The following is a 288,358-nucleotide window of genomic DNA, read 5'->3' as shown; positions in this document are numbered from 1 at the left end:
AGACACCCCTTTCAGCATACTGAAGTTATTATTGCACTTTGGATGAGGTATCAATACACCCAGTCACTACAAAGGTACAGGCATCCTTCCTAACTCAGTTGCCGTAGAGGAAGGAAAACACTCAGGGATTTCAGCATGAGGCCAATGGTGATTTTAAAAGGCTGTGATTGAAGGAAACTGGGGATGGATCAACAACATTGTAGTTACTCCACAATACTAACCAATGACAGAGTGAAAAGAAAGACGCCTTTGCAGAATATAAATATTCCAAAACATCCTGTTTGCGTCAAGGCACTAAAGTAAATCTGTAAAGAAATGATAGTGCCCTAAATACAAAGCGTTATGTCAGAGTGAAATCCAACCCAACACATCACTGAGTACCGCTCTTCATATGTTCAAGCATGGTGGTGTCTACATTATGTTATGGGTATGCTTGTCATCAGCTAGGGAGTTTTTGGGGGGATAAAAAGAAACAGAATAACGTTAAGGGTAGCCTAGTGGTTTGAGCGTTTGTCACGCCTTGGTCTTAGTATTTTGTGTTTTAGTTAATTAGTTGGTCAGGCCAGGGTGTGACATGGGTTTATGTTATTGTATTTCGTAGTGGGGTTTTTTAGTTATTGGGATTGCGGCTGAGTAGGGGTGTTGCATAGGTTTGGCTGCCTGAGGCGGTTCTCAATCAGAGTCAGGTGATTCTCGTTGTCTCTGATTGGGAACCGTATTTAGGTAGCCTGGGTTTCACTTTGTATTTCGTGGGTGATTGTTCCTGTCTCTGTGTAGTGTTCACCAGATAGGCTGTAATTAGTTTTCACGTTCCGTTGGTTGTTTTGTATTTATTTTAAGTTATTTCATGTATCGCTATCTTCTACATTAAAGACATGAGTAACCACCACGCTGCATTTCGGTCCGACTCTCTTTCAACAAACGAAGAACGCCGTTACAGAATAACCCACCACACACGGACCGAGCAGCGTGTCAACGGGCAGGAGACACAGGAGAAGCAACAAAGGCAGCAACAGCGATCACAGGACTTCTGGAATTAGGAGGAGAAATTATTTGGAGAAGGAACCTGGAATCAGCCTGGAGAATATCGCCGCCCCAAAGAAGAACTGGAGGCGGAGAGAGCTGAGAGGCGCCGGTATGAGGAGGCAGCGCGGCGACGCGGATGGAAGCCCGAGAGTCAGCCCCAAAAATTTCTTGGGGGGGGGCTCAGGGAGAGTGTGGCAGAGTCAGGAGTCAGACCTGAGCTCACTCTCCCTGTATCGTGAGGAGCCAAGGAGGAGACCAGAACCGGTGTTGGAGGTGAGCGAAGCAGAGACTGTGAAGGAGTTAATGGGGAAATTGGAGGAGAGAGAAATGAGGGAGTTGCTGTGTTGGTGCTTTTTGCATGGAATTCGCCCGACGGAACGTGTCAGGGATTTAATGGCACCTGGGTCAGCGCTCCATACTCGTCCTGAGGTGCGTGTTTGTCGGCTGGTGAAGTTGGTGCCAGCCTCATGCACCAGGCCTCCTGTGCACATCCCTAGCCTTGCACGTCCTGTGCCAACACTGCTCTCAAGATCTCCAGTGCGCCTTCACGGTCTAGCCCATCCTGTGCTACCTCCACACACCAGCCCTCCAGTGGCAGCTCCCCGCACCAGGATTCCTGTGCGTGTCCTCGGCCCAGTACCACCAGTGCCAGCACCACGCATCAGGCCTACAGTGCGCCTCGCCTCTCCTGCGCTGCCGGAGCCTCCCGCCTGTTCAGCGCTGTCGAAGCCTTCCTCCTCTACAGCGCTGCTGGAGTCTCCCGCCTGTTTAGCGCTGCCGGAGCCTTCCTCCTCTCCTGTGCTGCTGGAGCCTCCCGCCTGTTCAGCGCTGTCGAAGCCTTCCTCCTCTATAGCGCTGCTGGAGTCTCCCGCCTGTTTAGCGCTGCCGGAGCCTTCCTCCTCTCCTGCGCTGCCTGAGCCTCCCGCCTGTTTAGCGCTGCCGGAGTCTCCTGCCCGTTTAGTGCAGCCAGAGCTGCCAGTCTGCATGGAGCAGCCAGAGCTGCCAGTCTGCATGGAGCAGCCAGAGCTGCCAGTCTGCATGGAGCAGCCAGAGCTGCCAGTCTGCATGGAGCAGCCAGAGCTGCCAGTCTGCATGGAGCAGCCAGAGCTGCTAGTCTGCATTGGGGCAGCCAGAGATGCCAGTATGCATGGAGCAGCCAGAGCTGCCAGTCTGCATGGAGCAGCCAGAGCTGCCAGTCTGCATGGAGCAGCCAGAGCTGCCAGTCTGCATGGAGCAGCCAGAGCTGCCAGTCTGCATGGAGCAGCTAGAGCTGCCAGTCTGCATGAAGCAGCTAGAGCTGCCAGTTTGCATGGAGCAGCCAGAGCTGCCAGTCTGCATGGAGCAGCCAGAGCTGCCAGTCTGCATGGAGCAGCCACAGCTGCCAGTCTGCATGGAGCAGCCAGAGCTGCCAGTCTGCATGGAGCAGTCAGAGCTGCCAGTCTGCATGGAGCAGCTAGAGCTGCCAGTCTGCATGGAGTAGCCAGAGCTGCCAGCCTGCATGGAGCAGCTAGAGCTGCCAGTCTGCATGGAGCAGCCAGAGCTGCCAGTCTGCATGGAGCAGCCAGAGCTGCCAGTCTGCATGGAGCAGCCAGAGCTGCCAGTCTGCATGGAGCAGCCACAGCTGCCAGTCTGCATGGAGCAGCCAGAGCTGCCAGTCTGCATGGAGCAGCCACAGCTGCCAGTCTGCATGGAGCAGCCAGAGCTGCCAGTCTGCATGGAGCAGCCAGAGCTGCCAGTCTGCATGGAGCAGCCAGTCTGCATGATGCTGCCAGTCTGCAAGGAGCTGCCAGTCTGCAAGGAGCTGCCAGTCTGCTAAGGAGCTGCCAGTCTGCAAGGAGCTGCCAGTCTGCAAGGAGATGCCAGAGCTGTTAGTCTGCATGGAGCAGGCAGAGCTGTCAGTCTGCAAGAAGCCGCCAGAGCTGTCAATCTGCATGGAGCAGCCAGAGCCGCCAGTCAGCATGAAGCAGCCAGAGCCGTCAGTCTGCCAGGATCCGCCAGTCAGCCAGACTCTTCCAGATCTGCCAGTCAGCCAGACTCTTCCAGATCTGCCAGTCAGCCAGACTCTTCCAGATCTGCCAGTCAGCCAGACTCTTCCAGATCTGCCAGTCCGCCAGACTCTTCCAGATCTGCCAGTCAGCCAGACTCTTCCAGATCTGCCAGTCAGCCAAACTCTTCCAGATCTGCCAGTCAGCCAGACTCTTCCAGATCTGCCAGTCAACCAGACTCTTCCAGATCTGCCAGTCAGCCAGACTCTTCCAGATCTGCTAGTCAGCCAGACTCTTCCAGATCTGCTAGTCAACCAGACCCTTCCAGATCCGCTAGTCAACCAGACTCTTCCAGATCCGCTAGTCAACCAGATTCTTCCAGATCTGCCAGTCAACCAGTCTCTTCCAGATCTGCCAGTCAACCAGAATCTTCCAGATCCTCCAGCCAGCCAGGATATCTACAGGATCCTACTACCTGCCTGAGCTTCATCTCGGTACTGGGCTTCCTCTCAGTACTGGGCTTCCTCTCCGTGCTGGGCTTTCTCTCAGTCCCGGGCTGCCCCTCAGTTCCGGGCTGCCCCTCAGTCCCGAGCTGCCCCTCAGTCCCGAGCTTCCACTCAGTCCCGAGCTGCCTTAGTCCCGAGCTGCCCCTCAGTCACGAGCTGGGTGAGGACTATTAGGCCATGGTCGGCGGCGAGGGTGGATTATCCCAGGACGCGAAGGAGAGGAACTATGACATTTATGGAGTGGGGTCCACGTCCCGAGCCGGAACCGCCACCATGGACAGACGCCCACCCGGACCCTCCCTATGGTTTTGAGGTGCGTCCGGGAGTCCGCACCTTAGGGGGGAGGTTCTATCACGCCTTGGTCTTAGTATTTTGTGTTTTCGTTAATTAGTTGGTCAGGCCAGGGTGTGACATGGGTTTATGTTGTTGTATTTCGTATTGGGGTTTTGTAGTTATTGGGATTGCGGCTGAGTAGGGGTGTTGCATAGGCTTGGCTGCCTGAGGCGGTTCTCAATCAGAGTCAGGTGATTCTCGTTGTCTCTGATTGGGAACCGTATTTAGGTAGCCTGGGTTTCACTTTGTATTTTGTGGGTGATTGTTCCTGTCTCTGTGTAGTGTTCACCAGATAGGCTGTAATTAGTTTTCACGTTCCGTTTGTTGTTTTGTAATTATTTTAAGTTATTTCATGTATCGCTATCTTCTACATTAAAGACATGAGTAACCACCAAGCTGCATTTCGGTCCAACTCTCTTTCAACAAACGAAGAACGCCGTTACAGCGTTGGACTAGTAACCGGAAGGTTGAAAGTTCAAACCCCCGAGCTGACAAGGTACAAATCTGTCGTTCTGCCCCTGAACAGGCAGTTAACCCACTGTTCCTAGGCCGTCATTGTAAATAAGAATTTTTTCTTAACTGACTTGCCTGGTTAAAAAAAGGTAAAATTAAAATAAAAAAATAAAAAAACAGCCAAAATCTTAGAGCTGGATCAGTCTGCTTTCCAAAAGACACTTGGAGTCAAAATCACCTTTCAGCATGACAAAAACCTAAAACATAAGGCCAACAATTCAAATTCACAAGAGTTGCTTACCAAGATTGCATTAAATGTTCCTGAGTGACCTAGTTACAGTTTTAAAATAAATCACTTTCAAAATCTATGGCAAGATTTTACAACGGCTGTTTAGCAATGATCAACATCCAACTTGCCAGGGCTTGAATAAGTCAAAAAATAATCCTATTCAAATATTGTACAATCCAGGTGGGCAAGAAACTTACCCAGAAGGACTCACAGCTGTAATCGCTGCCAAAGGTGATTCTAACATGTATTGGCTCAGGGTCTTACCTAGAAGGACTCACAGCTGTAATCGCTGCCAAAGGTGATTCTAACATGTATTGGCTCAGGGTCTTACCTAGAAGGACTCACAGCTGTAATCGCTGCCAAAGGTGATTCTAACATGTATTGGCTCAGGGTCTTACCTAGAAGGACTCACAGCTGTAATCGCTGCCAAAGGTGATTCTAACATGTATTGACTCAAGAGGTGTGAGTATTTACCTAGGTTAGATATTTCTCTATTTCCCTTTTTATATATTTGCAAACATTTCTAAAAACGTGTTTTCACTTTGTCATTATGGGGTATTGTGTGTAGATGCGGGTTTTTTTCAAATCCATTTTGAATTCAGGCTGTAACACAAAATAAATCAAGGGGTGTGGATACTTTCTGAAGGAACTGTCATCTCACAGATTCCTTACCACACTGCAGTAGACAGACAGACAGGAAGGAAGGAATCCTCATACTGCAGTAGACAGACAGACAGGGAGGAATCCTCATACTGAAGCAGACAGACAGAGAGGGACAGACAGACAGGGAGGGAGGGAGGGAATCCTTCATACTGAAGCAGCCGGGGGAAAATTACATTTTTTTATTTCTACTCCTTTCATCTCCGTCTACATGTGGTACCAATTCAAACGACTGTCTTTTGTGCCTTCTCTCTCTCTCTCTCTCTCTCTCTCTCTCCATTTCTCTGACTCTTGCTCCATTTCTCTCTCTGTCTCTCCACCCTTCCCTCATTCCCTCTCTACCACTCTCTCACTCTACCTGAAGTGGAAAATCTGAAGTAATTGGTTTGTGAATTAAAGAAGCAAGCAGGGATGAAAACAGCCTAAAATGAGTTTCTCTTACACAGCACAGAGAGACAGGGTAAAACTAGTAATACTTACTGCAGCAAAAAGCATATAGCCTCTCAATACTAGTACATGTAGCTAACTGTAGCATATAGCCTCTCAATACTAGTACATGTAGCTAACTGTAGCATATAGCCTCTCAATACTAGTACATGTAGCTAACTGTAGCATATAGCCTCTCAATACTAGTACATGTAGCTAACTGTAGCATATAGCCTCTCAATACTAGTACATGTAGCTAACTGTAGCATATAGCCTCTCAATACTAGTACATGTAGCTAACTGTAGCATATAGCCTCTCAATACTAGTACATGTAGCTAACTGTAGCATATAGCCTCTCAATACTAGTACATGTAGCTAACTGTAGCATATAGCCTCTCAATACTAGTACATGGAGCTAACTGTAGCATATAGCCTCTCAATACTAGTACATGTAGCTAACTGTAGCATATAGCCTCTCAATACTAGTACATGTAGCTAACTGTAGCATATAGCCTCTCAATACTAGTACATGTAGCTAACTGTAGCATATAGCCTCTCAATACTAGTACATGTAGCTAACTGTAGCATATAGCCTCTCAATACTAGTACATGTAGCTAAATGTAGCATTTAGCTTCTCAATACTAGTACATGTAGCTAACTGTAGCATATAGCCTCTCAATACTAGTACATGTAGCTAACTGTAGCATATAGCCTCTCAATACTAGTACATGTAGCTAAATGTAGCATTTCGCTTCTCAATACTAGTACATGTAGCTAACTGTAGCATATAGCCTCTCAATACTAGTACATGTAGCTAACTGTAGCATATAGCCTCTCAATACTAGTACATGTAGCTAAATGTAGCATTTAGCTTATCAATACTAGTACATGTAGCTAACTGTAGCATATAGCCTCTCAATACTAGTACATGTAGCTAACTGTAGCATATAGCCTCTCAATACTAGTAAATGTAGCATATTGCCTCTCAATACTAGTAAATGTAGCATATTGCCTCTCAATACTAGTACATGTAGCATATAGCCTCTCAATACTAGTACATGTAGCATATAGCCTCTCAATACTAGTACATGTAGCATATAGCCTCTCAATACTAGTAAATGTAGCATATTGCCTCTCAATACTAGTACATGTAGCTAACTGTAGCATATAGCCTCTCAATACTAGTACATGTAGCATATTGCCTCTCAATACTAGGACATGTAGCTAACTGTAGCATATAGCCTCTCAATACTAGTACATGTAGCTAACTGTAGCATATAGCCTCTCAATACTAGTACATGTAGCTAACTGTAGCATATAGCCTCTCAATACTAGTACATGTAGCATATAGTACTAGGACATGTAGCTAACTGTAGCATATAGCCTCTCAATACTAGTAAATGTAGCATATTGCCTCTCAATACTAGTAAATGTAGCATATTGCCTCTCAATACTAGTACATGTAGCATATAGCCTCTCAATACTAGTACATGGAGCATATAGCCTCTCAATACTAGTACATGTAGCATATAGCCTCTCAATACTAGGACATGTAGCATATAACCTCTCAATACTAGGACATTTAGCTAACTGTAGCATATAGCCTCTCAATACTAGTTCATGTAGCTAACTGTAGCATATAGCCTCTCAATACTAGGACATTTAGCTGGGGAACAGACAGATATAGGGAAGGAAATAACACAGGTGATTGAGTCCAGGTTGAGAGCAATGAATCGCTGATGCTAGTGACGAGGGAAGCAGGTGTGCATAAGGATGGTGGCAGGAGTACGTAGTGCAGGGCAGCCTGGCGCCCTCGAGCGCCAGGGAGGAAGAGCGGGAGCAGGCGTGCATAATGATGGTGGCAGGAGTACGTAGTGCAGGGCAGCCTGGTGCCCTCGAGCGCCAGGGAGGAAGAGCGGGCAGGAATACGTAGTGCAGGGCAGCCTGAGGAAGAGCGAAAGCAGGCATTATAATACCCTGTGCCCTCAGAAGTACTAGAGTAGGGTGACATTTATTCAGCATTGAAAAAGTTGAAGTTTGTTCCACCTGTGCGAGTCTGACCACAAGTCAGAGACAACTAAGATTACACACCACATGTGTTTGATGGATCCTTTTTGTCTTCATATAATGCCTCTTTAAGGGAAAGTGATCCAAAAGTAACAAAGTAACCCGATGATCAAATACATTAATGGGGTGAACTTACTCTAAGAGTATGTATTAGGCAGTCTGAGAGAAGGTTTGAATCCTAATCATCCCATCCAATGTGAATCTGTTGTTGAAGAACAGTAGATCAATAAAGGTACAGGACTCTAGCAGTAGTCAAGCTGCAGATGCTGAAAAGCCTTCTTAGTGCATAGGTTAAATTAGATTAATATTTTCCTGTCTTTTTCAGCTTCAGACAGTCACACAAATTTAAAATACAACGGTATACAGACAATACAGAGAAAAAAAATCATCCACCCGCGGGCCACCAATTGGGGAACCCTGCTACATCGTCAAGTTACCTGAGACAGTATGACCCGGGAGAGGTAGGTGAGGCCAAATGTAAGATAAGAGCCATTATGTGTGACAGAGAGGTGGGACAGAAAGCCCAAGGGCCAGCATTTGTATGGCCTCCAAAGGAAGGTCAGTGGACCAACTGTGACGTGGTGAGGTTGAACCCTGGTGCAGTGAACAGACCAGACGAGGAATCAGTGGTTAAAGATAAACATAAATACTTTACTGAGAAACAGGATCACAGTACACTAGAAAAACAACAACACTGAGTCTCGAAAAACTCACTCGGGAAACGAATGTACACGGTAAACAATTCAAGCTTCTGCAAAACACACCTCTTTTAACAGGGACACAACACAATCATGAAATAGTGAGTTCAATAAAAGTCTCTAGGGAGGTCTCTGCTGCCCTCTGGTGCCAGGAAGAAATATGACACCAAGATTCAAGGGTCAGATTAGGAAGGAAGAGGTGGTGCTTGCTTGATTGCACCTATGAAATCTGGTTGGCAAGCATGTGAATGGTTTGTGTATGAAGTGAATGGTTTGTGTGGAGTGAATGGTTTATGTATGGAGTGAATGGATTGTGTATGGAGTGAATGGTTTGTGTATGGAGTGAATGGTTTGTGTATGGAGTGAATGGTTTGTGTATGGAGTGAATGGTTTGTGTATGGAGTGAATGGATTGTGTATGGAGTGAATGGTTTGTGTGTGGAGTGAATGGTTTGTGTATGGAGTGAATGGTTTGTGTATGGAGTGAATGGATTGTGTATGGAGTGAATGGATTGTGTATGGAGTGAATGGATTGTGTATGGAGTGAATGGTTTGTGTATGGAGTGAATGGTTTGTGTATGGAGTGAATGGTTTGTGTATGGAGTGAATGGTTTGTGTATGGAGTGAATGGTTTGTGTGTGGAGTGAATGGATTGTGTATGGAGTGAATGGTTTGTGTATGGAGTGAATGGTTTGTGTATGGAGTGAATGGTTTGTGTATGGAGTGAATGGTTTGTGTATGGAGTGAATGGTTTGTGTGTGGAGTGAATGGTTTGTGTATGGAGTGAATGGATTGTGTATGGAGTGAATGGATTGTGTATGGAGTGAATGGATTGTGTATGGAGTGAATGGTTTGTGTATGGAGTGAATGGTTTGTGTATGGAGTGAATGGTTTGTGTATGGAGTGAATGGTTTGTGTATGGAGTGAATGGTTTGTGTGTGGACTGTATGGTTGATGAAACAGTGAGCCGTGTGTTGATGTAATGTAAGTGCTGGTATGTGGAAGAGAGGGAAAGATTGATGTGTAGGGTTATTGAGGTTGGACGAGGATGGTGGAGGGGGGTGGGGTGGAATCAGAATAAACTTGGAAGCTCTAACCCTGGCATTTGACCTGTAAACTCATCAGTTATGGGAACACTCCCAATGGCTGCCTGGTAATGTGATGCAATCATTTCCATGGTATTTTGTTATGTTCTATCAACTGATGCTGGATTGCCATGATAATGTAGAATGTTCATTCAGATTATGCTGGATCACCATGGTCATTTAGAATGTTCATTCAGATGATGCTGGATTGCCATGAAAAATGTAGAATGTTCATTCAGATGATGCTGGATTGCCATGGTAATGTGAAAAGTTCATTAAAATTATGCTAATCGATGCAATGCAACGTGTCAGAGATCATCAATGAAGCGCTTTGCGTTCTATGGAAAATAATCAATGAGGTGGAAGGTGTATTCCAAGACGCACACAGAGTTGAATACCCCTTATATGCCATGTCTATAGTTTAACATGTTTACACCAGAAATGGGTTCAGTTGAAGGTAGAAATGGGTTCATTTGAAGTTAGAAATGAGTTCATTTGAAGGTAGAAATGGGTTCAGTTGAAGGTAGAAATGGGTTCAGTTGAAGGTAGAAATGAGTTCATTTGAAGGTAGAAATGGGTTCAGTTGAAGGTAGAAATGGGTTCAGTTGAAGGTAGAAATGGGTTCAGTTGAAGGTAGAAATGAGTTCATTTGAAGTTAGAAATGAGTTCATTTGAAGGTAGAAATGGGTTCATTTGAAGGTAGAAATGGGTTCAGTTGAAGGTAGAAATGAGTTCATTTGAAGGTAGAAATGGGTTCAGTTGAAGGTAGAAATGAGTTCATTTGAAGTTAGAAATGAGTTCATTTGAAGGTAGAAATGGGTTCATTTGAAGGTAGAAATGGGTTCAGTTGAAGGTAGAAATGAGTTCATTTGAAGGTAGAAATGGGTTCAGTTGAAGGTAGAAATGAGTTCATTTGAAGGTAGAAATGGGTTCAGTTGAAGGTAGAAATGGGTTCAGTTGAAGGTAGAAATGGGTTCAGTTGAAGGTAGAAATGGGTTCATCCACTGAAGTAGCTGGCAAGTTTACCAGATAGTTACAGTAGTTGCCGTGGTAACCAAACAAACAGATTTACTAGTTAAGCTATGTATTGCTGGACATTGAGGCTTAAAACTTCTTGCAGATCAGTGGGACGGTGGCCAACATCCGGTGAAATGGCAGAGCGCCAAATTCAAATTAAATTACTATAAATATTAAACTTTTATGAAATCACAAGTGCAATACATCAACATAAAGCTGAACTTGTTGTTAATCCAGCCAAGGTGTCAGATTTCAAAAAGGCATTACGGCGAAAGCAAACCATGTGATTATCTGAGGACAGCGTCCAGCACACAAATGCATAACAACTCTTTTTCAACCAGGGAGTTGAGACACGAAAGTCAGCAATAGCCATATAATATATGCCTTACCTTTGAAGATCTTCTTCTGTTGGCACTCCAAAATGTCCCGGAAACATCACAGATGGTCCTTTTGTTCGATAATGTCCTTTTTTATGTCCCAAAAATGCCCATTTATTTGGTGCGTTTGATTCAGAAATACACCGGTTTCAACTCGCCCAACATGCCTAAAGTATCTAATAAGTTACCTGTAAACTTGGTCCAAACATTTCAAACAATATTCCTAATCCTTCCTCACGTATCCTAAAATGTAAATAATTGATAACATTTCAGACAGGATAATCTGTTTTCAATAGCGAAGAAAAATACCACGGAGTAAAATACTTCAGCCTTTCACAGTGACACGAACCATTTACAGCCGTACTTCTTCATTCCTCAAAAGAAAAACATCAACCAATTTCTAAAGACTGTTGACATCTAGTGGAAGCCATAGAAACTGCAAACAGGGCCCATATAAATCAGGATTCCCAATGAAACCTTGTGGAAAACACAATGAACTTTCCCTGGGTGGATTTTGCTTGGGGTTTCGCCTGCCAAATCAGTTCTGTTATACTCACAGACATTATTCTGTGTATTCTGTGTGTTTTCTATGCAAATCTAATTATATGCATATCCTAACTTCTGGGCCTGAGAAACAGGCACCCTTTTCATCTGGACATGAAAATAACGCCCCCTATCCCGAAGAAGATTTAAGAAAAATATTTCAGGAGTGGTGTGAGCACATTGCCTGCACAGTGTAGTGGATGGAAAGAAGGAAGAATGTCAGTCCGTTCTACTGATGTTTGATGAAGAGTATCTGCCTATATATGTAAAGATGGGATAAGTGAGATATGCTGGAAGAACATTTGTGCTGTAATTAAACTGTTTAAAATAAATATGGCCATTTCTCAAGTGTGTGTCAAAGGAACCAAAATGGAGTTGAAGAATCTGATGATTGTGGTGGAAATCACATTACCGAATTCCTGGAGTGCTGGAGTGCTAAATTCCTGCAGTGCTGGAGCGCTGGAGTGCTGAATTCCTGGAGCGCTGGAGTGCTGAATTCCTGGAGTGTTGGAGTGCTGAATTCCTGGAGCGCTGGAGTGCTGAATTCCTGGAGCGCTGGAGTGCTGAATTCCTGGAGCGCTGGAGTGCTGAATTCCTGGAGCGCTGGAGTGCTGAATTCCTGGAGTGCTGGAGTTCTGAATTCCTGGAGCGCTGGAGTGCTGAATTCCTGGAGTGCTGGAGTGCTGAATTCCTGGAGTGCTGGAGTGCTGGAGTGCTAAATTCCTGGAGTGCTGGAGTGCTAAATTCCTGGAGTGTTGGAGTGCTGAATTCCTGGAGTGCTGGAGTGCTGGAGTGCTAAATTCCTGGAGTGCTGGAGTGCTAAATTCCTGGAGTGTTGGAGTGCTGAATTCCTGGAGTGCTGAATTCCTGGAGTGCTGGAGTGCTGAATTCCTGGAGTGCTGAATTCCTGGAGTGCTGGAGTGCTGAATTCCTGGAGTGCTGAATTCCTGGAGTGCTGGAGTGCTGGAGTGCCCTGCTAGCATAAAGGAATGTGAAGATGCAAGGATCCGAGATGTACAACAAGTCTCATACAGGTGTGAAAGGGCAGTGTGGAGTGTCTCATACAGGTGTGAAAGGGCAGTGTGGAGTGTCTCATACAGGTGTGAAAGGGCAGTGTGGAGTGTCTCATACAGGTGGGAAAGGGCGTTGTGGAGTGTCTCATACAGGTGTGAAAGGGCAGTGTGGAGTGTCTCATACAGGTGTGAAAGGGCAGTGTGGAGTGTCTCATACACGTGGGAAAGGGCAGTGTGGAGTGCAATAGAGATTGCATCATCTGTTGATCTGTTGGGACAGTATGCAAATTGGAGTGGGTCTAGAGTTTCTGGGATAATGGTGTTGATGTGATCCATGGCCAGCCTTTCAAAGCACTTTATGGCTACAGACGTGAGTGCTATGGGTCGGTAGTCATTTAGGCAGGTTACCTTAGTGTTCTTGGGTACAGGAACTATGGTGGTCTGCTTGAAACATGTTGGTATTACAAACTCAGTCAGCAACAGGTTGAAAATGTCAGTGAAGACACTTGCCAGTTGGTCAGCGCATGCTCGCAGTACACGTCCCGGTAATCCGTCTGGCCCTGCGGCCTTGTGAATGTTGACCCTCTTTAAAGGTCTCACCCACATCGTCTGCGGAGAGCGTGATCACACAGACTTCCGGAACAGCTGGTGCTCTCATGCATGTTTCAGTGTTACTTGTTTCCAAGCGAGTATAGAAGTAGTTTAGCTCGCCTGGTAGGCTCGTGTCACTGGGCAGCTCTTGGCTGTGCTTCCCTTTGTGGTCTGTAATAGTTGTTTGATGGTTTGTTGGAGGGCATAGCAGGATTTATAAGATTCCGGGTTAGTGTCCCGCTCCTTGAAAGCACAAGCAGCACAAGCCTTTAGCTCAGTGCGGATGCTGTCTGTAATCCATGGCTTCTGGTTGAGGCATGTACGTATGGTCACTGTGGGGACGACATCATCAATGCACTTATTGATGAAGCCAGTGACAGATGTGATGTACTCCTCAATGCCATCGGAGGAATCCGGGAACATAGTCCAGTCTGTGCTGCATAACAGTCCTGTAGCTTAGCATCTGCTTCCTCTGACCACATTTTTATTGACCAAGTCACTGGTGCTTCCTGCTTTAATCTTTGCTTGTAAGCAGGAATCAGGAGGATATAACTATGCTCAGATTTGTCAAATGGAGGGCGAAGGAGAGTTTTGTACATGTCTCTGTGTGTGGAGTAACTGTGGTCTAGAATCTTTTTCCTCTGGTTGCACATTTAACATGCTGGTAGATATTAGGTAAAACGGATTTAATTTTCACTGCATTAAAGTCCCCGACCACTAGGAGCACCACCTCTGGATGAGCGTTTTCCTGTTTGCCAATTATGTACAAAATACAGCTCATTGAGTGATCATATAAATGAAAACTCTCTAGGTAGATAGTGTGGTCTACAGCTTATCATGAGATACTCTACCTCAGGTGAGCAAAACCTCGAGACTTCCTTAGATATTGTGCACTAGCTGTTGTTTACAAATATACATAGACCGTCACCCTTTGTCTTACCAGAGGCTGCTGTTCTGTCCTGCCGATACAGTGTATATCCCGCCAGCTGTATGTTATTCATGTCGTCATTCAGCCACGACTCGGTGAAACATAAGATATTACAGTTTTTAATGTCCTGTTGGTAGGATATACGTGCTTTTAGTTCTTCCACTTTATTATCCAGCGATTGTACGTTGGCCAATAGCACCGATGGCAAAGGCAGATTAGTCGCCGGATCCTTAGAAGGCACCCCGATCTCCTTCCGCCAAACCTTGTCTCTTGGTCCTGTGAGTGACAGGGATGAGGGCCTGTTCGCTGTCTGGAGTAAATCCCTCTCGTCCGACTCATTAAAGGAAAATTATTCATCCAGTTCAAGGTGAGAAATCGCTGTTCTGATATCCAGAAGCTCTTTTCGGTTATAAGAGACGGTAACGTCAACAATATTTATTTATTTAACCTTTATTTAACTAGGCAAGTCAGTTAAGAAAAAAAGCTTATTTTCAATGACAGCCTAGGAACAGTGGGTTAATTGCCTATTCAGGGTCAGAACAACAGATTTGTACCTTTTCAGCTTGTGGATTTGAACTTGCAACCTTTCGGTTACTAGTCCATCGCTCTAACTGCTAGGCTACCTGCTGGTTACTGGCCCAGTGCTCTAACCAATAGGCTACCTGCTGGTTACTGGCCCAACGCTCGAACCACGAGGCTACCCTGTCGCCCCAATTATGTACAAAATAAGTTACAAACAATGTGAAAAAACAAGCAAAATAGCACGGTTGGTTAAGAGCCCGTAAAAACAAAAACCCCATAATGACAAAGTGAAAACAGGTTTTTAGACATTATTGCAAATATATTACAAATAAAATGATTTTACATAAATATTCAGACTCTTTGCGATGAGACTCTAAATGGAACTCAAGTGCATCCTGTTTCCATTGATCATCTTTGAGATGTTTCTACAAATGATTGGAGTCCACCTGTGGTAAATTCAATTGATTGAAAAAGAGCCACACACTCTAGGAGCTCAGGTGCAATTTAAAAACCTAATAAGCAACAGACAAGCTGTCTTCTTCATGGTATAATGACAAACACTGTGGAGTCACTAGTTTATATAGTGTCAAAGGATACACACAGGTGTCTAATCATGGCCGGGTTTGGCCTGATATCATTGGTTGATTCTCAGATATAACAAGAACATAGCAAAAACATGAATGGATAGCATACGATAATAGATACAATTTGGATACATAGGCCTGCAAACATTTACAATGAATAGCAAAATCACAATAATCACAAGAATGGCTTCAGATCAAAGTCTACATTGAGACAGAAGGGAGCAAGAGTCCTTAAATAAAATTCCCAGGCAGCGGCTCGTTTTAACTATATATTGTCGAGGTCACCCCCTCTCCTAGGGAGGGTGACGTGTTCGATGCCGATATAACGTCGGGATGAAATCCAGAGGTTCGCTTCCAAAGAGTGGGCCACAACTGGGTAAGTCGAGTTTTTCCACCTAATGGGGCTACGACGCTCTGAGAGACGTACTTTTCATTTGCTTTGTTTTACGCACATACTGTTTACCACAAGAACAAGTTATAAGATAAATAACTGTCTTAGTGGAGCACGTGATAACTCCTTTGATTGGGATCTGGTTCCCTGTTTGGCGGTGTTTGAAGGATCTACATTTATAAGTGCCATTGCAATTGAGCACAGCCATTACATTTGTAGTTTCCATCCGGTAGAGGTGCAAATAGATGTTGTGCAGGGATATTTTGGGGTGGTAAATCAGAGTTTACAAATTGATCTCTGAGGTTTCTGCCCTGAGTGAGAATACAAACAAGGGAGGGTCTGAAAACACATTACTGATACTGTCATCGGATCTTAGAATGTGCCAATGTTTGTGAATGATTCCCTTAATTTGTTCAGAGCACTTTGAATAGCGGGTAGTTAGAGTGCATGAATGCTTCTTTTTGCTTAAAAGATCATGTCTCAGTTTGTTTTGTCCTCGAAAGAGATCATGTCTCGATTTGTTTAGAACTTTCTTTGAGCCTCAGCCATATTTCTGTCGAAATCGGATTGTTTTTTGCAAATTCTTTTGAATTGACAGAATTGGCTCTAGGGCAAAGTGTTTTTCTAGGGAAGTGGGTGTCAACAATCAGCCCTCAACAAACTGTTACGATCAGTAGGTTTCCTGTAAAGATCAGTGTATAGAACATTATTTTCACACAAGATCAGAAGATCAAGGACACTGATTTGACGTGTGTCAGACAGTAAATCTCAGATGATCAGAACAGGAGTTAAGAAACAGCCTGGAGCTGTTTGGCATCACCCCTCTATAGAACACACATATCATCACCGTTTACAGATAATAATGGTAGGCTAGAAAACATTTGAGAGGATTGAGAATGGACTGTTTCTCCATGTAACCCACATAACTATTAGCATAGTTAGGAGCCATGGGGGATCCCAAAGCAGCACCCTTCGTCTGAATAAAGACATTATTTAGAATAAAGAAATCATTTCATAAAGAAATCATTTACATGAAGTAGTTGTGAGTAATCTTTCAGACAATGTTATAATGCAGCACTGGAAGGTAGTTCATTAGGGTCACGTTGCAGAAGAAAATGTTCCATAGCTTCAATACCGCCCTCGTGTGGAATATTAGTGTATAACGACTCAACATCAAAAGTAACTAACCAGGTATTCTCAGGGAGAGGATCAGGAGATTCAATAATAGAGACCATACTGCTGGTGTCCTTTAGGAGGGGAGCTGTTCTGAGACCATACTGCTGGTGTCCTTTAGGAGGGGAGCTGTTCTGAGACCATACTGCTGGTGTCCTTTAGGAGGGGAGCTGTTCTGAGACCATACTGCTGGTGTCCTTTAGGAGGGGAGCTGTTCTGAGACCATACTGCTGGTGTCCTTTGGAGGGGAGCTGTTCTGAGACCATACTGCTGGTGTCCTTTAGGAGGGGAGCTGTTCTGAGACCATACTGCTGGTGTCCTTTAGGAGGGGAGCTGGTCTGAGACCAGACTGCTGGTGTCCTTTAGGAGGGGAGCTGTTCTGAGATCATACTGCTGGTGTCCTTTAGGAGGGGAGCTGTTCTGAGACCATACTGCTGGTGTCCTTTAGGAGGGGAGCTGTTCTGAGACCATACTGCTGGTGTCCTTTGGAGGGGAGCTGTTCTGAGACCATACTGCTGGTGTCCTTTAGGAGGGGAGCTGTTCTGAGACCATACTGCTGGTGTCCTTTAGGAGGGGAGCTGTTCTGAGACCATACTGCTGGTGTCCTTTAGGAGGGGAGCTGTTCTGAGACCATACTGCTGGTGTCCTTTAGGAGGGGAGCTGTTCTGAGACCATACTGCTGGTGTCCTTTACAAAGGAGGGGAGCTGTTCTGAGACCATACTGCTGGTGTCCTTTACAAAGGAGGGGAGCTGTTCTGAGACCATACTGCTGGTGTCCTTTAGGAGGGGAGCTGTTCTGAGACCATACTGCTGGTGTCCTTTAGGAGGGGAGTTGTTCTGAGACCATACTGCTGGTGTCCTTTAGGAGGGGAGCTGTTCTGAGACCATACTGCTGGTGTCCTTTATAAAGGAGGGGAGCTGTTCTGAGACCATACTGCTGGTGTCCTTTATAAAGGAGGGGAGCTGTTCTGAGACCATACTGCTGGTGTCCTTTATAAAGGAGGGGAGCTGTTCTGAGACCATACTGCTGGTGTCCTTTACAAAGGAGGGGAGCTGTTCTGAGACCATACTGCTGGTGTCCTTTATAAAGGAGGGGAGCTGTTCTGAGACCAGACTGCTGGTGTCCTTTATAAAGGAGGGGAGCTGTTCTGAGACCATACTGCTGGTGTCCTTTATAAAGGAGGGGAGCTGTTCTGAGACCATACTGCTGGTGTCCTTTAGGAGGAGAGCTGTTCTGAGACCATACTGCTGGTGTCCTTTACAAAGGAGGGGAGCTGTTCTGAGACCATACTGCTGGTGTACTTTACAAAGAAGGGGAGCTGTTCTGAGACCATACTGCTGGTGTCCTTTAGGAGGGGAGCTGTTCTGAGACCATACTGCTGGTGTCCTTTACAAAGGAGGGGAGCTGTTCTGAGACCATACTGCTGGTGTCCTTTAGGAGGGGAGCTGTTCTGAGATCATACTGCTGGTGTCCTTTAGGAGGGGAGCTGTTCTGAGACCATACTGCTGGTGTCCTTTACAAAGGAGGGGAGCTGTTCTGAGACCATACTGCTGGTGTACTTTACAAAGAAGGGGAGCTGTTCTGAGACCATACTGCTGGTGTCCTTTAGGAGGGGAGCTGTTCTGAGACCATACTGCTGGTGTCCTTTACAAAGGAGGGGAGCTGTTCTGAGACCATACTGCTGGTGTCCTTTAGGAGGGGAGCTGTTCTGAGATCATACTGCTGGTGTCCTTTAGGAGGGGAGCTGTTCTGAGACCATACTGCTGGTGTCCTTTACAAAGGAGGGGAGCTGTTCTGAGACCATACTGCTGATGTCCTTTATAAAGGAGGGGAGCTGGCTTCAGGCTCCCATGCCTCGGTTGGCTCGTCAGGCTCCCATGCCTCGGTTGGCTCGTCAGGCTCCCATGCCTCGGTTGGCTCGTCAGGCTCCCATGCCTCGGTTGGCTCGTTAGGCTCCCATGCCTCATCCGGCTCGTTAGGCTCCCGTGCCTCAGCCGGCTCTACAGGTTCCCGCGCCTCAGCCGGCTCTACAGGTTCCCGTGCCTCAGCCGGCTCTACATGTTCTCACACCTCAGCCGGCTCTACATGTTCTCACACCTCAGCCGGCTCTACATGTTCTCACACCTCAGCAGGCTCTACATGTTCTCACGCCTCAGCTGGCTCTACAGGTTCCCAAGCCTCAACAGAAGCGACTGGCCCGCTCCTGGTCCCCGGGACCGTCCCTTTGGTCAATGTCCTGTGGCTGGAGATGCGTGTCAGGGTGGGGGTACAGTCACGTCTACTCCCGCTCCCCCTCTCTGGCGCTCTGTCGCCAGTTAATTCATTATTATGCACACCTGCCACAATCGTTATCGCCTCATGAGACTCAACTGGACTCCATCACCTCCTTGATTATCTTCTCTATATCTGTCAATCCCCTCTTTCCTCAGGTGTTATTGACTCTGTTTCTGTGTTTCATGTCTGTACTCTACTCGTGTTCCTTGTTTTGATCCATGTTCCGTTATTTATTAAATCCACTCCCTGTACTTGCTTCCTGATTCTTAGCGTACACGTTACAATACTGAATGAAGAGGTCCCCCCACCCTCTCAGACTCCTTAGCCTGTGTAGGGCGTGGTTAGAGCATTTGGGTTGTTCAAATCCCCGAGCCGACAAGGTACAAAACTGTTGTTCTGCCCCTGAACGCGGCACTGTTCCTAGGCTGCCATTGAAAATAAGAATTTGTTCTTAACTGACTTGCCTAGTTAAATAAAGATAAAATAAATGAAGAGGTTTCCTCCTCAGACTACTTAGCCTGTCTAGGGATATACTGAATGAAGAGGTTCTCAGGCTTCTGAGCCTGTGTAGTAATCTGAAAAAACATTTTAATCTTTTTTTGTTTACCTTTATTTTACTAGGCAAGTCAGTTAAGAACAAATTCTTATTTTCAATAACGGCCTAGGAACAGTGGGTTAACTGCCTGTTCAGGGGCAGAACAACAGAATTTTTACCTTGTCAGCTCGGGGATTTGAACTTGCAACCTTTCGGTTACTAGTCCAATGCTCTAACCACTATGCTACACAGCAAGAAATTGAAGAAGTAAAGTTTTTGTTTTTGTTCACCCTTCCCCAGTCATCCACTCATCCCCTTCCCGTATCCGCACCAGGTGGTAGGTGTTCCATAGGTCCAGCTTGGAGAACACTGTGGCCTCCGGGAGCGGATCGAAGGCCGAGGAGAAGAATGGTAGCGGGTAGCGGTTCTTCACAGGGAAGACACAAGCATGTGCAAGAAGTCCTGCTACGACCGCCGAAGAGCCATCAAACGAGCAAAAGGACAATATAGGAATAAGGTGGAATTCTATTACACCTGCTCCGACGCCCGCCGTATGTGGCAGGAGCTACAGTCCATTACGGACTACAATGTAAGACCCAACTGTGATCTTCCCAATGATGCCTCTCTACCAAATGAACTCAAAGCATTTTATGCACACTTCAACAAAAACAACACTGAGCAATGCATGAGGGCCCCCGCTGACCCAGAGGACGGGGTGACCACCATCACTCCTGTTCTCAAGAACTCTACCTGCCAGAATGTCTACTGCCCTGTAGCACTCACATCTGTAATCATGAAGTGCTTTGAAAGGCTGGTTATGGCTCACATAAACTCCATAATTCCAGACATCCTGGACCCACTCCAATTCGCATAACGCCCCAACAGATCCATAGATGACGGAATCTCAATTGCACTCCACACTGCCTTCACCCACCTAGATAAGAGGAATGCTGTTCATTGACTACAGCTCAGCATTCAATATCATAGTCCCCTCCAAGCTTATCGCTAAACTAAGGGCCCTGTGACTGAACACATCCCTCTGCAACTGGATCCTGAACTTCCTGAAGGGCCGCCCCCAGGTGGTGAAGGTAGGCAACATCACCTCAGCACACACAGTCCCCTCCTGTACTCCCTGTTCACCCACGACTGTGTGGGCACGCATGACTCCAACACCATTAAGTTTGCTGACGATACGATCACAGCCTACAGGGAGGAGGTCAGTAACTTGGCAGTGTGGTGCCAGCACAACAACCCAGCTAACAACAAGCGTTCCCACAACTTAAGAGAACATTCCTTTCAGAGTCTCAATAGGTCATTAAACTAAAGTTATCATAGGAATGTTTTCGTGATGTGCAAGGAATGTTTCCAAGAGACCATTCCATTAACATCAAATCAAACTTCCACAGAACTCAGAACTTAAGATATAGACTCGTGTATCATGAGATTGTTGCAAGTACATTCCTTTCCAGTTTTCTAAGAGAATATTCAATCATTGTCCCAGAAAACATACACAGAACATGGTTACCGTCTTCTCAAAATGTAAGACATGAATGTCCTAGACACGTTTCCTGAGAACATTGCAAGAACATTTGTATCCAAAGAAAAATGTAGAACACGTCATGTCTTTTCAGCCGGTGCTGACAGGTGTATAAAAAACAAAGTCTCATCCGCAAACTGGTAGGCCACACGTCATGTCTTTTTCATCCGCAAACTGGTAGGCCACACGTCATGTCTTTTTCATCCGCAAACTGGTAGGCCACACGTCATGTCTTTTTCATCCGCAAACTGGTAGGCCACACGTCATGTCTTTTTCATCCGCAAACTGGTAGGCCACACGTCATGTCTTTTTCATCCGCAAACTGGTAGGCCACACGTCATGTCTTTTTCATCCGCAAACTGGTAGGCCACACCAGTTCACAGAACGGAACCTCCGAGGACTGAAACGCCTGCTTGCAAAACTCACCATACAGTTCCAAACTGCCTCTGCAAGCAACGTCAGCACAAGAACTGTTCGTCTGGAGCTTCATGAAATGGGTTTCCCTGGCCGAGCAACCGCACACAAGCCAAAGATCACCATGTTCAATACCAAGTGTCGGCTGGAGTGGTGTAAAGCTTGCTGTCTTTGGAAACACGTTCTCATCATCTGGCAGTCCAACGGACGAATCTGGATGCAAGGAGAACGCTCGCTGTCCCACTGTACATGATGATGTTTTTCATGGTTCTGGCCCCTTTGTTCCAGTGAAGGGAAATCTTAACGCTACAGCATACAATGACATTCTAGACCATTCTGTGCTTCCAACTTTTTTTAAATTTATTTTACCTTTATTTAACCAGGCAAGTCAGTTAAGAACAAATTCTTATTTTCAATGACGGCCTGGGAACAGTGGGTAAACTGCCTGCTCAGGGGTAGAACGACAGATTTGTACCTTGTCAGCTCGGGGGTTTGAACTCTCAACCTTGCGGTTACTAGTCCAATGCTCTAACCACTAGGCTACACTGCCAGTTTGGAAAAGGTCCTTTCCTGTTTCAACATGACAATGCCCCTGTGCACAAAGTGAGGTCCATATAGAAACGGTTTCTAGAGATCAGTGTAGAAGAACTTGACTGGCATGCACATAGCCTGACCTGAACCCCATCGGATGGGGTTCCCCATCGGATGCCTAATTGCCCAACATCAGTGCCGACCTCACTAAATGCTCTTGTGGCTGAATGGAAGTCCCTGCAGTAATGTACCAACATCTAGTGGAAAGCCTTCCCAGAAGAGTGGAGGCTGTTATAGGAGCAAAGGGGGGACCAACTCCATATTAATGCCCAATGTAATGCTTCTCGTTGGTGGAAGGAGAGGAGGACCAAAATGCAGCGTGCAAGTGCATTTATACGGAGACTTGATTACACACAGGTGGATTGTATTTATCATCATTAGTCATTTAGGTCAACATTGGATCATTCAGAGATCCTCACTGAACTTCTGGAGAGAGTTTGCTGCACTGAAAGTAAAGGGGCTGAATAATTTTGCACGCCCAATTTTTCAGTTTTTTATTTGTTACAAAAGTTTGAAATATCCAAAAAATGTTGTTCCACTTCATGATTGTGTCCCACTTGTTGTTGATTCTTCACAAAAAATACAGTTTTATATCTTTATGTTTGAAGCCTGAAATGTGGCAAAAGGTTGCAAAGTTCAAGGGGGCCGAATACTTTCGCAAGGCACTGTATTTTCTCATATTTCCTCGTATTTCTATTTCTGGTGTGTTTTTGTTCTACTTTGCTTCCTTTTAAAGTACTACTGATATTGGTTACTGCATTGTTGGCAAAGAGCTGGCAACAAAGACATTTCACTGTACTTGTGCACGTGACATTAAAACTTGAAAGCTAAAAGTACACAACAGAATGTGATGGTCGCAGAGGAGAGAGAAGAGACACAGCACCATCTTTTGGTTAATGTGTGCACTATGTCATGTACTACTGTTGTTTTCCTCCAACATCAGTGGTCCAACAGTAGGGAGCGCTTTGCTAACACAGATGGAACATCTATCAGAACATACACCATCTGTGTTGCCGTGATCTAAAACGTGCAAATGACCAGTCTCTTTATAGCAAGATATTATAGTTGGTGTAAAACAAAAAGTGTCTGAGTTTGCAGGCTGTAAATTCCATAGGATTACTTTTAAGTCTCCTCTAGATGTTGGTTTTATTTATCGCTTGTGTGACAGGGGTCATTGACATGCGGTGTGTCTGGAGGAGATCGAACTGTGAAATGTGTTAAAATATAAGCGTTGATTTTTAAGATTGTAAGACCGTTGGTTCGAGGTCTTGACCTGACTGCAGTTCGATGTCAGTAACTGACTTCAGTGGGCAAATGCTCACTTTGAAATTGTTGCATGTATGTAGTATCCGTTTAGTCTGCTTTATAAAACTGATGAGCCCATCTGACATTAGGCCTATAGTCATATAATTTAGAATGAATTTAGGGTGATGTGAGAGCCAACAGTTTGTCACCATTATACACCCAAAGTCTTCAATTTAAACACACACACGCTATACACTGTACCACACTTTATTAAAATATTGGAACTGAAGACATATGTCCCATGTGAAAAATGAACATTCTAATCCAATGTTTCCTCAAATAAAAGCTCGTCAAAATGATGAGTTCAAGAACAAAAAAGTGTGATTATTATGTATTATTATTACAATGTATTATTCATAACGTATTAATATATGTAATTATTACAATGTACTATTTTTACAATGCATTATTATAATTACAATGTATTATTATAATGTATTATTATAATGTATTATTATAATGTATTACAATGTACAATTTTTACAATGCATTACAATGTATTATTATAATGTATTATTATAATGTATTACAATGTATTACAATGTATTATAATGTATTAATATAATGAATTATTATAATGTATTATTATAATGTATTAATACAATGTGTTAATACAATGTGTTAATACAATGTGTTAATACAATGTAGTGGTGTTACAATGTGGTGGTGTTACAATGTGGTGGTGTTACAATGTGGTGGTGTTACAATGTGGTGTTGTTACAATGTGGTGTTGTTACAATGTGGTGTTACTTATATTATAATTATTATTATTCATCTTATTTGTTATTGTCATACTCTTTATAGGCATAATTATATAATTGAAAAAACATATTACTTTATTAGTATAATTATATTAATTGTTATAATATAATAAGAATTATACTCCTTATACCAATCCTACTAACACTGATGATGATCATAATAATAATATAAACTGAAGAATAAAACAAATATAAATATACAGTTGAAGTCTGAAGTTTACATTTAAACTCAGTTTACACCTTAGCCCAATACATTTAAACTCAGTTCACATCCTTAGCCCAATACATTTAAACTCAGTTTACACCTTAGCCCAATACATTTAAACTCAGTTCACATCCTTAGCCCAATACATTTAAACTCAGTTTACACCTTATAGCCCAATACATTTAAACTCAGTTTACACCTTATAGCCCAATACATTTAAACTCAGTTTACACCTTATAGCCCAATACATTTAAACTCAGTTTACACCTTATAGCCCAATACATTTAAACTCAGTTTACACCATAGCCCAATACATTTAAACTCAGTTTTTCACAATTCCTGACATTTCATCATTGTAAACATTCTCTGTTTTAGGTCAGTTAGGATCACCACTTTATTTTAAGAATGTGAAATGTCAGAATAATAGTAGAGAGAATTTATTTATTTCAGCTTTTATTTCTTTCATCACATTCCCAGTGGGTCAGAAGTTTACATACACTCAATTATTATTTGGTAGCATTGCCTTAAAATTGTTTAACTTGGGTCAAACGTTTTGGGTAGCCTTCCACAAGCTTCCCACAATAAGTTGGGTGAATGGTGGACCATTCCTCCTGACAGAGCTGGTGTTACTGAGTCAGGTCTGTAGGCCTCCTTGCTCACACACACTTTTTCAGATGTGCCCACACATTTTCTATAGGATTGAGATCAGGGCTTTGTGATGGCCACTCCAATACCTTGACTTTGTTGTCCTTAAGCCATTTTGCCACAACCTTGGAAGTTTGCTTGGGGTCGTTGACCATTTGGAAGACCCATTTGCGACCAAGCTTTAACTTCCTGACTGATGTCTTGAGATGTTGCTTCAATATATCCACAATTTTCCTACCTCATGATACCATCGTTTTGTGAAGTGCACCAGTCCCTCCTGCAGCAAAGCACCCCCACAACATGATGCTGCCACCCCCGTGCTTCACGGTTGGGATGGTGCTCTTTGGCTTGCAAGCCTCCCCCTTTTTCCTCCAAACATAACGATGGTCATTATGGCCAAACAGTTCTATTTTTGTTTCATCAGATCAGAGGACATTTCTCCAAAAAGTACGTTATTTGACCCCATGTGCAGTTGCAAACCGTAGTCTGGCTTTTTTATGGCATATTTTGAGCTGTGGCGTCTTCCTTGCTGAGCGTCTTTCAGGTTATATCGATATAGGATATATCGTTTTACTGTGGATATAGATACTTTTGTACCTATTTCCTCCAGCATCTTCACAGGGTCCTTTGCTGTTGTTCTGGGATTGATTTGCACTTTTCGCATCAAAGTAAGTTCATCTCTAGGAGACAGAACACGTCTCCTTCCTGAGCGGTATGACGGCTGCATGGTGTTTATACTTGCGTACTATTGTTTGTACAGATGAACGTGGTACCTTCAGGCATTTGGAAATTGCTCCCAAGGATGAACCAGACTTGTGGGGGTCTACAATTTTTTGAGGTCGTGGCTGATTTCTTTTGATATTCCCATGATGTCACGCAAAGAGGCACTGAGTTTGAAGATAGGCCTTGAAATACATCCACAGGTACACCTCCGATTGAGTCAAATTATGTCAATTAGCCTATCAGAAGCTTCTAAAGCCATGACATAATTTTCTGGAATTTTCCAAGCTGTTTAAAGGCACAGTCAATTTAGTGTATGTAAACTTCTGACCCACTTGAATTGTGATACAGTGAATAAGAAGTGAAATAATCTGTCTGTAAACAATTGTTGGAAATATTACTTGTGTCATGCACAAAGTAGATGTCCTAACCGACTTGCCAAAACTATAGTTTGTTAACAAGAAATCTGTGGAGTGGTTGAAAAAACGAGTTTTAATGACTCCAACCTAAGTGTATGTAAACTTCTGACTTCATCTGTATAAGCCTGTAATCTCCCATTTATTGTCTCAATAAACAAGTTAATTGACCTGCTTTGAATGTCTATTATTAGAAACTATTTAAATGCATATTTATATTATTATAAAAATGATATGTATATGTAACCGATGTGAAATGGCTAGCTCGTTAGCGGGGTGCTAATAGCGTTTCAGTCAGTGACCTTCCGCTTTGCTCTACAAGGACCGCGGCTTTTGTGGCGCGATGGGTAACGACGCCTCGAGGGTGGCTGTTGTTGATGTGCTCAGAGGGTCCCTGGTTCCAACCCAGATAGGGGCAAGGAGAGGGACGGAAGCTGTATTGTTATATATCATAATAGTAGCCTTCTAATTATAACAACATTTAGGTTTAAGGCTTTGGATAAAATAATCGAAGGTATTTTATATATTAGACCTATTCTACTGACGCTGATTTTAATAATTTTCAGGTCATATTTTTCAATGGATATTATGTTTTAAGGAAACTGTCACTGTCGAGTTCTTCTCTTTCTCACCTCTGCATGTCGGTTCAAGTTCCATGACCACACCCCCAACCAGTTAGTGGTTGTCTATTGGCTTTTAGGGATGATCTGTCTGAATGAGAAACTGTCGGTCTGAAGTTATACAATCTGATACTTGTTGCTGCTGTTGCTTGTTCATCCGTTCTAACCCGTTACTGTAGCGTCTTGGGGTTGTCCTCCCGCGTGGAGCATGAACTCCATCGACCCTTCAGTCCACCACACCTCCTCTCCATCCGCCAGCTCTCTCCAACCCCAGCCCAAGGGCGCCCAGGAGCCGCAGGAGATGGCTGTCTACTGCGACAATTTAAACATGTATCACCACCAGCCGAGCTTCCAGGGCGCACAGAGGCCGTCTGGATACGGCTTCGGAGATTACACATCCTCCCCCAACCCATACCTTTGGTTGAACAGGCCCGCTGTCAACTCCGCATCCTTCATGCCGCCTTCCTACGGGACACAGCGGCAGTTCCTCACCAACTCCCCCGGGTTCGGGGGTCCAGACCTGGGTTGGCTGTCCATCGCCAGTCAGGAGGAGTTGCTAAAGCTGGTCCGTCCTCCCTACTCCTACTCTGCGCTCATCGCCATGGCGATCCAGAACGTGCACGAGAAGAAGTTGACCCTGAGTCAGATCTACCGGTATATCGCTGATAACTTCCCGTTCTACAAGAAGAGCAAGGTGGGGTGGCAGAACTCTATCCGACATAATCTGTCACTTAACGACTGTTTTAAAAAGGTCCCCCGTGATGAGGATGATCCAGGTATTATAATTATATTCTATTATTTTAACATCTATTTGTAACCTATAAATGTTCTAGCCCCATGTGTAGATACAATGTTATATGTTAATGACTCAGGTGGGCTATGTGATGTTCAGCTGTTCGTTAGAAATCCTATACAAACACGTGTAAAAGCGTAGACCTTTGACCGAGTGAACAACTCGATGTAGGCCGGTTGCAGGCCATAATGCCATGTAAAAACCAGTTGGATGAAATAAAGACGTATCCCATACCATGGTAATTGTTAATTTTCTACTTTCAAATTGTTCCCTCAACGTTGAAGGCTAGAATGCGTAATATAGTGCTTATTTTGTGAAAATGAAATATATAAAGTCTTATTAGCAGGACAATGACTGATATTATATTGTAACGATCCTGGGTTTATAAGCGCGGAAATCGACTCCGCTTTTGCGCGCCGGACTTCGGGCTAGAAGGTCGAGAGTTCGACACCTGCTCCCTGCCTGTCTCATTACAATATGACATTCCATAGATTTAGGATGTGAAGAGTCTAATATAATGCATGAATGGCCTTCTGCTCTATCATGGGAAGTATAACTATGTGGCAATACATAGATTATAATATACAGAGCCTTCCCAAAGTATTCACACCCCCAAATGTTGTTCAAATGTTGTTGTGTTACAGCACTAATGTAAAATGGATTAAATTGAGATATTGTGTCACTGGCCTATACACAATACCCCATAATATCAAAGTGGAATTAATTAAATTAATAAAAAATTAAATGCTGAAATATCTCGAGTCAATAAGTATTCAACCCCTTGGTTATGTCAAGCCTAAATAAGATCAGGAGTAAAAATGTGCTTAACAAGTCACATAATAAGCTGCATGGACTCACTCTGTGTGCAATAATAGTGTTTATCATTCTTTTTGAATGGCTACCTCATCTCTGTACCACACACGTACAATTATCTGTAAGGTCCCTCAGTCCAACAGTGAATTTCAAACACAGATTCAACCACAAAGACCAGGGAGGTTTTACAATGCATCGCAAAGGGCACCTATTGGTAGATGTAATCGCTGCCAAAGGTGATTCCAACATCTATTGACTCAGGGGGTTGAATACTTTTCTAATCAAGATATGTTAGTGTTTTTTTTCTTCGAATGTTATAATTTTTCTTCCAATGTGACATTACAGAGTATTTTGTGTAGATCATTGACAGACAAAAAAAAGACAATTTAATCCATTTTAATCCCACTTTGTAACACAACATCATGTGGAAAAAGTCAAGGGGTGTGAAGACTTCCTGAAGGCCCTGTATATTATTCTATAGGTTCATCCCAGCGGTTTGTTAGAAATAGGAAACGTTAGGGATGAGCTTGTTATTAGAGGCTTCACGCGCATACTGAGTGGATATTCAGTTTCCTGCCATGGCAGGTTATAGATAAATGGTGTGATAATCCTAACCCTGGAGCGCGCAGAGCACACAGATTCCAGGAGAATGACACTATCCTCACCAACCCTTGTCACTAAAATAAATAGCTAGCAAGACATCGGCTTCCTCATCAGTGCATCGTTCCACATCAAACGCCAGAGTAGTAGCTGATAATGTGCACCATACTACTACAGTGCATTGTGGGCAGGTATCTTAGCGGTTAGAGCGTTGGGCCAGTAGCTGAAAGGTTGCTGGATTGAATCCCTGAGCTGACAAGGTAAACATCTGTCGTTCTGCCATGGGTGCCGTGGATGTTGATCAAGGCAGCCCCCCCCACGCACCTCTCTGATTCAGGGGGGTTGGGTTAAATGCAGAAGACACATTTCAGTTGAAGGCATCCAGTTGACTAGGAAACCCCCTTCTTTCCCATTGTGTGGATGTGTACATTCCATATGAAGGAGAGGCTCGTCAGTGTTTTATTCCTGCACCCAACACAACCTTCAGACTTTACCCAAGTCCTCATTTCTTTCATCTGTGATTTTGTTTGGCCCAGCAGCGGTATTCTCAAGATGAGCATGTCACTCTACGGATCTTCATTGCATTCCTTTATATGGAAGTGCATTCAGAAAGTATTCAGAGCCCTTGACTGTTTCCACATTTTGTATTCTAAAATGGATTCAATTGTTGTTTTCCCCATCATCAATCTACACACAATACCCCATAATGACAAAGGAAAAATGGGTTTTCAGAAGTGTTAGGAAATATATACAAAAATAAAACAACAAAAATATGACATTTACATAAGTATTCAGGCCCCTTACTCAGTACTTTGTTGACGCACCATGCTTCACCGTAGGGATGGTGCCAGGTTACCTCCAGATGTGACGCTTGGCATTCAGGCTAAAGAGTTCAATCTTGATTTCATCAGACCAGAGAATCGTGTTTCTCATGGTCTGAGAGTCTTTAGGTGCCTTTTGGCAAACTCCAAGTGGGATGCCGTGCCGTTTATTGCAGAGTGGCTTCCGTCTAGCCACTCTACCATAAAGGCCTGATTTTTGGAGTGCTGCAGAGATGGTTGTCCTTCTGGAAGTGTCTCCCATCTCCACAGAGGAACTCTGGAGTGACCCCTGATTGCTCAGTTTGGCCAGGCGGCCAGCTCTAATAAGAGTCTTGGTGGATCCAAACTTCTTCCATTTAAGAATAATGGTTTTTGCTCTGACATGCACTGTCAACTGTGGGACCGTATATAGACAGGTGTGTTCCTTTACAAATCATGTCCAACTAATTGAATTTACCACAGGTGGACTCCAATCAAGTTGTAGAAACATCTCAAGGATGATCAATGGAAACAGGATGCACTTGAGTTCCATTTAGAGTCTCATAGCAAAGAGTCTGAATACTTACGCAGATAAGGAATTTCTGTTTTTTATTATTAATACATTTGCAAAAATGTATAAAACCTGTTTTTGCTTTGTCGTTATGGGGTATTGTGTGTAGATTGATGAGAATTTATTTTTTGGGCTCCCGAGTGGCGCAGAGGTCTAAGGCACTGCGTCACTACAGTCCCTGGGTCGAATCCAAGCTGTATCACATCCGGACGTGATTGGGGGTCCCACAGGGTGGCGCACAATTGGCCCAGCGTCGTCCAGGTTTGGCCGGGGTAGGCCGTCATTGTAAATAAGAATTTGTTCTTAACTGACTTGCCTAGTTAGATAAAGGTAAAATTAAAAATAAATAAAAAATAAAATATTTAATCCATTTTAGAATAAGGCTGTAATGTAACAAAATGTGGACAAAAGGAAGGGTTCTGAATACAGACGCCCTGTATAGACTAAATATACTGTAAATTATATTATATATACATAATACTGATGTGAAAATAAATATAATATAAATTATGTTATATATACATAATACTGATGTGAAAATAAATATACTGTATATTATATATACATAATACTGATGTGAAAATAAATATACTGTATATTATATATACATAATACTGATGTGAAAATAAATATACTGTAAATTATATTATATATACATAATACTGATGTGAAAATAAATATACTGTCAATTATATTATATATACATAATACTGATGTGAAAATAAATATACTGTCAATTATATTATATATACATAATACTGATGTGAAAATAAATATACTGTATATTATATATACATAATACTGATGTGAAAATAAATATACTGTCAATTATATTATATATACATAATACTGATGTGAAAATAAATATACTGTATATTATATTATATATACATAATACTGATGTGAAAATAAATATACTGTAAATTATATATACATAATACTGATGTGAAAATAAATATACTGTATATTATATATACATAATACTGATGTGAAAATAAATATACTGTAAATTATATTATATATACATAATACTGATGTGAAAATAAATATACTGTCAATTATATTATATATACATAATACTGATGTGAAAATAAATATACTGTCAATTATATTATATATACATAATACTGATGTGAAAATAAATATACTGTATATTATATATACATAATACTGATGTGAAAATAAATATACTGTATATTATATATACATAATACTGATGTGAAAATAAATATACTGTAAATTATATTATATATACATAATACTGATGTGAAAATAAATATACTGTCAATTATATTATATATACATAATACTGATGTGAAAATAAATATACTGTCAATTATATTATATATACATAATACTGATGTGAAAATAAATATACTGTATATTATATATACATAATACTGATGTGAAAATAAATATACTGTCAATTATATTATATATACATAATACTGATGTGAAAATAAATATACTGTATATTATATTATATATACATAATACTGATGTGAAAATAAATATACTGTAAATTATATATACATAATACTGATGTGAAAATAAATATACTGTATATTATATATACATAATACTGATGTGAAAATAAATATACTGTAAATTATATTATATATACATAATACTGATGTGAAAATAAATATACTGTACATTATATATACATAATACTGATGTGAAAATAAATATACTGTATATTATATATACATAATACTGATGTGAAAATAAATATACTGTAAATTATATTATATATACATAATACTGATGTGAAAATAAATATACTGTAAATTATGTTATATATACATAATACTGATGTGAAAATAAATATACTGTATATTATATATACATAATACTGATGTGAAAATAAACATACTGTAAATTATATTATATATACATAATACTGATGTGAAAATAAATATACTGTATATTATATTATATATACATAATACTGATGTGAAAATAAATATACTGTATATTATATTATATATACATAATACTGATGTGAAAATAAATATACTGTAAATTATATTATATATACATAATACTGATGTGAAAATAAATATACTGTAAATTATGTTATATATACATAATACTGATGTGAAAATAAATATACTGTATATTATATTATATATACATAATACTGATGTGAAAATAAATATACTGTATATTATATTATATATACATAATACTGATGTGAAAATAAATATACTGTATGTTATATATACATAATACTGATGTGAAAATAAATATACTGTAAATTATATTATATATACATAATACTGATGTGAAAATAAATATACTGTAAATTATATTATATATACATAATACTGATGTGAAAATAAATATACTGTCAATTATATTATATATACATAATACTGATGTGAAAATAAATATACTGTATATTATATATACATAATACTGATGTGAAAATAAATATACTGTAAATTATATTATATATACATAATACTGATGTGAAAATAAATATACTGTAAATTATGTTATATATACATAATACTGATGTGAAAATAAATATACTGTATATTATATATACATAATACTGATGTGAAAATAAACATACTGTAAATTATATTATATATACATAATACTGATGTGAAAATAAATATACTGTAAATTATGTTATATATACATAATACTGATGTGAAAATAAATATACTGTATATTATATTATATATACATAATACTGATGTGAAAATAAATATACTGTATATTATATTATATATACATAATACTGATGTGAAAATAAATATACTGTATGTTATATATACATAATACTGATGTGAAAATAAATATACTGTAAATTATATTATATATACATAATACTGATGTGAAAATAAATATACTGTCAATTATATATACATAATACTGATGTGAAAATAAATATACTGTAAATTATATTATATATACATAATACTGATGTGAAAATAAATATACTGTAAATTATGTTATATATACATAATACTGATGTGAAAATAAATATACTGTATATTATATATACATAATACTGATGTGAAAATAAACATACTGTAAATTATATTATATATACATAATACTGATGTGAAAATAAATATACTGTAAATTATGTTATATATACATAATACTGATGTGAAAATAAATATACTTTATATTATATTATATATACATAATACTGATGTGAAAATAAATATACTGTATATTATATTATATATACATAATACTGATGTGAAAATAAATATACTGTAAATTATATTATATATACATAATACTGATGTGAAAATAAATATACTGGAAATTATGTTATATATACATAATACTGATGTGAAAATAAATATACTGTATATTATATTATATATACATAATACTGATGTGAAAATAAATATACTGTATATTATATTATATATACATAATACTGATGTGAAAATAAATATATTGTATGTTATATATACATAATACTGATGTGAAAATAAATATACTGTAAATTATATTATATATACATAATACTGATGTGAAAATAAATATACTGTCAATTATATTATATATACATAATACTGATGTGAAAATAAATATACTGTCAATTATATTATATATACATAATACTGATGTGAAAATAAATATACTGTATATTATATATACATAATACTGATGTGAAAATAACTATACTGTCAATTATATTATATATACATAATACTGATGTGAAAATAAATATCATATAAATTATGTTATATATACATAATACTGTTGTGAAAATAAATATACTGTATATTATATATACATAATACTGATGTGAAAATAAATATACTGTCAATTATATTATATATACATAATACTGATGTGAAAATAAATATACTGTATATTATATATACATAATACTGATGTGAAAATAAATATACTGTATATTATATATACATAATACTGATGTGAAAATAAATATACTGTATATTATATGTACATAATACTGTTGTGAAAAATGAAAGGTATATTTTTTCATGTTCCAGGTAAAGGGAACTACTGGACGTTGGACCCTAACTGTGAGAAGATGTTTGACAACGGGAACTTCAGGAGGAAGAGGAAGCGTCGCTCCGACTCCACTAACAGCCCCAAGACAGAGGACGGCCGAGCAGCCCCGCCCATCAAGACCTCAGACAGCCCCCAGCTCCTAGGCACCGCCTCCCCAGACATGGAGGTGGTCAGTGAGGGTCATAAGAGCTCCTCCCCCCTAAGCCTGGTGTCCAGCGCTCCGTGTTTTAACAACTTTTTCAGCAGTATGGCTGGGCTGGGCTCTGGGTCCTTGGGCTCCGGGTCCCTAGGTGCCTCTAGTCCCCCCAGCAGACAGACTGGCTCTCTGGGGTTGGTCAACGAGCTGACCAATAGGAACATTACAGCCCTCCATAGCAGCCCATACCACAACCACACCACCCACACCCCGACGCAGGCCCCAGGCCAGGACTGCCCGGGGGTCTCAGATTCAGGCCACGTGGTCCACGGTCACCCAGCAGACAACCTGTCCCACTTCAACAGAGGAGTGTACTGCAATACCTTCAGCGGAGGGGGGCAGGAAGGACAGTTCAACGGCCACTTCTACAACAGCTTCAGCGGAGGGGGGCAGACAGGACAGTTCAACAGCCACTTCTACAACAGCTTCAGCGTCAACGGTCTAATATACCCCAGAGAGGGCACGGACGTGTAGCATATAATGTATAACGTGTATTTGTATTTGTATTTATTACGGATCCCCAGTAGTTCCTGCCAAGGAAGCAGCTACTCTTCCTGGGGTCCAACAAAATTAAGGCCGTTTATCTCTTTTTTTTAACATTCAATACATTCACAGTTTTCACAACACACTGTGTGCCCTCAGGCCCCTACTCCACCACTACCACATATCTACAGTACTAAATCCATGATAATGTGTGTAAAGTGCATATGTTATCGTGTGTGTGTGTATGAATGTGTCTGTGCCTATGTTTGTGTTGCTTCACAGACCCCGCTGTTCCATAAGGTGTATTTTAATCTGTTTTTAAATCTAATTTTACTGCTTGCGTCAGTTACTTGATGTGGAATAGAGTTCCATGTAGTCATGGCTCTATGTAGTACTGTGGAATAGAGTTCCATGTAGTCATGGCTCTATGTAGTACTGTGGAATAGAGTTCCATGTAGTCATGTCTCTATGTAGTACTGTGGAATAGAGTTCCATGTAGTCATGGCTCTATGTAGTACTGTGGAATAGAGTTCCATGTAGTCATGGCTCTATGTAGTACTGTGGAATAGAGTTCCATGTAGTCATGGCTCTATGTAGTACTGTGGAATAGAGTTCCATGTAGTCATGGCTCTATGTAGTACTGTGGAATAGAGTTCCATGTAGTCATGTCTCTATGTAGTACTGTGGAATAGAGTTCCATGTAGTCATGGCTCTATGTAGTACTATGGAATAGAGTTCCATGTAGTCATGGCTCTATGTAGTACTGTGGAATAGAGTTCCATGTAGTCATGGCTCTATGTAGTACTGTGTGCCTCCCATAGTCTGTTCTGGACTTGGGCACTGTGAAGAGACCTCTGGTGGCATGTCTTGTGGGGTAGTCAGGGTGTCTGAACTGTGTGCTAGTAGTTTAGACAGACCTCTGGTGGCATGTCTTGTGGGGTAGTCAGGGTGTCTGAAATGTGTGCCAGTAGTTCAAACAGACAGCTCAGTGAATTCAACATGTCAATACCTCTCACAAATACAAGTAGTGATGAAGTCAATCTATCCAAGGGCCAGCCATGCTGCCCTGTTCTGAGCCAATTGCAATTTTCCTAAGTCCTTTATTGTGGCACCTGACCACACGATTGAAGAGTAATCCGGGTGCGACAAAACTAGGGCCTGTAGGACCTGCCTTGTTTATAGTGCTGTTAAGAAGACAGAGCAGTGCTTTATCATGGACAGACTTCTCCCCATATTAGCTACTGTTGTATCAATATATTTTGACCATGCAATTTACAATCCAGGGTTAGTTTAGTCAGCTCAACTTGCTCAATTTCTACATTATTCATTACAAGACTTAGTTGAGATTGAGGGTTTAGTGAAAGATTTGTCCCAAATACAATGCTTTCAGTTTTTTAAATATTTAAGACTAACTTATTCCTTGCCATCAATTCTGAAACTAACTGCAGCTCTGTTAAGTGTTGCAGTCATTTCAGAAGCTGTAGTAGCTGATGTGTATAGATAGACACTGGCTTTACTCAAAGCTTGTGTCATGTCATTAGTAAAGATTGAGAAAGTATTGGGCCTAGACAGCTGCCCTGGGGAATTCCTGATTACCTGGATTATATTTGAGAGGCTTCCATTAAATAACACCCTCTGTGTTCTGTTAGACAGGTAACTCTTTATTGCACATTATAACAGGGGATGTAAAGCCATAACACATTGGTTTTGCCAGCAGCAGATTATGATTGATAATGTCAAAAGCTGCACTGAAGTCTAACAAAACAGCCTCCATAATATTTTTATCATCAATTTTTCTTAGCCAATCATCAGTCATTTGTGTTAGTGCTGTGGTTGTTGAATGTCCTTCTCTATCAGCATGCTGAAAGTCTGTTGTCAATTTGTTAACTGTAAAATAGCATTGTATCTGGCCAAACACCATTTTTTCCAGAAGTTTACTAAGGGCTGATAAACGGCTGATTGGTGGGCTATTTGAGCCAGTAAAGGGGGCTTACTATTCTTGGGTAGCGGAATGACTTTAGCTTTCCTCCAGGCCTGAGGGCTCTGGTAGGCTTAAATTGAAGATGTGGCAAATAGGTATGTCAATATCATCTGCTATTATCCACGGTCATTTTCTCTCCAGATTGTCAGACCTTGGTTGCTTGTCATTGTTGATAGACAACAATTATTTTGTTCACCACTTTCACACTCACATTACAGAATTCAAAATTACAATGCTTGTCTTTCGTGATTTGGTCAGATATACTTGGGTGTGTAGTGTCAGTGTTTGTTGCTGGCCTGTAATCCTTCAGTTTGCTAATCTTGCCAATGAAAAAATAATTAAAGTATTTGGCAATATCAGTTGGTTTTTATTTATTTATTTCACCTTTATGTAACCAGGTAGGCAAGTTGAGAACAAGTTCTCATTTACAATTGCGACCTGGCCAGGATAAAGCAAAGCAGTTCGACACATACAACAACACAGAGTTGCACATGGAGTAAAACAAACATACAGTCAATAATACAGTAGAAAAATAAGTCTATATACGATGTGAGCAAATGAGGTGAGACAAGGGAGGTAAAGGCAAAAAAAGGCCATGGTGGCAAAGTAAATACAATATAGCAAGTAAAACACTGGAATGGTAGATTTGCTGTGGAAGAATGTGCGAAGGAGAAATAGAAATAATGGGGTGCAAAGGAGCAAAATAAATAAATAAATAAAATAAAATAAATACAGTAGGGAAAGTGGTAGTTGTTTGGGCTAAATTATAGGTGGGCTATGTACAGGTGCAGTAATCTGTGAGCTGCCCTGACAGCTGGTGCTTAAAGCTAGTGAGGGAGATAAGCGTTTCCAGTTTCAGAGGTTTTTGCAGTTCGTTCCAGTCATTGGCAGCAGAGAACTGGAAGGAGAGGCAGCCAAAGGAAGAATTGGTTTTGGGGGTGACAAGAGAGATATACCTGCTTTTGATCTACCTCCTTTTTCTGTTTTGTGATGAATGTAGGTTATTTCGCGTATAACGTGTATCATGTAACGTATAGAGTATAACGTATAGAGTATAACGTATAAAGTATAACGTATAGAGTATAACGTATAGAGTATAACGTATAGAGTATAACGTATAGAGTATAACGTATAGAGTATAACATATAGAGTATAACGTATAGAGTATAACGTATAGAGTATAACGTATAGAGTGTAACGTATAGAGTATAACGTATAGAGTATAACGTATAGAGTATAACATATAGAGTATAACATATAGAGTATAACATATAGAGTATCGTATAGATTATAACATATAGAGTATAACATATAGAGTATAACATATAGAGTATAACGTATAGAGTATAACGTATAGAGTATAACGTATAGAGTATAACATATAGAGTATAACGTATAGAGTATAACGTATAGAGTATTACGTGTAGCGTATATTGTATAAGGTATAATGTGTACATGTAGAATGTATAGGAATGTAGAATGTAGAGTAATGTAGAATGTATAGGAATGTAGAATGTATAGGAATGTAGAATGTAGAGTAATGTAGAATGTATAGGAATGTAGAATGTATAGGAATGTAGAATGTATAGGAATGTAGAATGTATAGGAATGTAGAATGTATAGTAATGTAGAATGTATAGGAATGTAGAATGTAGCAGGGGTTACCACAGGTCCAGATGGGCTCAGTCAATCAGATGGTGAGACAGACCAGTTCATAAGGATGGCCTTCACAGGACAGAGACTTTGAGGGACCTGTACGAACTGACTGTACAGACAATTAGGACAGGGACTCCATTACAACCCTGTCAGTGGACTTACAGATCACAAAGACTCCCAGACAGACACAGTTAGGACAGGGACTCCATTACAACCCTGTCAGTGGACTTACAGATCACTAAGACTCCCAGACAGACACAGTTAGGACAGGGACTCCATTACAACCCTGTCAGTGGACTTACAGATCACTAAGACTCCCAGACAGACACAGTTAGGACAGAGACTCCATTACAACCCTGTCAGTGGACTTAAAGATCACTAAGACTCCCAGACAGACACAGTTAGGACAGGGACTCCATTACAACCCTGTCAGTGGACTTACAGATCACTAAGACTCCCAGACAGACACAGTTAGGACAGGGACTCCATTACAACCCTGTCAGTGGACTTACAGATCACAAAGACTCCCAGACAGACACAGTTAGGACAGAGACTCCATTACAACCCTGTCAGTGGACTTACAGATCACTAAGACTCCCAGACAGACACAGTTAGGACAGAGACTCCATTACAACCCTGTCAGTGGACTTACAGATCACTAAGACTCCCAGACAGACACAGTTAGGACAGAGACTCCATTACAACCCTGTCAGTGGACTTACAGATCACTAAGACTCCCAGACAGACACAGTTAGGACAGAGACTCCATTACAACCCTGTCAGTGGACTTACAGATCACTAAGACTCCCAGACAGACACAGTTAGGACAGGGACTCCATTACAACCCTGTCAGTGGACTTACAGATCACAAAGACTCCCAGTCCACGCCGACACAGAGAGGGCAGAGGAATGTATTGCCAAATTGTTCAGTTGTTCATATTTGACCAATCCGTTATTACAACACATATAACATGTCAACTTTCCTTCAGCGATCCAGCTCCTGTCACGTTCTGACCTTAGTTCCTTTTTTTATGTCTCTATTTTTGGTTTGGTCAGGGCGTGAGTTGGGGTGGGAATTCTATGTTTTTGTTCTATGTTTTGTATTTCTGTGCTTGGCCTGTTATGGTTCCATATCAGAGGCAGCTGTCTATCATTGTCTCTGATTGAGAACCATACTTAGGTCGCCTGTTCCCACCTGTGTTTGTGGGTAGTTGTTTTCCGTTTCAGTGTTTGCACCATACGGGACTGTTTCGGTTTTCATTTATTCTCTTGTTCTTTTGCATTTAGTGTTCAGTTTATTCAAGGAAATATGAACATGTGCCACGCTGCGCTTTGATCTACTCTTTCTTCCTCTGACGAAGAAGACAATCGTTACAGCTGCCTCTGGTTGAACCACTGAAATGAACTATAGAGACAGGATCAAATCAAATTTTAATTTTATTGGTCGCATACACATGTTTAGCAGATGTTATTGCGGGTGTAGTGAAATGCTTGTGTTCCTAGCTCCAACAGTGCAGTAATATCTAACTAAATGCTTGTGTTCCTAGCTCCAACAGTGCAGTAGTATCTAACTAAATGCTTGTGTTCCTAGCTTCAACAGTACAGTAATATCTAACTAAATGCTTGTGTTCCTAGCTCCAACAGTGCAGTAATATCTAACTAAATGCTTGTGTCCCCTAGCTCCAACAGTGCAGTAGTATCTAACTAAATGCTTGTGTTTCTAGCTCCAACAGTGCAGTAGTATCTAACTAAATGCTTGTGTTTCTAGCTCCAACAGTGCAGTAGTATCTAACTAAATGCTTGTGTCCCCTAGCTCCAACAGTGCAGTAGTATCTAACTAAATGCTTGTGTTTCTAGCTCCAACAGTGCAGTAGTATCTAACTAAATGCTTGTGTTTCTAGCTCCAACAGTGCAGTAGTATCTAACAATTCACAACAATACACACAAATCAAAAAGTAGAAGAATGGAATTAAGAAATATGTACATATTAGGACGATCAATGTCAGAGTTCAGAGTATAAATATGGATGTATATATGTGATAGGATGTTTTGACATAATGGACAGTATGTGAATAGAATATATAGTATATTTGTAGAATACGTAGGATAGAATAGTGCATATCCCAACCAGAAGCCATGGATTTAAAGGCTGGAGCTGCTGACAAACAGGCAAAGTGTCAATACAGGACTCAGGTTGAATCCTACTACACCGACTCTGACTCTCGTCAGACGTGTCTTCACTGACATTTTCAACCTCTCCCTGAATGAGTCTGTAATACCAACATGTTTCAAGCAGAAGGGGAGAAGAATGTCGAATATTTGAAATTGTTGCATTTATATTTTTGTTCAGTATAAATAGTTAACTAAATAGCTAACAAAATGGCTAAATGTGCTATCTGAGATGACATTTGTATTTGAATATTATTTTTGCACTGACTCTATACACACTGACAGGGCCATACACACTGTCGCTATACACACTGACAGGGCCCTACACACTGTCTCTATACATACTGACAAGGCCCGACCAGGATGTCTTGCTCCCAGACAGACTAAATAACTTCTTTGTTCGCTTTGAGGACACTCACTTCCGTCATCATGAAGTGCTTTGAGAGACTAGTCAAGGACCATATCACCTCCACCCTACCTGACACCCGAGACCCACTCCAATTTGCTTACCGCCCCAATAGGTCCACAGTTGACGCAATCACAACCACACTGCACACTGCCCTAACCCATCTGGACAAGAGGAATACCTATGTGAGAATGCTGTTCATTGACTACAGCTCATCAAAATCGTCATCAAGCTCGAGACCCTGGGTCTCGACCCCGCCCTGTGCAACTGGGTACTGGACTTCCTGACGGGCCGTCCCCAGGTGGTGAGGGTAGGTAACATCTCCACCCCGCTGATCCTCGACACTGGAGCCCCACAAGGGTGCGTTCTGAGCCCTCTCCTGTACTCCCTGTTCACCCACGACTGCTTGGCCACGCACGCCTCCAACTCAATCATCAAGTTTGCGGACGACACTACAGTGGTAGGCTTGATTACCAACAGCAACGAGACGGCCTATAGGGAGGAGGTGAGGGCCCTCAGAGTGTGGTGTCAGGAAAATAACCTCACACTCAATGTCAACAAAACAAAGGAGATGATCGTGGACTTCAGGAAACAGCAGAGGGAGCACCCCCCTATCCACATCAAAGGGAGAAGGTAGAAAGTTTTAAGTTCCTTGGCGTACACATCACGGACAAACTTAAATGGTCCACACACACAGACAGCGTAGTGAAGAAGGCGCAGCAGCGCCTCTTAATTAAGCACTCACAAACTTCAACAGATGCACAATCGAGAGCATCCTGTCGGGCTGTATCACCGCCGAGTACGACAGTCTCAAGGCTATCAGACTGTTAAACAGCCATCACTAACATTGAGTGGCTGCTGACAACACACTGACTCAACTCCAGCCACTTTAATAGTGTAAAAATTGGATGTAATAAATGTATCACTAGTCACTTCAAACAATGCCACTTTATATAATGTTTACATAACCTACGTTACTCATCTCATATGTATATACTGTACTCAATACCATCTACTGCATTTTGCCTATGCCGTTCTGTACCATCACTCATTCATATATCTTTATGTACATATTCTTTATCCCTCACACTTGTGTGTATAAGGTAGTAGTTGTGGAATTGTTAGTTAGATTACTCGTTGGTTATTACTGCATTGTCGGAACTAGAAGCACAAGCATTTCACTACACTCACATTAACATCTGCTAACCATGTGTATGTGACCATTAACATCTGCTAACCATGTGTATGTGACAAATAAAATTTGATTTGATTTACACACTACAGACTTTCTTTATACACACTGATACTCCATCACACTGATACTCCATCACACACTGATACTCCATCACACACTGATACTCCATCACATTGATACTCAATCGCACACTGATACTCCATCACACTGATACTCCATCACACTGATACTCCATCACACACTGATACTCCATCACACACTGATACTCCATCACATTGATACTCAATCGCACACTGATACTCCATCACACTGATACTCCATCACACACTGATACTCCATCACACACTGATACTCCATCACACACTGATACTCCATCACACTGATACTCCATCACACACTGATACTCCATCACACTGATACTCCATCACACTGATACTCCATCACACACTGATACTCCATCACACTGATACTCCATCACACTGATACTCCATCACACTGATACTCCACCACACTGATACTCCATCACACTGATACTCCACCACACTGATATTCCATCACACACTGATACTCCATCACACACTGATACTCCATCACACACTGATACTCCACCACACTGATACTCCATCACACTGATACTCCATCACACACTGATACTCCATCACACACTGATACTCCATCACACTGATACTCCACCCCACCGATACTCCACCACACTGATACTCCATCACACTGATACTCCATCACACTGATAATCCATCACATACTGACACTCCACCACACTGATACTCCATCACACACTAATACTCCATCACACACTGATACTCCATCACACTGATACTCCACCACACCGATACTCCACCACACTGATACTCCATCTGACTGATACTCCATCTGACTGATACTCCATCTGACTGATACTCCATCACACTGATACTCCATCACACTGATACCCCATAACACACTGATACTCCATCACACTGATATTCCATAACACACTGATACTCCATCTGACTGATACTCTATCACACTGATACTCCATCACACTGATACTCCATAACACAATGATACTCCATCAGACTGATACTCCATAACACACTGATACTCCATCACACTGATACTCCATAACACACTGATACTCCATCACGCTGATACTCCATCACACTGATACTCCATCACACTGATATTCCATAATACACTGATACTCCATCACACTGATACTCCATCACACTGATACTCCATCACACTGATACTCCATCACACTGATATTCCATAACACACTGATACTCCATCACACTGATACTGCATCACATTGATACTCCATCACACTGATACTCCATCACACTGATACTCTATCCGACTGATACTCCATCACACTGATATTCCATAACACACTGATACTCCATCACACACTGATACTCCATCACACACTGATACTCCATCACACTGATACTCCATCACACTGATATTCCATAACGCACTGATACTCCATCACACTGATACTGCATCACACTGATACTCCATCACACTGATACTCCATCACACTGATACTCCAACACACACTGATACTTCATCACACTGATACTACTTACCCTATACCATACTAACTGACCCTGTATATAGTCTCCTTCCCCCTATACATATCTACCTCCATCACTCCAGTATCCCTGTCCCCTTCCCCCTATACATATCTACCTCCATCACTCCAGTATCCCTGTCTCCTTCCCCCTATACATATCTACCTCCATCACTCCAGTATCCCTGTCTCCTATACATATCTACCTCCATCACTCCAGTATCCCTATACATTGTTAATATGGTACTGACCCTGTATATAGTATGATTGTCCCTATACATATCTACGGGAACTGACTTAATGTATTGTGTTCTCCTTATTTTTATATCGGGTGTTGTGTTGTTCTACTTCTGCTTTTGAGGAGTAGAGTTGTGCATGTGACATTACAACTTGAAAGTTGAAGCACACACACACACACACACACACACACTCACACTCACACACACACACACACACACACACACACACACACACACACACACACACACACACACACACACACACACACACACACACACACACACACACACACACACACACACACAGTCCCACAAAGTCACGCGCCCTGTCCCGTTTCATTCTTCTCTTCACATCCAAACCCCAGCAGACTCCCTCTCTCTCTCAGACATCAAAGGCAGGTGAACCCAGTAAATGACAGGTGAGGTGTCTATTACCTTTTGAAACCAGGCAAGACCCAGCCAGTCCTGGGATTACAACAATACAAAGGAACAGAGAGAAGAATGAACAGAGTATTGGAGGAGTGGAGGAAGAGTAGAGGAGGAGTAGAGGAGGAGGAGGAGGAGGAGAGGAGGAGGAGGAGGAGGAGGAGGAGGAGGAGGAGGAGGAGGAGGAGGAGGAGTAGAGGAGGAGGAGGAGGAGGAAGAGTAGAGGAGGAGTAGAGGAGGAGGAGGAGTGGAGGAGTGAAGGAGTGGAGGATGAGTAGAGGAGGAGGAGGAGGAGGAGTAGAGGAGGAGGAGGAGGAGGAGAGGAGGAGGAGTGGAGGAGTATAGGAGGAGGAGGAGGAGGAGGAGTAGAGGAGGAGGAGGAGGAGTGGAGGAGTATAGGAGGAGGAGGAGGAGGAGTGGAGGAGTGGAGGAGGAATAGAGGAGGAGGAGGAGGAGGAGGAGGAGAGGAGAAGGAGTTGAGGAGGAGGAGTAGAGGAGGAAGAGTGCAGGAGGAGAGGAGGAGGAGAGGAGGAGTGGAGGAGGAGTAGAAGAGGAGGAGGAGGAGGAGTAGAGGAGGAGGAGTGGAGGAGGAGGAGAAGTATAGGAGGAGGAGGAGGAGGAGGAGGAGTGGAGGAGTGGAGGAGGAATAGAGGAGGAGGTGGAGGAGGAGGAGGAGGAGGAGAGGAGAGGAGTTGAGGAGGAGGAGTAGAGGAGGAGGAGAGGAGGAGTGGAGGAGTAGAGGAGGGGGAGTGGAGAAGGAGGAGTAGAGGAGGAGGAGTAGAGGAAGAGGAGTGGAGGAGGAGGAGTAGAGGAGGAGAAGTAGAGGAGGAGGAGGAGTGGAGGAGGAGTAGAGGAGGAGTAGAGGAGGTGGAGTGGAGGAGTAGAGGAGGAGGAGGAGTGGAGGAGGAGTAGAGGAGGAGTAGAGGAGGAGGCGTAGAGGAGGAGGAGTAGAGGAGGAGGAGTGGAGGAGGAGTGGAGGAGGAGTAGAGGAAGAGGAGGAGAGGAGGAGGAGGAGTAGAGGAGGAGGAGTAGAGGAGGAGTGGAGGAGGAGTGGAGGAGAAAGAGTTGAGGATGAGGAGTAGAGGAGGAGTGGAGGAGTGGAGGAGGAGGCGTAGAGGAGGTGTGTAGGTGGAATGAGGAGGAGGAGTAGAGGAGGAGGAGTAGAGGAGGAGGAGTAGAGGAGGAATGGAGGAAGAGCGGAGGAGGACTAGAGGAGGAGAAGGAGTAGAGGAGGTGTAGATGAGGAGGACTGAAGGAGGAGTAGAGGAGGAGGAGGTGTAGAGGAGGAGTAGAGGAGGAGGAGTAGAAGAGGAGGAGTAGAGGAAGAGTAGAGGAGGAGAAGAGGAGGAGGAGTAGAGGAGGAGTAGAGGAGGAGTAGAGGATGAGAATTAGTGTAGGAGGAGTAGAGGAGGAGGAGAAGAGGAGGAGTGGTCTGCTAGAGGAGCGGAGAGGAGGAGTAGAGGAGGAGTGGAGGAGGAGTAGAGGAGGAGTAGAGGAGGAAGAGGTGTAGAGGAGTAGAGGAGGAGTAGAGGAGTAGAGGAGGAGTAGAGGAGGAGGAGTGGAGGAGGATGAGGAGGAGTAGAGGAGGAGTGGAGGAGGAGTAGATGAGGTGTAGAGGAAGAGGACTAAAGGAGGAGTAGAGGAGGAAGAGGTGTAGAGGAGTAGAGGAGGAGTAGAGGAGGAGGAGTGGAGGAGGAGAAGGAGTTGAGGAGGAGGAGTAGAGGAGGAGCAGAGGAGGAGTAGAGGAAGAGGAGTTGAGAAAGAGGAGTATAGGAGGAGTGGAGGAGGAAGAGGAGTAGAGGAGTAAGCGTTGAGGAAAAGGAGTAGAAGAGGAGGCGTTGAGGAAGAGAGGTAGAGGAGGAGGCATTGAGGAAACGGGGTAGAGAGGTGTATTACTATTACCTATGTTATCTAATATTACCTCAGTCACCAGTATTTCTGTGTTACCTAATATTACCTCAGTCACCAGTATTACTGTGTTACCTAATATTACCTCAGTCACCAGTATTACTGTGTTATCTAATATTACCTCAGTCACCAGTATTTCTGTGTTACCTAATATTACCTCAGTCACCAGTATTACTGTGTTACCTAATATTACCTCAGTCACCAGTATTTCTGTGTTACCTAATATTACCTCAGTCACCAGTATTTCTGTGTTACCTAATATTACCTCAGTCACCAGTATTTCTGTGTTACCTAATATTACCTCAGTCACCAGTATTTCTGTGTTACCTAATATTACCTCAGTCACCAGTATTTCTGTGTTACCTAATATTACCTCAGTCACCAGTATTACTGTGTTACCTAATATTACCTCAGTCACCAGTATTTCTGTGTTACCTAATATTACCTCAGTCACCAGTATTACTGTGTTACCTAATATTACCTCAGTCACCAGTATTACTGTGTTACCTAATATTACCTCAGTCACCAGTATTTCTGTGTTACCTAATATTACCTCAGTCACCAGTATTTCTGTGTTACCTAATATTACCTCAGTCACCAGTATTACTGTGTTACCTAATATTACCTCAGTCACCAGTATTACTGTGTTACCTAATATTACCTCAGTCACCAGTATTTCTATTACCTAATATTACCTCAGTCACCAGTATTACTGTGTTACCTAATATTACCTCAGTCACCAGTATTACTGTTACCTAATATTACCTCAGTCACCAGTATTACTGTGTTACCTAATATTACCTCAGTCACCAGTATTAATGTGTTACCTAATATTACCTCAGTCACCAGTATTAATGTGTTACCTAATATTACCTCAGTCACCAGTATTACTGTGTTACCTAATATTACCTCAGTCACCAGTATTAATGTTTTACCTAATATTACCTCAGTCACCAGTATTTCTGTTACCTAATATTACCTCAGTCACCAGTATTACTGTGTTACCTAATATTACCTCCGTCACCAGTATTACTGTGTTACCTAATATTACCTCAGTCACCAGTATTAATGTGTTACCTAATATTACCTCAGTCACCAGTATTTCTGTGTTACCTAATATTACCTCAGTCACCAGTATTTCTGTGTTACCTATTATTACCTCAGTCACCAGTATTACTGTGTTACCTAATATTACCTCAGTCACCAGTATTACTGTTACCTAATATTACCTCAGTCACCAGTATTACTGTGTTACCTAATATTACCTCAGTCACCAGTATTACTGTGTTACCTAATATTACCTCAGTCACCAGTATTACTGTGTTACCTAATATTACCTCAGTCACCAGTTTTTCTGTGTTACCTAATATTACCTCAGTCACCAGTATTACTGTGTTACCTAATATTACCTCAGTCACCAGTATTTCTATTACCTAATATTACCTCAGTCACCAGTATTACTGTGTTACCTAATATTACCTCAGTCACCAGTATTTCTATTACCTAATATTACCTCAGTCACCAGTATTACTGTGTTACCTAATATTACCTCAGTCACCAGTATTACTGTTACCTAATATTACCTCAGTCACCAGTATTACTGTGTTACCTAATATTACCTCAGTCCCCAGTATTAATGTGTTACCTAATATTACCTCAGTCACCAGTATTAATGTGTTACCTAATATTACCTCAGTCACCAGTATTACTGTGTTACCTAATATTACCTCAGTCACCAGTATTAATGTTTTACCTAATATTACCTCAGTCACCAGTATTTCTGTTACCTAATATTACCTCAGTCACCAGTATTACTGTGTTACCTAATATTACCTCCGTCACCAGTATTACTGTGTTACCTAATATTACCTCAGTCACCAGTATTAATGTGTTACCTAATATTACCTCAGTCACCAGTATTTCTGTGTTACCTAATATTACCTCAGTCACCAGTATTTCTGTGTTACCTATTATTACCTCAGTCACCAGTATTACTGTGTTACCTAATATTACCTCAGTCACCAGTATTACTGTTACCTAATATTACCTCAGTCACCAGTATTACTGTGTTACCTAATATTACCTCAGTCACCAGTATTACTGTGTTACCTAATATTACCTCAGTCACCAGTATTACTGTGTTACCTAATATTACCTCAGTCACCAGTATTTCTGTGTTACCTAATATTACCTCAGTCACCAGTATTACTGTGTTACCTAATATTACCTCAGTCACCAGTATTTCTATTACCTAATATTACCTCAGTCACCAGTATTACTGTGTTACCTAATATTACCTCAGTCACCAGTATTTCTATTACCTAATATTACCTCAGTCACCAGTATTTCTGTGTTACCTAATATTACCTCAGTCACCAGTATTACTGTGTTACCTAATATTACCTCAGTCACCAGTATTACTGTGTTACCTAATATTACCTCAGTCACCAGTATTACTGTGTTACCTAATATTACCTCAGTCACCAGTATTACTGTGTTACCTAATATTACCTCAGTCACCAGTATTACTGTGTTACCTAATATTACCTCAGTCACCAGTATTTCTGTGTTACCTAATATTACCTCAGTCACCAGTATTACTGTGTTACCTAATATTACCTCAGTCACCAGTATTACTGTGTTACCTAATATTACCTCAGTCACCAGTATTTCTGTGTTACCTAATATTACCTCAGTCACCAGTATTACTGTGTTACCTAATATTACCTCAGTCACCAGTATTTCTGTGTTACCTAATATTACCTCAGTCACCAGTATTACTGTGTTACCTAATATTACCTCAGTCACCAGTATTTCTGTGTTACCTAATATTACCTCAGTCACCAGTATTACTGTGTTACCTAATATTACCTCAGTCACCAGTATTTCTATTACCTAATATTACCTCAGTCACCAGTATTACTGTGTTACCGAATATTACCTCAGTCACCAGTATTACTGTGTTACCTAATATTACCTCAGTCACCAGTATTACTGTGTTACCTAATATTACCTCAGTCACCAGTATTACTGTGTTACCTAATATTACCTCAGTCACCAGTATTTCTATTACCTAATATTACCTCAGTCACCAGTATTTCTGTGTTACCTAATATTACCTCAGTCACCAGTATTTCTATTACCTAATATTACCTCAGTCACCAGTATTTCTATTACCTAATATTACCTCAGTCACCAGTATTACTGTGTTACCTAATATTACCTCAGTCACCAGTATTACTGTTACCTAATATTACCTCAGTCACCAGTATTACTGTGTTACCTAATATTACCTCAGTCACCAGTATTAATGTTTTACCTAATATTACCTCAGCCACCAGAATTTCTGTTACCTAATATTACCTCAGTCACCAGTATTACTGTGTTACCTAATATTGCCTCCGTCACCAGTATTACTGTGTTACCTAATATTGCCTCCGTCACCAGTATTACTGTGTTACCTAATATTACCTCAGTCACCAGTATTACTGTGTTACCTAATATTACCTCAGTCACCAGTATTAATGTTTTACCTAATATTACCTCAGTCACCAGTATTTCTGTTACCTAATATTACCTCAGTCACCAGTATTACTGTGTTAGCTAATATTACCTCCGTCACCAGTATTACTGTGTTACCTAATATTACCTCAGTCACCAGTATTAATGTGTTACCTAATATTACCTCAGTCACCAGTATTTCTGTGTTACCTAATATTACCTCAGTCACCAGTATTTCTGTGTTACCTATTATTACCTCAGTCACCAGTATTACTGTGTTACCTAATATTACCTCAGTCACCAGTATTACTGTTACCTAATATTACCTCAGTCACCAGTATTACTGTGTTACCTAATATTACCTCAGTCACCAGTATTTCTATTACCTAATATTACCTCAGTCACCAGTATTACTGTGTTACCTAATATTACCTCAGTCACCAGTATTTCTATTACCTAATATTACCTCAGTCACCAGTATTTCTGTGTTACCTAATATTACCTCAGTCACCAGTATTACTGTGTTACCTAATATTACCTCAGTCACCAGTATTTCTGTGTTACCTAATATTACCTCAGTCACCAGTATTACTGTGTTACCTAATATTACCTCAGTCACCAGTATTACTGTGTTACCTAATATTACCTCAGTCACCAGTATTTCTGTGTTACCTAATATTACCTCAGTCACCAGTATTACTGTGTTACCTAATATTACCTCAGTCACCAGTATTACTGTGTTACCTAATATTACCTCAGTCACCAGTATTACTGTGTTACCTAATATTACCTCAGTCACCAGTATTTCTGTGTTACCTAATATTACCTCAGTCACCAGTATTACTGTGTTACCTAATATTACCTCAGTCACCAGTATTTCTGTGTTACCTAATATTACCTCAGTCACCAGTATTACTGTGTTACCTAATATTACCTCAGTCACCAGTATTTCTGTGTTACCTAATATTACCTCAGTCACCAGTATTACTGTGTTACCTAATATTACCTCAGTCACCAGTATTTCTATTACCTAATATTACCTCAGTCACCAGTATTACTGTGTTACCGAATATTACCTCAGTCACCAGTATTACTGTGTTACCTAATATTACCTCAGTCACCAGTATTACTGTGTTACCTAATATTACCTCAGTCACCAGTATTACTGTGTTACCTAATATTACCTCAGTCACCAGTATTTCTATTACCTAATATTACCTCAGTCACCAGTATTTCTATTACCTAATATTACCTCAGTCACCAGTATTACTGTGTTACCTAATATTACCTCAGTCACCAGTATTACTGTTACCTAATATTACCTCAGTCACCAGTATTACTGTGTTACCTAATATTACCTCAGTCCCCAGTATTAATGTGTTACCTAATATTACCTCAGTCACCAGTATTAATGTGTTACCTAATATTACCTCAGTCACCAGTATTACTGTGTTACCTAATATTACCTCAGTCACCAGTATTAATGTTTTACCTAATATTACCTCAGTCACCAGTATTTCTGTTACCTAATATTACCTCAGTCACCAGTATTACTGTGTTACCTAATATTACCTCCGTCACCAGTATTACTGTGTTACCTAATATTACCTCAGTCACCAGTATTAATGTGTTACCTAATATTACCTCAGTCACCAGTATTTCTGTGTTACCTAATATTACCTCAGTCACCAGTATTTCTGTGTTACCTATTATTACCTCAGTCACCAGTATTACTGTGTTACCTAATATTACCTCAGTCACCAGTATTACTGTTACCTAATATTACCTCAGTCACCAGTATTACTGTGTTACCTAATATTACCTCAGTCACCAGTATTACTGTGTTACCTAATATTACCTCAGTCACCAGTATTACTGTGTTACCTAATATTACCTCAGTCACCAGTATTTCTGTGTTACCTAATATTACCTCAGTCACCAGTATTACTGTGTTACCTAATATTACCTCAGTCACCAGTATTTCTATTACCTAATATTACCTCAGTCACCAGTATTACTGTGTTACCTAATATTACCTCAGTCACCAGTATTTCTATTACCTAATATTACCTCAGTCACCAGTATTTCTGTGTTACCTAATATTACCTCAGTCACCAGTATTACTGTGTTACCTAATATTACCTCAGTCACCAGTATTACTGTGTTACCTAATATTACCTCAGTCACCAGTATTACTGTGTTACCTAATATTACCTCAGTCACCAGTATTACTGTGTTACCTAATATTACCTCAGTCACCAGTATTACTGTGTTACCTAATATTACCTCAGTCACCAGTATTACTGTGTTACCTAATATTACCTCAGTCACCAGTATTACTGTGTTACCTAATATTACCTCAGTCACCAGTATTACTGTGTTACCTAATATTACCTCAGTCACCAGTATTTCTGTGTTACCTAATATTACCTCAGTCACCAGTATTACTGTGTTACCTAATATTACCTCAGTCACCAGTATTTCTGTGTTACCTAATATTACCTCAGTCACCAGTATTACTGTGTTACCTAATATTACCTCAGTCACCAGTATTTCTGTGTTACCTAATATTACCTCAGTCACCAGTATTACTGTGTTACCTAATATTACCTCAGTCACCAGTATTTCTATTACCTAATATTACCTCAGTCACCAGTATTACTGTGTTACCGAATATTACCTCAGTCACCAGTATTACTGTGTTACCTAATATTACCTCAGTCACCAGTATTACTGTGTTACCTAATATTACCTCAGTCACCAGTATTACTGTGTTACCTAATATTACCTCAGTCACCAGTATTTCTATTACCTAATATTACCTCAGTCACCAGTATTTCTGTGTTACCTAATATTACCTCAGTCACCAGTATTTCTATTACCTAATATTACCTCAGTCACCAGTATTACTGTGTTACCTAATATTACCTCAGTCACCAGTATTACTGTGTTACCTAATATTACCTCAGTCACCAGTATTACTGTGTTACCTAATATTACCTCAGTCACCAGTATTTCTATTACCTAATATTACCTCAGTCACCAGTATTACTGTGTTACCTAATATTACCTCAGTCACCAGTATTACTGTTACCTAATATTACCTCAGTCACCAGTATTACTGTGTTACCTAATATTACCTCAGTCACCAGTATTAATGTTTTACCTAATATTACCTCAGTCACCAGTATTTCTGTTACCTAATATTACCTCAGTCACCAGTATTACTGTGTTACCTAATATTGCCTCCGTCACCAGTATTACTGTGTTACCTAATATTACCTCAGTCACCAGTATTAATGTGTTACCTAATATTACCTCAGTCACCAGTATTACTGTGTTACCTAATATTACCTCAGTCACCAGTATTAATGTTTTACCTAATATTACCTCAGTCACCAGTATTTCTGTTACCTAATATTACCTCAGTCACCAGTATTTCTGTGTTACCTAATATTACCTCAGTCACCAGTATTTCTGTGTTACCTATTATTACCTCAGTCACCAGTATTACTGTGTTACCTAATATTACCTCAGTCACCAGTATTACTGTTACCTAATATTACCTCAGTCACCAGTATTACTGTGTTACCTAATATTACCTCAGTCACCAGTATTTCTATTACCTAATATTACCTCAGTCACCAGTATTACTGTGTTACCTAATATTACCTCAGTCACCAGTATTTCTATTACCTAATATTACCTCAGTCACCAGTATTTCTGTGTTACCTAATATTACCTCAGTCACCAGTATTACTGTGTTACCTAATATTACCTCAGTCACCAGTATTTCTGTGTTACCTAATATTACCTCAGTCACCAGTATTACTGTGTTACCTAATATTACCTCAGTCACCAGTATTACTGTGTTACCTAATATTACCTCAGTCACCAGTATTTCTGTGTTACCTAATATTACCTCAGTCACCAGTATTACTGTGTTACCTAATATTACCTCAGTCACCAGTATTACTGTGTTACCTAATATTACCTCAGTCACCAGTATTACTGTGTTACCTAATATTACCTCAGTCACCAGTATTTCTGTGTTACCTAATATTACCTCAGTCAACAGTATTACTGTGTTACCTAATATTACCTCAGTCACCAGTATTTCTGTGTTACCTAATATTACCTCAGTCACCAGTATTTCTGTGTTACCTAATATTACCTCAGTCACCAGTATTACTGTGTTACCTAATATTACCTCAGTCACCAGTATTACTGTGTTACCGAATATTACCTCAGTCACCAGTATTACTGTGTTACCTAATATTACCTCAGTCACCAGTATTACTGTGTTACCTAATATTACCTCAGTCACCAGTATTACTGTGTTACCTAATATTACCTCAGTCACCAGTATTTATATTACCTAATATTACCTCAGTCACCAGTATTTCTGTGTTACCTAATATTACCTCAGTCACCAGTATTTCTATTACCTAATATTACCTCAGTCACCAGTATTACTGTGTTACCTAATATTACCTCAGTCACCAGTATTACTGTGTTACCTAATATTACCTCAGTCACCAGTATTACTGTGTTACCTAATATTACCTCAGTCACCAGTATTACTGTGTTACCTAATATTACCTCAGTCACCAGTATTACTGTGTTACCTAATATTACCTCAGTCACCAGTATTTCTATTACCTAATATTACCTCAGTCACCAGTATTACTGTGTTACCTAATATTACCTCAGTCACCAGTATTACTGTGTTACCTAATATTACCTCAGTCACCAGTATTTCTGTGTTACCTAATATTACCTCAGTCACCAGTATTACTGTGTTACCTAATATTACCTCAGTCACCAGTATTTCTGTGTTACCTAATATTACCTCAGTCACCAGTATTACTGTGTTACCTAATATTACCTCAGTCACCAGTATTTCTGTGTTACCTAATATTACCTCAGTCACCAGTATTACTGTGTTACCTAATATTACCTCAGTCACCAGTATTTCTATTACCTAATATTACCTCAGTCACCAGTATTACTGTGTTACCGAATATTACCTCAGTCACCAGTATTACTGTGTTATCTAATATTACCTCAGTCACCAGTATTAATGTGTTACCTAATATTACCTCAGTCACCAGTATTACTGTGTTACCTAATATTACCTCAGTCACCAGTATTACTGTGTTACCTAATATTACCTCAGTCACCAGTATTTCTATTACCTAATATTACCTCAGTCACCAGTATTTCTGTGTTACCTAATATTACCTCAGTCACCAGTATTTCTATTACCTAATATTACCTCAGTCACCAGTATTACTGTGTTACCTAATATTTCCTCAGTCACCAGTATTACTGTGTTACCTAATATTACCTCAGTCACCAGTATTACTGTGTTACCTAATATTACCTCAGTCACCAGTATTACTGTGTTACCTAATATTACCTCAGTCACCAGTATTACTGTGTTACCTAATATTACCTCAGTCACCAGTATTACTGTGTTACCTAATATTACCTCAGTCACCAGCATTTCTGTGTTACCTAATATTACCTCAGTCACCAGTATTACTGTGTTACCTAATATTACCTCAGTCACCAGTATTACTGTGTTACCTAATATTACCTCAGTCACCAGTATTACTGTGTTACCTAATATTACCTCAGTCACCAGTATTACTGTGTTACCTAATATTACCTCAGTCACCAGTATTACTGTGTTACCTAATATTACCTCAGTCACCAGTATTTCTGTGTTACCTAATATTACCTCAGTCACCAGTATTACTGTGTTACCTAATATTACCTCAGTCACCAGTATTTCTGTGTTACCTAATATTACCTCAGTCACCAGTATTTATGTTACCTAATATTACCTCAGTCACCAGTATTACTGTGTTACCTAATATTACCTCATATTTTACTGTGCATGGACTCTTCCTTACATGTTTTGTCAGTATGACATTTGAAAGGTCAGGGTTTTGACCAGAACAGCATATAGAGTAGTATTCCCTTATCCACTAATGTAAGAGGTATTTATTACAGTAGTATTCCCTTATCCTCTAATGTAAGATGTATTTATTACAGTAGTACTCCCTTATCCACTAATGTAAGAGGTATTTATTACAGTAGTATTCCCTTATCCACTAATGTAAGAGGTATTTATTACAGTAGTATTCCCATATCCTCTAATGTAAGATGTATTTATTACAGTAGTATCCCCTTATCCTCTAATGTAAGAGGTATTTATTACAGTAGTATTCCCTTATCCACTAATGTAAGAGGTATTTATTACAGTAGTACTCCCTTATCCTCTAATGTAAGAGGTATTTATTACAGTAGTATTCCCTTATCCACTAATGTAAGAGGTATTTATTACAGTAGTATTCCCTTATCCTCTAATGTAAGAGGTATTTATTACAGTAGTATTCCCTTATCCTCTAATGTAAGAGGTATTTATTACAGTAGTATTCCCTTATCCTCTAATGTAAGAGGTATTTATTACAGAAGTATTCCCTTATCCACTAATGTAAGAGGTATTTATTACAGTAGTATTCCCTTATCCTCTAATGTAAGAGGTATTTATTACAGTAGTATCCCCTTATCCACTAATGTAAGAGGTATTTATTACAGTAGTACTCCCTTATCCTCTAATGTAAGAGGTATTTATTACAGTAGTATTCCCTTATCCTCTAATGTAAGAGGTATTTATTACAGTAGTATTCCCTTATCCTCTAATGTAAGAGGTATTTATTACAGTAGTATTCCCTTATCCACTAATGTAAGAGGTATTTATTACAGTAGTATTCCCTTATCCTCTAATGTAAGAGGTATTTATTACAGTAGTATTACCTTATCCACTAATGTAAGAGGTATTTATTACAGTAGTATTACCTTATCCTCTAATGTAAGAGGTATTTATTATAGTAGTATTCCCTTATCCACTAATGTAAGAGGTATTTATTACAGTAGTACTCCCTTATCCTCTAATGTAAGAGGTATTTATTACAGTAGTATTCCCTTATCCTCTAATGTAAGAGGTATTTATTACAGTAGTATTCCCTTATCCTCTAATGTAAGAGGTATTTATTACAGTAGTATTCCCTTATCCTCTAATGTAAGAGGTATTTATTACAGTAGTAGTCCCTTATCCACTAATGTAAGAGGTATTTATTACAGTAGTATTCCCTTATCCTCTAATGTAAGAGGTATTTATTACAGTAGTATTCCCTTATCCTCTAATGTAAGAGGTATTTATTACAGTAGTATTCCCTTATCCTCTAATGTAAGAGGTATTTATTACAGTAGTATTCCCTTATCCTCTAATGTAAGAGGTATTTATTATAGTAGTATTCCCTTATCCTCTAATGTAAGAGGTATTTATTATAGTAGTATTACCTTATCCTCTAATGTAAGAGGTATTTATTACAGTAGTATTCCCTTATCCTCTAATGTAAGAGGTATTTATTATAGTAGTATTCCCTTATCCACTAATGTAAGAGGTATTTATTACAGTAGTATTCCCTTATCCTCTAATGTAAGAGGTATTTATTACAGTAGTATTCCCTTATCCTCTAATGTAAGAGGTATTTATTACAGTAGTATCCCCTTATCCACTAATGTAAGAGGTATTTATTACAGTAGTATTCCCTTATCCTCTAATGTAAGAGGTATTTATTACAGTAGTATTCCCTTATCCTCTAATGTAAGAGGTATTTATTACAGTAGTATTACCTTATCCACTAATGTAAGAGGTATTTATTACAGTAGTATTACCTTATCCACTAATGTAAGAGGTATTTATTACAGTAGTATTCCCTTATCCTCTAATGTAAGAGGTATTTATTACAGTAGTATTCCCTTATCCTCTAATGTAAGAGGTATTTATTACAGTAGTATTCCCATATCCTCTAATGTAAGAGGTATTTATTACAGTAGTATTCCCTTATCCTCTAATGTAAGAGGTATTTATTACAGTAGTATTCCCTTATCCTCTAATGTAAGAGGTATTTATTACAGTAGTATTCCCTTATCCTCTAATGTAAGAGGTATTTATTACAGTAGTATTCCCTTATCCTCTAATGTAAGAGGTATTTATTACAGTATAGTTCTGAATTTCTCTCGCCGGGGTGTTCCTCAAAGGGTTATCTGGGTAGTCAGTGCTTTGATTTTACAAAGTTACAAATTATTTAACTGAAAACCTATTCTAAACATTTTGTTAGCAGTGTTTTGAATTCATCCCTCCAGTGTGTAACAAACAGTCATGTACTCTGCATTTTTGACAGCTTGTGTGTTGTCTGAAGGCAAAGTTTGAATTGGGAACCAGAAGTTTAATGTTTGAACCGTTGGGTGTGAGTTTTTAACATTGTTTGTGTGAAGATTTGATTTCCTGACTTGTTCCAGGATTTGTGTCTAAGCATTTGAGAAACTGTAACTCAGTCATACGTTATCTAATGTATTGTTAACCTGTCATCCTGACGTGCCTCTGCTCTCCCGGTTGACAGCTCAAGTGGGAAAATCTGACCACAGTTTTGGTTACACAATACAACGTGTGAGTCCCAAATTGAATCCTATTCCCTACATAGTACCCTGCTGTTGAGACCCCTATGGACCCTGGACCCTGGTCAAAAGTAGTGCACTGAATAGGGTGCACACACACCACACTGCATCACCCAGTGTAACGGATGTGAAACGCTCGCTTAGTTAGCGGTGGTGCGCACTAAATAGTGTTTCGATCGGTGGCGTCACTTGCTCTGAGACCTTGAAGTAGTGGTTCCCCTTGCTCTGCAAGGGCCGTGGCTTTTGTGGAGCGATGGGTAACGATGCTTCGAGGGTGACTGTTGTTGATGTGTGCAGAGGGTCCCTGGTTCGCGCCCGGGTATGGGCGAGGGGACGGTCTAAAGTTATACTGTTACACCAGCACCACAGAAACTAACCCAGACCAAGCCAGACAGACAGAGCACCCACAGCCCTCCCTCAGCCTGCCAGGTGGCCAACACTCTCTCACTGACTCTCAAACTGACAGACCGTGGAAGGTGGCAAGGAACAGCCAGAGAACAGCCAGGATTAATAGAAACCAGCCAGTACTCTAGTAGAAACGAGCAAGCCATAGAAAACAGACAGGACTCTAATAGAAAACAGACAGGACTCTAATAGAAAACATATGATGCTAATAGAACCCAGACAGGACTCTAATACAAAATAGCCAGCCAGGACAAGAAAAAACTGGACTCTCATAGAAAACCAGGCAGGATTCTAATAGGACTTGAATAGAAAACAGACAGGACTCTAATAGAAAACAGCCAGCCAGGACTCTGATAGAAAAACAGACAGAACAAAAAAATGGACTGTAATAGAAAACAGTCAGAGAAATCTAATTTAAAAAATCAGACAGGATTCTAATAGTAAACATACTATAATAGAAACAGACAGGATTCTAATAGTAAACATACTATAATAGAAACAGACAGGATTCTAATAGTAAACATACTATAATAGAAACAGACAGGATTCTAATAGTAAACATTCTATAATTGAAACAGAAAGGATTCTAATAGTAAACATTCTATAATAGAAACAGAAAGGATTCTAACATTAAAAACATTCTATAATAGAAACAGAAAGGATTCTAACATTAAAAACATTCTATAATAGAAACAGACAGGATTCTAATAGTAAACGTTCTATAATAGAAACAGATTCTAATATTAAAAAGACAGAGAGGAATCTAACAGAAAACAGACAGGACTCTCATAATAGAAAACAGCCTGACAGAGTAATAGAAAACAGACATACAAGATTCTAATTGAAAACATACAGGACTCTGTCCGGGTAGCCATTTAATGAACAGCAGTTGTATGGCTTGTGGGTAGAAGCTGTGAAGGAGCCTTTTGGACGTAGACTTGGTTTTTATTTATTTAACCTTTATTTAACTAGACCAAACCAGGACGATGCTGGACGAATTGTGCGCCGCCCTATGAGACTCCCAATCACGGTCGGATGTGATACTCCCTGGATTTGAACCAGGTACTGTAGTGACGCCTCTTGCACTGAGATGCAGTGCCTTAGACCGGCGCAGCGCTCTGGCACTCGACAGCATAAAACAGTAGAACAGTAGTAAAACAGTAGTACCATAAAACAGTAGACACCAAGTGTCTTTTGCAATTAAATACCCAAGATACATATGTCTTTCGTTTTTTTACCTTGGGAGATTCAACCCAGCAATTTACCAGTAATTCCCTATGCTCTAATCACTGGGCTATCCTGGCCAGGTGCATAGCATTTGACATGTGAAGAATGTTTGTAAACTGGACAAAAACAGATTTTAGATGAGAAGAGATGACACCAACAACATCAGTCCTCAAAACATTTAAATCCTCAAAATCATAAATAGAAATGGATGAATAAATGAATGAATTTTTTTTTGGTGCCTCAAAAGGCCCTAAGTGCTGATTGTAGAAAGAAGTGCATTAAGAGAAGGGAGTAGAAATCAAAATAGCCTCCCTTTAAATTCAAAAGAGAAAGGAAATATATTCCGTTATCATGCAAATCAAACAAAGTCACACAGAAAAAAATCCCATCAAAATAAGAATGAATAAATACCTAATTTAAATAAGAATGAATAAATGAATACCTAATTAACTAAAAAACCACAGATATTCAATAGAGGATCTATTAGAACTGAGTAGGAGGTTATTTGGTACAGTCAGTGCCACCTCCCCACGCAAACAATATGTTGTCAAAAATATTTATTTCTGGTTGGAGAAAGATCCACAAAGAGACTTTGGTCAATCTCATTGAGACCAGTGGGGGCAGGTGTGCCCAATTTATTAATCAACATTTTCTCTGCTGCCTTGGGCCTTGGACCACCCCACCCCAGACTCCAGGCCAGAGATAGACCCCACCCCAGACTCCAGGCCAGAGATAGACCCCACCCCAGACTCCAGGCCAGAGATAGACCCCACCCCAGACTCCAGGCCAGAGATAGACCCCACCCCAGACTCCAGGCCAGAGATAGACCCCACCTCAGACTCCAGGCCAAAGAATGACCCCACCCCAGACTCCAGGCCAAGGATAGACCCCACCCCAGACTCCAGGCCAGAGATAGACCCCACCCCAGACTCCAGGCCAGAGATAGACCCCACCCCAGACTCCAGGCCAGAGATAGACCCCACCCCAGACTCCAGGCCAGAGATAGACCCCACCCCAGACTCCAGGCCAGAGATAGACCCCACCTCAGACTCCAGGCCAGAGATAGACCCCAGCCCAGACTCCAGGCCAGAGATAGACCCCACCCCAGACTCCAAGCCAGAGATAGACCCCACCCCAGACTCCAGGCCAGAGATAGACCCCACCTCAGACTCCAGGCCAGAGATAGACCCCACCCCAGACTCCAGGCCAGAGATAGACCCCACCCCCTACTCCAGGCCAAGGATAGCCTCAACAATCTATTTGTTACGCGTTAGTCCCAGTTCTAAGAGAGGAAGGATGGCCTCATCTGGTATATTTGTATCCCTGTATTTTTTGAAAATGTCCATGTATGTGTCTGGCCGATGCTTGTGTCTCTTCACAGTCCCCGCAGTTCCATAAGGTGTATTTTTATCTGTTTTTTTAAATCAAATTTTACTGCTTGCATGAGTTACTTGATGTGGAATAGAGTTCCATGTAGCCATGGCTCTATGTAGTAATGTGTGCCTCCCATAGTCTGTTCTGGACTTGGGGACTGTGAAGAGACCTCTGGTGAAATGTCTTGTGGGGTATGCATATGTGTCTGAGCTGTGCGCCAGTAGTGCAAACTGACAGCTCGGTACTTTAAACATGTCAATACCTCCCATAAATACCAGAAAAGATGAAGTCAATCTCTCCTCCACTTTGAGCCAGGTGAGATTGACATGCATATTATTAATATTAGCTCTCTGTGTATCTCCACCCGTGCTGCCTTGTCCTGAGCCAATTGCAATTTTCCTAAGTCCCTCTTTGCGTCGCCTGACCACACGACTGAACAGTAGTCCAGGTGCGACAAAAATAGAGCCTTTAGGACCTGCCTTGTTTATGATGCTGTTAAGAAGACAGAGCAGTGCTTTATTATGGACAGACTTCTCCCCATCTTTGTTACTGTTGTGTCAATATACTGTATTTTGACCATAACGGTTTACAATCCAAGGTTAGTTTAGTCAGCTCAACCTGCTCAATTTCCACATTATTCATTACAAGACTTAGATGAGGTTTAGGGTTTAGTGAATGATTTATCCCAAATACAATGCTTTTAGTTTTTGAAATATTTAGGACTAACATTCCTTGCCAACCATTCTGAAACTAACTGCAGCTCTTTGTTAAGTGTTGCAGTCATTTCAGTTGCTGTAGTAGCTGACATGTATAGTGTTAGGTCATCCGCATACATAGACACACTGGCTTTACTCAAAGCCAGTGGCATGTCGTTAGTAAAGATTGAAAAAAGTATTGGGCCTAGACAGCTGCCCTGGGGAATTCCTGATTCTACCTGGATTATGTTGGATAGGCTTCCATTAAAGAACACGCTCTGTTCTGTTAGATAGGTAACTTTATCCACAAAATAGCAGGGGATGTAAAGCCATAACATGTTTTTTCCAGCGGCAGACTGCAATCGATAATGTCAAAAGCCTACACTGAAGTCTAACTAAACAGTCCCCACAATTATCATCAATTTCTCTCAGCCAATCATCAGTCATTTGTGTTAGTGCTGTGCTTGTTGAATGTCCTTCCCTATCAGCATGCTGAAAATCTGTTGTCAATTTCTTTACTGTAAAATAGCATTGTATCTGGTCAAACAAAAACATTTCAGGGTTTGTAAAGCCAGCAAAGGGGGCTTTACTATTTTTAGGTAGGGGAATTACTTTTGCTTCCCTCCAGGCCTGAGGGCACTGATCACACTTTCTCGTAGGCTTAAATTGAAAATATGGCAAATAGGGATGGCAATATCGTCCGCTTTTATCCTCAGACAATGTCTATCCAAGTTGTCAGACCCCGGTGGCTTGTCTTTGTCGATAGAAAACAATAATTGTTTCACCTCTTTCACACTCACTTCGCAGAATTCAAAATTACAACGCTTGTCTTTCATAATTTCGTCAGATATACTTGGATGTGTAGTGTCAGTGTTTGTTGCTGGCATGCCATCCCTAAGTTTGCTAATCGTGCCAATGAAAAAATAATTAAAGTATTTGGCAATATCAGTTGGTTTTGTGATGAATGAGCCACCTGACTCATGATTTCTTCATTTGCAGTATGTTTGCCAATCATTTGTGTAGCCAGGTTAATTTGCCATTCCTTTTGCCTCATTCCTCTCAAACATACAATTTTCCAATTTCTCAATTCCTCAATCAATCCATCGGGATTTAATTGTTTTTACAGTTATTTTCTTAATGGGTTCATGCTTATTAGTAACTGGAATAAGCAATTTCATAAATGTGTCAAGTGCAGCATCTGATTGCTCCTCATTACACACCACGGACCAACAAATATTATTTTGAGACAACTGATATAATGTGTTTTTCCTCGACAGGATGTTAGGTGTCCCACTTTTTTTATTTAATTAACTAGGCAAGTCAGTTAAGAACAAACTCTTACTTACAATGACAGCCTACGCTAGGCCAATTGTGCACCTCCCCATGGGACTCCCAATCATGGCCAGATGTGATACAGCCTGGATTCGAACCAGGAACTGCAGTGATGCCTCTTGCACTGAGATGCAGTGCCTCAGACCGCTGCTCCACTCAGGACCCCTACTTATACATATCAGTACACCCGTAACAACTTCAGAATTACGAAATGTATATTAAATCAAATAAACCTTAAGTAGCAAATAACCCATTCATTTTTTTGTTGACCAAATTCGACACTCTCGTTGAACACCACACAAAAACTCCTTGCTTGGTGGGCAAAACAGCATCTGCTGGAGGGAGTTGGGCCTCTCTTTTCCTCTTCCTCTCTGGGTGAGTCCCAAACGGCACCACATCACGATATCTAAGGAAGTCTCGAGCTATTGCTCACCTGAGGTAGAGTATCTCAAGATAAGCTGTAGACCACACTACCTACTGAGAGTTTTCATCTGTATTTTATTTGTATTCTTCGTAGTTGTTTACATACCACCTCAGTCAGAGATTGGCACTAAGATAGCATTGAATGAGCTGCATTCCGCCGTAAGCAAACAAGAAAAAGCTCACCCAGAGGAGGCACTCCGAGTAGCTGTGGACTTTAATGAAGGGAAACTTAAATGAGTTTGACCAAATTTCTATCAGCATATTAAATGTGCAACCAGAGGAAAAAGCACTCTGGACCACCTAGACTCCACACACAGAGACGCATACAATGCGGTCAGTGGTCAGATGAAGCAGATGCTAAGCTACAGAACTGTTTTGCAACACAGACTGGAACATGTTCCAGGACTCCTCCGATGGCATTGAGGAGTACACCACTTCAGTCACTGGCTTCATCAATAAGTGCATCGATGACGTCGTCCCCACAGTGACTGTATGTACATACCTCAACCAGAAGCCATGGATTACAGGCAGCATCCACACTGCTCTAAAGGCTAGAGCTGCCGCTTTCAAGGAGCGGGACTCTAACCCCAAAGATTATAACTAATCCCACTATGCCGTCCGACGAACCATCAAAACAGGCAAAGCGTCAATACAGGACTAAGATCGAATCGTACTACACCGGCTCTCGTCGGATGTGGCAGGGCTTGCAAACCATACAGACTAAAAAGGGAAGCACAGCCGAGAACTGCCAAGTGACACAAGCCTACCAGACAAGTTAAACTACTTCTATGCTCGCTTCGAGGCAAATAACAGTGAAACATGCATGAGAGCACCAGCTGTTCAGAAAGACTGTGTGATCACGTTCTCCGCAGTCGATGTGAGTAATAGGTCAACATTCACAAGGCCGCAGGGCCAGACGGATTACCGGGACGTGTACTGCAAGCATGCGCTGACCAACTGGCAAGTGTCTTCACTGACATTTTCAACCTCTCCCTAACCGAGTCTGTAATACCAACATGTTTTAAGCAGACCACCATAGTCTCTGTGCCAAAGACCACGAAGGTAACCTGCCTAAATGACTACCGACCCGTAGCACCCACGTCTGTAGCCATGAAGTGCTTTGAAAGAATGGCTCACATCAACACCATCATCCCAGAAACCCTAGACCCACTCCAATTTGCATACTGCCCCAACAGATCCACAGATGATGCAATCTCCATTGCACTCCACACTGCCCTTTCCCACCTGGACAAAAGGAAAACCTATGTGAGAATGCTATTCATCGACTACAGCTCAGCATTCAACATCATAGTGCCCTCACAGCTCATCACTAAGCTAAGGACCCTGGGACTAAACACTTCACTCTGCAACTGGATCCTGGACTTCTTTACGGGCTGCCCCCAGGTGGTTAGGGTATGTAACAACACATCTGCATGCTGATACTCAACACAGGGGCCCTTCAGGGGTGCGTGCCCATTCCCCTCCTGTACTCCCTGTTCACTCATGACTGCACGGCTCCAACACCATCATTAATTTTGCCGATGACACAACAGTGGTAGCCCTGATCACCAACAACAATGAGACAGCCTATAGGGAGGAGGTCAGAGACCTGAATGTGTGGTGCCACGAGAACAACCTCTCTCTCAATGTGATCAAGACAAAGGAGATGATTGTGGACTACAGGAAAAAGAGGACAGAGCACGCCCCCATTCTGGGCTACGGTGGAGCAGGTTGAGAGCTTCAAGTTCCTTGGTGTCCACATCACCAACAAACTAACATGGCCCAAACACACCAAGACAGTTGTGAAGAGGGCACGACAAAACCTATTCCCCCTCAGGAGACGGAAAAGATTTGTTATGGGTCCTCAGATCCTCAAAAGGTTCTACAGCTACACCATCGAGAGCTGGTTGCATCACTGACCATAATTCCAGTATGGCAACTGCTTGGCCTCCGACCGCAGGGCACTGCAGAGGGTAGTGCGTACGGCCACGTTGTCTGCCTAATATACCAGGCGGTGTCAGAAGAAGGCCCCAAACATTGTCAATGACAAAAGCCATCATAGACGGTTCTCTTTGCTACCGCACGGCAAGTGGTACCGGAGCGCCAAGTCTAGGTCCAAGAGGCTTCTTAACAGCTTCTACCCCCAAGCCATAAGACTCCAGAAACTTCTAATCAAATGGCTACCCAGACTATTTCCAGTTCCCCCCCCCCCCCATCTCCTCTTTACACCACTGCTACTCTCTGTTGTCATCTGTGCATAGTCACTTTAATAACTCACTACCACTACCTCAAATAACCGGTGCCCCCGCACATTGATTCTGTATCGGTACCCCCCTGTATATAGTCTTGCTATTGTTATTTCACTTCTGCTCTTTAATTACTTGTTACTTTTATCTCTTATTCTTATCTGTATTTTTTGTAAACTGCATTGTTGGTTAGGGGCTCATAAGTCAGCATTTCACTGTATTTGATTTGATTTGACAGATTTTCCACGTAGTCCAGCCTCTCTTTTCCTCTTCTTCTCTGGGTGAGTCCCGAACGGTACCTGCTGGAGGGAGACAGATTCTCCACCTTTTGACCAGAACCAGACCCTATGGGACCCGGTCAAAAGTAGTGCACTAAATAGGAAATAGGATGCCATTTGGGACACACAGTGAGTGACATCTCTGTCTGTATGACTGGGAGGGGAAGTGATGCAATGTGGAACACATCGGGTTCAAAAAACAACAGGAGCCTGAAATCAAAGAGGCCTGCGAGGACCTCAAACAAAGCCGCTCTGTCACGCGGACAGACGAGACTCTTCAGCACCTTCAATCAGGTCACTGCGGTCTGGACAGACACTCAAAGACGAGGGCTCTGAATGAAAAGGACAGCAAAACAATAGAAAATGTGCGCAAATTTCTGTTTCAGTTATTATTTCAGACATACTTTAGGATACTGAATAGCGTTGACTACATTTGAAAGAAGCGATTCAATTGTAGATTTCACTTGGATTCTGTTATTGTCATATTTCATGTTCACCATCTCCAGTGTTCTGCAGAATGTTGTTTCATACTGGAAAACTGTGGATGCTGTCTGCCCCTGACAACACGTCACAATTCCTGCTCGTGGAAACCACCGTCAGCCCGGCCAGGTAGAAACAGCTAGGCAGCTACATAAATCAGACATATGTTTGGGATGCAGTGGTGGAAGGGGGAGGGGTGGCTCAAACGAGGCCCAAACCAAGCTTGAGCAAACAGGCTCTTCAGGTGAGGCAGACAAACTATTCAGGTGTAAACCAACAGACTGACAGGTTCTCTTCAGGTGTGATTAACTCTGAAACTAATGTAATCCACACTGCATTAACTCATGAGTTCACTCTGTTTCCCATGGAGGCAGCTATGGTAACCACATCGTAGTTTTAATTAGCATATACATGTACAGCTCTCAGTGGTAAGACTTTGATGCAATCAGTATCATGAGGCTGGAGCGTTCAGCTAATCACCAGACATCTTTAGAGGGTTTTAGTGTGCTGGGATTTGGTGCTTGGGGATTCCTTGTGGTGTTTAGTTAATGTGGTATGTTAGTATAGGCCTATAGTAGGTTGTCTGTGGTATTTAGTTAATGTGGTATATTAGTATAGGCCTATAGCGGGTTGTCTGTGGTATTTAGTTAATGTGGTATGTTAGTATAGGTCTATAGCAGGTTGTCTGTGGTATTTAGTTAATGTGGTATATTAGTATAGGCCTATAGCGGGCAGTCTGTGGTATTTAGTTAATGTGGTATATTAGTATAGGCCTATAGCAGGCAGTCTGTGGTATTTAGTTAATGTGGTATATTAGTATACATTTACATTTAAGTCATTTAGCAGACGCTCTTATCCAGAGCGACTTACAAATTGGTGAATTCACCTTCTGCCATCCAGTGGAACAGCCACTTTACAATAGTGCATCTAAATCATTAAGGGGGGGGGGTGGTGAGAAGGATTACTTATCCTATCCTAGGTATTCCTTGAAGAGGTGGGGTTTCAGGTGTCTCCGGAAGGTGGTGATTGACTCCGCTGTCCTGGCGTCGTGAGGGAGTTTGTTCCACCATTGGGGGGCCAGAGCAGCGAACAGTTTTGACTGGGCTGAGCGGGAACTGTACTTCCTCAATGGTAGGGAGGCGAGCAGGCCAGAGGTGGATGAACGCAGTGCCCTTGCTTGGGTGTAGGGCCTGATCAGAGCCTGGAGGTACTGCGGTGCCGTTCCCCTCACAGCTCCGTAGGCAAGCACCATGGTCTTGTAGCGGATGCGAGCTTCAACTGGAAGCCAGTGGAGAGAGCGGAGGAGCGGGGTGACGTGAGAGAACTTGGGAAGGTTGAACACCAGACGGGCTGCGGCGTTCTGGATGAGTTGTAGGGGTTTAATGGCACAGGCAGGGAGCCCAGCCAACAGCGAGTTGCAGTAATCCAGACGGGAGATGACAAGTGCCTGGATTAGGACCTGCGCCGCTTCCTGTGTGAGGCAGGGTCGTACTCTGCGGATGTTGTAGAGCATGAACCTACAGGAACGGGCCACCGCCATGATGTTGGTTGAGAACGACAGGGTGTTGTCCAGGATCACGCCAAGGTTCTTAGCGCTCTGGGAGGAGGACACAATGGAGTTGTCAACCGTGATGGCGAGATCATGGAACGGGCAGTCCTTCCCCGGGAGGAAGAGCAGCTCCGTCTTGCCGAGGTTCAGCTTGAGGTGGTGATCCGTCATCCACACTGATATGTCTGCCAGACATGCAGAGATGCGATTCGCCACCTGGTCATCAGAAGGGGGAAAGGAGAAGATTAATTGTGTGTCGTCTGCATAGCAATGATAGGAGAGACCATGTGAGGTTATGACAGAGCCAAGTGACTTGGTGTATAGCGAGAATAGGAGAGGGCCTAGAACAGAGCCCTGGGGGACACCAGTGGTGAGAGCGCGTGGCGAGGAGACAGATTCTCGCCACGCCACCTGGTAGGAGCGACCTGTCAGGTAGGACGCAATCCAAGCGTGGGCCGCGCCGGAGATGCCCAACTCGGAGAGGGTGGAGAGGAGGATCTGATGGTTCACAGTATCGAAGGCAGCCGATAGGTCTAGAAGGATGAGAGCAGAGGAGAGAGAGTTAGCTTTAGCAGTGCGGAGCGCTTCCGTGATGCAGAGAAGAGCAGTCTCAGTTGAATGACTAGTCTTGAAACCTGACTGATTTGGATCAAGAAGGTCATTCTGAGAGAGATAGCGGGAGAGCTGGCCAAGGACGGCACGTTCAAGAGTTTTGGAGAGAAAAGAAAGAAGGGATACTGGTCTGTAGTTGTTGACATCGGAGGGGTCGAGTGTAGGTTTCTTCAGAAGGGGTGCAACTCTCGCTCTCTTGAAGACGGAAGGGACGTAGCCAGCGGTCAGGGATGAGTTGATGAGCGAGGTGAGGTAAGGGAGAAGGTCCCCGGAAATGGTCTGGAGGAGAGAGGAGGGGATAGGGTCGAGCGGGCAGGTTGTTGGGCGGCCGGCCGTCACAAGAAGCGAGATTTCATCTGGAGAGAGAGGGGAGAAAGAGGTCAGAGCACAGGGTAGGGCAGTGTGAGCAGAACCAGCGGTGTCGTTTGACTTAGCAAACGAGGATCGGATGTCGTCGACCTTCTTTTCAAAATGGTTGACGAAGTCATCTGCAGAGAGGGAGGAGGGGGGAGGGGGAGGAGGATTCAGGAGGGAGGAGAAGGTGGCAAAGAGCTTCCTAGGGTTAGAGGCAGATGCTTGGAATTTAGAGTGGTAGAAAGTGGCTTTAGCAGCAGAGACAGAGGAGGAAAATGTAGAGAGGAGGGAGTGAAAGGATGCCAGGTCCGCAGGGAGGCGAGTTTTCCTCCATTTCCGCTCGGCTGCCCGGAGCTCTGTTCTGTGAGCTCGCAATGAGTCATCGAGCCACGGAGCGGGAGGGAGGACCGAGCCGGCCTGGAGGATAGGGGACATAGAGAGTCAAAGGATGCAGAAAGGGAAGAGAGGAGGGTTGAGGAGGCAGAGTCAGGAGAAAGGTTGGAGAAGGTATGAGCAGAGGGAAGAGATGAAAGGATGGAAGAGGAAAGAGTAGCGGGGGAGAGAGAGCGAAGGTTGGGACGGCGCGATACCATCCGAGTAGGGGCAGTGTGGGAAGTGTTGGATGAGAGCGAGAGGGAAAAGGATACAAGGTAGTGGTCGGAGACTTGGAGGGGAGTTGCAGTGAGGTTAGTGGAAGAACAGCATCTAGTAAAGATGAGGTCGAGCGTATTGCCTGCCTTGTGAGTAGGGGGAAGGTGAGAGGGTGAGGTCAAAAGAGGAGAGGAGTGGAAAGAAGGAGGCAGAGAGGAATGAGTCAAAGGTAGACGTGGGGAGGTTAAAGTCGCCCAGGACTGTGAGAGGTGAGCCGTCCTCAGGAAAGGAGCTTATCAAGGCATCAAGCTCATTGATGAACTCTCCGAGGGAACCTGGAGGGCGATAAATGATAAGAATGTTAAGCTTGAAAGGGCTGGTAACTGTGACAGCATGGAATTCAAAGGAGGCGATAGATAGATGGGTAAGGGGAGAGAGAGAGAATGACCACTTGGGAGAGATGAGGATCCCGGTGCCACCACCCCGCTGACCAGAAGCTCTCGGGGTGTGCGAGAACACGTGGGCAGGCAGTCTGTGGTATTTAGTTAATGTGGTATGTTAGTATAGGTCTATAGCAGGTTGTCTGTGGTATTTAGTTAATGTGGTATGTTAGTATAGACCTATAGCAGGTTGTCTGTGGTATTTAGTTAATGTGGTATGTTAGTATAGGCCTATAGCAGGTTGTCTGTGGTATTTAGTTAATGTGGTATATTAGTATAGGTAGCTTATACTATATATATGACTGTATATGTTCATTATAAATGTTCTTATATATGTTGACTGTATATGTTCATTATAAATGTTCTTATATATGTTGACTGTATATGTTCATTATAAATGTTCTTATATATGTTGACTGTATATGTTCATTATAAATGTTCTTATATATGTTGACTGTATATGTTCATTATAAATGTTCTTATATATGTTGACTGTATATGTTCATTATAAATGTTCTTATATATGTTGACTGTATATGTTCATTATAAATGTTCTTATATATGTTGACTGTATATGTTCATTATAAATGTTCTTATATGTTCACTAGACAGTGCATTTGGAAAGTATTCAGACCCCTTGACTTTTTCCACATGTTGTTACATTACAGCCTTATTTTATAATGTATTAAAAAAAAAATCCTCACTAATCTATCCCATAATGACAAAGTGAAAATCGGTTTTTAGAAATGTCTGCAAATCTATGACAAATTAAAAACAGAATTTCCTTATTTACATAAGTATTCAGACCCTTTACTATGAGACTGTAAATGTAGCTCAGGTGCATCCTGTTTCCATTGGTCGTCCTTGAGATGATTTGACCATTTGATTGGAGTCCCCCTGTGGTGAATTCAATTGATTGGAGATAGTTTGGAAAGGCCCACACCAATCCATACAAGGGCCCACAGTTGACAGTGCATGTCAGAGCATAAACCAAGCCATGAAGTCAAAGGAATTCTCCATAGAGACCGGATTGTGTCGAGGCCCAGATCTGGGGTAGAGCACCAAAACATTTTCTGCAGCATTGAAGGTCCCCAAGAACACAGCGGTCCTTTATTCTTTATTCTTAAATAGAAGAAGTTGGAACTACCAAGACTCTTCCGAGAGCTGGCAGCCCGGCCAAACTGAGCAATCGTGGGAGAATGGCCTTGGTCAGGGAGGTGACCAAGAACCCGATGGTCACTGTGACGAAGCTCCTGAGTTTCTGTGTGCTTTGAGAAACGATTCATGCGACGCGGTGATGATGTAGCTTTGTGACATGGTGCCATTGGTCTAGGTGTCAGGATCAGCTATTGGTCTAGGTGTCAGGATCAGCTATTGGTCTAGGTGTCAGGATCAGCTATTGGTCTAGGTTTTAGAATCAGCCATTGGTCTAGGTGTCAGGATCAGCTATTGGTCTAGGTGTCAGGATCAGCTATTGGTCTAGGTGTCAGGATCAGCTATTGGTCTAGGTGTCAGGATCAGCTATTGGTCTATGTGTCAGGATCAGCTATTGGTCTGTTTCTCACTAGGTATTCCAGGGATGTGTAACAGACATTACATTTACATTTAAGTCATTTAGCAGACGCTCTTATCCAGAGCGACTTACAAATTGGTGATATTCACCTTCTGACATCAGTGGAACAGCCACTTTACAATGGTGCATCTAAATCATTTAAGGGGGGGGGGGGGTTGAGAAGGATTGCTTTATCCTATCCTAGGTATTCCTTGAAGAGGTGGGCTTTCAGGTGTCTCCGGAAGGTGGTGATTGACTCCGCTGTCCTGGCGTCGTGAGGGAGAGAGACCTGGCAACAAGGTAGAATAGGTGTGTGTGATTGTGTTTGCTATAGTGTCATAATCAAAGCCCAGCAATTGGTCTTGGTGTCTCAGGTGTGTTTCAGGTGTTCTCTGATGTGCCCCGGTGACGCCCCCTCTGCTCCTCCACTGGTGAGTGTTCCTCAATGTAGCGTGAAAATGGGACGAAGGTCACTGACTGTGAGTGCAGTGCCTCAGCCCTCTCTCGCTCTCTCCTCTTCCCCGCCACAACCTCCTAGTCATCCTGTCATCAAAGAGGTGTACCCCTCTCAACCCTCCCACCCTCTCACCCTCTCTCGGCCCTCTCACCCTCTCTCGGCCCTCTCACCCTCTCTCGGCCTCTCACCCCTCTCACCCTCTCTCGGCCCTCTCACCCTCTCTCGGCCCTCTCACCCTCTCTCACCCCTCTCACCCTCTCTCGGCCCTCTCACCCTCTCTCGGCCCTCTCGGCCCTCTCACCCTCTCTCGGCCCTCTCACCCTCTCTCGGCCCTCTCACCCCTCTCGGCCCTCTCACCCCTCTCGGCCCTCTCACCCCTCTCGGCCCTCTCACCCCTCTCACCCTCTCTCGGCCCTCTCACCCCTCTCACCCTCTCTCGGCCCTCTCACCCCTCTCACCCTCTCTCGGCCCACTGACCCTCTTTCGGCCCTCTCCCTCTCTCGGCCCTCTCACCCTCTCTCGGCCCTCTCACCCTCTCTCGGCCCTCTCACCCTCTCTCGGCCCTCTCACCCCTCTCTCGGCCCTCTCACCCCTCTCACCCTCTCTCGGCCCTCTCACCCCTCTCACCCTCTCTCGGCCCTCTCGGCCCTCTCACCCCTCTCACCCTTTCTCGGCCCTCACTTCAAAACATTATGAACGGGGCCATCAGGTCCCTCTTCATCTATACATTAAACTGTTATCACTGAAAACAATAATGAGTCGTTAGGACATCCCCGGGACATCACGAAATGGTCGCCTAAAGTCGTCAGGGTGTTGTGTCATGGTCCCCTGGAGGTTTATGTCTAGTTCCCGGTTTGTCCCGGTGACGTCTCCTGATGGTGGCAAAAGTAACAAACGTGTTACCCAGGGCACCCTACTTTCATTAAACATCACCCTCGTTAACGTAGCAGAGCCCTGATTGGTAAACTACTGATCCAGTCACAGCTGACAACGCTAGGGACAACCACACAAACAGTGCTTTTAGCATATCATGTTTCAATTTATATACTTGACAGACATGATTACATTGTGCATACTATTTTTGTAATTATTCGCCTACCTCCTCATGACTTTTGCACACAATGTATAGAGACTCTTTTTTAATTTTTTTATACTGTGTTATTGACTTGTTTATTGTTTACTCCATGTGTAACTCTGTGTTGTCTGTTCACACTGCTATGCTTTATCTTGGCCAGGTCGCAGTTGTAAATGAGAACTTGTTCTCAACTGGCTTACCTGGTTAAATAAAGGTGATCTGGTCTACCTGGTTAAATAAAGGTGATCTGGTCTACCTGGTTAAATAAAGGTGATCTGGTCTATCTGGTTAAATAAAGGTGATCTGGTCTACCTGGTTAAATGAATAATAAAATAGAAACATGTCCTCACCTGGGATTTGAACTGACAACCTCACCATTTCAATCTTCCTGCTATCTTCCCAATCTTCCTGCTATCTTCCTGCTATCTTCCCAATCTTCCTGCTATCTTCCTGCTATCTTCCCAATCTTCCTGCAATCTTCCTGCTACCTTCCCAATCTTCCTGCTACCTTCCTGCTATCTTCCTGCTATCTTCCCAATCTTCCTGCTATCTTCCTGCTATCTTCCTAATATCTTCCTGCTATCTTCCTGCTATCTTCCTAATCTTCCTGCTATCTTCCTGCTATCTTCCTAATCTTCCTGCTATCTTCCTAATCTTCCTGCTATCTTCCCAATCTTCCTGCTATCTTCCTAATCTTCCTGCTATTTTCCTGCTATCTTCCCAATCTTCCTGCTATCTTCCTGCTATCTTCCTGCTATCTTCCTGCTATCTTCCTAATCTTCCTGCTATCTTCCTAATCTTCCTGCTATTTTCCTGCTATCTTCCTGCTATCTTCCTGCTATCTTCCTGCTATCTTCCTGCTATCTTCCTGATCTTCCTGCTATCTTCCTAATCTTCCTGCTATCTTCCTAATCTTCCTGCTATCTTCCTGCTATCTTCCTAATCTTCCTGCTATCTTCCTAATCTTCCTGCTATCTTCCTAATCTTCCTGCTATCTTCCTAATCTTCCTGCTATCTTCCTGCTATCTTCCTGCTATCTTCCTAATTTTCCTGCTATCTTCCTAATCTTCCTGCTATCTTCCTAATCTTCCTGCTATCTTCCCAATCTTCCTGCTATCTTCCTAATCTTCCTGCTATTTTCCTGCTATCTTCCCAATCTTCCTGCTATCTTCCTGCTATCTTCCTGCTATCTTCCTGCTATCTTCCTAATCTTCCTGCTATCTTCCTAATCTTCCTGCTATCTTCCTAATCTTCCTGCTATCTTCCTGCTATCTTCCTAATCTTCCTGCTATCTTCCTGCTATCTTCCTAATCTTCCTGCTATCTTCCTAATCTTCCTGCTATCTTCCCAATCTTCCTGCTATCTTCCTAATCTTCCTGCTATCTTCCTGCTATCTTCCTGCTATCTTCCTAATTTTCCTGCTATCTTCCTAATCTTCCTGCTATCTTCCTAATCTTCCTGCTATCTTCCTAATCTTCCTGCTATCTTCCCAATCTTCCTGCTATCTTCCTAATCTTCCTGCTATCTTCCTAATCTTCCTGCTATCTTCCTAATCTTCCTGCTATCTTCCTAATCTTCCTGCTATCTTCCTAATCTTCCTGCTATCTTCCTGCTATCTTCCCAATCTTCCTGCTATCTTCCTAATCTTCCTGCTATCTTCCTGCTATCTTCCTGCTATCTTCCTAATTTTCCTGCTATCTTCCTAATCTTCCTGCTATCTTCCTAATCTTCCTGCTATCTTCCTAATCTTCCTGCTATCTTCCTAATCTTCCTGCTATCTTCCTAATCTTCCTGCTATCTTCCCAATCTTCCTGCTACACCACCATCAACAAACGGATCAAATCACTTGTTATTTGTCACATGCGCCGAATAAACCTCACAGTGAGATGCTTTCGTAAAAGACCTTAACCAACAACACAGTTTAAAGAAAAAGTCATATTAGTTAAAAATAACAAATAATTAAAGAGCAGCAGTAACATAACAGTAGCGAGGCTTTATACAGGTGGTACCAGTACAGAGTCAATGTGGAGGCTATATACAGGGGGTACCGGTACAGAGTCAATGTGGAGGCTATATACAGGGGGTACCGGTACAGAGTCAATGTGGAGGCTATATACAGGGGGTACCGGTACAGAGTCAATGTGGAGGCTATATACAGGTGGTACCGGTACAGAGTCAATGTGGAGGCTATATACAGGGGGTACCGGTACAGAGTCAATGTGGAGGCTATATACAGGGGGTACCGGTACAGAGTCAATGTGGAGGCTATATACAGGATATTACGGTACAGAGTCAATGTGGAGGCTATATACAGGGGGTACCGGTACAGTCAATGTGGAGGCTATGTACAGGGGGTATCGGTACAGAGTCAATGTGGAGGCTATATACAGGGGGTACCGGTACAGAGTCAATGTGGAGGCTATATACAGGTGGTACCGGTACAGAGTCAATGTGGAGGCTATATAGAGGGGGTACCAGTACAGAGTCAATGTGGAGGCTATATACAGGGGGTACCGGTACAGAGTCAATGTGGAGGCTATATACAGGATATTACGGTACAGAGTCAATGTGGAGGCTATATACAGGGGGTACCGGTACAGTCAATGTGGAGGCTATATACAGGGGGTACCGGTACAGAGTCAATGTGGAGGCTATATACAGGGGGTACCGGTACAGAGTCAATGTGGAGGCTATATACAGGTGGTACCAGTACAGAGTCAATGTGGAGGCTATATACAGGGGGTACCGGTACAGAGTCAATGTGGAGGCTATATACAGGTGGTACCAGTACAGAGTCAATGTGGAGGCTATATACAGGGGGTACCGGTACAGAGTCAATGTGGAGGCTATATACAGGTGGTACCAGTACAGGGTCAATGTGGAGGCTATATACAGGGGGTACCAGTACAGAGTCAATGTGGAGGCTATATACAGGGGGTACCGGTACAGAGTCAATGTGGAGGCTATATACAGGGGGTACCGGTACAGAGTCAATGTGGAGGCTATATACAGGGGGTACCGGTACAGAGTCAATGTGGAGGCTATATACAGGGGGTACCAGTACAGAGTCAATGTGGAGGCTATATACAGGGGGTACTGGTACAGAGTCAATGTGGAGGCTATATACAGGGGGTACCGGTACAGAGTCAATGTGGAGGCTATGTACAGGGGGTACCGGTACAGAGTCAATGTGGAGGCTATATACAGGGGGTACCGGTACAGAGTCAATATACAGGGGGTTACGGTACAGAGTCAATGTGGAGGCTATATACAGGGGGTACCGGTACAGAGTCAATGTGGAGGCTATATACAGGGGGTACCGGTACAGAGTCAATGTGGAGGCTATATACAGGGGGTAGCGGTACAGAGTCAATGTGGAGGCTATGTACAGGGGGTACCGGTACAGAGTCAATGTGGAGGCTATATACAGGGGGTACCGGTACAGAGTCAATGTGGAGGCTATATACAGGGGGTTACGGTACAGAGTCAATGTGGAGGCTATATACAGGATATTACGGTACAGAGTCAATGTGGAGGCTATATACAGGGGGTACCGGTACAGTCAATGTGGAGGCTATATACAGGGGGTACCGGTACAGAGTCAATGTGGAGGCTATATACAGGGGGTACCGGTACAGAGTCAATGTGGAGGCTATATACAGGTGGTACCGGTACAGAGTCAATGTGGAGGCTATATAGAGGGGGTACCAGTACAGAGTCAATGTGGAGGCTATATACAGGGGGTACCGGTACAGTCAATGTGGAGGCTATATACAGGGGGTACCGGTACAGAGTCAATGTGGAGGCTATATACAGGGGGTACCGGTACAGAGTCAATGTGGAGGCTATATACAGGTGGTACCAGTACAGAGTCAATGTGGAGGCTATATACAGGGGGTACCGGTACAGAGTCAATGTGGAGGCTATATACAGGTGGTACCAGTACAGAGTCAATGTGGAGGCTATATACAGGGGGTACCGGTACAGAGTCAATGTGGAGGCTATATACAGGTGGTACCAGTACAGAGTCAATGTGGAGGCTATATACAGGGGGTACCGGTACAGAGTCAATGTGGAGGCTATCTACAGGTGGTACCAGTACAGGGTCAATGTGGAGGCTATATACAGGGGGTACCAGTACAGAGTCAATGTGGAGGCTATATACAGGGGGTACCGGTACAGAGTCAATGTGGAGGCTATATACAGGGGGTACCGGTACAGAGTCAATGTGGAGGCTATATACAGGGGGTACCGGTACAGAGTCAATGTGGAGGCTATATACAGGGGGTACCAGTACAGAGTCAATGTGGAGGCTATATACAGGGGGTACTGGTACAGAGTCAATGTGGAGGCTATATACAGGGGGTACCGGTACAGAGTCAATGTGGAGGCTATATACAGGGGGTACCGGTACAGAGTCAATGTGGAGGCTATGTACAGGGGGTACCGGTACAGAGTCAATGTGGAGGCTATATACAGGGGGTACCGGTACAGAGTCAATATACAGGGGGTTACGGTACAGAGTCAATGTGGAGGCTATATACAGGGGGTACCGGTACAGAGTCAATGTGGAGGCTATATACAGGGGGTACCGGTACAGAGTCAATGTGGAGGCTATATACAGGGGGTACCGGTACAGAGTCAATGTGGAGGCTATGTACAGGGGGTACCGGTACAGAGTCAATGTGGAGGCTATATACAGGGGGTACCGGTACAGAGTCAATATACAGGGGGTTACGGTACAGAGTCAATGTGGAGGCTATATACAGGGGGTACCGGTACAGAGTCAATGTGGAGGCTATATACAGGGGGTACCGGTACAGAGTCAATGTGGAGGCTATATACAGGGGGTACCGGTACAGAGTCAATGTGGAGGCTATGTACAGGGGGTACCGGTACAGAGTCAATGTGGAGGCTATATACAGGGGGTACCGGTACAGAGTCAATATACAGGGGGTTACGGTACAGAGTCAATGTGGAGGCTATATACAGGGGGTACCGGTACAGAGTCAATGTGGAGGCTATATACAGGGGTACCGGTACAGAGTCAATGTGGAGGCTATATACAGGGGGTACCGGTACAGAGTCAATGTGGAGGCTATGTACAGGGGGTACCGGTACAGAGTCAATGTGGAGGCTATATACAGGGGGTACCGGTACAGAGTCAATGTGGAGGCTATATACAGGGGGTTACGGTACAGAGTCAATGTGGAGGCTATATACAGGGGGTACCGGTACAGAGTCAATGTGGAGGCTATATACAGGGGGTACCGGTACAGAGTCAATGTGGAGGCTATATACAGGGGGTTACGGTACAGAGTCAATGTGGAGGCTATATACAGGGGGTACCGGTACAGAGTCAATGTGGAGGCTATATACAGGGGGTACCGGTACAGAGTCAATGTGGAGGGGGGGGTGCAAATAGTCTTTTGATTAGCTGTTCAGGAGTCTTATGGCTTGGGGGTATAGAAGCTGAAGAAGATGTTCATTGAGCTGTTCAATGACTGATTTCACCTGTAAGCCTGTAAGCCTATTCCTACATCTTCAAAGTAAATCTCAGCTCTGTTTAAACTACACTGAATAAAAACTCTTCTTTATCAGGAGTAACATTAAAATAGAATAATATGCCCTGCTTTTCTGACAACCCAAACTCAAATAGCTGGAATAAGTAGATGAAGTCAATGAGAGAATGGTCAGATTAACTGATAAGTCAAATGAAATGTATTTATATAGCCCTAATTTATTTATATATTCCAGAGACTGACTTCAAAGGGGTGACGTTATCCCTAACAGTCTGTGTTCAACAGTGATATCCCTCCTCTATCATCATGTTTCTCTCTGTCTCTAATATCAAAGACACAAGTAGTATTAATACGATGCTCCAGTTCTTGAAGTTAATAACAACGTCTGAAACATACTTTCCACAGCAGGTTCAGACTCAGACCTCTTCTTCCTCTTCTCCTCTCTGGGAGACACAACTGACAGCACAACTCCGGCTCTCTGGGAATAAAACAGTCACAGAGCCGAGACACAAACCGAGGACTACGGTACAGATAGAAGCCGGGACAAAAGCCTTATCGCAGACGAGAGGTCGGGCCTGTCTGGGAATGTTGGAATCCCCCTGAAAGACATGCACGTCTTCTACAGGAACAAATTCATACGCTACAGGAACTACTCGATTTAGCCAAAACTAAATACGATGATGTCCATGCCAAACTAGATCAATCTGAAGAGTTATCTACAAACAGGAGCCCTCAACTTGATAACATGCATGCAGTTTTGTTGAACGTTACTCAAAGTAACACGGTTCTAAAATAATCACCAATCAAAATAAACATTCTGGGCCTCCCGGGTGGCGCAGTGGTTAAGGGCGCTGTACTGCAGCACCAGCTGTGCCACCAGAGACTCTGGGTTTGCGCCCAGGCTCTGTCGTAACCGGCCGCGACCGGGAGGTCCGTGGAGCGACGCACAATTGGCCTAGCGTCGTCCGGGATATGGAGGGTTTGGCTGGTAGGGAAAAACGTGTCTCATCGCGCACCAGCGACTCCTGTGGCGGGCCGGGCACAGTGCGCGCTAACCAAGGTTGCCAGGTGCACGGTGTTTCCTCCGACACATTGGTGCGGCTGGCTTCCGGGTTGGAAGCCAGCCCAGAAGCCAGCAGTGCGGCTTGGTTGGGTTGTGTATCGGAGGACGCATGATTTTCAACCTTCGTCTCTCCTGAGCCTGTACGGGAGTTGTAGCGATGAGACAAGATAGTAGCTACTACAACAATTGGACACCACGAAATTGGGGAGAAAGGGGTAAAATTCAAAACAAAAAAACAAAACAAAAACGCTGCAGACCAAAGACGATCAGTTAATGAACACAATGACAAAGTTGGATGACAAATCAGCAGAACTCATTTAAGTCGCAGACCAAATGAAGGATGAGAGAACTCAGGTGATGAAGATGGATATATTGATTTCTAAGCAAGCGGAGGAAATCACTAAATCTCTCGCACTATCTGCAAACCATGACAGATAAGTTTGAGACTGAAAGGAGCAAGTGTGACACTCACGTGTCCAAAATCAGTACTCTAAGCGCTCAAGTGGACTCTGCAATGCAGCAGAATACCACCCTTAGGTACCATCTGGAGGTAGTCTACAGCGTGACTACCAATCCAAGCAACCGGAGCCCTGTACTCACAGGAGTAACGACGATAGGTTTCAGACCTCCATTAAGTGTCGGTCAGTCTTCTCCTATTGGCCATTCGGCACTGAGTAATATTGCGCCTCTTGGCCAACAACAACAAGGCTTTTCCTCTTGGCCTTTCGGCCCCAATCTCTCCACAGGATGAAGCCAACCCCCTCCGCCCGCTTGGCGCGGAATACCTTGACAAACTCGAGGATTTCCCCACCTTTGACCCCGTTCCAGGTCAGCCAAACAATACTGAGACGTTCCTAGCTGACATAGAGGACGCGTTGGATGGCTACCTGAATGCTTACGGGTTCTGACAGGGTTTACCTGTTGAAGCGAACATCGAATAGACACGTGACAAACTTCATTAGTCGACAACAGCAACATGGGCTAAATAACTATGCTAAACTTGCCACAGCTTTGAAATTAGAATTCAGTGGTTCTGTGACTGGCAAACACGATAGCTCACTGGCTAACACCGTCAAACAAGCTCGGAACGAACATCCACAAGCTTACAGGCTTGTTCAGCTTACTTTGGTCTACTCACTGAAACAGGCATGGAAGACCTGTTACCTTTTAAACAAATGTTCCTGTCGAACATGTATCCTACCTTCATTACCTACTTGGGCCCTGCCCCCCACGTTGGCTTACCTATTTTACAACTCAGAGAGCTTGCAAGCAAAGCTTTTGAGGCATCAAAAGCTCGCAACGCTAAGAGCCCTGACCACTCGGTTTTGAAGTTTGACCAGGAGCACTCACTCCAGTCAGAGGGTGAATTATCAGGTATTGGAGCGTTGAGAGATGAGTCACAACAACAGTTTCTACCACGAAACCATGATTCCAATCACCTCCGCGGTCGAAATAACCGAAGTACGTCGCCATCAACATGACTACCGCTACAATCGACCTGTTCGCTACGTTCCTGCACCCAACCCATCAACATGACTACCGCTACAATCAACCTGTTCGCTACGTTCCTGCACCCAACCCATCAACATGACTACCGCTACAATCGACCTGTTCGCTACGTTCCTGCACCCAACCCATCAACATGACTACCGCTACAATCGACCTGTTCGCTACGTTCCTGCACCCAGCCCATCAACATGACTACCGCTACAATCGACCTGTTCGCTACGTTCCTACACCCAACCCATCAACATGACTACCGCTACAATCGACCTGTTCGCTACGTTCCTGCACCCAACCCATCAACATGACTACCGCTACAATCGACCTGTTGGCTACGTTCCTGCACCCAACCCATCAACATGACTACCGCTACAATCGACCTGTTCGCTACGTTCCTGCACCCAACTCACACACGCACGCTGGCAAACACACAGACATGCACGCTGGCACACACACACACAGACCCGCACGCTGGCACACACACACACAGACCCGCACGCTGGCACACACACGCACAGACCCGCACGCTGGCACACACACACACAGACACGCACGCTGGCACACACACACACACACACACAAAGACACACACAAAGACACACACTGGCACACACACAGACACGCACGCACGCTGGCACACACACACACAGACACGCACGCTGGCACACACACACACACAGACACGCACGCTGGCACACACACACACACACACACACACACACACACACAAAAAGACACACGCTGGCACACACACACACACAGACACGCACGCTGGCACACACACACACACAGACACGCATGCTGGCACACACACACACACAAAGACACACATTGGCACACACACAGACACACCGTATATCATACAGTGCCTTGCGAAAGTATTCGGCCCCCTTGAACTTTGCGACCTTTTGCAACATTTCAGGCTTCAAACATAAAGATATAAAACTGTATTTTTTGTGTGAAGAATCAACAAGTGGGACACAATCATGAAGTGGAACGACATTTATTGGATATTTCAAAACTTTTTAACAAATCAAAAACTGAAAAATTGGGTGTGCAAAATTATTCAGCCCCTTTTACTTTCAGTGCAGCAAACTCTCTCCAGAAGTTCAGTGAGGATCTCTGAATGATCCAATGTTGACCTAAATGACTAATGATGATAAATACAATCCAACTGTGTGTAATCAAGTCTCCGTATAAATGCACCTGCACTGTGATAGTCTCAGAGGTCCGTTAAAAGCGCAGAGAGCATCATAAAGAACAAGGAACACACCAGGCAGGTCCGAGATACTGTTGTGAAGAAGTTTAAAGCCGGATTTGGATAAAAAATGATTTCCCAAGCTTTAAACATCCCAAGGAGCACTGTGCAATATTGAAATGGAAGGAGTATCAGACCACTGCAAATCTACCAAGACCTGGCCGTCCCTCTAAACTTTCAGCTCATACAAGGAGAAGACTGATCAGAGATGCAGCCAAGAGGCCCATGATCACTCTGGATGAACTGCAGAGATCTACAGCTGAGGTGGGAGACTCTGTCCATAGGACAACAATCAGTCGTATATTGCACAAATCTGGCCGTTATGGAAGAGTGGCAAGAAGAAAGCCATTTCTTAAAGATATCCATAAAAAGTGTTGTTTAAAGTTTGCCACAAGCCACCTGGGAGACACACCAAACATGTGGAAGAAGGTGCTCTGGTCAGATGAAACCAAAATTGAACTTTTTGGCAACAATGCAAAACGTTATGTTTGGCAGAAAAGCAACACAGCTCATCACCCTGAACACACCATACCCACTGTCAAACATGGTGGTGGCAGCATCATGGTTTGGGCCTGCTTTTCTTCAGCAGGGACAGGGAAGATGGTTAAAATTGATGGGAAGATGGATGGAGCCAAATACAGGACCATTCTGGAAGAAAACCTGATGGAGTCTGCAAAAGACCTGAGACTGGGACGGAGATTTGTCTTCCAACAAAAGAATGATCCAAAACATAAAGCAAAATCTACAATGGAATGGTTCAAAAATAAACATATCCAGGTGTTAGAATGGCCAAGTCAAAGTCCAGACCTGAATCCAATCGAGAATCTGTGGAAAGAACTGAAAACTGCTGTTCACAAATGCTCTCCATCCAACCTCACTGAGCTCGAGCTGTTTTGCAAGGAGGAATGGGAAAAAATTTCAGTCTCTCGATGTGCAAAACTGATAGAGACATACCCCAAGCGTCTTACAGCTGTAATCGCAGCAAAAGGTGGCACTACAAAGTATTAACTTAAGGGGGCTGAATAATTTTGCACGCCCAATTTTTCAGTTTTTGATTTGTTAAAAAAGTTTGAAATATCCAATAAATGTCATTCCACTTCATGATTGTGTCCCACTTGTTGTTGATTCTTCACAGTTTTATATCTTTATGTTTGAAGCCTGAAATGTGGCAAAAGGTCGCAAAGTTCAAGGGGGCCGAATACTTTCGCAAGGCACTGTATATTAAAATGGTTGGGATGTTCTCCCTGTTGTCAGGTCACCAGACTGTGTTGGGATGTTCTCCCTGATGTCAAGTCACCAGATTGTGTTGGGATGTTCTCCCTGTTGTCAGGTCACCAGACTGTGTTGGGATGTTCTCCCTAATGTCAGGTCACCAGACTGTGTTGGGATGTTCTCCCTGATGTCAGGTCACCAGACTGTGTTGGGATGTTCTCCCTGATGTCAAGTCACCAGACTGTGTTGGGATGTTCTCCCTGTTGTCAGGTCACCAGACTGTGTTGGGATGTTCTCCCTGATGTCAAGTCACCAGACTGTGTTGGGATGTTCTCCCTGTTGTCAAGTCACCAGATTGTGTTGGGATGTTCTCCCTGATGTCAGGTCACCAGACTGTGTTGGGATGTTCTCCCTGTTGTCAGGTCACCAGACTGTGTTGGGATGTTCTCCCTGTTGTCAAGTCACCAGATTGTGTTGGGATGTTCTCCCTGTTGTCAGGTCACCAGACTGTGTTGGGATGTTCTCCCTGATGTCAAGTCACCAGACTGTGTTGGGATGTTCTCCCTGTTGTCAAGTCACCAGACTGTGTTGGGATGTTCTCCCTGATGTCAAGTCACCAGACTGTGTTGGGATGTTCTCCCTGTTGTCAAGTCACCAGACTGTGTTGGGATGTTCTCCCTGTTGTCAGGTCACCAGACTGTGTTGGGATGTTCTCCCTGTTGTCAGGTCACCAGACTGTGTTGGGATGTTCTCCCTGTTGTCAAGTCACCAGACTGTGTTGGGATGTTCTCCCTGTTGTCAGGTCACCAGACTGTGTTGGGATGTTCTCCCTGTTGTCAGGTCACCAGACTGTGTTGGGATGTTCTCCCTGTTGTCAGGTCACCAGACTGTGTTGGGATGTTCTCCCTGATGTCAAGTCACCAGACTGTGTTGGGATGTTCTCCCTGATGTCAAGTCACCAGACTGTGTTGGGATGTTCTCCCTGTTGTCAGGTCACCAGACTGTGTTGGGATGTTCTCCCTGTTGTCAGGTCACCAGACTGTGTTGGGATGTTCTCCCTGTTGTCAGGTCACCAGACTGTGTTGGGATGTTCTCCCTGTTGTCAGGTCACCAGACTGTGTTGGGATGTTCTCCCTGTTGTCAAGTCACCAGACTGTGTTGGGATGTTCTCCCTGTTGTCAAGTCACCAGATTGTGTTGGGATGTTCTCCCTGATGTCAGGTCACCAGACTGTGTTGGGATGTTCTCCCTGTTGTCAGGTCACCAGACTGTGTTGGGATGTTCTCCCTGTTGTCAAGTCACCAGATTGTGTTGGGATGTTCTCCCTGTTGTCAGGTCACCAGACTGTGTTGGGATGTTCTCCCTGTTGTCAAGTCACCAGACTGTGTTGGGATGTTCTCCCTGATGTCAAGTCACCAGATTGTGTTGGGATGTTCTCCCTGTTGTCAGGTCACCAGACTGTGTTGGGATGTTCTCCCTGTTGTCAAGTCACCAGACTGTGTTGGGATGTTCTCCCTGATGTCAAGTCACCAGATTGTGTTGGGATGTTCTCCCTGTTGTCAGGTCACCAGACTGTGTTGGGATGTTCTCCCTGTTGTCAGGTCACCAGACTGTGTTGGGATGTTCTCCCTGTTGTCAGGTCACCAGACTGTGTTGGGATGTTCTCCCTGTTGTCAAGTCACCAGATTGTGTTGGGATGTTCTCCCTGATGTCAGGTCACCAGACTGTGTTGGGATGTTCTCCCTGTTGTCAGGTCACCAGACTGTGTTGGGATGTTCTCCCTGATGTCAAGTCACCAGACTGTGTTGGGATGTTCTCCCTGTTGTCAAGTCACCAGACTGTGTTGGGATGTTCTCCCTGATGTCAAGTCACCAGACTGTGTTGGGATGTTCTCCCTGTTGTCAAGTCACCAGACTGTGTTGGGATGTTCTCCCTGTTGTCAGGTCACCAGACTGTGTTGGGATGTTCTCCCTGATGTCAAGTCACCAGACTGTGTTGGGATGTTCTCCCTGATGTCAAGTCACCAGACTGTGTTGGGATGTTCTCCCTGATGTCAAGTCACCAGACTGTGTTGGGATGTTCTCCCTGTTGTCAAGTCACCAGACTGTGTTGGGATGTTCTCCCTGTTGTCAGGTCACCAGACTGTGTTGGGATGTTCTCCCTGTTGTCAGGTCACCAGACTGTGTTGGGATGTTCTCCCTGTTGTCAAGTCACCAGATTGTGTTGGGATGTTCTCCCTGTTGTCAGGTCACCAGACTGTGTTGGGATGTTCTCCCTGATGTCAAGTCACCAGACTGTGTTGGGATGTTCTCCCTGTTGTCAAGTCACCAGATTGTGTTGGGATGTTCTCCCTGATGTCAGGTCACCAGACTGTGTTGGGATGTTCTCCCTGTTGTCAGGTCACCAGACTGTGTTGGGATGTTCTCCCTGTTGTCAAGTCACCAGATTGTGTTGGGATGTTCTCCCTGTTGTCAGGTCACCAGACTGTGTTGGGATGTTCTCCCTGATGTCAAGTCACCAGACTGTGTTGGGATGTTCTCCCTGTTGTCAAGTCACCAGACTGTGTTGGGATGTTCTCCCTGATGTCAAGTCACCAGACTGTGTTGGGATGTTCTCCCTGTTGTCAAGTCACCAGACTGTGTTGGGATGTTCTCCCTGTTGTCAGGTCACCAGACTGTGTTGGGATGTTCTCCCTGATGTCAAGTCACCAGACTGTGTTGGGATGTTCTCCCTGTTGTCAGGTCACCAGACTGTGTTGGGATGTTCTCCCTGATGTCAAGTCACCAGACTGTGTTGGGATGTTCTCCCTGTTGTCAGGTCACCAGACTGTGTTGGGATGTTCTCCCTGTTGTCAGGTCACCAGACTGTGTTGGGATGTTCTCCCTGTTGTCAGGTCACCAGACTGTGTTGGGATGTTCTCCCTGATGTCAAGTCACCAGACTGTGTTGGGATGTTCTCCCTGTTGTCAAGTCACCAGATTGTGTTGGGATGTTCTCCCTGATGTCAGGTCACCAGACTGTGTTGGGATGTTCTCCCTGTTGTCAGGTCACCAGACTGTGTTGGGATGTTCTCCCTGTTGTCAAGTCACCAGATTGTGTTGGGATGTTCTCCCTGTTGTCAGGTCACCAGACTGTGTTGGGATGTTCTCCCTGTTGTCAAGTCACCAGACTGTGTTGGGATGTTCTCCCTGATGTCAAGTCACCAGACTGTGTTGGGATGTTCTCCCTGTTGTCAGGTCACCAGACTGTGTTGGGATGTTCTCCCTGTTGTCAGGTCACCAGACTGTGTTGGGATGTTCTCCCTGTTGTCAAGTCACCAGATTGTGTTGGGATGTTCTCCCTGATGTCAGGTCACCAGACTGTGTTGGGATGTTCTCCCTGTTGTCAGGTCACCAGACTGTGTTGGGATGTTCTCCCTGATGTCAAGTCACCAGACTGTGTTGGGATGTTCTCCCTGTTGTCAAGTCACCAGACTGTGTTGGGATGTTCTCCCTGATGTCAAGTCACCAGACTGTGTTGGGATGTTCTCCCTGTTGTCAAGTCACCAGATTGTGTTGGGATGTTCTCCCTGTTGTCAGGTCACCAGACTGTGTTGGGATGTTCTCCCTGATGTCAAGTCACCAGACTGTGTTGGGATGTTCTCCCTGTTGTCAAGTCACCAGACTGTGTTGGGATGTTCTCCCTGATGTCAAGTTACCAGACTGTGTTGGGATGTTCTCCCTGTTGTCAAGTCACCAGACTGTGTTGGGATGTTCTCCCTGTTGTCAGGTCACCAGACTGTGTTGGGATGTTCTCCCTGTTGTCAGGTCACCAGACTGTGTTGGGATGTTCTCCCTGTTGTCAAGTCACCAGATTGTGTTGGGATGTTCTCCCTGATGTCAGGTCACCAGACTGTGTTGGGATGTTCTCCCTGTTGTCAGGTCACCAGACTGTGTTGGGATGTTCTCCCTGTTGTCAAGTCACCAGATTGTGTTGGGATGTTCTCCCTGTTGTCAGGTCACCAGACTGTGTTGGGATGTTCTCCCTGTTGTCAGGTCACCAGACTGTGTTGGGATGTTCTCCCTGTTGTCAAGTCACCAGATTGTGTTGGGATGTTCTCCCTGTTGTCAGGTCACCAGACTGTGTTGGGATGTTCTCCCTGATGTCAAGTCACCAGACTGTGTTGGGATGTTCTCCCTGTTGTCAAGTCACCAGACTGTGTTGGGATGTTCTCCCTGATGTCAAGTTACCAGACTGTGTTGGGATGTTCTCCCTGTTGTCAAGTCACCAGACTGTGTTGGGATGTTCTCCCTGTTGTCAGGTCACCAGACTGTGTTGGGATGTTCTCCCTGTTGTCAGGTCACCAGACTGTGTTGGGATGTTCTCCCTGTTGTCAAGTCACCAGATTGTGTTGGGATGTTCTCCCTGATGTCAGGTCACCAGACTGTGTTGGGATGTTCTCCCTGTTGTCAGGTCACCAGACTGTGTTGGGATGTTCTCCCTGTTGTCAAGTCACCAGATTGTGTTGGGATGTTCTCCCTGTTGTCAGGTCACCAGACTGTGTTGGGATGTTCTCCCTGATGTCAAGTCACCAGACTGTGTTGGGATGTTCTCCCTGTTGTCAAGTCACCAGATTGTGTTGGGATGTTCTCCCTGATGTCAGGTCACCAGACTGTGTTGGGATGTTCTCCCTGTTGTCAGGTCACCAGACTGTGTTGGGATGTTCTCCCTGTTGTCAAGTCACCAGATTGTGTTGGGATGTTCTCCCTGTTGTCAGGTCACCAGACTGTGTTGGGATGTTTTCCCTGTTGTCAAGTCACCAGACTGTGTTGGGATGTTCTCCCTGATGTCAAGTCACCAGACTGTGTTGGGATGTTCTCCCTGTTGTCAAGTCACCAGACTGTGTTGGGATGTTCTCCCTGATGTCAAGTCACCAGACTGTGTTGGGATGTTCTCCCTGTTGTCAAGTCACCAGACTGTGTTGGGATGTTCTCCCTGTTGTCAGGTCACCAGATTGTGTTGGGATGTTCTCCCTGTTGTCAGGTCACCAGACTGTGTTGGGATGTTCTCCCTGATGTCAAGTCACCAGACTGTGTTGGGATGTTCTCCCTGTTGTCAGGTCACCAGACTGTGTTGGGATGTTCTCCCTGTTGTCAGGTCACCAGACTGTGTTGGGATGTTCTCCCTGTTGTCAGGTCACCAGACTGTGTTGGGATGTTCTCCCTGATGTCAAGTCACCAGACTGTGTTGGGATGTTCTCCCTGTTGTCAAGTCACCAGATTGTGTTGGGACGTTCTCCCTGATGTCAGGTCACCAGACTGTGTTGGGATGTTCTCCCTGTTGTCAGGTCACCAGACTGTGTTGGGATGTTCTCCCTGTTGTCAAGTCACCAGATTGTGTTGGGATGTTCTCCCTGTTGTCAGGTCACCAGACTGTGTTGGGATGTTCTCCCTGTTGTCAAGTCACCAGACTGTGTTGGGATGTTCTCCCTGATGTCAAGTCACCAGACTGTGTTGGGATGTTCTCCCTGTTGTCAGGTCACCAGACTGTGTTGGGATGTTCTCCCTGTTGTCAGGTCACCAGACTGTGTTGGGATGTTCTCCCTGTTGTCAAGTCACCAGATTGTGTTGGGATGTTCTCCCTGATGTCAAGTCACCAGATTGTGTTGGGATGTTCTCCCTGTTGTCAGGTCACCAGACTGTGTTGGGATGTTCTCCCTGATGTCAAGTCACCAGACTGTGTTGGGATGTTCTCCCTGTTGTCAAGTCACCAGACTGTGTTGGGATGTTCTCCCTGATGTCAAGTCACCAGACTGTGTTGGGATGTTCTCCCTGTTGTCAAGTCACCAGACTGTGTTGGGATGTTCTCCCTGTTGTCAGGTCACCAGACTGTGTTGGGATGTTCTCCCTGTTGTCAGGTCACCAGACTGTGTTGGGATGTTCTCCCTGTTGTCAGGTCACCAGACTGTGTTGGGATGTTCTCCCTGTTGTCAAGTCACCAGATTGTGTTGGGATGTTCTCCCTGATGTCAGGTCACCAGACTGTGTTGGGATGTTCTCCCTGTTGTCAGGTCACCAGACTGTGTTGGGATGTTCTCCCTGTTGTCAAGTCACCAGATTGTGTTGGGATGTTCTCCCTGTTGTCAGGTCACCAGACTGTGTTGGGATGTTCTCCCTGATGTCAAGTCACCAGACTGTGTTGGGATGTTCTCCCTGTTGTCAAGTCACCAGACTGTGTTGGGATGTTCTCCCTGATGTCAAGTCACCAGACTGTGTTGGGATGTTCTCCCTGTTGTCAAGTCACCAGACTGTGTTGGGATGTTCTCCCTGATGTCAAGTCACCAGACTGTGTTGGGATGTTCTCCCTGTTGTCAAGTCACCAGACTGTGTTGGGATGTTCTCCCTGTTGTCAGGTCACCAGATTGTGTTGGGATGTTCTCCCTGTTGTCAGGTCACCAGACTGTGTTGGGATGTTCTCCCTGTTGTCAAGTCACCAGATTGTGTTGGGATGTTCTCCCTGTTGTCAGGTCACCAGACTGTGTTGGGATGTTCTCCCTGATGTCAAGTCACCAGACTGTGTTGGGATGTTCTCCCTGTTGTCAAGTCACCAGATTGTGTTGGGATGTTCTCCCTGATGTCAGGTCACCAGACTGTGTTGGGATGTTCTCCCTGTTGTCAGGTCACCAGACTGTGTTGGGATGTTCTCCCTGTTGTCAAGTCACCAGATTGTGTTGGGATGTTCTCCCTGTTGTCAGGTCACCAGACTGTGTTGGGATGTTCTCCCTGATGTCAGGTCACCAGACTGTGTTGGGATGTTCTCCCTGATGTCAGGTCACCAGACTGTGTTGGGATGTTCTCCCTGTTGTCAGGTCACCAGACTGTGTTGGGATGTTCTCCCTGATGTCAGGTCACCAGACTGTGTTGGGATGTTCTCCCTGATGTCAGGTCACCAGACTGTGTTGGGATGTTCTCCCTGTTGTCAGGTCACCAGACTGTGTTGGGATGTTCTCCCTGATGTCAGGTCACCAGACTGTGTTGTGATGTTCTCCCTGATGTCAGGTCACCAGACTGTGTTGGGATGTTCTCCCTGATGTCAGGTCACCAGACTGTGTTGGGATGTTCTCCCTGTTGTCAGGTCACCAGACTGTGTTGGGATGTTCTCCCTGATGTCAGGTCACCAGACTGTGTTGGGATGTTCTCCCTGTTGTCAGGTCACCAGACTGTGTTGGGATGTTCTCCCTGTTGTCAGGTCACCAGACTGTGTTGTGATGTTCTCCCTGATGTCAGGTCACCAGACTGTGTTGGGATTTTATCAGGAGTTTTCTTGTGCTGTGGATCAGTAGAGCAGAGTGGCGTTGGGGAGAGGACCAATCAATCAAATGTATTTATAAAGCCCTTTTTACATCAGCTGATGTCACAAAGTGCTGTACAGAAACCCAGCCTAAAACCCCAAACAGCAAGCAATGCAGGTGTAGAAGCACGATGGCTAGGAAAAACTCCCTAGAAAGGCAGGAACCTGGGAAGAAACCTAGAGAGGAACCAGGCCAAGATGTTCAAACTTACATAGATGACCAGCAGGATCAGGAGACACTGTGGCCCCGTTCAACGATACCCCCGGACAGGGCCAACCAGGCAGGATATAACCCCACCCACTTTAACAGAACACAGCCCCCACACCACTAGAGGGATATCTTCAACCACCAACTTACTATCCTGAGACAAGGCTGAGTATAGCCCAAGAAGATCTCCCCCACGGCACGAACCTGAGGGGGCGTATACCCGGTCAGAAAGATCACGTCAGAGACTCAATATCCCTGGAGTCGCCTCTTCACTGTTGGCATTGAGACTGGTGCTTTGTGGGTACTATTTAATGAAGCTACCAGTTGAGGACTTGTGAGGCATCTGTTTCTCAAACTAGACACTCTAATGTACTTGTCCTCTTGCTTGGGTCGTACGATGTGGGTTGTTTTACTGGGTTGAGAGACCCTGTCTGGGCTGGATGGTGTGGGGAGTGTTACTGGGCTGAGAGACCCTGTCTGGGCTGGAGGTGTGGGGAGTTTTCTAGAGCGAACTGCCTGCCTGGCTGTCTGCTGCCTGCCTGGCTAGAGCGAACTGCCTGCCTGGCTGTCTGCTGGAGGTAATGAGAGAGATTAACACAAGAGGGATCTCCTCCAACCCTGCTCTAAACACCTAACACACACACACACACACACACACACACACACACACACACACACACACACACACACACACACACCACATGTACACATACTCACTCACACCTGCAGACACACACACCTCACACACACACATGCATGCAGACACAAATGCACACACACACACCAGCGCGATAGTAAACACCTATCTCACCTACCACTAACCCTCTCATCAGATGGAACTGCAGAGAACGAGGAGACAGAGGAGATTAGAAAGATTAACAGTCATCCTGAAAGGAGGGGGAGAGAGGGTGGTGAGGGTGGAGGGAGGGAGGGGGAGAAGGGGAGGGAGGGAGGGGGAGAGAGAGGAGGAGGGAGGGAGGGTGGTGAGGAGGGAGGGGAGACAGAGGAGGAGGGAGGGAGGGTGGTGAGGGTGGAGGGAGGGGGAGAGAGAGGAGGAGGGAGGGAGGGTGGTGAGGGTGGAGGGAGGGGGAGAGAGGGGAGGAGGGAGAGTGGTGAGGGTGGAGGGAGGGGGAGAAGGGAGATGGGGAGGGAGGAGGAGTGATGGTGGAGGGAGGGGGAGAAGGAGAGAGAGGGTTGTGAGGGTGGATGGAGGGGGAGAAGGGGAGGGAGGGAGGGGGAGAGAGAGGAGGAGGGAGGGGGAGAGAGAGGAGGAGGGAGGGAGGGAGGGTGGTGAGGAGGGAGGGGAGACAGAGGAGGAGGGAGGGAGGGGTGGTGAGGGTGGAGGGAGGGGGGGGGAGAGAGGAGGAGGGGGAGGGAGGGTGGTGTGGGTGGAGGGAGGGGGAGAGAGAGGAGGAGGGAGAGTGGTGAGGGTGGAGGGAGGGGGAGAAGGGAGATGGGGAGGGAGGAGGAGTGATGGTGGAGGGAGGGGGAGAAGGGGAGGGAGGGAGGGGGAGAGAGAGGAGGAGGGAGGGGGAGAGAGAGGAGGAGGGAGGGGGAGAGAGGGAGGAGGGAGGGAGGGTGGTGTGGGTGGAGGGAGGGGGAGAGAGGGAGGAGGGAGAGTGGTGAGGGTGGAGGGAGGGGGAGAAGGGAGATGGGGAGGGAGGAGGAGTGATGGTGGAGGGAGGGGGAGAAGGGGAGGGAGGGAGGGGGAGAGAGAGGGAGGAGGGAGGGGGAGAGAGAGGAGGAGGGAGGGGGAGAGAGAGAGGAGGAGGGAGGGAGGGTGGTGAGGAGGGAGGGGAGACAGAGGAGGAGGGAGGGAGGGTGGTGAGGGTGGAGGGAGGGGGAGAAGGGGAGGGAGGGAGGGGGAGAGAGAGGAGGAGGGAGGGGGAGAGAGAGGAGGAGGGAGGGGGAGAGAGAGGAGGAGGGAGGGAGGGTGGTGAGGAGGGAGGGGAGACAGAGGAGGAGGGAGGGAGGGTGGTGAGGGTGGAGGGAGGGGGAGAGAGAGGAGGAGGGAGGGAGGGTGGTGAGGGTGGAGGGAGGGGGAGAGAGAGGAGGAGGGAGAGTGGTGAGGGTGGAAGGAGGGGGAGAAGGGAGATGGGGAGGGAGGAGGAGTGATGGTGGAGGGAGGGGGAGAAGGAGAGAGAGGGTTGTGAGGGTGGATGGAGGGGGAGAAGGGAGAAGGAGAGGGAGGGTGGTGAGGGTGGATGGAGGGGGAGAAGGAGGGGGGAGAGGGAGGAGGAGGGAGGGTGGTGAGGGTGGAAGGAGGGGGAGAAGGAGGCGGGAGGGGAGAGAGGGTGGTGAGGGGGAGAAGGAGGAGAAGGGAGAATGGAGGAGGGGGTGAGAGGGAGAAGGGAGGAGGGAGAGGGAGGGAGGTGAGGGAGAAGGGAGAAGGAGGGGGGAGGAGGAGGGAGAAAGCGAGGAGGGGGAGGGAGAAGGAGGGGGGAGGAAGAGGGATGGTGGTGAGGGAAGAGGGAGGAGGAGGGTGAGGGTGGTGGGAGGGATGGTGGTGAGGGAAGAGGGAGGAGGGTGGTGAGGGTGAGGGTGGAGAGAGAGAGAGAGAGAGAGAGAGAGTGCAGAGTGGGGGAGAGAGGGAGAGAGAGAGAGAGAGAGAGAGAGAGAGAGAGAGAGGAGGGGGGAAAGGGAGGTGGGGGGAAAAGAGAGAGGGAGGAGGGTGGGAGGGAGAGAAGTGGGGGAGAGGGAGGAGGACAGTGAAAGGGAAGGACAGAGGGGGAGAGGGAGGAGGACAGTGAAAGAGAAGGACAGAGGGGGAGAGGGAGGAGGACAGTGAAAGGGAAGGACAGAGGGGGAGAGGGAGGAGGACAGTGAAAGGGAAGGACAGAGGGGGAGAGGGAGGAGGACAGTGAAAGGGAAGGACAGAGGGGGAGAGGGAGGAGGACAGTGAAAGGTTCAGATGGGGAGAGAAAGTAATTAAACATATAAACATAAAAAAGCATTCTTTAGAGATCCCCCTGATAACTGTTTCAGTGTCAGACCACACACAGGGATACACACACACACACACACACACACACACACACACACACACACACACACACACACACACACACACACACACACACACAGGGATACACACACACACACACACACACACACAGGGACACACACACACACACAGGGACACACACACACACACAGGGACACACACACACACACACACACACACACGTACACACACACACACACACACACACACACACACACACACACACACACACACACACACACACACACACACACACACACACACACACACACACACACACACACACACACACACACACACACACAGCCCTGTGGTTGTTCCTGGGTGGGCTAGGTGAGATCCAGGGTGTTTCCCTCAGTGTTTCAGGATACATGTGCTGTCAGAGTTGGACACCCACACCTTGTCATCATGGGAACCAGGTAACGCGGTGAGTCTAAAAGCCAATTTATGTTTGATCCCAAAATGTAATAGGAGGCTTCGGCCTCGCCTTCAGAGGCACACAGGGGCCAGATCAAGCTCCGTATCACATCGCAGGGCCCAAATCAAGCTCCGTACCGCATCACAGGGGCCAGATCAAGCTCCGTATCACATTGCAGGGGCCAGACCAAGCTCCGTATCGCATCGCAGGGGCCAGATCAAGCTCCGTATCACATTGCAGGGGCCAGACCAAGCTCCGTATCGCATCGCAGGGGCCAGATCAAGCTCCGTATCACATCGCAGGGCCCAAATCAAGCTCCGTACCGCATCACAGGGGACAAATCAATCTCCGTATCACATCGCAGGGCCCAAATCAAGCTCCGTACCGCATCACAGGGGACAAATCAATCTCCGTTCCACATTGCAGAGGCCAGATCAAGCTCCGTATCGCATCGCAGAGGCCAGATCAAGCTCGGTACCGCATCACAGGGGCCAAATCAAGCTCCATACTGCATCACAGAGGCCAAATCAAGCTCTGTTCCACATCACAGAGGCCAAATCAAGCTCCATACCGCATCACACAGGCCAAATCAATCTTAGTACTGCATCACCATGAGCCTCTCAAATTTTGTAACAATATTTTGTGTAGCTCCACATTGACATGATTGGTTGACGGTAGGTGGGGTCAGCAGGTCCTGTATAAATACAAACTCACATTGTGTATTTCTCCCTGTGTTCCCTGTCTCTCTGTGCCAGTTTCAGTTTCCCTGCATTAAAGTCTCCGGCCACGAGAAGCACCGCCTCCTGTTTTCTTATTTCCTTATACTGAGTGCGGTCTTAGTGCAAGCATCTGTCTGTGGTGGTAAATAAATAGCCATGAAAAGTATAGCTGAAAACTCTCTTGGCAAGTAGTGTGGCCTGCAATTTATGGTTCAGCCACGATTCATTGAAACATAGGATATTACAGTTTTTGATGTCCCGTTGGTAGGATATTCGTGATTGCACCTCGTCTAGTTTATTGTCCATTGACGCACGTTGGCGAGTAGTATTGACGGTAACGGCAGCTTTCCCATTTGCCTTTTCCGGGTCCTGACCAGGCATCCGGCTCTGTGTCCTCTGTACCTGCATCGCTTCCTCTTCAAATAACGGGGATGTGGGCCCTGTGGGGTGTTTGGAGAATGTCTTGTGCATCCTCCTTTTTGTAGATAAAATCCTCATCTAATCCGAGGTGAGTGATCACTGTCCTGATATCCAGAAGCTCTTCATCTAATCCGAGGTGAGTGATCACTGTCCTGATATCCAGAAGCTCTTTGTTTAATCCGAGGTGAGTGATCGCTGTCCTGATATCCAGAAGCTCTTCATCTAATCCGAGGTGAGTGATCGCTGTCCTGATATCCAGAAGCTCTTCGTCTAATCCGACGTGAGTGATCGCTGTCCTGATATCCAGAAGCTCTTCGTCTAATCCGACGTGAGTGATCGCTGTCCTGATATCCAGAAGCTCTTCGTCTAATCCGAGGTGAGTGATCGCTGTCCTGATATCCAGAAGCTCTTCGTCTAATCCGAGGTGAGTGATCGCTGTCCTGATATCCAGAAGCTCTTCGTCTAATCCGAGGTGAGTGATCCCTGTCCTGATATCCAGAAGCTCTTCGTCTAATCCGAGGTGAGTGATCGCTGTCCTGATATCCAGAAGCTCTTCGTCTAATCCGAGGTGAGTGATCGCTGTCCTGATATCCAGAAGCTCTTCGTCTAATCCGAGGTGAGTGATCGCTGTCCTGATATCCAGAAGCTCTTCGTCTAATCCGAGGTGAGTGATCGCTGTCCTGATATCCAGAAGCTCTTCGTCTAATCCGAGGTGAGTGATCGCTGTCCTGATATCCAGAAGCTCTTCGTCTAATCCGAGGTGAGTGATCGCTGTCCTGATATCCAGAAGCTCTTCGTCTAATCCGAGGTGAGTGATCGCTGTCCTGATATCCAGAAGCTCTTCGTCTAATCCGAGGTGAGTGATCGCTGTCCTGATATCCAGAAGCTCTTCGTCTAATCCGAGGTGAGTGATCGCTGTCCTGATATCCAGAAGCTCTTCGTCTAATCAGAGGTGAGTGATCGCTGTCCTGATATCCAGAAGCTCTTCGTCTAATCCGAGGTGAGTGATCGCTGTCCTGATATCCAGAAGCTCTTCGTCTAATCCGAGGTGAGTGATCGCTGTCCTGATATCCAGAAGCTCTTCGTCTAATCCGAGGTGAGTGATCGCTGTCCTGATATCCAGAAGCTCTTCGTCTAATCCGAGGTGAGTGATCGCTGTCCTGATATCCAGAAGCTCTTCGTCTAATCCGAGGTGAGTGATCGCTGTCCTGATATCCAGAAGCTCTTCGTCTAATCCGAGGTGAGTGATCGCTGTCCTGATATCCAGAAGCTCTTCGTCTAATCCGAGGTGAGTGATCGCTGTCCTGATATCCAGAAGCTCTTCGTCTAATCCGAGGTGAGTGATCGCTGTCCTGATATCCAGAAGCTCTTCGTCTAATCCGAGGTGAGTGATCGCTGTCCTGATATTCAGAAGCTCTTCGTCTAATCCGAGGTGAGTGATCGCTGTCCTGATATCCAGAAGCTCTTCCTCTAATCCGAGGTGAGTGATCGCTGTCCTGATATCCAGAAGCTCTTCGTCTAATCCTAGGTGAGTGATCGCTGTCCTGATATCCAGAAGCCCTTCGTCTAATCCGAGGTGAGTGATCGCTGTCCTGATATCCAGAAGCCCTTCGTCTAATCCGAGGTGAGTGATCGCTGTCCTGATATCCAGAAGCTCTTCGTCTAATCCGAGGTGAGTGATCGCTGTCCTGATATCCAGAAGCTCTTCGTCTAATCCGAGGTGAGTGATCGCTGTCCTGATATCCAGAAGCTCTTCGTCTAATCCGAGGTGAGTGATCGCTGTCCTGATATCCAGAAGCTCTTCGTCTAATCCGAGGTGAGTGATCGCTGTCCTGATATCCAGAAGCTCTTCGTCTAATCCGAGGTGAGTGATCGCTGTCCTGATATCCAGAAGCTCTTCCTCTAATCCGAGGTGAGTGATCGCTGTCCTGATATCCAGAAGCTCTTCCTCTAATCCGAGGTGAGTGATCGCTGTCCTGATATCCAGAAGCTCTTCGTCTAATCCGAGGTGAGTGATCGCTGTCCTGATATCCAGAAGCTCTTCGTCTAATCCGAGGTGAGTGATCGCTGTCCTGATATCCAGAAGCTCTTCGTCTAATCCGAGGTGAGTGATCGCTGTCCTGATATCCAGAAGCTCTTCGTCTAATCCGAGGTGAGTGATCGCTGTCCTTATATCCAGAAGCTCTTCGTCTAATCCGAGGTGAGTGATCGCTGTCCTGATATCCAGAAGCTCTTCGTCTAATCCGAGGTGAGTGATCGCTGTCCTGATATCCAGAAGCTCTTCGTCTAATCCGAGGTGAGTGATCGCTGTCCTGATATCCAGAAGCTCTTCGTCTAATCCGAGGTGAGTGATCGCTGTCCTGATATCCAGAAGCTCTTCGTCTAATCCGAGGTGAGTGATCGCTGTCCTGATATCCAGAAGCTCTTCGTCTAATCCGAGGTGAGTGATCGCTGTCCTGATATCCAGAAGCTCTTCGTCTAATCCGAGGTGAGTGATCGCTGTCCTGATATCCAGAAGCTCTTCGTCTAATCCGAGGTGAGTGATCGCTGTCCTGATATCCAGAAGCTCTTCGTCTAATCCGAGGTGAGTGATCGCTGTCCTGATATCCAGAAGCTCTTCGTCTAATCCGAGGTGAGTGATCGCTGTCCTGATATCCAGAAGCTCTTCGTCTAATCCGAGGTGAGTGATCGCTGTCCTGATATCCAGAAGCTCTTCGTCTAATCCGAGGTGAGTGATCGCTGTCCTGATATCCAGAAGCTCTTCGTCTAATCCGAGGTGAGTGATCGCTGTCCTGATATCCAGAAGCTCTTCCTCTAATCCGAGGTGAGTGATCGCTGTCCTGATATCCAGAAGCTCTTCCTCTAATCCGAGGTGAGTGATCGCTGTCCTGATATCCAGAAGCTCTTCCTCTAATCCGAGGTGAGTGATCGCTGTCCTGATATCCAGAAGCTCTTCCTCTAATCCGAGGTGAGTGATCGCTGTCCTGATATCCAGAAGCTCTTCCTCTAATCCGAGGTGAGTGATCGCTGTCCTGATATCCAGAAGCTCTTCGTCTAATCCGAGGTGAGTGATCGCTGTCCTGATATCCAGAAGCTCTTCCTCTAATCCGAGGTGAGTGATCGCTGTCCTGATATCCAGAAGCTCTTCCTCTAATCCGAGGTGAGTGATCGCTGTCCTGATATCCAGAAGCTCTTCGTCTAATCCGAGGTGAGTGATCGCTGTCCTGATATCCAGAAGCTCTTCGTCTAATCCGAGGTGAGTGATCGCTGTCCTGATATCCAGAAGCTCTTCGTCTAATCCGAGGTGAGTGATCGCTGTCCTGATATCCAGAAGCTCTTCGTCTAATCCGAGGTGAGTGATCGCTGTCCTTATATCCAGAAGCTCTTCGTCTAATCCGAGGTGAGTGATCGCTGTCCTGATATCCAGAAGCTCTTCGTCTAATCCGAGGTGAGTGATCGCTGTCCTGATATCCAGAAGCTCTTCGTCTAATCCGAGGTGAGTGATCGCTGTCCTGATATCCAGAAGCTCTTCGTCTAATCCGAGGTGAGTGATCGCTGTCCTGATATCCAGAAGCTCTTCGTCTAATCCGAGGTGAGTGATCGCTGTCCTGATATCCAGAAGCTCTTCGTCTAATCCGAGGTGAGTGATCGCTGTCCTGATATCCAGAAGCTCTTCGTCTAATCCGAGGTGAGTGATCGCTGTCCTGATATCCAGAAGCTCTTCGTCTAATCCGAGGTGAGTGATCGCTGTCCTGATATCCAGAAGCTCTTCGTCTAATCCGAGGTGAGTGATCGCTGTCCTGATATCCAGAAGCTCTTCGTCTAATCCGAGGTGAGTGATCGCTGTCCTGATATCCAGAAGCTCTTCGTCTAATCCGAGGTGAGTGATCGCTGTCCTGATATCCAGAAGCTCTTCGTCTAATCCGAGGTGAGTGATCGCTGTCCTGATATCCAGAAGCTCTTCGTCTAATCCGAGGTGAGTGATCGCTGTCCTGATATCCAGAAGCTCTTCCTCTAATCCGAGGTGAGTGATCGCTGTCCTGATATCCAGAAGCTCTTCCTCTAATCCGAGGTGAGTGATCGCTGTCCTGATATCCAGAAGCTCTTCCTCTAATCCGAGGTGAGTGATCGCTGTCCTGATATCCAGAAGCTCTTCGTCTAATCCGAGGTGAGTGATCGATGTCCTGATATCCAGAAGCTCTTCGTCTAATCCGAGGTGAGTGATCGCTGTCCTGATATCCAGAAGCTCTTCGTCTAATCCGAGGTGAGTGATCGCTGTCCTGATATCCAGAAGCTCTTCGTCTAATCCGAGGTGAGTGATCGCTGTCCTGATATCCAGAAGCTCTTCGTCTAATCCGAGGTGAGTGATCGCTGTCCTGATATCCAGAAGCTCTTCGTCTAATCCGAGGTGAGTGATCGCTGTCCTGATATCCAGAAGCTCTTCGTCTAATCCGAGGTGAGTGATCGCTGTCCTGATATCCAGAAGCTCTTCGTCTAATCCGAGGTGAGTGATCGCTGTCCTGATATCCAGAAGCTCTTCGTCTAATCCGAGGTGAGTGATCGCTGTCCTGATATCCAGAAGCTCTTCGTCTAATCCGAGGTGAGTGATCGCTGTCCTGATATCCAGAAGCTCTTCGTCTAATCCGAGGTGAGTGATCGCTGTCCTGATATCCAGAAGCTCTTCGTCTAATCCGAGGTGAGTGATCGCTGTCCTGATATCCAGAAGCTCTTCGTCTAATCCGAGGTGAGTGATCGCTGTCCTGATATCCAGAAGCTCTTCGTCTAATCCGAGGTGAGTGATCGCTGTCCTGATATCCAGAAGCTCTTCGTCTAATCCGAGGTGAGTGATCGCTGTCCTGATATCCAGAAGCTCTTCGTCTAATCCGAGGTGAGTGATCGCTGTCCTGATATCCAGAAGCTCTTCGTCTAATCCGAGGTGAGTGATCGCTGTCCTGATATCCAGAAGCTCTTCGTCTAATCCGAGGTGAGTGATCGCTGTCCTGATATCCAGAAGCTCTTCGTCTAATCCGAGGTGAGTGATCGCTGTCCTGATATCCAGAAGCTCTTCGTCTAATCCGAGGTGAGTGATCGCTGTCCTGATATCCAGAAGCTCTTCGTCTAATCCGAGGTGAGTGATCGCTGTCCTGATATCCAGAAGCTCTTCGTCTAATCCGAGGTGAGTGATCGCTGTCCTGATATCCAGAAGCTCTTCGTCTAATCCGAGGTGAGTGATCGCTGTCCTGATATCCAGAAGCTCTTCGTCTAATCCGAGGTGAGTGATCGCTGTCCTGATATCCAGAAGCTCTTCCTCTAATCCGAGGTGAGTGATCGCTGTCCTGATATCCAGAAGCTCTTCCTCTAATCCGAGGTGAGTGATCGCTGTCCTGATATCCAGAAGCTCTTCGTCTAATCCGAGGTGAGTGATCGCTGTCCTGATATCCAGAAGCTCTTCGTCTAATCCGAGGTGAGTGATCGCTGTCCTGATATCCAGAAGCTCTTCGTCTAATCCGAGGTGAGTGATCGCTGTCCTGATATCCAGAAGCTCTTCGTCTAATCCGAGGTGAGTGATCGCTGTCCTGATATCCAGAAGCACTTCGTCTAATCCGAGGTGAGTGATCGCTGTCCTGATATCCAGAAGCTCTTCGTCTAATCCGAGGTGAGTGATCGCTGTCCTGATATCCAGAAGCTCTTCGTCTAATCCGAGGTGAGTGATCGCTGTCCTGATATCCAGAAGCTCTTCGTCTAATCCGAGGTGAGTGATCGCTGTCCTGATATCCAGAAGCTCTTCGTCTAATCCGAGGTGAGTGATCGCTGTCCTGATATCCAGAAGCTCTTCGTCTAATCCGAGGTGAGTGATCGCTGTCCTGATATCCAGAAGCTCTTCGTCTAATCCGAGGTGAGTGATCGCTGTCCTGATATCCAGAAGCTCTTCGTCTAATCCGAGGTGAGTGATCGCTGTCCTGATATCCAGAAGCTCTTCGTCTAATCCGAGGTGAGTGATCGCTGTCCTGATATCCAGAAGCTCTTCGTCTAATCCGAGGTGAGTGATCGCTGTCCTGATATCCAGAAGCTCTTCGTCTAATCCGAGGTGAGTGATCGCTGTCCTGATATCCAGAAGCTCTTCGTCTAATCCGAGGTGAGTGATCGCTGTCCTGATATCCAGAAGCTCTTCGTCTAATCCGAGGTGAGTGATCGCTGTCCTGATATCCAGAAGCTCTTCGTCTAATCCGAGGTGAGTGATCGCTGTCCTGATATCCAGAAGCTCTTCCTCTAATCCGAGGTGAGTGATCGCTGTCCTGATATCCAGAAGCTCTTCCTCTAATCCGAGGTGAGTGATCGCTGTCCTGATATCCAGAAGCTCTTCCTCTAATCCGAGGTGAGTGATCGCTGTCCTGATATCCAGAAGCTCTTCGTCTAATCCGAGGTGAGTGATCGCTGTCCTGATATCCAGAAGCTCTTCGTCTAATCCGAGGTGAGTGATCGCTGTCCTGATATCCAGAAGCTCTTCGTCTAATCCGAGGTGAGTGATCGCTGTCCTGATATCCAGAAGCTCTTCGTCTAATCCGAGGTGAGTGATCGCTGTCCTGATATCCAGAAGCTCTTCGTCTAATCCGAGGTGAGTGATCGCTGTCCTGATATCCAGAAGCTCTTCGTCTAATCCGAGGTGAGTGATCGCTGTCCTGATATCCAGAAGCTCTTCGTCTAATCCGAGGTGAGTGATCGCTGTCCTGATATCCAGAAGCTCTTCGTCTAATCCGAGGTGAGTGATCGCTGTCCTGATATCCAGAAGCTCTTCGTCTAATCCGAGGTGAGTGATCGCTGTCCTGATATCCAGAAGCTCTTCGTCTAATCCGAGGTGAGTGATCGCTGTCCTGATATCCAGAAGCTCTTCCTCTAATCCGAGGTGAGTGATCGCTGTCCTGATATCCAGAAGCTCTTCATCTAATCCTAGGTGAGTGATCGCTGTCCTGATATCCAGAAGCCCTTCGTCTAATCCGAGGTGAGTGATCGCTGTCCTGATATCCAGAAGCTCTTCGTCTAATCCGAGGTGAGTGATCGCTGTCCTGATATCCAGAAGCTCTTCGTCTAATCCGAGGTGAGTGATCGCTGTCCTGATATCCAGAAGCTCTTCGTCTAATCCGAGGTGAGTGATCGCTGTCCTGATATCCAGAAGCTCTTCGTCTAATCCGAGGTGAGTGATCGCTGTCCTGATATCCAGAAGCTCTTCCTCTAATCCGAGGTGAGTGATCGCTGTCCTGATATCCAGAAGCTCTTCGTCTAATCCGAGGTGAGTGATCGCTGTCCTGATATCCAGAAGCTCTTCGTCTAATCCGAGGTGAGTGATCGCTGTCCTGATATCCAGAAGCTCTTCGTCTAATCCGAGGTGAGTGATCGCTGTCCTGATATCCAGAAGCTCTTCGTCTAATCTGAGGTGAGTGATCGCTGTCCTGATATCCAGAAGCTCTTCGTCTAATCCGAGGTGAGTGATCGCTGTCCTGATATCCAGAAGCTCTTCGTCTAATCCGAGGTGAGTGATCGCTGTCCTGATATCCAGAAGCTCTTCGTCTAATCCGAGGTGAGTGATCGCTGTCCTGATATCCAGAAGCTCTTCGTCTAATCCGAGGTGAGTGATCGCTGTCCTGATATCCAGAAGCTCTTCGTCTAATCCGAGGTGAGTGATCGCTGTCCTGATATCCAGAAGCTCTTCGTCTAATCCGAGGTGAGTGATCGCTGTCCTGATATCCAGAAGCTCTTCGTCTAATCCGAGGTGAGTGATCGCTGTCCTGATATCCAGAAGCTCTTCGTCTAATCCGAGGTGAGTGATCGCTGTCCTGATATCCAGAAGCTCTTCATCTAATCCGAGGTGAGTGATCGCTGTCCTGATATCCAGAAGCTCTTCGTCTAATCCGAGGTGAGTGATCGCTGTCCTGATATCCAGAAGCTCTTCGTCTAATCCGAGGTGAGTGATCGCTGTCCTGATATCCAGAAGCTCTTCATCTAATCCTAGGTGAATGATCGCTGTCCTGAAATCCAGAAGCTCTTCGTCTAATCCGAGGTGAGTGATCGCTGTCCTGATATCCAGAAGCTCTTCGTCTAATCCGAGGTGAGTGATCGCTGTCCTGATATCCAGAAGCTCTTCGTCTAATCCGAGGTGAGTGATCGCTGTCCTGATATCCAGAAGCTCTTCGTCTAATCCGAGGTGAGTGATCGCTGTCCTGATATCCAGAAGCTCTTCGTCTAATCCGAGGTGAGTGATCGCTGTCCTGTTATCCAGAAGCTCTTCGTCTAATCCGACGTGAGTGATCGCTGTCCTGAAATCTAGAAGCTCTTCGTCTAATCCGAGGTGAGTGATCGATGTCCTGATATCCAGAAGCTCTTCATCTAATCCGAGGTGAGTGATCACTGTCCTGATATCCAGAAGCTCTTCGTCTAATCCGAGGTGAGTGATCGCTGTCCTGATATCCAGAAGCTCTTCATCTAATCCGAGGTGAGTGATCGCTGTCCTGAGATCCAGAAGCTCTTCATCTAATCCGAGGTGAGTGATCGCTGTCCTGATATCCAGAAGCTCTTCGTCTAATCCGAGGTGAGTGATCACTGTCCTGATATCCAGAAGCTCTTCATCTAATCCGAGGTGAGTGATCACTGTCCTGATATCCAGAAGCTCTTCGTCTAATCCGAGGTGAGTGATCACTGTCCTGATATCCAGAAGCTCTTCGTCTAATCCGAGGTGAGTGATCGCTGTCCTGATATCCAGAAGCTCTTCGTCTAATCCGAGGTGAGTGATCGCTGTCCTGATATCCAGAAGCTCTTCCTCTAATCCGAGGTGAGTGATCGCTGTCCTGATATCCAGAAGCTCTTCCTCTAATCCGAGGTGAGTGATCGCTGTCCTGATATCCAGAAGCTCTTCCTCTAATCCGAGGTGAGTGATCGCTGTCCTGATATCCAGAAGCTCTTCGTCTAATCCGAGGTGAGTGATCGCTGTCCTGATATCCAGAAGCTCTTCGTCTAATCCGAGGTGAGTGATCGCTGTCCTGATATCCAGAAGCTCTTCGTCTAATCCGAGGTGAGTGATCGCTGTCCTGATATCCAGAAGCTCTTCGTCTAATCCGAGGTGAGTGATCGCTGTCCTGATATCCAGAAGCTCTTCGTCTAATCCGAGGTGAGTGATCGCTGTCCTGATATCCAGAAGCTCTTCGTCTAATCCGAGGTGAGTGATCGCTGTCCTGATATCCAGAAGCTCTTCGTCTAATCCGAGGTGAGTGATCGCTGTCCTGATATCCAGAAGCTCTTCGTCTAATCCGAGGTGAGTGATCGCTGTCCTGATATCCAGAAGCTCTTCGTCTAATCCGAGGTGAGTGATCGCTGTCCTGATATCCAGAAGCTCTTCGTCTAATCCGAGGTGAGTGATCGCTGTCCTGATATCCAGAAGCTCTTCGTCTAATCCGAGGTGAGTGATCGCTGTCCTGATATCCAGAAGCTCTTCGTCTAATCCGAGGTGAGTGATCGCTGTCCTGATATCCAGAAGCTCTTCGTCTAATCCGAGGTGAGTGATCGCTGTCCTGATATCCAGAAGCTCTTCGTCTAATCCGAGGTGAGTGATCGCTGTCCTGATATCCAGAAGCTCTTCGTCTAATCCGAGGTGAGTGATCGCTGTCCTGATATCCAGAAGCTCTTCGTCTAATCCGAGGTGAGTGATCGCTGTCCTGATATCCAGAAGCTCTTCGTCTAATCCGAGGTGAGTGATCGCTGTCCTGATATCCAGAAGCTCTTCGTCTAATCCGAGGTGAGTGATCGCTGTCCTGATATCCAGAAGCTCTTCGTCTAATCCGAGGTGAGTGATCGCTGTCCTGATATCCAGAAGCTCTTCGTCTAATCCGAGGTGAGTGATCGCTGTCCTGATATCCAGAAGCTCTTCGTCTAATCCGAGGTGAGTGATCGCTGTCCTGATATCCAGAAGCTCTTCGTCTAATCCGAGGTGAGTGATCGCTGTCCTGATATCCAGAAGCTCTTCGTCTAATCCGAGGTGAGTGATCGCTGTCCTGATATCCAGAAGCTCTTCGTCTAATCCGAGGTGAGTGATCGCTGTCCTGATATCCAGAAGCTCTTCGTCTAATCCGAGGTGAGTGATCGCTGTCCTGATATCCAGAAGCTCTTCGTCTAATCCGAGGTGAGTGATCGCTGTCCTGATATCCAGAAGCTCTTCGTCTAATCCGAGGTGAGTGATCGCTGTCCTGATATCCAGAAGCTCTTCGTCTAATCCGAGGTGAGTGATCGCTGTCCTGATATCCAGAAGCTCTTCGTCTAATCCGAGGTGAGTGATCGCTGTCCTGATATCCAGAAGCTCTTCGTCTAATCCGAGGTGAGTGATCGCTGTCCTGATATCCAGAAGCTCTTCGTCTAATCCGAGGTGAGTGATCGCTGTCCTGATATCCAGAAGCTCTTCGTCTAATCCGAGGTGAGTGATTGCTGTCCTGATATCCAGAAGCTCTTCGTCTAATTCGAGGTGAGTGATCGCTGTCCTGATATCCAGAAGCTCTTCGTCTAATCCGAGGTGAGTGATCGCTGTCCTGATATCCAGAAGCTCTTCGTCTAATCCGAGGTGAGTGATCGCTGTCCTGATATCCAGAAGCTCTTCGTCTAATCCGAGGTGAGTGATCGCTGTCCTGATATCCAGAAGCTCTTCATCTAATCCTAGGTGAGTGATCGCTGTCCTGAAATCCAGAAGCTCTTCGTCTAATCCGAGGTGAGTGATCGCTGTCCTGATATCCAGAAGCTCTTCGTCTAATCCGAGGTGAGTGATCGCTGTCCTGATATCCAGAAGCTCTTCGTCTAATCCGAGGTGAGTGATCGCTGTCCTGATATCCAGAAGCTCTTCGTCTAATCCGAGGTGAGTGATCGCTGTCCTGATATCCAGAAGCTCTTCGTCTAATCCGAGGTGAGTGATCGCTGTCCTGTTATCCAGAAGCTCTTCGTCTAATCCGACGTGAGTGATCGCTGTCCTGAAATCTAGAAGCTCTTCGTCTAATCCGAGGTGAGTGATCGATGTCCTGATATCCAGAAGCTCTTCATCTAATCCGAGGTGAGTGATCACTGTCCTGATATCCAGAAGCTCTTCGTCTAATCCGAGGTGAGTGATCGCTGTCCTGATATCCAGAAGCTCTTCATCTAATCCGAGGTGAGTGATCGCTGTCCTGAGATCCAGAAGCTCTTCATCTAATCCGAGGTGAGTGATCGCTGTCCTGATATCCAGAAGCTCTTCGTCTAATCCGAGGTGAGTGATCACTGTCCTGATATCCAGAAGCTCTTCGTCTAATCCGAGGTGAGTGATCACTGTCCTGATATCCAGAAGCTCTTTGTCTAATCCGAGGTGAGTGATCACTGTCCTGATATCCAGAAGCTCTTCGTCTAATCCGAGGTGAGTGATCGCTGTCCTGATATCCAGAAGCTCTTCGTCTAATCCGAGGTGAGTGATCGCTGTCCTGATATCCAGAAGCTCGTCGTCTAATCCGAGGTGAGTGATCGCTGTCCTGATATCCAGAAGCTCTTTGTCTAATCCGACGTGAGTGATCGCTGTCCTGATATCCAGAAGCTCTTCATCTAATCCGACGTGAGTGATCGCTGTCCTGATATCCAGCAGCTCTTCATCTAATCCGAGGTGAGTGATCGCTGTCCTGATATCCAGAAGCTCTTCATCTAATCCGAGGTGAGTGATCGCTGTCCTGATATCCAGAAGCTCTTCATCTAATCCGAGGTGAGTGATCGCTGTCCTGATATCCAGAAGCTCTTTGTCTAATCCGACGTGAGTGATCGCTGTCCTGATATCCAGAAGCTCTTCATCTAATCCGACGTGAGTGATCGCTGTCCTGAGATCCAGAAGCTCTTCGTCTAATCCGAGGTGAGTGATCGCTGTCCTGATATCCAGAAGCTCTTCATCTAATCCGAGGTGAGTGATCGCTGTCCTGATATCCAGAAACTCTTCGTCTAATCCGAGGTGAGTGATCGCTGTCCTGATATCCAGAAGCTCTTCGTCTAATCTGAGGTGAGTGATCACTGTCCTGATATCCAGAAGCTCTTCGTCTAATCCGAGGTGAGTGATCGCTGTCCTGATATCTAGAAGCTCTTTGTCTAATCCGAGGTGAGTGATCGCTGTCCTGATATCCAGAAGCTCTTTGTCTAATCCGAGGTGTGTGATCGCTGTCCTGATATCCAGAAGCTCTTTGTCTAATCCGAGTTGAGTGATCGCTGTCCTGATATTCATTCATTCATCCCAAAATGGCAGAGCAGTTCAGACGTCTTTTGTCCTCGTCTTGTCGTGTCCCGTATATATATATATATTTACTACTTTTTTCACATACCTTTTTATATATATTTTTTAATTTTCCATTAACTCATCTTCAAAACACTCTCCTGCAATCCGCCTCACCAATTTATAGTTATAAAAAAAAGTATTATTTACCTCAAATCTGTAATCCTCCAAGAAGCTAGCCAGAAAGTAGCCAGAAGCTAGCCAGGAGCTAGCCGGAAGCTAGCCAGAAGCTAATCCAGAAGCTAATCAGAAGCGAGTTAGCTTCTTTACTGGCTAATCGTTAGTATTCAGCTAACCACAGTTTGTGGTCATCAGCTATCCTTTAGCTCGAAAATCTATCGGCAGTTTTGTACGGCGCAGCGTGGCTCGGAACGGAACATACCGGACCAATTTTTCTCTCCATGTCCCTGGATTTCAACCGCTAACTCTGGACATTCATACCTGGATCTCACAGCTAGCTAGCTGCTATACGTGTGACTATCGGCTTTCTTCGATTCCTGAGCAAACATCAATTATTCCGGAGCTAGCCAGCTGAAGAGTTCCATTAATCACTCCTGGGCTACAATCACCTATCCCAGACCCGTTTTACTGCCTACACGGAGCCCCACCGGGCCTTCACAACTGGACTGCCAACGTTATCTACCCGAAGGAGTTATCCGGCTGGCTCCTCCGTCACAACGTTACCTGAACGCCCATCTGCGGCCCGCTAACCGTTAGCTGTCTTATCGGCTGCTATCTGAATAGACAATCGGAAAATGTATTTATTTGTATTATTATTATTATTTATTTATTTTTCTTCTTGGGCCTCTATAACTATATCTATTGTTTTTTTTGTGTGTGATTTGGACTAATCCCCTCTACCACACGGAACCCCACTAATCTACTGACAGAACGCAAGAGGTGGCTAATAACAGACCTCCATCCTATGCTAGCTTGCTACCGATGGCCTGGCTAGCTGTCTAAATCGCCGTGACCCCCAACCAACCTCTCTACTCACTGGACCCTTTTGATCACTCGACTAAGCATGCCTCTCCTTAATGTCAATATGCCTTGTCCATTGCTGTTCTGGTTAGTGTTTATTGGCTTATTTCACTGTAGAGCCTCTAGTCCTGCTCACTATACCTTATCCAACCTATTCGTTCCACCACCCACACATGCAATGACATCTCCTGGTTTCAATGATGTTTCTAGAGACAATATCTCTCTCTTCATCACTCAATACCTAGGTTTACCTCCACTGTATTCACATCCTACCATTTACATTTACATTTTACATTTAAGTCATTTAGCAGACGCTCTTATCCAGAGCGACTTACAAATTGGTGACCTTTGTCTGTACATTATACCTTGATGCTATTTTATCGCCCCCAGAAACCTCCTTTTACTCTCTGTTCCAGACGTTTTAGACGACCAATTCTTATTGCTTTTAGCCGTACCCTTATCCTACTCCTCCTCTGTTCCTCTGGCGATGTAGAGGTGAATCCAGGCCCTGCAGTGCCTAGCTCCACTCCTATTCCCCAGGCGCTCTCTTTTGACGACTTCTGTAACGGTAATAGCCTTGGTTTCATGCATGTTAACATTAGAAGCCTCCTCCCTAAGTTTGTTCTATTCACTGCTTTAGCACACTCTGCCAACCCGGATGTCCTTGCTGTGTCTGAATCCTGGCTTAGGAAGACCACCAAAAATTCTGAAACTTTAACATTTTCAGACAAGATAGAACTGTCAAAGGGGGCGGTGTTGCAATCTACTGCAAAGATAGCCGGCAGAGTTCTAGTTTTAAAAATCCACCTCTCTAAAAACAAGTCTCTCACCATTGCCGCCTGCTATAGACCACCCTCTGCCCCCAGCTGTGCTCTGGACACCATATGTGAACTGATTGCCCCCCATCTATCTTCAGAGCTCGTGCTGCTAGGTGACCGAAACTGGAATATTCTTAACACCCCAGCCATCCTACAATCTAAGCTTGATGCCCTCAATCTCACACGAATTATCAATGAACCTACCAAGACCTCATGAAGTGGAACAACATTTATTGGATATTTCAAACTTTTTAACAAATCAAAAACTGAAAAATTGGGCGTGCAAAATGATTCAGCCCCCTTAAGTTAATACTGTGTAGCGCCACCTTTTGCTGCGATTACAGCTGTAAGTCGCTTGGGGTATGTCTCTATCAGTTTCGCACATCGACAGGCTGAATTTTTTTCCCATTCCTCCTTGCAAAACAGCTCGAGCTCAGTGAGGTTGGATGGAGAGCATTTGTGAACAGCAGTTTTCAGTTCTTTCCGCAGATTCTCGATTGGATTCAGGTCTGGACTTTGACTTGGCCATTCTAACACCTGGATATGTTTATTTTTGAACCACTCCATTGTAGATTTTGCTTTATGTTTTGGATCATTGTCTTGTTGGAAGACAAATCTCCATCCCAGTCTCAGGTCTTTTGCAGACTCCATCAGGTTTTCTTCCAGAATGGTCCTGTATTTGGCTTCATCCATCTTCACATCAATTTTAACCATCTTCCCTGTCCCTGCTGAAGAAAAGCAGGCCCAAACCATGATGCTGCCACCACCATGTTTGACAGTGGGGATGGTGTGGTCAGGGTGATGAGCTGTGTTGCTTTTACACCAAACATAACGTTTTGCATTGTTGCCAAAAAGTTCAATTTTGGTTTCATCTGACCAGAGCACCTTCTTCCACATGTTTGGTGTGTCTCCCAGGTGGCTTGTGGCAAACTTTAAACGACACTTTTTATGGATATCTTTAAGAAATGGCATTCTTCTTGCCACTCTCCCATAAAGGCCAGATTTGTGCAATATACGACTGATTGTTGTCCTATGGACAGAGTCTCCCACCTCAGCTGTAGATCTCTGCAGTTCATCCAGAGTGATCATGGGCCTCTTGGCTGCATCTCTGATCAGTCTTCTCCTTGTATGAGCTGAAAGTTTAGAGGGACGGCCAGGTCTTGGTAGATTTGCAGTGGTCTGATACTCCTTCCATTTCAATATTATCGCTTGCACAGTGCTCCTTGGGATGTTTAAAGCTTGGGAAATCATTTTTTATCCAAATCCGGCTTTAAACTTCTTCACAACAGTATCTCGGACCTGCCTGGTGTGTTCCTTGTTCTTCATGATGCTCTCTGCGCTTTTAACGGACCTCTGAGACTATCACAGTGCAGGTGCATTTATACAGAGACTTGATTACACACAGGTGGATTGTATTTATCATCATTAGTCATTTAGGTCAACATTGGATCATTCAGAGATCCTCACTGAACTTCTGGAGAGAGTTTGCTGCACTGAAAGTAAAGGGGCTGAATAATTTTGCACGCCCAATTTTTCAGTTTTTGGTTTGTTAAAAAAGTTTGAAATATCCAATAAATGTCGTTCCACTTCATGATTGTGTCCCACTTGTTGTTGATTCTTCACAAAAAAATACAGTTTTATATCTTTATGTTTGAAGCCTGAAATGTGGCAAAAGGTCGCAAAGTTCAAGGGGGTCGAATACTTTCGCAAGGCACTATATCTCTCGTCACCCCCAAAACCAATTCTTTATTTGGCCGCCTCTCCTTCCAGTTCTCTGCTGCCAATGACTGGAACGAATTACAAAAATCTCTGAAACATCTCCCTCACTAGCTTTAAGCACCAACTGTCAGAGCAGCTCACAGATTACTGCACTTGTACATAGCCCACCTATAATTTAGCTCAAACAACTACCTCTTTCCCTACTGTATTTAATAAATTAATTAATTTAGTTCCTTTGCACCCCATTATTTTTATTTCTACTTTGCACATTCTTCCATTGCAAATCTACCATTCCAGTGTTTTACTTGCTATATTGTAATTACTTTGCCACCATGGCCTTTTTTTGCCTTTACCTCCCTTATCTCACCTCATTTGCTCACATCGTATATAGACTTGTTTATACTGTATTATTGACTGTATGTTTGTTTTACTCCATGTGTAACTCTGTGTCGTTGTATGTGCCGCCTGGCCAAACTGAACAATTGGAGGAGACGGGCCTTGGTCAGGGAGGTGACCAAGAATCTGTGGGTCACTGTGACAGAGCTCCAGAGTTCCTCTGTGGAGATGGGAGAACCTTCCAGAAGGACAACCATCTCTGCAGCACTCCACCAATTAGGCCTTTATGGTAGTGGACAGACGGAAGCCACTCGTCAGTAAAAGGCACACGACAGCCCGCTTGGAGTTCGCCAAAAGACACCTAAAGAACGCTGACCATGAGAAACAAGATTCTCTGGTTTGATGAAACCAAGATTGAAATCTTTGGCCTGAAGGCCAAGCGTCACATCTGGAGGAAACCTTGCTCCATCCCTACCGTGAAGCATGGTGGTGGCAGCATCATGGTGTGGGGATGTTTTTCAGCGTCAGGGACTGGGAGACTAGTCAAGATCGAGGGAAAGATGAACTAAGCAAAGTACAGAGATCCTTGATGAAAACCTGCTTCAGAGCACTCAGGACCTCAGACTGGGGCGATGGTTCACCTTTCAACAGGACAATGTCCCTCAGCACACAGCCAAGACAACGCAGGAGTGGCTTCAGGACAAGTCTCTGAATGTCCTTGAGTGGCCCAACCAGAGCCCAGACTTGAACCCGATCGAACATCTCTGGAGAGACCTGAAAATAACTGTGCAGCGACGCTCCCCATCTAACCTGACAGAGCTTGAGAGGATCTGCAGAGAAGAATGGGAGAAACTCCCCAAATACAGGTGTGCCAAGCTTGTAGCATCAGACCCAAGAAGACTCAAGGCTGTAATCGCTGCCAAAGACGCTTCAACAAAGTACTGAGTAAAGGGTCTGAAAACGTATCTAAATTTATTATTATAATACATTAGCAACATATATAAATCCTTTTATTAGTTTGTCACTATGGGCATTTGTCATTATGTGTAGTTTGATGAGCGGAAAAATAATTTAATCAGTTTTTATGTAACAAAATGTGAGAAACGTCAATGGGTCTGAATACTTTCCAAAAGCACTACAATACTACATAGATGTAATATAATACATAGATACATAAATACATAGATGTAATATAGGGGAGGGTCTGGGTGGGCGTCTGTCCGTGGTGGCGGCTCTGGCGCGGGACGTGGGCCCCACTTCACCATAGTCTTTCTCCGCCTCATTGTCCGACTCCGTGGCCTCCTAAACACGGCAACCCTTCTAAATGACCCCACTGGACTGAGGGAAAGCTCGGGACAGAGGGAAAGCTCTGGCAGATCCCGGCTGACTGGCCGCTCTGGCAGATCCCGGCTGACTGGCCGCTCTGGCAGATCCCGGCTGACTGGCCGCTCTGGCAGATCCCGGCTGACTGGCCGCTCTGGCAGATCCCGGCTGACTGGCGGCTCTGGCAGATCCCGGCTGACTGGCGGCTCTGGCAGATCCCGGCTGACTGGCGGCTCTGGCAGATCCCGGCTGACGGTCGGCTCTGGCAGATCCCGGCTGACTGGCGGCTCTGGCAGATCCCGGCTGACTGGCGGCTCTGGCAGATCCCGGCTGACTGGCGGCTCTGGCAGATCCCGGCTGACGGTCGGCTCTGGCAGATCCCGGCTGACGGTCGGCTCTGGCAGATCCTTGCAGAATGGCGGCTCTGGCAGATCCTTGCAGACTGGCGGCTCTGATGGTGCTGGGCAGACGGGAAGCTCAGGCGGCGCTGGGCAGACGGCCAGCTCAGACGGCGCTGGGCAGACTGGAGACTCCGGCAACGCTGGAGAGCAGGAAACCTACTGGAGACCACTTCTTTGTCTCCACCCATTCAGCATCGTTCACACCCTCTTAAGCCTTAGCCCCACCCATCTCTTTAAGGAAAAACATGTTTTTTCATCAAAACGTATTATTTGGCAGATATGCCTTCTGGAGCCATTTGCATTGCTAGTTATAGCCTTATTTTAGCTCGCTACATTGAACCAAGCTAGTTTTTTTTAGCTTTCGCTATCTGTAGATTCATGCAGGGCAGAGCTTGGATTATGGTTAATTGTTTAGCTGCCTACATGTCTAAAGAGAAGACTCCACTATGCAAGTAACCATTTCACCTTCTGTAGCCTGTGCATATGACAAATAAACTTGACTTTTATTTGATATGGTGTGTGTTTACCAGAGACGGTAATGTGAAGAACAACATGACCTGCAACAAAGTCCAATTAGGATATAACGTTAGTTTAACGTAGATGCTGGGAGTTGAGAAGCAGGTGGTAAATTTAATATAACAAATAACATGGAACGATACAACGTAGGAGTAGCGTCTAGTCATGAACAAACACAAACAGTACTGCCTGAGGAAGGAACTTAAGGGACTGCCAGATAAAGAGGAGGTAATGAGTGAGGTAAGTCCAGGTGTGCCTAATGATGAAGCGCAGGTGCGCGTAATGATGGATGTCAGGTGCGCGTAATGATAAATGCCAGGTGCGAGTAATAATGAATGCCAGGACAGGTAGTTAGCAAATCGAATGCCGGAGGGGAGGAGCGGGAATAGACATGACAGTTAGGCCAACGAGACAGTGTGCAACTTATAAAATTATCGGGTAGAATGCCCTGCATTTATTTAGTCACACTCACAAACATAAGCTATTTTCTGTAATTAGCTCTCTATTAACTTGTAAATAATTATCTTGTTGTGGGTTTATTTTCCTGTTACACTGAATAGAAATGAAGACATTGTCAGCTATATAATATGGTCATTATTTAAACTAGCTAGCCAGCTAACAAGCTAACCAGCTAACAAGCTAGAAACAAACCAAAACATTGTTTATAAAGTCCTTTTAGTTGCCTGGTTTGCTAGATTGACATATATTACATTAATTTTTAAACTTATGGGTTTATTGGTGTTAAAATACACAATCTTCTGCTATTTTGGACCACCAGGCTGCTGATGTCATGCAGCCTGTCGTTTTTGTGTTTAGACTTTATCATAACGAACACACAAGTTTGACGTCGGACGACAATAGAATGTTAATGCCGTCACTGTGACAATTGTATATAGACGTAGTACAAACCAGCCTTTAGTTTTGAAATATTTAGTTTTACACTACTGTACTCGCTGCTTAGCACATGGCCTCGAGATGGGTGGGGCTGAGTTGATCAACTTTCAATTCAGAATTACTTTCCCATTGTCCCTCAACTGTAGTGTATGACACCATTTTCTAGCCCTAGTCTCTACTTTTATACAATGTAAAAAAACACAATTTTCTAAATTTGCTACATAAGACCGAATCAAGCTGGTCAGTCGCATATTTTAGCATAGTTTATCTAAAAATAATAAAAACATTTAATTTTCCCCTATTTTATCCTCACTGAGGAGGATAGTCCTCCCCTTCCTCCTCTGAGGTGCCTCTACTGCTTCACATGGAAAAAGGTAATCTGGAGATGGCAGTTTTCATCAGCAACAAAAGGCAAACCATAAAGATTAGCCACAATAGTGGAATTTGCAGTTTGCCTTCAAAATAATGGTCCCACATTGAAACGGATACAAAATAGTGGAATCATGTCAAATTTGCACTCGATCGTTCTTAACAAGTTTGGAATGTTATATAAACGCAACAAAAAACAATAGTTAATTTGACAAAGAAGGACAAATCATTTGAAATCGCTCTGTTGATGTATTGGACGTCATAATTACATTGGGGGCATACTTATATTACCTATGGATTGTGGATCCATTAAATAAGGTGTCAGCCTATTCAGTGACACCCACAGAACACAACTGGGAAGAGTTTACACACATTTTAGCATTGTAGCTCTTATTGCAATACTTTGTGGGAAATCACCTCACCGTTCAGCCTATTGTGCAAATTTAACATTAATATTTCACTGTGGCTGTAGCCTTACCTATGAATCTAGGATCCCTGAAATGGGGTATCAGCCTACTGGGTGATACCCACATAACACAACTGTGAAGGGTATACACATATTAGCATCGTAGCTCTTATTGCAGGACTTTGGCTGTGGGAAACCACCTCACTATACATAGCCCATCTGTAAATAGCCCATCCAACTACCTCATCCCCATACTGTATTTATTTATCTTGCTCCTTTGCACCCCAGTATCTCTACTTGCACATTCATCTTCTGCACATCAATCACTCTAGTGTCTAATTGGTATATTGTAATTACTTCACCACCATGGCTTATTTATTGCCTTCCTTTTCTTACCTCATTTGCACACTGTATATAGACTTGTTTCTACTGTACTATTGACTGTATGTTTGTTTATTCCATGTGTAACTCTGTGTTGTTGTATGGGTTGAACAGCTTTGCTTTATCTTGGCCAGGTCGCAGTTGCAAGTGAGAACTTGTTCTCAACTAGCCTACCTGTATAAACAAAGGTGAAATAAAACACAAAAAAACAATTGAGCCTATTGACTAGTGAGCTAATGTGGCTAATTTCACAGTTGTGTCAAAGTCCTGCAATAAGAGTCACAACCTTTATATTTGTGTAAACTCTTAACAGTTGTGTTCTGTGGGTGTCACTGAGCAAGCTGATACCTACGGATCTTGGGTCCATGAAATGGGGTAAGGCTGTACATTGCAATATAAATGTTCAATACACAGACTGGTGCTCTAATGTGGCTCATTTCACAGTGGTGTCAAAGTCCTGCAATAATAGTTACAACGTTAATATTTGTGTAAATTATAAACAGTTTTGAACATTTCACGGACCCCAGATACATAGGCAAGGCTGTAAAATAAATACAGTATGCCCCCAATGCAATTCTGAAGTCTAATACATACACTCTGCGATTTCAACTGATTTAAAAGTTTTGGTCAAATTGACTAACTATTGTCTTTTGTTGAAATCATACACCAAACCAAAGTGTATTGGTTACATACACGTTTTTAGCTGTTGTTATTGCGGGTGTAGCGAAATGCATATATATATATATTTTTTATATAGAAAAAAACAACAACACTTTTTACCTCGTTTAGCATTATCCAGTATTTGTGTTTGTTTGGGTCCGTTTCAATGCAGGACTTTTATTTTGAAGGCGATCCGCAGATTCTACAAGTGTAGCTAATCATTATTGTGGCAAGCTTCACATAGGTGGTGCAAAAGCAGCCCCTTGACATTAAATACCACCCACAGACGTTTGATTGAATGACACACATAGACAATCCATGTCTCAATTGTCTCAAGGCTCCAAAATTCTTCTTTTAACCTGTCTCCTCCCCTTCATCTGCACTGGTTGAAGTGGATTTAACAAGCAACATCAATAAGGGATCATAGCTTTCACCTGATCAGTCTGACATGGAAAGGGCAGGTGTCCTTATTGTTTTGTACACGTAGTGTGTGTGTACAATACCTGTTAGATATTGTGATCTTCCTGTAATGTGCTTTTGTATGTATGATTGCTGTAAGAAGAGTTTGTTAATATGCTCTAAATGTAATGGGCATATTAACTCCCTGCTAATTACAGGTGTTTTTCTACAGCCATCAAGAGCATCTAGAACTGCATATCTAATGTGCAATCTTTTTATTAAGTATTTATACATATTATATTCGAATATTTTTGTAATTGTTCAATTATTGATTGTAAATCCCAGTCTGATATTGACATACAAGCACTATCGAGTCATAAACGACATATGTAATATATTTGTATCAAAACAAACTACAGATCATCTGGAACCATTGGCTGGGCTTCTGTTCTTTATTACCCAGTGCGAGAGAGAGTAAGGATCACATCTGTTACATACACACAGGTGTTCAGAGAGACGCAGATAGGTTAGTCCACTCTGTCTTCCGTAAACAAGCTCTGTAACATGGACATATGGCCCTGTGGGAACACTAACCCGGTGTTTATTTTATCTTTATTTAACAAATTCTTATTTTAAATGACGGCCTAGGAACAGTGGGTTAACTGCCTGTTCAGGGGCAGAACGACAGATTTGTACCTTGTCAGCTCGGGGGTTTGAACTTGCAACCTTCCGGTTACTAGTCCAACGCTTAAAAAATAAATAATTTCTTTCTCCGATATGAAAACCGTACCACAAGCGATGCGTGTTAATATTCAGATCAACCCCACCTGCAGAAGAGTCCTGCGTCTAATGGAACTGTGAGAGTTCTGATCAAGGGCTAACAGGGTTGCATCGACTGCTGCTGTGGTGTAGGAAGGGGGGATTCCAATATGTAGGTTACATCCTTTTCTATATTGAAACAACTAATACCCCCCCGCCTCAAAAAAAATAACTAGGTATGCTCTTTAGTGATATACCAGCCATAACAAATGTAATTGCATGTTGTTAAGCCTAAATATGACTGTGTTTTAAAAAGCTACTCCCCTAAATGTGTAATGGTCCAAGCGGTTGCTATGCCGTCGACAGATCTATAGCAGCAACGCTAACGAACAAAATGACGGCACTGGTGCTCGCGCCTTGATCAAATATCGGCGGATTCCCCCCCCAAAAAACGTTATTTTCAAAACGCAATAACGACGGTTGCTAATAAACATGTCTTGTATCCGCAGGGTGAACGGACAATTCCCGTGTATGAGCCCCGCTGTCAGGTAACGTCCAATTCTGACGCTATCTTGTTTACCGAAAAGGGATGTGATGAAGCTAGCTAGCTTAGCTATAAATATATAGCTGCAGATCTGTTGTTTCTTTACGTTGCTCGGCAGTTGAGCTAGCTAACGTTAGCCAACCGTTTTAACGTTAGCTGACGTTTGCTTGAAAGCTACTGTTGGCTATCTCGCCATGTTTGACTATGACATTGGATCGGCTAGATATGAAGCTAACTAATCGATTGATTGAAGCTAGACTAGTTAGCTGCTAGCGTCAATTGCCTAGGAATTCAATCAAAGTCGCACTGTGAAAATGTGCATTGCGGATAGATTCATCTACGTTGCACCTTTTTACGGTATTTTTCCTTATTTACTGTAGATGCTGTGTTGCTATTTCTGCCTTTCGCAGGTCTGAGTGCGGATTGCACATTTTGATCATACGAAAAAATGTAGAAGGTGGAAAATTTAAATTACACCACCATCTATCTAACCCTGCATTTTACCCATACACTATCCCCAAAACCCCATCCCACTACTTTAGCCCTAAACGATTATACACCAGGCCGTTGTCCTTGGAGGATGGAAGCCCTTCTCTCAACTTCCTGTAGATCTGCTGCACAAAACTCTCTCACACCCAGATATTTATCTGCTGCTTCAACTATCACATCTTTCTTCTGTGATTTCTGCTCCATCCCTGCAGTTGATCACCATGGTTATAAATGCAAGAAATCCAACCTTATTAAAACTCAACCTCTCTGAATCTCTCTCTCTTCAGGCCTACTGGGGGGGCTCAGTCAAATCCTTCATCCTTGGGCTATCCTCTACTCTCCTTACCGCCTCAGCATATGAAAGTCTTCCCCCCTCGAACTCTGGCAATCTCAACTTGTCTCTCGTACAGGGCACTTTAGACCCCCAGCTACATGGGCGCCCCTCAGTGTTCTCAACCCCAACTTCACACTCCCTCTGACTATGCCCTCCTGTACACTTTCCACATTCTGGGATCTCCCTTCTACATACTGCTGCCACATATCCAAATCCTTGGCACATAATCAACCGTAGCAGGTTCGGAATAAACGCCCTCACCGAATAGCAAATATACCCTAGCCAGACCTTATTCGTTAGAAACTCCATATTGAAGCTCAGCCAGAAAGACTGTGTAGCCTCCATCTTACCATTTCCACCGGATTTGAGTCTCCCCAAACGGCAGCCAACACAAACACCAGAAATGTTATTTCTCATCTTATCCACCTCCACACTCAATGCCCCCCCAGTGATCACTTCTTTGATCGGCGCCCTACTCCGGAGAACAAAGCACGACCACGGGTGAAAATTGATTTCATGTCGACCACCTATATGTGCACGCACCTAATCATAGAATTACATATAGAATCCTTATTCATTCAATAGGATCTCTGTGGGCCTAATCATATAATTATATATAGAATCCTTATTCATTCAATAGGATCTCTGTGGGCCTAATCATAGAATTACATATAGAATCCTTATTCATTCAATAGGATCTCTGTGGGCCTAATCATAGAATTACATATAGAATCCTTATTCATTCAATAGGATCTCTGTGGGCCTAATCATAGAATTTTATATAGAATCCTTATTCATTCACAATAGGATCTCTGTGGGCCTAATCATAGAATTTTATATAGAATCCTTATTCATTCACAATAGGATCTCTGTGGGCCTAATCATATAATTATATATAGAATCCTTATTCATTCAATAGGATCTCTGTGGGCCTAATCATAGAATTTTATATAGAATCCTTATTCATTCACAATAGGATCTCTGTGGGCCTAATCATATAATTATCTATAGAATCCTTATTCATTCAATAGGATCTCTGTGGGCCTAATCATATAATTATATATAGAATCCTTATTCATTCAATAGGATCTCTGTGGGCCTAATCATAGAATTACATATAGAATCCTTATTCATTCAATAGGATCTCTGTGGGCCTAATCATATAATTACATATAGAATCCTTATTCATTCAATAGGATCTCTGTGGGCCTAATCATATAAGTATATATAGAATCCTTATTCATTCAATAGGATCTCTGTGGGCCTAATCATAGAATTACATATAGAATCCTTATTCATTCAATAGGATCTCTGTGGGCCTAATCATAGAATTACATATAGAATCCTTATTCATTCAATAGGATCTCTGTGGGCCTAATCATAGAATTACATATAGAATCCTTATTCATTCAATAGGATCTCTGTGGGCCTAATCATATAATTACATATAGAATCCTTATTCATTCAATAGGATCTCTGTGGGCCTAATCATAGAATTACATATAGAATCCTTATTCATTCAATAGGATCTCTGTGGGCCTAATCATAGAATTACATATAGAATCCTTATTCATTCAATAGGATCTCTGTGGGCCTAATCATATAATTATATATAGAATCCTTATTCATTCAATAGGATCTCTGTGGGCCTAATCATAGAATTACATATAGAATCCTTATTCATTCAATAGGATCTCTGTGGGCCTAATCATATAATTATATATAGAATCCTTATTCATTCAATAGGATCTCTGTAATCATAGTTATTTCATAGTTTTGATGTCTTCACTATTATTCTGCAATGTAGAAAATAGTAAAAATAAAGAAAAACCATGGAATGAGTAGGTTTGTCCAAACTTTTGACTGGTACTGTGTATATAGTATTCACTTGGGAACAGATTTCTTAAATTATAATCACTTGGAGCTGATTTCCTAGTGTTTTCACAGTCTATTATGTCCAACAATAAAACATAAAATGTTTATATATATATATATCAAGAGTCCGCCAAGCCGCACTGCTTTTTGACACAATACACGCTTAACCCGGAAGCCAGCTGCACCAATGTGTCGGAGGAAACACGTACACCTGGCGACCGTGTCAGCGCCCAGCCTGCCACAGGAGTCACGAGAGGACAAGGATATCCCAGGCGGCCAAGCCCTCCCCAAGCCGGTCGACGCTGGGGGTCTCCCGGTCGCGACACAGCCTGGGATCGAACCAGGATCTGTAGTAATGCAGCTAGCACTGTCTTAGACCGCTGCGCCACTCGAGAGACCCAATATTATTATGTTTTAGTCAAGCATCTGTTTGGGCTTCTTGTGGTCAATTTGCATTCTACAAATATTTGTAATTATCTTTATATTTTAGTTGACGTTCTTATCCAGAGTGACTTACATGAGCAATTAGGATTAAGTGCCTTGCTCAAGGGCACATCTACAGATTTTTCACCTAGTCGTCTCAGGGATTCAAACCAGTGACCTTTCAATTACTGTCCCGACACTCTTAACCACTAGGCTACCTGCCGACCCTGCCTGTTCAGGCCCACCGACCATCTGCTTAAGAAAAATGGGCAGTGGCTGAATCTAGTTGATAATCCCTGGTCGAGGCCATGCCACCTGTTTTCAAGTCCATTCGCAGATTTTTCATGCCATGCGTCAGCCTAATGATAAATTATAGTGTAATGGCCGACAGTTTTCTTGACATTTAGTTTTCATTACTGTGATTGGCTCGTGTTTTACCGGACCATACCGCCTTACTTTCACCCCGAACATGACACCAGTCGAGTCCCGAGACGCCTGACGCAAATTGCTTCCTGCCTCTGGGTGGAGGATAGACAAAAAAGCTAATCAATTCCACTTCTCTAAACTTTGATGGATGTAACAGTTCTCAGTTTGTCCTTTACCCAACTTGAAACAACATATTGGTCGGCCAAAAAGCATAGATCCACTTTTTCCAAAAACCGCACTCCTACCGGTCCAAAATCATCTCTGGTAGGATTTTCAGGGCAAACGTAAATCTGTACCACCACACCTGCTGCCACAGGAAGGCCTTCATCCTGGTCAGACTCAGTTTCAGAGGAATCATCACTGACTCCATCTCATGATTCTCAAGAGAGCCAGCAGATCCTCAAAATGCTCAAGTGATAAACTAAATTTAGAAGTAATATTCCCTGGCTTGTATTCAGGCGATGAAGGTTTGTACTTAGAACCATTTTTCCCCCGCTTTCAAGTCATGACATTTCCTCTTTCTCGCCGTCGGACTGATAGCCTTTTGTCCAATTGCTGCTCCAAGGGCACTGGCTTCTATCCAATTTTATGGTTCATATGGTGGATGTTTATTTGTATTTTGACAAATTGGCATCAATGGCACCTACTGTATCTACGTTATATTGTGTTGGTCTTTTTCAGCTGCTCCCGCCTGCGCCATGTCCAGTCACTGCTGTGGGAGGGGGAAGCCAGCCCTGATGGGATTCTTTGCTCTCTGGGTGAGTCCAGCTCTGTCTCAATACTGGAGTCACATTCATTCTGAGGAAGTTGGATTTGACAACATGACAATATATCAAACATTGCTTGAACACAGTAAACTGTCTTGAGATATTATTATTTATACACTTAGTATATCAAACATTAGGAACACCTTCCTAATATTGAGTTTCACCTCCCCCCTTTGCCCTCAATTCGTCGGGACATGGATTCCTCAAGGTGTCAAGCGTTCCACAGGGATGCTGGCCCATGTTGACTCCAATGTTTCCATTTGGGTGCTGGAACATTCTTGATACACATGGGGAACTATTGAGTGTGAAAAATCCAGCAACGTTGCAGTTCTTGACACAAACCGGTGTGCCTGGCATCTACTACCATACCCCGTTCATAGGCACTAAAATCTATGAATGGCACACATACACAATCCTGTGTCAAGGCTTAAAAAACATGATTTAACCCGACTCCTTACCCTCATCTACACTAATGGAAGTGGCTTTAACAAGTGACATCAAGAAGGGATCATACAGTTGCTTTCCCCTGGTCAGTCGCTGATGGAAAGAGCAGGTGTTCTTAATGTTTTGTACACTATTTCCTGTTTTATATAGATGATGCTTTAGCTATGTTGTAGTCATATTAACTTCCCTGTTTTATTTGATTTCTGCATGATTTGACATGTTAGTTCATATTGCAGGGATTGACAGCAGGTATAATGAGGGCTGCAGTGAGCTGGCCAACTACCTGTTCTACGGACTGTACCGGAAGAACCAGCTGAACCTGGAGCACATTCTGGAGGACTTCCCTGAGGAGGTGCTGGATGGTGAGAAGGGGTTATGGGTTTTAGTATTTCATTAAGATCCCCCAAGGCAGCAGCTACTCTTCCTGTGGTCCAAATAGGAAGCAAAACACAACAAATAGAATCAATAATATACATCATACAATACGCAAATATATAAACATGTCTGTGTCTCCACAGTCCCCGTCATGCCGTAAGGTGTTCTTTAATCAGTTACCTGAGGTGGCAGAGAGTTCCATGTAGTCGTAGCTCTATTTAATACTGTTTGTTTCAAAGCCTCTGTTCTGCACCTGGGGACTATAAAGAGACCTCTGGTTGCATATCTCGTTTTGTACCGATGAGTGTCCAAACTTTGTGCCAACGGTTTGAACAGACAGTTCAGTACCTTAAACACATCAATACCTTGCGCAAATACCCATAGTGATGCAGGCAATCTCTCCTCAACTCTGAGCCAGGGGAGACTGACATGCATGTGACTGACATCCACCTCTGTGTACATCTAAGTGCAACATGTGCTGCCCTGTTGTGGACCGACTGCAGTTTATCTATGTCCAGGGCATAAAATTACCACCCGGCAAATGTGGGTAGATTTAGGTATTCCTGTGTTAGAATATCTATTTCACCAGCCACGCAGCAACATGGGGTGAGGATCAGTATAGTCAGTAGTAGGGGTTATGATCAGTATATAGTCAGTAGTAGGGGTTGTGATCAGTATATAGTCAGTAGTAGGGGTTATGATCAGTATATAGTCAGTAGTAGGGGTTATGATCAGTATATAGTCAGTAGTAGGGGGTTATGATCAGTATAGTTAGTAGTAGGGGTTATGATCAGTATATAGTCAGTAGTAGGGGTTATGATCAGTATATAGTCAGTAGTAGGGGTTATGATCAGTATATAGTCAGTAGTAGGGGGTTATGATCAGTATAGTTAGTAGTAGGGGTTATGATCAGTATATAGTCAGTAGTAGGGGTTATGATCAGTATATAGTCAGTAGTAGGGGTTATGATCAGTATATAGTCAGTAGTAGGGGGTTATGATCAGTATAGTCAGTAGTAGGGGTTATGATCAGTATATAGTCAGTAGTAGGGGTTGTGATCAGTATATAGTCAGTAGTAGGGGTTATGATCAGTATATAGTCAGTAGTAGGGGTTATGATCAGTATATAGTCAGTAGTAGGGGGTTATGATCAGTATAGTTAGTAGTAGGGGTTATGATCAGTATATAGTCAGTAGTAGGGGTTATGATCAGTATATAGTCAGTAGTAGGGGTTGTGATCAGTATATAGTCAGTAGTAGGGGTTATGATCAGTATATAGTCAGTAGTAGGGGTTATGATCAGTATATAGTCAGTTATGGGGTTATGATCAGTATATAGTCAGTAGTAGGGGTGGGGATCAGTATAGTTAGTAGTAGGGGTTATGATCAGTATATAGTCAGTAGTAGGGGTTATGATCAGTATATAGTCAGTTATGGAGTTATGATCAGTATATAGTCAGTAGTAGGGGTTGTGATCAGTATATAGTTAGTTATGGGGTTATGATCAGTATATAGTCAGTAGTAGGGGTTGTGATCAGTATATAGTCAGTAGTAGGGGTGGGGATCAGTATAGTTAGTAGTAGGTGTTATGATCAGTATAGTCAGTAGTAGGGGTTATGATCAGTATATAGTCAGTTATGGAGTTATGATCAGTATATAGTCAGTAGTAGGGGTTGTGATCAGTATATAGTTAGTTATGGGGTTATGATCAGTATATAGTCAGTAGTAGGGGTTGTGATCAGTATATAGTCAGTTATGGGGTTATGATCAGTATATAGTCAGTTATGGGGTTATGATCAGTATATAGTCAGTAGTAGGGGTTATGATCAGTACATAGTCAGTAGTAGGGGTTATGATCAGTACATAGTCAGTAGTAGGGGTTATGATCAGTACATAGTCAGTAGTAGGGGTTATGATCAGTACATAGTCAGTAGTAGGGGTTATGATCAGTATATAGTCAGTAGTAGGGGGTTATGATCAGTATATAGTCAGTAGTAGGGGTTATGATCAGTATAGTCAGTAGTAGGGGTTATGATCAGTATATAGTTAGTAGTAGGGGGTTATGATCAGTATATAGTCAGTAGTGGGGGTTATGATCAGTAGTAGGGGTTATGATCAGTATATAGTCAGTAGTAGGGGTTATGATCAGTATATAGTCAGTAGTAGGGGTTATGATCAGTATATAGTCAGTTATGGGGTTATGATCAGTATATAGTCAGTAGTAGGGGTTGTGATCAGTATATAGTTAGTTATGGGGTTATGATCAGTATATAGTCAGTAGTAGGGGTTGTGATCAGTATATAGTTAGTTATGGGGTTATGATCAGTATATAGTCAGTAGTAGGGGTTGTGATCAGTATATAGTCAGTTATGGGGTTATGATCAGTATATAGTCAGTTATGGGGTTATGATCAGTATATAGTCAGTAGTAGGGGTTGGGATCAGTATAGTCAGTAGTAGGGGTTATGATCAGTACATAGTCAGTAGTAGGGGTTATGATCAGTACATAGTCAGTAGTAGGGGTTATGATCAGTTCATAGTCAGTAGTAGGGGTTATGATCAGTATATAGTCAGTAGTAGGGGTTATGATCAGTATATAGTCAGTAGTAGGGGTTATGATCAGTATATAGTCAGTAGTAGGGGTTATGATCAGTATATAGTTAGTAGTAGGGGGTTATGATCAGTATATAGTCAGTAGTGGGGGTTATGATCAGTAGTAGGGGTTATGATCAGTATATAGTCAGTAGTAGGGGTTATGATCAGTATATAGTCAGTAGTAGGGGTTATGATCAGTATATAGTCAGTTATGGGGTTATGATCAGTATATAGTCAGTTATGGGGTTAGGATCAGTATATAGTCAGTTATGGGGTTATGATCAGTATACAGTCAGTTATGGGGTTATGATCAGTATATAGTCAGTTATGGGGTTATGATCAGTATATGGTCAGTAGTAGGGGTTATGATCAGTATATAGTCAGTAGTAGGGGTTATGATCAGTATATAGTTAGTAGTAGGGGGTTATGATCAGTATATAGTCAGTAGTGGGGGTTATGATCAGTAGTAGGGGTTATGATCAGTATATAGTCAGTAGTAGGGGTTATGATCAGTATATAGTCAGTAGTAGGGGTTATGATCAGTATATAGTCAGTTATGGGGTTATGATCAGTATATAGTCAGTTATGGGGTTAGGATCAGTATATAGTCAGTTATGGGGTTATGATCAGTATACAGTCAGTTATGGGGTTATGATCAGTATATAGTCAGTTATGGGGTTATGATCAGTATATGGTCAGTAGTAGGGGCTATGATCAGTATATAGTCAGTAGTAGGGGCTATGATCAGTATATAGTCAGTAGTAGGGGTTATGATCAGTATATAGTCAGTAGTAGGGGTTATGATCAGTATATAGTTAGTAGTAGGGGTTATGATCAGTATATAGTCAGTAGTAGGGGTTGGGATCAGTATATAGTCAGTAGTAGGGGGTATGATCAGTATATAGTCAGTAGTAGGGGTTATGATCAGTATATAGTCAGTTATGGGGTTATGATCAGTATATAGTCAGTTATGGGATTATGATCAGTATATAGTCAGTTATGGGGTTATGATCAGTATATAGTCAGTAGTAGGGGTTATGATCAGTATATAGTCAGTAGTAAGGGTTATGATCAGTATATAGTCAGTAGTAGGGGTTATGATCAGTATATAGTTAGTAGTAGGGGTTATGATCAGTATATAGTCAGTAGTAGGGGTTGGGATCAGTATATAGTCAGTAGTAGGGGGTATGATCAGTATATAGTCAGTAGTAGGGGGTATGATCAGTATATAGTCAGTAGTAGGGGGTATGATCAGTATATAGTCAGTAGTAGGGGTTATGATCAGTATATAGTCAGTAGTAGGGGTTATGATCAGTATATGGTCAGTTATGGGATTATGATCAGTATATGGTCAGTTATGGGGTTATGATCAGTATATAGTCAGTTATGGGGTTATGATCAGTATATAGTCAGTTATGGGGTTATGATCAGTATATAGTCAGTTATGGGGTTATGATCAGTATATAGTCAGTAGTAGGGGTTGGGATCAGTATAGTTAGTAGTAGGGGTTATGATCAGTACATAGTCAGTAGTAGGGGTTATGATCAGTATATAGTCAGTAGTAGGGGTTATGATCAGTATATAGTCAGTAGTAGGGGGTCATGATCAGTATATAGTCAGTAGTAGGGGGTCATGATCAGTATATAGTCAGTAGTAGGGGGTTATGATCAGTATATAGTCAGTAGTAGGGGTTATGAAGAGTATATAGTCAGTAGTAGGGGTTATGATCAGTATATAGTTAGTAGTAGGGGGTTATGATCAGTATATAGTCAGTAGTGGGGGTTATGATCAGTAGTAGGGGTTATGATCAGTATATAGTCAGTAATAGGGGTTAGGATCAGTATATAGTCATTTATGGGGTTATGATCAGTATATGGTCAGTTATGGGGTTATGGTCAGTATATAGTCAGTTATGGGGTTATGATCAGTATATAGTCAGTAGTGGGGGTTATGATCAGTAGTAGGGGTTATGATCAGTATATAGTCAGTAGTAGGGGTTATGATCAGTATATAGTCAGTAGTAGGGGTTATGATCAGTATATAGTCAGTAGTAGGGGTTATGATCAGTATATAGTCAGTTATGGGGTTAGGATCAGTATATAGTCAGTTATGGGGTTATGATCAGTATATAGTCAGTTATGGGGTTATGATCAGTATACGGTCAGTTATGGGGTTATGATCAGTATACGGTCAGTTATGGGGTTATGATCAGTATATAGTCAGTTATGGGGTTATGATCAGTATATGGTCAGTAGTAGGGGCTATGATCAGTATATAGTCAGTAGTAGGGGTTATGATCAGTATATAGTCAGTAGTAGGGGTTATGATCAGTATATAGTCAGTTATGGGGTTATGATCAGTATATAGTCAGTAGTAGGGGTTATGATCAGTATATGGTCAGTTATGGGGTTATGATCAGTATATAGTCAGTTATGGGGTTATGATCAGTATATAGTCAGTTATGGGGTTATGATCAGTATAGTCAGTAGTAGGGGTTGGGATCAGTATAGTTAGTAGTAGGGGTTATGATCAGTACATAGTCAGTAGTAGGGGTTATGATCAGTATATAGTCAGTAGTAGGGGTTATGATCAGTATATAGTTAGTAGTAGGGGGTCATGATCAGTATATAGTCAGTAGTAGGGGTTATGATCAGTATATAGTCAGTAGTAGGGGTTATGATCAGTATATAGTCAGTAGTAGGCGGTCATGATCAGTATATAGTCAGTAGTAGGGGGTCATGATCAGTATATAGTCAGTAGTAGGGGGTCATGATCAGTATATAGTCAGTAGTAGGGGTTATGATCAGTATATAGTCAGTAGTAGGGGTTATGATCAGTATATAGTCAGTAGTAGGGGTTATGATCAGTATATAGTCAGTAGTAGGGGTTATGATCAGTATATAGTCAGTAGTAGGGGGTCATGATCAGTATATAGTCAGTAGTAGGGGTTATGATCAGTATATAGTCAGTTATGGGGTTATGATCAGTATATAGTCAGTTATGGGGTTATGATCAGTATATAGTCAGTTATGGGATTATGATCAGTATACGGTCAGTTATGGGGTTATGATCAGTATACAGTCAGTTATGGGGTTATGATCAGTATATAGTCAGTTATGGGGTTATGATCAGTATATGGTCAGTAGTAGGGGCTATGATCAGTATATAGTCAGTAGTAGGGGTTATGATCAGTATATAGTCAGTAGTAGGGGTTATGATCAGTATATAGTTAGTAGTAGGGGTTATGATCAGTATATAGTCAGTAGTAGGGGTTATGATCAGTATATAGTCAGTTATGGGGTTATGATCAGTATATAGTCAGTTATGGGATTATGATCAGTATATAGTCAGTTATGGGGTTATGATCAGTATATAGTCAGTAGTAGGGGTTATGATCAGTATATAGTCAGTAGTAGGGGTTATGATCAGTATATAGTCAGTAGTAGGGGTTATGATCAGTATATAGTTAGTAGTAGGGGTTGGGATCAGTATATAGTCAGTAGTAGGGGTTGGGATCAGTATATAGTCAGTAGTAGGGGGTATGATCAGTATATAGTCAGTAGTAGGGGTTATGATCAGTATATAGTCAGTTATGGGGTTATGATCAGTATATAGTCAGTTATGGGGTTATGATCAGTATATAGTCAGTAGTAGGGGTTATGATCAGTATATGGTCAGTTATGGGGTTATGATCAGTATATAGTCAGTTATGGGGTTATGATCAGTATATAGTCAGTAGTAGGGGTTGGGATCAGTATAGTTAGTAGTAGGGGTTATGATCAGTATATAGTCAGTAGTGGGGGTTATGATCAGTAGTAGGGGTTATGATCAGTATATAGTCAGTAGTAGGGGTTATGATCAGTATATAGTCAGTTATGGGGTTATGATCAGTATATAGTCAGTTATGGGGTTATGATCAGTATATAGTCAGTTATGGGGTTATGATCAGTATATAGTCAGTTATGGGGTTATGATCAGTATATAGTCAGTAGTAGGGGTTGGGATCAGTATAGTTAGTAGTAGGGGTTATGATCAGTATATAGTCAGTAGTGGGGGTTATGATCAGTAGTAGGGGTTATGATCAGTATATAGTCAGTAGTAGGGGTTATGATCAGTATATAGTCAGTAGTAGGGGTTATGATCAGTATATAGTCAGTTATGGGGTTATGATCAGTATATAGTCAGTAGTAGGGGTTATGATCAGTATATGGTCAGTTATGGGGTTATGATCAGTATATAGTCAGTAGTAGGGGTTATGATCAGTATATAGTCAGTAGTAGGGGTTATGATCAGTATATAGTCAGTTATGGGGTTATGATCAGTATATAGTCAGTTATGGGGTTATGATCAGTATATGGTCAGTAGTAGGGGCTATGATCAGTATATAGTCAGTAGTAGGGGCTATGATCAGTATATAGTCAGTAGTAGGGGTTATGATCAGTATATAGTCAGTAGTTGGGGTTATGATCAGTATATAGTCAGTAGTAGGGGTTATGATCAGTATATAGTCAGTAGTAGGGGTTGGGATCAGTATATAGTCAGTAGTAGGGGGTATTATCAGTATATAGTCAGTAGTAGGGGTTATGATCAGTATATAGTCAGTTATGGGGTTATGATCAGTATATAGTCAGTTATGGGGTTATGATCAGTATATAGTCAGTAGTAGGGGTTATGATCAGTATATGGTCAGTTATGGGGTTATGATCAGTATATAGTCAGTTATGGGGTTATGATCAGTATATAGTCAGTTATGGGGTTATGATCAGTATATAGTCAGTTATGGGGTTATGATCAGTATAGTCAGTAGTAGGGGTTGGGATCAGTATAGTTAGTAGTAGGGGTTATGATCAGTACATAGTCAGTAGTAGGGGTTATGATCAGTATATAGTCAGTAGTAGGGATTATGATCAGTATATAGTTAGTAGTAGGGGGTCATGATCAGTATATAGTCAGTAGTAGGGGTTATGATCAGTATATAGTCAGTAGTAGGGGTTATGATCAGTATATAGTCAGTAGTAGGGGGTCATGATCAGTATATAGTCAGTAGTAGGGGTTATGATCAGTATATAGTCAGTAGTAGGGGTTATGATCAGTATATAGTCAGTAGTAGGGGTTATGATCAGTATATAGTCAGTAGTAGGGGTTATGATCAGTATATAGTCAGTAGTAGGGGTTATGATCAGTATATAGTCAGTAGTAGGGGTTATGATCAGTATATAGTCAGTAGTAGGGGTCATGATCAGTATATAGTCAGTAGTAGGGGGTCATGATCAGTATATAGTCAGTAGTAGGGGGTCATGATCAGTATATAGTCAGTAGTAGGGGTTATGATCAGTATATAGTCAGTAGTAGGGGTTATGATCAGTATATAGTCAGTAGTAGGGGTTATGATCAGTATATAGTCAGTAGTAGGGGTTATGATCAGTATATAGTCAGTAGTAGGGGTTATGATCAGTATATAGTTAGTAGTAGGTGTTATGATCAGTATAGTCAGTAGTAGGGGGTTATGATCAGTAGTAGGGGTTTTGATCAGTATAGTCAGTAGTAGGGGTTATGATCAGTACATAGTCAGTAGTAGGGGTTGGGATCAGTATATAGTCAGTTATGGGGTTATGATCAGTATATAGTCAGTTATGGGGTTATGATCAGTATATAGTCAGTAGTAGGGGTTATGATCAGTATATAGTCAGTAGTAGGGGGTTTTGATCAGTATATAGTCAGTAGTAGGGGTGGGGATCAGTATAGTTAGTAGTAGGGGTTATGATCAGTATATAGTCAGTAGTAGGGGTTTTGATCAGTACATAGTCAGTAGTAGGGGTTGGGATCAGTATAGTCAGTAGTAGGGGTTATGATCAGTATATAGTCAGTAGTAGGGGTTAAGATCAGTATATAGTCAGTAGTAGGGGTTGGGATCAGTATATAGTCAGTAGTAGGGGGTTATGATCAGTATATAGTCAGTAGTAGGGGTTGGGATCAGTATATAGTCAGTAGTAGGGGTTGGGATCAGTATAGTCAGTAGTAGGGGTTAGGATCAGTATATAGACAGTAGTAGGGGTTAGGATCAGTATATAGTCAGTAGTAGGGGGTTATGATCAGTATATAGTCAGTAGTAGGGGGTTATGATCAGTATATAGTCAGTAGTAGGGGGTTATGATCAGTATATAGTCAGTAGTTGTAACGGCGTTCTTTTGTTGTTGAAGGAGAGTCGGACCGAAATGCAGCGTGTAAGTTACTCATGTTTATTGAATGAAGACAAAACGAACAAACTAACACGAATAACTAAATAAATACAAAAAAACAACAAACAGAACGAAACCTAATACAGCCTGACTGGTGCAACCTACACAGAGACAGGGACAATCACCCACGAAATGCAAAGCGAAAAACAGGCTACCTAAATATGGTTCCCAATCAGCGACAACGAGAAGCACCTGACTCTGATTGAGAACCGCCTCAGGCAGCCAACCTAATTAACACACACACACACACCCCCCTAACCAGCTACAATCCCAACTACTACAAAACCCCAATAAGAAAATACAATACAAAATAACCCCATGTCACACCCTGGTCTGACTAACTAATAAACTAAAACACACAATACTAAGACCAAGGCGTGACAGTAGTAGGGGTTAGGATCAGTATATAGTCAGTAGTAGGGGGTTATGATCAGTATATAGTCATTAGTAGGGGTTATGATCAGTATATAGTCAGTAGTAGGGGGTTATGATCAGTATATAGTCAGTAGTAGGGGTTATGATCAGTATATAGTCAGTAGTAGGGGTTATGATCAGTATAGTCAGTAGTAGGGGTTGGGATCAGTATATAGTCAGTAGTAGGGGTTATGATCAGTATATAGTTAGTAGTAGGGGGTTATGATCAGTATATAGTCAGTAGTAGGGGGTTATGATCAGTATATAGTCAGTAGTAGGGGTTATGATCAGTATAGTCAGTAGTAGGGGTTATGATCAGTATATAGTCAGTAGTAGGGGGTCATGATCAGTATATAGTCAGTAGTAGGGGTTATGATCAGTATATAGTCAGTAGTAGGGGTTATGATCAGTATATAGTCAGTAGTAGGGGTTATGATCAGTATATAGTCAGTAGTAGGGGTTATGATCAGTATATAGTCAGTAGTAGGGGTTATGATCAGTATATAGTCAGTAGTAGGGGTTATGATCAGTATATAGTCAGTAGTAGGGGTTATGATCAGTATATAGTCAGTAGTAGGGGTTATGATCAGTATATAGTCAGTAGTAGGGGTTATGATCAGTATATAGTCAGTAGTAGGGGTTATGATCAGTATATAGTCAGTAGTAGGGGGTCATGATCAGTATATAGTCAGTAGTAGGGGTTATGATCAGTATATAGTCAGTAGTAGGGGTTATGATCAGTATATAGTCAGTAGTAGGGGTTATGATCAGTATATAGTCAGTAGTAGGGGTTATGATCAGTATATAGTCAGTAGTAGGGGTTATGATCAGTATATAGTCAGTAGTAGGGGTTATGATCAGTATATAGTCAGTTATGGGGTTATGATCAGTATATAGTCAGTAGTAGGGGGTTATGATCAGTATATAGTCAGTAGTAGGGGGTTATGATCAGTATATAGTTAGTTATGGGGTTATGATCAGTACATAGTCAGTAGTAGGGGTTGGGATCAGTATAGTTAGTAGTAGGGGTTATGATCAGTATATAGTCAGTAGTAGGGGTTATGATCAGTATATAGTCAGTAGTAGGGGGTTATGATCAGTATATAGTCAGTAGTAGGGGTTATGATCAGTATAGTTAGTAGTAGGGGGTTATGATCAGTATATAGTTAGTAGTAGGGGTTATGATCAGTATATAGTCAGTAGTAGGGGGTTATGATCAGTATATAGTCAGTAGTAGGGGTTATGATCAGTATATAGTCAGTAGTAGGGGTTATGATCAGTATATAGTCAGTAGTAGGGGGTTATGATCAGTATATAGTCAGTAGTAGGGGTTATGGGGTTAGGATCAGTATATGCATACTACTTCACACATGTTGGATGGTTCTCAACAAGCGCTCCTGGCTCCAGTGATTAATATTTGGTCTACATCCCGGATGGCACCCTATTCTCTATATAGTGCATATAGGTCTCTGGTTAACAGTAGTGCACTATATAGGAAATAGGGTGCTTTTGGGATGACAACATATGTGTTCTAGTGTGTTGTTAATGCTATCTTACTCTGTGTGTTGTTCTGGCTCGTTAACATTGAGACCTGTCTCTTTGTCTCTCTTCATCTCCAGATGTGATCGTGCTGATCAAGGCAGAGAGTGTTCACCTGTACTGTAACCCAATCAACTACAATTACCTGCTGCCCTACGTCTCCCACTGGAGGAATCTCTCCATACACTGCCTTACCCAGCCAGAGGTTAGCTATTACTGTAACCACATAGACTGTCTTACCATGGCAGAGGTTAGCTATTACTGTAACCACATAGACTGTCTTACCCAGGCAGAGGTTAGCTATTACTGTAACCACATAGACTGTCTTACCCAGGCAGAGGTTAGCTATTACTGTAACCACAGACTGTCTTACCTAGGCAGAGGTTAGCTATTACTGTAACCACATAGAATGTCTTACCCAGCCAGAGGTTAGCTATTACTGTAACCACATAGACTGTCTTACCCAGGCAGAGGTTAGCTATTACTGTAACCACATAGACTGTCTTACCTAGGCAGAGGTTAGCTATTACTGTAATCACATAGACTGTCTTACCCAGGCAGAGGTTAGCTATTACTGTAACCACATAGACTGTCTTACCCAGGCAGAGGTTAGCTATTACTGTAATCACATAGACTGTCTTACCCAGCCAGAGGTTAGCTATTACTGTAACCACATTGACTTCTTTACCCAGGCAGAGGTTAGCTATTACTGTAACCACATAGACTGTCTTACCCAGCCAGAGGTTAGCTATTACTGTAACCACATAGACTGCCTTACCCAGCCAGAGGTTAGCTATTACTGTAACCACATTGACTGCCTTACCCAGCCAGAGGTTAGCTATTACTGTAACCACATTGACTGCCTTACCCAGCCAGAGGTTAGCTATTACTGTAACCACATAGACTTCTTTACCCAGGCAGAGGTTAGCTATTACTGTAACCACATAGACTTCTTTACCCAGGCAGAGGTTAGCTATTACTGTAACCACATAGACTGTCTTACCTAGGCAGAGGTTAGCTATTACTGTAACCACATAGACTGTCTTACCTAGGCAGAGGTTAGCTATTACTGTAATCACATAGACTGTCTTACCCAGGCAGAGGTTAGCTATTACTGTAACCACATAGACTGTCTTACCTAGGCAGAGGTTAGCTATTACTGTAACCACATAGACTGTCTTACCTAGGCAGAGGTTAGCTATTACTGTAACCACATAGACTGTCTTACCTAGGCAGAGGTTAGCTATTACTGTAATCACATAGACTGTCTTACCCAGGCAGAGGTTAGCTATTACTGTAACCACATAGACTGTCTTACCTAGGCAGAGGTTAGCTATTACTGTAACCACATAGACTGTCTTACCTAGGCAGAGGTTAGCTATTACTGTAACCACATAGACTGTCTTACCTAGGCAGAGGTTAGCTATTACTGTAATCACATAGACTGTCTTACCTAGGCAGAGGTTAGCTATTACTGTAACCACATAGACTGTCTTACCCAGGCAGAGGTTAGCTATTACTGTAATCACATAGACTGTCTTACCCAGCCAGAGGTTAGCTATTACTGTAATCACAGACTGTCTTACCCAGGCAGAGGTTAGCTATTACTGTAATCACATAGACTGTCTTACCCAGCCAGAGGTTAGCTATTACTGTAACCACATAGACTGTCTTACCCAGGCAGAGGTTAGCTATTACTGTAACCACATAGACTGTCTTACCCAGGCAGAGGTTAGCTATTACTGTAACCACATAGACTGTCTTACCCAGGCAGAGGTTAGCTATTACTGTAACCACATAGACTGCCTTACCCAGCCAGAGGTTAGCTATTACTGTAACCACATAGACTGTCTTACCCAGCCAGAGGTTAGCTATTACTGTAACCACATAGACTGTCTTACCCAGGCAGAGGTTAGCTATTACTGTAACCACATAGACTGTCTTACCCAGGCAGAGGTTAGCTATTACTGTAACCACATAGACTGTCTTACCCAGGCAGAGGTTAGCTATTACTGTAATCACATAGACTTCTTTACCCAGGCAGAGGTTAGCTTACTACCATCATACTTGTAAGTTCTCATCCAAATGTTCAATTGATCAAGAAGTAAATAACAATATTTTTATGTTTTGATTAGATTACTTAATTAATAGAAATGCATTTATATTTGTTTCCTTAACCAAGCAGATACACAGGTATGTCTAAATTGAATGTTGATGTTGATTATATTCACTCCTGTTCTCCGCCCTCCCCCTCATTCTTTGTTTCCCCCCTCATCTCCCCCTGCAGTATGAAGACGAGGAAGCAGCGGAGGAGTTTAAGATCTCCAGCTTTGTGAGCATGGTTCAAGACTGCAGCCGTATTGGAGTTCCTTACAGCACCCAGGGTACAGTATAGTTAGAGATTACATTACATAGTACATGTTACATGGACAGTGCCTTTGGCAAGTATTCAGACCCCTTGACTTTTCCCACATTTTGTTACGTGTCGTGACTTTACTTTCATTAATCTGATGACTGTTATTTAATCAACTATATTTGTTACCTGATTTAAATTAATCATGTAACAATTTACTCATTACGATTTGGGGCACCACGAGAGCGGTTGTTACCATCTCTTAAATTCTGAAGGTCTTTACCTATTACATCCATAAAACAGTCAACGTATTATTCATAACCTCATATCATCATTCTGAACAGCCGTAACCTCCAGCAAAAACCCCAGCCTTACTTATGATTCAGTATGGATTCAGTAAAGACCTAAGTTGCAGAATGGCGCCGGAGGAGATGGCTGCTGTTTTATGGGCTCCAAACCAATTGTGCTACTGTGTGTGTTTTTTAGTGTTATTTTTAACTTTTTTTGTACATAATGTTTCTGCCACCGTCTGGAAGAAGAACTGGAAGAAGATTTTTTCTTTAACGAGTCGGAGCCGAAGGATTTACTTCAGACATCCGACAAGGCTCAAATCCCTGTCCTTCGCATGAGAAAGAGACGGAGATATCGAGGACATAGGTCGGTGTACCTTGTAAGGATCCGACGATGACTGGGCAATCTGCCTCTACCATCAGTCCTATTAGACAACGTACAATCATTGGATAGCAAAATAGACAAGCTACGTTCATGAATATCCAACCAATGGGACATTAAAGACTAATGTTTCAGTCGTGGCAGAAGAACGACATGGATAACATACAGCTGGCGGGGTGTCACGTAGAGTAGGCCAGAAGGCTAAACTGGAAAATCTAACCTCTATCAAAATAAAAGATGGCGGAGCCACAAAAGGTCTTCTGTGCTTCAGGGTGTTTATTAACATAGTGATTCCTGAACAAAAACAACAGTATTGCCATCAAACGTATACCTTATGGGACAGCTAAAAACAATGCTGCCCCATCTACAGCTCAATCCAAAATGCCTCTCCATGAACTGAAAGAGAGGCTCCTTTTGTTGGGGAAGCCCCTCCCCTCAGAACAATTAACACTAATTAATTATGCAATTACCTATTCAAACCTACATTTTCCATTCACTAAATATACTAAAGGATAAACATTGCAACACGTTTTTTATGAAACAATATCCCAATATAACATTTCCAAAATTACATCACTACTGACATAGTGTCTTTCAATATGCCCATTTACATTAATGGGCTATTTGGGACAGGCACGACAAAGTCCACCCAATTCCCTTTGCTCGGGTCCTTATCCAGCATACCTGGAAGCTACAAAGATTGAGAGAGAGGGTAACAGAACAAACAAACACGCTCATCCATAACATCAATAAGTATAATACATATTGCTTATATTAAATATGAGCATTGAGATAAGTGTGAAATGTATGTATTAAGACAGAGAAGTTAACTTGTGTGTCGACCCACATTGTTACCTTATCTGATAACGGAGCAGGGAGGAGTGATGAATGTGTGCGTTAAAGAACCAAATGCTGCCCGCGGCCAGTGACGGACTTCTACGTCACACGGGGTTTACGCTGCATCGGTAATGTAGAAGAGCTGCCTCTGGTAAGACAAGGGGTGCCCCAGCTGTAAACAACATCTAATATTAAGGAAGTCTCAAGGTTTTGCTCGCCTAAGGTAGAGTATCTCATGATAAGCAGTAGGCCACATTATCTACCAAGAGAGTATTCATCTGTATTTTTCGTAGTTATCTTTTTACCACCACAAACCGATGGTGGCACTAAGACTTCACTCAATGAGCTGAAAAAGGCCATAAGGAAACAGGAAAACGCTCATCCAGAGGTGGCGCTCCTAGTGGCCGGGGGCTTTAATGCAGGGAAAATTAAATCCGTTATACCTAATATCTACCAGCATGTTAAATGTGCAAAAAGGCGAAACAAAACTCTTTAGCACCTTTACTCCACTCACAGAGACGCATACAAAGCTCTCCCTCGCCCTCCATTTGGCAAATCTGACCATAATTCTATTCCTGTTTACAAGCAAAAACTAAAGCAGGAAGCCACTACTCATACAGAGATTGAGAGAGAGAGTAACAGAACAAACAAACACGCTCATCCATAACATCGATAAGTCACTACTCATTCAAAAAAGAAGAGGTCAGATGACGCAGATGCTAAGCTACAGGACTGTTTTTCTAGCACAGACTGGAATATGTTCCTGGATTCTTCCGATGGCATTGAGGAGTACACCACATTGGTCACTGGCTTCATCAATAAGTGCATTGAGGACGTCGTCCCCACAGTGACTGTATGTACATACCCCAACCAGAAGCCATGGATTACAGGCAATATTCGCACTGAGCTAAAGGGTAGAGCTGCCGCTTTCAAGGATCGGGACTCTAACCCGTACGCTTATAAGGAATCCTGCTATGCCGTCTGGCAAACCATCAAACAGGCAAATCGTAAATATAAGACTTAAGATTGAATCGTACTACACCGGCTCCGACGCTCGTCAGATGTGGCAGGGCTTACAAACTATTACAGACGACAAAGGGAAGCACAGCTGCGAGCTGCCCAGTGACACGAGCCAACCAGACGAGCTAAATGACTTCTAATCTCGCTTTGAGGCAAGCAACGCTGAAGCATGCATGAGATCATCAGCTTTTCCGGATGACTGTGTGATGATGCTCTTCGTATTCGATGCGAGTAAGACCTTTAAACAGGTCAACATTCACAAGACCGCGGGGCCAGACGGATTACCAGGATGTGTACTCTGGGCATGCGCTGACAAACTGTCAGTGTCTTTACTGACATTTTCAACCTGTCCCTGACTGAGTCTGTAATACCAATATGTTTCATGAGGACCACCATAGTCCCTGTGTACAAGAACACTAAGGTAACCTGCCTAAATGATTACCGCCCCGTGGCACTCACGTCTGTAGCCATGAAATGCTCGAAAGGCTGGTCATCGCTCACATCAAAACCATTATCCCAGAAACCCTAAACCCACTCCAATTTGCATACCGCCCCAACAGATCCACAGATGATGCAATCTCTATTGCACTCCACACTGCCCTTTCCCACCTGGACAAAAGGAACACCTGTGTGAGAATGCTATTCATTGACTACAGCTCAGCATTCAACACCATAGTTCCCTCAAAGCTCATCACTAAACTAAGGACCCTGGGACTAAACACGTCCCTCTGCAACTGGATCCTGGACATCCTGTTGGGCCACCCCAAGGTGGTAAGTGTAGGTAACAACACATCTGCCATGCTGATCCTCAACACGGGGGCCCCTCAGGGGTGCATGCTCAGTCTCCTCCTGTACTTCCTGTTCACCCATGACTGCATGGCCAGGCAAGACTCCAACATCGTCATTAAGTTTACCAAGAACGCAACAGTGGTAGGCCTGATCACCGACAACGATGAGACAGCCTATAGGGTGGAGGTCAGAAACCTGGCCGTGTGGTGCCAGGATAACAACCTCTCTCTCAATGTGATCAAGACAAATTATTGTGGACTACAGGAAAAGGTGGACAGAGCACACCCATATTCTCATCGACGGGGCTGTAGTGGAGCAGGTTGAGAGCTTCAAGTTCCTTGGTGTCCACATCACCAACAAATTATCATGGTCCAAGCACACCAAGACAGTTGTGAAAAGGGTACGACAAAGCATATAACCCCTTAGGTGATTGAAATGATTTGGCATGGGTCCTCAGATCCTCAAAAGGTTCTACAGCTGCACCATCGACAGCATCCTGACGGGTTGCATCACTGCCTGGTATGGCAACTGCTCGGCCTCTGACCGCAAGACACAACAGAGGGTAGTGCTTACGGCCCAGTACATCACTGGGGCCAAACTTCCTTCCGTCAGAGGAATGCCCTGAAAATAGTCAGACTCCAGCTACCCTAGTCATCGACTTGTTCTCTCTGGCACCGCACGGCAGGCGGTACCGGAACGCCAAGTCTTGGTCCAAAAGGCTTCTTAACAGCTTCTACCCCCAAGCCATAAGGCTTCTGAACAGCTAATCAAATGGCAACCCAGACTATTTGCATTGTCCCCCCCTGATACTCAAATTGGTTTAATTATTTATTTACTAGCTAAGTAAATGATAACACAGGATAACAAACACACTTAATACATAAGAAAAAGATATTCCTTTGTAACCAGTAATTACTCCTCTATAACTACTTCCTTGGTAACCAGTAATTACTCCTCTATATCTACTTCCTTGGTAACCAGTAATTACTCCTCTATAACTACTTCCTTGGTAACCAGTAATTACTCCTCTATAACTACTTCCTTGGTAACCAGTAATTACTCCTCTATAACTACTTCCTTGGTAACCAGTAATTACTCCTCTATAACTACTTCCTTGGTAACCAGTAATTACTCCTCTATAACTACTTCCTTCGGTAACCAGTAATTACTCCTCTATAACTACTTCCCTGGTAACCAGTAATTACTCCTCTATAACTACTTCCTTGGTAACCAGTAATTACTCCTCTATAACTACTTCCTTGGTAACCAGTAATTACTCCTCTATAACTACTTCCTTCGGTAACCAGTAATTACTCCTCTATAACTACTTCCTTGGTAACCAGTAATTACTCCTCTATAACTACTTCCTTGGTAACCAGTAATTACTCCTCTATAACTACTTCCTTCGGTAACCAGTAATTACTCCTCTATAACTACTTCCTTGGTAACCAGTAATTACTCCTCTATAACTACTTCCTTCGGTAACCAGTAATTACTCCTCTATAACTACTTCCTTCGGTAACCAGTAATTACTCCTCTATAACTACTTCCTTGGTAACCAGTAATTACTCCTCTATAACTACTTCCTTCGGTAACCAGTAATTACTCCTCTATAACTACTTCCTTGGTAACCAGTAATTACTCCTCTATAACTACTTCCTTCGGTAACCAGTAATTACTCCTCTATAACTACTTCCCTGGTAACCAGTAATTACTCCTCTATAACTACTTCCTTGGTAACCAGTAATTACTCCTCTATAACTACTTCCTTCGGTAACCAGTAATTGCTTAACAGCCTCCGACGTGACTTATATTGTTCCACTTATGAAATGAAGCAAACAACTAATTGAACAATTGTAACATAATTGAACTGTAACCAGCAACTTGTTTTATAGTGTGACGATTTGGGATGTGTAGTGTTTATATGTAAATGTGCTGTTTCAGGCCACATCCAGACGTTTGACATGTTTATGATAGAGAAGTGGCCCATCATTCAGGCCTTTGCTTTGGAGGGGATCGGTGGAGGAAGCTTCTTCACCATGAAATACAAGGTACCTCACTTCATATTACTAATACAAATTGTCTAACGTTAGGTGTCATGGCAGAATAGTTAGTAAAATAATTACATCTCCATTTAATTTGAGTGGTACAGAATAGTTGCCTGACGACTCAAACTAAATTCGCTACATACTTCAGTCTTAGACATTTGTGGTCACGAGGGACGTTGCACAAAACAAAGTCATCAGCAATTGGATCATCTCTAACCAATCAGAGTATCAAAGCCAATGACACATTTTCTAAACACTGCTTTACCCACTTGTGTTCTGGCTCTGGCCCAACCTATCTGTCTGGGACCAATCCGAACGGTTAGAATGTGTTTGCATTATAATAATCGTCAGAGAGGTACTCGGATCCAGACTCATTGCAGAGAAGAAACTGTGAGAGTGGCGTTGCATTTGGCCGTAGCAAGGAGTTTGGGTTACTTCTCGGAAATGATTGACTGGATGTGTGTACTGTTGCTGTGTGTTCCAGTTGATGGACATTAGTGAGAAGCTGTGGCAGACCTACACCAGATTGGACCCTGTGTCCCTAGACAACCTGCTGACTGAGGTAACCATTCTGAGCTTGAACGCACCTGTGAGTAGATGTTGGAACAGGACCGTTGGACCAGCGTGTTGTGACGGCCACACTGACTCTGGTATGTGTCTCTTCCAGGACCTGGTGTTGTTTGAGAAGCAGTGGAGCAGTTTCTTCTCCAGCTTTGACATCGAGAGCCATCTGTCTATCCTGGAACTGTCTGAGGCTCAGGCAGGGGAGGTAACTTAACACGAGAACCGCTAAAGCAGTCAAATCAAATGCTATTGGTCACACACACACGGTCAGCAGATGCTATTGGTCACACACACACGGTCAGCAGATGCTATTGGTCACACACACACGGTCAGCAGATGCTATTGGTCACACACACACGGTCAGCAGATGCTATTGGTCACACACACACGGTCAGCAGATGCTATTGGTCACACACACACGGTCAGCAGATGCTATTGGTCACACACACACGGTCAGCAGATGCTATTGGTCACACACACACGGTCAGCAGATGCTATTGGTCACACACACACGGTCAGCAGATGCTATTGGTCACACACACACGGTCAGCAGATGCTATTGGTCACACACACGGTCAGCAGATGCTATTGGTCACACACACACGGTCAGCAGATGCTATTGGTCACACACACGGTCAGCAGATGCTATTGGTCACACACACACGGTCAGCAGATGCTATTGGTCACACACACACGGTCAGCAGATGCTATTGGTCACACACACACGGTCAGCAGATGCTATTGGTCACACACACACGGTCAGCAGATGCTATTGGTCACACACACACGGTCAGCAGATGCTATTGGTCACACACACACGGTCAGCAGATGCTATTGGTCACACACACACGGTCAGCAGATGCTATTGGTCACACACACACGGTCAGCAGATGGTATTGGTCACACACACACGGTCAGCAGATGGTATTGGTCACACACACACGGTCAGCAGATGTTATTGGTCACACACACACGGTCAGCAGATGTTATTGGTCACACACACACGGTCAGCAGATGTTATTGGTCACACACACACGGTCAGCAGATGTTATTGGTCACACACATGGTCAGCAGATGTTATTGGTCACTGTTACGAATCCCTTTTGGCCCGACAGTCTAGGGGGATAGTAATGAGACTCGTAACATAACTCATGCAAATTATTATTGTGACAAAGTAAAAGTGTGAACGAAATAACCACGACAACAGAAATCTACCGTCAAACTCTAGGTTTATTTATAAACACACGGTAATGGGGGGAGCAGGAAAAGGGGCTGAGCTGGACCCAAGGAAAGAAACAATAAGTATTCAAAAACACCCCTAAGCTAGACTAGCCTACTTTAACAACAGCTAACTAACTAACCAAAAATACAGTGGGTGGTCCGCCCAGTTCTAACTAGTGTATTTAACAAAGTTCACCTATGGGTAGTGTGTGCCCATGGGCGACTTGTCTTGGTTTCCCCCTTTTCCCACCAGCAATCAAACACAAACACCATAACCAAAAACAATACTCACAGGTGATGACAAAGTGCTATGAGGTGCTTAAACAAAAGAGAGGTTAAGACACAAAGCGAGAGTGAAACACAGAGACCTACAGACATGGCATTTACAGAGAGATTGAGCTGAGCTCTAGAACAAACAAATGATGGGGTTTTTAAACCATGGGGAAGGAACTGTGATAGGTCAGGAAATAGGAGGAGGTGTGTCTTCTGATTCATGATTGATTGTTGACTGATTGGGGAGTGATGATTTTCACCTGAGAGGGGAGAAGGAGAGAAAAGAAACACACACACAGGATACACACACACAGGATAACTGTATCCGTAACAGTCACATACACATGGTCAGCAGAAGTTATTGGTCACATGGTCAGCAGATGTTATTGGTCACATGGTCAGCAGATGTTATTGGTCACATACACATGGTTAGCAGATGTTATTGGTCACATGGTCAGCAGAAGTTATTGGTCACATGGTCAGCAGATGTTATTGGTCACATGGTCAGCAGATGTTATTGGTCACATACACATGGTCAGCAGATGTTATTGGTCACATGGTCAGCAGAAGTTATTGGTCACATGGTCAGCAGATGTTATTGGTCACATGGTCAGCAGATGTTATTGGTCACATACACATGGTTAGCAGATGTTACTGGTCACATACACATGGTCAGCAGATGCTATTGGTCACATACACATGGTCAGCAGATGTTATTGGTCACATACACATGGTCAGCAGATGTTATTGGTCACATACACATGGTCAGCAGATGTTATTGGTCACGTACACATGGTCAGCAGATGTTATTGGTCACATACACATGGTCAGCAGATGTTATTGGTCACATACACATGGTCAGCAGATGTTATTGGTCACATACACATGGTTAGCAGATGTTATTGGTCCCATACACATGGTCAGCAGATGCTATTGGTCACATACACATGGTCAGCAGATGTTATTGGTCACAAACACATGGTCAGCAGATGTTATTGGTCACGTACACATGGTCAGCAGATGTTATTGGTCACGTACACATGGTCAGCAGATGTTATTGGTCACGTACACATGGTCAGCAGATGCTATTGGTCACATACACATGGTTAGCAGATGTTATTGGTCCCATACACATGGTCAGCAGATGCTATTGGTCACATACACATGGTCAGCAGATGTTATTGGTCACAAACACATGGTCAGCAGATGTTATTGGTCACGTACACATGGTCAGCAGATGTTATTGGTCACGTACACATGGTCAGCAGATGTTATTGGTCACGTACACATGGTCAGCAGATGCTATTGGTCACATACACATGGTCAGCAGATGTTATTGGTCACATAACATGGTCAGCAGATGTTATTGGTCACATACACATGGTTAGCAGATGTTATTGGTCCCATACACATGGTCAGCAGATGCTATTGGTCACATCCACATGGTCAGCAGATGTTATTGGTCACAAACACATGGTCAGCAGATGTTATTGGTCACGTACACATGGTCAGCAGATGTTATTGGTCACGTACACATGGTCAGCAGATGTTATTGGTCACGTACACATGGTCAGCAGATGTTATTGGTCACGTACACATGGTCAGCAGATGTTATTGGTCACGTACACATGGTCAGCAGATGTTATTGGTCACGTACACATGGTCAGCAGATGTTATTGGTCACGTACACATGGTCAGCAGATGTTATTGGTCACGTACACATGGTCAGCAGATGTTAATGTGATTGTAGCGAAATGCTTGTGGTTCTAGTTCCGACAGTGCAGTAATATCTAACAAGTAATTCCCCAAGAACTACCTAATACACACATCTAAAGGGGCTAATGAGAATATGTACATGTAAGTATATGGATTAACGATGTCTGAGCGGCAAAGACAAGGTGCAACAGATGGTATAAAATACAGTATATACATGTGATATGAGTAATGTAAGATATGTAAACATTATTAAAGTGGCATTATTTAAATCAAATCAAATGTATTTATATAGCGACAAGTGATCCATTTATTGAAGTAGCCTGTGATTGGGTCTAAGTGCAGGCAGCAGCCTCTCTGAGTTAGTGATGGCTGTTTAGCACTCTGATGGCTTTGAGATAGAAGCTGTTTTTCAGTCTATGCAACACACCTCCAGTCTGTGTAAGGGTTATTTTACCACAAAGGAGAGTGATGGAGTGCTGCATCAGTAGACCTGGCCTCCACAATCCCCCGAACTCAACCAAATTGAACCAACAACTGCTCAGCATATGAGGGAACTCCTTCAAGACTGTTGGAAAACCATTCCAGGCGAAGTTGGTTGAGAGAATGCCAAGAGTGTGCCAGGCTGTCATCAAGGCAAAGGGTGGCAATTTTGAAGAATCTCAAATATAAAATATATTTTGGTTTGTTTAACACATTTTTGGATCCTACATGATTCCATGTGTTATTTCATATTTTTAATTGTCTTCACTTTTATTCTACAATGTAGAAAATTGTAAAAATAAAGAAAAACCCTGGAATGAGTCGGTGTTCTAAAACTTTTGATCAGTAGGGAATATAACACACTGTCAGTGTTAGAATCACAAACACAACTGGAGTTATAACCAGTTTTAGGAGTGTATGTCATATATATATTTATTTGTAAGGGTTTCCCCCATTGCCCCTCTTCTCCCAACAGTAGGGCCTGCTTCGCTTCTTCTCCCAACAGTGGAAGGTGCTGTGCCCACTTAATAATCACCCGGATAATTGTCTCGGAACAGAACAAAACTATTATCACATATATAACAACATATTACATAAATAAAGTAAAGTATGATGGGGGAGGAAGGGGGAGAATGGATGAGCAAGACGAAGCAAACAATGCAGCATTATGTCATCATCAATTTAATCTATTGAATTGATCCAATCTAATTATATACCTCATCTTAAAATAGTATGTACCCTATATCAGTTCACCGAATCACAGCAGTCTAGTCAGTCGACTCTGGCCTATTGGGAGTAGGCTTCACATTGACAGCTTGCATAATTTACAATGGCAAGAAGACCAAGACGAATTGATGCACGTGCTGCGTTAGCTCTGTTACAAGATCAGATTGAAAATGGTGGGGAAGAAATGAATCATGACATCTGATTATTCTTCTGATTCTGAGCATCAGCCTGAACCTGCACATCCAAGGTGCAAAAAAAGCCAGAACGCCCGCAATTAAATTAAATGGTGAGACAGGAGAAAGGAAGGGACTCACCATTTGGATAGAACCAGCCGGTGACAATGCTACGGGCCGATTATCAGCACAAACTGTCATCACTGAGAGAGCAGGCTCTACATCTCAAGGACAAAAGTACATCCGCAACACACTCGCCTGCTTTCATTGTTTATGTGACGTGAACATGCTACAGCACCTGCCGTGGCTGAGGTGCACAGGGAGAAAGGAGAACTGCCTGGGATCTGTCTGTTGATGAGCTGGAAGCGTTCATTTCAATCCTGTATTTCGGTGGCGAGAGCGTGTATATGGAGAGCTTCTGCTCAGACATGTACTGTATGGGATACCTTTCTTTGGAGAAACCATTTCACCAGACTACTTCAGAGAGATCATGTGTTACCTCCATTTTGATGAAAAAGAAATGAGAATGCTATCAGCAGACAAAAAAAATTGTCATTAAAACCAAGATCACCCAAGAATAAATATTAGATAGTGTGAAAACACTCACACAGAGAAAAGCACCAGGACTGGACAGCTTTCCCATAGAATTCTGTTCAAAGAGGCCTCCTATTTACACAAATGACAACACACATCACTTAATTCAGTGCTTTCTAGTTCCATGTGTCAAACAGTTATTTCAGTTGTATTAAAACCAGGAAAATCTGGAGAGTTTAATACATGTGACAATAAATAATAACAAAGCTTATAAGCATTAGAATGGCAAAAGTCTTACCAGACGTGATACATATCAATCAAACAGGATTTATTACATATTTCAGTTTAATACAATATGTAAAAAATAAAATAGATATAGGTTGATCAATAATAGCAAGATGGTGCTCAGTGATGGTCGTCTGTGTTATTTCGTACACTATTAGCCCAGAAAATATTGTGTTATTTCACAGCCAGGAAGAACTATTGGATATAAGAGCAACGTCAACTTACCATCATTGCGACCAGGAATACGTCTTTCCCGAAGCGGAGCCTTTGTTCGGACCTCCACTCTGGACATTGGATCTGGGTCCAGAAGCTGACCCAAAACAACACGGTTGCAGCAGAAGAGGCAGACGGAGAGGCCTCCTGGTCAGAATTAGAAGGCGAGCACACCATCCACCGCTCCCGAGCATATTTCTTGCGAATGTCCAGTCTCTTGAAAACAAGGTGGACGAAATTAGGGCACAAGTTGCCTTCCAGAGAGACATCAGAGATTGTAGCATTCTCTGTTTCATGGAAACATGGCCCACTCTGGATATGTTGTCAGAGTCAGTACAGCCACCGGGTTTCTCCATGCGTCGCGCCAGAAGAAGGGAAGAGCTGTATGCCTCATGATTAGCGACTCATGGTGTAATCATAACAACATACAGGAACTCAAGTCCTTTTGTTCACCTGACCTAGAATTCCTTACAATCACATGCCTACCGCATTATCTACCAAAATAATTCTCTATTCTCTAGAGAATTCGACTATAGTCACAGCAGTGTATCTCACCCCCCCCTGGGGATTTTAACAAAGGGGATTGCTGGGGATTTTAACAAAGCTAATTTGAGAACAAGGCTACCTAAATTCTACCTGCACAATTGATTGTAAGTACCCGCTCAAGCAAAACATTGGACCACTGCTACTCTAACTTCCGCAATACATCGACGTATACGCTTACTTGGTGAGTGAGTTTATTAGGAAGTGTATAGGAGATGTTGTACCCACTGTGACTATTAAAACCTTCCCTAACCAGAAACCGTGGATTGATGGCAGCAGTCTTGCAAAACTGAAAGCGCGAGAACCACCGCATTTAATCAAGGTGTCTGGAAACATGACCGAATACAAACAGTGTAGTTATTCCCTCCACAAGGCAATTAAACAAGCAAAGCGTCAGTATGTATATATATTTTTTTATTTAACCTTTATTTAACTAGGCAAGTCAGATAAGAACAAATTCTTATTTACAAAGACTGCCTACCCTAGTCCAACCCGGACGACGTTGTGCACCACCCTATGGGACTCCCAATCACGGCTGGATTGATGCAGCCTGGATTCGAACCAGGTACTGCAGTGACGCCTCTTGCACTGAGATGCAGTGTCTTAGACCACTACGGCCCAGTATAGAGACAAAGTAGAGTTGCAATTCAACATTTCAAACACGAGACGTATGTAGCAGGGCCTACAGACAATCGCCGATTACAAAAAGAAAACCAGCCCCATCGGAGACATCGATGCGTTGCTCCCAGAGAAATTAAACAATTTCTTTGTGTGCTTTGAGGACAATACAGTGCCCGCTACCAAAAACTGTGGGCTTTCCTTCTCCGTGGCCAACGTGAGTAAAACATTTAAACATGTTAACCCTTATCCCAGACGGCATCCCTAGCCGCGTCCTCAGAGCATGAGCAGACCAGCTGGCTGGTGTGTTTATGGACATATTCAGTCAGTCCTTATCCCAGTCTGCTGTCACCACATGCTTCAAGATGGCCACCATTGTTCCAGTTCCCAAGAAACTAAACTAAATGACTGTCGCCCCGTAGCACTCACTTCTGTCATCATGAAGTGCTTTTAGAGACTAGTCAAGGATCACATCACCTCCACCCTACCTGATACCCTAGACCCACTCCAATTTGCTTACCGCCAAAATAGGTCCAAAGACGATGCAATCGCCATCACACTGCACACTGCCCTATCCGTTCATTGACTACACCTCAGCATTCAACACCATAGTACCATCCAAACTCATCATTAAGCTTGACACCCTAGGCCTCAACCCCGCCCTGTGCAACTGGGTCCTGGACTTCCTGACGGGCCGCCCCCAGGTGGTGAGGGTAGGAAACAACATCTCCACCCCGCTGATCCTCAACACTAGGTCCCCACAGGTGCGTTCTCAGCCCTCTCCTGTACTCCCTGTTCACCCATGATTGCGTGGCCATGCACGCTTCCAACTCAATCATCAAGTTTACAGACGACACTACAGTGGTAGGCTTGATTACCAACAACGATGAGACGGCCTACAGGGAGGAGGTGAGGGTCCTCGGAGTGTGGTGTCAGGAACATCACCTCACATTTAAAGTCAACAAAACAAAGGAGATGATCGTGGACTTCAGGAAACAGCTGAGGGATCAGCCCTCTATGGGACAGTAGTGGAGAAGGTAGAAAGTTTTAAGTTCCTTCGCGTACATGGACAAACTGAAATGGTCTACCCACACAGACAGCGTGGTGAAGCAGGAGGCTGAAGAAATTTGGCTTGTCACCAAAAACACTCAAACTTTTACAGATGCACAATTGAGAGCATCCTGGCGGGCTGTATCACCGCTTGGTAGGCAACTTCTCCGCCCACAACCGTAAGGCTCTCCAGAGGGTAGTGAGGTCTGCACAACGCATCACCGGGGGTAAACTACCTGCCCTCCAGGACACCTACACCACCCGATGTTACAGGAAGGCCATAAAGATCATCAAGGACAACACCCACCCGAGCCACTGCCTGTTCACCCCGCTATCATCCAGAAGGCGAGGTCAGTACAGGTGCATCAAAGCTGGGACCGAGAGACTGAAAAACAGCTTCTATCTCAAGGCCATCAGACTGTTAAACAGCCACCACTAACATTGAGTGGCTCCTGCCAACATACTGACTCAACTCCAGCCACTTTAATAATGATGAGGACTTCAGGAAACAGCAGAGGGAACACCCCCTTATCCACATCAATGGAACAGTAGTGGAGAGGGTAGTAAGTTTTAAGTTCCTCGGCATACACATCACAGACAAACTGAATTGGTCCACTCACACAGACAGCATCGTGAAGAAGGCGCAGCAGTGCCTCTTCAACCTCAAGAGGCTGAAGAAATTCGGCTTGTCACCAAAAGCACTCACAAACTTCTACAGATGCACAATCGAGAGCATCCTGGCGGGCTGTATCACCGCCTGGTACGGCAACTGCTCCGCCCTCAACCGCAAGGCTCTCCAGAGGGTAGTGAGGTCTGCACAACGCATCACCGGGGGCAAACTACCTGCCCTCCAGGACACCTACACCACCCGATGTTACAGGAAGGCCATAAAGATCATCAAGGACAACACCCACCCGAGCCACTGCCTGTTCACCCCGATATCATCCAGAAGGCGAGGTCAGTACAGGTGCATCAAAGCTGGGGCCGAGAGACTGAAAAACAGCTTCTATCTCAAGGCCATCAGACTGTTACAACAGCAACCACTAACATTGAGTGGCTGCTGCCAACACACTGACTCAACTCCAGCCACTTCAATAATGGGATTGATTGGAAATGATGTCAAATATATCACTAGCCACTTTAAAAAATGCTACCTAATATAATGTTTACATACCCTACATTATTCATCTCATATGTATACATATATACTGTACTCTATATCATCTACTGCATCCTTATGTAATACATGCATCACTAGCCACTTTAACTATGCCACTTTGTTTACATACTCATCTCATATGTATATACTGTACTCGATACCATCTACTGTATCTTGCCTATGCTGCTCTGTACCATCACTCATTCATATATCTTTATGTACATATTCTTTATCCCCTTACACTGTGTATAAGACAGTAGTTTTGGAATTGTTAGTTAGATTACTTGTTGGTTATTACTGCATTGTTGGGAACTAGAAGCACAAGCATTTCGCTACACTCGCATTAACATCTGCTAACCATGTGTATGTGACAAATAAAATTTGATTTGATTTGGAAAAATTGGATGTAATAAATGAGATTACTGTTAATTAAAATGTACGCTTAATCCAGTATAAATTCATGTGTAGAATTTATTATACAATAGACAATATTCATACATTTTGCAGCATGTGGATTAAGTATAAAAATAATAACTCAATAATCCATGCTTTCTGGCAATGCGATTTAGTCTGGAATATGTGGGCGGAGCTAAAAAGTTGGCTGCCAGAGGTATTACAATGTAAACTTCCTTTTAATCCGTCTGTCTGTATATTTCAAGAAATGTCATATGGTTGTATAGTGAGATACCCAATGGACTGGACGATTCTCATTTCTCATCTTGAAAAAACATATATTAAAAACTTGGCAATCAATTAATCTACCATAATTAACAGAATGGAAAAATCTAATTTATTGTTGAAATATTGAAATAGCATGGGCGACCAAGGAAAAACAAATTGGTATAATTTAAGGCCATGTGGCAATCAGTAATGCAGGCACGAGGGATGGAGATATGACTAGGGATGGAGATGTGACCAGGTACTAGGAATGGAGATGTGACCAGGTACTAGGGATGGAGATGTGACCAGGTACTAGAGATGGAGATATGACCAGGTACTAGGGATGGTGATATGACCAGGTACTAGGGATGGAGATATGACCAGGCACTAGGAATGGAGATGTGACCAGGTACTAGGGATGGAGATGTGACCAGGTACTAGGGATGGAGATATGACCAGGTACTAGAGATGGAGATATGACCAGGCACTAGAAATGGAGATATGACCAGGCACTAGAAATGGAGATATGACCAGGTACTAGGGATGGAGGTGTGACCAGGTACAAGGGATGGAGATATGACCAGGTACAAGGGATGGAGATATGACCAGGTACTTGGGATGAACATATGACCAGGCTCTAGGGATGGAGATGTGACCAGGCACTAGGGATGGAGATGTGACCAGGCACTAGGGATGGAGATATGACCAGGTACTAGGGATGGAGATATGACCAGGTACTAGGGATGGAGGTGTGACTAGGGATGGAGGCATGACCAGTCACGGTCACAGCGGTACTCGTGTTACCTAACTACATGAGGCTTAGGCCGGGGAGGTAACTTAACATAGCTACATGTTGTCTATAACTACATGTTATCTATAACTACATTATTACAGTCTGGGGCTCAGACAGGGGAGGTAACTTAACATAGCTACATGTTGTCAATAGCTACATGTTGTCTATAACTACATTATTACAGTCTGGGGCTCAGACAGGGGAGGTAACTTAACACAGCTACATGTTGTCAATAGCTACATTTTGTCTATAACTACATTATTACAGTGGGGCTCAGACAGGGGAGGTAACTTAACATAGCTACATGTTGTCTACAGCTACATGTTATCTATAACTACATTATTACAGTCTGGGGCTCAGACAGGGGAGGTAACTTAACACAGCTACATGTTGTCAATAGCTACATGTTATCTATAACTACATTATTACAGTCTGGGGCTCAGACAGGGGAGGTAACTTAACATAGCTACATTTAGTCTATAACTACATTATTACAGTCTGGGGCTCAGACAGGGGAGGTAACTTAACATAGCTACATGTTGTCTACTGCTACATGTTATCTATAACTACATTATTACAGTCTGGGGCTCAGACATGGGAGGTAACTTAACATAGCTACATGTTGTCTATAACTACATTATTACAGTGGGGCTCAGACAGGGGAGGTAACTTAACATAGCTACATGTTGTCTATAACTACATTATTACAGTGGGGCTCAGACAGGGGAGGTAACTTAACACAGCTACATGTTGTCTACAGCTACATGTTATCTATAACTACATTATTACAGTCTGGGGCTCAGACAGGGGAGGTAACTTAACATAGCTACATGTTGTCTATAACTACATTATTACAGTCTGGGGCTCAGACAGGGGAGGTAACTTAACACAGCTACATGTTGTCTACAGCTACATGTTGTCTATAACTACATTATTACAGTGGGGCTCAGACAGGGGAGGTAACTTAACACAGCTACATGTTGTCTACAGCTACATGTTATCTATAACTACATTATTACAGTCTGGGGCTCAGACAGGGGAGGTAACTTAACATAGCTACATGTTGTCAATAGCTACATGTTGTCTATAACTACATTATTACAGTCTGGGGCTCAGACAGGGGAGGTAACTTAACACAGCTACATGTTGTCAATAGCTACATTTTGTCTATAACTACATTATTACAGTGGGGCTCAGACAGGGAGGTAACTTAACATAGCTACATGTTGTCTACAGCTACATGTTATCTATAACTACATTATTACAGTCTGGGGCTCAGACAGGGAGGTAACTTAACACAGCTACATGTTGTCAATAGCTACATGTTATCTATAACTACATTATTACAGTCTGGGGCTCAGACAGGGGAGGTAACTTAACACAGCTACATGTTGTCTACTGCTACATGTTATCTATAACTACATTATTACAGTCTGGGGCTCAGACAGGGGAGGTAACTTAACATAGCTACATGTTGTCAATAGCTACATGTTATCTATAACTACATTATTACAGTCTGGGGCTCAGACAGGGGAGGTAACTTAACATAGCTACATGTTGTCAATAGCTACATGTTATCTATAACTACATTATTACAGTCTGGGGCTCAGACAGGGGAGGTAACTTAACACAGCTACATGTTGTCTACAGCTACATGTTATCTATAACTACATTATTACAGTCTGGGGATCAGACAGGGGAGGTAACTTAACACAGCTACATGTTGTCTACTGCTACATGTTATCTATAACTACATTATTACAGTCTGGGGCTCAGACAGGGGAGGTAACTTAACACAGCTACATGTTGTCTACAGCTACATGTTATCTATAACTACATTATTACAGTCTGGGGCTCAGACAGGGGAGGTAACTTAACATAGCTACATGTTGTCAATAGCTACATGTTATCTATAACTACATTATTACAGTCTGGGGCTCAGACAGGGGAGGTAACTTAACATAGCTACATGTTGTCAATAGCTACATGTTGTCTATAACTACATTATTACAGTCTGGGCTCAGGCCGGGGAGGTAACTTAACATAGCTACATGTTGTCAATAGCTACATGTTATCTATAACTACATTATTACAGTCTGGGGCTCAGACAGGGGAGGTAACTTAACACAGCTACATGTTGTCAATAGCTACATGTTATCTATAACTACATTATTACAGTCTGGGGCTCGGACAGGGAGGTAACTTAACACAGCTACATGTTGTCTACTGCTACATGTTATCTATAACTACATTATTACAGTCTGGGGCTCAGACAGGGGAGGTAACTTAACACAGCTACATGTTGTCTACAGCTACATGTTATCTATAACTACATTATTACAGTCTGGGGCTCAGACAGGGGAGGTAACTTAACATAGCTACATGTTGTCAATAGCTACATGTTATCTATAACTACATTATTACAGTCTGGGGCTCAGACAGGGGAGGTAACTTAACACAGCTACATGTTGTCTACAGCTACATGTTATCTATAACTACATTATTACAGTCTGGGGCTCAGACAGGGGAGGTAACTTAACACAGCTACATGTTGTCTACAGCTACATGTTATCTATAACTACATTATTACAGTCTGGGGCTCAGACAGGGGAGGTAACTTAACATAGCTACATGTTGTCAATAGCTACATGTTGTCTATAACTACATTATTACAGTCTGGGGCTCAGACAGGGGAGGTAACTTAACACAGCTACATGTTGTCAATAGCTACATTTTGTCTATAACTACATTATTACAGTGGGGCTCAGACAGGGGAGGTAACTTAACATAGCTACATGTTGTCTACAGCTACATGTTATCTATAACTACATTATTACAGTCTGGGGCTCAGACAGGGGAGGTAACTTAACACAGCTACATGTTGTCAATAGCTACATGTTATCTATAACTACATTATTACAGTCTGGGGCTCAGACAGGGGAGGTAACTTAACACAGCTACATGTTGTCTACTGCTACATGTTATCTATAACTACATTATTACAGTCTGGGGCTCAGACAGGGGAGGTAACTTAACATAGCTACATGTTGTCAATAGCTACATGTTATCTATAACTACATTATTACAGTCTGGGGCTCAGACAGGGGAGGTAACTTAACATAGCTACATGTTGTCAATAGCTACATGTTATCTATAACTACATTATTACAGTCTGGGGCTCAGACAGGGGAGGTAACTTAACACAGCTACATGTTGTCTACAGCTACATGTTATCTATAACTACATTATTACAGTCTGGGGATCAGACAGGGGAGGTAACTTAACACAGCTACATGTTGTCTACTGCTACATGTTATCTATAACTACATTATTACAGTCTGGGGCTCAGACAGGGGAGGTAACTTAACACAGCTACATGTTGTCTACAGCTACATGTTATCTATAACTACATTATTACAGTCTGGGGCTCAGACAGGGGAGGTAACTTAACATAGCTACATGTTGTCAATAGCTACATGTTATCTATAACTACATTATTACAGTCTGGGGCTCAGACAGGGGAGGTAACTTAACATAGCTACATGTTGTCAATAGCTACATGTTGTCTATAACTACATTATTACAGTCTGGGCTCAGGCCGGGGAGGTAACTTAACATAGCTACATGTTGTCAATAGCTACATGTTATCTATAACTACATTATTACAGTCTGGGGCTCAGACAGGGGAGGTAACTTAACACAGCTACATGTTGTCAATAGCTACATGTTATCTATAACTACATTATTACAGTCTGGGGCTCGGACAGGGGAGGTAACTTAACACAGCTACATGTTGTCTACTGCTACATGTTATCTATAACTACATTATTACAGTCTGGGGCTCAGACAGGGGAGGTAACTTAACACAGCTACATGTTGTCTACAGCTACATGTTATCTATAACTACATTATTACAGTCTGGGGCTCAGACAGGGGAGGTAACTTAACATAGCTACATGTTGTCAATAGCTACATGTTATCTATAACTACATTATTACAGTCTGGGGCTCAGACAGGGGAGGTAACTTAACACAGCTACATGTTGTCTACAGCTACATGTTATCTATAACTACATTATTACAGTCTGGGGCTCAGACAGGGGAGGTAACTTAACACAGCTACATGTTGTCTACAGCTACATGTTATCTATAACTACATTATTACAGTCTGGGGCTCAGACAGGGGAGGTAACTTAACACAGCTACATGTTGTCTACAGCTACATGTTATCTATAACTACATTATTACAGTCTGGGGCTCAGACAGGGGAGGTAACTTAACATAGCTACATGTTGTCTACAGCTACATGTTATCTATAACTACATTATTACAGTCTGGGGCTCAGACAGGGGAGGTAACTTAACATAGCTACATGTTGTCAATAGCTACATGTTATCTATAACTACATTATTACAGTCTGGGGCTCAGACAGGGGAGGTAACTTAACATAGCTACATGTTGTCTATAACTACATGTTATCTATAACTACATTATTACAGTCTGGGGCTCAGACAGGGGAGGTAACTTAACATAGCTACATGTTGTCTACAGCTACATGTTGTCTATAACTACATTATTACAGTCTGGGGCTCAGACAGGGGAGGTAACTTAACATAGCTACATGTTGTCTATAACTACATGTTATCTATAACTACATTATTACAGTCTGGGGCTCAGACAGGGGAGGTAACTTAACATAGCTACATGTTGTCTATAACTACATGTTATCTATAACTACATTATTACAGTCTGGGGCTCAGACAGGGGAGGTAACTTAACATAGCTACATGTTGTCTATAACTACATGTTATCTATAACTACATTATTACAGTCTGGGGCTCAGACAGGGAGGTAACTTAACATAGCTACATGTTGTCTATAACTACATGTTATCTATAACTACATTATTACAGTCTGGGGCTCAGACAGGGGAGGTAACTTAACATAGCTACATGTTGTCTACAGCTACATGTTGTCTATAACTACATTATTACAGTCTGGGGCTCAGACAGGGGAGGTAACTTAACATAGCTACATGTTGTCTATAACTACATGTTATCTATAACTACATTATTACAGTCTGGGGCTCAGACAGGGAGGTAACTTAACATAGCTACATGTTGTCTATAACTACATTATTACAGTCTGGGGCTCAGACAGGGAGGTAACTTAACATAGCTACATGTTGTCTATAACTACATGTTATCTATAACTACATTATTACAGTCTGGGGCTCAGACAGGGGAGGTAACTTAACATAGCTACATGTTATCTATAACTACATTATTACAGTCTGGGGCTCAGACAGGGGAGGTAACTTAACATAGCTACATGTTGTCTATAACTACATGTTATCTATAACTACATTATTACAGTCTGGGGCTCAGACAGGGGAGGTAACTTAACATAGCTACATGTTGTCTATAACTACATGTTATCTATAACTACATTATTACAGTCTGGGGCTCAGACAGGGAGGTAACTTAACATAGCTACATGTTGTCTACAGCTACATGTTGTCTATAACTACATTATTACAGTCTGGGGCTCAGACAGGGGAGGTAACTTAACATAGCTACATGTTGTCTACAGCTACATGTTGTCTATAACTACATTATTACAGTCTGGGGCTCAGACAGGGGAGGTAACTTAACATAGCTACATGTTGTCTATAACTACATGTTGTCTATAACTACATTATTACAGTCTGGGGCTCAGACAGGGGAGGTAACTTAACATAGCTACATGTTATCTATAACTACATTATTACAGTCTGGGGCTCAGACAGGGGAGGTAACTTAACATAGCTACATGTTGTCTATAACTACATGTTATCTATAACTACATTATTACAGTCTGGGGCTCAGACAGGGAGGTAACTTAACATAGCTACATGTTGTCTATAACTACATGTTGTCTATAACTACATTATTACAGTCTGGGGCTCAGACAGGGGAGGTAACTTAACATAGCTACATGTTATCTATAACTACATTATTACAGTCTGGGGCTCAGACAGGGGAGGTAACTTAACATAGCTACATGTTGTCTATAACTACATTATTACAGTCTGGGGCTCAGACAGGGGAGGTAACTTAACATAGCTACATGTTGTCTATAACTACATGTTATCTATAACTACATTATTACAGTCTGGGGCTCAGACAGGGGAGGTAACTTAACATAGCTACATGTTGTCTATAACTACATGTTATCTATAACTACATTATTACAGTCTGGGGCTCAGACAGGGGAGGTAACTTAACATAGCTACATGTTGTCTATAACTACATTATTACAGTCTGGGGCTCAGACAGGGGAGGTAACTTAACATAGCTACATGTTGTCTATAACTACATGTTATCTATAACTACATTATTACAGTCTGGGGCTCAGACAGGGGAGGTAACTTAACATAGCTACATGTTGTCTATAACTACATGTTGTCTATAACTACATTATTACAGTCTGGGGCTCAGACAGGGGAGGTAACTTAACATAGCTACATGTTATCTATAACTACATTATTACAGTCTGGGGCTCAGACAGGGGAGGTAACTTAACATAGCTACATGTTGTCTATAACTACATTATTACAGTCTGGGGCTCAGACAGGGGAGGTAACTTAACATAGCTACATGTTGTCTATAACTACATGTTATCTATAACTACATTATTACAGTCTGGGGCTCAGACAGGGGAGGTAACTTAACATAGCTACATGTTGTCTATAACTACATGTTATCTATAACTACATTATTACAGTCTGGGGCTCAGACAGGGGAGGTAACTTAACATAGCTACATGTTGTCTATAACTACATGTTGTCTATAACTACATTATTACAGTCTGGGGCTCAGACAGGGGAGGTAACTTAACATAGCTACATGTTATCTATAACTACATTATTACAGTCTGGGGCTCAGACAGGGGAGGTAACTTAACATAGCTACATGTTGTCTATAACTACATTATTACAGTCTGGGGCTCAGACAGGGGAGGTAACTTAACATAGCTACATGTTGTCTATAACTACATGTTATCTATAACTACATTATTACAGTCTGGGGCTCAGACAGGGGAGGTAACTTAACATAGCTACATGTTGTCTATAACTACATGTTATCTATAACTACATTATTACAGTTTGGGGCTCAGACAGGGGAGGTAACTTAACATAGCTACATGTTGTCTATAACTACATTATTACAGTCTGGGGCTCAGACAGGGGAGGTAACTTAACATAGCTACATGTTGTCTATAACTACATGTTATCTATAACTACATTATTACAGTCTGGGGCTCAGACAGGGGAGGTAACTTAACACAGCTACATGTTGTCTATAACTACATGTTATCTATAACTACATTATTACAGTCTGGGGCTCAGACAGGGGAGGTAACTTAACATAACTACATGTTATCTATAACTACATTATTACAGTCTGGGGCTCAGACAGGGGAGGTAACTTAACATAGCTACATGTTGTCTACAGCTACATGTTATCTATAACTACATTATTACAGTCTGGGGCTCAGACAGGGAGGTAACTTAACATAGCTACATGTTGTCTATAACTACATGTTATCTATAACTACATTATTACAGTCTGGGGCTCAGACAGGGGAGGTAACTTAACATAGCTACATGTTGTCTACAGCTACATGTTATCTATAACTACATTATTACAGTCTGGGGCTCAGACAGGGGAGGTAACTTAACATAGCTACATGTTGTCTATAACTACATGTTATCTATAACTACATTATTACAGTCTGGGGCTCAGACAGGGGAGGTAACTTAACATAGCTACATGTTGTCTACAGCTACATGTTATCTATAACTACATTATTACAGTCTGGGGCTCAGACAGGGGAGGTAACTTAACATAGCTACATGTTGTCTATAACTACATGTTATCTATAACTACATTATTACAGTCTGGGGCTCAGACAGGGGAGGTAACTTAACACAGCTACATGTTGTCAATAGCTACATGTTGTCTATAACTACATTATTACAGTCTGGGCTCAGGCAGGGGAGTTAACACATGTTCTCTAGTTGGCCAAGTACAGGTTGCTGCGTTGGTTTGTTAGTGAGCAAACCAAACCATTGACTAAATGTCTGTTAAATCCCCAGGCGTTCCGGAGTTATTTCTCTCATGGCCTGATCTCCAGTAACATCGCTGACAGCAGCAGGAGACGGCAGCCCTTGGTTCTGTTTGGGAGCCACTCCTCCATGGAGAACCTTCACAGCTACTCCTTCAACTTCCCTTCTGATGGACACCAGGTCCGCAACACCGGACCCCAGGGGACCTCAGCCAAACACATGGTGAGAGCACTCTAACCCCTATCTAACCAAACACATGGTGAGAGCACTCTAACCCCTATCTAACCAAACACATGGTGAGAGCACCCTAAACCCTAACCCCTATCTAACCAAACACATGGTGACAGCACCCTAAACCCTAACCCCTATCTAACCAAACACATGGTGAGAGCACCCTAAACCCTATCTAACCAAACACATGGTGAGAGCACCCTAAACCCTAACCCCTATCTCACCAAACACATGGTGAGAGCACCCTAACCCCTATCTAACCAAACACATGGTGAGAGCACCCTAAACCCTATCTAACCAAACACATGGTGAGAGCACCCTAAACCCTAACCCCTATCTAACCAAACACATGGTGAGAGCACCCTAAACCCTATCTAACCAAACACATGGTGAGAGCACCCTAACCCCTATCTAACCAAACACATGGTGAGAGCACCCTAAATCCTATCTAACCAAACACATGGTGAGAGCACCCTAAACCCTATCTAACCAAACACATGGTGAGAGCACCCTAACCCCTATCTAACCAAACACATGGTGAGAGCACCCTAACCCCTATCTAACCAAACACATGGTGAGAGCACTCTAACCCCTATCTAACCAAACACATCTTGAGAGCACCCTAAACCCTAACCCCTATCTCACCAAACACATGGTGAGAGTACCCTAACCCCTATCTAACCAAACACATGGTGAGAGCACCCTCACCCCTATCTAACCAAACACATGGTGAGAGCACCCTCACCCCTATCTAACCAAACACATGGTGAGAGCACCCTAACCCCTATCTAACCAAACACATGGTGAGAGCACCCTAACCCCTATCTAACCAAACACATGGTGAGAGCACCCTAACCCCTAACCCCTATCTAACTAAACACATGGTGAGAGCACCCTAACCCCTAACCCCTAACCCCTATCTAACCAAACACATGGTGAGAGCACCCTAACCCCTATCTAACCAAACACATGGTGAGAGCACCCTAACCCCTATCTAACCAAACACATGGTGAGAGCACCCTAAACCCTAACCCCTATCTCACCAAACACATGGTGAGAGCACCCTAAACCCTAACCCCTATCTCACCAAACACATGGTGAGTGCACCCTAAACCCTAACCCCTATCTCACCAAACACATGGTGAGGGCACCTTAAACCCTAACCCCTATCTAACCAAACACATGGTGAGAGCACCCTAAACCCTATCCAGATTAGACTGTTACCTAACCCCTATCCAGATTAGACTGTTACTGGGGGGCGGCAGGGTAGCCTAGTGGTTAGAGCGTTGGACAAGTTCAAACCCCCGAGCTGACAAGGTACAAATCTGTCGTTCTGCCCCTGAACAGGCAGTTAACCCACAGTTCCTAGGCCATCATTGAAAATAAGAATTTGTTCTTAACTGACTTGCCTAGTTAAATAAAGGTAAAATAAAAAAATAAAAACCCCTATCCAGATTAGACTGTTCCTCTACTGTCACCTAACCCCTATCCAGATTAGACTGTTACCTAACCCCTATCCAGATTAGACTGTTACCTAACCCCTATCCAGATTAGACTGTTCCTCTACTGATACCTAACACCTCTCCAGATTAGACTGTTACCTAACCCCTATCCAGATTAGACTGTTACCTAACCCCTATCCAGATTAGACTGTTACCTAACCCCTATCCAGATTAGACTGTTCCTCTACTGTTACCTAACCCCTATCCAGATTAGACTGTTACCTAACCCCTATCCAGATTAGACTGTTACCTAACCCCTATCCAGATTAGACTGTAACCTAACCCCTATCCAGATTAGACTGTTACCTAACCCCTATCCAGATTAGACTGTTACCTAACCCCTATCCAGATTAGACTGTTACCTAACCCCTATCCAGATTAGACTGTTCCTCTACTGTCACCTAACCCCTATCCAGATTAGACTGTTACCTAACCCCTATCCAGATTAGACTGTTACCTAACCCCTATCCAGATTAGACTGTTACCTAACCCCTATCCAGATTAGACTGTTACCTAACCCCTATCCAGATTAGACTGTTACCTAACCCCTATCCAGATTAGACTGTTCCTCTATTGTTACCTAACACCTCTCCAGATTAGACTGTTACCTCACCCCTCTCCAGATTAGACTGTTACCAACACCTATCCAGATTAGACTGTTCCTCTACTGTTACCTAACCCCTCTCCAGATTAGACTGTTCCTCTACTGTTACCTAACCCCTCTCCAGATTAGACTGTTACCTAACCCCTATCCAGATTAGACTGTTACCTAACCCCTATCCAGATTAGACTGTTACCTAACCCCTATCCAGATTAGACTGTTACCTAACCCCTATCCAGATTAGACTGTTACCTAACCCCTATCCAGATTAGACTGTTACCTAACCCCTATCCAGATTAGACTATTAGTGTTGTGTGTGCATGTTTAATGAGATGGCTTGGCAGTCCATGTTGGGCTTGGTCTCCCTAGAGTACTCTGTAATCTGTTCTTTTCTGTCAGGTTCTCCAGTGTGTGGCTCCTAAAGGATCTTTAGCCTGCTCCAGGACTTACTTCTTTGGAACCACTCACATCCCCTACCTAGGTAAACATAGTCCATAATGTATACACTAAACTGTTTGTTGGATCTACCATAGCTATTTTACTGTCTGTAGACCTAATATTGGATGTTTCCCTTGCAGGGAATGACAACATGCAACAGAAGAAAACAGAACTCCTGTAAGTTCACCAAGACAACATGTCCAAACCTGTTAACCCATCTCCCCCATATGATAATACTGTATATAACGTGTTAAATATATCTCTTCTAGATCTACATATTATATAGGGTGTTAAATATATCTCTTCTAGAACAGTGGTTACCAAACTGTGGAGTTTTAAGGAACTCAGACCAGCTTTGAACTTTCTCTTGGAAGTTGTAATAGTAGAATGCACAAGGTGATATTTCTATCTTGGGTCGTGCATCATCAGCTCCTCTTGTCATGTCAGTCATTACAGACCGTAGAGAACTATTTATAACTTGTCTGAAATGTCCAGATCAACTAGCCCAGGTACGTTTTTTTAGTCCATAGATTTTGTGGTAATGTATGATTCACTCAAATAACATATGAATTCACATTAGACAGTTTTGCTTTAATAAACCTGCAAAATGTTCTCACCGCCAACAAGAGGGGTTTGAACAGTTGAACAGTGCTCGTGCCCGTAGAATAGGCATGGCGTGTGCACACGTGCAGGTGGGGGTGAGGTATGTCCTCGCCCCCCCGTTTGGCCTCAGTGAAACCTGTTGGGAACCCCTGCTCTAGAAGATGATGCCTGAATATTATGTAGAACATGTACATATTACACTACATGGCCCAACGTGAGATGAGATGTTCGATGAGCAGCTGTCCACATACTTCTGTCCATGTAGTGCATGTACGGTGTTAAATCTATCTCTCTTCCAGTCTTCTCTCTCAGATCTATGCAGCAGCCGTCCAGTCGGTCCTGGCTGGAATCAAATGCTACTCCAACACCACAAGTGCTACTAAGGTGATAGTCATTTCTCCAACTAGCTACAGTCTGAAGTTTACGTACACCTTAGACAAATACATTTAAACTCAGTTTTTCACAGTTCCTGACATTTAATCCTAGTAAATATTCCCTGTCTTAGGTCAGTTAGGATCACCACTTTATTTTTAAGAATGTGAAATGTCAGAATAATAGTAGAGAATTATTTATTTCAGCTTTTATTTCTTTCATCACATTCCCAGCATTGTCTTTAAATTGTTTAACTTGGGTCAAACGTTTCGGGTAGCCTTCCACAAGCTTCCCACAATAAGTTGGGTGAATTCTGTCCCATTCCTCCTGACAGAGCTGGTGTAACTGAGTCAGGTTTGTAGGCCTCCTTGCCTGCACATGCTTTTTCAGTTCTGTCCACAAATGTTCTATAGGATTGAGGTCAGAGCTTTGTGATGGCCACCCCAATACCTTGACTTTGTTGTTCTTAAGCCATTTTGCCACAACTTTGGAAGTATGCTTGGGGTCATTGAACATTTGGAAGATCTATTTGCAACCAAGCTTTAACTTCCTGACTGATGTCTTGAGATGTTGCTTCAATATATCCACATAATTTCCATTCCTCATGTTGCCATCTATTTTGTGAAGTGCACCTCCTGCAGCAAAGCACGTCCACAACATGATGCTGCCACCCCCTGCTTCATGGTTGGGATGGTGTTCTTCGGCTTGCAAGCCTCCCCCTTTTACCTCCAAACATCTGTTTCATCAGACCAGAGGACATTTCTCCAAAAAGTATGATCTTTGTCCCCATGTGCAGTTGCAAACCTTAGTCTGGCTTTTTTATGGCGGTTTTGGAGCAGTGGCTTCTTCCTTGCTGAGTGGCCTTTCAGGTTATGTCGATATAGGACCCGTTTTACTGTGGATATAGATACTTTTGTACCTGTTTCCTCCAGCATCTTGACAAGGTCCTTTGCTGTTGTTCTGGGATTGAGTTGCACTTTTCACACCAAAGTACGTTAATCTCTAGGAGACAGAACGCATCTCCTTCCTGAGTGGTATGACGGCTGCATGGCCCCATGGTGTTTATACTTGCGTACTATTGTTTGTACAGATGGACGTGGTACCTTCAGGCGTTTGGAAATGGCTCCCAATAATGAACCAGACTTGTGGAGGTCTACTATATTTTTTCTGAGGTCTTGGCTGATTTCTTTAGATTTTCCCATGATGTCAAGCAGAGGCACTGAGTTTGAAGGTAGGCCTTTAAATACATCCACAGGTACACCTCCAGTTGACTCAAATGATGTCAATTAGCCTATCAGAAGCTTCTAAAGTCTTGACATAATATTCTAGAATTTTCCAAGCTGTTTAAAGGCACAGTCAACTTAGTGTATGTAAACTTCTGACCCACTTGAATTGTGATACAGTGAATAAGAAGTGAAATAATCTGTCTGTAAACAATTGTTAGAAAAATGACTTGTGTCATGCACAAAGTAGATGTCCTAACCGACTTGACAAAACTATAGTGTGTTAACAAAAAGGGGGGGGGGGGCTGCCATAATTCACGTCTTCGCTGCCCGGGGAACAGTGGGTTAACTGAATGCTGACATGTGCACCACTCTGAATCAGAGAGGTGGGGGGGCTGCCATAATTCACATCTTCGCTGCCCGGGGAACAGTGGGTTAATTGAATGCTGACATGTGCACCTCTCTGAATCAGAGAGGTGGGGGGGGGCTGCCATAATCCACGTCTTCGCTGCCCGGGGAACAGTGGGTTAACTGCCTTGGTCAGGGGCAGAACAACACATTTACCTTGTCAGCTCGGTGATTCCATCCAGCAAACCTTGTCAGCTCGGTGAATCCATCCAGCAAACCTTGTCAGCTCGGTGAATCCATCCAGCAAACCTTGTCAGCTCGGTGAATCCATCCAGCAAACCTTGTCAGCTCGGTGAATCCATCCAGCAAACCTTGTCAGCTCGGTGAATCCATCCAGCAAACCTTGTCAGCTCGGTGAATCCATCCAGCAAACCTTGTCAGCTCGGTGAATCCATCCAGCAAACCTTGTCAGCTCGGTGAATCCATCCAGCAAACCTTGTCAGCTCGGTGAATCCATCCAGCAAACCTTGTCAGCTCGGTGATTCCATCCAGCAAACCTTGTCAGCTCGGTGATTCCATCCAGCAAACCTTGTCAGCTCGGTGATTCCATCCAGCAAACCTTGTCAGCTCGGTGATTCCATCCAGCAAACCTTGTCAGCTCGGTGAATCCATCCAGCAAACCTTGTCAGCTCGGTGAATCCATCCAGCAAACCTTGTCAGCTCGGTGATTCCATCCAGCAAACCTTGTCAGCTCGGTGAATCCATCCAGCAAACCTTGTCAGCTCGGTGATTCCATCCAGCAAACTTTCCATTGTTGGCTCAACGCTCTACCCACCGAGCTACCTAACTAGCAATACACACATTTGCTGTAGCGAGCTATACATGGTATACTGTAACTAGCTATACATGGTTTACTGTAACTAGCTATACATGGTATAATGTAACTAGCTATACATGGTATACTGTAACTAGCTATACATGGTATACTGTAACTAGCTATGCACGGCGGGGTGCTGTAACTAGCTAGGCACCGCGGTATGCTGTAACTAGCTAGGCACGGCGGTATGCTGTAATTAGCTATGAACAGCGGTATGCTGTAACTAACTAGGCACGGCGGTATGCTGTAACTAGCTAGGCACGGCGGTATGCTGTAACTAGCTAGGCACGGCGGTATGCTGTAACTAGCTAGGCACGGCGGTGTGCTGTAACTAGCTAGGCACGGCCGTATGCTGTAACTAGCTAGGCACGGCGGTATGCTGTAACTAGCTAGGCACGGCGGTATGCTGTAATTAGCTATGAACAGCGGTATGCTGTAACTAACTAGGCACGGCGGTATGCTGTAACTAGCTAGGCACGGCGGTATGCTGTAACAAGCTAGGCACGGCGGTATGCTGTAACTAACTAGGCACGGCGGTATGCTGTAACTAACTAGGCACGGCGGTATGCTGTATCTAACTAGGCACGGCGGTATGCTGTATCTAGCTAGGCACGGCGGGGTGCTGTAACTAACTAGGCACAGCGATATGCTGTATCTAGCTCGGCACAGCGGTATGCTGTAACTAACTAGGCACGTCGGTATGCTGTATCAAGCTAGGCACGGTGGTATGCTGTATCAAGCTAGGCACGGTGGTATGCTGTAACTAGCTTGGCACGGCGGTATGCTGTAGGCGTTGGATGAGGACGAGTGTTTCGTTACTGACTGAAACTGGTGTATATTTTGTGTATATTTCCAGGCGAAGGACGTAGCAGAGCATACCTTCCATCTGGCACTGGACTCGGTCCACCTGCCTCAGTACAGAACTGCTCTCAGGTACCAGCACACCTGTCACAATAGATAACAACTCTACCTTTGTATTCCAATAGAAGGAAAAATGTATTTAATGTCATTGGTGTCCTCTGAATGACGACGTTAGCTGATCTAGTATAAAGTGTTCTACCTGTTGTGTCATTAGTGTCCTCTGAATGACGACGTTAGCTGATCTAGTATAAAGTGTTCTACCTGTTGTTTCATTACTGTCCTCTGAATGACGACGTTAGCTGATCTAGTATAAAGTGTTCTACCTGTTGTTTCATTGGTGTCCTCTGAATGACGACGTTAGCTGATCTAGTATAAAGTGTTATACCTGTTGTGTCATTAGTGTCCTCTGAATGACGACGTTAGCTGATCTAGTATAAAGTGTTCTACCTGTTGTTTCATGAGTGTCCTCTGAATGACGACGTTAGCTGATCTAGTATAAAGTGTTCTACCTGTTGTTTCATTAGTGTCCTCTGAATGACGACGTTAGCTGATCTAGTATAAAGTGTTCTACCTGTTGTTTCATTAGTGTCCTCTGAATGACGACGTTAGCTGATCTAGTATAAAGTGTTATACCTGTTGTGTCATTAGTGTCCTCTGAATGACGACGTTAGCTGATCTAGTATAAAGTGTTCTACCTGTTGTTTCATTAGTGTCCTCTGAATGACGACGTTAGCTGATCTAGTATAAAGTGTTCTACCTGTTGTTTCATTGGTGTCCTCTGAATGACGACGTTAGCTGATCTAGTATAAAGTGTTCTACCTGTTGTTTCATTAGTGTCCTCTGAATGACGACGTTAGCTGATCTAGTATAAAGTGTTCTACCTGTTGTTTCATTAGTGTCCTCTGAATGACGACGTTAGCTGATCTAGTATAAAGTGTTCTACCTGTTGTTTCATTACTGTCCTCTGAATGACGACGTTAGCTGATCTAGTATAAAGTGTTCTACCTGTTGTTTCATTACTGTCCTCTGAATGACGACGTTAGCTGATCTAGTATAAAGTGTTCTACCTGTTGTTTCATTACTGTCCTCTGAATGACGACGTTAGCTGATCTAGTATAAAGTGTTCTACCTGTTGTTTCATTAGTGTCCTCTGAATGACGACGTTAGCTGATCTAGTATAAAGTGTTCTACCTGTTGTTTCATTGGTGTCCTCTGAATGACGACGTTAGCTGATCTAGTATAAAGTGTTCTACCTGTTGTTTCATTGGTGTCCTCTGAATGACGACGTTAGCTGATCTAGTATAAAGTGTTCTACCTGTTGTTTTCTCTCTCAGATCTAAAAGTGTTTTCCACATCCAAGCTGTGAACAACCAGGGCAGGTGGGTTCTGATTGTTATAAAGTGTTTAATCACACTATGATTCAATGTTGTCAGCTGGCTTTTTATTGACTCATTGTTTTCCTGAATGTTCCGTCTTCCTTGTTTTCCTTTTCAGAATTGTTCCTCTGAGTGAGGAAGGGAGCTGCTTCTTGGTGAAAACTGTAAGTCAATTCTTCCAACCAGATAATTGCTCCAAAACATTTGCGGTAGGCATGTCACTGTGTTTGATTGATTGATTAAATTCAAATGAATTACAATGTGCGTTTTCTGTCCATCACTCCCAAACGTCCATGTCAGTGTATGACAGCCCAGACCTCCAGTGGGGTTAGGGGTCAGGGTTTAAGGGTTATACTTTATAGTGGTGGTTGTGTGTCCCAGGCGTCCATGTCAGTGTATGACATCCCAGACCTCCAGTGGGGTTAGGGGTCAGGGTTTAAGGGTTATACTTTATAGTGGTGGTTGTGTGTCCCAGGCATCCATGTCAGTGTATGACATCCCAGACCTCCAGTGGGGTTAGGGGTCAGGGTTTAAGGGTTATACTTTATAGTGGTGGTTGTGTGTCCCAGGCGTCCATGTCAGTGTATGACATCCCAGACCTCCAGTGGGGTTAGGGGTCAGGGTTTAAGGGTTATACTTTATAGTGGTGGTTGTGTGTCCCAGGCATCCATGTCAGTGTATGACATCCCAGACCTCCAGTGGGGTTAGGGGTCAGGGTTTAAGGGTTATACTTTATAGTGGTGGTTGTGTGTCCCAGGCGTCCATGTCAGTGTATGACATCCCAGACCTCCAGTGGGGTTAGGGGTCAGGGTTTAAGGGTTATACTTTATAGTGGTGGTTGTGTGTCCCAGGCATCCATGTCAGTGTATGACATCCCAGACCTCCAGTGGGGTTAGGGGTCAGGGTTTAAGGGTTATACTTTATAGTGGTGGTTGTGTGTCCCAGGCGTCCATGTCAGTGTATGACATCCCAGACCTCCAGTGGGGTTAGGGGTCAGGGTTTAAGGGTTATACTTTATAGTGGTGGTTGTGTGTCCCAGGCATCCATGTCAGTGTATGACATCCCAGACCTCCAGTGGGGTTAGGGGTCAGGGTTTAAGGGTTATACTTTATAGTGGTGGTTGTGTGTCCCAGGCGTCCATGTCAGTGTATGACATCCCAGACCTCCAGTGGGGTTAGGGGTCAGGGTTTAAGGGTTATACTTTATAGTGGTGGTTGTGTGTCCCAGGCGTCCATGTCAGTGTATGACATCCCAGACATCCAGTGGGGTTAGGGGTCAGGGTTTAAGGGTTATACTTTATAGTGGTGGTTGTGTGTCCCAGGCATCCATGTCAGTGTATGACATCCCAGACCTCCAGTGGGGTTAGGGGTCAGGGTTTAAGGGTTATACTTTATAGTGGTGGTTGTGTGTCCCAGGCATCCATGTCAGTGTATGACATCCCAGACCTCCAGTGGGGTTAGGGGTCAGGGTTTAAGGGTTATACTTTATAGTGGTGGTTGTGTGTCCCAGGCGTCCATGTCAGTGTATGACAGCCCAGACCTCCAGTGGGGTTAGGGGTCAGGGTTTAAGGGTTATACTTTATAGTGGTGGTTGTGTGTCCCAGGCATCCATGTCAGTGTATGACATCCCAGACCTCCAGTGGGGTTAGGGGTCAGGGTTTAAGGGTTATACTTTATAGTGGTGGTTGTGTGTCCCAGGCGTCCATGTCAGTGTATGACAGCCCAGACCTCCAGTGGGGTTAGGGGTCAGGGTTTAAAGGTTATACTTTATAGTGGTGGTTGTGTGTCCCAGGCATCCATGTCAGTGTATGACATCCCAGACCTCCAGTGGGGTTAGGGGTCAGGGTTTGAGGGTTATACTTTATAGTGGTGGTTGTGTGTCCCAGGCGTCCATGTCAGTGTATGACATCCCAGACCTCCAGTGGGGTTAGGGGTCAGGGTTTAAGGGTTATACTTTATAGTGGTGGTTGTGTGTCCCAGGCGTCCATGTCAGTGTATGACATCCCAGACCTCCAGTGGGGTTAGGGGTCAGGGTTTAAGGGTTATACTTTATAGTGGTGGTTGTGTGTCCCAGGCGTCCATGTCAGTGTATGACATCCCAGACCTCCAGTGGGGTTAGGGGTCAGGGTTTAAGGGTTATACTTTATAGTGGTGGTTGTGTGTCCCAGGCGTCTATGTCAGTGTATGACATCCCAGACCTCCAGTGGGGTTAGGGTCAGGGTTTAAGGGTTATACTTTATAGTGGTGGTTGTGTGTCCCAGGCGTCCATGTCAGTGTATGACATCCCAGACCTCCAGTGGGGTTAGGGGTCAGGGTTTAAGGGTTATACTTTATAGTGGTGGTTGTGTGTCCCAGGCGTCCATGTCAGTGTACGACATCCCAGACCTCCAGTGGGGGAAAGGAGACCTGGGCTCTGTAGTCTTCTCTGAGTCCTTCTTGGTGTCCAGCATCAACATCCAACAGAAAGGTAAGAGAGACACATACTGTCAGGCCTGACCGATGCCTACTCCCTGTTATTATAAACTGTGTGTCTGTGAGTCATGTTGTTCCTCCTGTTGAACTGTAATGTTGAGTCTGTCCTGTAGATGGAAGTGTTTCCTCAGACAGCTGCTACACCATCCTGACGACAGCTCTGCCTCGATACGTCTGCTGGCTGGTATGTTACCCTCTCTCCTCATCTCTCCTCTCTTCTCATCTCTCCTCCCCTCAATCCTCTCTCCTTTCCTCTCTCCTCTCCTCTCTCTCCATTCATCCATGGATCAAGTCACTTTCAACAAAATGGCCGTGTTCAAGGGCTTCAAAATGACTGCCAACTGACCTGCAAATCACCTTGCATCATAAATAACTGCTAATTATTATTATTATCAGTCACAATTGATCCATAATGCATTGTGGATTTGATCCTCTCGTTCACAGCCCTTGTTAACTGTGTGTCCTAATGGCTTTAGGTGGAGTCTGATGTGAAGCATTCTGAGAAGGCCCAGGTCCTGCTGAAGGTCAGACAACAACCGCTCATGTTGCCGTTATTACATTGAGAAATGCTGGTCAGTGTGTTGATGTGTATTGTGTGTGTTTAATCCCCAGGAGGAGGAGGGTACCTGCCTGGGCACCTCTTTGACTACAGCAGACACAGCTCATGTGTTCTCCAACAGCCTGCTCTCCACTCCAGAGGAAGGTGACACATACTTTAATGCTCTCTCTGTAGTCAACCAGCCAGTCAGCTAGTCAGTTTAGTCTAGAGGTCGACCGAGTATGATTTTTCAACGGCGATACCGATTATTGGAGGACAAAAAAGGCAGATACCGATTAATCGGCCGATAAATATATATACACACACACACACACACTTTTGTAATAATGACAATTGCAACAATACTGAATGAACAATGAACACTTTTATTTGAACTTAATATAATACATATGGGCTTCTGGATGGGTGTTCTTAAGGTGATTCCACAGGTTGGTGGTATGTTTTGATTTAGCCGTTGCTGACCCCATGTTTACATCTTTATCACAAATAAGACGCCTTGCTTTCCCTGGTGCCAATTCCATGTAATAGTCCCACACTGGTGCTCTGCTTTTCTCTGCCATCTGTAAAACACACAGCTCTGACGTGACAATGATGCTGAAGAGTCTTCTTAGGAGACAAATACTCTCAACTGTTTGAATAAAAATAGAGTTTAAGTTACCTGTGATGAATGTTGAAAACAGAAACTGTCATTTCTATATGCAGGAAATCCTATTTTAATAATGGACATGGTAAGAATTGACTACCAAAGTGCGAGTCATAATTCCCATGACACCTTCTAGCAAAATCTGAAAAGCGGTTCCTTCATTCATTTATTCCATAGGATATTTTTAGATTCACTTAGAAAAGGTCTGTGTTTCGTGTAGGCTTACACCACCTTGCCAATTTTCTAACTGTGGAGATATCCATAGGACAAGGTAACTCTGATCAATATTGGCTAAATATAAGAGAAGATAAAAAAAAATTGTAGAGTGGATTTATGAAAATATGTTGACAAACGTTACCTTATCCTAGTGAGGTTTACACGGGTATCAAAACGCAGAGGCGGTTTAAGCCTGCACCAGAACCTGCACGAAACACAGACCTTATTGGAAGTAGATCAAGACATTCTGTATGGAAGACATGAACAGAGGCGGTTTAAACCTGCACCCGAACCTGCACGAAACACAGACCTTATTGGATGTAGATCAAGACATTCTCTATGGAAGACATGAACAGAGGCGGTTTAAACCTGCACGAAACACAGACCTTATTAGAAGTAGATCAAGACATTCTGTATGGAAGACATGAACAGAGGCGGTTTAAACCTGCACCCGAACCTGCACGAAACACAGACCTTATTGGAAGTAGATCAAGACATTCTCTATGGAAGACATGAACAGAGGCGGTTTAAACCTGCATCCTAACCTGCACGAAACACAGACCTTATTGGAAGTAGATCAAGACATTCTGTATGGAAAACATGAACAGAGGCAGTTTAAATACGAAACACAGACCTTATTGGAAGTAGATCAAGACATTTTCTATGGAAGACATGAACAGAGGCGGTTTAAATACGAAACACAGACCTTATTGGAAGTAGATCAAGACATTCTCTATGGAAGACATGAACGGTAAAATAACGAAGGAACCCCTTTCAAGTTCAGCCACAAGTTATTACAGGAATTATAACGCGTCTCTAAACCATATACCTTTGACTATTATGAGCCTGCTGCCTACCACCCCTCAGTCAGACTGCTCTGTCAAATATCAAATCATAGACTTAACTATAATAAACACACAGAAATACAAGCCTTAGGTCAAATCCGGAAACTATCACCTTGAAAACAAAACGTTTATTCCGTTCCGTATTTTATCCAACGGGTGGCATCCATGAGTCTACATATTCCTGTTACGTCATAATTACATAAAATTCTGGCAAATTAGTTTGCAAAGAGCTAGGCGGCTCAAACTGTTGCATATACCCTGACTCTACGTGCAATGAACGCAAGAGAAGTGACACAATTTCACCTGGTTAATATTGCCTGCTAACCTGGATTTCTTTTAGCTAAATATGCAGATTTAAAAATATATACTTGTGTATTTATTTTAAGAAAGACATTGATGTTTATGGTTAAGTACACATTGGAGCAACGACAGTCGTTGATTATAAGATAAGTTTAATGCTAGCTAGCAACTTACCTTGGCTTACTGCATTCGCGTAACAGGCAGTCTCCTTGTGGAGTGCAATGAGAGGCAGGTGGTTAGAGCGTTGGACTAGTTAACTGTAAGGTTGCAAGATTGGGTCCCCCGAGCTGACAAGGTAAAAATCTGTTGTTCTGCCCCTGAACGAGGCAGTTAACCCATCATTCTTAGGCCGTCATTGAAAATAAGAATGTGTTCTTAACTGACTTGCCGAGTTAGATAAAGGTATTAAAAAATATTTAAAAAACGGCGCCCAAAAATACCGTTTTCCGATTGTTATGAAAACTTGAATTAATCGGTCGACCTCTAGTCCAGTCAGTTAGTCAGTCAGCCAGCCAGCCAGCTAGTTTGTCCAGTCCAGCCAGTGGCTGTGTTCGAGAGGATCTAAAATGAGTAGTTATTTATGATCCCAGGTGATTTGTAGATCAGTGTCGCCTGCAGTTGTTTTGATGCTCTGGAACACGACCAGTCAGTCAGGTGGTCTTGTTAGGTTAGTAAGGCGAAAGCAACCGCTATAGACAAGTTATGTTGTGGGAGGTGCATTTGCGACAGCCGGAAGTCGGTGCTACTGGTTTCCAACAGCAAGGCTCAGTGCAACATGGTGGTGGACAGCTTTGTCAAGAGTGTGCAAGGCTGTTATCAAGGCAAAGGGTGACTACTTTGAAGAATATAAAATATATTTTCATTTGTTTAACACTTTTTTTTGTTACTACATGATTCCAAGTGTGTTATTTCATAGTTCTGATGTCTTCACTATTATTCTACAATGTAGAAAATAGTACAAATAAAGAAAAACCCTGGAATGAGTAGGTGTGTCCTAACTTTTGACTAGTACTGTGTGTACAATGTACAGTCAATTGGATAGAGAGAGGGCCTTAAATATCACATTCATTTGTACATATCCACTGTATACGTGAACTGTGGCAAAGTTGGTTCCTGTCTCAATCACGTCTTTGGTCACGTTCACATGGGTCAAAGAAAAACACCCTAATGATTGGTTGACAATAGATCCTCCCACAATGCAGGTGAGGGCTACAGGATGACGTTGGTGAAGAGCAACTGCAGAAACTTGCAGTCATGACCTTTGATCACATGATTTTTGTAACGTTTATGCAGTCGACATGTTGGTGCAATTCGGACCATTTTTATCCCCATAATGCAACATACTTTGAAAGGCAGAAACCAGCGATTGTCACCTACTTGACCAAATCAAATTTTATTGGTCACATACACATGGTTAGCAGATGTTAATGTGAGTGTACCGAAATGCTTGTGCTTCTCGTTCCGACAATGCAGTAATAACCAACGAGTAATCTAACTAACAATTCCATAACTACTACCTTACACACAGTGTAAAGGGATGAAGAATATGTACATATAAATATATGAATGAGTGATGGTACAGAACGGCATAGGCAAGATACAGTAGATGGTATCGAGTACAGTATATATGAGATGAGTAATGTAGGGTATGTAAACAAAGTGGCATAGTTTAAAGTGGCTAGTGATACATGTATTACATAAAGATGGCAACATGCAGTAGATGATATAGAGTACAGTATATACATAAATATGAGATGAGTAATGTAGGGTATGTAAACATTAAACAATGCTACTTAATATAAAGTGGCTATTGATATATTTTTACATCAATTTCCATTATTAAAGTGGCTGCTGCCAACATACTGAGTCAACTCCAGTGTTGGTGGCTGCAGTAGATGATAGAGTACAGTATATACATATAAATATGAGATGAGTAATGTAGGGTATGTAAACAAAGTGGCATAGTTTAAAGTGGCTAGTGATACATGTATTACATAAAGATGCAGTAGATGGTATAGAGTACAGTATATATGAGATGAGTAACGTAGGGTATGTAAACATTAATCATGTGGTGATATTTAAAGTGACTAGTGATGCCATTATTAAGTCCATTTATTAAAGTGGCCAATGATAGTGATGGCTGTTTAACAGTCTGATGGCCTTGAGATAGAAGCTGTTTTTCAGTCTCTCAGTCCCAGCTTTGATGCACAAGCAGTGGCTCGGGTGGTTGTTGTCCTTGATGATCTTTATGGCCTTCCTGTGACATCGGGTGGTGTAGGTGTCCTGGGGGGCAGGTAGTTTGCCCCCGGTGATGCGTTGTCCAGAACTCACTACCCTCTGGAGAGCCTTACGGTTGTGGGCGGAGCAGTTGTCGTACCAGGCGGTGATACAGCCCGACAGGATGCTCTCGATTGTGCATCTGTAAAAGTTTGAGTGTTTTTGGTGACAAGCCAAATTTCTTCAGCCTCCTGAGGTTGAAGAGGCACTGTTGCACCTTCTTCACCACACTGCCTGTGTGGGTGGGCCAATTCAGTTTGTCTGTGTACGCCGAGGAACTTAAAACTTTCCACCTTCTCCACTACTGTCCCATCGATGTGGATGGGGGGGTGTTCCGTCTGCTGTTTCCTGAAATCCACGATCATCTTCTTTGTTTTGTTGACGTTGGGTGAGAGGTTATTTTCCTGACACCACACTCCGAGGGCCCTCACCTCTTCCCTGTAGGCCATCTCGTCGTTGTTGGTAATCAAGCCTACCACTGTTGTGTCATCTGCAAACTTGATGATTGAGTTGGAGGCGTGCATGGCCACGCAGTCGTGGGTGAACAGGGAGTACAGGAGAGGCCTTAGAACGCACCCTTGTGGGAACCCAGTGTTGAGGATCAGCGGGGTGGAGATGTTGTTTCCTACCCTCACCACCTGGGTGACTCGTCTCTCAAAGCACTTGACAGAAGTAGTCATTTAGTTCAGCTACCTTAGCTTTCTTGGGAACAGGAGCAACGGCTATTAAATAGTGATCCACTCGAACGCACCCACCCAGCCAGCCAGCCAGTCAGTCAGCCACCCAGCCAGTCAGTTAGCCACCCACTTAGCCAGTCAGTCAGTCAGCCACCCACCCAGCTAGTCAGTGTGTCAGTTATTTAATTAGTTAATGAGTTAGTCTGTAGTTAATGTGAATGATGTCCCTTTAACCTCCTGTGTCTGTGTGTTTCAGGTAAGATGAGCTTCTTCACAGAGGGCATCCTGTTCCTCCATCCTCAGTACGGCACCATCAGTCTACCCAGGAGCCTCATCAGCCGGATCAAGTTGTATGACCTGGTACGTTTCTCTACCAGAACACAGGCAGTTACATGGGTGGTCTCCCAGAGGGCACCCTGTTCCCTTTAGTGCACTACTGTTGACCAGGGCCCTGGGAACAAATCAAATGTTATTTGTCACGTGCTGAAAGTGATAAGTACACGGAGTAGCCAGCCACGTGTCCCTGGGTTGGGGCCTATTTTAGTTGCCTCTGGTACATTCTAAAGCCTCTGGTACATCCTAAAGCCTCTGGTACATTCCAATGCTTCTGGTACATTCTAATGCTTCTGGTACATTCTAAAGCCTCTGGTACATTCCAATTATTTTGGTACATTCTAAAGCATCTGGTACATTCTAAAGCCTCTGGTACATTCTAAAGCCTCTGGTACATTCCAATGCCTCTAGTACATTCTAAAGCCTCTGGTACATTCCAATTCTTCTGATACATTCCAATGCCTCTGGTACATTCCAATGCGTCTGGCACATTATAAAGCCTCTGGTACATTCCAATGCTTCTGGAAAATTCTAAAGCATCTGGTACATTCTAAAGCCTCTGGTACATTCTAAAGCCTCTGGTACATTATAAAGCCTCTGGTACATTCCAATGCTTCTGGTACATCCTAAAGCATCTTTTACATTCTAAAGCCTCTGGTACATTCCAATGCTTCTGGTACATTCTAACGCCTCTGGTACATTCCAATGCTTCTAGTACATTCCGATGCTTCTGGTACATTCCGATGCTTCTGGTACATTCCGATGCCTCTGGTACATTCCGATGCCTCTGGTACATTCTGATGCCTCTGGTACATTCTAATGCCTCTGATACATTCTGGTGCCTCTGGTACATTCTGATGCCTCTGGTACATTATGATGCCTCTGGTACATTCTGATGCCCCTGGTATATTCTGATGCCTCTGGTACATTCTGATTCCTCTGGTACATTCTAATGCCTCTGATACATTCTGATGCCTCTGGTACATGATGATGCCTCTGGTACATTATGATGCCTCTGGTACATTATGATGCCTCTGGTACATTCTGATGCCGCTGGTACATTCTGGTGCCTCTGGTACATTATGATGCTTCTGGTACATTATGATGCCTCTTGTACATTCTGATACCTCTTATACATTCTGATGCCTCTGGTACATTCTAATACACCTGGTACATTCTGATGCCTCTTGTACATTCTGATACCTCTTATACAAGGCAGGGTAAAGTGACTAGACATCAGGATAGATAATAATAAGGTATTAGAGGTAGATATGTACATGAAGGCAGGGTAAAGTGACTAGGCATCAGGATAGATGATAATAAGGTATTTGAGGTAGATATGTACATGAAGGCAGGGTAAAGTGACTAGGCATCAGGATGGATAATAATAAGGTATTTGAGGTAGATATGTACATGAAGGCAGGGTAAAGAGACTAGACATCTGGATAGATAATAATAAGGTATTTGAGGTAGATATGTACATGAAGGCAGGGTAAAGAGACTAGACATCAGGATAGATAATAATAAGGTATTTGAGGTAGATATGTACATTACATTTACATTTAAGTCATTTAGCAGACGCTCTTATCCAGAGCGACTTACAAATTGGTGAATTCACCTTCTGACATCAGTGGAACAGCCACTTTACAATAGTGCATCTAAATCATTTAAGGGGGGGTGAGAAGGATAGCGTTATCCTATCCTAGGTATTCCTTGAAGAGGTGGGGTTTCAGGTGTCTCCGGAAGGTGGTGATTGACTCCGCTGTCCTGGCGTCGTGAGGGAGTTTGTTCCACCATTGGGGGGCCAGAGCAGCGAACAGTTTTGACTGGGCTGAGCGGGAACTGTACTTCCTCAGTGGTAGGGAGGCGAGCAGGCCAGAGGTGGATGAACGCAGTGCCCTTGTTTGGGTGTAGGGCCTGATCAGAGCCTGGAGGTACTGCGGTGCCGTTCCCCTCACAGCTCCGTAGGCAAGCACCATGGTCTTGTAGCGGATGCGAGCTTCAACTGGAAGCCAGTGGAGAGAGCGGAGGAGCGGGGTGACGTGAGAGAACTTGGGAAGGTTGAACACCAGACGGGCTGCGGCGTTCTGGATGAGTTGTAGGGGTTTAATGGCACAGGCAGGGAGCCCAGCCAACAGCGAGTTGCAGTAATTCAGACGGGAGATGACAAGTGCCTGGATTAGGACCTGCGCCGCTTCCTGTGTGAGGCAGGGGCGTACTCTGCGGATGTTGTAGAGCATGAACCTACAGGAACGGGCCACCGCCTTGATGTTAGTTGAGAACGACAGGGTGTTGTCCAGGATCACGCCAAGGTTCTTAGCGCTCTGGGAGGAGGAAACAATGGAGTTGTCAACCGTGATGAAGGCAGGGTAAAGTGACTAGACATCAGGATAGATAATAATAAGGTATTTGAGGTAGATATGTACATGAAGGCAGGGTGAAGTGACATCAGGATAGATAATAATAATATTAAAATAAAGAACAGAGTAGCAGCAGCATATGATGTGTCGGGTGTCGGACCAACCATGGTTCTGTTATTGTTACTGTGCCTCTTCTGTCTGTGGGGTTGTTATACATTCCACCACTGTCCCCCAAATCTCTCTGTGTCCGCCAGGACTCGTCGAGCGTGGTGGCAGCTCTGTTTGTACAGTATGAAGCTGCTCTGCTGTCCCACCTGCCCTTCCCTCTCCACAGTGACGACCACTGTTTGGTCTTCAGCCTCCAGCCACGCTCACAGAGTCACCGAGCCTTCTACTCACAGGTCAGTCAGTCACAGAACCTTCTACTCACAGGTCAGTCAGTCACAGAACCTTCTACTAACAGGTCAGTCAGTCACAGAGCCTTCTACTAACAGGCCAGTCAGTCACAGAACCTTCTACTAACAGGCCAGTCAGTCACAGAACCTTCTACTCACAGGTCAGTCAGTCACAGAACCTTCTACTCACAGGTCAGTCAGTCACAGAACCTTCTACTCACAGGTCAGTCAGTCACAGAACCTTCTACTCACAGGTCAGTCAGTCACAGAACCTTCTACTCACAGGTCAGTCAGTCACAGAACCTTCTACTCACAGGTCAGTCAGTCAGTCAGTCAGTCACAGAACCTTCTACTCACAGGTCAGTCAGTCACAGAACCTTCTACTAACAGGTCAGTCAGTCACAGAACCTTCTACTGACAGGTCAGTCAGTCACAGAACCTTCTACTCACAGGTCAGTCAGTCACAGAACCTTCTACTAACAGGCCAGTCAGTCACAGAACCTTCTACTCACAGGTCAGTCAGTCACAGAACCTTCTACTGACAGGTCAGTCAGTCACAGAATCTTCTACTCACAGGTCAGTCAGTCACAGAACCTTCTACTCACAGGTCAGTCAGTCACAGAACCTTCTACTCACAGGTCAGTCAGTCAGTCAGTCAGTCACAGAACCTTCTACTCACAGGTCAGTCAGTCACAGAGCCTTCTACTCACAGGTCAGTCAGTCACAGAACCTTCTACTCACAGGTCAGTCAGTCAGTCAGTCACAGAACCTTCTACTCACAGGTCAGTCAGTCACAGAACCTTCTACTAACAGGTCAGTCAGTCACAGAACCTTCTACTCACAGGTCAGTCAGTCACAGAACCTTCTAACAGGTCAGTCAGTCACAGAACCTTCTACTAACAGGTCAGTCAGTCACAGAACCTTCTACTCACAGGTCAGTCAGTCACAGAACCTTCTACTAACAGGCCAGTCAGTCACAGAACCTTCTACTCACAGGTAAGTCATTCACAGAACCTTCTACTGACAGGTCAGTCAGTCACAGAACCTTCTACTCACAGGTCAGTCAGTCACAGAACCTTCTACTCACAGGTCAGTCAGTCACAGAACCTTCTACTCACAGGTCAGTCAGTCACAGAACCTTCTACTAACAGGCCAGTCAGTCACAGAACCTTCTACTCACAGGTCAGTCATTCACAGAACCTTCTACTGACAGGTCAGTCAGTCACAGAACCTTCTACTCACAGGTCAGTCAGTCACAGAACCTTCTACTCACAGGTCAGTCAGTCACAGAACCTTCTACTCACAGGTCAGTCAGTCAGTCAGTCACAGAACCTTCTACTCACAGGTCAGTCAGTCACAGAGCCTTCTACTCACAGGTCAGTCAGTCACAGAACCTTCTACTCACAGGTCAGTCAGTCAGTCAGTCACAGAACCTTCTACTCACAGGTCAGTCAGTCACAGAACCTTCTACTAACAGGTCAGTCAGTCACAGAACCTTCTACTCACAGGTCAGTCAGTCACAGAACCTTCTACTAACAGGCCAGTCAGTCACAGAACCTTCTACTCACAGGTCAGTCATTCACAGAACCTTCTACTGACAGGTCAGTCAGTCACAGAACCTTCTACTCACAGGTCAGTCAGTCACAGAACCTTCTACTCACAGGTCAGTCAGTCACAGAACCTTCTACTCACAGGTCAGTCAGTCAGTCAGTCAGTCACAGAACCTTCTACTCACAGGTCAGTCAGTCACAGAGCCTTCTACTCACAGGTCAGTCAGTCACAGAACCTTCTACTCACAGGTCAGTCAGTCAGTCAGTCACAGAACCTTCTACTCACAGGTCAGTCAGTCACAGAACCTTCTACTAACAGGTCAGTCAGTCACAGAACCTTCTACTCACAGGTCAGTCAGTCACAGAACCTTCTACTAACAGGTCAGTCAGTCACAGAACCTTCTACTAACAGGTCAGTCAGTCACAGAACCTTCTACTCACAGGTCAGTCAGTCACAGAACCTTCTACTAACAGGTCAGTCAGTCACAGAACCTTCTACTAACAGGCCAGTCAGTCACAGAACCTTCTACTAACAGGTCAGTCAGTCACAGAACCTTCTACTCACAGGTCAGTCAGTCAGTCACAGAACCTTCTACTCACATGTCAGTCAGTCACAGAACCTTCTACTAACAGGCCAGTCAGTCACAGAACCTTCTACTAACAGGCCAGTCAGTCAGAGAACCTTCTACTAACAGGTCAGTCAGTCACAGAACCTTCTACTAACAGGCCAGTCAGTCACAGAACCTTCTACTCACAGGTTAGTCTGTCAGTCAGTCACAGAGCCTTCTACTCACAGGCCAGTCAGTCACAGAACCTTCTACTCACAGGTTAGTCAGTCAGTCAGTCACAGAACCTTCTACTCACAGGCCAGTCAGTCACAGAACCTTCTACTAACATGTCAGTCAGTCACAGAGCCTTCTACTCACAGGGAGCTGTAGCTGTTTATATGTTGTATTGTGGTTGTTTATGTGTTGTATTGTGGTTGTTTATGTGTTGTATTGTGGTTGTTTATGTGTTGTATTGTGGTTGTTTATGTTGTATTGTTGTTGTATTGTGGTTGTTTGTTGTATTGAGGTTGTGTTGTATTGTGGTTGTGTTATATTGTGGTTGTTTTTGTGTTGTGTTGTATTGTGGTTGTTTATCTGTTGTACTGTGGTTGTTTATGTGTTGTATTGTGGTTGTGTTGTATTGTAGTTGTTTATGTGTTGTATTGTGGTTGTGTAGGTGTTGTATTGTGGTTGTGTTGTATGGTGGTTGTATTGTATTGTGGTTGTTTAGATGTTGTATCGTGGTTGTTTGTGTTGTATTGTGGTTGTTTATGTGTTGTATTTTGGTTATATTGTGGTTGTATTGTGGTTGTTTAGGTGTTGTATTGTGGTTTTGTTGTATTGTGGTTGTATTGTATTGTGGTTGTTTATGTGTTGTATTGTGGCTGTTTATGTGTTGTATTGTGGTTGTTTAGGTGTTGTATTGTGGTTGTTTAGGTGTTGTATTGTGGTTGTTTAGGTGTTGTATTGTGGTTGTTTAGGTGTTGTATTGTGGTTGTGTTGTATTGTGGTTGTTTAGGTGTTGTATTGTGGTTTTGTTGTATTGTGGTTGTATTGTATTGTGGTTGTTTAGGTGTTGTATCGTGGTTGTTTATGTGTTGTATTGTGGCTGTTTATGTGTTGTATTTTGGTTATATTGTGGTTGTTTCGGTGTTGTATTGTGGTTGTATTGTGGTTGTTTATGTGTTGTATTGTGGTTGTTTATGTGTTGTATTGTGGTCGTTTATGTGTTGTATTGTGGTTGTATTGTATTGTGGTTGTTTAGGTGTTGTATTGTGGTTGTATTGTTTTGTGGTTGTTTATGTGTTGTATTGTGGTTGTTTAGGTGTTGTATTGTGGTTGTATTGTATTGTGGTTGTTTATGTGTTGTATTGTGTTTGTATTGTATTGTGGTTCTTTATGTGTTGTATTGTGGTTGTTTAGGTGTTGTATTGTGGTTGTATTGTATTGTGGTTGTTTAGGTGTTGTATTGTATTGTGGTCGTTTATGTGTTGTATTGTGGTTGTATTGTATTGTGGTTGTTTATGTGTTGTATTGTGGTCGTTTATGTGTTGTATTGTGGTTGTATTGTATTGTGGTTGTTTAGGTGTTGTATTGTGGTTGTATTGTTTTGTGGTTGTTTATGTGTTGTATTGTGGTTGTTTAGGTGTTGTATTGTGGTTGTATTGTATTGTGGTTGTTTATGTGTTGTATTGTGGTTGTATTGTATTGTGGTTCTTTATGTGTTGTATTGTGGTTGTTTAGGTGTTGTATTGTGGTTCTATTGTATTGTGGTTGTTTAGGTGTTGTATTGTATTGTGGTCGTTTATGTGTTGTATTGTGGTTGTATTGTATTGTGGTTGTTTATGTGTTGTATTGTGGTTGTTTAGGTGTTGTATTGTGGTTGTATTGTATTGTGGTTGTTTATGTGTTGTATTGTGGATGTTTAGGTGTTGTATTGTGGTTGTATTGTATTGTGGTTGTTTATGTGTTGTATTGTGGTTGTTTATGCGTTGTATTGTGGTTGTTTATGCGTTGTATTGTGGTTGTATTGTATTGTGGTTCTTTATGTGTTGTATTGTGGTTGTTTAGGTGTTGTATTGTGGTTGTATTGTATTGTGGTTGTTTAGGTGTTGTATTGTGGTTGTTTCGGTGTTGTATTGTGGTTGTGTAGGTGTGTATTGTGGTTGTGTAGGTGTTGTATTGTGGTTGTGTTGTATTGTGGTTGTGTTGTATGGTGGTTGTTTAGGTGTTGTATTGTGGTTGTTTATGTGTTGTATTGTGGTTGTATTGTGGTTGTTTATGTGTTGTATTGTGGTTGTTTAGGTGTTGTATTGTGGTTTTGTTGTATTGTGGTTGTTTATGTGTTGTATTGTGGTTGTTTTTTGTGTTGTATTGTGGTTGTGTAGGTGTGTATTGTGGTGGTTTAGGTGTTGTATTGTGGTTGTATTGTATTGTGGTTGTTTATGTGTTGTATTGTGGTTGTTTAGGTGTTGTATTGTGGTTTTGTTGTATTGTGGTTGTTTAGGTGTTGTATTGTGGTTTTGTTGTATTGTGGTTGTTTAGGTGTTGTATTGTGGTTGTTTATGTGTTGTATTGTGGTTGTTTAGGTGTTGTATTGTGGTTGTTTAGGTGTTGTATTGTGGTTGTTTAGGTGTTGTATTGTGGTTGTGTTGTATTGTGGTTGTTTAGGTGTTGTATTGTTGTTGCAGGTGTTACCAGTGTGGCAGGGGTCCGACTCTGGACTCTCTCTGCAGCTGGTGGACAGAGAACAGCTGACCTGTGATCAGAGGAACATGTGAGTCACAGTAACGAACTGGCACTTAGCCTACGACTTCTACGTAAGTGATCTGACTTTGATCTGTCAGAAATGTCAATATTAGGAGTAATGTTGTTGATCCATGTTGTCCCTCAAGGCACTCCAGACTGCAGTGGTTGCATGACTGCCACGCCCCCCCTGTGGCCAAACGCAGAGGCAGCCTGAAGGCCTCATACTCCCAGCTACCAGAACAGGAGATGTACGTATACACTACCTAGTATACATTACCTAGTATACACTACCTAGTACACACTACCTAGTATACACTACCTAGTATACACTACCTAGTATACACTACCTAGTACACACTACCTAGTATACACTACCTAGTATACACTACCTAGTATACACTACCTACCACATAGAGGCAGCCTGAAGGCATCATACTCCCAGCTACCAGAACAGGAGATGTATGTATACACTACCTAGTATACATTACCTAGTATACACTACCTAGTATACACTACCTAGTATACACTACCTAGTATACATTACCTAGTATACACTACCTAGTACACACTACCTAGTATACATTACCTAGTATACACTACCTAGTACACACTACCTAGTATACACTACCTAGTATACACTACCTAGTATACATTACCTAGTATACACTACCTAGTACACACTACCTAGTACACACTACCTAGTATACACTACCTAGTATACATTACCTAGTATACACTACCTAGTATACACTACCTAGTACACACTACCTAGTATACACTACCTAGTATACACTACCTAGTATACACTACCTAGTATACACTACCTAGTATACACTACCTACCACATAGAGGCAGCCTGAAGGCCTCATACTCCCAGCTACCAGAACAGGAGATGTATGTATACACTACCTAGTATACATTACCTAGTATACACTACCTAGTACACACTACCTAGTATACACTACCTAGTATACACTACCTAGTATACACTGCCTAGTGTTCACTACCTAGTGCACACTACCTAGTATACATTACCTAGTATACACTACCTAGTACACACTACCTAGTATACACTACCTAGTATACACTAGTATACACATAGTGTACATTACCTACCACATAGAGGCAGCCTGAAGGCCTCATACTCCCAGCTACCAGAATAGGAGATGTAGGCTCCCGAGTGGCGCCGCGGTCTAAGGCACTGCATCGCAGTGCTAGAGGCAACACTACAGACCTTGGTTTGATCCTGGGCTGTATCACAACCGGCAGTGATCTGGAGTCACATAGGGCGGCACACAATTGACCCAGTGTCGTTCGGGTTAGAGAAGGGTTTGGCCAGGGTAGGCCGTCATTGTAAATAAGAATTTGTTATTAACGTTAAATAAAGGTTAAATAAAAAATTATATAAAATTGACTTGTACCTACTCCCCTTGTGAAGACAACAGGCTGTTGCCGTATGTATCACACCTGTCAGCAGGGTGGGAAATTAACAGCCGCAGTGGCCGGTGCCCAAATTGTACCAGCCACAAAACATTTTATGAGGCATGTTTCCTCCATTCCTCCTGACAGAGCTGGTGTCACTGAGTCAGGTTTGTAGGCCTCCTGACTGAGCTGGTGTCACTGAGTCAGGTTTGTAGGCCTCCTTGCTCACACACGCTTTTTCAGTTCTGCCCACAAATGTTCAATGGGATTGAGGTCGGGGCTTTGGCCACTCCAATACCTTGACTTTGTTGTCCTTAAGCCATTTTGCCACAACTTTGGAAGTATGCTTGGGGTCATTGTCCATTTGGAAGACCCATTTGCAACCGAGCTTTAACTTCCTGACTGATGTCTTGAGATGTTGCTTCAATATATCCACATAATTTTCCTACCTCATGAAGCCATCTATTTTGTGAAGTGCACCAGGCCCTCCTGCAGCAAAGCACCCCCACAACATGATGCTGCCACCCCCGTGCTTCACGGTTGGGATGCTGCCACCCCCTTTTTCCTCCGAACTTAACAATGGTCATAATGGCCAAACAGTTCAATTTTTGTTTCATCAGACCAGAGGACATTTCTCCAAAAATTATGACCTTTGTTCCCATGTGCAGTTGCAAACCTTAGTCTGGCTTTTTTTATGGCAGTTTTGGAGCAGTGGCTTCTTCCCTGCTGAGTGGCCTTTTTCATGTTATGTCGATATAGGACTCGTTTTACTGTGGATATAGATACTTTTGTACCTGTTTCCTCCAGCATCTTCACAAGGTCCTTTGCTGTTGTTCTGGGATTGATTTGCACTTTTCTCTAGGAGACAGAACGCGTTTCCTTCCTGAGTGGTATGACGGCTGCGTGGTCCCATAGTGTTTATACTTGCGTACTATTGTTTGTAAAGATGAACGTGGTACCTTCAGGCATTTGGAAATTGCTCCCAAGGATGAACCAGACTTGTGGAGGTTTACAATTTTTTTCTGAGGTATTGGCTGATTTCTTTTGATTTTCCCATGATGTCAAGCAAAGAGGCACTGAGTTTGAAGATAGGCCTTGAAATACATCCACAGGTACACCTCCAATTGACTCAAATGATGTCATTTAGCCTATCAGAAGCTTCTAAAGCCATGACATCATGTTCTGGAATATTCCAAGCTGTTTAAAGGCACAGTCAAATTAGTGTATGTAAACTTCTGACCCATTTGAATTATGATACAGTGAATTATAAGTGAAATATTCTGTCTGTAAACAAGTGTTGGTGAAATGACTTGTGTCAAGCACAAAGTAGACGTCCTAACTGACTTGACAAAACTATAGTGTGTTAACAAGACATTTGTGAAGTGGTTGAAAAACAAGTTTTAATGACTCCCCAACATAAGTGTATGTAAACTTCCGACTTTAACTGTATGTATATATATATATATATATATTTATATATATATATATATATATATATATATAAACTCAGCAAAAAAAGAAACGTCCTCTCACTGTCAACTGTGTTTATTTTCAGCAAACTTAACATGTGTAAATATTTGTATGAACATAACAAGATTCAACAACTGAGACACAAACTGAACAAGTTCCACAGACATGTGACTAACAGAAATGGAATAATGTGTCCCTGATCAATGGGGGGGGGGTCAAAATCAAAAGTAACAGACAGTATCTTGTGTGGCCACCAGCTGCATTAAGTACTGCAGTGCATCTCCACCTCATGGACTGCACCAGATTTGCCAGTTCTTGCTGTGAGATGTTACCCCACTCTTCCACCAAGGCACCTGGATGTTCCCAGACATTTCTGGGGGGGAATGGCCCTAGCCCTCACCCTCTGATCCAACAGGTCCCAGACGTGCTCAATGGGATTGAGATCTGGGCTCTTCGCTGGTCATGGCAGAACACTGACATTCCTTTCTTGCAGGAAATCATGCACAGAAGGAGCAGTATGGCTGGTGGCATTGTCATGCTGGTGGGTCATGTCAGGATGAGTCTGCAGGAAGGATAATAATAATAATATATAATAATATATCCCATTTAGCAGACGCTTTTGTCCAAAGCGACTTACAAGTCGGCTGGGGCCACTACTTTTACATATGGGTGGTCCCAGCGGGAATCGAACCCACGACGCTTGGCGTTGCAAGCGCCATGCTCTACCGCCATGCTCTACCGACTGAGCCACACAGGACCCCACAGGATACCACATGAGGGAGGAGGATGTCTTCCCTTTAACGCACAACATTGAGATTGCCTGCAATGACAACAAGCTCAGTCCGATGATGCTGTGACACACCGCCCCAGACCATGACGGACCCTCCACCTCCAAATCGATCCCGCCCCTTGCAGCATGCCTAAAGCACGTTCACGCAGATGAGCAGGGACCCTGGGCATCTTTCTTTTGGTGTTTTTCAGAGTCAGTAGAAAAGCCTCTTTAGTGTCCTCTAAGTTTTCATAACTGTGACCTTAATTGCCTACCGTCTGTAAGCTGTTAGTGTCTTAACGACCGTTCCACAGGTGCATGTTCATTCATTGTCTATGGTTCATTGAACAAGCATGGGAAACCGTGTTTAAACCCTTTACAATAAAGATCTATTTGGATTTTTATGAATTATCTTTGAAAGACAGGGTCCTGAAAAGGGGACGTTTCTTTTTTTGCTGAGTGTGTGTATGTGTGTATATAATATTTTATATATGAGGTCGACCAATTTATGATTTTTCAATGCCGATTATTGGAGGACCAAAAAAGCAGACACCGATTAATTGGCCAACTTACATATTTCGGGATTGAGATCTGGGCTTTTCAATGGCCATGGCAGAACACGGACATTCGGGCCAATTAATCGGTATCGGCTTCTTTTGGTCCTCCAATAAAAAGTAGTTCTGGGTTAGAGCGTAGCACTTATACATATACAGTTGTAATAATGACAATTACAACAATGCTGAATGAACACTTTTATTTTAACTTAATATAAATAATCAAAATAATTAATGAAACATGTTCAATTTGGTTTAAATAATGCAAAAACACAGTGTTGGAGGAGAAAGTAAAGGTGCAATATGTGCCATGTAAAAAAGTTCCTTGCTCAGGACATGATGTTCTGATAGAGCTGCTATTACTAGCCTGTTCAACCTCTGTTTCGTGTCGTCTGAGATTCCCAAAGATTGGAAAGCAGCTGCGGTCATCCCCCTCTTCAAAGGGGGGGACACTCTTGATCCAGACTGCTACAGATCAATCTCTATCCTACCCTGCCTTTCTAAGGTCTTCGAAAGCCAAGTCAACAAACAGATTACCGACCATTTCGAATCCCATCGCACCTTCTCCGCTATGCAATCTGGTTTCAGAGCTGGTCATGGGTGCACCTCAGCCACGCTCAAGGTCCTAAATAATATCATAACCGCCAGACAGTACTGTGCAGCCGTATTCATCGACCTGGCCAAGGCTTTCGACACTGTCAATCACCATATCCTCATTGGCAGACTCGACAGCCTTGGTTTCTCAAATGATTGCCTCGCGTGGTTCACCAAGTACTTCTCTGATAGAGTTCAGTGTGTCAAATCGGAGGGCATGTTGTCCTGGCCTCTGGCAGTTTCTATGGGTGTGCCACAGGGTTAAATTCTTGGACCGACTCTCTTCTCTCTATACATCAATGATGTCGCTCTTGCTGCTGGTGAGTCTCTGATTGACCTCTACGCAGACGACACCATTCTGTATACTTCTGGCCCTTCTTTGGACACTGTGATAACAACCCTCTAGACGAGCTTCAATGCCATACAACTCTCCTTCCGTGGCCTCCAATTGCTCTTAAATACAAGTAAAATTAAATGTATGCTCTTCAACCGATCGCTGCCTACACCTGCCCGCTCATCCAACATCACAACTCTGGATGGTTCTGACTTAGAATATGTGAACAACAACAAATACCTAGGTGTCTGGTTAGACTGTAAACTCTCCTTCCAGACTCACGTCAAACCTCCAATCCAAAGTTAAATCTAGAATTGGCTTCCTATTTCGCAACAAAGCATCCTTCACTCATGCTGGAAGTGAAATATGGAACCGTTACGTATTTTATCTAACGGGCGGCAACCCTAAGTCTAAATATTGCTGTTACATTGCACAACCTTCGATGTTATGTCATAATTATGTACAATTCTGGCAAATTAATTTTTGTCTTTGTTAGGAAGAAATGGCCTTCACGCAGTTCGCAACGAGCCAGGCGGCCCAAACTGCTGCGTATACCCTGACTCTGCTTGCACAGAACGCAAGAGAAGTGACACAATTACCCTAGTTAAAAGAAATTCTTGTTAGCAGGCAATATTAACTAAATATGCAGGTTTAAAAAAATGTGCTTGTGTATTGATCTTAAGAAAGGCATTGATGTTTATGGTTAGGTACACATTGCTACAACCACAGTTCTTTTTTCACGAATGTGCTTGTTAAATCATCACCCGTTTGGCGAAGTAGGCTGTGATTTGATGATAAATTAACAGACACTGATTATATTCAAAGCAGGACAAGCTAGTTAAACTAGTAATATCATCAACCATGTGTAGTTAACAAGTGATTATGTTAAGATAAGTTTAATGCTTGCTAGCAACTTACCTTGGCTCCTTGCTGCACTCACATAACAGGTGGTCAGCCTGCCACGCAGTCTCCTCATGGAGTGCAATGTAATCCGCCATAATCGGCGTCCAAAAATGCAGATTACCGATTTATGAAAACTTGAAATCGGCCCTAATTAATCGGCTATTCCGATTAATCGGTCGACCTCTAATATATATACACACACTACCACTCAAAAGTTTGAGATCACTTAGAAATGTTGTTTAAAGAAGAGCACGTTTTTGTTCATTAAAATGACTTCAAATTGATCAGAAATACAGTGTAGAAATTGTTAATGTTGTAAATTGCTATTGTACTTGGAAATGGCAGATTTTTTATGGAATATCTACATATGCGTACAGATGCCCATTATCAGCAACCATCACTCCTGTATTCCAATGGCACATTGTGTTAGCTAATCCAAGTTTAGCATTCTCAGTTTATCAGTCTCAACGTCAACAGTAAAGAGGCAACTGACTCCGGGATGCTGGCCTTCTAGGCAGAGTTGCAAAGAGAAAGCCATATCTCAGACTGGCCAATAAAAATAAAAGATTAAGATGGGCAAAAGAACACAGACACTGGACAGAGGAACTCTGCCTAGAAGGCCAGCATCCCGGAGTCGTCTCTTCACTGTTGACATTGAGACTGGTGTTTTGTGGGTACTATTTAATGAAGCTGCCAGTTGAGGACTTGTGAGGCTCTAATGTACTTGTCCTCTTGCTCAGTTGTGCACCGGGCCTCCCACTCTTTCTATTATGGTTAGAGCCAGTTTGCGCTGTTCTGTGAAGGGAGTAGCACACAACGTTGTACGAGGTCTTCAGTTTCTTGGCAATTTCTCATGGAATAGCCTTCATTTTTCAGAACAAGAATAGACTGACGAGTTTCAGAAGAAAGTTCTTTGTTTCTGGCCATTTTGAGCCTGTATTCGAACCCACAAATGCTGATGCTCCAGATACTCAACTAGTCTAAAGAAGGACAGTTTTATTGCTTCTTTAATCTGGACAACGGTTTTTAGCTGTGCTAACATAATTGCAACAGGGTTTTCTAATGATCAATTAGCCTTTTAAAATGATGAACTTGAATTAGTTAACACAATGTGCCATTGGAACACAGGAGTGATGGTTGCTGTTAATGGGCCTCTGTACGCCTATGTAGATATGCCATAAAAAATCAGCCGTTTCCAGCTACAATAGTAATTTACCACATTAGCGATGTCTACACTGTATTTCTGATCAATTTGATGTTATTTCAATGGACAAAAAAACTAGATTTTCTTTTAAAAAACAAGGACATTTCTAAGTGACCTCAGTCTTTTGACCAGTAGTATATATGTGTAGATGTCCCACCCTGCCTGCCAATAGCCCAAGTGTTCTCCCATTGAACCACCATAACATGCTTCCTAATGCTGCTGTGTTCCAACAGGTTCCTGCAGCACTTTGCTCTGAGCAGTGTGGGTCAGGAGCCCATCCAGGATGACCACCTGGGGGCACTGTTCTCCACGCCAGACACCAGGAACCCTCTGGCAGGACGCACTGACAAGGTAACCAACCCTCTCACAGGATAGGACTGACAAAGTAACCAACCCTCTCACAGGACAGACTGACAAGGTAACCAACCCTCTCACAGGACAGTTGACAAGGTAACCAACCCTCTCACAGGACAGACTGACAAGGTAACCAACCCTCTCACAGGACAGACTGACAAGGTAACCAACCCTCTCACAGGACAGTTGATAAGGTAACCAACCCTCTCACAGGACAGACTGACAAGGTAACCAACCCTCTCACAGGACAGTTGATAAGGTAACCAACCCTCTCACAGGACTGACTGACAAGGTAACCAACCCTCTCACAGGACTGACTGACAAGGTAACTAACCCTCTCACAGGACAGTTGATAAGGTAACCAACCCTCTCACAGGACAGTTGATAAGGTAACCAACCCTCTCACAGGACTGACTGACAAGGTAACCAACCCTCTCACAGGACTGACTGACAAGGTAACCAACCCTCTCACAGGACAGACTGACAAGGTAACCAACCCTCTCACAGGACAGTTGATAAGGTAACCAACCCTCTCACAGGACTGACTGACAAGGTAACCAACCCTCTCACAGGACAGACTGACAAGGTAACCAACCCTCTCACAGGACAGACTGACAAGGTAACCAACTCTCTCACAGGACAGTTGTCAAGGTAACCAACCCTCTCACAGGACAGTTGACAAGGTAACCAACCCTCTCACAGGACAGTTGACAAGGTAACCAACCCTCTCACAGGACAGACTGACAAGGTAACTAACCCTCTCACAGGACAGACTGACAAGGTAACTAACCCTCTCACAGGACTGACTGACAAGGTAACTAACCCTCCCACAGGACAGTTGACAAGGTAACCAACCCTCTCACAGGACAGTTGATAAGGTAACTAACCCTCTCACAGGACAGTTGACAAGGTAACCAACCCTCTCACAGGACAGTTGACAAGGTAACCAACCCTCTCACAGGACAGTTGATAAGGTAACTAACCCTCTCACAGGACAGTTGATAAGGTAACAAACCCTCTCACAGGACAGACTGACAGGTAACTAACCCTCTCACGGGACTGACTGACAAGGTAACTAACCCTCCCACAGGACAGTTGACAAGGTAACCAACCCTCTCACAGGACAGTTGATAAGGTAACCAACCCTCTCACAGGACAGACTGACAAGGTAACCAACCCTCTCACAGGACAGTTGACAAGGTAACCAACCCTCTCACAGGACTGACTGACAAGGTAACCAACCCTCTCACAGGACAGTTGACAAGGTAACCAACACTCTCACAGGACAGTTGACAAGGTAACCAACCCTCTTACAGGACAAACTGACAAGGTAACCAACTCTCTCACAGGACAGACTGACAAAGTAACCAACCCTCTCACAGGACAGTTGACAAGGTAACCAACCCTCTCACAGGACAGACTGACAAGGTAACCAACACTTTCACAGGACAGTTGTTAAGGTAACTAACCCTCTCACAGGACAGTTGACAAGGTAACCAACCCTCTCACAGGACAGACTGACAAGGTAACTAACCCTCTCACAGGACTGACTGACAAGGTAACTAACCCTCCCACAGGACAGTTGACAAGGTAACCAACCCTCTCACAGGACAGTTGATAAGGTAACTAACCCTCTCACAGGACAGTTGATAAGGTAACCAACCCTCTCACAGGACAGTTGACAAGGTAACCAACCCTCTCACAGGACAGACTGACAAGGTAACTAACCCTCTCACAGGACAGTTGATAAGGTAACAAACCCTCTCACAGGACAGTTGACAAGGTAACTAACCCTCTCACAGGACAGACTGACAAGGTAACCAACCCTCTCACAGGACAGACTGACAAGGTAACCAACCCTCTCACAGGACAGACTGACAAGGTAACCAACCCTCTCACAGGACAGACTGACAAGGTAACCAACCCTCTCACAGGACAGACTGACAAGGTAACCAACTCTCTCACAGGACAGTTGACAAGGTAACCAACCCTCTCACAGGACAGACTGACAAGGTAACCAACCCTCTCACAGGACAGACTGACAAGGTAACTAACCCTCTCACAGGACAGTTGATAAGGTAACTAACCCTCCCACAGGACAGTTGACAAGGTAACTAACCCTCTCACAGGACAGTTGACAAGGTAACCAACCCTCTCACAGGACAGACTGACAAGGTAACCAACCCTCTCACAGGACAGTTGTTAAGGTAACTAACCCTCTCACAGGACAGTTGATAAGGTAATCAACCCTCTCACAGGACTGACTGACAAGGTAACCAACCCTCTCACAGGACAGTTGTTAAGGTAACTAACCCTCTCACAGGACAGTTGATAAGGTAATCAACCCTCTCACAGGACTGACTGACAAGGTAACTAACCCTCCCACAGGACAGTTGACAAGGTAACTAACCCTCCCACAGGACAGTTGACAAGGTAACTAACCCTCCCACAGGACAGTTGACAAGGTAACTAACCCTCTCACAGGACAGTTGACAAGGTAACCAACCCTCTCACAGGACAGACCGACAAGGTAACTAACCCTCTCACAGGACAGTTGATAAGGTAACCAACCCTCTCACAGGACAGTTGTTAAGGTAACTAACCCTCTCACAGGACAGTTGATAAGGTAATCAACCCTCTCACAGGACTGACTGACAAGGTAACCAACCCGCTCACAGGACAGTTGATAAGGTAACTAACCCTCCCACAGGACAGTTGACAAGGTAACCAACCCTCTCACAGGACAGACCGACAAGGTAACTAACCCTCTCACAGGACAGTTGATAAGGTAACCAACCCTCTCACAGGACAGTTGACAAGGTAACTAACCCTCCCACAGGACAGTTGACAAGGTAACTAACCCTCTCACAGGACAGTTGATAAGGTAACCAACCCTCTCACAGGACAGTTGACAAGGTAACCAACCCTCTCACAGGACAGTTGATAAGGTAACAAACCCTCTCACAGGACTGACTGACAAGGTAACCAACCCTCTCACAGGACAGTTGTTAAGGTAACTAACCCTCTCACAGGACAGTTGATAAGGTAACCAACCCTCTCACAGGACTGACTGACAAGGTAACCAACCCGCTCACAGGACAGTTGATAAGGTAACTAACACTCTCACAGGACAGTTGATAAGGTAACCAACCGTCTCACAGGACAGTTGACAAGGTAACCAACCCTCTCACAGGACAGTTGACAAGGTAACCAACCCTCTCACAGGACAGTTGATAAGGTAACTAACCGTCTCACAGGACAGTTGACAAGGTAACCAACCCTCTCACAGGACAGTTGACAAGGTAACCAACCCTCTCACAGGACAGTTGATAAGGTAACTAATACAGATTACTATTCTGTCTTCCCAGCTCCCACTACTTACCACATGTTGTTGATTGTCCAGGAGTCTGATGTACCTGTGTGTTTGTATGATAACAGGTGGTTATAACCATCATCTCTGGACTACCGGGCAGCCACAAGAACAGACTGGTTAACTTCCTGGTCCAGCTGAATAGAGAAGGAGGAAGGTGAGGCAATAAGAACTATAACTCTGACCCACAGTACAGTATGTGTCTGACTGTGTTGTTCCCCGCTGTGGTGTTCCCCGCTGTGGTGTTCCCTGCTGTGGTGTTCCCTGCTGTGGTGTTCCCCGCTGTGGTGTTCCCCACTGTGGTGTTCCCTGCTGTGGTGTTCCCAACTGTGGTGTTCCCAACTGTGGTGTTCCCAACTGTGGTGTTCCCCACTGTGGTGTTCCTAACTGTGGTGTTCCTAACTGTGGTGTTCCTAACTGTGGTGTTCCCCGCTGTGGTGTTCCCAACTGTGGTGTTCCCCACTGTGGTGTTCCTAACTGTGGTGTTCCTAACTGTGGTGTTCCCTGCTGTGGTGTTCCCTGCTGTGGTGTTCCCCGCTGTGGTGTTCCCCACTGTGGTGTTCCCCGCTGTGGTGTTCCCAACTGTGGTGTTCCCAACTGTGGTGTTCCCAACTGTGGTGTTCCCCACTGTGGTGTTCCTAACTGTGGTGTTCCTAACTGTGGTGTTCCCCACTGTGGTGTTCCCCGCTGTGGTGTTCCCAACTGTGGTGTTCCCCACTGTGGTGTTCCTAACTGTGGTGTTCCTAACTGTGGTGTTCCCCACTGTGGTGTTCCCCACTGTGGTGTTCCCCACTGTGGTGTTCCCAACTGTGGTGTTCCCCACTGTGGTGTTCCTAACTGTGGTGTTCCCCACTGTGGTGTTCCTAACTGTGGTGTTCCTAACTGTGGTGTTCCCCACTGTGGTGTTCCCCGCTGTGGTGTTCCCCACTGTGGTGTTCCTGACTGTGGTGTTCCCCACTGTGGTGTTCGTAACTGTGGTGTTCCCCACTGTGGTGTTCCTAACTGTGGTGTTCCTAACTGTGGTGTTCCCCACTGTGGTGTTCCCCGCTGTGGTGTTCCCCACTGTGGTGTTCCCCACTGTGGTGTTCCTAACTGTGGTGTTCCTAACTGTGGTGTTCCTAACTGTGGTGTTCCCCACTGTGGTGTTCCTAACTGTGGTGTTCCCCACTGTGGTGTTCCTAACTGTGGTGTTCCTAACTGTGGTGTTCCCCACTGTGGTGTTCCCCACTGTGGTGTTCCTAACTGTGGTGTTCCCCACTGTGGTGTTCCCCACTGTGGTGTTCCCCACTGTGGTGTTCCCCACTGTGGTGTTCCCAACTGTGGTGTTCCTAACTGTGGTGTTCCCCACTGTGGTGTTCCCCACTGTGGTGTTCCCCACTGTGGTGTTCCCCACTGTGGTGTTCCTAACTGTGGTGTTCCCCACTGTGGTGTTCCCCACTGTGGTGTTCCTAACTGTGGTGTTCCCCACTGTGGTGTTCCCAACTGTGGTGTTCCTAACTGTGGTGTTCCCCGCTGTGGTGTTCCCCACTGTGGTGTTCCCCGCTGTGGTGTTCCCAACTGTGGTGTTCCCCACTGTGGTGTTCCTAACTGTGGTGTTCCCCACTGTGGTGTTCCCAAATGTGGTGTTCCTAACTGTGGTGTTCCCCGCTGTGGTGTTCCCAACTGTGTTGTTCCTAACTGTGTTGTTCCTAACTGTGGTGTTCCCAAATGTGGTGTTCCTAACTGTGGTGTTCCCCACTGTGGTGTTCCCCACTGTGGTGGTCCTAACTGTGGTGGTCCTAACTGTGGTGTTCCCCACTGTGGTGTTCCCAACTGTGGTGTTCCCCACTGTGATGTTCCCAACTGTGGTGGTCCCAACTGTGGTGTTCCTAACTGTGGTGTTCCCCACTGTGGTGTTCCCAACTGTGGTGTTCCCCACTGTGGTGTTCCCCGCTGTGGTGTTCCTAACGGTGGTGTTCTTAACTGTGGTGTTTCCCACTGTGGTGTTCCTAACTGTGGTGTTCCCCACTGTGGTGTTCCTAACTGTGGTGTTCCCCACTGTGGTGTTCCCAACTGTGGTGTTCCCCACTGTGGTGTTCCTAACTGTGGTGTTCCTAACTGTGGGGTTCCCCACTGTTGTGTTCCCAACTGTGGTGTTCCCCACTGTGGTGTTCTCAACTGGTGTTCCTAACTGTGTTGTTCCTAACTGTGGTGTTCCCCACTGTGGTGTTCCTAACTGTGGTGTTCCCAACTGTGGTGTTCCCAACTGTGGTGTTCCCAACTGTGGTGTTCCCCACTGTGGTGTTCCTCACTGTGGTGTTCCCCACTGTGGTGTTCCCCACTGTGGTGTTCCCCACTGTGGTGTTCCCCACTGTGGTGTTCCCCACTGTGGTGTTCCCCACTGTGGTGTTCCTAACTGTGGTGTTCCCCACTGTGGTGTTCCCAACTGTGGTGTTCCGAACTGTGGTGTTCCTAACTGTGTTGTTCCTAACTGTGGTGTTCCCAAATGTGGTGTTCCTAACTGTGGTGTTCCCCACTATGGTGTTCCTAACTGTGGTGTTCCCAAATGTGGTGTTTCTAACTGTGGTGTTCCCCACTATGGTGTTCCTAACTGTGGTGTTCCCCACTGTGGTGTTCCTAACTGTGGTGTTCCCAACTGTGGTGTTCCCAACTGTGGTGTTCCCCACTGTGGTGTTCCCCACTGTGGTGGTCCTAACTGTGGTGTTCCCCACTGTGGTGTTCCCAACTGTGGTGTTCCCCACTGTGGTGTTCCCAACTGTGGTGTTCCTAACTGTGGTGTTCCCCACTGTGGTGTTCCTAACTGTGGTGTTCCCCACTGTGGTGTTCCCAACTGTGGTGTTCCCAACTGTGGTGTTCCTAACTGTGTTGTTCCTAACTGTGGTGTTCCCAAATGTGGTGTTCCTAACTGTGGTGTTCCCCACTATGGTGTTCCTAACTGTGGTGTTCCCAAATGTGGTGTTTCTAACTGTGGTGTTCCCCACTATGGTGTTCCTAACTGTGGTGTTCCCCACTGTGGTGTTCCTAACTGTGGTGTTCCCAACTGTGGTGTTCCCCACTGTGGTGTTCCCAACTGTGGTGGTCCTAACTGTGGTGGTCCTAACTGTGGTGTTCCAAACTGTGGTGTTCCCCACTGTGGTGTTCCCAACTGTGGTGTTCCCAACTGTGGTGTTCCTAACTGTGGTGTTCCTAACTGTGGTGTTCCCAACTGTGGTGTTCCCCACTGTGGTGTTCCCCACTGTGGTGTTCCTAACTGTGGTGTTCCTAACTGTGGTGTTCCCCACTGTGGTGTTCCCCACTGTGGTGTTCCCCACTGTGGTGTTCCTAACTGTGGTGTTCCCCACTGTGGTGTTCCCAACTGTGGTGTTCCCCACTGTGGTGTTCCTAACTGTGGTGTTCCTAACTGTGGTGTTCCCCACTGTGGTGTTCCTAACTGTGGTGTTCCCCACTGTGGTGTTCCCCACTGTGGTGTTCCCAACTGTGGTGGTCCTAACTGTGGTGGTCCTAACTGTGGTGTTCCCCACTGTGGTGTTCCCAACTGTGGTGTTCCCCACTGTGGTGTTCCCCACTGTGGTGTTCCCAACTGTGGTGTTCCCAACTGTGGTGTTCCCAACTGTGGTGTTCCCCACTGTGGTGTTCCCAACTGTGGTGTTCCTAACTGTGGTGTTCCTAACTGTGGTGTTCCTAACTGTGGTGTTCCCCACTGTGGTGTTCCCAACTGTGGTGTTCCCCACTGTGGTGTTCCCCACTGTGGTGTTCCTCACTGTGGTGTTCCCCACTGTGGTGTTCCTAACTGTGGTGTTCCCCACTGTGGTGTTCCCCACTGTGTTGTTCCCCACTGTGTTGTTCCCCACTGTGTTGTTCCCCACTGTGGTGTTCCCAACTGTGGTGTTCCCCACTGTGGTGTTCGTAACTGTGGTGTTCCCCACTGTGGTGTTCCCCACTGTGTTGTTCCCCACTGTGGTGTTCCTAACTGTGGTGTTCCTGACTGTGGTGTTCCCAACTGTGGTGTTCCTAACTGTGGTGTTCCTAACTGTGGTGTTCCTAACTGTGGTGTTCCTAACTGTGGTGTTCCCCACTGTGGTGTTCCCCACTGTGGTGTTCCCAACTGTGGTGTTCCCCACTGTGGTGTTCCTAACTGTGGTGTTCCCCACTGTGGTGTTCCCAACTGTGGTGTTCCCAACTGTGGTGTTCCCCACTGTGGTGTTCCCAACTGTGGTGTTCCTAACTGTGGTGTTCCCCACTGTGTGTGTATATTCTACCAGTTGGGTTGTCTACCGTCCAGGTCCAGACTGCAGTGATTGTGTCTAACTGTAGTGTTTCCCCTGTGTGTGTTGATGTGTAGGTGGGTTGTCTACCGTCCAGGTCCAGACTGCAGTGATTGTTTCTCCACCTCCCACTTCCAGCGCTACCTGTCCTGCTTCCTGGAGACACAGAGAGCACCTGGAGGGAAGCCCCGACTACTGCTGCTCACTCCTGGGTATGTACACATTAAGCTGTGTACCAGTCTCTAAGATCATCTGTTATAGTAGCATGTAGTGTACAGAAGTCAACCAGACAGATATACCCTCCATTAGCTCTGTTATAGTAGCATGTAGTGTACAGAAGTCAACCAGACAGATATACCCTCCATTAGCTCTGTTATAGTAGCATGTAGTGTACAGAAGTCAACCAGACAGATATACCCTCCATTAGCTCTGTTATAGTAGCATGTAGTGTACAGAAGTCAACCAGACAGATATACCCTCCATTAGCTCTGTTATAGTAGCATGTAGTGTACAGAAGTCAACCAGACAGATATACCCTCCATTAGCTCTGTTATAGTAGCATGTAGTGTACAGAAGTCAACCAGACAGATATACCCTCCATTAGCTCTGTTATAGTAGCATGTAGTGTACAGAAGTCAACCAGACAGATATACCCTCCATTAGCTCTGTTATAGTAGCATGTAGTGTACAGAAGTCAACCAGACAGATATACCCTCCATTAGCTCTGTTATAGTAGCATGTAGTGTACAGAAGTCAACCAGACAGCTATACCCTCCATTAGCTCTGTTATAGTAGCATGTAGTGTACAGAAGTCAACCAGACAGATATACCCTCCATTAGCTCTGTTATAGTAGCATGTAGTGTACAGAAGTCAACCAGACAGATATACCCTCCATTAGCTCTGTTATAGTAGCATGTAGTGTACAGAAGTCAACCAGACAGATATACCCTCCATTAGCTCTGTTATAGTAGCATGTAGTGTACAGAAGTCAACCAGACAGATATACCCTCCATTAGCTCTGTTATAGTAGCATGTAGTGTACAGAAGTCAACCAGACAGATATACCCTCCATTAGCTCTGTTATAGTAGCATGTAGTGTACAGAAGTCAACCAGACAGATATACCCTCCATTAGCTCTGTTATAGTAGCATGTAGTGTACAGAAGTCAACCAGACAGATATACCCTCCATTAGCTCTGTTATAGTAGCATGTAGTGTACAGAAGTCAACCAGACAGATATACCCTCCATTAGCTGCTGGTGTCACTGATGATCTTTCTGTTTATAATCCACTGGTTAAATCTCTTTCCTGTGTCTGTAGATTCTCTCTATCTCTAGATGGCTTAACCCTGACTATCTCTATCTCTAGATGTACAGATGTATTAGACGTGGTCCAGGCGGTCCTGTCCCATCCAGATGCTGTGGTCCAGGCCTGTTTCACCATCGGGGCGGTCACAGCCTGTGTGGACCCTCTCAGCTCGTACATGGAACACAGGTCAGGACACCTTCCACTGGTCACACATGAGGCTGTGGTGGAAATTTGATCAAGACAGTGATTGTCAAGCAAATAACTGCCGTTCTCACGGTAATTGACCGTTAATTAACATAAAATAATTGAGCCTAAAAGCCACTGATGCAGACCTTTGAAACATCTACATTTTTTTTAAAATAAAAAAACATCTATTTAATATATCCTACACCTTCACAATAAATCCATTATTTATTTTTTACAGGTCTAAAGAAACATGATATAAAGGAAAAGTAGTTTATTTCAGAAGAACAGAATAGTTTACTCTGAGTTGTCCTTATGTTAGGTCCTGATCTGGCTATGCCAAATGGCTGTGGGCTATACTAGTTCATTTAGCAGACAAGATTTGCTTAGAATGTCGTGGCGTTATTTATGGTTTATAGTTTAAATAATAACATTGAACAAAGCTTAATAAAATAGAAAGGATATTTTATCCAAACGATAATAGGCGGCTATTCTGTGTTGTTTGGTCAACAAAGAAACAGGTCCTCCTAGATGCTTAATTTAGAGTCATTAATGTAACTTTAGTTGTTCTACAAACGTTGGCCTGTATGTTTTGATGTTTAATACATTGTAAGGCTGCATGATGGGACTCTAATGATGATTTGAAAAAACTTGCTTGAAATGCATGAGCTCTGCTTTGTTTTTTTGCCACGCTGTACATACTACATCAGTCACAGTTTGACAAGCACTTGATTATACCTCAAATTTCACGGTGGCATCCCCTTTGTGACCGTAATGCACCCTAAAAAATACATTACTTTTGCGGCCAGTGGCTGCTGTGCCCTTCTCCCTGAGTGCTGCATTCTGCCCTTCTCCCTGAGCACTCCGAAGCACCTCTAACTTACACGGCTCTCCATCATGTCATCGGGTCTTTCTCACAGACTGCAAGTGAAGACGGACACATCGGGGACGCAACTGTGCCCATCCTCATCCAATTTGGAGGTGCATATTGAAGATATCGGAAGAACTGTCCACATTTACTTTTCGTCAGCCAACATGATGAGTAGGCCTAACGAACAGCAAAAGCACTAGCCTATGTCAATCTACTATCCCCCATAGTACAAAAGTTGACCTATTCTGTGCGAGAAATAAATATTCCAGACATAGTCTGGGACAGTTGTGGGATACGATAGATCCCAAATTAATACAACCACTAGAATAAAAAAATAAATGAAAAATTCCACAACAGATCAGAATGTTTTGCTTTAAATGTGGATAACGTATTCGGCTATTTCTTCACATTATAACCACAGTAATTTGCACATGGTAGAAGGCTATAAGCGCAAATGTTCCATTAGCGGAAAACACCATTATCAAAAGTAACCACAAATGTGGTTATGCATGTAATGCTTTTATTATAAAGGTGCATTTCTATGGTGAACATGATCTTCCCCAAACTTAACTCACACGCTGTTTATGTATGTAGTGAGGCTCTACATTCCGTTGTAAAGCAGATTCATGTGCTTCATTTTAACAAGTTATTTGGCTACTTTAGTTGTGATACCAACCTTATCAAAACATATAGGCCTATGACCTGGGCTCGGTGAGGTGGAAGCCCCACCTTCCTCGCTGGAAGCCCCTCCTTCCACAGGTGATAAGCGTGAGGCTCAGATTCATTCCTTAAATTTATAAAAGATAGCGCCGTGCTGCATGGCTGCCGTTTTGCAGACTCCAACCCAATTATTATTTAACTAAATGAATCCGCTATCATTTCTTATAACCAATACAACCGATCCGCAAGCAATCAAACAAGCAAAATGTCATTATAGGGACAAAGTGGAGTTGTAATTCAACAGCTCAGACACGAGACTTATGTGGCAGTGTCTACAGGCAATTACGGACTACAAAAATAAAATCTGACTAACTAAACACCTTCTTTGCCCGCTTTGAGGATAATACAGTGCCACCGACGTGGCCCACTAACAGGGACTGCGGGCCCCCACTCTCTGAGCTAAACCACTCTGTGCCATAACTGATAATATTAAAGTGATAGGATAAGTAATCCTTCTCACCCCCCCCCCCCTTAAATGATTTAGATGCACTATTGTAAAGTCAGAAGGTGAATTCACCAATTTGTAAGTCGCTCTGGATAAGAGCGTCTGCTAAATGACTTAAATGTAAATGTAAATGTAAGTGAGGTAGCCGTTCTGAGTGTATATCTGATTCTACCTTATAGATTTGTCTTCCCGAAGCTGGTGGAGCAGTGCAGCCAAGGTATAGTGAGTACGGTCGTCTTCACTGGACTGGCAGCAGAACAGAAGAACCCTCTCCTCCAAACCGTACAGCAGCTGATCCGGTCAGCCAATCCCAACGCTGTCTTCATCCTGGCAGAGAGAGGAGCCGTTACCAGGTAGATTAGCCTAATGAAGTCTAAACTCATTTCTGTCTTAATCTTTCAGTAATTCTCTTGGTACCTTGCGTAACAATGTATAATTCCCTTCTATAGGAATGAGGATGTGAAGATGATTTTGTCTGAGAGCAGCTTCTCTGAGGCGCAGATGATGAGAGCACGCTATCTGCTCTACCCTGGCTGGTAAGATGATCTCTCCTTCTCCTCTCCCTCTCTCCACCTCTATCTCTATCTATCTTTAAGTCATACCACAGATTCTCAATTTGATTGAGGTCTGGGCTTTGACTAGGCCATTCCAAGACATTTAAATGTTTCCCCTTAAACCACTCAAGTGTTGTTTTAGCAGTATGCTTAGGGTGCCAGTCTCAAATCTCTGGAAGACTGAAACAAGTTTCCCTGAAGAATTTCTGTGTATTTAGCGCCATCCATCATCCTTCAAGTCTGACCAGTTTCCCTGTCCCTGCCGATGGAAAAACATTCCCACAGCATGGGGATGGTGTTCTCGGGGTGATTAGAGGTGTTGGGTTTGCTCCAGACATAGCGTTTTCCTTGCTGGTCAAAAAACTCAATTTTAGTCTCATCTGACCAGAGTACCTTCTTCCATATGTTTGTGGAGTCTCCCACGTTTGCTTATTTCTTTCTTTAAGCAATGGCTTTTTTTCTGGCCACTCTTCTGTAAAGCCCAGCTATATGTTCTGTCAGTTTTGGTGGGCGGCCCTCTCTTGGCAAGTTTGTTGTGGTGCCATATTCTTTCCATTTTTTAATAATGGATTTAACTTCTTAACCTGGCCAACATCCGGTGAAATTGCAGAGCGCGAAATTCAAATGACAGAAATATAAATATTTAACATTCATGAAAATACAAGTGTCATACATCACAATAAAGCTTAACTTCTTGTTAATCCTGCCATTGTGTCAGATTTCAAAAAGGCTTTATGGCGAAACCACACCATGCGATTATCTGAGGACAGCGCCCCGCATACAAAAGCATGAAAAACATATTTCAACCAGGCAGGTGCACCACGAAAGTCAGAAATAGCGATATAATAAATGCCTTACCTTTGAAGGTCTTCTTCTGTTGGCACTCCAAAAGGTCCCAGCTACATCACAAATGGTCCTTTTGTTTGATAATGTCCTTCGTTATATCCCCAAAAATCAGTTAACTGGCGCGCTTCAGTCAATAATCCACCGGTTTCCCTCCTCCAAAATGCATACAAAATGAATCCCAAACATTACCAATAAACTTCTCCAAACAAGTCAAACAACATTAATAATCAAACCTCCGGTACCCGAATACGTAAATAAATGATCAAATTTAAGACTGAGAATCGTTATTGTCTTTACCGAAGATAAACAACAAAGAACGCACTCTCATCCACGCGCATGAAAACACTACAGCCTAAATGGGAGCCACTTAGAAAAACTACAAATTCTAGCTAATTTTTCCAAAAACAAGCCTGAAACTCTTTCTAAAGACTGTTGACATCTAGTGGAAGCCCTAGGAACTGCAATCTGGGAGGATTTCGCCTCATAATAAACATGACAGCCATTGGAAACAGGGGTAGGCTGAATTTAGTTTTTTGTGGATGGTTTGTCCTCGGGGTTTCGCCTGCCATATCAGTTCCGTTATACTCACAGACTTTATTTTAACAGTTTTAGAAACTTTAGTGTTTTCTATCCAATACTACATGCATATGCATATCCTAGCTTCTGGGCCTGAGTAACAGGCAGTTTACTTTGTGCACGCTTGTCATGCAAACTTCAAAATACTGCCCCCTAGCCCAGAGTGCTCCGTGGGATGTTCAAAGTTTGGAATATTTTTTTTATAACCCAACACTGATCTGTACTTCTCCACAACTTTGTCCCTGACCTGTTTGGAGAGCTCATTGGTTTTCATGGTGCCGCTTGCTTGGTGATGCCCCTTGCTTAGTGGTGTTGCGGTCTCTGGGGCCTATCAGAACAGGTGTGTGTTTGAATATATTTATAGACATAGATATATTTACTGAGAACATGTAACAGATCATGTGACACTTAGATTGCACACAGGTGGACTTTATTTAACTAATTATGTGACTTCTGAAGGTAATTGGTTGCACCAGATCTTATTTAGGGGCTTCATAGGAAAGGGGGTGAATACATATGGACACACCACTTTTCAGTTTGTTTTTGTTGTTTTTTTAGAATTTATTGAAACAAGTAATTTATTTTTATTTCACTTCACCAATTTGGACTATTTTGTGTATGTCCATTACATTAAATAAAAATAAAAATCCAAATTTAAATTATGGGTAGTAATGCAACAAAATGGGGGGTGAATACTTTTGCAAGGAACTGTAGACATATTGCGATCTCGGTCTGTTTTCCAAATGTGCCCTGTATAATACAATATATACAGTGCATTCGGAAAGTATTCAGACCCCTTGACTTTTTCCTGAAACATTTACATTACAGCCTTATTCTAAAATGTTTTCCTCATCTATCTACACACAATACCCCATAATGACAAAGCGAAAACAGGTTTTTCGAAATGTAATAAAACATTTATTTGCTATGAGACTAGAAATTGAGCTCAGGTGCGCCCTGTTTCCATTGGTCATCCTTGAGATGCTTCTATGACTTGATTGGAGTCGACCTGTTGTAAATACAATTGATTGGACATGATTTGATCATCCTTGTTTGTTATGGGGGGGGGTTACCCCTTTTTCTCCCCAGGGGGTTACCCCTTTTTCTCCCCAATTTCATGGTATCCAATTATTAGTTACAGTCTTGTCCCATCGCTGCAACTCCCGTACGGACTCGGGAGAGGCGAAGATCGAGAGCCATGCGTCCTCCAAATCACGACCCTGCTAAGTCGCACTTCTTCTCGACACACTGCTTGCTTAACCTGGGAAGCCAGCCGCACCAATGTGTGCGGAAAAAAGCACTGTACAGCTGGCGACCGAAGTCAGCATGCATGCGCCTGCCCGCCACAGGAGTCGCTAGCGTACGATGGGACAAGAACATCCCGGGCCAAACCCTTAGACCGCTGCGCCACTCGGGAGGTATTGATCATCCTTGAGATGTCTACAACTTCATTGGACATGATATGGAAAGGCACACACCTGTCTATATAAGGTCCCACAGTTGACAGTGCATGTCAGAGCATAAACTATTCTCCGTAGAGCTCCGAGACAGAATTGTTTCATGGCACAGATCTGAGGAAAGGTACCAAAAAATGTCTGCAGCAGTGAAGGTCCCCAAGAACACTGTGGAGCCACCAAGACTCTTCCTAGAGCTGGCCACACAGCCAAACTGAGCTATCAGGGAGACGGGCCTTCTTTATCATTTATTTGATTTATTTCACCTTTATTTAGGCCAGTTGAGAACAAGTTCTCATTTACAACTGCGCCCTGGCCAAGATAAAGCAAAGCAGTGCGACAAAAACAACAACAGAGTTACACATGGAGTAAACAAACGTACAGTCAATAACACAATAGAATAATCTATGTACAGTGTGTGCAAATGTAGTAAGATTAGGGAGGTAAGGCAATAAATAGGCCATAAGAGGTGAAATAATTACAATTTAGCATTAACACTGGAATGATACATGTGCAGATGATGATGTGCAAGTAGAGATACTGGGGTGCAAAAGAATATAAATAAATGGGGATGAGGTAGTTGGGTGTGCTATTTACAGATGGGCTGTGTACAGGTACAGTGATCGGTAAGCTGCTCTGACAGCTGATGCTTAAAGTTAGAGGGAGATACAGTGGGGAGATAAAGTATTTGGTACACTGCCGATTTTGCATGTTTTCTTTTCTTACAAAGCAAGTTCCTCCTACTGTAACAGACCACTACCAGCCTGGTTCCTCCTACTGTAACAGACCACTACCAGCCTGGTTCCTCCTACTGTAGCAGACCACTATCAGCCTAGTTCCTCCTACTGTAACAGACCACTACCAGCCTGGTTCCTCCTACTGTAACAGACCACTACCAGCCTGGTTCCTCCTACTGTAGCAGACCACTACCAGCCTGGTTCCTCCTACTGTAACAGACCACTACCAGCCTGGTTCCTCCTACTGTAACAGACCACTACCAGCCTGGTTCCTCCTATTGTAGCAGACACTACCAGCCTGGTTCCTCCTACTGTAGCAGACACTACCAGCCTGGTTCCTCCTACTGTAGCAGACCACTACCAGCCTGGTTCCTCCTACTGTAGCAGACCACTACCAGCCTGGTTCCTCCTACTGTAGCAGACCACTACCAGCCTGGTTCTTCCTACTGTAACAGACCACTACCAGCCTGGTTCCTCCTACTGTAACAGACCACTACCAGCCTGGTTTCTCCTACTGTAGCAGACCACTACCAGCCTAGTTCCTCCTACTGTAACATACCACTACCAGCCTGGTTCCTCCTACTGTAACAGACCGCTACCAGCCTGGTTCCTCCTACTGTAACAGACCGCTACCAGCCTGGTTCCTCCTACTGTAACAGACCACTACCAGCCTGGTTCCTCCTACTGTAACAGACCACTACCAGCCTGGTTCCTCCTACTGTAACATACCACTACCAGCCTGGTTCCTCCTACTGTAACAGACCACTACCAGCCTGGTTCCTCCTACTGTAGCAGACCACTACCAGCCTGGTTCCTCCTACTGTAACATACCACTACCAGCCTGGTTCCTCCTACTGTAGCAGACACTACCAGCCTGGTTCCTCCTACTGTAACAGACACTACCAGCCTGGTTCCTCCTACTGTAGCAGACACTACCAGCCTGGTTCCTCCTACTGTAACAGACCACTACCAGCCTGGTTCCTCCTACTGTAGCAGACACTACCAGCCTGGTTCCTCCTTCTGTAACAGACCACTACCAGCCTGGTTCCTCCTACTGTAGCAGACACTACCAGCCTGGTTCCTCCTACTGTAACATACCACTACCAGCCTGGTTCCTCCTACTGTAACAGACCACTACCAGCCTGGTTCCTCCTACTGTAACATACCACTACCAGCCTGGTTTCTCCTACTGTAACATACCACTACCAGCCTGGTTCCTCCTACTGTAACAGACCACTACCAGCCTGGTTCCTCCAACTGTAACAGACCACTACCAGCCTGGTTCCTCCTTCTGTAACAGACCACTACCAGCCTGGTTCCTCCTACTGTAGCAGACACTACCAGCCTGGTTCCTCCTACTGTAACATACCACTACCAGCCTGGTTCCTCCTACTGTAACAGACCACTACCAGCCTGGTTCCTCCTACTGTAACATACCACTACCAGCCTGGTTTCTCCTATTGTAGCAGACCACTACCAGCCTGGTTCCTCCTACTGTAACAGACCACTACCAGCCTGGTTCCTCCTACTGTAGCAGACCACTAACAAGCTGTTGGCCAGGCGGTTGCCATGTACACAGACTGGCTGGGCTCTTCCACTGGACCTGTTCCATTTAGACACCTTATGACACCTCAGTGGTCACTATGCCTCATTATAACTGTTTCTAACAGCAGCTTAGAAAACACAGGCTATCTCCTCTATCAAGCGTGCATGAATGCCCGTCACAAGGTTTGATGTCTGTGTGTATTTCAGGTGTAAAGGCCGGTTCATCAGTGGCTGTGGGTCCCTGTCTTTGGGCCACCAATATGTGATGTTCAACCTTCCCCTGGAGAGACCTCTGTTTCTGAAACACTGTAAAGGTAAGAACCCCCTAATAATTACATCAGTCAATCAAGTGGAACACATGAAGACCTTACTCTTCTAATATGGAGAGCACCAAGAGACTGCAGTCTGAGTTGTCATGACAGGCACATGTTCCTAAAACATTTCCAGTACAATAGCATTGGAATTATTTAATTATATCAAATAAAAATACAGCAGATATTAAGAAAGAAAAAGATTAAATTAAGAAAGAAAATAATTAAGTAAGAATTAAGAAAGAAAATAATTTGTTGAAAAATAAGGAAATAGTAGCACAAGTCAATAACAATACTGAGACCATAGACTAGATGTACCAGTCAATAACAATACTGAGACCATAGACTAGATGTACCAGTCAATAACAATACTGAGACCATAGACTAGATGTACCAGTCAATAACAATACTGAGACCATAGACTAGATGTACCAGTCAATACCAATACTGAGACCATAGACTAGATGTACCAGTCAATGACAATACTGAGACCATAGACTAGATGTACCAGTCAATAACAATACTGAGACCATAGACTAGATGTACCAGTCAATACCAATACTGAGACCGTAGACTAGATGTACCAGTCAATAACAATACTGAGACCATAGACTAGATGTATCAGTCAATACCAATACTGAGACCATAGACTAGATGTACCAGTCAATAACAATACTGAGACCATAGACTAGATGTACCAGTCAATAACAATACTGAGACCATAGACTAGATGTACCAGTCAATAACAATACTGAGACCATAGACTAGATGTACCAGTCAATAACAATACTGAGACCATAGACTAGATGTACCAGTCAATAACAATACTGAGACCATAGACTAGATGTACCAGTCAATAACAATACTGAGACCATAGACTAGATGTACCAGTCAATAACAATACTGAGACCATAGACTAGATGTACCAGTCAATAACAATACTGAGACCATAGACTAGATGTACCAGTCAATAACAATACTGAGACCATAGACTAGATGTACCAGTCAATAACAATACTGAGACCGTAGACTAGATGTACCAGTCAATAACAATACTGAGACCATAGACTAGATGTACCAGTCAATAACAATACTGAGACCATAGACTAGATGTACCAGTCAATACCAATACTGAGACCGTAGACTAGATGTACCAGTCAATAACAATACTGAGACCATAGACTAGATGTACCAGTCAATAACAATACTGAGACCATAGACAGTGATGGTGTAGAGATGACAGGAGCAGGTTAACAGCCTGATATAGACAGTGATGGTGTAGAGATGACAGGTTAAAAGCCTGATATAGACAGTGATGGTGTAGAGATGACAGGTTAAAAGCCTGATATAGACAGTGATGGTGTAGAGATGACAGGAGCAGGTTAAAAGCCTGATATAGACAGTGATGGTGTAGAGATGACAGGTTAAAAGCCTGATATAGACAGTGATGGTGTAGAGATGACAGGTTAAAAGCCTGATATAGACAGTGATGTTGTAGAGATGACAGGTTAACAGCCTGATATAGACAGTGATGGTGTAGAGATGACAGGTTAACAGCCTGATATGGACAGTGATGGTGTAGAGATGACAGGAGCAGGTTAACAGCCTGATATAGACAGTGATGGTGTAGAGATGACAGGTTAACAGCCTGATATAGACAGTGATGGTGTAGAGATGACAGGAGCAGGTTAAAAGCCTAATATAGACAGTGATGGTGTAGAGATGACAGGAGCAGGTTAAAAGCCTAATATAGACAGTGATGGTGTAGAGATGACAGGTTAACAGCCTGATATAGACAGTGATGGTGTAGAGATGACAGGTTAAAAGCCTGATATAGACAGTGATGGTGTAGAGATGACAGGAGCAGGTTAACAGCCTGATATAGACAGTGATGGTGTAGAGATGACAGGTTAATAGCCTGATATAGACAGTGATGGTGTAGAGATGACAGGTTAAAAGCCTGATATAGACAGTGATGGTGTAGAGATGACAGGTTAACAGCCTGATATAGACAGTGATGGTGTAGAGATGACAGGAGCAGGTTAACAGCCTGATATAGACAGTGATGGTGTAGAGATGACAGGTTAATAGCCTGATATAGACAGTGATGGTGTAGAGATGACAGGAGCAGGCTAAACCCTGATATAGACAGTGATGGTGTAGAGATGACAGGTTAATAGCCTGATATAGACAGTGATGGTGTAGAGATGACAGGAGCAGGTTAACAGCCTGATATAGACAGTGATGGTGTAGAGATGACAGGAGCAGGTTAAAAGCCTGATATAGACAGTGATGGTGTAGAGATGACAGGTTAAAAGCCTGATATAGACAGTGATGGTGTAGAGATGACAGGTTAACAGCCTGATATAGACAGTGATGGTGTAGAGATGACAGGAGCAGGTTAAAAGCCTGATATAGACAGTGATGGTGTAGAGATGACAGGTTAAAAGCCTGATATAGACAGTGATGGTGTAGAGATGACAGGTTAACAATCCTTCTCACCACCCCCCCCCCCTTAATGATTTAGATGCACTATTGTAAAGTGGCTGTTCCACTGGATGTCAGAAGGTGAATTCACCAATTTGTAAGTCGCTCTGGATAAGAGCGTCTGCTAAATGACTTAAATGTTAAATGTGATGGTGTAGAGATGACAGGTTAACAGCCTGATATAGACAGTGATGGTGTAGAGATGACAGGTTAAAAGCCTGATATAGACAGTGATGGTGTAGAGATGACAGGTTAAAAACCTGATATAGACAGTGATGGTGTAGAGATGACAGGTTAAAAGCCTGATATAGACAGTGATGGTGTAGAGATGACAGGTTAAAAGCCTGATATAGACAGTGATGGCGTAGAGATGACAGGAGCAGGTTAACAGCCTGATATAGACAGTGATGGTGTAGAGATGACAGGTTAACAGCCTGATATAGACAGTGATGGTGTAGAGATGACAGGCTAAAAGCCTGATATAGACAGTGATGGTGTAGAGATGACAGGTTAAAAGCCTGATATAGACAGTGATGGTGTAGAGATGACAGGCTAAAAGCCTGATATAGACAGTGATGGTGTAGAGATGACAGGCTAAAAGCCTGATATAGACAGTGATGGTGTAGAGATGACAGGAGCAGGTTAACAGCCTGATATAGACAGTGATGGTGTAGAGATGACAGGAGCAGGTTAAAAGCCTAATATAGACAGTGATGGTGTAGAGATGACAGGTTAAAAGCCTGATATAGACAGTGATGTTGTAGAGATGACAGGTTAACAGCCTGATATAGACAGTGATGGTGTAGAGATGACAGGTTAACAGCCTGATATAGACAGTGATGGTGTAGAGATGACAGGAGCAGGTTAAAAGCCTGATATAGACAGTGATGGTGTAGAGATGACAGGTTAAAAGCCTGATATAGACAGTGATGGTGTAGAGATGACAGGAGCAGGTTAACAGCCTGATATAGACAGTGATGGTGTAGAGATGACAGGAGCAGGTTAACAGCCTGATATAGACAGTGATGGTGTAGAGATGACAGGTTAATAGCCTGATATAGACAGTGATGGTGTAGAGATGACAGGTTAACAGCCTGATATAGACAGTGATGGTGTAGAGATGACAGGAGCAGGTTAATAGCCTGATATAGACAGTGATGGTGTAGAGATGACAGGAGCAGGTTAAAAGCCTGATATAGACAGTGATGGTGTAGAGATGACAGGTTAAAAGCCTGATATAGACAGTGATGGTGTAGAGATGACAGGTTAATAGCCTGATATGGACAGTGATGGTGTAGAGATGACAGGAGCAGGTTAACAGCCTGATATAGACAGTGATGGTGTAGAGATGACAGGAGCAGGTTAACAGCCTGATATAGACAGTGATGGTGTAGAGATGACAGGTTAAAAGCCTGATATAGACAGTGATGGTGTAGAGATGACAGGAGCAGCCTGATATAGACAGTGATGGTGTAGAGATGACAGGTTAACAGCCTGATATAGACAGTGATGGTGTAGAGATGACAGGTTAACAGCCTGATATAGACAGTGATGGTGTATAGATGACAGGTTAAAAGCCTGATATAGACAGTGATGGTGTAGAGATGACAGGTTAATAGCCTGATATAGACAGTGATGGTGTAGAGATGACAGGAGCAGGTTAACAGCCTGATATAGACAGTGATGGTGTAGAGATGACAGGAGCAGGTTAACAGCCTGATATAGACAGTGATGGTGTAGAGATGACAGGTTAATAGCCTGATATAGACAGTGATGGTGTAGAGATGACAGGAGCAGGCTAAACCCTGATATAGTGATGGTGTAGAGATGACAGGAGCAGGCTAAACCCTGATATAGACAGTGATGGTGTAGAGATGACAGGAGCAGGTTAAAAGCCTGATATAGACAGTGATGGTGTAGAGATGACAGGTTAAAAGCCTGATATAGACAGTGATGGTGTAGAGATGACAGGTTAAAAGCCTGATATAGACAGTGATGGTGTAGAGATGACAGGTTAACAGCCTGATATAGACAGTGATGGTGTAGAGATGACAGGTTAAAAGCCTGATATAGACAGTGATGGTGTAGAGATGACAGGTTAAAAGCCTGATATAGACAGTGATGGTGTAGAGATGACAGGTTAAAAACCTGATATAGACAGTGATGGTGTAGAGATGACAGGTTAACAGCCTGATATAGACAGTGATGGTGTAGAGATGACAGGTTAAAAGCCTGATATAGACAGTGATGGTGTAGAGATGACAGGTTAAAAACCCTATATAGACAGTGATGGTGTAGAGATGACAGGTTAAAAGCCTGATATAGACAGTGATGGTGTAGAGATGACAGGTTAAAAGCCTGATATAGACAGTGATGGTGTAGAGATGACAGGAGCTGGTTAACAGCCTGATATAGACAGTGATGGTGTAGAGATGACAGGTTAACAGCCTGATATAGACAGTGATGGTGTAGAGATGACAGGCTAAAAGCCTGATATAGACAGTGATGGTGTAGAGATGACAGGTTAAAAGCCTGATATAGACAGTGATGGTGTAGAGATGACAGGCTAAAAGCCTGATATAGACAGTGATGGTGTAGAGATGACAGGCTAAAAGCCTGATGTAGACAGTGATGGTGTAGAGATGACAGGAGCAGGTTAACAGCCTGATATAGACAGTGATGGTGTAGAGATGACAGGTTAACAGCCTGATATAGACAGTGATGGTGTAGAGATGACAGGTTAACAGCCTGATATAGACAGTGATGGTGTAGAGATGACAGGTTAATAGCCTGATATAGACAGTGATGGTGTAGAGATGACAGGTTAACAGCCTGATATAGACAGTGATGGTGTAGAGATGACAGGAGCAGGTTAATAGCCTGATATAGACAGTGATGGTGTAGAGATGACAGGTTAACAGCCTGATATAGACAGTGATGGTGTAGAGATGACAGGTTAACAGCCTGATATAGACAGTGATGGTGTAGAGATGACTGGTTAAAAGCCTGATATAGACAGTGATGGTGTAGAGATGACAGGAGCAGGTTAAAAGCCTGATATAGACAGTGATGGTGTAGAGATGACAGGTTAAAAGCCTGATATAGACAGTGATGGTGTAGAGATGACAGGTTAATAGCCTGATATGGACAGTGATGGTGTAGAGATGACAGGAGCAGGTTAACAGCCTGATATAGACAGTGATGGTGTAGAGATGACAGGTTAAAAGCCTGATATAGACAGTGATGGTGTAGAGATGACAGGAGCAGGTTAACAGCCTGATATAGACAGTGATGGTGTAGAGATGACAGGTTAACAGCCTGATATAGACAGTGATGGTGTAGAGATGACAGGTTAATAGCCTGATATAGACAGTGATGGTGTAGAGATGACAGGAGCAGGTTAACAGCCTGATATAGACAGTGATGGTGTAGAGATGACAGGTTAACAGCCTGATATAGACAGTGATGGTGTAGAGATGACAGGCTAAAAGCCTGATATAGACAGTGATGGTGTAGAGATGACAGGAGCAGGTTAACAGCCTGATATAGACAGTGATGGTGTAGAGATGACAGGAGCAGGTTAACAGCCTGATATAGACAGTGATGGTGTAGAGATGACAGGTTAACAGCCTGATATAGACAGTGATGGTGTAGAGATGACAGGTTAACAGCCTGATATAGACAGTGATGGTGTAGAGATGACAGGTTAACAGCCTGATATAGACATTGATGGTGTAGAGATGACAGGTTAACAGCCTGATATAGACAGTGATGGTGTAGAGATGACAGGTTAACAGCCTGATATAGACAGTGATGGTGTAGAGATGACAGGTTAACAGCCTGATATAGACAGTGATGGTGTAGAGATGACAGGTTAACAGCCTGATATAGACATTGATGGTGTAGAGATGACAGGTTAACAGCCTGATATAGACAGTGATGGTGTAGAGATGACAGGTTAACAGCCTGATATAGACAGTGATGGTGTAGAGATGACAGGTTAAAAACCTGATATAGACAGTGATGGTGTAGAGATGACAGGAGCAGGTTAACAGCCTGATATAGACAGTGATGGTGTAGAGATGACAGGTTAATAGCCTGATATAGACAGTGATGGTGTAGTGTGACTCCTCTCCTGGTGCAGCTGTATAACTTTTCGAGGATCTATATAGTGTACAGTACAGTGCTTAACCATGTATATTAAACAGTAGGATATTTTATACAGTTGAATATCTTACCAGTCTCTCTCTGCCCCCTAGCCTTCAAGTCAGCTCTGAGACCAAACCCTTTCAGAGGAAACGTCTACAACGTCTCGGGGAAGGTCCTCTTCTCTGGTAGGGTTTCTCTGTTATTCTCCCTCACAATATACACAACATCACTCTGTACAATGATGGTGATGATTGAGTAGAAATGTTTACTTGTACTACTTATCAATAATCATACAAGTATTATTTGAGATGAGATGTCTTCTGCCTTGTGTTCTAATACTAAATGCCAACATTTAACCTGTACTTGCATTCCCAGTGTGAGTATTATTAGATCAAGGTTTGTCCTCAAGGTAGGCAGCACCAGCTGATGGTAGGAAACTGAGCTCCTTCACTCTCCACTGGTTTAGTTTGGTTGAGTAGTTTCTCCTCACTTTATTCATACAGACGTTTATGTGACGTTGTTGAATGAGGAGAGAGTGCAGAATGAGGAGAGAGTGCAGAATGAGGAGAGAGTGCAGAATGAGGAGAGAGCAGAATGAGGAGAGAGTGCAGAATGAGGAGAGAGTGCAGAATGAGGAGAGAGTGCAGAATGAGGAGCGAGTGCAGAATGAGGAGAGAGTGCAGAATGAAGAGAGAGTGCAGAATGAAGAGAGAGTGCAGAATGAAGAGAGTGCAGAATGAAGAGAGAGTGCAGAATGAAGAGAGAGTGCAGAATGAAGAGAGAGTGCAGAATGAAGAGAGAGTGCAGAATGAGGAGAGAGTGCAGAATGAGGAGAGAGTGCCGAATGAGGAGAGAGTGCCGAATGAGGAGAGAGTGCCGAATGAGGAGAGAGTGCCGAATGAGGAGAGAGTGCCGAATGAGGAGAGAGTGCCGAATGAGGAGAGAGTGCCGAATGAGGAGAGTGCAGAATGAGGAGAGAGTGCCGAATGAGGAGAGAGTGCCGAATGAGGAGAGAGTGCAGAATGAAGAGAGTGCAGAATGAGGAGAGAGTGCCGAATGAGGAGAGAGTGCCGAATGAGGAGAGAGTGCCGAATGAGGAGAGAGTGCCGAATGATGAGAGAGTGCCGAATGAGGAGAGAGTGCAGAATGAGGAGAGAGTGCAGAATGAGGAGAGAGTGCAGAATGAAGAGAGTGCAGAATGAGGAGAGAGTGCAGAATGAAGAGAGTGCAGAATGAGGAGAGAGTGCCGAATGAGGAGAGAGTGCCGAATGAGGAGAGAGTGCCGAATGAGGAGAGAGTGCAGAATGAAGAGAGAGTGCAGAATGAGGAGAGAGTGCAGAATGAGGAGAGAGTGCAGAATGAAGAGAGAGTGCAGAATGAAGAGAGAGTGCAGAATGAAGAGAGAGTGCAGAATGAAGAGAGAGCAGAATGAAGAGAGTGCAGAATGAAGAGAGAGCAGAATGAAGAGAGTGCAGAATGAAGAGAGAGCAGAATGAGGAGAGTGCAGAATGAAGAGAGAGTGCAGAATGAAGAGAGAGCAGAATGAAGAGAGAGCAGAATGAGGAGAGAGCAGAATGAGGAGAGTGCAGAATGAGGAGAGAGCAGAATGAGGAGAGTGCAGAATGAAGAGAGAGCAGAATGAAGAGAGAGTGCAGAATGAAGAGAGAGCAGAATGAGGAGAGTGCAGAATGAGGAGAGTGCAGAATGAGGAGAGAGCAGATGTTTGTGGAAGTTGAATGATTCTGGAGCTGGTGGTCCTTGGCGTGTTCCTTACTACTTTCTGTGAATTTTAAGTTACTGTCCATTGAATTAAACTAGTTGCATTGATTTTGTTTATTCGTGTCTTCTATTGAATGTTCCATGTTGTTTGAGTCATTCTGGAGTTGGATCATGGATAGATGGATGAATGTTGTAGCACTAAACCCCTCCTCATCCTCAGCATGCTGTTTGGTATATGTAGCTGCCACAGTGGTAGGTCCATCAGACCAGTCATTAGAACCATCAGACAGGTCAGGGAGATGCTGAGATATCTCCATGTTCTTCTCCAGACTCTGAGAGGATGATGGAGGTGAGCTACAACACTGTGAGTGGGAACCTCCGTATCACTCAGCAGCCCTTGGGGGACAGCCACCAGGGAGACCAGGAGCCCTCTGGATGCTTCCTGCTGTTCCATGGAGTGGGATTGACACAGGAGGCCCTGAAGGACTGGCTGAGGATCTGTGTAAAACAGGTACAAGACTGACTGACCAACTACTGGAACTCACAGCTCATCTAACTGACCAACTACTGGAACTCACAGCTCATCTAACTGACCATCTAACTGACCAACTACTGGAACTCACAGCTCATCTAACTGACCATCTAACTGACCATCTAACTGGCCATCTAACTGACCATCTACTGGAACTCACAGCTCATCTAACTGACCATCTAACTGACCAACTACTGGAACTCACAGCTCATCTAACTGACCATCTAACTGACCATCTAACTGGCCATCTAACTGACCATCTACTGGAACTCACAGCTCATCTAACTGACCATCTAACTGACCAACTACTGGAACTCACAGCTCATCTAACTGACCATCTAACTGACCATCTAACTGGCCATCTAACTGACCATCTACTGGAACTCACAGCTCATCTAACTGACCATCTAACTGACCAACTACTGGAACTCACAGCTCATCTAACTGACCATCTAACTGACCATCTAACTGGCCATCTAACTGACCATCTACTGGAACTCACAGCTCATCTAACTGACCATCTAACTGACCAACTACTGGAACTCACAGCTCATCTAACTGACCATCCAACTGACCATCTAACTGACCATCTATCTGACCATCTAACTGACCATCTAACTGACCATCTAACTGACCATCTAACTGTCCATCTAACTGGCCATCTAACTGACCATCTAACTGACCATCTAACTGGCCATCTAGCTGACAATCTAACTGACCATATACTGGAACTCACAGCTCATCTAACTGACCATCTAACTGACCATCTAACTGACCATCTAACTGACCATCTACCTGACCATCTAACTGGCCATCTAACTGACCATCTAACTGACCATATACTGGAACTCACAGCTCATCTAACTGACCAACTTCTGGAACTCACAGCTCATCTAACTGACCAACTACTGGAACTCACAGCTCATCTAACTGACCAACAACTGGAACTCACAGCTCATCTAACTGACCAACAACTGGAACTCACAGCTCATCTAACTGACCAACTACTGGAACTCACAGCTCATCTAACTGACCAACAACTGGAACTCACAGTTCATCTAACTGGCCATCTAACTGACCATCTAACTGACCAACTACTGGAACTCACAGCTCATCTAGCTGACCATCTAACTGACCATCTATCTGACCATCTACCTGACCATCTAACTGGCCATCTATCTGACCATCTAACTGTCCATCTAACTGTCCATCTAACTGACCATCTAACTGACCATCTAACTGACCATCTACCTGACCATCTAACTGGCCATCTATCTGACCATCTAACTGACCATCTAACTGACCATCTAACTGTCCATCTAACTGACCATCTAACTGACCATCTAGCTGACCATCTAACTGTCCATCTCACTGACCATCTAACTGACCATCTAACTGACCATCTACCTGACCATCTAACTGGCCATCTAACTGACCATCTAACTGACCATATACTGGAACTCACAGCTCATCTAACTGACCAACTTCTGGAACTCACAGCTCATCTAACTGACCAACTACTGGAACTCACAGCTCATCTAACTGACCAACTACTGGAACTCACAGCTCATCTAACTGACCAACAACTGGAACTCACAGCTCATCTAACTGACCAACTACTGGAACTCACAGCTCATCTAACTGACCAACAACTGGAACTCACAGTTCATCTAACTGGCCATCTAACTGACCATCTAACTGACCAACTACTGGAACTCACAGCTCATCTATCTGACCATCTACCTGACCATCTAACTGGCCATCTATCTGACCATCTAACTGACCATCTAACTGTCCATCTAACTGACCATCTAACTGACCATCTATCTGACCATCTACCTGACTATCTAACTGGCCATCTATCTGACCATCTAACTGACCATCTAACTGACCATCTAACTGTCCATCTAACTGTCCATCTAACTGTCCATCTAACTGTCCATCTAACTGTCCATCTAACTGACCATCTAGCTGACCATCTAACTGTCCATCTAACTGACCATCCAACTGACCATCCAACTGACCATCTAACTGGCCATCTAACTGACCATCTAACTGACCATATACTGGAACTCACAGCTCATCTAACTGACCAACTTCTGGAACTCACAGCTCATCTAACTGACCAACAACTGGAACTCACAGCTCATCTAACTGACCAACAACTGGAACTCACAGCTCATCTAACTGACCATCTAACTGACCATCTAACTGACCAACTACTGGAACTCACAGCTCATCTAGCTGACCATCTAACTGACCATCTATCTGACCATCTACCTGACCATCTAACTGACCATCTATCTGGCCATCTATCTGACCATCTAACTGACCATCTAACTGACCATCTAACTGACCATCTAACTGTCCATCTAACTGACCATATACTGGAACTCACAGCTCATCTAACTGACCAACTTCTGGAACTCACAGCTCATCTTACTGACCAACTACTGGAACTCACAGTTCATCTAACTGACCATCTACTGGAACTCACAGCTCATCTAACTGACCAACTACTGGAACTCACAGCTCATCTAACTGACCAACTACTGGAACTCACAGCTCATCTAACTGACCAACAACTGGAACTCACAGTTCATCTAACTGACCATCTAACTGACCAACTACTGGAACTCACAGCTCATCTAGCTGACCATCTACCTGACCATCTATCTGACCATCTACCTGACCATCTAACTGGCCATCTATCTGACCATCTACCTGACCATCTAACTGTCCATCTAACTGACCATCTAACTGACCATCTATCTGACCATCTACCTGACCATCTAACTGGCCATCTATCTGACCATCTAACTGACCATCTAACTGTCCATCTAACTGTCCATCTAACTGACCATCTAACTGACCATCTAACTGACCATCTAACTGACCACCTAGCTGACCATCTAACTGACCATCTAACTGACCATCTAGCTGACCATCTAACTGTCCATCTAACTGACCATCTAACTGACCATCCAACTGACCATCCAACTGACCATCTAACTGACCATCTAGCTGACCATCTAACTGGCCATCTAACTGACCATCTAACTGACCATCTACCTGACCATCTAACTGACCATCTATCTGACCATCTAACTGACCATCTAACTGACCATCTAACTGACCATCTAACTGTCCATCTAACTGGCCATCTAACTGACCATCTAACTGACCATCTAACTGGCCATCTAGCTGACAATCTAACTGACCATATACTGGAACTCACAGCTCATCTAACTGACCATCTAACTGACCATCTAACTGACCATCTACCTGACCATCTAACTGGCCATCTAACTGACCATCTAACTGACCATATACTGGAACTCACAGCTCATCTAACTGACCAACTTCTGGAACTCACAGCTCATCTAACTGACCAACTACTGGAACTCACAGCTCATCTAACTGACCAACAACTGGAACTCACAGCTCATCTAACTGACCAACAACTGGAACTCACAGCTCATCTAACTGACCAACTACTGGAACTCACAGCTCATCTAACTGACCAACAACTGGAACTCACAGTTCATCTAACTGGCCATCTAACTGACCATCTAACTGACCAACTACTGGAACTCACAGCTCATCTAGCTGACCATCTAACTGACCATCTATCTGACCATCTACCTGACCATCTAACTGGCCATCTATCTGACCATCTAACTGTCCATCTAACTGTCCATCTAACTGACCATCTAACTGACCATCTACCTGACCATCTAACTGGCCATCTATCTGACCATCTAACTGACCATCTAACTGACCATCTAACTGTCCATCTAACTGACCATCTAACTGACCATCTAGCTGACCATCTAACTGTCCATCTCACTGACCATCTAACTGACCATCTAACTGACCATCTACCTGACCATCTAACTGGCCATCTAACTGACCATCTAACTGACCATATACTGGAACTCACAGCTCATCTAACTGACCAACTTCTGGAACTCACAGCTCATCTAACTGACCAACTACTGGAACTCACAGCTCATCTAACTGACCAACTACTGGAACTCACAGCTCATCTAACTGACCAACAACTGGAACTCACAGCTCATCTAACTGACCAACTACTGGAACTCACAGCTCATCTAACTGACCAACAACTGGAACTCACAGTTCATCTAACTGGCCATCTAACTGACCATCTAACTGACCAACTACTGGAACTCACAGCTCATCTATCTGACCATCTACCTGACCATCTAACTGGCCATCTATCTGACCATCTAACTGACCATCTAACTGTCCATCTAACTGACCATCTAACTGACCATCTATCTGACCATCTACCTGACTATCTAACTGGCCATCTATCTGACCATCTAACTGACCATCTAACTGACCATCTAACTGTCCATCTAACTGTCCATCTAACTGTCCATCTAACTGTCCATCTAACTGTCCATCTAACTGACCATCTAGCTGACCATCTAACTGTCCATCTAACTGACCATCCAACTGACCATCCAACTGACCATCTAACTGGCCATCTAACTGACCATCTAACTGACCATATACTGGAACTCACAGCTCATCTAACTGACCAACTTCTGGAACTCACAGCTCATCTAACTGACCAACAACTGGAACTCACAGCTCATCTAACTGACCAACAACTGGAACTCACAGCTCATCTAACTGACCATCTAACTGACCATCTAACTGACCAACTACTGGAACTCACAGCTCATCTAGCTGACCATCTAACTGACCATCTATCTGACCATCTACCTGACCATCTAACTGACCATCTATCTGACCATCTAACTGGCCATCTATCTGGCCATCTATCTGACCATCTAACTGACCATCTAACTGACCATCTAACTGACCATCTAACTGTCCATCTAACTGACCATATACTGGAACTCACAGCTCATCTAACTGACCAACTTCTGGAACTCACAGCTCATCTTACTGACCAACTACTGGAACTCACAGTTCATCTAACTGACCATCTACTGGAACTCACAGCTCATCTAACTGACCAACTACTGGAACTCACAGCTCATCTAACTGACCAACTACTGGAACTCACAGCTCATCTAACTGACCAACAACTGGAACTCACAGTTCATCTAACTGACCATCTAACTGACCAACTACTGGAACTCACAGCTCATCTAGCTGACCATCTACCTGACCATCTATCTGACCATCTACCTGACCATCTAACTGGCCATCTATCTGACCATCTACCTGACCATCTAACTGTCCATCTAACTGACCATCTAACTGACCATCTATCTGACCATCTACCTGACCATCTAACTGGCCATCTATCTGACCATCTAACTGACCATCTAACTGTCCATCTAACTGTCCATCTAACTGACCATCTAACTGACCATCTAACTGACCATCTAACTGACCACCTAGCTGACCATCTAACTGACCATCTAACTGACCATCTAGCTGACCATCTAACTGTCCATCTAACTGACCATCTAACTGACCATCCAACTGACCATCCAACTGACCATCTAACTGACCATCTAGCTGACCATCTAACTGGCCATCTAACTGACCATCTAACTGACCATCTACCTGACCATCTAACTGGCCATCTAACTGACCATCTAACTGACCATATACTGGAACTCACAGCTCATCTAACTGACCAACTTCTGGAACTCACAGCTCATCTAACTGACCAACAACTGGAACTCACAGCTCATCTAACTGACCAACAACTGGAACTCACAGCTCATCTAACTGACCATCTAACTGACCATCTAACTGACCAACTACTGGAACTCACAGCTCATCTAGCTGACCATCTAACTGACCATCTATCTGACCATCTACCTGACCATCTAACTGGCCATCTATCTGACCATCTAACTGACCATCTAACTGTCCATCTAACTGTCCATCTAACTGACCATCTATCTGACCATCTATCTGACCATCTATCTGACCATCTAACTGACCATCTAACTGACCATCTAACTGTCCATCTAACTGACCATCTAACTGACCATCTAACTGTCCATCTAACTGTCCGTCTAACTGACCATCTAACTGACCATCTACCTGACCATCTAACTGGCCATCTAACTGACCAACTACTGGAACTCACAGCTCATCTAGCTGACCATCTAACTGACCATCTATCTGACCATCTACCTGACCATCTAACTGGCCATCTATCTGACCATCTAACTGACCATCTAACTGTCCATCTAACTGTCCATCTAACTGACCATCTAACTGACCATCTATCTGACCATCTACCTGACCATCTAACTGGCCATCTATCTGACCATCTAACTGACCATCTAACTGACCATCTAACTGTCCATCTAACTGTCCATCTAACTGTCCATCTAACTGACCATCTAACTGACCATCTAACTGACCATCTAGCTGACCATCTAACAGTCCATCTAACTGACCATCTAACTGACCATCTAACTGACCATCTACCTGACCATCTAACTGGTCATCTAACTGACCATCTAACTGACCATCTACTGGAACTCACAGCTCATCTAACTGACCAACTACTGGAACTCACAGCTCATCTAACTGACCAACAACTGGAACTCACAGCTCATCTAACTGACCAACAACTGGAACTCACAGCTCATCTAACTGACCAACAACTGGAACTCACAGTTCATCTAACTGGCCATCTAACTGACCATCTAACTGACCAACTACTGGAACTCACAGCTCATCTAGCTGACCATCTATCTGTCCATCTACCTGACCATCTAACTGGCCATCTAACTGACCATCTAACTGACCATCTAACTGACCATCTAACTGTCCATCTAACTGACCATCTAACTGACCATCTAACTGACCATCTAGCTGACCATCTAACTGTCCATCTAACTGACCATCTAACTGACCATCCAACTGACCATCTAACTGACCATCTAACTGACCATCTAGCTGACCATCTAGCTGACCATCTAACTGACCATCTAACTGACCATCTACCTGACCATCTAACTGGCCATCTAACTGACCATCTAACTGACCATATACTGGAACTCACAGCTCATCTAACTGACCAACTTCTGGAACTCACAGCTCATCTAACTGACCAACTACTGGAACTCACAGCTCATCTAACTGACCAACAACTGGAACTCACAGCTCATCTAACTGACCAACAACTGGAACTCACAGCTCATCTAACTGACCAACTACTGGAACTCACAGCTCATCTAACTGACCAACAACTGGAACTCACAGTTCATCTAACTGGCCATCTAACTGACCATCTAACTGACCAACTACTGGAACTCACAGCTCATCTAGCTGACCATCTAACTGACCATCTATCTGACCATCTACCTGACCATCTAACTGGCCATCTATCTGACCATCTAACTGACCATCTAACTGACCATCTAACTGACCATCTATCTGACCATCTAACTGTCCATCTAACTGACCATCTAACTGACCATCTAGCTGACCATCTAGCTGACCATCTAACTGTCCATCTAACTGACCATCTAACTGACCATCTACCTGACCATCTACCTGACCATCTAACTGGCCATCTAACTGACCATATACTGGAACTCACAGCTCATCTAACTGACCAACTACTGGAACTCACAGCTCATCTAACTGACCAACTACTGGAACTCACAGCTCATCTAACTGACCAACTACTGGAACTCACAGCTCATCCACCTGACCATCTACTGGAACTCACAGCTCATCTAACTGACCATCTAACTGACCAACTACTAGAACTCACAGCTCATCTAACTGACCATCTACTGGAACTCACAGATCATCTAACTGACCAACTACTGGAACTCACAGCTCATCTAACTGACCAACTACTGGAACTCACAGCTCATCCAACCATCTACCTGACCATCTACTGGAACTCACAGCTCATCTAACTGACCATCTACCTGACCATCTACTGGAACTCACAGCTCATCTAACTGACCAACTACTGGAACTCACAGCTCATCTAACTGACCAACTACTGGAACTCACAGCTCATCTAACTGACCAACTACTGGAACTCACAGATCATCTAACTGGCCATCTAACTGACCATCTAACTGACCATCTACCTGACCATCTAACTGGCCATCTAGCTGACCATCTAACTGGCCATCTAGCTGACCTGCTAACTGACCATCTAACTGACCATCTAACTGACCATCTACCTGATCATCAACTGGAACTCACAGCTCATCTAACTGACCATCTAACTGACCAACTACTGGAACTCACAGCTCATCTAACTGACCATCCAACTGACCATCTAACTGACCAACTACTGGAACTCACAGATCATCTAACTGGCCATCTAACTGACCATCTAGCTGACCATCTAGCTGACCATCTAGCTGACCATCTAACTGACCATCTAACTGACCATCTAACTCACCATCTATCTGACCATCTAACTGACCATCTAACTGACCATCTAACTGACTATCTAACTGGCCATCTGAATGACCAACTACTGGAACTCACAGATCATCTAACTGACCATCTAACTGACCATCTACCTGACCATCTAGCTGACCATCTAACTGGCCATCTAGCTGACCATCTAACTGACCATCTAACTGGCCATCTACCTGACCATCTAACTGACCATCTAACTGACCATCTACCTGACCATCTAACTGACCATCTAACTGTCCATCTAACTGACCATCTAACTGGCCATCTAACTGACCATTTAACTGATCAACTACTGGAACTCACAGCTCATCTACCTGACCATCTACTGGAACTCACAGCTCATCTAACTGACCATCTAACTGACCAACTACTGGAACTCACAGCTCATCTAACTGACCAACTACTGGAACTCACAGCTCATCTAACTGACCATCTACCTGACCATCTACTGGAACTCACAGCTCATCTAACTGACCATCTACCTGACCATCTACTGGAACTCACAGCTCATCTAACTGACCAACTACTGGAACTCACAGCTCATCTAACTGACCAACTACTGGAACTCACAGCTCATCTAACTGACCATCTAGCTGACCATCTAACTGGCCATCTAACTGACCTGCTAACTGACCATCTAACTGACCATCTACCTGACCATCTACTGGAACTCACAGCTCATCTAACTGACCATCCAACTGACCATCTAACTGACCATCTAACTGGCCATCTATCTGACCATCTAACTGGCCATCTAGCTGACCATCTAACTGACCATCTAGCTGACCATCTAACTGACCATCTAGCTGACCATCTATCTGACCATCTAACTGACCATCTAACTGACTATCTAACTGGCCATCTGACTGACCAACTACTGGAACTCACAGCTCATCTAACTGACCATCTAACTGACCATCTACCTGACCATCTAACTGACCATCTAACTGACCATCTAACTGACCATCTAGCTGACCATCTAACTGACCATCTAGCTGACCATCTAACTGACCATCTAACTGACCAGCTAACTCACCATCTAACTGACCATCTATCTGACCATCTAACTGACCATCTAACTGACCATCTAGCTGACCATCTAACTGACCATCTAACTGACCAACTACTGGAACTCACAGCTCATCTAACTGACCATCTAACTGACCATCTAACTGACCATCTAACTGTCCATCTAACTGTCCGTCTAACTGACCATCTAACTGACCATCTACCTGACCATCTAACTGGCCATCTAACTGACCAACTACTGGAACTCACAGCTCATCTAGCTGACCATCTAACTGACCATCTACCTGACCATCTACCTGACCATCTAACTGACCATCTAACTGACCATCTAACTGACCATCTATCTGACCATCTACCTGACCATCTAACTGGCCATCTATCTGACCATCTAACTGACCATCTAACTGACCATCTAACTGTCCATCTAACTGTCCATCTAACTGACCATCTAGCTGACCATCTAACTGTCCATCTAACTGACCATCTAACTGACCATCTAACTGACCATCTACCTGACCATCTAACTGGTCATCTAACTGACCATCTAACTGACCATATACTGGAACTCACAGCTCATCTAACTGACCAACTTCTGGAACTCACAGCTCATCTAACTGACCAACTACTGGAACTCACAGCTCATCTAACTGACCAACAACTGGAACTCACAGCTCATCTAACTGACCAACAACTGGAACTCACAGCTCATCTAACTGACCAACTACTGGAACTCACAGCTCATCTAGCTGACCAACAACTGGAACTCACAGTTCATCTAACTGGCCATCTAACTGACCATCTAACTGACCAACTACTGGAACTCACAGCTCATCTAGCTGACCATCTAACTGACCATCTATCTGACCATCTACCTGACCATCTAACTGGCCATCTATCTGACCATCTAACTGACCATCTAACTGACCATCTATCTGACCATCTACCTGACCATCTAACTGGCCATCTATCTGACCATCTAACTGTCCATCTAACTGACCATCTAACTGACCATCTAACTGACCATCTAGCTGACCATCTAGCTGACCATCTAACTGTCCATCTAACTGACCATCTAACTGACCATCTACCTGACCATCTACCTGACCATCTAACTGGCCATCTAACTGACCATATACTGGAACTCACAGCTCATCTAACTGACCAACTACTGGAACTCACAGCTCATCTAACTGACCAACTACTGGAACTCACAGCTCATCTAACTGACCAACTACTGGAACTCACAGCTCATCTACCTGACCATCTACTGGAACTCACAGCTCATCTAACTGATCGACTACTGGAACTCACAGATCATCTAACTGACCAACTACTGGAACTCACAGCTCATCCAACCATCTACCTGACCATCTACTGGAACTCACAGCTCATCTAACTGACCATCTACCTGACCATCTACTGGAACTCACAGCTCATCTAACTGACCAACTACTGGAACTCACAGCTCATCTAACTGACCAACTACTGGAACTCACAGCTCATCTAACTGACCAACTACTGGAACTCACAGCTCATCTAACTGACCAACTACTGGAACTCACAGATCATCTAACTGGCCATCTAACTGACCATCTAACTGACCATCTACCTGACCATCTAACTGGCCATCTACCTGACCATCTAACTGGCCATCTAGCTGACCATCTAACTGGCCATCTAGCTGACCTGCTAACTGACCATCTAACTGACCATCTACCTGATCATCAACTGGAACTCACAGCTCATCTAACTGACCATCTAACTGACCAACTACTGGAACTCACAGCTCATCTAGCTGACCATCTAGCTGACCATCTAGCTGACCATCTAACTGACCATCTAACTGACCATCTAACTCACCATCTATCTGACCATCTAACTGACCATCTAACTGACTATCTAACTGGCCATCTGAATGACCAACTACTGGAACTCACAGCTCATCTAACTGACCATCTAACTGACCATCTAACTGACCATCTACCTGACCATCTAACTGACCATCTAACTGACCATCTAACTGTCCATCTAACTGTCCATCTAACTGACCATCTAGCTGACCATCTAACTGTCCATCTAACTGACCATCTAACTGACCATCTAACTGACCATCTACCTGACCATCTAACTGGTCATCTAACTGACCATCTAACTGACCATATACTGGAACTCACAGCTCATCTAACTGACCAACTTCTGGAACTCACAGCTCATCTAACTGACCAACTACTGGAACTCACAGCTCATCTAACTGACCAACAACTGGAACTCACAGCTCATCTAACTGACCAACAACTGGAACTCACAGCTCATCTAACTGACCAACTACTGGAACTCACAGCTCATCTAACTGACCAACAACTGGAACTCACAGTTCATCTAACTGGCCATCTAACTGACCATCTAACTGACCAACTACTGGAACTCACAGCTCATCTAGCTGACCATCTAACTGACCATCTATCTGACCATCTACCTGACCATCTAACTGGCCATCTATCTGACCATCTAACTGACCATCTAACTGACCATCTATCTGACCATCTAACTGGCCATCTATCTGACCATCTAACTGTCCATCTAACTGACCATCTAACTGACCATCTAACTGACCATCTAGCTGACCATCTAGCTGACCATCTAACTGTCCATCTAACTGACCATCTAACTGACCATCTACCTGACCATCTACCTGACCATCTAACTGGCCATCTAACTGACCATATACTGGAACTCACAGCTCATCTAACTGACCAACTACTGGAACTCACAGCTCATCTAACTGACCAACTACTGGAACTCACAGCTCATCTAACTGACCAACTACTGGAACTCACAGCTCATCTACCTGACCATCTACTGGAACTCACAGCTCATCTAACTGACCATCTAACTGACCAACTACTGGAACTCACAGCTCATCTAACTGATCGACTACTGGAACTCACAGATCATCTAACTGACCAACTACTGGAACTCACAGCTCATCCAACCATCTACCTGACCATCTACTGGAACTCACAGCTCATCTAACTGACCATCTACCTGACCATCTACTGGAACTCACAGCTCATCTAACTGACCAACTACTGGAACTCACAGCTCATCTAACTGACCAACTACTGGAACTCACAGCTCATCTAACTGACCAACTACTGGAACTCACAGCTCATCTAACTGACCAACTACTGGAACTCACAGATCATCTAACTGGCCATCTAACTGACCATCTAACTGACCATCTACCTGACCATCTAACTGGCCATCTACCTGACCATCTAACTGGCCATCTAGCTGACCATCTAACTGGCCATCTAGCTGACCTGCTAACTGACCATCTAACTGACCATCTACCTGATCATCAACTGGAACTCACAGCTCATCTAACTGACCATCTAACTGACCAACTACTGGAACTCACAGCTCATCTAGCTGACCATCTAGCTGACCATCTAGCTGACCATCTAACTGACCATCTAACTGACCATCTAACTCACCATCTATCTGACCATCTAACTGACCATCTAACTGACTATCTAACTGGCCATCTGAATGACCAACTACTGGAACTCACAGCTCATCTAACTGACCATCTAACTGACCATCTAACTGACCATCTACCTGACCATCTAGCTGACAATCTAACTGGCCATCTAGCTGACCATCTAACTGACCATCTAACTGGCCATCTAACTGACCATCTAACTGACCATCTAACTGTCCATCTAACTGACCATCTAACTGGCCATCTACCTGGCCATCTAACTGACCATATACTGGAACTCACAGCTCATCTAACTGACCAACAACTGGAACTCACAGCTCATCTAACTGACCAACTACTGGAACTCACAGCTCATCTAACTGACCAACAACTGGAACTCACAGTTCATCTAACTGGCCATCTAACTGACCATCTAACTGACCAACTACTGGAACTCACAGCTCATCTAGCTGACCATCTAACTGACCATCTATCTGACCATCTACCTGACCATCTAACTGGCCATCTATCTGACCATCTAACTGACCATCTAACTGACCATCTATCTGACCATCTACCTGACCATCTAACTGGCCATCTATCTGACCATCTAACTGTCCATCTAACTGACCATCTAACTGACCATCTAGCTGACCATCTAGCTGACCATCTAACTGTCCATCTAACTGACCATCTAACTGACCATCTACCTGACCATCTACCTGACCATCTAACTGGCCATCTAACTGACCATATACTGGAACTCACAGCTCATCTAACTGACCAACTACTGGAACTCACAGCTCATCTAACTGACCAACTACTGGAACTCACAGCTCATCTAACTGACCAACTACTGGAACTCACAGCTCATCTACCTGACCATCTACTGGAACTCACAGCTCATCTAACTGACCATCTAACTGACCAACTACTGGAACTCACAGCTCATCTAACTGATCGACTACTGGAACTCACAGATCATCTAACTGACCAACTACTGGAACTCACAGCTCATCCAACCATCTACCTGACCATCTACTGGAACTCACAGCTCATCTAACTGACCATCTACCTGACCATCTACTGGAACTCACAGCTCATCTAACTGACCAACTACTGGAACTCACAGCTCATCTAACTGACCAACTACTGGAACTCACAGCTCATCTAACTGACCAACTACTGGAACTCACAGATCATCTAACTGGCCATCTAACTGACCATCTAACTGACCATCTACCTGACCATCTAACTGGCCATCTAGCTGACCATCTAACTGGCCATCTAGCTGACCTGCTAACTGACCATCTAACTGACCATCTACCTGATCATCAACTGGAACTCACAGCTCATCTAACTGACCATCTAACTGACCAACTACTGGAACTCACAGCTCATCTAGCTGACCATCTAGCTGACCATCTAGCTGACCATCTAACTGACCATCTAACTGACCATCTAACTCACCATCTATCTGACCATCTAACTGACCATCTAACTGACCATCTAACTGACTATCTAACTGGCCATCTGAATGACCAACTACTGGAACTCACAGCTCATCTAACTGACCATCTAACTGACCATCTACCTGACCATCTAGCTGACAATCTAACTGGCCATCTAGCTGACCATCTAACTGACCATCTAACTGGCCATCTAACTGACCATCTAACTGACCATCTAACTGTCCATCTAACTGACCATCTAACTGGCCATCTAACTGACCATCTAACTGACCAACTACTGGAACTCACAGCTCATCTACCTGACCATCTACTGGAACTCACAGCTCATCTAACTGACCATCTAACTGACCAACTACTGGAACTCACAGCTCATCTAACTGACCAACTACTGGAACTCACAGCTCATCTAACTGACCATCTACCTGACCATCTACTGGAACTCACAGCTCATCTAACTGACCAACTACTGGAACTCACAGCTCATCTAACTGACCAACTACTGGAACTCACAGCTCATCTAACTGACCAACTACTGGAACTCACAGCTCATCTAACTGGCCATCTAGCTGACCATCTAACTGGCCATCTAACTGACCTGCTAACTGACCATCTAACTGACCATCTACCTGACCATCTACTGGAACTCACAGCTCATCTAACTGACCATCCAACTGACCATCTAACTGACCATCTAACTGGCCATCTATCTGACCATCTAACTGGCCATCTAGCTGACCATCTAACTGACCATCTAGCTGACCATCTAACTGACCATCTAGCTGACCATCTATCTGACCATCTAACTGACCATCTAACTGACTATCTAACTGGCCATCTGACTGACCAACTACTGGAACTCACAGCTCATCTAACTGACCATCTACCTGACCATCTACCTGACCATCTAACTGACCATCTAACTGACCATCTAACTGACCATCTAGCTGACCATCTAACTGACCATCTAGCTGACCATCTAACTGACCATCTAACTGACCAGCTAACTCACCATCTAACTGACCATCTATCTGACCATCTAACTGACCATCTAACTGACCATCTAGCTGACCATCTAACTGACCATCTAACTGACCAACTACTGGAACTCACAGCTCATCTAACTGACCATCTAACTGACCATCTACCTGACCATCTAACTGACCATCTAGCTGACCATCTAGCTGACCATCTAGCTGACCATCTAACTGACCATCTAACTGACCAGCTAACTCACCATCTAACTGACCATCTAGCTGACCATCTAGCTGACCATCTAGCTGACCATCTAGCTGACCATCTACCTGACCATCTAACTGACCATCTAACTGACCATCTAACTGACCAGCTAACTCACCATCTACCTGACCATCTACCTGGCCATCTAACTGACCATATACTGGAACTCACAGCTCATCTAACTGACCAACTACTGGAACTCACAGCTCATCTAACTGACCAACTACTGGAACTCACAGCTCATCTAACTGACCAACTACTGGAACTCACAGCTCATCTACCTGACCATCTACTGGAACTCACAGCTCATCTAACTGACCATCTAACTGACCAACTACTGGAACTCACAGCTCATCTAACTGACCAACTACTGGAACTCACAGATCATCTAACTGACCAACTACTGGAACTCACAGCTCATCTAACTGACCAACTACTGGAACTCACAGATCATCTAACTGGCCATCTAACTGACCATCTACCTGACTATCTAACTGGCCATCTAGCTGACCATCTAACTGGCCATCTAGCTGACCTGCTAACTGACCATCTAACTGACCATCTACCTGATCATCAACTGGAACTCACAGCTCATCTAACTGACCATCTAACTGACCAACTACTGGAACTCACAGCTCATCTAGCTGACCATCTAGCTGACCATCTAGCTGACCATCTAGCTGACCATCTAACTGACCATCTAACTCTCCATCTATCTGACCATCTAACTGACCATCTAACTGACCATCTAACTGACTATCTAACTGGCCATCTGAATGACCAACTACTGGAACTCACAGCTCATCTAACTGACCATCTAACTGACCATCTAACTGACCATCTACCTGACCATCTAGCTGACAATCTAACTGGCCATCTAGCTGACCATCTAACTGACCATCTAACTGGCCATCTACCTGACCATCTAACTGACCATCTAACTGACCATCTACCTGACCATCTAACTGACCATCTAACTGTCCATCTAACTGACCATCTAACTGGCCATCTAACTGACCATCTAACTGACCAACTACTGGAACTCACAGCTCATCTACCTGACCATCTACTGGAACTCACAGCTCATCTAACTGACCATCTAACTGACCAACTACTGGAACTCACAGCTCATCTAACTGACCAACTACTGGAACTCACAGCTCATCTAACTGACCATCTACCTGACCATCTACTGGAACTCACAGCTCATCTAACTGACCATCTACTGGAACTCAAAGCTCATCTAACTGACCAACTACTGGAACTCACAGCTCATCTAACTGACCAACTACTGGAACTCACAGCTCATCTAACTGACCAACTACTGGAACTCACAGCTCATCTAACTGGCCATCTAGCTGACCATCTAACTGGCCATCTAACTGACCTGCTAACTGACCATCTAACTGACCATCTACCTGACCATCTACTGGAACTCACAGCTCATCTAACTGACCATCTAACTGACCAACTACTGGAACTCACAGCTCATCTAACTGACCATCCAACTGACCATCTAACTGACCATCTAACTGGCCATCTATCTGACCATCTAACTGGCCATCTAGCTGACCATCTAACTGACCATCTAGCTGACCATCTAACTGACCATCTAGCTGACCATCTATCTGACCATCTAACTGACTATCTAACTGCCCATCTGACTGACCAACTACTGGAACTCACAGCTCATCTAACTGACCATCTAACTGACCATCTACCTGACCATCTAACTGACCATCTAACTGACCATCTAACTGACCATCTAACTGACCATCTAGCTGACCATCTAACTGACCATCTAACTGACCAGCTAACTCACCATCTTACTGACCATCTATCTGACCATCTATCTGACCATCTAACTGACCATCTAGCTGACCATCTAACTGACCATCTAACTGACCAACTACTGGAACTCACAGCTCATCTAACTGACCATCTAACTGACCATCTACCTGACCATCTAACTGACCATCTAACTGACCATCTAGCTGACCATCTAGCTGACCATCTAGCTGACCATCTAGCTGACCATCTAGCTGACCATCTAACTGACCATCTAACTGACCAGCTAACTCACCATCTAACTGACCATCTAGCTGACCATCTAGCTGACCATCTAGCTGACCATCTACCTGACCATCTAACTGACCATCTAGCTGACCATCTAACTGACCATCTAACTGACCAACTACTGGAACTCACAGCTCATCTAACTGACCATCTAACTGACCATCTACCTGACCATCTAACTGACCATCTAACTGACCATCTAGCTGACCATCTAGCTGACCATCTAGCTGACCATCTAACTGACCATCTAGCTGACCATCTAACTGACCATCTAACTGACCAGCTAACTCACCATCTAACTGACCATCTAGCTGACCATCTAGCTGACCATCTAGCTGACCATCTACCTGACCATCTAACTGACCATCTAACTGACCATCTAACTGACCAGCTAACTCACCATCTACCTGACCATCTACCTGACCATCTAACTGACCATCTACTGGAACTCACAGCTCATCTAACTGACCATCTACCTGACCATCTAACTGACCTGCTAACTGGCCGTCTACTGTGCTGTAGAGAAGTTGCAGAGGTTGATCGTATTGTCACCATCAGAGGTAATATACTCATCTTGGTATCTGTGGTCTTGTTTTCAGAAGGAGGAGAGGAAGGTGAAGAAGACCCACACCAGCCTCTCTCCTCAGGAAATCAGGACCATCCATGTGAGTGTTCCTCTAATATACCATGTTTCCTCTCTCTTGGCCCGCCTGTCCGTCTGTGTACCTGTCTGTCAACCTGTCTGTTTCTGTGTTTAGGTGAAGAGGCATCTGGACCCTCTGCCTCCAGGCTTCTTCTACAACGGACAACAGTACGTCAGTTTCTTTGGGGAGAAGAACAGCTTCCATCCACGTATCCTTTTATCGCTACTGTCTGTCCTCAACACAACCATTGTAAAACCCTGGCGTCTAATACAACACCTGACAACACCTCCCTATTCCACTGAATGGTTTGTTGTTGATGAGTAGTAGGTGGTGTAGCTGTCCTTACATCAAGCCCCTGCAGAAATGGACCAGTTCATAGCGGAGTATGTTGAGGAGGCCAACCGAGAGATCGACCTCTTCAACAATCAGCTGGAGCAGCAGCAGCACCAGGACCTGTTTGACCCTTAGTGACCCCCAAGGTTGGGGTTAGAGGTCGTCTGTCTCGTCCTTTTACTGTTTGTCCTCTTCAGCACATCTCAAAGGGAAACAAATGGGGAAACTATACCATACATCCTGTCACCTCCACTATACCATACATCCTGTCACCATACATATAGGGGTGATAAACATAACTGAATCAAGACATTATTATGGTGAGAGAGCACAAGCTTTCTGTGCAGATAAGAGGTTCAACTTTACATTGTCAGTCAGTATCATCCTAGGTATGTTTCTAATAGGCCAGTAGAATTGGTTCTATTTGTAGCCTGGCTGTTGGCATTATTAAAACACTCCTTTCTCGTCTCCTTTCCTGACCTGTCATACGATGCACAGCCCACCTGTTAGTTAGCTGCTTTCAGTATCACGCTGTGTAGCTGTTCTCACTGGCTCTACTGTGCTAATAGCTTGTATCAGTGTCAGACTTGGTGAGAGGAAGTGGACGCAGAGCTGTGAACTTTGAATAGACAGCCTGTAGCTGTCAATCCCTGGTGTGGTGATAGAAACTGTCTCCTGTTGTAAATACTAGCGAGACCGTCACCCAGCTCTAGTCAGCATAGCAACGTGGTCCTCAGTAACATAATGTCATGGTGATCAAACATCAACAATAACATTACTCCTCCCCTTTCACACGACCACCTAACATGCTGTGGGTGGGATTCTGGTTGGAATGGGGATGGCCTGAAATCAATTAGGCTGGTTTAGGCCAGTTTGGGTTAGGAGGGTTTGGGCTGGTTTAGGCCAGTTTGGGTTAGGAGGGTTTGGGCTGGTTTAGGCCAGTTTGGGTTAGGAGGGTTTGGGCTGGTTTAGGCCAGTTTGGGTTAGGAGGGTTTGGGCTGGTTTAGGCCAGTTTGGGCTGGTTTAGGCCAGTTTGGGCTGGTTTAGGCCAGTTTTGGTTAGGAGGGTTTGTGCTGGTTTAGGCCAGTTTTGGTTAGGAGGGTTTGGGCTGGTTTAGGCCACTTTGGGTTAGGAGGGTTTGGGCTGGTTTAGGCCACTTTGGGTTAGGAGGGTTTGGGCTGGTTTACCCCACTTTGGGTTAGGAGGGTTTGGGCTGGTTTAGGCTAGTTTGGGTTAGGAGGGTTTGGGCTGGTTTAGGCTAGTTTTGGTTAGGAGGGTTTGGGCTGGTTTAGGCCACTTTGGGTTAGGAGGGTTTGGGCTGGTTTAGGCCACTTTGGGTTAGGAGGGTTTGGGCTGGTTTAGGCCACTTTGGGTTAGGAGGGTTTGGGCTGGCTTAGGCCACTTTGGGTTAGGAGGGTTTGGGCTGATTTAGGCCACTTTGGTCTGGAGTAGGAGGGTTTGGGTTGAGGGTGTTTGAGGGATGGGGAGGGTAGGACTGGTGTTGGTCAGATAAGGGCTGAGGAATGAGTTAGTAGTGGTGTATTACAGGGATGGGTCGGGTCAGAGGTCAGGGTCTTAGTAATGGTGTATTACAGGGATGGGTAGGGTCAGGGGTCAGAGTTAGTGTTGTTGACCACATGCAGTTCCTTGATGTGGGACTTAATCTGCGTCCACTACCTGTTAGATAGATGGGTGTTGGAGGTGGCTTACATGTTCTCTCAGGACTACCTGTCGTGATGTTCCTGGCGATGGGACTTAACCTGTGTCCACTAAATGTTAGATAGATGGGATTTAACCTGTGTCCACTACCTACTAGATAGATGGGACTTAACCTGTGTCCACTACCTACTAGATAGATGGGACTTAACCTGTGTCCACTACCTACTAGATAGATGGGACTTAAAATGTGTCCACTACCTACTAGATAGATGGGATTTAAAATGTGTCCACTACCTGTTAGATAGATGGGATTTAAAATGTGTCCACTACCTACTAGATAGATGGGACTTAACCTGTGTCCACTACCTACTAGATAGATGGGACTTAACCTGTGTCCACTACCTATTAGATAGATGGGACTTAACCTGCGTCCACTACCTACTAGATAGATGGGACTTAACCTGTGTCCACTACCTACTAGATAGATGGGACTTAACCTGTGTCCACTACCTACTAGATAGATGGGACTTAACCTGTGTCCACTACCTATTAGATAGATGGGACTTAACCTGCGTCCACTACCTACTAGATAGATGGGACTTAACCTGTGTCCACTACCTACTAGATAGATGGGACTTAACCTGTGTCCACTACCTACTAGATAGATGGGATTTAAAATGTGTCCACTACCTACTAGATAGATGGGACTTAACCTGTGTCCACTACCTACTAGATAGATGGGATTTAAAATGTGTCCACTACCTACTAGATAGATGGGACTTAAAATGTGTCCACTACCTACTAGATAGATGGGATTTAAAATGTGTCCACTACCTACTAGATAGATGGGATTTAAAATGTGTCCACTACCTGTTAGATAGATGGGATTTAAAATGTGTCCACTACCTACTAGATAGATGGGATTTAAAATGTGTCCACTACCTACTAGATAGATGGGATTTAACCTGTGTCCACTACCTGTTAGATAGATGGGATTTAAAATGTGTCCACTACCTACTAGATAGATGGGACTTAACCTGTGTCCACTACCTACTAGATAGATGGGATTTAACCTGTGTCCACTACCTGTTAGATAGATGGGATTTAAAATGTGTCCACTACCTACTAGATAGATGGGATTTAAAATGTGTCCACTACCTACTAGATAGATGGGATTTAACCTGTGTCCACTACCTGTTAGATAGATGGGATTTAAAATGTGTCCACTACCTACTAGATAGATGGAACTTAACCTGTGTCCACTACCTACTAGATAGATGGGATTTAAAATGTGTCCACTACCTACTAGATAGATGGGACTTAACCTGTGTCCACTACCTACTAGATAGATGGGATTTAAAATGTGTCCACTACCTACTAGATAGATGGGATTTAAAATGTGTCCACTACCTACTAGATAGATGGGATTTAAAATGTGTCCACTACCTGTTAGATAGATGGGATTTAAAATGTGTCCACTACCTGTTAGATAGATGGGATTTAAAATGTGTCCACTACCTATTAGATAGATGGGATTTAACCTGTGTCCACTACCTGTTAGATAGATGGGATTTAAAATGTGTCCACTACCTGTTAGATAGATGGGATTTCAAACTAGAAAATAACAGAATATTCGACAATAGTTGACAGAACAGTTATGGTCTGCTAATTTAGCTCCACTCACCTGGAGAACAGTTACGGTCTGCTAATTTAGTTCCACTCACCTGGAGAACAGTTACGGTCTGCTAATTTAGCTCCACTCACCTGGAGAACAGTTACGGTCTGCTAATTTAGCTCCACTCACCTGGAGAACAGTTACGGTCTGCTAATTTAGTTCTACTCACCTGGAGAACAGAATTTAGCTCCACTCACCAGGAGAACAGTTATGGTCTACTAATTTAGCTCCACTCACCAGGAGAACAGTTACGGTCTGCTAATTTAGTTCCACTCACCTGGAGAACAGTTACGGTCTGCTAATTTAGCTCCACTCACCTGGAGAACAGTTACGGTCTGCTAATTTAGTTCTACTCACCTGGAGAACAGTTACGGTCTGCTAATTTAGTTCCACTCACCAGGAGAACAGTTACGGTCTGCTAATTTAGCTCCACTCACCTGGAGAACAGTTACGGTCTGCTAATTTAGCTCCACTCACCTGGAGAACAGTTACGGTCTGCTAATTTAGCTCCACTCACCTGGAGAACAGTTATGGTCTGCTAATTTAGTTCCACTCACCAGGAGAACAGTTACAGTCTGCTAATTTAGTTCTACTCACCTGGAGAACAGTTACGGTCTGCTAATTTAGCTCCACTCACCTGGAGAACAGTTACGGTCTGCTAATTTAGTTCTACTCACCTGGAGAACAGTTACGGTCTGCTAATTTAGTTCTACTCACCTGGAGAACAGTTACGGTCTGCTAATTTAGCTCTACTCACCTGGAGAACAGTTACGGTCTGCTAATTTAGTTCTACTCACCTGGAGAACAGTTACGGTCTGCTAATTTAGCTCCACTCACCTGGAGAACAGTTACGGTCTGCTAATTTAGCTCCACTCACCTGGAGAACAGTTACGGTCTGCTAATTTAGCTCCACTCACCTGGAGAACAGTTACGGTCTGCTAATTTAGCTCCACTCACCAGGAGAACAGTTACGGTCTACTAATTTAGCTCCACTCACCTGGAGAACAGTTACGGTCTGCTAATTTAGTTCCACTTACCTGGAGAACAGTTACGGTCTGCTAATTTAGCTCCACTCACCTGGAGAACAGTTACGGTCTGCTAATTTAGCTCCACTCACCAGTCCATCTATACCAAGCCTGTCATACAGTCCATCTATACCAAGCCTGTCCATTCACAGTGCCTCCCATGCTAGACGTGTTACTGTCTGAATAGATAATGACCCAGTCCTCTGCTAGACGTGTTACTGTCTGAATAGATAATGACCCAGTCCTCTGCTAGACGTGTTACTGTCTGAATAGAGAATGATCGCTAGCCAGTAAGTTAGTTTCTTCAGGGTCCAGGCCTGTTCCAGTCATATACACACCCAGTCAATCAGTCTAGAAAGGACAGACTACATCACAATCCTCCTGACCCATGTTACTATTCATTCTCTTAGCTTACAATCCCTCCCTCTCCTTAACTTTATCAAGTGCAATTGTACTCTGTTTTTATATGTATTCTAACTACCTTCACAGAACTATTTTAAGGACTAGCTGATTAAATAAGGACCGTGTTCTCAGTCTCAACATTGGAGTGAGTTGAGATTTGCTTAACGTTTAGTACCATGCTGACCTAATCCACAGCACTGGAGACTAACGCTCTGTGTCTGTCTCTGTATCACTGAAGTCTCTTCTGACAAGTCCTCTTGTCTGCTTACAGCAAAAATGGTTTTCATTCGCAATACCACAGAGACCTGTCTTAGTTGAGTCAGAGACACAGAGCCATAACTACAGGTCTAAATGGGCGGTGTTTGGAAACAGACAGTGATTGGTCTACGGTGTAGCTATCAGTCCTTAAAGGGTTCTAGGGGGTTATTATTGAACATGTTTGTGATATTAACTTAGTGTGGCATCTTATGTGCTACTATCTGCATGTGTTAGGATGTCCTTTTAATATATATATATATATATATCTAAGATATATTCTGATACTATTGCCTTTCACCAAACTGGTATAACCAAGAGAAAATGATCACGTTTATTTTACAAAACTGGTGAGAATTGAAGTACCTCAGACACCACTAGAGTATTTTTGTATTGCTGTGAATTGAACAGAGAAAAAGCTAAGAGTCAATCTTTTTCTCACACAATTGAATAAATAAGCAAAACAGAGAAATGTTGTGAGACGTGATGTTTCTCTGGTCCAGCAGTGCCTTGGCCCGTTACTATACGGCTAAGAAATAATCCTGCTCAGAGCTCCAGCCCCCTCTAGTCTACATTCTACTACTGTACATGACGGGGCTGGGGGCTGAGGAACCGTCCAGCCCCCTCTAGTCTACATTCTACTGCTACTGTACATGACGGGGCTGGGGGCTGAGGAACCGTCCAGCCCCCTCTAGTCTACATTCTACTGCTACTGTACATGACGGGGCTGGGGGCTGAGGAACCGTCCAGCCCCCTCTAGTCTACATTCTACTGCTACTGTACATGACGGGGCTGGGGGCTGAGGAACCGTCCAGCCCCCTCTAGTCTACATTCTACTGCTACTGTACATGACGGGGCTGGGGGCTGAGGAACCGTCCAGCCCCCTCTAGTCTACATTCTACTGCTACTGTACATGACGGGGCTGGGGGCTGAGGAACCGTCCAGCCCCCTCTAGTCTACATTCTACTGCTGCTGTACATGACGGGGCTGAGGAACCGTCCTGAAACGGCCTGGGTACCAGTCTATTTGTGCCATCATGCCACGCCTTGCCGGTTTGGCATGACAAGGAGTTGAGATGATGACAAACAGATCTGGGACCAGCTATCTTAAACAGTGTTGGTGAAAGGACCGAATCAATGGAATTGTTCTTTAAGCAATGTGTTACTCAGCCAAAGGGGGCAGTAAGCCCCGGGGGAAGGGGAGGTCACTCGAGGGCTCACACCGTTTCAACTAGTAAATAAATGATACGAAGCCACAATGATTCTGAATGGAAATCGGGGTCCTCGTGGTTCTAGTTTCAAAGCTGTTGTCAAAAATGAGGATGATGAGTTAGTGGTTAAAGTAGAGCAGCCTACCCTGTCCTAATGGTTAACTTAGTGCTTAAAGTAAGGCAGCCTACCCTGTCCTAGTGGTTAAAGTAGAGCAGCCTACCCTGTCCTAATGGTTAACTTAGTGCTTAAAGTAGGGCAGCCTACCCTGTCCTAGTGGTTAAAGTAGAGCAGCCCACCCTGTCCTAGTGGTTAAAGTAGAGCAGCCTACCCTGTCCTAGTGGTTAAAGTAGAGCAGCCTACCCTGTCCTAATAGTTAACTTAGTGGTTAAAGTAGAGCAGCCTACCCTGTCCTAGTGGTTAACTTAGTGGTTAAAGTAGAGCAGCCTACCCTGTCCTAATGGTTAACTTAGTGGTTAAAGTAGAGCAGCCTACCCTGTCCTAATGGTTAACTTAGTGGTTAAAGTAGAGCAGCCTACCCTGTCCTAATGGTTAACTTAGTGGCTAAAGTAGAGCAGCCTACCCTGTCCTAATAGTTAACTTAGTGGTTAAAGTAGAGCAGCCTACCCTGTCCTAGTAGTTAACTTAGTGGTTAAAGTAGAGCAGCCTACCCTGTCCTAATGGTTAACTTAGTGGTTAAAGTAGAGCAGCCTACCCTGTCCTAATGGTTAACTTAGTGGTTAAAGTAGAGCAGCCTACCCTGTCCTAATAGTTAACTTAGTGGTTAAAGTAGAGCAGCCTACCCTGTCCTAATGGTTAACTTAGTGCTTAAAGTAGGGCAGCCTACCCTGTCCTAGTGGTTAAAGTAGAGCAGCCTACCCTGTCCTAATGGTTAACTTAGTGGTTAAAGTAGAGCAGCCTACCCTGTCCTAATAGTTAACTTAGTGGTTAAAGTAGAGCAGCCTACCCTGTCCTAGTAGTTAACTTAGTGGTTAAAGTAGAGCAGCCTACCCTGTCCTAATGGTTAACTTAGTGGTTAAAGTAGAGCAGCCTACCCTGTCCTAATAGTTAACTTAGTGGTTAAAGTAGAGCAGCCTACCCTGTCCTAATGGTTAACTTAGTGCTTAAAGTAGGGCAGCCTACCCTGTCCTAGTGGTTAAAGTAGAGCAGCCCACCCTGTCCTAGTGGTTAAAGTAGAGCAGCCTACCCTGTCCTAGTGGTTAAAGTAGAGCAGCCTACCCTGTCCTAATGGTTAACTTAGTGGCTAAAGTAGAGCAGCCTACCCTGTCCTAATAGTTAACTTAGTGGTTAAAGTAGAGCAGCCTACCCTGTCCTAGTAGTTAACTTAGTGGTTAAAGTAGAGCAGCCTACCCTGTCCTAATGGTTAACTTAGTGGTTAAAGTAGAGCAGCCTACCCTGTCCTAATGGTTAACTTAGTGGTTAAAGTAGAGCAGCCTACCCTGTCCTAATGGTTAACTTAGTGGTTAAAGTAGAGCAGCCTACCCTGTCCTAGTGGTTAACTTAGTGGTTAAAGTAGAGCAGCCTACCCTGTCCTAGTGGTTAACTTAGTGGTTAAAGTAGAGCAGCCTACCCTGTCCTAGTGGTTAAAGTAGAGCAGCCTACCCTGTCCTAGTGGTTAAAGTAGAGCAGCCTACCCTGTCCTAGTGGTTAACTTAGTGGTTAAAGTAGAGCAGCCTACCCTGTCCTAGTGGTTAAAGTAGAGCAGCCTGCCCTGTCCTAATAGTTAACTTAGTGGTTAAAGTAGAGCAGCCCACCCTGTCCTAGTGGTTGAAGTAGAGCAGCCTACCCTGTCCTAGTGGTTAACTTAGTGGTTAAAGTAGAACAGCCTACCCTGTCCTAGTGGTTAAAGTAGAGCAGCCTACCCTGTCCTAATAGTTAACTTAGTGGTTAAAGTAGAGCAGTAGGCTACCATCCCTGTCCTAGTGGTTAAAGTAGAGCAGCCTACCCTGTCCTAGTGGTTAAAGTAGAGCAGCCTACCCTGTCCTAGTGGTTAAAGTAGAGCAGCCTGCCCTGTCCTAATAGTTAACTTAGTGGTTAAAGTAGAGCAGTAGCCTACCCTGTCCTAGTGGTTAAAGTAGAGCAGCCTACCCTGTCCTAGTGGTTAAAGTAGAGCAGCCTACCCTGTCCTAGTGGTTAAAGTAGAGCAGCCTACCCTGTCCTATTTAGGGTATTGGTCAGCTGATTGGTTAGGTGACCCACCTTATTGCTCAGTGGGCCCCAGAGAAAAAGCCCTCTAGAGGTTCTCCCCTCTAACTCAGAGCTAAATCTATGCTTCTGATGTAACTCTTCTTACTTAACCCTCTGGCTATGTTGTATTCATGCTGTATGTGGAGGCTCGCGGCTTGTAGCTGAAGTTATAGGACAAAAACAAAGTTTAGTGTTTATTGTTTGTTTATGAGGGAAATGTGATGAGTATGTTCTAAACGAAATTAAATGTTCTGAAGATTGGCTCCAAGGTTCCAGAGAGCCAACATTTGGAATTTATGCACTTTGATGAAAACTGATATTTGAATTCATTGTATTTTTATGTTTTGTAATGGAGTAAGTATCTCACCTGTAGTCAAAGTGATCTTTCACATGCCTACAGTAACCTACCTATACAGTACCCTGACTTCAACAGTCTTTAGGTGTTAAAAGGAATCACAAGTTTCAGTGGGAGTAATAACTCAGGTATATAGGAAGGTTATAGGTCAGGGCCCAGATTCACAAAACCTTCTTAAGAAGATGTTTCTTCTTAACTGCCATTTATTCCTTAACTATAGACTACAGATTTAAAGTTCAGCAAAGTTGGTATTCCTCAAAAAGCTTCTTGGACATGTTCTTGTGTTATTTCATGTTTCTATTCAAGTAAAAATATAAGAAGAAATTAGATTTTTGAAAATATAGTTTGTTCTTGGACATTTTATTAATTCCAAGATAGCTAAACCCTTGTCTTAAACTCAGGGCAGTGAGATAATGAGCTAATTAAATCAATTGAACATATTTAATTCACTCAAACTTCATCTGAAAGTTTCAGTATTGATTATTTGAAACCCCAAAACATGTTTTAGTCATCTCAGTATGAAATATGCTAACATGATTGTCATTGCTAGCTAGATACTATAGCTAGCTAAAACAGTTTGCCTAGTGACAATCATTTTAAGAAGATAGTTAAGTTTGTAAGAAAATTATAAAAGCTTAAAATATTGTTGAAGAATTGCACTTGTGAACTATCTTATGAACTTATAAAAAAAATTCTTAAGAAGGTTCTTAAGTTTTTGCATAAGAATGTTTTGTAAATCTGGGCCCAGGTTTCCACACCTGTAACAGTGGGTTGCACCCTGTCAAACACTACTGATGGTTCAGTAGTGGTTAGTCTGCCAATCCTAATCAGAAGCTCATAGCCCATAGTTTTTCCCCCATACAATCTTATGACAACTACATGTATATGTTTGGAAAAGTATTGATTTAAGTTGGAGGTAGTTTATGGCATGAACATGGTGGTAAACTAAAGACTCTTTTCACCTCTACAACCAAGTTACCATCTGTAACATAACTATATTAATACAATGCCTCAAAAAAGGATTTCCGATGTGGAATCCAATAAGCTGAAATAAGGAATTTGGTGAAGTGAACTTAAAGTGCCAAAATGTTTTTGAGGATGATTAATTGAATCGCATTTGCACAAAACTACTGTAACTTTAGTTTTTTCCTGTGACTGATGCTTTTATAATCTTATTGTGTTATTTATTGCACCAAGTAATCCATTAAAATATTGATATGGTTAAATAGTCTCATTATTTTTGTCATTGTCAGATATGAGTGTATTTACTGTACCTTAATGTATTCAAACCCCTGGATTTCTTCAGAATTTTTGTTAGTGGTATTATATGGATTTAATTGTAATTTATTCAACAAAATACTCTGTGAAAATGGAAGAAATGTTTTACATTTTTAAAGATGAATAACAAATAATTAACTAAAATGTAGTCTTTACATAAGCCCCTTTGTTTGGGCAAGCCTACATTAGTTCAGTAAGATGGGGCTTAACAAGTCACATAACATACATGGACTCACTTTGTGTGTAATAATAGTGTTTAGCATGATTTATGACTAACCCTTTATCTGTCCCTCATACATCTGTAAGGTCTCTCTGTCAAGTGTTGAATTCCAGCACAGATTCAACTACAAAGATCAGGGAGCTTTTTGAAAGCCTCAAAGGGCAGTGATTGAATCCTACTGCTCTGATGCTCGTCGGATGTGGCAGGGTTTGCAAACTATTATGGACTACAAAGACAAAAACAACTGCGAGCTGCCCAGTGACACGAGCCTACCAGACGAACTAAATGACTTCTATGCGCGCTTCAAGGCAAGCAACACTGAAGCATGCATGGGAGCTCCAGCTGTTCCGGACGACTGTGTGATCACGCTCTCCGTAGCCGATGTGAGTAAGACCTTTAAACAGGTCACCATTCACAACCATTCACACGGGTTACCAGGACGTGTACTCCGAGCATGCGCTGACCAACTGGCAAGTGTCTTCACTGACATTTTCAACCTGTCCCTGACCGAGTCTGTAACACCAACATGTTTCAAGCAGACCACCATAGACCCTGTGCTCAAGAACACCAAGGTAACCTGCCTAAATGACTACCGACCTGTAGCACACATCTGTAGCCATAAAGTGCTTTGAAAGGCTGGTCATGGCACACATCAAAACCCTTATCCCAGAAACCCTAGACCCACTCCAATTTGCATACCGCCCCAACAGATCCACGGATTACGCAACCTCTACTGCACTCCACACTGCCCTTTCCCACCTGGACAAGAGGAACACCTATGTGATAATGCTATACATTGACTACAGCTCAGCGTTCAACACTATAGTGCCCTCAAAGCTCATCACTAAATCAAATCAAATTTTATTGGTCACATGGTTAGCAGATGTTAATAATGCGAGTGTAGCGAAATGCTTGTGCTTCTAGTTCCGACCGTGCAGTAATATCTATCAAGTAATCTAACAACTACCTTATTCACATGAATAAGAATATGTACTTTTAAATATATGGATGAGCGATGGCCGTGTGGCATAGGCAAGATGCAGTAGATGGTATAGAGTACAGTATATACATATGAGATGAGTAATGTACAGTATGTAAACATTATATAAAGTGGCATTGTTTAAAGTGACTTGTGATACATTTATTACATCCAATTTTTAATTATTAAAGTGGCTAGAGATTTGAGTCTGTATGTTGGCAGCAGCCACTCAATGTTAGTGGTGGCTGTTTAACAGTCTGATGGCCTTGAGATAGAAGCTGTTTCTCAATCTCTCGGTCCCAGCTTTGATACCCCTGTACGGACCTCGCCTTCTGGACGATAGTGAACAGGCAGTGGCTCGGGTGGTTGTTGTCCTTGATGATCTTTATGGCCTTCCTGTGACATCGGGATGTGTAGGTGTCCTTGAGGGCAGGTAGTTTGTGCAGACCGCACTACCCTTGAAGAGCCTTGCGGGTGAGGACGGTGCAATTTCTGTACCAGGTGGTGATACAGCCTGACAGGATGCTCTCGATTGTGCATCTGTAAAAGTTTGTGAGTGTTTTTGGTGACAAGCCAAATTTTTTCAGTCTCTTGGTTGAAGAGGCGCTGTTGCACCTTCTTCACCATGCTGTCTGTGTTGGTGGGCCATTTCTGTTTGTCCGTGATGTGTACGCCGACGAACTTAAAACTTTCCACCTTCTCCACTACTGTCCCATCGATGTGGATGGGGGGTGCTCCCTCTGCTGTTACCTGAAGTCCACGATCATCTCCTATTTGTTTTGTTGACGTTGAGTATGAGGTTATTTTCCTGACACCACACTCAGAGGGCCCTCACCTCTTCCCTGTAGGCCGTCTCATCATTGTTGGTAATCAGATTTGGTTGGAGGCGTGTATGGCCACGCATTCATGGGTGAACAGGGAGTACAGGAGAGGGCTGTGGTGCCCCAGTGTTGAGGATCTGCGGGGTGGAGATGTTTCCTACCCTCACCACCTGGGGGCAGCCCGTCAGAAAGTCCAGGACCCAGTTGCACAGTGCGGGGTCGAGACCCAGGGTCTCAAGCTTGATGACAAGTTTGGAGGGTACTATGGTGTTAAATGCTGAGCTGTAGTCGATGAACAGCATTCTCACATAGGTATTCCTCTTGTCTAGATGGGTTAGGGCAGTGTGCAGTGTGGTTGAGATTGCGTCGTCTGTGGACCTATTGTGGCAGTAAGCAAATTGGAGTGGGTCTTGGGTGGTCGGTGAGGTGGAGGTGATATGGTCCTTGACTAGTCTCTCAAAGCACTTCATGATGACGGAAGTGAGTGCTACGGGGCGTTTAGTCGTTTAGCTCAGTTACCTTAGCTTTCCTGGGAATAGGAACAATGGTGGCCCTTGTGGGAGCAAATATAACACATAGGTGACAGAATAGCTGGACATACCAAGGCCAGAGGGATATACAAAGGAGGGGGTCAGTCAAATTACTAACTGATGACCAATAGACATAGTTCGCATATTTGTAGGAAGTAGAGACGCTAGAAACTGAGGAGACACATCGTCTGCTGATCCTAGATAATACAAACAAAAGAATGCTTTTGGCTAAGTGCTGAGCCAAAACATAGGGTTGTAAAATAGAGGAATGTATAGTATTTTTAGTATAGGTGGACACGCTAGAAACTGAGGAGACACATAGTCTGCTGATCTTAGATAATACACAAACAAAAGAATGCTTTTAGCTAAATACAGGAACAGCAAGGGTCATGTCATCATTATCTGACGGAAAGCAGGTATGGGCGTTATTGAGCTGAACAAGCGGGATGCACGGATTGGAATGTAACTTTATTTGCATGTGGGATGGGCTCATATGCAATATGTGGATAAATACTGGAGCCGGGGCTCTGGAAAGTGGAGTGTGTTCCATGGACCTTCCCGGCTTGCTATATTCTTGTATTAAAAAGCCGAATTGACTTCACAAGTTCTGTAATGCGTTGTATTTGATCCGATTTTCTACGACACCCTCTTGAAGCATGTGGGAACAGCAGACTGGGATAGGGATTGATTGAATATGTCCGTAAACACACCAGCCAGCTGGTCTGCGCATGCTCTGAGGACGCGACTAGGGATGACGTCTGGGCTGGCAGCCTTGCGAGGGTTAACACGTTTAAATGTTTTACTCACGTTGGCCACGGTGAAGGAGAGTCCGCAGGTTTTGGTAGCGGGCCGTGTCGGTGGCACTGTATTGTCCTCACAGTGAGCAAAGAAGCTGTTTAGTCTGTCTGAGAGCAAGACATCGTGGTCCACGACGGGGCTGGTTTTGTTTTTGTAGTCCGTGATTGACTGTAGACCCTGCCACATACCTCTCGTGTCTGAGCCGTTGGACCCCCACTAAGCTTAGGATCCTGGGACTAAACATCTCCCTCTGCAACTGGATCCTGGACTTCCTGACAGGCCACCCCCAGGTGGTAAGGGTAGGTAACAACACATCTGCCACACTGATCCTCAACACGGGGGCCCCTCAGAGGTCCGTGCTCAGTCCCCGCCTGTACTTCCTGTTCACCCATGACTGCATGGGCAAGCACAACACCATCATTAAGTTTGCTGATGACACAACAGTGGTAGGCCTGATCACTGACAATGATGAGATGACCTAGACAGGAAGTCAGCAGAGACCTGGCCATGTGGTGCCTGGACAACAACCTCTCCCTCAACGTGATCAAGACAAAGGAGATGAACATGAACTACAGGAAAAGGAGGGCCGAGCACACCCCCATTCTCATCGACGGGGCTGTAGTGGAGCAGGTTGAGAGCTTCAAGTTCCTTGGTGTCTACATCACTAACAAGCTAGAATGGTCCAAACACACCAAGACAGTCGTGAAGAGGGCACGACGAAAGCCTATTCCCCCTCAAGACACTGAAAAGATTTGGCAAGCTTCATGTCACCCAGGACCTTTATACCAGGCGGTGTCAGAAGAAGGGCCTACAAATGGCCAAAGACTCCAGCCTCCCTACTCATAGACTGTTCTCTCTGCTACCGCACGGCAAGCAGTACCAAGTCTAGGCCAAGTCTAGGTCCAAAAGGCTTCTTTACAGCTTCTACCCCAAAGCCAAAGACTTAAAGATGACCTGGAGCCAGTGGGTTTGGCGACGAATATGTAGTGAGGGCCAGCCAACGAGAGTTTGCAGGTCGCAGTGGTGGGTAGTATATGGGGCTTTGGTGACAAAACAGATGGCACTGTGATAGACTGCATCCCTACATGCTGAGTACAGTGTTGGAGGCTATTTTGTAAATGCCGAAGTCAAGGATCGGTAGGATAGTCAGTTTTACAAGGGTATGTTTGGCAGCATGAGTGAAGGAGGCTTTGTTGCGAAATAGGAAGCCGGTTCTAGATTTAATTTTAGATTGGAGATGTTTAATGTGAGTCTGAAAGGAGAGTTTACAGTCTAACCAGACACCTAGGTACTTGTAGATGTTCACATATTCTAAGTCAGAATCGTCCAGAGTAGTGATGCTATTCGGGCGGGGAGGTGTGGGCAGCAATTGGTTAAAGAGCATGCATTTAGTTATACTAGCATTTAGAAGCAGTTGGAGGCCACGGAAGGAGATTTGTATGGCATTGAAGCTCGTTTGGAGATTTGTTAGCACAGTGTCCAAAGAAGGGCCAGATGTATACAGAATGGTTTTGTCTGCGTAGAGGTGGATCAGAGAATCACCAGCAGTAAGAGCGACATCATTGATATGTACAGTACAGAGAAAAGAGTCGGCCCGAGAATTTAACCTTGTGGCACCCCCATAGAGACTGCCAGAGGCCAGGACAACAGGCCCTCCGATTTGACACACTGAACTCTATCTGAGAAGTAGTTGGTGAAACAGGCGAGGCAGTCATTTGAGAAACCAAGGCTGTTGAGTGTGCCAATAAGAATGCGGTGATTGGCAGAGTCGAAAGCCTTGGCCAGGTCGATGAAGATGGCTGCACAGTACTGTCTTTTATTGATGGCGATTATGATATTGTTTAGAACCTTGAGCATGGCTGAGGTGCATCCATGACCAGCTCGGAAACTTGATTGCATAGTGGAGAAGGCACGGTGGGATTCGAAATGGTCGGTGATCTGTTTGTTAACTTGGTTGATGTAGGGGGTGCTGAGATGTTGTCTGAGGTAGGTGAAGCCAGGTGGAAAGAATGGCCAGCTATAGAGAAATGCTTATTGAAATTAGTGATTATCGTAGATTTATCGTTGGTGACAGTGTTTCCAAGCAGTGGGCAGCTGGGAGGAGGTGCTCTTATTCTCCATGGACTGTACAGTGTCCCAGAAGGAGGTGCTCTTGTTCTCCATGGACTTTACAGTGTCCCAGAAGGAGGTGCTCTTATTCTCCATGGACTTTACAGTGTCCCAAAACCTTTTGGACTTAGTGCTACAAAAAGCACATTTCTGTTTGAAAAAGCTTGACTTAGCTTTCCTAACTGAACGAGTACATTGGTTCCCGACTTCCCTGAAAAGTTGCATATCGCGGGGGCTATTCAATGCTAAGGCAGAACGCCACAGGATGTTTTTGTGCTGGTCAAGGGCAGTCATGTCTGGGGTGAACCAAGGGCTTTATCTGTTCCTGGTTCTACATTTTTTTGAATGCGGCATGCTTATTGAAGATGGTGAGGAAAGCACTTTTGAAGAGCAACCAGGCATCCTCTACTGATGGAACGAGATCAATATCCTTCCAGGATACCTGGGCCAGGTCGATTAGAAAGGCTTGCTCACTGAAGTGTTTTAGGGAGTATTTGACAGTGATGAGGGGCGGTCTGACCGCAGAACCATTACGCACGCAGGCAATGAGGCAGTGACTTCTGAGATCCTGATTGAAAACAGCAGAGGTGTATTTAGAGGGAAGTTTGTCAGGGTGAAATCTCAGAGGGTGCCTATGGTTACGGATTTAGGGCTGTACCTGGTAGGTTCCTTGATAATTTGTGTGAGATTAAGGGCATCTAGCTTATATTGTAGGACGGCCGGGGTGTTAAGCATATCCCAGTTTAGGTCACCTGACAGTACGAACTCTGAAGATAGATGGGAGGCAATCAATTCACACATGGTGTCCAGGGCACAGCTGGGGGCTGAAGATGGTCTATAGCAAACGGCAATAGTAAGAGCCTTGTTTCTGGAAAGGTGGATTTCTAAAAGTAGAAGTTTGAATTGTTTGGGTACAGACCTGGATAGTATGACAGAACTCTGCAGGCTATCTCTGCAGTAGATTGCAACTCTGCCCCCTTTGGCAGTTCTATCTTGTCAGAAAATGTTATAGTTAGGGATGTACATTTCAGGATTTTTGGTGGTCTTCCTAAACCAGGATTCAGACACGGCTAGGACATAAGGGTTGGCAGAGTGTGCTAAAGCGGTGAATAAAACAAACTTAGGGAGGAGGTTTCTAATGTTAACATGCATGAAACCAAGGCTTTTATGGTTACAGAAGTCAACAAATGAGAGCACCTGGGGAATAGGTGTGGTACTGGGGGCTACAGGGGTTAACCTCTACATCACCAGAGGAGGAGTAGGATAAGGGTACGGCTAAAGGCTATAAGAACTGGTTGTCTAGTGCGTTCGGAACAGAGAGTAAAAGGAGCAGATTTCTAGGTGTTGAAGAATAGATTCAAGGCATAATGTACAGAAAAGGGTATGGTAGGATGTGAATACAGTGGAGGTAAACCTAGGCATTGAGTGACGATGAGAGGTTTTGTCTCTAGAGGCACCATTTAAGCCAGGGTAGGTCACCGCATGTGTGGGGGGTGGAACTAAAGGGTGAGCTAAGGCATATTGAACAGAGCTGGAGTCTCTACAGTGAAATAAGACAATCACTATCCAAAACAACAATGGACAAGACATATTGACGTTAGGGAGAGGCATGTGTAGCTGAGTGATCATAGGGTCCAGTGAGAAGCTAGGCGAGCTGGAGACAACGATTCAGCCAGCTAGCAGGCCGGGGCTAGCAGATGGGCCTCAGGGGGACGTTGCGACGGAAGAACCTTTTGAAACCCCCTCGGCAGACCAGTCGTGATGGATCAGCGGGGCTCCTTGTCAGCAGCAAAGGGTTCAGAGAGAGGTTCAAAAGAGGTATTTAAGCCCAGGAATTGTCTGATGGATCTATTCAGTTAGCCGGGAGATGGGTCTAGCTCGAGGCTAGCTCCAGGCTAACTGGTGCCGGTTTCGGGACAGAGACATTAGCCAGGACTAGCCACTCGGATGGTAGCTAGCTAGCTGCAATGATCCGGAGTAAAGGTTCAGAGCTTACTGTAGGAATCCGGAGATGTGGTAGAGAAAAGCTGTCCGATATGCTCTGGGTTGATATCGCGCTGTGCAGACTGGCAGGAGTTGACCAGGTTGAGGCTGTCTAATGTCCGAGTTAACAAGGATGACCACTAGCAGTGGCTAAATGACTACTAGCCAGTAGCTAGTTAGCTGTCTAGCTTCTGAAGGGGGTATAAAAATAGCAGATCCATACCACATTGGGTGAGGCAGGTTGCAGGAGAGTATGTTCAGTCCGTAGATGGAAATTGAGATTATAAATACAGGAAAAAAACAATATATACACGGGACAAGACAGACATCCGACTGCGACGCCATCTTGGAAAACCTTTAATACCTACATTGACTCTGTACCGGTACCCTCTGTATATAGTCTCGCTACTGTTCTTTTATTGTTGCTCTTTAATTATTTGTGATTTTTCTATTCCTTTTTCTATATATATTTTTTTTACTTCAGTTTATTTAGTAAATACTTTAACTGCATTGTTGTTTAAGGGCTTGTAAGTAAGCATTTCACTGTATTGTATTCAGCGCATGTGACAAATCAAATTTGATTGGTACAGTGCCTTGCGAAAGTATTCGGCCCCCTTGAACTTTGCGACCTTTTGCCACATTTCAGGCTTCAAACATAAAGATATAAAACTGTATTTTTTGTGAAGAATCAACAACAAGTGGGACACAATCATGAAGTGGAACGACATTTATTGGATATTTCAAACCTTTTTAACAAATCAAAAACTGAAAAATTGGGCATGCAAAATTATTCAGCCCCTTTTACTTTCAGTGCAGCAAACTCTCAAGAAGTTCAGTGAGGATCTCTGAATGATCCAATGTTGACCTAAATGACTAATAATGATAAATACAATCCACCTGTGTGTAATCAAGTCTCCGTATAAATGCACCTGCACTGTGATAGTCTCAGAGGTCCGTTAAAAGCGCAGAGAGCATCATGAAGAACAAGGAACACACCAGGCAGGTCCGAGATACTGTTGTGAAGAAGTTTAAAGCCGGATTTGGATACAAAAAGATTTCCCAAGCTTTAAACATCCCAAGGAGCACTGTGCAAGCGATAATATTGAAATGGAAGGAGTATCAGATCACTGCAAATCTACCAAGACCTGGCCGTCCCTCTAAACTTTCAGCTCATACATGGAGAAGACTGATCAGAGATGCAGCCAAAAGGCCCATGATCACTCTGGATGAACTGCAGAGATCTACAGCTGAGGTGGGAGACTCTGTCCATAGGACAACAATCAGTTGTATATTGCACAAATCTGGCCTTTATGGAAGAGTGGCAAGAAGAAAGCCATTTCTTAAAGATATCCATAAAAAGTGTCATTTAAAGTTTGCCACAAGCCACCTGGGAGACACACCAAACATGTGGAAGAAGGTGCTTTGGTCAGATGAAATTGGCAACAATGCAAAATGTTATGTTTGGCGTAAAAGCAACACAGCTCATCACCCTGAACACACCATCTCCACTGTCAAACATGGTGGTGGCAGCATCATGGTTTGGGCCTGCTTTTCTTCAGCAGGGACAGGGAAGATGGTTAAAATTGATGGGAAGATGGATGGAGCCAAATACAGGACCATTCTGGAAGAAAACCTGATGGAGTCTGCAAAAGACCTGAGACTGGGACGGAGATTTGTCTTCCAACAAGACAATGATCCAAAACATAAAGCAAAATCTACAATGGAATGGTCCAAAAATAAACATATCCAGGTGTTAGAATGGCCAAGTCAAAGTCCAGACCTGAATCCAATCGAGAATCTGTGGAAAGAACTGAAAACTGCTGTTCACAAATGCTCTCCATCCAACCTCACTGAGCTCGAGCTGTTTTGCAAGGAGGAATGGGAAAAAATTTCAGTCTGTCGATGTGCAAAACTGATAGAGACATACCCCAAGCGACTTACAGCTGTAATCGCAGCAAAAGGTGGCACTACAAAGTATTAACTTAAGGGGGCTGAATAATTTTGCACACCCAATTTTTCAGTTTTTGATTTGTTAAAAAAGTTTGAAATATCCAATAAATGTCGTTCCACTTCATGAGATGACAGGCTAAAAGCCTGATATAGACAGTGATGGTGTAGAGATGACAGGTTAACAGCCTGATATAGACAGTGATGGTGTAGAGATGACAGGTTAACAGCCTAATATAGACAGTGATGGTGTAGAGATGACAGGTTAACAGCATGATATAGACAGTGATGGTGTAGAGATGACAGGTTAAAAGCCTGATATAGACAGTGATGGTGTAGAGATGACAGGTTAAAAGCCTGATATAGACAGTGATGGTGTAGAGATGACAGGTTAACAGCCTGATATAGACAGTGATGGTGTAGAGATGACAGGAGCAGGTTAATAGCCTGATATAGACAGTGATGGTGTAGAGATGACAGGTTAAAAGCCTGATATAGACAGTGATGGTGTAGAGATGACAGGTTAAAAGCCTAATATAGACAGTGATGGTGTAGAGATGACAGGTTAACAGCCTGATATAGACAGTGATGGTGTAGAGATGACAGGAGCAGGTTAAAAGCCTGACAGCCAGACCAACAGTCAGGACAATAGCAGACATAATACGATCGTCCACATATACAGCAGGATTCATCTTTATTTATTACAGATTGACCAGCAGTGTTTATACAGTGGGGCAAAGTATTTAGTCAGCCACCAATTGTGCAAGTTCTCCCACTTAAAAAGATGAGAGAGGCCTGTAATTTTCATCACATGTACACTTCAACTATGACAGACAAAACGAGGGGAAAAAAATCCAGAAAATCACATTGTAGGATTTTTAACTTGCACAATTGGTGGCTGACTAAATACTTTTTTGCCCCAATGTATATACAGAGAAGAAAACGGGTCCCAAAATCAACCCCTGAGGTACACCTTTATGTACATCAAGAATTTCTCACTTCACCCCAGAGAGAGAGGAGGGGAAAGATACGGAAAGAGAGGTGAAGAATATGGCAGAGAGATAGAAAGGGAGAACGACAAAGGAGGAAAGGAGGAAAGGAGGAAAGAATGAAAGAAAGAAAGAATGAAAGAATGAAAGAAAGAATGAAAGAAAGAATGAATGAAAGAATGAAAGAATGAAAGAAAGAATGAAAGAAAGAAAGAAAGAAAGAATGAAAGAAAGAAAGAAAGAAAGAAAGAAAGAAAGAATGAAAGAAAGAAAGAAAGAAAGAATGAAAGAAAGAAAGAAAGAAAGAAAGAAAGAAAGAAAGAAAGAAAGAAAGAAAGAAAGAAAGAAAGAAAGAAAGAAAGAAAGAAAGAAAGAAAGAAAGAATGAAAGAAAGAAAGAAAGAATGAAAGAGAGGACGTCAGCTAATTGAAATGTTTGTGTGACGGGTTGAGGGGTAGCGATGGGGCAGTGTCAGTCAGACTGTGGCAGGTCTTTAGTTTAACCCTGTAATTTGCCACGTAACCCCGGGTGACGGGACCCTTCTGACAGACAGATGGGTGAGATCACTACCCCCCGTGGGAGAGGGCGGTGTGTGTTTTGTGTTAACCCCTATCCTACCTAGAAGCAACAGACAGCCACGGTGTGTGTGTGTGTGTGTGTGTGGTTGTGTTCGGGTAAGTTGTGTGTTTATGAGTGGTTGTGTTCGGGTAAGTTGTGTGAGTGGTTGTGTACAGGTAAGGTGTGTGTTTGTGAGTGGTTGTGTTCAGGTAAGGTGTGTGTTTGTGAGTGGTTGTGTTCAGGTAAGGTGTGTGTTTGTGAGTGGTTGTGTTCAGGTAAGGTGTGTGTCTCTGGCCTGCTCGCCTCCCTACCACTGAGGAAGTACAGTTCCCGCTCAGCCCAGTCAAAACTGTTCGCTGCTCTGGCCCCCCAATGGTGGAACAAACTCCCTCACGAAGCCAGGACAGCGGAGTCAATCACCACCTTCCGGAGACACCTGAAACCCCACCTCTTTAAGGAATACCTAGGATAGGATAAAGTAATCCTTCTCACCCCCCCCTTAAATGATTTAGATGCACTATTGTAAAGTGGCTGTTCCACTGGATGTCATAAGGTGAATTCACCAATTTGTAAGTCGCTCTGGATAAGAGCGTCTGCCAGATGACTTAAATGTAAATGTAAATGTAGATGACAGAAGCAGGCTAAAGCCTGATATAGACAGTGATGGTGTAGAGATAACAGGAGCAGTGGAATAGAGATACTAAGGGCCGTCATTTATTTCAGGTACAGAGGACAATTGGGGAGTGGAGGACTGCAGGAAGGGACAGAAGAGAGGAGTCTTGAAGGGTGGAACACAGCTGGTTGAATAAGACCTTAATGCGATAAGAAAGCATCCAACAGGTAAGTGTGATTATTGCCATGAAACAGAGACCGTGGATCACGTATTATTACTGTGTGGGCAGTATTGTGGAGAAAGAGAGAGGCGGAGATCTAGTACGGGGTGAAGGGGATACAATAAATTAGTTTAAAGAGTATATTGAGTAGAACGTCATTTAGATATAGTCTCAAATATGTTATCGTTTTTATTAAAGATCAACGGGGCTGGCAGGTCGGATGTCGTTCCTCCAGGTCTCTGGCCCACACTCCAGGACAGTAGGTGGCGGTCATGCACCATAACGTTGGATGCCAACCATTGATAAACCCCACGGAAGTTGAAGTTTTTACTACGTTGGTCAAGTGGCAGAAGACTCCTGCGAAGTCATCAACACACTTCGCTTCTTTTGCAGCACATTGTGCATTTTCTGAAGGAGGTTGTTTCAGCAGGAGGCTTTAGGGTCACAGAGGCGTCATGGCAGAAGAGGCCAAGAAACTCGCAGGCTACGCTGCGGTGGATAACCATGTCCAGGTAATAACATCTGGTATTGCTTTGACGATAAGTTAATATAGCGAGTGAACTACACGGGTTTGCTTTAGGGTGATAGGGGGCATACTCTGTTTACAACCTGACTGCCAAGTCATGTGCAAGTTACTGATGCCGAACAACCGCTATATGAGCTGGCTCGTTAGCTACTAGTAACTAGCAAACATTTGAATTGTGTACCTTTTTAGCTAGACATGACTACTTTCCTACTAGTAATGAATGCACAAAGGAAGTTATTTGATTCTACGCCAGCCAGGTCGCATGGTCAACTTTGGCACCACGTGGTTAGCTGTGCAACATGAGGTAATACTGTCTACCTTCTAGAGTTGCAAATTGTTACCAGATAATGTGAAACAACTAAATATTTTTTTATAACAGTTACTGGGGGTTACAGGAGCATAGATCATTTTCGACCAAACTTAACTTGGTATCGACTCGACCAAACATATCTTCTAACATGTCTGTGTGCAGGTGGCGCTTTTGAATTGAGAAAATGCTCCGTTTATTAAAACAAAATAAATTCCTCCGAGAGTTAAATCCAGCAATGTGTAAATCGCCATGTTCTCTCATTGATCGAGACACGTGGATTTCTTCTATGGTATATTGGCGATCCCACAATGTAATGTCCATCCTGCCACCTACTATGCGGGTTGGAAACAAGATTCCCCCCAAACTGCACTTCCAATAAATCAAACAAACTTGCCTGTTAAAACAGATCTGATCCCTATACAGGCTCAAGAGGAACCTGGGAGGGGGTCTTCAGGCGCCAGTACCCCTTACATGTCATCCAATGTAAAAATCTTTTGATTCCCCAAACTTTTCTGCTGCAGCCACCGTGTCTAATTTCAGCTTCTTTGAGACTTGTGCTGTACAGGTTGTAACTGTGGCAATGAATGCAACAAAGTCCACCTTTTCAACACACAGCATGTCTTTTGTCTGTCAGCAAACATTTACTACAGAGATGGAATCCACCACCATCTCTTCATGGGAACCCCTTGTTATTTTTGATCATCTCAATCCCCACCACCCTGACAGGGCACTCACACTCTGTTCATCTGCACACACTTGAAACATGGCCCAATCCTTGACAATTTTTTTACACTGCAGTGGTTTGTGGATGAAAGCTTGTATGGGGTATCTTACACAAGCAAAGTAATTGCTAAAAACAGGCCCGACAGGCTTCTCTTTCTGCTTCCACCTCGAGGGTCAGACGCGGGGCACCAACCACACCAGGAATCCTCTTCAGGTGTTCAACCTGAACATCCGTTGTCACCCCTGAGATGACTGCTTTGACTGGTGTTCTACTCCGAAGTTCAAAACACACAACTCCTGTTGTCTGGATGCTTTTGAGGCTCACTGCAATCTTCCTCTGCTCTTCAGAAATGCAATGAATCAAAAATAAGACCACTTCTGGTCACTGACAGACTCCACTTTCCCAAGCGCGTACCTCACCATTTGACACGAACGGGTTTCCCACATGCATCCTTCCTCAACAAAAGCATCCCAACCAGAAGTGATTCATTATCATTCACACATGCATCCTTTAGACAATTCCCTTTGTTCCAGTTTTTGAAACTACTGTTGTCCACTCAGAACACTCAGTACAAAACACTACCACTCAACACCCCCTGCAACTGTTCTGCAGTAAATCCTCCAGATCCCAAGTACTTCTCTGCCGCTGCCTCCACAACCTCTCTTCTCTGACTTCCGATCCATTTCTGCTGTACAACTGACAACACATAGTGTTGTATGCATATAGTGTTGTATGCATATAGTGTTGTATGCATATAGTGTTGTATGCATATAGTGTTGTATGCATATAGTGTTGTATGCATATAGTGTTGTATGCATATAGTGTTGTATGCATATAGTGTTGTATGCATATAGTGTTGTATGCATATAGTGTTGTATGCATATAGTGTTGTATGCATATAGTGTTGTATGCATATAGTGTTGTATGCATATAGTGTTGTATGCATATAGTGTTGTATGCATATAGTGTTGTATGCATATAGTGTTGTATGCATATAGTGTTGTATGCATATAGTGTTGTATGCATATAGTGTTGTATGCATATAGTGTTGTATGCATATAGTGTTGTATGCATATAGTGTTGTATGCATACAGTGTTGTATGCATACAGGACAATACACCGAAGCCTTCGGGGAAAGTATTCACAATACACCGGAATTACAAAGCGAAAACAGGTTTATACATTTTTGCAAATTTATAATAACATACATTTTATTTCCATAAGTATTCAGACCCTTTGTTACGAGACTTGAAGTTGAGCTTGGGTTCATACTATTTCCATTGATCATCCTTGATGTTTCTACAACTTGACGGGAGTCCACCTGTGGTTGGACATGATTTGGAAAGGCACACAGCTGTCTATATAAGGTCTCACAGTTGACTGTGCTCAAACAGGATTTTGTCGAGCCACAGATTTGGGGAAGGGTACCAAAAAAAAGTCTGCAGCATTGAAGGTCTTCAAGAACACAGTGGCCTCCATTCTTAAATGGAAGAAGTTTGGAACCACCAAGACTTCCTAGAGCTGGCCACCCGACCAAACTGAGAAATCGTAGGAGAAGGGCCTTGGTCAGGGAGGTGACAGAGCTCTAGAGTTCCTCTGTGGATATGGGAGAACCTTCCAGAAGGACAATCATCTCGGCAGCACGCCACCAATCAGGCCTTTATGGTAGAGAGGCCAGACGGAAGCAGCTCCTCAGTAAAAGGCACATGACAGCTCGCTTAGTTTGCCAAAAGGTACCTAAAGACTCTCTGAACATGAAACAAGATTCTCTGGTCTGATGAAACCAAGATTTAACCTCTTACATCTATGGGGGCGCTATTTCATTTTTGGATGAAAAACGTTCCCGTTTTAAACAAGATATTTTGTCACAAAAAGATGCTCGACTATGCATATAATTGATAGCATTCGAAAGAAAACACTGACGTGTCCAGAAATACCAAGATATTCTCTGTGCGTGCCCTAGAACGTGAGCTTCAGGCAAAACCAAGATGAGATGGCATCCAGGAAATGACAAGGATTTTTGAGGCTCTGTTTTCCATTGTCTCCTTATATGGCTGTGAATGCGAGAGGAATGAGCCTGCCCTTTCTGTCGTTTCCCCGAGGTGTCTGCAGCATTGTGACGTATTTGTAGGCAGATCATTGGAAGATTGACCATAAGAGACCACATTTACCAGGTGTCCGCCCGGTGTCCTGCGCCGAAATTGGTGCGCAAAACTCAGCTGCCAGTATTTTTCCATGCGATACAGAGAGGAAAGCAAGCTTCCACAAACTGCATATCAATGAAGAGATATGTGAAAAAACACCTTGAGGATTGATTCCAAACAACGTTTGCCATGTTTCGGTCGATATTATGTAGTTAATCCGGAAAAAGTTTTACGTTGTAGGTGACTGAATTTTCGGTTCGTTTCGGTAGCCAGACGCAATGTAGAAAACGGAACGATTTCTCCTACACACAGACGCTTTCAGGAAAAACTGCGCATTTGGTATGTAACTGAGAGTCTCCTCATTGAAAACATCCGAAGCTCTTCAAAGGTAAATGATTTTATTTATTTGGTTATCTGGTTTTTGTGAAAATGTTGCGTGCTAAATGCTACTCAAAATGCTATGCTAGCTTTGCATACTCTTACACAAATTAGTCAATTTCTATGGTTCAAAAGCATATTTTGAAAATCTGAGATGACAGTGTTGTTAAGAAAAGACTAAGCTTGAGAGCAGACGCATTATTTTCATTTTATTTGCGATTTTCAGAAATCGTTAGCGTTGCGTTATGCTAATGAGCCTGAGGCTTTAGTCACAAACCCGGATCCGGGATGGGGAGTTTCAAGAAGTTAACTCTTTTGGCCTGAATGTCAAGCGTCACATCTGGAGGAAACCTGACGTGGTGAAATGTGGTGGCAGCAGCATGGGTCTGTTCTAAGCGGCAGGGACCGGTAGACTTGTCTGGATCGAGGCAAAATGAACGGAGCAAAGTACAGAGCTCCTTGAAAACGCGCTCAGGAGCGAAGGTTCACCTTCCAACAGGACAACGACCCACACAGCCAAGACAATGCAGGAGTGGCTTCGGGACAAGTCTCCGAATATCTTTGAGTGGTCCAGCCAGAGCCCGGAATTGAACCCTATCGAACATCTTTGGAGAGACCTGAAAATAGCTGTGCAGTGACGCTCCCCATCCAACCTGACAGAGCTTGAGAGGATCTGCAGAGAAGAAAGGGAGAAACTCCTAAAATACAGGTGCCAAGCTTGTAGCATCATACACAAGAAGACTAGAGGCTGTAATCGCTGCCAAAGGTGCTTCAACAAAGTACTGAGTGAAAGGGTCTGAATACTTATGTACAGTGATGTTTGTTTTTTAATTATATTAATTTCTTTGTCATTATGGGGTATTGTTTGAGGGGGGGGACAATTTTAATCAATCTACACTGTTAGAATAAGGCTGTAACCTAACAAAATTTGGAAAAAGTCAAGGGGTCTGAATACTTCCCAAAGGCACTGTATTCTTCCCATCTCTTGGTCTCACCCTGTCCACGGTAATCTCCTCTGTGTCCCTCACCCTGTCCACGGGAATCTCCTCTGTGTCCCTCACCCTGTACCCATCTTTCGCTTCACTGCATACAACACTTCCTCTACTACTGTAACCCAGGCAACCTCAACCTGCATCTCTCACCAGAGACCTCTGTTCTCCAGCCCCATGGCAACCCCACAGCTGACAACTTTTTTCACTGATACTACATATTCCTTCTGTACACTTCACATCTAGGAAATCTCTCTCCTACACACTGCTGCAACATGCTTATAAACCTGACAGCTAAAACACCGTAGTATTTTTGGAACAGAAGCTCTCATGGGTAACTGACAATTCCGGGCTTGAACTTGTCGGGCGAAGACTCTACATTAAAATTCAGACCAAATAGCTGTGTTAGAATGCTCACACTATTTGTGACGTGAATTGAGTATATAGTCTGCTTATTGGTCATAGTATGGATATAGTTAGTATGCCAAAAGTTCCCAGATGACATATTAAATTCGCCAAAATACGAAGTATACACCCAGTGGCCACTTAATGTGCTTTTACAGCCCATAATGCAATTCTTCAGGAAATGGCGTAAGGTATGCATCCGTAGTCCGAGAGTGGATGCTAATTATGACAACTTAACATAACTTATTACATTTATGTTGACTGAGAATTTGTTAGCTACACAATCCTTACTAACCACATAGCATTACAGCACTATGTACCGGTATGTTAGCTAGCTACCTAATGTTAGTTGGCTACTAATACATTGAACTAACTAACTACTCAATATTTATTGACTTGATTATTTGCATAATGTCACGCCCTGGTCAATTTATTATCTTTATCTTTATTTATTTGGTCAGGCCAGGGTGTGACATGGGTTATTGTGGTGTGTTTTTGTCTTGGGGTTTTGTGGGGTGTATAGTGTAGTCTATGGCTGCCTGAGGCGGTTCTCAATCAGTCAGGTGATTATCGTTGTCTCTGATTGGGAACCATATTTAGGCAGCCATATTCTTTGAGTGTTTTCGTGGGTGATTGTTCCTGTCTCTGTTTAGTTTCACCAGACAGGCTGTATAGTTTTTTCACGTTTCCGTCTGTTTGTACGTTTCAGTTATTTCACGTCTAGTCTACTTTCATCAATAAACATGAGTAACCATCACGCTGCATTTTGGTCCGCTCCTCCTTCAACAGAAGAACGCCGTTACACATAATTCTTAGCCATTGACCCACAACTATACTACTTAGCTATCTGCTCTGATTTGAGACCTCTCGCGCAGAATAACTGATGAATTTACGATAGCTCAGCCCCCGTTTAATTAAATTGTTGCCAGCAGCACAGTTAGTCACCAATGCTCTGGATAACGTGGAAACAGCCTAAACAGCTCTGACCATTTTAGTTGTCCTGGCAGAGCTGGTATTCTGTCTCATGTGTCTGGAAATAGCAACGTTAGCCAGTTAGCTTGGGTGTTTAACTGCCGTTCAACGATTGGCTCAACCCTACTCCTCGTCCAGAGTGCACTCTGAATTTACGACTGGGCAGTCTGACAACGCTCTGGATTGACGAACTCCCAGAGTGCACTCTGGCACCTCTGATTGAATTGACGAACACACCCGAAATCATAAAATTTTAATTTTTTTGTTAAACTAAGAAGCTAGCAACAGCGTCAAGTTCCGGTAGACAAGCAACGCTCTAGTACGCTCAACTGAAACTATACCGTTCATTTACAGTATACTAAACTTAACTAGTAGTGTGTATACTCATTAAGTATGTAGTATGGGTATTCGAACACAGCTGTCTTCAGTTTCCCCACGCTCTCCACCAGATCTGTCGCACCGAACGGCAGGAGTCGCTTCAGGATCCTCCAATCCATCTGATCCTCAACACAATGTCTCTCCTTTGTTATCACTCCTTTCAACGGCGCCCTGCTCGGGAGGGCAAAGCACATCACACTTGTCCCTAATCTCATCCTTCTCTGTAACGAACCTAGAGACCGTGATGGGCTATTAGCTACAGTCAATGCATTCCTAAAACAAAGAACCATTTTGTGACTTTTCCTTTCATTGTACGTTGTAGCCAACCAGGGTACAAGTCATGTTCAAGACCAGCCACTCGTGCTTTGGTGTTTTTTTTTTTTTTTATAGCTAAGGGCAGTTCTTTCATAGTTCCTGACATTATCTACCAGCATGTGTTATATTCTATAACGTGCTGACAGAGGGTTCGTCAGGAGAAACTCAACATCGTGTGTGTCCCCACCTCCTTCCAGGTGAAGTTGTCATTCTGTGGTTAACAAACAGACAACATTCCAGCTGAAGCTCCTTTGTGCCTTATCCTCTCCCTCCTCAACTCCAGGCTCGTCAGTTGATTCTGCAGCATGGTCTAACCCTGTCGGATCTGGACAGGCACCCAGAGGTACAGTGTTCCAATGCTGTTTTCAATGTTTCAGTTTCCTCTAGTCATTATCAGCAGTAATGTATCAGGGGTCATGTAGTTCTGACTGGTACCTCCTGTCGGCAGGCAGCGCTCTGACTGATACCTTCTATCGGCAGGCAGCGCTCTGACTGGTACCTTCTATCGGCAGGCAGCGCTCTGACTGGTACCTCCTGTCGGCAGGCAGCGCTTTGACTGGTACCTCCTGTCGGCAGGCAGTGCTCTGACTGATACCTTCTATCGGCAGGCAGCGCTCTGACTGATACCTTCTATCGGCAGGCAGCGCTCTGACTGGTACCTCCTGTCGGCAGGCAGCGCTCTGACTGGTACCTCCTGTCGGCAGGCAGCGCTCTGACTGGTACCTCCTGTCGGCAGGCAGCGCTCTGACTGGTACCTCCTGTCGGCAGGCAGCGCTCTGACTGAGCTACTTTTCGCTCTACTTTTCTCGGTGTAGCAAGACTATTTTTCTCCTGTTGAATGTAAGACATTAGGAGATGTAGCTGCCTACATTCTTCCTATGGTAGGCCTAAACATTAGAAATATGTTAGCTCGTTTTTGGGAAAAAATCCTTGCTTTTTGCTCACTTACATGTGGCTACCAGCCAAAAGGCTTCTGTTGTCGTCTGATGAACTGAAGCTGTTTTCTGCATAATGTTTTGTACTAATGTATTTTCTGAAGGAAAAGTGTAGTTGCGCGGTCCTGATCACTCTATTTGAAGCAAAACACACTCAATATAAAAAGCAGGTGAAATGGTTTAAAACATATTTCTTTTGAAGGTCTGAGTTTTGAAAGTGCATATTTCTGAACTGTAACGTGGCCCCTGTGTATGCTGTTTGACCTCTAACCCCTCCCAGCTGGATGTGGCCATCGACGGGGCGGACGAGGTGGATGCAGCTCTCACACTCATCAAGGGAGGAGGGTAAGAAGCTTCTGTCTTATTCAACAGTCTGGTTCCAGGCTAGCCCGATGCTATCCGTGCTGTCTGGTTCTAGGCTAGCCCGATGCTATCCGTGCTGTCTGGTTCTAGGCTAGCCCGATGCTATCCGTGCTGTCTGGTTCTAGGCTAGCCCGATGCTATCCGTGCTGTCTGGTTCTAGGCTAGCCCGATGCTATCCGTGCTGTCTGGTTCCAGGCTAGCCCGATGCTATCCGTGCTGTCTGGTTCCAGGCTAGCCCGATGCTATCCGTGCTGTCTGGTTCTATGCTAGCCCGATGCTATCCGTGCTGTCTGGTTCCAGGCTAGCCCGATGCTATCCGTGCTGTCTGGTTCCAGGCTAGCCCGATGCTATCCGTGCTGTCTGGTTCCAGGCTAGCCCGATGCTATCCGTGCTGTCTGGTTCCAGGCTAGCCCGATGCTATCCGTGCTGTCTGGTTCTAGGCTAGCCCGTTGCTATCCGTGCTGTCTGGTTCTAGGCTAGCCCGATGCTATCCGTGCTGTCTGGTTCCAGGCTAGCCCGTTGCTATCCGTGCTGTCTGGTTCCAGGCTAGCCCGTTGCTATCCGTGCTGTCTGGTTCTAGGCTAGCCCGTTGCTATCCGTGCTGTCTGGTTCCAGGCTAGCCCGATGCTATCCGTGCTGTCTGGTTCCAGGCTAGCCCGTTGCTATCCGTGCTCTCTGGTTCTAGGCTAGCCCGATGCTATCCGTGCTGTCTGGTTCCAGGCTAGCCCGTTGCTACAAGCATACCCACATGATGCAGCCATCACTATGGTTGGAAATATAGTGGTACTCAGTATTGTATTGTATTTGCCCCAAACACCACTTTTGTTTTCAGGACAAAAAGTGAATTGCTTTGCCACATTGTTTTCAGTGTGACTTTGGTGTCTTGATGCATGTTTTGAATTATTTTTATTCTGCACTGGCTTCCCTTTCTCTGTAATTTAGGTTAGTATTGTGGAGTAACTACAATGTTGTTGATCCATCCTCACTTTTCTTCCATTAAACTCTAAATGTTTTAAAGTCACCATTGGCCTCATGGTGAAACCCCTCAGTGGTTTCCTTCCTCTCCGGCAACTGAGTTAGGAAGGACGCCTGTATCTTAGTGACTGGATGGTGTATTGATACACCCAGAGTGTAATAATAGATTCACCCTGCTCAAAGGGATATGGTCTACTTCTGATTTATTTTATCCATCGACCAATAGGTGCCCTTTGCGAGGCATTGAAAAGCGTCTTTGTGGTTGGAACTTAAATGATTGTATGTGTGGGGTACGGAGATGGAGTCATTATTGCACAGTGAGTCTATGCAACCTGTGACTTGTTAAGTGCCTTTTTACTCCTGAACTTATTTTATGTAACAGAGGTTGAGTACTTATTGAGTCAAGACATTTTAGCTTTTAATTTAATTTTAATACAACATTATTCCACTTGTCATTTATGGGGTATTGTATGTATGCTAGTGACCCTAAACATCTCAACTGAATCCATTTTAAATTCCGGTGTGAAGGCTCTGCTATCCATGCTGCCAGGCTCCCTGACTAGTTCTCTCTCTCCGGCTCCTAGAGGCTCCCTGACTAGTTCTCTCTCTCCGGCTCCTAGAGGCTGTCTGACTAGTTCTCTCTCTCCGGCTCCTAGAGGCCGTCTGACTAGTTCTCTCTCTCCGGCTCCTAGAGGCCCCCTGACTAGTTCTCTCTCTCCGGCTCATAGAGGCTGTCTGACTAGTTCTCTCTCTCCGGCTCATAGAGGCTGTCTGTCTAGTTCTCTCTCTCCGGCTCATAGAGGCCGTCTGACTAGTTCTCTCTCTCCGGCTCATAGAGGCTGTCTGACTAGTTCTCTCTCTCCGGCTCATAGAGGCTGTCTGACTAGTTCTCTCTCTCCGGCTCATAGAGGCTGTCTGTCTAGTTCTCTCTCTCCGGCTCATAGAGGCTGTCTGACTAGTTCTCTCTCTCCGGCTCATAGAGGCCCCCTGACTAGTTCTCTCTCTCCGGCTCCTAGAGGCTGTCTGACTAGTTCTCTCTCTCCGGCTCATAGAGGCTGTCTGACTAGTTCTCTCTCTCCGGCTCATAGAGGCTGTCTGACTAGTTCTCTCTCTCCGGCTCATAGAGGCTGTCTGACTAGTTCTCTCTCTCCGGCTCATAGAGGCTGTCTGACTAGTTCTCTCTCTCCGGCTCCTAGAGGCCGTCTGACTAGTTCTCTCTCTCCGGCTCATAGAGGCTGTCTGACTAGTTCTCTCTCTCCGGCTCATAGAGGCTGTCTGACTAGTTCTCTCTCTCCGGCTCCTAGAGGCTGTCTGACTCAGGAGAAGATCGTAGCCGGCTGTGCCAAACACTTCATCGTCATCGCTGACTTCAGGTGGGTCTGTGTGTTCAAATGAAGTTGTATTTGTCACATGCATCGTAAACGACGTGTAGACTAACATTGAAATGCTTACTAATGGGTCCTTTTCCAACAATGCAGAGATAAAGATACAATAGACACAGTGACACAAGGAATAAATAGTGAATAACAAAAAATAGTGTAAAAATATAATGGCTATATACAGGAAGTACGAGGTAATAACGTGGCTACAGATACAGGGAGTACCAGGTAATAACATGGTTATATACAGGGAGGTAATAACATGGCTATATACAGGAAGTACCAGGTAATAACATGGTTATATACAGGAAGGTAATAACATGGCTATATACAGGAAGTACCAGGTAATAACATGGCTACAGATACAGGGAGTACCAGGTAATAACATGGTTATATACAGGGAGGTAATAACATGGTTATATACAGGGAGTACCAGGTAATAACATGGTTATATACAGGGAGTACCAGGTAATAACATGGTTATATACAGGGAGGTAATAACATGGTTATATACAGGGAGGTAATAACATGGTTATATACAGGGAGGTAATAACATGGTTATATACGGGAGGTAATAACATGGCCATATACAGGGAGGTAATAACATGGCCATATACAGGGAGGTAATAACGTGGCCATATACAGGGAGGTAATAACGTGGTTATATACAGGGAGGTAATAACGTGGTTATATACAGGGAGGTAATAACGTGGTTATATACAGGGAGGTAATAACGTGGCTCTATACAGGGAGGTAATAACGTGGCTCTATACAGGGAGGTAATAACGTGGCTCTATACAGGGAGGTAATAACGTGGCTACAGATACAGGGAGGTAATAACGTGGCTACAGATACAGGGAGGTAATAACGTGGCTACAGATACAGGGAGGTAATAACGTGGCTACAGATACAGGGAGGTAATAACGTGGCTACAGATACAGGGAGGTAATAACGTGGCTACAGATACAGGGAGGTAATAACGTGGCTACAGATACAGGGAGTAAGCTAATGTTTTATAAGCAGCTTGCAAGCATTGTGAAGCTCGACCAGACCAGGTTGTGTGGTGAAGCTAGCCACATTAAGGATTAGGCACAATAGTGGAATTTGCAGTGTGCCTTCAAAATAGAAGTACCTCATTGAAAGTGATGCGGAAGGTTACAATTGGTGGAATCCTGCCATATTTAGTCTAGATTGTTAAACAAAGTTGGAATGTGAAGCAATGAAATAAGGTATCAGTCTACTCTGTGACACCCGCAGAACACAACTGGGGAGAGTTTATGCAAATATTAACGTTGTAGCTCTTATCGTGGGACTGACTGTGTGAAATCACCTCCCCAGTCAGCCTATGGTGTGTATTGCCATTCATATTGCACTGTACAGCTTTACCTAAGGATTGGGGATCAATGAAATGGGGTGTCAGTCTACTCAATACCCAATATATTTTTACCCAACTTCCTCATAGTTGTTAGACTCAAAAACATCCACAAAATATTGGTTTTCCTCTGGAATAGTGTTCAATACACATGGGCTGACAAACGTGGCTCAATTCAGTTGTTTCAGTCCCACACTAAGAGCTACGGTGCGAATGTTCTCTGGGTGTCACAGAGTAGACTGATACCTGTGGATCAATGACCTGGTAAGGCTGTACAATGAAATATGAATGTCCCCAAAGTACAGTGTGATTTCAACAGATATTTGTCAAATTAACTAATTGTCTTTTTGTTTTGTTTTTCTATAACATTCCAAGCTTGTTTAGCATAATCTATTCAATGTCATAATTCTACTATTTGTTTTAATTTGCATCACGGTCAATGACTTATTTTACATGATGACACCTAGCTAACTAGCTAACTACAGATCCTGAAACAGGTGTTTCTGGGGAAGAACATAGTTTGCATCCATCAGCTGGTTCTTAATGACCATGTAGGTGACGCGAGACAACTTTACCAGCATCATGGCATACGTATCGTTGTGGCGTATCAAATACGAGTGATAGTGTAACCAATGTGTAGTAACTACGTAAAAATGTATGAATGCCTTAAATTATGTGGCGCACAGTCTTATTCAGGTCCTGATTGGTCAACAAGCTTATTGGACACGCCCAAAGACCCTAAAGGCGTTCCGTAGTCTCCTGTAATTGTGGATTGTCTTTAACATTGTTGATTTATTGACTTGTTTACTTCGGCTATCACATACAGGTTTTAAATACAAAGAAACATGCACTTGTCTAAAAGGTTGATGTTCACAAGCCCCCGCCCCCCCCCCCAGGAAGGACTCCTCGGTCCTGGGCCAGCAGTGGAAGAAGGGTGTTCCTATTGAGGTGATCCCTATGGCCTACGTCCCCGTCTCCAGGACGATAGCCAAGCGCTTCGGAGGGGAGGCAGTACTCCGCATGGCTGTCAGTAAAGCTGTGAGTCGCCATATATACAAGTCTTCCTGTTGTAAAGCTGTGAGTCACCATATATACAAGTCTTCCTGTTGAAAAGCTGTGAGTCGCCATATATACAAGTCTTCCTGTTGAAAAGCTGTGAGTCGCCATATATACAAGTCTTCCTGTTGTAAAGCTGTGAGTCGCCATATATACAAGTCTTCCTGTTGTAAAGCATCATATATACAAGTCTTCCTGTTGAAAAGCTGTGAGTCGCCATATATACAAGTCTTCCTGTTGTAAAGCATCATATATACAAGTCTTCCTGTTGAAAAGCTGTGAGTCACCATATATACAAGTCTTCCTGTTGTAAAGCTGTGAGTCGCCATATATACAAGTCTTCCTGTTGTAAAGCTGTGAGTCGCCATATATACAAGTCTTCCTGTTGTAAAGCTGTGAGTCGCCATATATACAAGTCTTCCTGTTGTAAAGCTGTGAGTCGCCATATATACAAGTCTTCCTGTTGTAAAGCTGTGAGTCGCCATATATACAAGTCTTCCTGTTGTAAAGCTGTGAGTCATCATATATACAAGTCTTCCTGTTGTAAAGCTGTGAGTCATCATATATACAAGTCTTCCTGTTGTAAAGCTGTGAGTCGCCATATATACAAGTCTTCCTGTTGTAAAGCTGTGAGTCGCCATATATACAAGTCTTCCTGTTGTAAAGCTGTGAGTCACCATATATACAAGTCTTCCTGTTGTAAAGCTGTGAGTCACTATATATACAAGTCTTCCTGTTGAAAAGCTGTGAGTCGCCATGCGTCTCACGTTACACCATCTTCCTGTTGTCCTGCTTTCAATAGCGATCGCAACTGAATGCAATTCATTATGGTCTGTTGTAGTTACTGCATGGATTGGTTACATTTCTGGAGTTGACATTTTATATTCACTATAATACACAACAAATTACCTAAGTGAACCACTGCACTAACAGAGTAAGTGTAACCATCTCAACCTCCATGTAAGTGAGAGGCAGAGGGTTTTGATTGGTCTTGCTGTTCTGATTCGTATCTAAGGTTTTAGTGTTGTGGTAGAGCATGGTGCTTGTAACCCCGGGGCTGTGGGTTCGATTCCCACGGGAGACCAGCACGTAGAAATACATAAACTTAAGTCTCTCTGGGTAAGAGCTTCTACTAAATGACCGACATGTCAATGTGATTTGTCCGTCTCCCCATCTCAGGGTCCGGTGGTAACAGACAACAGTAACTTCATTCTGGACTGGAAGTTTGAACACGCTCAGAACTGGAAGGAGGTCAATACCGCTATTAAGATGATACCAGGTATACAGTCGACAAAACACACAGCTCTGTTTCTATCATCATCATCATAGACAGTGTGGCTGGTCAACTTCCTGTTTCTTCAGTGAATATGGTTCTATCTGTTCTCTCTTCCTCCCTCTTCTTCTCTCTAGGTGTGGTAGAGACTGGTCTGTTTGTGGGGATGGCTGAGAGGGTTTACTTTGGGATGGAGGATGGTAGTGTTCGTGTGAGAGACCCTCCAGTCATCTGACCTGTCTGGGACCCGACACCTTCCACCAACCTCCCTGTCTGGGACCACCATCTAAATCACAGTGCCTTATATTCTGGGACCACCATCTAAACCACAGTACCTTATATATTGGGTCCCAAATGGCACCCTATCCTTTACAAAGTGCACTACTTTTGGCCAGCCCTATGGGTTATGATGGGGATAGGGTCCTATGTAGCGGATAGGGCGCCATTGGGGAAACCGCCAATATTCTATCACCTATGGCCTCTGATCTGACAGACTGAATGGTGTATAACTACAGGTTGACCTCACAACATCTACCATGACATGTACAAGGCTCTACTTTTTTGTATGTTTATAAGTTGAAAAATGTATGTACACATATACATTAAAGTGCACGATGAAAAACGAGGTTATACATTCTTGCCTGCACTGGTGCTTGTAAATAAATGCGAGGTAGAACAGCAATATATTGAGGTTCCTATGTATGGCACACCGTTTGGGTCTTTACATGTTTAAACATATACATGCAGCCTAGTGGGTAAAGGGTTGGATTAGTAGGGGTGGTAGGGTAGCCTAGTGGTTAGAGCGTTGGACTAGTAGGGGTGGTAGGGCAGCCTAGTGGGTAGAGCGTTGGGGTGGTTTAAACATATACATGCAGCCTAGTGGGTAGAGCGTTGGACTAGTAGGGGTGGCAGGGTAGCCTAGTGGGTAGAGCGTTGGGGTGGTTTAAACATACATGTAGCCTAGTGGGTAGAGCGTTGGGGTGGTAGGGCAGCCTAGTGGGTAGAGCGTTGGGGTGGTTTAAACATATATATGCAGCCTAGTGGTTAGAGCGTTGGACTAGTAGGGGTGGTAGGGCAGCCTAGTGGTTAGAGCGTTGGACTAGTAGGGGTGGTAGGGTAGCCTAGTGGGAAGAGCGTTGGACTAGTAGGGGTGGTAGGGCAGCCTAGTGGGTAGAGCGTTGGGGTGGTTTAAACATATACATGCAGCCTAGTGGGTAGAGCGTTGGACTAGTAGGGGTGGCAGGGTAGCCTAGTGGGTAGAGCGTTGGGGTGGTTTAAACATACATGTAGCCTAGTGGGTAGAGCGTTGGACTAGTAGGGGTGGTAGGGCAGCCTAGTGGTTAGAGCGTTGGACTAGTAGGGGTGGTAGGGTAGCCTAGTGGGTAGAGCGTTGGACTAGTAGGGGTGGTAGGGTAGCCTAGTGGGTAGAGCGTTGGACTAGTAGGGGTGGTAGGGTAGCCTAGTGGGTAGAGCGTTGGGGTGGTTTAAACATATACATGTAGCCTAGTGGGTAGAGCGTTGGACTAGTAGGGGTGGTAGGGTAGCTTAGTGGGTAGAGCGTTGGACTAGTAGGGGTGGTAGGGCAGCCTAGTGGTTAGAGCGTTGGACTAGTAGGGGTGGTAGGGCAGCCTAGTGGTTAGAGCGTTGGACTAGTAGGGGTGGTAGGGCAGCCTAGTGGGTAGAGCATTGGACTAGTAGGGGTGGTAGGGCAGCCTAGTGGTTAGAGCGTTGGACTAGTAGGGGTGGTAGGGCAGCCTAGTGGGTAGAGCGTTGGGGTGGTTTAAACCTATACATGCAGCCTAGTGGGTAGAGCGTTGGACTAGTAGGGGTGGTAGGGCAGCCTAGTGGGTAGAGCGTTGGACTAGTAGGGGTGGTAGGGCAGCCTAGTGGGTAGAGCGTTGGACTAGTAGGGGTGGTAGGGCAGCCTAGTGGGTAGAGCGTTGGGGTGGTTTAAACATACATGCAGCCTAGTGGGTAGAGCGTTGGGGTGGTTTAAACATATACATGTAGCCTAGTGGGTAGAGCGTTGGACTAGTAGGGGTGGTAGGGTAGCTTAGTGGGTAGAGCATTGGACTAGTAGGGGTGGTAGGGCAGCCTAGTGGTTAGAGCGTTGGACTAGTAGGGGTGGTAGGGCAGCCTAGTGGTTAGAGCGTTGGACTAGTAGGGGTGGTAGGGTAGCTTAGTGGGTAGAGCGTTGGACTAGTAGGGGTGGTAGGGCAGCCTAGTGGGTAGAGCGTTGGACTAGTAGGGGTGGTAGGGCAGCCTAGTGGTTAGAGCGTTGGACTAGTAGGGGTGGTAGGGCAGCCTAGTGGTTAGAGCGTTGGACTAGTAGGGGTGGTAGGGCAGCCTAGTGGGTAGAGCGTTGGACTAGTAGGGGTGGTAGGGCAGCCTAGTGGTTAGAGCGTTGGACTAGTAGGGGTGGTAGGGCAGCCTAGTGGGTAGAGCGTTGGGGTGGTTTAAACATATACATGCAGCCTAGTGGGTAGAGCGTTGGACTAGTAGGGGTGGCAGGGTAGCCTAGTGGGTAGAGCGTTGGGGTGGTTTAAACATACATGTAGCCTAGTGGGTAGAGCGTTGGACTAGTAGGGGTGGTAGGGCAGCCTAGTGGGTAGAGCGTTGGGGTGGTTTAAACATATATATGCAGCCTAGTGGTTAGAGCGTTGGACTAGTAGGGGTGGTAGGGCAGCCTAGTGGGTAGAGCGTTGGACTAGTAGGGGTGGTAGGGCAGCCTAGTGGGTAGAGCGTTGGGGTGGTTTAAACATATACATGCAGCCTAGTGGGTAGAGCGTTGGACTAGTAGGGGTGGCAGGGTAGCCTAGTGGGTAGAGCGTTGGGGTGGTTTAAACATACATGTAGCCTAGTGGGTAGAGCGTTGGACTAGTAGGGGTGGTAGGGCAGCCTAGTGGTTAGAGCGTTGGACTAGTAGGGGTGGTAGGGTAGCCTAGTGGGTAGAGCGTTGGACTAGTAGGGGTGGTAGGGTAGCCTAGTGGGTAGAGCGTTGGACTAGTAGGGGTGGTAGGGCAGCCTAGTGGTTAGAGCGTTGGACTAGTAGGGGTGGTAGGGTAGCCTAGTGGGTAGAGCGTTGGACTAGTAGGGGTGGTAGGGTAGCCTAGTGGGTAGAGCGTTGGACTAGTAGGGGTGGTAGGGTAGCCTAGTGGGTAGAGCGTTGGACTAGTAGGGGTGGTAGGGCAGCTTAGTGGGTAGAGCGTTGGGCTAGTAGGGGTGGTAGGGCAGCCTAGTGGGTAGAGCGTTGGACTAGTAGGGGTGGTAGGGCAGCCTAGTGGGTAGAGCGTTGGGCTAGTAGGGGTGGTAGGGCAGCCTAGTGGGTAGAGCGTTGGGCTAGTAGGGGTGGTAGGGCAGCCTAGTGGGTAGAGCGTTGGACTAGTAGGGGTGGTAGGGCAGCCTAGTGGGTAGAGCGTTGGACTAGTAGGGGTGGTAGGGCAGCCTAGTGGGTAGAGCGTTGGACTAGTAGGGGTGGTAGGGCAGCTTAGTGGGTAGAGCGTTGGGCTAGTAGGGGTGGTAGGGCAGCCTAGTGGGTAGAGCGTTGGACTAGTAGGGGTGGTAGGGCAGCCTAGTGGGTAGAGCGTTGGGCTAGTAGGGGTGGTAGGGCAGCCTAGTGGGTAGAGCGTTGGACTAGTAGGGGTGGTAGGGCAGCCTAGTGGGTAGAGCGTTGGGGTGGTTTAAACATATACATGCAGCCTAGTGGGTAGAGCGTTGGACTAGTAGGGGTTGCAGGGTAGCCTAGTGGGTAGAGCGTTGGGGTGGTTTAAACATACATGTAGCCTAGTGGGTAGAGCGTTGGACTAGTAGGGGTGGTAGGGCAGCCTAGTGGGTAGAGCGTTGGGGTGGTTTAAACATATATATGCAGCCTAGTGGTTAGAGCGTTGGACTAGTAGGGGTGGTAGGGCAGCCTAGTGGTTAGAGCGTTGGACTAGTAGGGGTGGTAGGGTAGCCTAGTGGGTAGAGCGTTGGACTAGTAGGGGTGGTAGGGCAGCCTAGTGGGTAGAGCGTTGGGGTGGTTTAAACATATACATGCAGCCTAGTGGGTAGAGCGTTGGACTAGTAGGGGTGGCAGGGTAGCCTAGTGGGTAGAGCGTTGGGGTGGTTTAAACATACATGTAGCCTAGTGGGTAGAGCGTTGGACTAGTAGGGGTGGTAGGGCAGCCTAGTGGTTAGAGCGTTGGACTAGTAGGGGTGGTAGGGTAGCCTAGTGGGTAGAGCGTTGGACTAGTAGGGGTGGTAGGGTAGCCTAGTGGGTAGAGCGTTGGACTAGTAGGGGTGGTAGGGTAGCCTAGTGGGTAGAGCGTTGGGGTGGTTTAAACATATACATGTAGCCTAGTGGGTAGAGCGTTGGACTAGTAGGGGTGGTAGGGTAGCTTAGTGGGTAGAGCGTTGGACTAGTAGGGGTGGTAGGGCAGCCTAGTGGTTAGAGCGTTGGACTAGTAGGGGTGGTAGGGCAGCCTAGTGGTTAGAGCGTTGGACTAGTAGGGGTGGTAGGGCAGCCTAGTGGGTAGAGCATTGGACTAGTAGGGGTGGTAGGGCAGCCTAGTGGTTAGAGCGTTGGACTAGTAGGGGTGGTAGGGCAGCCTAGTGGGTAGAGCGTTGGGGTGGTTTAAACCTATACATGCAGCCTAGTGGGTAGAGCGTTGGACTAGTAGGGGTGGTAGGGCAGCCTAGTGGGTAGAGCGTTGGACTAGTAGGGGTGGTAGGGCAGCCTAGTGGGTAGAGCGTTGGACTAGTAGGGGTGGTAGGGCAGCCTAGTGGGTAGAGCGTTGGGGTGGTTTAAACATACATGCAGCCTAGTGGGTAGAGCGTTGGGGTGGTTTAAACATATACATGTAGCCTAGTGGGTAGAGCGTTGGACTAGTAGGGGTGGTAGGGTAGCTTAGTGGGTAGAGCATTGGACTAGTAGGGGTGGTAGGGCAGCCTAGTGGTTAGAGCGTTGGACTAGTAGGGGTGGTAGGGCAGCCTAGTGGTTAGAGCGTTGGACTAGTAGGGGTGGTAGGGTAGCTTAGTGGGTAGAGCGTTGGACTAGTAGGGGTGGTAGGGCAGCCTAGTGGGTAGAGCGTTGGACTAGTAGGGGTGGTAGGGCAGCCTAGTGGTTAGAGCGTTGGACTAGTAGGGGTGGTAGGGCAGCCTAGTGGTTAGAGCGTTGGACTAGTAGGGGTGGTAGGGCAGCCTAGTGGGTAGAGCGTTGGACTAGTAGGGGTGGTAGGGCAGCCTAGTGGTTAGAGCGTTGGACTAGTAGGGGTGGTAGGGCAGCCTAGTGGGTAGAGCGTTGGGGTGGTTTAAACATATACATGCAGCCTAGTGGGTAGAGCGTTGGACTAGTAGGGGTGGTAGGGCAGCCTAGTGGGTAGAGCGTTGGACTAGTAGGGGTGGTAGGGCAGCCTAGTGGTTAGAGCGTTGGACTAGTAGGGTTGGTAGGGCAGCCTAGTGGTTAGAGCGTTGGACTAGTAGGGGTGGTAGGGCAGCCTAGTGGGTAGAGCGTTGGACTAGTAGGGGTGGTAGGGCAGCCTAGTGGGTAGAGCGTTGGACTAGTAGGGGTGGTAGGGCAGCCTAGTGGGTAGAGCGTTGGACTAGTAGGGGTGGTAGGGCAGCCTAGTGGGTAGAGCGTTGGACTAGTAGGGGTGGTAGGGCAGCCTAGTGGGTAGAGCGTTGGACTAGTAGGGGTGGTAGGGCAGCCTAGTGGGTAGAGCGTTGGACTAGTAGGGGTGGTAGGGCAGCTTAGTGGGTAGAGCGTTGGGCTAGTAGGGGTGGTAGGGCAGCCTAGTGGGTAGAGCGTTGGGGTGGTTTAAACATATACATGTAGCCTAGTGGGTAGAGCGTTGGGGTGGTTTAAACATATACATGTAGCCTAGTGGGTAGAGCGTTGGACTAGTAGGGGTGGTAGGGTAGCTTAGTGGGTAGAGCATTGGACTAGTAGGGGTGGTAGGGCAGCCTAGTGGGTAGAGCGTTGGGCTAGTAGGGGTGGTAGGGCAGCCTAGTGGGTAGAGCGTTGGACTAGTAGGGGTGGTAGGGCAGCCTAGTGGGTAGAGCGTTGGACTAGTAGGGGTGGTAGGGCAGCTTAGTGGGTAGAGCGTTGGGCTAGTAGGGGTGGTAGGGCAGCCTAGTGGGTAGAGCGTTGGACTAGTAGGGGTGGTAGGGCAGCCTAGTGGGTAGAGCGTTGGGCTAGTAGGGGTGGTAGGGCAGCCTAGTGGGTAGAGCGTTGGGCTAGTAGGGGTGGTAGGGCAGCCTAGTGGGTAGAGCGTTGGACTAGTAGGGGTGGTAGGGCAGCCTAGTGGGTAGAGCGTTGGACTAGTAGGGGTGGTAGAGCGTTGGACTAGTAGGGGTGGTAGGGCAGCCTAGTGGGTAGAGCGTTGGGCTAGTAGGGGTGGTAGGGCAGCCTAGTGGGTAGAGCGTTGGACTAGTAGGGGTGGTAGGGCAGCCTAGTGGGTAGAGCGTTGGGCTAGTAGGGGTGGTAGGGCAGCCTAGTGGGTAGAGCGTTGGACTAGTAGGGGTGGTAGGGCAGCCTAGTGGGTAGAGCGTTGGACTAGTAGGGGTGGTAGGGCAGCCTAGTGGTTAGAGTGTTGGACTAGTAGGGGTGGTAGGGCAGCCTAGTGGGTAGAGCGTTGGACTGGTAGGGGTGGTAGGGCAGCCTAGTGGGTAGAGCGTTGGACTAGTAGGGGTGGTAGGGCAGCTTAGTGGGTAGAGCGTTGGGCTAGTAGGGGTGGTAGGGCAGCCTAGTGGGTAGAGCGTTGGGCTAGTAGGGGTGGTAGGGCAGCCTAGTGGGTAGAGCGTTGGACTAGTAGGGGTGGTAGGGTAGCCTAGTGGGTAGAGCGTTGGACTAGTAGGGGTGGTAGGGCAGCCTAGTGGGTAGAGCGTTGGACTAGTAGGGGTGGTAGGGCAGCCTAGTGGGTAGAGCGTTGGACTAGTAGGGGTGGTAGGGCAGCCTAGTGGGTAGAGCGTTGGACTAGTAGGGGTGGTAGGGCAGCCTAGTGGTTAGAGCGTTGGACTAGTAGGGGTGGTAGGGCAGCCTAGTGGGTAGAGCGTTGGACTAGTAGGGGTGGTAGGGCAGCCTAGTGGGTAGAGCGTTGGGCTAGTAGGGGTGGTAGGGCAGCTTAGTGGGTAGAGCGTTGGGCTAGTAGGGGTGGTAGGGCAGCCTAGTGGGTAGAGCGTTGGGCTAGTAGGGGTGGTAGGGTAGCCTAGTGGGTAGAGCGTTGGACTAGTAGGGGTGGTAGGGCAGCCTAGTGGGTAGAGCGTTGGACTAGTAGGGGTGGTAGGGCAGCCTAGTGGGTAGAGCGTTGGACTAGTAGGGGTGGTAGGGCAGCCTAGTGGGTAGAGCGTTGGACTAGTAGGGGTGGTAGGGCAGCCTAGTGGGTAGAGCGCTGGGCTAGTAGGGGTGGTAGGGCAGCCTAGTGGGTAGAGCGTTGGACTAGTAGGGGTGGTAGGGTAGCCTAGTGGGTAGAGCGTTGGACTAGTAGGGGTGGTAGGGCAGCCTAGTGGGTAGAGCGTTGGACTAGTAGGGGTGGTAGGGCAGCTTAGTGGGTAGAGCGTTGGGCTAGTAGGGGTGGTAGGGCAGCCTAGTGGGTAGAGCGTTGGACTAGTAGGGGTGGTAGGGCAGCTTAGTGGGTAGAGCGTTGGGCTAGTAGGGGTGGTAGGGCAGCCTAGTGGGTAGAGCGTTGGACTAGTAGGGGTGGTAGGGCAGCCTAGTGGGTAGAGCGTTGGGCTAGTAGGGGTGGTAGGGCAGCCTAGTGGGTAGAGCGTTGGGGTGGTTTAAACATACATGCAGCCTAGTGGGTAGAGCGTTGGGGTGGTTTAAACATATACATGTAGCCTAGTGGGTAGAGCGTTGGACTAGTAGGGGTGGTAGGGTAGCTTAGTGGGTAGAGCATTGGACTAGTAGGGGTGGTAGGGCAGCCTAGTGGGTAGAGCGTTGGGCTAGTAGGGGTGGTAGGGCAGCCTAGTGGGTAGAGCGTTGGACTAGTAGGGGTGGTAGGGCAGCCTAGTGGGTAGAGCGTTGGACTAGTAGGGGTGGTAGGGCAGCTTATTGGGTAGAGCGTTGGGCTAGTAGGGGTGGTAGGGCAGCCTAGTGGGTAGAGCGTTGGACTAGTAGGGGTGGTAGGGCAGCCTAGTGGGTAGAGCGTTGGGCTAGTAGGGGTGGTAGGGCAGCCTAGTGGGTAGAGCGTTGGACTAGTAGGGGTGGTAGGGCAGCCTAGTGGGTAGAGCGTTGGGCTAGTAGGGGTGGTAGGGCAGCCTAGTGGGTAGAGCGTTGGGCTAGTAGGGGTGGTAGGGCAGCCTAGTGGGTAGAGCGTTGGACTAGTAGGGGTGGTAGGGCAGCCTAGTGGGTAGAGCGTTGGACTAGTAGGGGTGGTAGGGCAGCCTAGTGGGTAGAGCGTTGGACTAGTAGGGGTGGTAGGGCAGCCTAGTGGGTAGAGCGTTGGGCTAGTAGGGGTGGTAGGGCAGCCTAGTGGGTAGAGCGTTGGACTAGTAGGGGTGGTAGGGCAGCCTAGTGGGTAGAGCGTTGGGCTAGTAGGGGTGGTAGGGCAGCCTAGTGGGTAGAGCGTTGGACTAGTAGGGGTGGTAGGGCAGCCTAGTGGGTAGAGCGTTGGACTAGTAGGGGTGGTAGGGCAGCCTAGTGGTTAGAGTGTTGGACTAGTAGGGGTGGTAGGGCAGCCTAGTGGGTAGAGCGTTGGACTGGTAGGGGTGGTAGGGCAGCCTAGTGGGTAGAGCGTTGGACTAGTAGGGGTGGTAGGGCAGCTTAGTGGGTAGAGCGTTGGGCTAGTAGGGGTGGTAGGGCAGCCTAGTGGGTAGAGCGTTGGGCTAGTAGGGGTGGTAGGGCAGCCTAGTGGGTAGAGCGTTGGACTAGTAGGGGTGGTAGGGTAGCCTAGTGGGTAGAGCGTTGGACTAGTAGGGGTGGTAGGGCAGCCTAGTGGGTAGAGCGTTGGACTAGTAGGGGTGGTAGGGCAGCCTAGTGGGTAGAGCGTTGGACTAGTAGGGGTGGTAGGGCAGCCTAGTGGGTAGAGCGTTGGACTAGTAGGGGTGGTAGGGCAGCCTAGTGGTTAGAGCGTTGGACTAGTAGGGGTGGTAGGGCAGCCTAGTGGGTAGAGCGTTGGACTAGTAGGGGTGGTAGGGCAGCCTAGTGGGTAGAGCGTTGGGCTAGTAGGGGTGGTAGGGCAGCTTAGTGGGTAGAGCGTTGGGCTAGTAGGGGTGGTAGGGCAGCCTAGTGGGTAGAGCGTTGGGCTAGTAGGGGTGGTAGGGTAGCCTAGTGGGTAGAGCGTTGGACTAGTAGGGGTGGTAGGGCAGCCTAGTGGGTAGAGCGTTGGACTAGTAGGGGTGGTAGGGCAGCCTAGTGGGTAGAGCGTTGGACTAGTAGGGGTGGTAGGGCAGCCTAGTGGGTAGAGCGTTGGACTAGTAGGGGTGGTAGGGCAGCCTAGTGGGTAGAGCGCTGGGCTAGTAGGGGTGGTAGGGCAGCCTAGTGGGTAGAGCGTTGGACTAGTAGGGGTGGTAGGGTAGCCTAGTGGGTAGAGCGTTGGACTAGTAGGGGTGGTAGGGCAGCCTAGTGGGTAGAGCGTTGGACTAGTAGGGGTGGTAGGGCAGCTTAGTGGGTAGAGCGTTGGGCTAGTAGGGGTGGTAGGGCAGCCTAGTGGGTAGAGCGTTGGACTAGTAGGGGTGGTAGGGCAGCTTAGTGGGTAGAGCGTTGGGCTAGTAGGGGTGGTAGGGCAGCCTAGTGGGTAGAGCGTTGGACTAGTAGGGGTGGTAGGGCAGCCTAGTGGGTAGAGCGTTGGGCTAGTAGGGGTGGTAGGGCAGCCTAGTGGGTAGAGCGTTGGGGTGGTTTAAACATACATGCAGCCTAGTGGGTAGAGCGTTGGGGTGGTTTAAACATATACCTAGTGGGTAGAGCGTTGGACTAGTAGGGGTGGTAGGGTAGCCTAGTGGGTAGAGCATTGGACTAGTAGGGGTGGTAGGGCAGCCTAGTGGGTAGAGCGTTGGGCTAGTAGGGGTGGTAGGGCAGCCTAGTGGGTAGAGCGTTGGACTAGTAGGGGTGGTAGGGCAGCCTAGTGGGTAGAGCGTTGGACTAGTAGGGGTGGTAGGGCAGCCTAGTGGGTAGAGCGTTGGACTAGTAGGGGTGGTAGGGCAGCCTAGTGGGTAGAGCGTTGGACTAGTAGGGGTGGTAGGGCAGCCTAGTGGGTAGAGCGTTGGACTAGTAGGGGTGGTAGGGCAGCCTAGTGGGTAGAGCGTTGGACTAGTAGGGGTGGTAGGGCAGCCTAGTGGTTAGGACTAGTAGGGGTGGTAGGGCAGCCTAGTGGGTAGAGCGTTGGACTAGTAGGGGTGGTAGGGCAGCCTAGTGGGTAGAGCGTTGGACTAGTAGGGGTGGTAGGGCAGCTTAGTGGGTAGAGCGTTGGGCTAGTAGGGGTGGTAGGGCAGCCTAGTGGGTAGAGCGTTGGGCTAGTAGGGGTGGTAGGGCAGCCTAGTGGGTAGAGCGTTGGACTAGTAGGGGTGGTAGGGTAGCCTAGTGGGTAGAGCGTTGGACTAGTAGGGGTGGTAGGGCAGCCTAGTGGGTAGAGCGTTGGACTAGTAGGGGTGGTAGGGCAGCCTAGTGGGTAGAGCGTTGGACTAGTAGGGGTGGTAGGGCAGCCTAGTGGGTAGAGCGTTGGACTAGTAGGGGTGGTAGGGCAGCCTAGTGGGTAGAGCGTTGGACTAGTAGGGGTGGTAGGGCAGCCTAGTGGGTAGAGCGTTGGACTAGTAGGGGTGGTAGGGCAGCCTAGTGGGTAGAGCGTTGGGCTAGTAGGGGTGGTAGGGCAGCTTAGTGGGTAGAGCGTTGGGCTAGTAGGGGTGGTAGGGCAGCCTAGTGGGTAGAGCGTTGGGCTAGTAGGGGTGGTAGGGCAGCCTAGTGGGTAGAGCGTTGGACTAGTAGGGGTGGTAGGGTAGCCTAGTGGGTAGAGCGTTGGACTAGTAGGGGTGGTAGGGCAGCCTAGTGGGTAGAGCGTTGGACTAGTAGGGGTGGTAGGGCAGCCTAGTGGGTAGAGCGTTGGACTAGTAGGGGTGGTAGGGCAGCCTAGTGGGTAGAGCGTTGGACTAGTAGGGGTGGTAGGGCAGCCTAGTGGGTAGAGCGCTGGGCTAGTAGGGGTGGTAGGGCAGCCTAGTGGGTAGAGCGTTGGACTAGTAGGGGTGGTAGGGTAGCCTAGTGGGTAGAGCGTTGGACTAGTAGGGGTGGTAGGGCAGCCTAGTGGGTAGAGCGTTGGACTAGTAGGGGTGGTAGGGCAGCTTAGTGGGTAGAGCGTTGGGCTAGTAGGGGTGGTAGGGCAGCCTAGTGGGTAGAGCGTTGGACTAGTAGGGGTGGTAGGGCAGCCTAGTGGGTAGAGCGTTGGGCTAGTAGGGGTGGTAGGGCAGCCTAGTGGGTAGAGCGTTGGACTAGTAGGGGTGGTAGGGCAGCCTAGTGGTTAGAGCGTTGGACTAGTAGGGGTGGTAGGGCAGCCTAGTGGGTAGAGCGTTGGGGTGGTTTAAACATACATGCAGCCTAGTGGGTAGAGCGTTGGGGTGGTTTAAACATATACATGTAGCCTAGTGGGTAGAGCGTTGGACTAGTAGGGGTGGTAGGGTAGCTTAGTGGGTAGAGCATTGGACTAGTAGGGGTGGTAGGGCAGCCTAGTGGTTAGAGCATTGGACTAGTAGGGGTGGTAGGGCAGCCTAGTGGTTAGAGCGTTGGACTAGTAGGGGTGGTAGGGTAGCTTAGTGGGTAGAGCGTTGGACTAGTAGGGGTGGTAGGGCAGCCTAGTGGGTAGAGCGTTGGACTAGTAGGGGTGGTAGGGCAGCCTAGTGGTTAGAGCGTTGGACTAGTAGGGGTGGTAGGGCAGCCTTTTGGTTAGAGCGTTGGACTAGTAGGGGTGGTAGGGCAGCCTAGTGGGTAGAGCGTTGGACTAGTAGGGGTGGTAGGGCAGCCTAGTGGTTAGAGCGTTGGACTAGTAGGGGTGGTTGGGCAGCCTAGTGGGTAGAGCGTTGGGGTGGTTTAAACATATACATGCAGCCTAGTGGGTAGAGCGTTGGACTAGTAGGGGTGGTAGGGCAGCCTAGTGGGTAGAGCGTTGGTCTAGTAGGGGTGGTAGGGCAGCCTAGTGGGTAGAGCGTTGGTCTAGTAGGGGTGGTAGGGCAGCCTAGTGGTTAGAGCGTTGGACTAGTAGGGGTGGTAGGGCAGCCTAGTGGTTAGAGCGTTGGACTAGTAGGGGTGGTAGGGCAGCCTAGTGGGTAGAGCGTTGGACTAGTAGGGGTGGTAGGGCAGCCTAGTGGTTAGAGCGTTGGACTAGTAGGGGTGGTAGGGCAGCCTAGTGGGTAGAGCGTTGGACTAGTAGGGGTGGTAGGGCAGCCTAGTGGGTAGAGCGTTGGACTAGTAGGGGTGGTAGGGCAGCCTAGTGGGTAGAGCGTTGGACTAGTAGGGGTGGTAGGGTAGCCTAGTGGGTAGAGCGTTGGACTAGTAGGGGTGGTAGGGCAGCCTAGTGGGTAGAGCGTTGGACTAGTAGGGGTGGTAGGGCAGCCTAGTGGGTAGAGCGTTGGACTAGTAGGGGTGGTAGGGCAGCCTAGTGGGTAGAGCGTTGGTCTAGTAGGGGTGGTAGGGCAGCCTAGTGGGTAGAGCGTTGGGCTAGTAGGGGTGGTAGGGCAGCCTAGTGGGTAGAGCGTTGGACTAGTAGGGGTGGTAGGGCAGCCTAGTGGGTAGAGCGTTGGACTAGTAGGGGTGGTAGGGCAGCCTAGTGGTTAGAGCGTTGGACTAGTAGGGGTGGTAGGGCAGCCTAGTGGGTAGAGCGTTGGACTAGTAGGGGTGGTAGGGCAGCCTAGTGGGTAGAGCGTTGGACTAGTAGGGGTGGTAGGGCAGCCTAGTGGGTAGAGCGTTGGGCTAGTAGGGGTGGTAGGGCAGCCTAGTGGGTAGAGCGTTGGACTAGTAGGGGTGGTAGGGCAGCCTAGTGGGTAGAGTGTTGGGCTAGTAGGGGTGGTAGGGCAGCCTAGTGGGTAGAGCGTTGGACTAGTAGGGGTGGTAGGGCAGCCTAGTGGGTAGAGCGTTGGACTAGTAGGGGTGGTAGGGCAGCCTAGTGGTTAGAGCGTTGGACTAGTAGGGGTGGTAGGGCAGCCTAGTGGGTAGAGCGTTGGACTAGTAGGGGTGGTAGGGCAGCCTAGTGGGTAGAGCGTTGGACTAGTAGGGGTGGTAGGGCAGCTTAGTGGGTAGAGCGTTGGGCTAGTAGGGGTGGTAGGGCAGTCTAGTGGGTAGAGCGTTGGGCTAGTAGGGGTGGTAGGGCAGCCTAGTGGGTAGAGCGTTGGACTAGTAGGGGTGGTAGGGTAGCCTAGTGGGTAGAGCGTTGGACTAGTAGGGGTGGTAGGGCAGCCTAGTGGGTAGAGCGTTGGACTAGTAGGGGTGGTAGGGCAGCCTAGTGGGTAGAGCGTTGGACTAGTAGGGGTGGTAGGGCAGCCT

General features: G+C 44.5%; 3 protein-coding genes across 4 annotated transcripts; all 3 read left to right on the top strand.

Moving 5' to 3' along the window:
- The first annotated feature begins 26,839 nt into the window (after positions 1-26,839).
- foxi2 (forkhead box I2) lies at positions 26,840-34,956 on the top strand. Its single transcript, XM_064955572.1, has 2 exons — positions 26,840-27,468; positions 34,265-34,956. The coding sequence occupies exons 1-2, from the start codon at positions 26,901-26,903 to the stop codon at positions 34,954-34,956; spliced, it is 1,260 nt and encodes a 419-aa protein (XP_064811644.1). The 5' UTR covers positions 26,840-26,900.
- Positions 34,957-118,959: 84,003 nt separating this feature from the next.
- Positions 118,960-239,062, top strand: dnaaf9 (dynein axonemal assembly factor 9). Its single transcript, XM_064953088.1, has 35 exons — positions 118,960-119,114; positions 123,339-123,415; positions 124,105-124,230; positions 135,108-135,232; positions 137,315-137,411; positions 142,643-142,749; positions 143,231-143,308; positions 143,414-143,515; positions 161,894-162,085; positions 164,597-164,678; positions 164,776-164,812; positions 165,538-165,622; positions 168,915-168,991; positions 170,254-170,298; positions 170,414-170,459; positions 172,650-172,761; positions 172,880-172,950; positions 173,243-173,290; positions 173,379-173,469; positions 178,540-178,643; positions 181,231-181,377; positions 186,160-186,245; positions 186,364-186,465; positions 193,701-193,818; positions 197,260-197,348; positions 201,534-201,668; positions 202,825-202,950; positions 205,163-205,336; positions 205,433-205,519; positions 210,903-211,009; positions 217,753-217,827; positions 219,691-219,872; positions 238,217-238,282; positions 238,376-238,469; positions 238,623-239,062. Exons 1-35 carry the CDS (start codon positions 119,059-119,061, stop codon positions 238,727-238,729), a joined length of 3,453 nt encoding a protein of 1,150 aa, XP_064809160.1. The 5' UTR covers positions 118,960-119,058; the 3' UTR covers positions 238,730-239,062.
- A 21,670-nt stretch (positions 239,063-260,732) lies between these two features.
- Positions 260,733-275,545, top strand: rpia (ribose 5-phosphate isomerase A (ribose 5-phosphate epimerase)). 2 transcript variants are annotated; one of them, XM_064953086.1, is made up of 7 exons: positions 260,733-260,938; positions 267,851-267,910; positions 268,783-268,847; positions 271,145-271,213; positions 273,488-273,629; positions 274,827-274,926; positions 275,058-275,545. In XM_064953086.1, the coding sequence occupies exons 1-7, from the start codon at positions 260,882-260,884 to the stop codon at positions 275,153-275,155; spliced, it is 591 nt and encodes a 196-aa protein (XP_064809158.1). In that variant the 5' UTR covers positions 260,733-260,881; the 3' UTR covers positions 275,156-275,545. The 2 variants fall into 2 exon arrangements, with proteins under 2 accessions (XP_064809158.1, XP_064809159.1); XM_064953087.1 differs by lacking the exon at positions 267,851-267,910.
- The last annotated feature ends 12,813 nt before the right edge of the window (positions 275,546-288,358 follow it).

This window comes from Oncorhynchus masou, chromosome 32, assembly GCF_036934945.1.
Source record: "Oncorhynchus masou masou isolate Uvic2021 chromosome 32, UVic_Omas_1.1, whole genome shotgun sequence".
Lineage (NCBI taxonomy): Eukaryota > Metazoa > Chordata > Actinopteri > Salmoniformes > Salmonidae > Oncorhynchus > Oncorhynchus masou.
This window is presented reverse-complemented; position numbering and strand designations above follow the sequence as displayed.

Coding starts and splice junctions, on each gene's coding strand:
- dnaaf9 (XM_064953088.1), top strand. CDS start 119,059: ATGTCTTGTATCCGCAGGGTGAACGGACAATTCCCGTGTATGAGCCCC. Junction 201,669..202,824: donor CTACTGCTGCTCACTCCTGG/GTATGTACACAT, acceptor CTCTATCTCTAG/ATGTACAGATGTATTAGACG. Junction 205,337..205,432: donor GAGAGAGGAGCCGTTACCAG/GTAGATTAGCCT, acceptor TCCCTTCTATAG/GAATGAGGATGTGAAGATGA.
- foxi2 (XM_064955572.1), top strand. CDS start 26,901: ATGAACTCCATCGACCCTTCAGTCCACCACACCTCCTCTCCATCCGCC. Junction 27,469..34,264: donor CCGTGATGAGGATGATCCAG/GTATTATAATTA, acceptor TTCATGTTCCAG/GTAAAGGGAACTACTGGACG.
- rpia (XM_064953086.1), top strand. CDS start 260,882: ATGGCAGAAGAGGCCAAGAAACTCGCAGGCTACGCTGCGGTGGATAAC. Junction 271,214..273,487: donor ATCGTCATCGCTGACTTCAG/GTGGGTCTGTGT, acceptor CCCCCCCCCCAG/GAAGGACTCCTCGGTCCTGG. Junction 273,630..274,826: donor GCATGGCTGTCAGTAAAGCT/GTGAGTCGCCAT, acceptor TCCCCATCTCAG/GGTCCGGTGGTAACAGACAA.